Genomic DNA, 246309 nt, shown 5'->3' on the forward strand with positions numbered 1-246309 from the left:
CTCCCTCTCCCCCTGCTTCTCCCACTCCCCCTGCTTCTCCCTCTCCCTCTCCCCCTGCTTCTCCCTCTCCCCCTGCTTCTCCCTCTCTCACTCCCCCTGCTTGTGTCCCCTCTCTCTCTGTCTCTGTCAAATAAATAAAATCTTTAAGAAAAAAATCAGTGATACTTTCGTCAGTTATACTTTCCTGTTTGCTGTGTCTCCTCTCGGTTGATAAAGGACAACGTGTTTTTGTTTTTTTTTTCCACTAGGAGCGCAGAGTGGCGGCTCTCCAAGAACTTGTTCGACTCCTGAGACCTGGGGGGATGGCACTCATTTACGTCTGGGCGATGGAACAGGAATATAAGAAGAAGAAATCCAAGTACCTCAGAGAAAACAGACCTCGCCAAGGAGAGGACGAGGCGACCCACAGCCACGCAGCCGAGCCAGGGCGGCTGGCGGAGCAGGTGCCTGACGCGGGCGACCAGGACGCCTCGCGCCCAGGCTCCGCCGCTCCCGACGGCCGGGCGGCAGGGGGTGGCGCCCGCAAAGTCACTGATGCCAAGCTGCCGGTTCACACTAACAGGACTTCTTTCCGTTCTCAAGACATTCTGGTTCCCTGGCACCGTAAGGGCAACCCTGGCAGAGACGAGCCTGTCCGTGCAACAGGATCCCGCGGCCCAGACCCCGTGTTTCGTCGTTACTACCACGTGTTCTGCGCGGGCGAGCTGGAGGAGGCCTGCCGGACCCTGAGTCACGTCCGCCTGCTGCAGAGCTACTACGATCAGGGCAACTGGTGTGTGGTTCTTCAGAAGGTCTGACTGTCGCGTGAACGTAGCTGCAGGGCAGAGAGCTCAGCGTGGTCCTTTAAAGGAGACTAGGGCGCCTGGGTGGCTCAGTTGGTTAAGCGACTGCCTTTGGCTCAGGTCATGATCCCGGAGTCCCGGGATCGAGTCCCGCATCGGCCTCCCTGCTCGGCAGGGAGTCTGCTTCTCCCTCTGACCCTCCTCCCTCTCCTGCTGTCTGTCTCTCATTCCCTCTCTCAAATAAATAAATACAATCTTAAAAAAAAAAAAAGAAATGGGGCGCCTGGGTGGCTCAGTTGGTTGAGCGACTGCCTTCGGCTCAGGTCATGATCCTGGAGTCCCGGGATCGAGTCCCGCATCGGGCTCCCTGCTCGGCGGGGAGTCTGCTTCTCCCTCTGACCCTCCTCCCTCTCGTGCTCTCTGTCTCTCATTCTCTCTCTCTCAAATAAATAAATAAAATCTTTAAAAAAAAAAAATAAAGGAGACTAAACTTACTGTCTTCCTCGTCCAAGAGAAAACTCGGGGAAAAGCACCAAAGGAGCGTGCCTGAGAGAAATTCGGGAGCAGAGATTGGTTAGGACACATCCAGTCTACTACTATTGCTGACCTCATTTTATCCATAAATGTAGGCTTCTCCTGAATGGGGAGGAACAGGGCCAGTTTGTGGAAGTGAGTGAAGTCGTCTGTGAAGTATTTGGGATCCTGGGGCGAGAATACAGCGCGTTGAAGATAAACTTCTGCTGTGCATGTTACTAATTGAGCTAAGTCAGGTAGAATCTTAGTGATGTAATCGTACAACATTTTAATAAAGAAAATGTTCTTGGTCAGTAGAGAATTGTCTGAAGTTTTATCTCTGATTATTAACGCTGTAAAATCACAGCTGATAACCACTCTGTCCCCTCACCTTACTAACACAGGGCTTGACACATAGTAGGTGCCCAGTAAGATTTTAGTCCATCAGATAATAGCCACACCTTAGTAGGAGCTTCATCCAACAAATCCTCATCGAACCCCCACTATGTGTCAGTTACTATTGTAGGACCTGGGAGTGGAGCAGCGAACAAGAATAAAAGCTCTTGCCCTTCTGGAACTTCGTGGTAGAAGGAGGACAGACAATAAGCAAATAAACAGACACTGTGGGCTAGACGGTGATACATGCCGTGGGGGAAAGTAAGATGAGAGTGGGAGGGTGCACCTGAGAACAAAAGAGTTATTTTTATTTATTTATTTTTAAATATTTTATTTATTTGAGAGAGAGAGAGCGAGCATGGGGGGGGAGGGTCAGAGGGAGAAGCAGACTCCCCGCTGAGCAGGGAGCCCAACGTGGGACTTGATCCTGGGACTCCAGGATCATGTCCTGAGCCAAAGGCAGTCGCTTAACCAACTGAGCCACCCCGGTGCCCAAAAGAGTTATTTTTAAAGGGCTGAGATAACCATTAATCCTGACTGTAGTTTATTACCAAGAATTAATTGGTACCCCTAATACATTGAGTTAGGTGCTAAAGGCAACCCCAATATGCTCTTGTAACTCCTTTGTTTAAATAGCAAAAGTTAGAATTGTCAGTCAGACCTAATTATGCCCGTAGAGCCAAAGCTATGGTGTCACTATTGGGTATTTCTGGTCCATTCATAGTTTGTTCTAGTCTGGGTGCAATCAGCAGTTTTTACCCACAACTATGTCATAGTGACTCAGTTAACTTACCATTTAGGTCAAGTTTCCAGGAGGAACAAAGGTAGAAAGTTGACCATAGGTCAAACGATCACGCAGAAAGGAAAGGACTTTTTTTTTTTTTTTTAATATTTTACTGCCGGCGTACGTTGCTTTATAGTCGTAATGCTTAAGACAACTTCAAGAAAAATTCCTTTCCGTGAATGATGATGCCCAGACAATTGTATCTCTTGTTAGTGTTCATAATGTTTATTTTCAGGCATCAAGCTTCCAGAAACTGGTGGTGATCAATAGGTCTTAGGTGAGACAATGAATATTTTTGTCATGGAATTTAACTACAAGATTATAATTGTTCCCTCCAGATGAGTTTATAAGGTTCATGATATGGAAAGGAAAAATAAACGGCTAAAAAGCAGTTTTAATCTGATAGAAATTCTAGGACTTCATATTGCAATATGAAGTTCAGGTCATGCTAATAAATTTTAAACTCTGGATGGAATCAGTGATTCCAAGGAAGATGCAAATACCAACATTACCTCGAGAAGAGGTAGAAAACAGCACAGGAGTTCAGAACTTGGCTCTTGCATCAGATTTGAAGTTGAACTCTTGATCTGCCGTTTTTTTAGCTATGGGACTCTGGACAAATTCCCTAACTTTTCCATGCTTCAGTGTCTCAGCTGTAAAGTTGGAAGATTTGTTATGAAATTAGCTGAAATAATACTTACAGAGTTCTTAGAGTGGTACAAAAATATAGTAAGCATTTGGGGGAAATGTTTATTACCGTTGCTCCCAAAGAAAGCCCACAGGCGTTTTAAGTATGGAGTGATGTCAAATCTAATTTGTTAATTGTATAATCAAAACCTATGTTTTTACTGATTTTTTTTATCTGCTTTGTTCTTATCAGGTGCAACAGATGAATCAAAATTTCCCGCTATGATTGTGGATTTCTCTATTTGTCCTCCTAGGTCTATTCAATAACAAGGCAAAACTGGAAAAAATCCAAATGTCCATCAGCAGTAGAGTGAGTAAATAATGGTCAATTCATTGTCACTGCATGAGTGACGACAGTGAATAAACTGTCCTTACAAGGTGCATTATGAATGGATCTCAGATACGTAATGCTGCATCGAAGACGTAATAACCATAGGACTCCTGCAGAGTTCAGGTGTATCTCTTAAGACCACCTTCTCGGGCGCCTGGGTGGCTCAGTCGTTAAGCGTCTGGCTTCGGCTCAGGTCATGATCCCAGGGTCCTGGGGTCGAGTCCCACATCAGGCTCCCTGCTCGGCAGGAAGCCTGCTTCTCCCTCTCCCACTCCCCCTGCTTGTGTTCCTGCTCTCGCTATCTCTCTCTCTGTCAAATAAATAAATAAAATCTTAAAAAAAAAAAAAAAAGGCCACCTTCTCTTCTGGCGTCAACTGCCAGTTCGGAGGGGTTCCCACCAGCACCCTCGGGTTTGGTAATTTGCTAGAAGGGCTCACAGAACTCACAGAACTCACAGAGACTGTTATACTCATGACCATAGTTTATTACAGCAAAAGGATACAGATTAAAATCAGTCAAGGGAAGAGGTGCATGGTGCCAAGTGCAGGAGCGTTACTCGCATGGAATTTCCAGTCGTCCACTCCCAGTGGGATTTGGACGGAGCTGATTTCTCCCAGCAAGATATAGGACAATACACCTGGAGTGTTGCTAACCAGGGAGGTGCCTCAGAGGCTCGATGTTCAGTGAGGGCCTAACTACATGCTGCTGACCTTTAATCGCTAGCTCCTCTGCAGGTCAGGCTGATAACCACTGGGCCCAGCGCCCCTAGGTAAACAGATACTTACCAGGCAGGGTATTGCAAGCGCTTAGATAACAGCTTCCAGGAGCCTAAGGCAAAGGCCAGACCTCTTCTTGGATAAGGTTAACTCTACTACACAGTGTTCTTGAGGTGAGAGTTTAAAAACAAGCAATATTCTACTTTTACAAGACTAGATAATAGTGAACTTTCAAAAAGATGGAGTGAATGGGCCTTCTGGGTGTTCACAGCGTTCTTTCTCTGGGGGGCATTTACATGGGTGCTTGCTTGGTGTTAACTCACTCACATACTGAGTGTGTGATAAGACCCTTATGATTTGTATACCTTTATGTGTAATATAAACTTCAAAATTCAAAACAGTTTGGTCTAGGTGGCTCAGTCGGTTAGGTGTCTGACTCTTGATTTTGGCTCAGGTCATGATCTCAGGTCATGGGATCGAGCCCCGTGTTGGGCTCTGTGCTCAGTGCAGAGTCTGCCGGTCCCTCTCCCTCTGCTCCTCCTCCACTCACACTATCCTCTCTCTCTCTCTCTCTCTCTCTCAGATAAATAAATAAATAAATAAAATCTTTTCAAAAAGAATTTAAAACAATTTGTAAAAGAAAGTTCAAAAGACACAGTTAAATATTTCAAGTATATTTTTATGTCAGCTTCTATGAGGTATAATTTGCATATAATATTAACCGATTTTAAGTGTGTAATTTGATGAGTTTTGACTCATTGCAGCAGATAGTCATGTAATCATTCCCACAATCAAGATAGAGACCAGTTCCATCACCCGGAAACGTTCCTTCCTGCCCCTTTGCGATTGGTTCCCTCTTGTGGCCAAGACTGATCTGCTTTTTATCGCTATACTTCTGCCTTTTCTAGAATTTCTGGAATCATACTCTTGTAGACTTTTATGTCTTTTTTTTTTTTACTCAAGACAGTACTTTTGAGATTCATCTTTGTTCTTGCATATATCAATAGTTTGTTCCTTTTATTGCTGAGTAGTATTCTATTGTAAAGATTTATCACAATCTGGTTATCCACTCACCAGATGATAGACATTTGGGCTATTTCCAGTTCAGAACTTCTAATTTTTTTAAGGCTGCTCTGAACATTTAGGAGCACATTTGTGTGTCTATATGTTTTCATTTCTCTTGGGTAGATACCTCAGAGATGAATCCTGGGTCATAGGGTAAGTGTATGTTTAACCTGACGCCAGCAAACTTTTCCAGAGTGGTGGTTCCAGTTTGGTAGCCCACTGGCCATGTTTGAGAGTTCAGTGACGCCACATCCTTGCGAACACTTGTGTTATCAGTCGTTTTAGTATTAGCCCTTCTACTGTGTGTGTAATAGCATCTTTCCATATTTTTAATTTGCATTTCCCTAAACACAAGTGATGTGGAGCATTTTTACATTATTTGCTATTTGTATGTAGTCATCAGTGAAGTGTTGATTCAAATCTTCTGTCAGTTTTTAAAAACTGAGTTGTCTTCTCTTTAATGAGTTATATAAGTTATATATATTCTAGATAAAGGTGCTTTATCATACATATATTTTGCAAGCATTTTCTCCCAGTCTGTGGCTTGCTTTCTTATTTTCTTTAATGTCTTTTGAAGAGCCAGCATTTTAAATTTTGATGAAAACCAATTTATCCATTATTTTTAAAATTTTATAGGTTGTGCTTTTTGTGTTCTATTTAAGAAATTTTTGCCCAGCTCAAATCACTAAGATTTTCTCTTATGTTGTAATTTATTTATTTATTTATTTTAAAAAGATTTTATTTATTTATTTGAAAGAGAGAGAATGAGAGAGAGAGCGCGCGCACATGAGAGGGGGGAGGGTCAGAGGGAGAAGCAGACTCCCCGCCGAGCAGGGAGCCCGATGCGGGACTCGATCCCGGGACTCCAGGATCATGACCTGAGCCGAAGGCAGTCGCTTAACCAACTGAGCCACCCAGGCACCCCTCTTATGTTGTAATTTAGAAGTTTCATAGCTTTAACCCTTATATTTAGGTCTATGATCCATTTCAAATTAATTTTTGTATACATGTTGTGAGGGTTGGCTTACTTTTTTTTTGCATGTTGCTATCCAGTTGTTCCAACATCATTTCGAAAAGATAATTTTTTTTTTCCCAAATGAATTGCTTGACACCTTTGTGGAAAACCACTTGGCCGTACAGATGTGGTTATATTTCTGCATAGGGTTTTTTGGTGTTTTTTTTTTTTTTTTAATGTTTGTATCTGTTTTTATGCCAATACCTTACTGTTCTGGCGAGCACAGCTTCATAATAAGTTTTGGAATCAGGTTCCCAGCTTTGTCCTTTTATGCACTTAATCACAGCTTCAAAACACACAAAGCAGAGACTGATCTAAGTAAGTGCAGGAAACATAGATAAATCTGTAATTTTAGGTGGAAATTTCAGTGACTGACAGAACGAGTACGTAGAAAATCAGAAAGCGTAGAGCAGACATGAGCAACACAACCAACCTAACCTTACTGATATTTATAGAACAGTCCAGCCAACAACAGCAGGGGATACAAGAACATTTACTGAGAAAGACTGGCTTCCAGGTCATAAAACAAGACTTGATGATTTAAAAGGATTATAGTCGTACAAAATATGCTCTCTGGCCACAGTGGAAATAATCCATAGATTCAGCAAGAATTCAAAAGGGAAAATAGAAAGTATTTTAAACTGAATGAAAATAAAAGCACAATATATCAAAATTTGTGCAGAGAAACAACAACAGAAACACAGCAGTCCTGACATTGCTATCCTTAGAAAGACTTACTTAGAAAGTTAGCCCTTGGCTGGTATCTCTGAATTTGGATTTGGGGAGGGGGGTTCCCCACTGCCCTAACTGATAAGATCAGCTCCCAGTGACTGAAGTGTTTGTACAAACATTATGGTTTGTGCTGAGCACCTGCTTTCCTTCTGGAAGTCTAGAATTTGGGTACAGGCCAGGCAGACAGTGCCTACGTGACCAGCTCTCAGTAAAAAATGTGGGCACTGAGTCTCTAGCTTCTGTGGTTGGCAGCATTTAGTGCTGGGGGAATTAGTTACGTCCTGTGTGACTTTACTGGGAGAGGACTCTTGGAAGCTTGTGCCTGGTTTCCTCTGGACTTCACCCCATGTACCTTTCCCGTTGCTGACTGTGATATATTTTGCTATAATAAATCTTAGCCCTGAGTGCAGTGATATGCTCAGTCCTGTGCATCCTCCTAGCAAATCACTGAACCTGGGGATCGACCTGGGGACTCCCAACACGTTGCTGAAGTAGTACTTAGGGGAATATTTATAGCACTAAATGCCTGTGTTAGAAAAGAAGAAAGGTCTCAAATACAAGAACCTCAACTTTCTTCTTACGAAACTAGAAAAAGAAGAGAAATGAAATGCAGAGTATGCAGATGAAAGGAGGTGATAAAGATCAGAGCAGAAATCAATTACACAGGAAACAAAAACAATAAAGAACATCAATGAAACCAAAAGCATGTTCTTGTTGCCAATGAAACTGATAAACTTCTAGCCAGATTGAGTTGACCAGGGAGAGAATTCCATGAACTTTATAATCGGAAAATTCAATTAATAAAACATAATTAAGGTAGATTCTCATGAGCCCACTTTTAAAAGACTAATGGTGCAAAAACGTTTATTATTCCATTAATGAGGCTTTCCCCCCCTCCCAGAACGATTTGCAGTAGGATTATTTCAAATGACAACCCAATTTAATGATGCAGTTTTTCTATAATCCATTGAGGAAAATAAGACACTGTTTATATATGAAAGAAATGTGATCTTAGCCAGTTCCTAAATATGTGTGAAGATTGTGTTTGAGAATTTGAGATTCCAAATAAAGCAAGTAAGCCATGTTGACTGACCATAAGGATAAAAATTCATTTAAAATGTATTATTTATTCTTTTTGCTTCTTTGAATATTTCTTTATTCCTTGACATTTAAAAAAAATTAAGAGCGATTCTCTCTTTGCATTATTCCCTTCATGGCTTTCCCACTTTGGAATAGCAAGCGTGGCTGTCAGTCTGGGGTTTACTAAGTGAGTCCGTCGTTCTTGCCAAGAGCCTTAAGTCAGCTCCTGAATGTTGTCCGCTCACAGTGGTCTGAGCATGTATGACTTCTCTCTACACCTCCCATGACCTGCTTCTTCTCGATTCCTAGCTTCATCTGTGTATTTTGTCTTCCCTTGAAGATGAAGAGGAGTATTCGTGGTACAGTCTTGGTGGCTGTCTCCTCAAAGAACCTTCTTTAGTAGAAGTCTTGATCTTGTCATAAAAGATTCCCATATAGAAAGAGAGAATGTACAATATGACTTCCAATTAATGTTTCCAGCTATGACCCCATCATTTTGAAGAATTATCATTTTAGCAGAGGGTGTTGGGGGGGACCAAGATATAGTGTGACTCACAATTCTTCCCTCTGCTGTTTGTTTGATCAGTTTCGAATGAAAATATCTGGGGGCTGAGGGTAGGGATTATTTGTTTAGAAATATCAGCTCCCCACATGTGGCTTCAAAACCTTATTTATAGTTGGGAAGATACTCTGTCCAAATCAGCACTGGATAAGATAGGACAAATGCATAAGAAATAATAATGGAGCTCTGCTCTGATCCGAATCATATTTTCTATGCTCTAAGAATTATAGCCAGATCTTTGAAAATTAGCGTGAAGAGCAGAGTGGGGTGCAACTCTGTGCCTGCTTTACTTTTTAGGGTCTGCCTGGCTGAACACTCTTCCCTGGTGCCCTTCTGACCCGAGGCAAATGGGTTTAGAGGTTCTAGAAAGAATCAAGTGTTTTTAAGTCAAACATGGATTTGAAACTGAACTCTACTACTTACCAGCTGTAGGTCCTGGGGAAGTCTATATTTGTAAAGAGAGGGTAATAATACCTACCTTGCAGGGTGTTGGGTGGATTATGTGAGGTTGCATGGAAGATATTACAGCATAGATGGTCAGTGAATACCAGCTTGTTCCTTCCCCATCTTCTGCCGAACTGCATCCCTGAGAGCAAATCTGGTCTTTACCTTTTCTAATCTGTGTGTGTGTGTGGTCAGTTTGACACAGGCATTAATTAACTAGTTAATCCAGTGCACATTTACTGATGGCTTACTACATGCCAGGCACTGTGTTTTGTTTTGTTTTGTTTTTTAAAGATTTTATTTATTTATTTGACAGAGAGAGACACAGCGAGAGAGGGAACACAAGCAGGGAGAGTGGGAGAGGGAGAAGCAGGCTTCCCGTGGAGCAGGGAGCCAGACATGAGGCTGGATCCCAGGACCCTGGGATCATGACCTGAGCTGAAGGCAGACGCTTAAGGACTGAGCCACGCAGGCGCCCCGCCAGGCACTGTGTTAAATGGTGGACGCATCAGTGAACATGAAGATCCTCTGCCCGTGGAGCTTACCTCTAGTTGGAGGGAGTCGTATCGTGCATGGTACGTGGTGGAATAGACAATAAGCAATAAACATAAGTAAGTAAACCATATATCATGTTATAAAGGGATGCGTTTTCTCTTCCATAGAGAAAAGGAGTAGAGCAGAAAAAGAGGTGAAGGGTGGGAGGTCACATGGGTTCCGTGGTTTTTTTTTTTTAAGATTTTATTTATTTATTTTTAAGTAATCTGTACACCCAGTGTGGGTCTCGAACTCACAACCCGGAGATCAAGAGCTGCACGCTCCCCGGACTGAGCCAGACGGGCGCCCCGGGTTCCAGTTTTTAAAAGGGTGGTCGGGATGGTTGTCTGTGAGAAGGGGGAGGAGCTAACTGTGTACGGATCTGGGGAAGAACGTTCCAGGCAGAGGGAGAGACCAGCCTAAAGGCCTAAGGTGCAGGGGCGCCTGGAGGCCGGTGTGGCTGGAGCGGATGCGTGAGAGCCGTTGGGGGGAGGTCAGGGTTTTTCGGGAAGTGAGGCAGACCACTCGGGATGTGCCAGAAGGTCTTTGGTTTTTCTTCTCGGTGGTTTTGAGTGGACAAGCGACATGATCTCCATTCCATGTCAGCCAGTCTGGCTGCTGTGTGGAGATGAGACAGGACGAGGAGGGTGGCCGTGGGGGCCCTGGCTGGAAGGCTGTGGCCAGAATCCGGATGGGAGACGGCGACTGGCTTGTCCCAGCGAGGCAGCAGCGCAGGTGGTGGCCAGCGATAATGGCCTTGGGATGTGTAATCTGAAGGTAGGGCCATCAGCATGGGGGACGGGTTCGAGGTGGGGTGTGGGAGAGTAGGGGACGCCAGCGATGCCCCCACACTGGGGAGAGTGGAGCTGCCTCACAGTTCTCCGGATCTGTCCTCCAGATGCAATTTTGCTTTGTCCTTCTCTTCCCCCTCCTTGCTTGCAGGCATAGGTCCATCATGGTGCCACCCTGAGCATGTCTTCCTGGTAATCCATCTGCAAATAAACCCAGCAGGTACTTTCAGCTCAGACAGTGCACGCTCCCGAGCAGCTAGATGTTCAGTCAGTGAAACAGAAATAGAAAGCAGTGCAAGGATTGTTATCATAAATTCCTTTAGGGGCCATTAGACTGAGATAAACACACACATCCAGGGATTCCAAATTAGTGTAAGCCATAGGAAGGCAGGTGATTGATGGCACTTTATTTTTAGTAAATCACTCGAGAGAAAATGCTTCCCCAAGAAAGAGCCAGGCGTGCAGGAGCATAACCTTCAAATGCCCTTTGCAGAAGCAAGGGGGCATAAATAGTGATGAAAAGAGGCAGTGAAGAGCTTTATTTTTGCCTTGCCTTCTGTTGGACCTCTATTTACAGGTCCCAAAAAAGCCCTGAAAAGCAAGTGTGAAAGAAGAAACAACAGGAGATATTCCGTCAGAGTGCAGAGTTTCATTGTCTTCCCCCTTGCAAAAGCAGTTGGAGTTTGTTACTGATGAATGAGAGATGGTGAATAAGCCTCTAATGCAATTTTAAAGAATGTCCATTCTGGCTTTTGTAGTTGCAAGCAAGGAAAATAGGGCAAGTAAGGAAATGAAAGCCTTTAGAAGCTGTTTTAAAGGCTCAGCACAAAAAGCTAGAGAGGCTTGTAGAGTTAAGGAAGGAATGCTTCACCTATGGTCGGTGAATGAGCTTCAGAGTGTTTGTGAGTGACCCACACGGTATGCAAAACTGGGCAGGTGCATGTGGACCTCTTTCTTGGGGAAGGGTCTGTATTTTTTTTTTTTTTTCAAAAAAAAGTTAAAACGCATAAGCTATAGACTCTAGGCAGTGACCTTCCCTTGCTCGTGCTCATGAGATTTAAAGACAGCCCAAAGTCTAAGCACTAGAGGCACTGGTAGATGGGGATGTAAAGGTGCCCCCAGGGTGTGTGTGTGTGTGTGTGTGTGTAGGGGGTGGTATGTCTATATGATTATTACTTGAATCAGTCCTTGGTCCAGCCTTTTGAATACATATTTGGGTCCTATGTGGGAAAAAGACTCTAAGTGAAAATGAAGTGAGGGCATGGTTATGTTCCTTAGTTTGTGATTAACCTGGGGGCAGGAATAGGAAAGGCAGGATAGGTATTAACCAGGATAGTGGTCTTTTCCCTACAGAAAACTTCCTGTTTCCTCTTGGACGATACACAAAACAAACCAGACTAGTCCATCTCCTTGTTAAAAAGAGCAACTGAACCCATAGTAGGAGAGGCCCCACACTTTCAGGCAGAGACCGGTGGAAACATTAGCCGGTTCAAGGAGAAAACAAAACTATCGCCCTACAGATTGTCACTGGTTACTGGACCGTATAGTCACAAGCCTGGTGGCACAGGATGTTCATCACCGTGACCAGGAGAATGGAGGGCTGATCGGCGTGGGCCTGGGTTTGGTGCAATTTTCTACACCTGTCACTGTAGCCAGAGGAATGGGATCCCTTGACTGGCTTACGCCCCCGGGGCCCTCCTGTGTATCTTTGGGTCCATTCGTACTGCACCAACCATGGGACTGAGAGTGGGGAGTCTGGCCTGCACTCACCAGAATGACCACAGAGGCTGGGCTACATGCAACGAGGATTTTATTGTTGCTCTAGGTCCTCTCCAGAAGAGGGTGCAGGACGGCAGAGTCTGACTCCAAGAGGCCTGTGGCTCTGGCGGGGCGAGTGTGGTGTCCCTAGAAGACAACTAGATGAGAATCTGCTAACAATTTTTACTTGGATATGGTGAGCAGAATAGTTACAGGTCACGTCTGACTTGAATCACCCACACAGAGAGCCTCAGCCCCTCAGTCAATTCCCAGACATGAGCCAGTTGGCGGACGCAGAGCCCCTTGAATTAAGAGGAGGCCAGCGCCCCTTGGGGAAGGACGCCGGCCCCCTGCTGAAGCTCATACCGCGAACCTTCCTCAGCCTTCCTCCCACACAGCCCCTAGCCAGGCGACTGCACACTGGGGCAAAGAAAGCAGACCTCTGGGGGATTAGCGGCCCCCAGCTGTGAACGGCCTCCAGTTCTGGGAGACCCGAGATGGCTCTGTGGCCCCACAGGGAGACCGGGGGACACTACACTTCTGCCAAAACGAGTTTTATAAAATCTGAAGATGTTTCTCCTTAATTGAACTCCATCAGTGACTTTTAATTCCCAGGAATGAAACACAAGATCCGGCATGTATCAGATGTGACTCTTTATAACGGTTCTCTGCTGGGTCTGCCCTGTCCGTTCTCTCTGCCCCCACCTCACTCACGCCCAGGGTCCCATTCATACCGAATATCATGCTCCTTCCCATGCATGCCTCACACTCTCCCCGCGTTGTTTACCGATTCTTTCTCTTCCTGCTCCCAAGATGTTCTTTTCTGCTATTTTTGCATGCTCACATCTTACCCATTATTTAAGGCCTACTTTGAATGCTATCTCCTCCATAAAGCTTTTTCCAATTCCTCCCTCCAGATATATCCATCCTCCCCCCCCCCCAAATAATATCTTCTTCTTCTGATTTCCAAAGAGTTTTACCTGGGATGCTCTTGTTTATTCCTTTGTACCTTATTATATTCATTGGTATACATGAATGTAAGCTCGCTTTGTTGAAAGAAATGTCATGATTAAAGATATTCGAGCTAAATTTTGAGAAGGAAATATTAATAAATTTGATATCTGTTATACTTGTATCAAGTTTAATTATCTCTCAAGAGGCTCACAGGTGTGGAAAAATAATCCAGTGTGATAGAGGTATAGTAATAGCATAAGAGGTATATATCATGCCATTGGGTTTTAAAAGAGGATACATTGTTACTTTTTTTACTTCATTCTCAACTTTATTCCATTTTCTTGCGAGTAATCAAATCCATTCTATTCTTGTCTTATGTACATTGTCACTCTTAATGCTTGTACTGCTCATTGGTTTGTTCATTATGCAGTGGATAATTATTGAATGCTGGCTCTGTGCCAGGCCCCATGGCGGTCCTCGGCAATACACTGCTGAATGAAACAGACCTGCCCTTGCCTTCCTAAAAGCTTAGCGTATCGTGAAAAGGACAAACAATAAACAAGTTAATATGCAAGTCATTATCCTGTGCTCTAAAGAAATAACTTGGATCTGCTGATAGAGAATAAAAGCAGGAGAGCTCCTGCAGAATGATGAGAAGTAAAAGTAAAAATAAATGCACTTATTTATTTTTTATTTTTTTAAATAAATGCACTTTTAATTTGATATCGTAAGTTATATATTCACATGGTTCAGAAAAATTTAAATAGTAGAAGGCGTTTCATTGCTTCACCACCGAGTAACTTTTCACTGATAACTTTTTTCTTATTTTAAAATTTCTGAACCCTGCCAACACCCTGTCATCTCTATGCTTAGTTCCCAACATCTTCCTGTTTCCGATTGTGGTGGCAAATAGCGTCGACCATTCCTACCTTCTGGTATTCATGCCCTTCTCTGACCCCTAACTTTTGCATGTGGGCCGGACCTTGTGACTTGCTTCTGACAAACAGGATGGCAAGTGTGATGGGATGTCACTTCCACGATTAGGCTAGAGGAAGTGACTTCTGTCCTGCTAGCAGACTCTCTGTTTCCTTCTGGGCTAGCAGGACTTGGTGATGGAGCCGCCATTCGGGAAAGGCCTTGTGGCAAGGAACTCAGGGCAGACATTGGCCATCGGGCAGTGAGGAACCTAGTCCAGCACCCTTGAGGAATGGATGCTGCCAACAGCCACTAAGTGAGCTTGGAAGCAGATTCCTCCCCAGGTGTAGCTTCAGATGAGCCTGCAGATCCTGGGTCAGCATCTTGATGGCAGCTTTGTGAGAGAGTGAGGCAGAGGACCCAGCGAAGCTGTGCCCAGATTCCTGACACCCAGAAACCGAGATCGGAAATGTGTATTGTTTTAAGCCTCTACGTTTGGGGATACGTTGTTACACAGCAGGAGGTAACTAGTATATCTATTCTTAGCTATTACAAAAACGTGTATCTACCTCTGTACATTCGTGTATTCTTCAATAATATATCTGTAGGAACAACCCCAAAGTGTGGGATTGCTGGCTCAAAGAGAATGTGCATTTGTAAATTTGTTTGCTATTTTCAATGACCCATCACATAATTTATACTGATTTATAATCCCACCAGAAATATATGAGAATAACTCCCCATCTGAATTTGTTATGAAAATGTTGGATTTTGCCAGTCTAATAGATGGACATCATAGCTCAGGGCATTTAATTTGCATTTCTCTTATGAGTGAGGTTGAACATACTTTCGTGTATTAAGTCATTTTTATTTTTTATTTATTTATTTATTTTTTAAAGATTTTATTTATTTATTTGAGAGAGAGAATGAGATAGAGCATGAGAGGGGGAGGGTCAGAGGGAGAAGCAGACTCCCTGCCGAGCAGGGAGCCCGATGCGGGACTCGATCCCGGGACTCCAGGATCATGACCTGAGCCGAAGGCAGTCGCTTAACCAACTGAGCCACCCAGGCGCCCTATTAAGTCATTTTTAATTGTTTCTGTGAATTGTCTCTTCATGTCTTTTGACTATTTTACTATTGACTTAAGTTTTTCTCTGTTGATTTTTAGGGATTAGCCCTTTGTGAGATGAGTTGCAAATATTTTTTCCAGCTTTTTATTTGTCTCTTTAGTTTGCTTATGGAGTAGGTGGCAAATATTTTTTCCAGCTTTTTGTCTCTTTAGTTTGCTTATGGGGCTTTGGTGTCGATCTTTCCTTTCATGGTTCTGGATTTTGAATCAAACTTAGAAAGATCTTTCCTACCTGAAGATACTAAGGAACTGTCCCATTGTTTTCCATTCTTACTCGGCACTTAAGTTTTAGTAATCTTGGCTTGATTTTTTATGTTTAAATATTTGATCCATTTGGAGTTTGCATGGTGTAACATAAAGGTCAAATGTATTCATTTCTCCCACACAGCTACTGGGTTGACCCAATACCATTTATTAAATAGTCTATATTTGTCTCACTGGTTTGGGACCTCATATTTCCCATAATCTTCTGTATGTAGGTGGATGTATTTCTGTGCTTTCTAATTCATTTCATTATTTGCTAAGTCTACTTGTGTACTAGTTCCGTGAAGTTGTCATTGTTGAAGATTTGTTATATCTGGTGAGTCTGGTCACTTCTTCCTCCCCACCAATTGCTCTTATTCAGAGTTTCTTGCCTGTCTTTTATGTGTGTGTGTGTGCTTTTGAATCACCTTAATTTTAAAAACTTGTTGGATTTTAAATTTTAATTGTAGTAAATTTATATATGAACTTAGGAAGAGTTGGTATTTTTATGATGTTGAGTCCTCTGGCCAAGAACATAGCATGTATTTTAACTAGTCAATTTTTGTGTTTGGGTATAATGCTTAAAGTCTGTGGACTAATTTCATACCTTCCAGTTGTAATTTCCAATGAGTTCTTTTTTATTCCCATATACTCAGCACATCATACACAAATAGGATAGTTTTAACCCCTCGCTTACAATTTTTATGACTCTAATTTCTTTTTCTTATCTATCTGTGTTAGTATCTCCAGTATAATGTTAAATAACAACATAGTGATTATCTTTGTCTTATTCCTAACCTGAGTGGAAATGATTCTTGTGATTTCCTTTAAGTATGTTACTTGTTTTGAGGCTGAAATGGCTGAAATTTTATTGCGGCATCAAGTCTATCCCTATTTTATTGACTTTTGTTTAAACAAGGATGCCATTCACTTTTTAAAGTGCTATTTTAGCACCCAAGGACATGAATGTAATTATTTTTCCTTAAGTCTATAATGTGATAAGTTATATTAGTAGATGTTTTAATGTTGAATCATTGAAAATTTTTCAGGTGAACCTCACTTGCTCATGTATGTTTTCTTTTAATAGCCTACTATTTTAATGAGGATTTTGGCATTGTGATTCATGTATGAGAATTGTTTGTAGTTTTCTTTGCGATCTTTGTCGGGTTTTGGTGTCAATGTTAGACTCTTTTCATAAAACTACTACAGAAGCTTTTTTCTCCGCCCGCCCACTCCCCTCCACCTCCCTCCTCAAGCTCTGAGATGGTTGCAGAGCATTGGAGTGATCTCCTTGAGGGCTTGGGCCAACTCTTACGAAGCACTCTGGGCCTTTCTGTTTTGTTTTATTTGCTTTGCTGGGTAGGGATAGCTCTTTAACAAATTCTCTATTTCTTCAATGGAAATGTAATTAGATTTTCTGCTTCCTGAGGTCAGATATTGTATCTAAGAATATTACCGCTTTTACCCAGGTTCTCATAATTGCTTACACAGGGTTGAACAAAGTGATCTTCTAGGATTCTTTTAACTTTCTTTTCCTGTGGTTACTTTTCTTTTTTTTTATTTTAAAGATTTTATTTATTTATTTGACAGAGAGCGCACAAGCAGGGGTAGCGGCAGAGGGAGAAGCAGGCTCCCCCCTGAGCAGGGAGCCCGATGCGGGGCTCCATCCCAGGACCCCGTGATCATGACCTGAGCCGAAGGCAGATGCTTAACGACTGAGCCACCCAGGCGCCCCTGTGGTTACTTTTCTTATCATTTCTTACTTCCTGTTTCTGTGCCTTGCCCCATTAGCACTTGGGTAGTGTGTCCAACTTTCTCTTTAAAGAATTAGCTATTGGATTTATTCCTTAATACTGATTTTCTATTTTCTGATTCGCTGATATCCTTACTTCTGCTTTCCTTTGGGAGACACATGCTTAATTCGTTTATTTTCATTTTCCTTTTGTATTGATAAAAGTTTTCCATTGTCCTTTAAACTCTTCTTTAGGTTCTGATAATGTCATGTTTCCATCATGGTTGATTTTAAGAAATCTAGCAACTTCCATTTGTCAAAGAGTTAATTATATCAAAGACCTTTACATTTTCAAGGCACAATGGAAACTCTTCTGATTTTATAATAAAATTTTAAAGTTCCCTTATTATTCTCCTTTTACTGCATTTATGATCTGAGAATGACATCTGAGCTGTTTCTACTTTTCAGTAATTCGTTGAGGCTTGGTTTGCTGCCTAACATAGTTTTGTCTGAGCATCTGAAAAGAAAGTGTTTATTTTACAGTTATAAAGTTAGGTCTGTATCAGTCAGCTCTGCCTTAGTTGTCATCTTATTTGAGAACTCTTTTTCATTACTTGCCAAATTCGATGAAAGGCAGCCCTCATTTCTTTGCACTAAGACGACTGTGAAGTTCGGTATTGTTAACCACAGTCTGTGTAAGGGTCGCTGTCTGTGTAAGTCCGGCTCCAGCAGACAACCCAGGTGACACAGTCCAATAGGTGCTAGGGGAAAGTTCACTGAAGGGACTGGTGACAGAAGTGTGGGCCAGGCTAGAGGAAACCGTCAGAGAGAAGCAGCACCCGGGGCTGGCAACAGCTGAGAGCCATAACTCTCCCTAGGCCTGAAGTCACAAGAACAGGGGTAGGGATAGTGTTGGGAGCCAGAGAGGGTAGCTGGGAAGAGGGCTGCCTGACAGCAGCAGGGGCCTTAGATAGAGGAACACAGACTCATTAATCTACAGCCAAACAGATAGGGGCTCAGGGGAATCAATACCCCTACTTCCTCTTCCCTCTCCAGTCTTCTGCCTGTGTCTCTTGCTGGCTGAACCCAAGAGGAAACCAAAAAGCAAAGGAGCCCAGGGATGCAGTCCAGGAAGCACAGCTTCCTGGGCACAGAGTAGGGGGAAAAAGGTGTGGAGTGCATTTCCCCACGTCCGATTAACAACTAACTCCCCTTTGGCTTGAAACCCTCCAATTTACTAGTTTCCTACTTCTCTTTCCAAGGAAGTAAAAGGCCTGGATATTGTTTTGAGAGCGGGGAAAGTTCTTTTCAGAGAGAAAGACACAGTACTGGGTAATTTGCCAGTACCCTGTAAGCTTATCCTTGTTGTTACTATTATACTGGCCAGATACTCCTGACCTTCTTAAGAAACCAGAGGATTGGGAAGGGCAAGAGACAGAAGTGTTTTGAGCTCTAAAGCCAAGTGGTGCTCAAAAGAATAGAGAGCCTTATTTTAAAATTCAGTTTAAACTAGACACAAGGGCTCATCCAATACAGTGTTGTGTCCTTTCCCATGTACATAATGCTACCCAGGTGAGGGAAGATTCCCTCGAGGAATGAAAAATCTATTGCTCCCAGTTAGAGAATAACCTTTTTACAAGTCCTCTTTGAGAAATGAGTAGACCCAAGTAATCTTGGACTCCACAAAGTTCTCACACAGAAGTCAGGATATTGTTGACATATTTGACCTCCAGAAGAAGTTTCATGCCAAAGGCCAAATGTCAGTTTTTATTCTTGCTGATCCTGAAAAGATGTTTTCTTCAGAATGTCAAGGTTGTTGTAAAATGGTATCATTTAAAATACTGGAAACTTTCCCCACAGAAGCAGGTGGTCATTTCTAATCTAGGCAGAGGGTCCCCCTCCCCCCCCAGGAAGCCATAGGACATTACCCAAGTCAACCGAACAGAATGTCAGTGAAGAGTCTCTCATGAGGGAAATTTGGTTTAAAAGCTCTGAGCCAGAAGTACCATGAGAGGGCGCCTGGGTGGCTCAGTCGGTTAAGCGACTGCCTTCGGCTCAGGTCATGATCCTGGAGTCCCGGGATCGAGTCCCGCATCGGGCTCCCTGCTCGGCGGGGAGTCTGCTTCTCCGTCTGACCCTCCCCCGTCTCATGCTCTCTCTCTCTCTCTCTATCTCATTCTCTCTGTCTCAAATAAATAAATAAAATCTTTTAAAAAAAAAAAAAAAAAAAATAAAAGCTCTGAGCCAACCAAGTTTCCGCAAAGCCCTCCTGGAATGAGAGATGATACAGGTGACCTCTGTGCTTCCCAGAGAAGGACTGTAACGTAAGCGCACTTGTCATAATTCAGAGGGAGCAGGCGGGCATCTGGTCTACCCACCCTCTGCTGATCTGGAGGACTGACAGATGTGGTTTTAAGAAGCAACTTTCACAATTACAGAGAAAACACTGTTGGGCAAAAGGGCTGTGATCTCTACCGGCCAGAACCTGTTTTTCCCTCAATTAATTCTTAATTATTGTTGAATTATCGTTTTACATGGGTAATACGGCCATTTGGAAGTTTCCCTACAATCTCCATATGGTGTGTATTCACCTAGAGCAGTTTTTCTCAAAAATGTGGTCCCTGAACGCCTGCATAAGAATGATTTGGTGGTGCCCGTTGTAAGTGCAGGTTCCTGGACCTGTGCAAGTAGATGAGCCCGAGTCGCGGGAGGCTGGGACGCCGCAGGTGTGTGCGCATTGATGGGCTCCTGGAGTAACGTTTGCGCATTGTAATGGTGATGAGGATTTGATTATTTTCCTGTTTTAAATATTTCTGACCCAATCATTGGGCTCAGGAGACTCGGGCTCAGCCTGCGGCTTTGTCCTTTACCAACTGTGTGAGCTTGGGGGATAAATTCACACTCTCTGAGCCAGAGTTTCTTCATCCGTACATTGGGGGAGATAAAGCCTCCATTGTACGGTAAATTAAAGAGACCAGAGGAGAGATTTGTGGAAGAACTCTGTGAACTGCTGACCCGACACCAGTTAGAGTTGATAAGTTATAACATAGGAGACTGTGTAAGTGGAAATATTGGCGTAAGAATTTAGAGAAAGTCTGAGCTAGAGGAACCGGGCAAGAGGTTCATGGGAGGGGTGGTGTTTTAGCTGCACTTGAAGACTGGGTAAGGATTCCCATGGGTGTAAATGGGCTAATTACAAAGAGGTGAAAGCAGTAGTGTACTCGCCTCCACGTTCAGAGTCTGGTTTGGCTTCTCTGTACATCAAGATCACTTGGGCAGCCTTTTAGAAACAGAGTTCTGAGCCACCCCAGCCTCCTGGCCAGTTAAAGAAGGACCTCTGAGAACTGGGGCGCAGGCACCCTCAGGACTTCTCACGGGAGCCCGGGTTGAGAAGTACTATCTTCGACAGCGTTGTCTGCATGGGGGTGAGGGGAGTGGGCAGTGAGGTTGGAGAGAGAGGCTAGGATAAGAATACAAAGGGCTTCACATGCTGGTTAAGGAAAGTGGACTTACATAATAGGAACAGAGTCCTAATAGTTTTCTGAGCAGCGGAGTGATTAAGTTAAAGCAGCAATTCGGGAAGCTTATTCTGGAGGAGGTGTTGTGATCAGGCTAGGGTGGGAGGAGGGAAGGCAGAACGGGGTGCAAGAAGGCTAGTGAGGCGGCCAGCAGAGTCGTCCATGAACGACGGGAGAGAAAGACACATAAGCCTCTCTCGACAAAAGGCAAGATCAGAAAAATGAATTTCTTCTTTAAGGAAGATGTGCAGCTTCAAAGCACCGTAGTGCTTGACAACCAGAGTGAAGGTCAAAGAAAACGTGTGGACGCCAAGGTCAAGGTATTTTTGGTACCTTTTCACTATAATAATTGATCTAGAACTTCTCCCTCAGAAAGAAAAGAAAATTCTTCTAGCACCCAGGAACTTGATGGTTTACTAGTTTTGTTTTTCCTCCTTCCCTCCCTCCCTTCCTTCCCTCCAACAGATCAAAGACCTTTCATCTCTTGTGCCCTTTAAATGTTTCAAATGTTTTCTAAACATTGCCCAGATAATTTTACTTCAGAAAACAGTTGTAAAAGTGAAAATTAAAGGTGATTTTAAAATTTATTTATTAAAAAATGTAAAAACTGGGGCACCTGGATGGCTCAGCTGGTTAAGCCTCCGACTCTTGTTTTCGGCTCAGGTCGTGATCTCTGGGTCATGAGATCAAGCCCTGCATCGGGCTCCATGGTGAACAGGGAGTCTGCTCGAGATTGTCTCCCTCTACCCTCGCCTCATTTGTGCATGCGCTCTCTCTCTCTCTCAAATAAATAAGTAAATCTTAATAAATGTAAAAACTTACTAAGTTTTTTTTAAGAGGCAGAGTATTCAGAGCTTATAAGAGTTTCATTTGTCTTTGTGGTATTCAATGAACAACGTAACCACAGTGGAGATAAACACTGATTTGAAAAGTCTTCCTGAATCTTAAACAGTAACGAAAATTTTTGTTTGCCTAATTGACTTTGACAATGAGATGATAAGACAATGCAGTGGTTGGGTAGCAGTGGGAAGAAACAGGAAGGAGTGGTTGTGAAAATCCTATAAAAGAAGATGTAACCACTACTTTGTGGGGGCTCAAAAGAGAATTGCCCTTGTTAGTGTCCCTTACAGAAGCCCAGAGATCTGAAGGAGACATTGGCTCTTGGGAAAGATAAATCCAGTGTCATTTATTTGTGAGTGTGAGGTATCACTCTCTGTTCCTTCTTTCCACCTCTGCCTCTTCTTCCTTCTTAGGATAGGTACAGAAGACAACCCCAACAATTACAGTTTCATTGCCTTTCTGTTGCTGGGAAAACAGAGGAACATAGGGGAAGGGAAGAAAAAATAAAATAAAACAAAAAAACAGAGAGGGAGACAAACCGTAAGAGACCCTTAACTCTAGGGAACAAACTGAGGGTTGCTGGGGGGGAGGCGAGTGGGGGGATGGGGTCACCGGGGGATGGGCATGAAGGAGGGCACGTGATGTGATGAGCACTGGGAGTTATATGCAACCGATGAATCACTAAATTCTACCCCTGAAACTAATAATATACTAAATGTTAACTAAATTGAATTTAAATAGAAAATTAAAAAAGTAAAATAAAATGTTTTCATCCCTCAAGCCAGATTTCCAAAGAAGTACTCCTGGGATTTTGGTGTCCTGCTTTATTGTACATTTTCACTGAAGCTAGACATTTCCTCTACCAGCAGAACTTTTTGTGAAGATATAAATGTTCTCCTTCCGCACTCTCGAATACGGCAGCCCCCACTAGCCACATGTGGCTACTGAGTACTTGAAATGTGACTGGTCCAACTGAGAAACTGAATGTTTACGTTTTATTTCATTTCAGTTAACTTTAATAACCACATGTAGTGAGTGGCTACTATGTTGGACAGTGCAGTTCTAGAAGAAAGAAATGGTTAAGAAAGTGTGCCAGAGAACTATCGGAAAGTCCTCTGCCTGCTTCTGTGGCACTCAGCATTGGAGAATAATGACAGTGTCACTCATGGGGATCGGGACCAGGGTGTGACAGTCATTTGTAATTTCTTTCTGTCATTCAGTAAACTTCAGGAGATCAACAGATGCCAAAGGCCTAGGTCTGTTTATAACCCATGGATGTTGCTTCATAAGGAAAAGTTTGGCTCATATAAAACAGGTCTTCTAAGTGTGATTCTATTTACAGATTGGGGTTACATGCAGTTAGATAGAATACTATATAATACATAACACAATACAAAATACTCAAACAAAATGACTTTTTAGCACATATCAAAGTTTTACTCAACCCATTCATGAAAGAACCAGCAGCAAGACAAGATCACTGGCTCCAGGAGCGTGTGAACAACCAAAATGTATAGTCTGTTATAAAAGAAAAGCTGAAATGACATTGCTAAATCAAATAAAAAAATTAGTTTCCGGGCGCCTGGGTGGCTCAGTTGGTTAAGCGACTGCCTTCGGCTCAGGTCATGATCCTGGAGTCCCAGGATCGAGCCCCGCATCGGGCTCCCTGCTCGGCAGGGAGTCTGCTTCTCCCTCTGACCCTCCCCCCTCTCATGTGCTCGCTCTCATTCTCTCTCAAATAAATAAATAAAATCTTAAAAAAAAATTAGTTTCCTGCAGGGCAATAAAAATTTCTTAAAAGTTTTTATTTAAATTGCTGTTCGTTAACTTATAGCGTGATATTAGTTTCAGGTGTACAATATGGTGATTCAACACTTCCATACAACACCACAGGTGTGCTCCTTCATCCCCATCACCGGTTTCACCCATCCCCCCCGCCCACCTCCCCTCTGGTGACCATCAGTGTGTTCTCTGTAGTTCAGAGTCTGTTTCTTGGTTTGCCTCTCTTTCTCTTTTTGTCCCTTTGCTTGTTTTGTTTCTTAAATTCCTCATATGAATGAAATCATATGGTATCTGTCTTTCTCTGACTGACTTATTTCACTTAGCATCATACTCTCTAGTTCTATCCACGGATGGAAGTATTTTAAAAGGCATCATTACCCTACACTGCGCCATGTTGTACCTCTTACACCCTCCCCGCGCCCCCCCTCCCCCCGCCGCCCTTTGGTGAACGCTACCTTCCACGGTGACACTTTTGCAGGAGAGCACTTGGCTGTCAGCTGCAACAGGAGCTCTCAGTCTACACTATAATTATCTCATGTAGGCAGAGGCATCTTGAAGGGAAAAGGTGCCAAATCCTAGCAAGTGGGATGGGGTTTTCAGAGCAGAATCTGTCATAATGGGTATGGTTATTCTTATTAAATGCACTCCATTTATTTTCTGGAGATACATTGACCCAATGGATTGTGCAGGTTTGGGGGGCCCATGGGAAATCGTTCCATAAGAAATCAGGCCAAAGGAACACAATGCAGACCTTTGGACTTCCCTTCAAGAAGATCAGTCGTGATGAAAAGTAAGCTAGAGCTTGAGGAGAGAGGCAGAAGCTGCGGAGAAGTGATAGCACTTGAGGCTCCTAGCTCAGGTATGACTGTTGCACTGCGGGCTTCCTGTCCCTTGGAGAGTTGCCTCTTTGGATTGCAGACTTACTGGGGAATGGCCATGTTTACTTAGTGCGATAGCTAGCATCTGTTCGCTCATGGCACTCAATACAAACTGGTATCAAGTGGGGAGTCACAAAGTTGTTGCAATGATAGAACAACGAGGCGACTTGCTGCCCCCCAGACAGGGCCTCCTCCTTGAGGTGGAGGGTGGGCTGGTGATCATCACCGTCCAGGTTTTGGACTCAGGCTTGCAGGTCCAGAAACTCAATTTTGACCGGGAGGCCAGAGTTGATCAGGAGCAGTGGACTGAGTCTCCGTACCCGAGGTCCTAAGAGACTGATCAAGTCTCCTTTTGTTCCTGTCTCATGGAAGACTTTTCTTTCTAGAAACTAGATTTCAACATGTTATATGTTCTTACCTGAATTTCCAGACACTCCCTCGTCGAAATTCAGGTTCTTAGGAGGTAGAGATTGTCCTCAGAAGATGCTTGGGGAATCCATAGAATGACATGGAAGTGGTGTCCCCGGATGTGTGCCACGTGATGGCCTGGGACTCACAGCGAGGATAATGTCACAGCCGTGATAAGAATTGACGAGAGACATTGGCAGATCACATCGCTGTGGTGACTGAAATGTCAGAGTCTTCTCTGCTTTCTCCTCTTGGACAATGGCTGATGCTTGTTCTCAGTCTTTTCCTTTTCTAGGCTCCCAAAGACTGTTCCCTTCCTATCACATGGTTTTTCCTCAGATGTAGTTCACTTCCACTGAAGCGGGGGCATTTATATAAAACATAACCTGCTATGACCTGCTGTTGTACGTAACCAAGACTGGGCTAAAATGGAGACGGAAATATAAATGTGTTCTCCACTGTCTACCCCTAGTTGCCATTTAGCCCTCAAATCATCTTTTTTTTTTTTTTTTTAGATTTTATTTATTTATTTGACACAGAGAGACACAGTGAGAGAGGGAACACAAGCAGGGGGAGTGGGAGAGGGAGAAGCAGGCTTCCCGCTGAGCAGGGAGCCCGATGCGGGGCTCGATCCCAGGACCCTGGGATCATGACCCGAGCCGAAGGCAGACGCTTAACGACTGAGCCACCCAGGTGCCCCAGCCCTCAAATAATCTTTTATCCAAGATTCAAAGGGCTCAGTCACTGCAAGAAATGTTTTTTCTTCTTTGATGTTCCGTTAAAGTTATGCTTAACATCGCTGCCTTTTCTACTGTGGAAGGCCGTAGAAAATAAACAGCGGGGAATAGTGTTGATGTTGAAATCAGATTATCCTGGGTTCTTATGGAGCGTCCCCTGTCTGCATTGCTCACCTGTGAAATGCCTTCCTCCCCGGGGTCGTTGCAAGGACTCAAGGGGTTAACGCGCATAAGTTGCTTAGCCCAGGTCTTGGCATGGGCAACACACTCAGCAAATGTGCAGTTTGCCCCTCTCCTCCCCCTCCTCCTCTTCTCTTTCTTTTCTTTCCCTGCCCTCTCTTGAAGCCTTGATTAAGTCTTTTATTATAAAATTATTTTCGCTATGAAGTAAACAACCACAGTGCCTGAACGTGTCAACATTGCAACGGGATGTCACCATAAACGTGTTCTCTCATTTTCTTTTCTGCCTCTGTTATTCTTCTGTGAGTATTTCATTAGCATAACTGTCCACATATTCAATGCCTCACTCCAAAATTACACCCCACTTCCACCCCTAATTCCACCTTATGCTCCTGTTGCATGATGTCTAACACGGTCACGACTGACTCTTCACAGATGTATGGGACTTTTCTATAGTAAGCATCTAATCTAAATATCTAAGCCAAGACTGACTGCCTCTGCCACTGAAAAAGCTTTCGTGATGTCTTCTCCTATGATTATAAGGCCCAGTGCTCAGGGAAAGCAGACTCATTTCAATAAAATTACAAACACAGGATGACTAGCAAAGTACATCTGCTGCTGGGGAGAGTAATTATGCTCCAAAGCATATGTTATTTAGAACAGTGCTCTATAGAAGTATGTCATTATTCCCTTCCATTACTATGGATAATTAAGAGTTGATTGGTACTTAAAGCACAATGAACTTTATGCCTGGGAAACAAATTAATATTTTATTATTCTCTGCCTTTGTTGCTTGCAGGATGAAAAAATCTGCTGACTGTAGGCTCAGCCAACCCAGGTCCTGAACTCATGAAAGCCTCATGTGGCAAAACAGTGGAAGTCTGAAGCCCGCTGAGATGCGTGGGATCAGTACCTTGACCCCTAGTCACACCGTACACCAGTGTTTCTATTGAGTGCAGAGCACAAGGGAATAGTAGCAGGATTTGGGAGAAACTATAACAGGGGCAGAAGATACGGTCACCTCCACGGAGAAAGAGCATTCTTAAATCACCAAGATCAAGGGAATTTAACCAGTTCTGCTCTGAGTAGGGCAAGGTCAATATCTAAGAGGTTGGGCCCAGGGGGAGACAATGGGGAATCTTGGTTATCTGGTAGGGATCAGAATCGTTCAGGTTGGGAGATCCTTTCAAAGTAGTGTGAGGCAACAAGAGGAGGGTCCAGGCCCAGGAAAGAGGCTGGCAGGAAAGGGAGGTCCCCCCTCCAACCGAGCTGCGGTGCAGAACCAGGTTCCCATCCTAGAATCCAGCGCAATTTTACCCCAATAGAGGAAAGCCAGAAACAGAAATATTGGGTGGAACCGAACTTGTCAGGTGGGAGACCGTGAATGTTCACGGTAGTCAGGACACATCAGACAGGGGGAGAGTGAATATTTTCACAGTAATTCTACTAAGGCATCAGACACTAGTGAAAGACTTCATCATGGTGACATCTCTCACCTTAAAGATCAATTCTTAATTAAGATCAGTGAAGTAAAATTAGACACATCAGCGTTTAACTAATGTGGGCCAGGTGAGGTGAAGGCGATTGGGGGCCACGTGGTCTTGGAGAAGCTGGCTGCTCTGTCTGGTGCTCACCTAGAGGAACAGTGATGGCCAATTCTGATTATCATTCATTATTCCCATTTCACAGGTGAGGAATCAAGGCACGAAGCAGATCATGTCCCCTGAAACAGCTAGTTAAGTGCCAGGGTTCGTATTTAGCCCAGGAGACTGGCTTTAGAACCTGAGCATTCAACAGCCAGCTAATTCTGCTAAATTATTACAGTTGTGGTTGGAAGACAGGGAGATTTAAATCCGTGTTATGGACTTCAACATATTGTTAGAAAAGACTCTTCAGCCCTACATTCGTCTGAAGATAGGCAGGCTTACGTTGAAAAAGAATTAAGATCTTCACGGGAGAGTGGCCGTATGATATATCATCTAAACTGGGACACTTCCAAAAGGAAAAAGCTATTAATAACTTCACCAGGAAAACTGGGACATATCACAGGACAAGTTTCAGCCTTCAAGACCTGCAGAGCGCTGCGGAAGTTGTAGATCGCCGTACCGTTACACACGAACACACGTGTACTGCTGTTGTCTTCTCTGGACGAGGTGTCTGTCTTTGATGGGCAACTTGAAGGATTTTCAAGGATAATTTTGGCTGTGCCTGCCTTACCCCTGGGTGATAGAATTTAACCCCTATACAGAACCCATCCCATAGAGACAGGTAAAGCATTTTTCTAACAAGTTCTCTTTATGGAGCAGGTTAGCCAATTTGTAGAAAAACGTTTTTGAGAGTTTCTGTATGAACTGATAACTTTTGATTTCCTTCAAGAATTAGTATGAATTTCAAACAAATGAGGTTTGCAAAGAGTTTTTTTAAAACCGTAAGTAGATTAATACATTTCTTTAGATAAAGTCCTCCATTCACTGAATTCTTCGAGCTGCCATGTGACAGACGCTTTGCCAGGTGCTGGAGACACAGTAGGAAACAAACAGATGGGCAAAAACAAAAACAGCCCAAACCCCAACCAGTCAGGATAGTTGTGCGTAGAGGGAAGCGATAGCATGAATGTAAAATGGAGGGGTGTGTGTCACTAATTGGGGAGCAGTGTCAGGATGGGGAAGGTGGATTGTGTGGTCAGGGAAGGCATCCTCAAGGAGGGGACATTTGATCTGAGACATTAACGACAAGCCAAGTGCAAAGACCTCTGGAGGGAATGGATGCCGAAAGGAGGCTCCTGTGACTAGGGGTTGGGGGTGTGGAGGGACAGAAGGATGGAAGCCATGCAGCTCCGAGCCCTGCACTTGTCCGTCACTCACGCAGACACCAGATTTCAACATCCCATCGTCCCTTGAGCATTGGCTGTGTTCAGCAAGGGATGGGAGCGGGTACCGTCAGGATCTGGCCAGGGGCAGGCCTCACTGGGCTGCATATCTCTCTCCACAGTGGCGGGCCCGGGGCAGAGCCGACCCCGAGAGCAGGTGCGGGCAAGGCGGGCCGCTCTGATCTTCGCCCGTGACAGCATCAGGTGGCCTCTCGCCCGCCTTGTGTAGGTGAACAGGAGTGGCAATAAAGGAGTATCAAAAATTCTAGTCTTTCTCTTTCCTCCTATGCCCATTTCCTGTGAGTCTTTCAGTAGAAGGGCTGTTTCTTTCTCCACAATGAAACGACCTTCGAAAGCCCTTCTGACTGACAGAGATGCGAGGTCACTGTGCAAACCGTACGGGAGAGGAGAGAGGATATTCCGTGGCGGGCTCTCTTGGCTGCCTGTGGGACCGGGTGAGCAGGTGCAGCGGCCCCCCCCATTGGCTCTGCCTCGGCCGGTTACCCTGACCTGAGATGCGCAGCCTCCCTGTTCCAAGCAATCAAATCAGACAGTCTTCGAGACATCATTCTTCTGGGTAGTAACCTACCCTGGAGTTTAAAGGATGGAGTTCACAGCCTAGAAAACTGAAAACCACGTGGCTTCTTGCAGACTCTTAACTTAGACATGTAAGTCCAGCTCCCTATCAGACCTCTCCCCTTCGATGCATATGTTCCCCCTATCCCTGAGTTAGCCAGAGGCACAAAGGAGAGCGAGCAGGCTTACCCCAATCTTCCTTAATCCGCACACGTGGGCCAGCTGCGTGAGCACAATGCCCAACCTCCTGGGCGGAGACCCCTTTATGGGGAAGGTAAAGGAGACAAAGAAGGAGGGCCCCAGGCAGGAGATAGTCTCACAACTGGGCCATCTCTCCTCAAGGCGATGGAAACTCCTTTTGTCCCCAGGCTTGAGCAGCACGAGACCTTCAACCTCTGCAGCGTTTTCAAGGAAGAAACCCAAGGATAGAATCAAGTGTCAGTGTGCCATTCCGAGAGGCAGGATTCTCCCAAAGTTGCTCCATTAGAAAAAGGGATCATTCTAATTCACCCCTAGCTAATGTGTTACATGTGGGGGCAGCCAGTTCACTGTCCTCCCCCCTGAAAGGGTCATGTGCTCTTGTGCTTCTGTTTATTTAGTTATGCTGTGCTCTCTGCCAGAAGTCACCCCCACCTCAGGCCCTTTACTCTGCTCTTACAGGCGTTGCAAGATTCACTTTAGGAATAGTGACTATAGGAAGCCTTTCCAGAAGTCTCAACACTGACCTGGGAGCATGCCACACTCCCACCCACCGCCTGCGGTCCTAATCACCCCAGGGATGTCTCTATAGGAGCCGCCATATGCTTGAAATTCCACAAACATATATATATATATATATATTTAAAGATTTTATTTATTTATTTGACAGAGAGACAGCGAGAGAGGGAACACAAGCAGGGGGAGTGGGAGAGGGAGAAGCAGACTCTCCGCGGAGCAGGGAGCCCGATGTGGGGCTCGATCCCAGGACCCTGGGATCATGACCTGAGCCAAAGGCAGACGCTTAACCACTGAGCCACCCAGGCGCCCCCACAAACATATATTTATGGTCAGCACTGTCTTAGGCACTGAAGCAAAAGTAGACTAAAATCCCTGCTCTAAGAGCACTTATTTTGGGTGGGGGAAAACAGGCCATAAATGAATGAATAAATTCTTGCAATAGGATGCCATGCAGCTGTAAAAAGGAATCAGGAAGAGATGTATATCTTGTTCTATAATCTCCAGGTGTAGTAAAATTCTGGATTTGTTTGATCACTTCCGTGTTATGTCACTTAACTTGTTTCTCTAGCTCCTGTGTTTTCAATAAGCTAGTTAGATCTAGAGGTTGGACCCATGAATTCATGGGTTGGTTTGTTTGTTGGGCAAAAATAACTTGTCAGCAATGTATTTCCTATTGTATCACATCATAAGGCACGTAATATCTGGTATGCTTCATTTGTGCTTATAGTTTCAAATCGGAACTAAAGAAGGTTAACCAAAGGCTAATAAAAATGATTACCTATAGAAGAGTAAGGGAACAGGGATATAAGTAAGACTTCTCTGAGTGTGTCTTGTCGACACTGTATAAATATTGACATAAGTTAGAAAGAGTTATCCAGGTTGAGGGACTAACATGTGCAAATCACCTGAGACAGGCACATGCACGGTTCATTCGAGAGAGCTCAAGGTCAGTGAGTAATTTCTGGTTTACTTGTTTGCCTTCCCTGCTAGACGGTAAGCTTTTGAAGAAAGGACCAACAGCTTTCATCTTCGTAGGCTCAGCTTTTGTATAGTGCCTGTCATACAGTCTATGTTTGATGCATATTTATTGAATAAATGAGCATCAATAAAGCACTCTTGGGATCTCATTGCCATGAAGTCACAAATCTATAATTTTTGTCAGTCTTCTCTGATGAATCAGAGGAAGGTTAGAAAGTTAAAACAGGATAACTGAGGCAAAATATATATATCAAATATTGGCACGCTATTAAAGATCTTCAGTGTACATGGAAACCTACAAACCACACCATTCCTCTGAGCGTAACACTTCAGAGCAATCTTTCTTTTTATTAGGCATGCCCCTGTTTTATTATAACTGTTGAAAGGCAACAATTTAGCAAAAACAAAACATAAATACTTACCTTCTAAATAAGATAAAAGTAAACTAAATTTTTAAATAAGTAAAATTAGAATGATACATACATAATAGATCAATAAAGTAAGCAAGTAATTAAAAACCATAAATAATTTAAGTACATAAACTCATTTATTTCCTAGATGAGAGTTAAACGAAGATCTCAGTCGTCTGCTCTCTCTATCCATGTGTGGATCCATGTACGTCATCCCTACGTGTCCGCCTATTTTAGAGTGGAGTCAGGTGGACCCACAAGTCACTGCTCTTCCTTCAGCTTATGTCTTCCTGTGTTGAGGCACCCAACTGAATGCATAAAATACATGCAGAATAAAGTAAGGGGACATTTTATTGGCCTCTGAGGGGTTGGAGATGCATATTTAGAAGGCCTTGTTACAGTACATAAGGAGGTCATGAGCAAGTTTTATCTAAATCACTTGGGTAGGATGGTTCTTTACAGTAAGCCATTTCCTGGAACACAAGAGGGTGGGCAGATTCATATCCCTGACCACTAAAACAACTGTTTTCAGGACGACAGGGCTTGAGTAAAGCTCGAAATTGTCAAAGCCAAGATCTGGGCACTAGATACGGTCATTAACATTGGGGTGTTGCTGTTCCCAGGTCCTCTTAATGGACAGAACTAGGGAGACAGATTATATAGATACAAAGATACAGATACCCAGAAATGCCTTTATTTCTGTATCAACCTATGTATATTGAAGACATGAGTTCTTACAGATACCTCCAATTCCAATTCAACACCACAGGGTTCATTCGAGTTTGCTTCATTTCCATGTTTGAAACTCCATCCTCCAACAGGGATATCAACCTAGTATATTAACTTCTTTGTGCAATCATCCAGGTCGTAACCAGCATCTGCTGCCCTCCCGGCTCCCTTCCTGGCATGGACGTCCTCCTCACCCCACCGAAGCCCCGACATCCTGGGCTAGGTCATCCCACTCAGGCCCCCTCCCACACGGATGCACTTCCCGCCCTGCTGCCCTTCCGCCACAGGAGCACCTTCTCACCCATCTGTGCTCAGAGCACTCCTCCCCGCGGCCCCTGCACACATGCACACCGTGCTCAGCCCACCCAACAGATGACTTGGGGCTGAACTGTACAGCAAGGGAATGAAAAGGAGAGGAACTGGAAGAGAAAGACGGCCTGTCAAGTCCGCTGCCAATTTGATGTGCTTTCTCTTACAACCGGATCCATCTTCATTCATTCAATTTGTTACATAACACACACACAAAACACACAAATTCCATTATTATTTATTTTAGTTTAGTTTATAAATGGAACTTATATTTAATGGAATAGATGAACAACTAACAGGTGAAAACGATTTAAAAACACTATGTAAACATATTTACTTGATATATTGGATAACATTCATTTTTGTCCTCAGTAACCGATCTTTTAGAGACGAATCTCCATGTAGGATTATTGATGCCACATTTATTTATCATTACGAAAAAATAAATTTAAACAACAAAAATTAAAAAAAGAACTGAATCGATCTTTCTGCCTGTATGCTCCAGGTACTTTTCTCCCTTTAATATCCAATGATTTTACTAGAATAGGTCTGCATGTTGGCCGTCCTGGGCTGATTTTCCCAAGTTCGCGGCGCGTACTTTTAGTATGTAGGTTTAGGGCTGCTTTTTATTTAAAGAAAGTTTTCTTGAATTGTAGCAAAGCACCGGAACTTCAGAGCAATTGGTCTTTCCCTCCCCCCTTCAGGACATCCCTCCATCACACGGAAATTCTTTGCCCAGAAGGGCACTTGGGTGGAAAATTTCGAGATGTAGGGACTGAACTTCGACGAGCTGCTAAGTGGTAGATTTTGAGAGGAAACAGGTGAGAATGCCGTTGGTACCGTGCATGGCGCGTAATAAATGTACAGTGACGTTACTCCTGCGGCGAGAGAGTCCGGTTTACGAAGGGAGCCCAGCTCCCCAGCTTACTGGGCAAAGTCTCCTCTGACCCCTGAAGTTGGCGTCATCACCGAGCCTTAAGTGACGCTCACATTCGCGCATGCTCCGTAGGCGGAGCAGCGCCCGTTCTACCCTCTCCAGGCGGAAGTCCCCTTTTGTTTATTAAATTACGACAGTCGTAAACTGAGTTTTTTTTTTTGTGTGTGTGCCGGCTTCCTAGTTTTACGACAACAACAATGGCGGCTACCAGTGGTAGATTTGAAAGTGCGAGGAGTATCGAAGAACGAAAAGAACAGACCAGGATTGCCAGGGCCGAGGTGTTGCGCCAGGTATCTCCGTTCTGGGGCGTTGGAGTCATTTAGAATCGTGGGAGTGGACGGTTCGTGGGAGCCAGGCCTCTGGCTCTCCTTCCCCCGCCCCCCTTCTCTCGCCACCTCAGTGTCTCACCTTACCTGCGTGAGGGTCTCCCTTTGGGATGCCCGAAAACTCTTGGTTATTTCCCGCCTCCCTAGATGCGTTGGTAGCCTCCAGCTGCTCATTCTCTTTTTAGGAAGGCCTGTTTCTTTCTTGAGTTTCCTTACTTCTTAATTTGTCCATTCTTTGGTATTTCCGTTATTGGATCTGTGCACTTTTGAGGAACTCCACCACTAATGACGATTCTGCCAGCGCATGTGACAGCCTCAGTCCTCGCTCTTTCTGTATCTGAAATAAACATTTCCGTTCTCAGAAACACACGTGAGGCACATTGGAGTAGATTGTTTGACCGTTTCCCTCTCTTGTCTTATTATTGGTATCGATTCCAGGGTTATTGTAAATCCTTACCGATCCATACAAGGGTTGACAGAAGAGACTCAGAAAATGTAGTCCCTCGAAAAAGGTTAAGAAACGTTGTATTTCTCACTAAGATGGAGATGTATAGAGGTAACTTATAAGGAACGGGGGAAGTAAACTGTATTATCCGACAAGATGTAGTAAGTGTGGCATTGAAGGGGAAAATGTGTAGCTGGAAGCAACATAGTGTACAAATGAGGGTTTTTGTTTTTATTGGTTTTAAGACGGAAGAGTTTTAAATAAATGCAGATGAAAAGGGGCTGGTAGAGGAGGCGGGGAGGCATGATGACTATGCCCAGAGTTTAAGGCGAAGAGTGGGCCATTAGTGTTGGATAGGTGAAAAGTTGGTATTGTTCTCTGATTTCAGCATATCTAACCTATATGCATAATAAATATTCTTCATCCTTACCTTTTTGCTATTTTAGGCAGTTTCTGGAGCGAGTTGGGTTAGAAAGCTAAGGTAAATTTTATAGTGGAGGTATGCATAGAGTTTGGGAAGGACCAAAACCAGCTTTGGAGTTTGGAGAAAGAATGAAAAGGCAGAAGCAGCCTCTTAGGAAGAACTTATTTTATTTGACTGTTGTTGAAAGGTGACTATAAATTAGCAATATGATCGTTTGGTTTTAGAAAGATGATTCTCCCTGAAGCATTTTGGGGGCTTGGGTAGAAGGATATGGGCATTGCAGATTGAAGGCATGGTCAGTCTCCTGACAGTTATGGAAGTCTCAGGCAGTAGCAGTGGGATGGTGAAGGAAAAAGGAGATTCACGTCCTATTTAAGGTAGGGAGCTTAGGGAGAGGGGAAGATCTACTATAGGTCCCGGGATTCGTCCTTGATTCACTAGAGATTGGTGATGTGATTGGTAATGTGGAAGGAGAGTTTTGTTCTGTTTTTAATCTTTCCTACACTTTGGTAGAAGCAAATTCCTGGAAAGGGACAGACAATAACTGATGAGACCTTATATGAAAGTGGAAAATGGTTTTGTTTCATTTATTTATTTTTTTTGTGAAAAGCAATTGGATAAGTTAATTTTTCTTTTTTCATTGTTTCAGGCTAAAGCCAATTTTGAAAAGGAAGAAAGGTGTAAAGAACTTAAACGACTTCGGGGTGAGGATACATGGATGCTACCTGATGTGAATGAGCGAATTGAACAGTTCTCACAGGTGACTACTAACAGGTTCACTTGATGTAACAGATCTGTCTTTTTTGTTAATATTGGAAGAAATAACTTTATGTTACTCTTTTGAAAAGTTACAGAATGACTATCACAGGTGGCATTACTAATTTTATCTCTGGCAGAAATAATATATTTTAATATTTTGGACATTATAACATTGGGCAGATTTTGTTACTTGAGTTGACTGGTAGAAAGCTTAGCAGATTTCTGGCCCACTTGTATCAACTTATGGACCTAAAAAATTATGCATTTTAAAGTTTAATGTCATGTTCTTTTGGTCTGAATTCTTGTTTTCCATTTCCATAATTTTAATTTATACTGTCTTGTTATATATTATATGACCCAATAATCTTTTATAAATTCTTTAGGGGCCACAGAGGATATATGTATATGTATGTGTGTGTGTGCATACATTTGAGCATAAATGTATTTATTTGATTATATCTGTCAGATGAATCTGTAAATATATTAAGACTAAAACTTCCCTCATATTTTTCTGAAAAGATATCTCAGCTATATGATTTATTAGTGGTGCCTATATTATAGAAGCCTGTTAAAGTTTCTTAGAAGATTTTATTTTGTCCTGTGTATTGTCTCATTTCATGGAAATGTAGTTTTTGGAATATAGATTTTTTTTTTCCTTCACAATATTTGTTTTAAAGTAAGATGAAACCAAATTCCTTACCTCTTTAAAACAATTATTTATAGGAACACTCTCTGAAGAAAAAGAAGAAAAAAGATAAACACTCAAAAAAAGTAAAGAAAGAGAAGAAAAAAAAAGAGTAGGAAACAGAAGTATGAAAAAAGCAATGAGTCAACAGATAGTTCACCAGTAAGTATGTGTTAAAGCTAACCAAAGCAGCTACTTGAGAAAATTGTATTTAAAGGAGTAATGTATAGAAATGTAAAATATATGAGAACTTAAAAAATATTACTAGTTAGGGTATGAAAATGCCTGGCAAACATCTACTGGGAGGTGTCCAGGAAATACTGGAAAAATGGATCTTAAGTTACAGAGAAAAGTAGGAGGATGGGGATACGATTTAGAAGTCATTGCTCGGGAAAGCTGTTCGAATGGATGGATTGCCCAGGGATGTTGAAAAGAAAGAGGAACACCAGGAACCAGACGGGAGTAAAGGCCATCAAGTAGAAGTAGTTGGAAAATTGGAAGGAGATGCAAGGGAAGGACAGTACTGAAAAATAAAAGAGTTTTAAGACATTTAAAAGTCTAGGGATTGCCTGGCGGCTCAGTCGGTTAAGTGTCTGCCTTCGGCTCAGGTCATGATCCTAGGGTCCCGCATCGAGCCCCATCGGGCTCCCTGCTCAGTGGAGAGGCTGCTTCTCCCTTTGCCTCTCCCCCTGCTTGTGCTCTCTCTCTCTGACAAATAAATAAGTAAAATCTTAAAAAAAAAAGACATTTGAGAGTCTGTTGCTCTTATTTTTTAATAGAAATTAACATTTTAGTCTTTAAAATAGGACATGTTTATATATTTATCTTTGGGGTCAAAAGGAAGAGAATGCTGTCTTGGCTCTGTCTCTAGCCAGTTCTGGGATAAGAGGACTCACAGAGGAAGGGTAAACCATTCACACTGATTTTCAGGAAGAAAGAGGTACACTGTTGGGGCACTTGGGTGGCTCAGTCAGTTAAGCCTCCGACTCTTGATTTCAGCTCAGATCATGATCTCAGGGTCGTGAGATAGAGCCCTACATTGGGCTCCATGCTGGACATAGAGTCTGCTCGAGATTCTCTCCCTCTGCCCCTCTCCCTGCTTGCACCTCTCTCTCTCTCTCTCTTTCTCTCAAATAAATCTTGGGGAAAAAAAAAGAGGTACATTGTGGTTAGAGAGTGATGAGCTAGAGATGTTGAGGGTTAGTTGGTCTCCTTCAGAGGGTTGTATGTGCAGTTGAATCACTAAAGAGGACCAAAGTCTGGTCCTCTTGTACGTCTAGGAACTGAGTTTTGGGCAGTACACCCTGAGATGATAAATGGCTCATGAAAACCTATCTTATATGAGAATGCAGTTTGTTGTGAATTCATAGTGAGAAATACAGCTGGATAGTTTTGTCAAGTAGCCAGCATATTTTTGTAATGGTAGGAAAAAAAATTGTTAAATGTAATTCAGGACAAAGTCAGTTAGAAAATCTTAAAGTGAAAAGAAGGTAGAGGCACTGTTTCCACAATTGTGGATTGAGTTGCTGATCCCATTGAGATCCTGAAAAAATTAAGTTATCCTTTTTCCAAAAAGAAATTTATATACAAAGTTGTTTATTTCAGTGGGATTTATAAAACCGGAATTTAGGCAGAGATCACAGGTTAAGAATCTCTGTCCCGTGGGGACAGATCTGCTAGGCTGAGTAAACATTTATGTAATTTGATTAAGGGTACTTGCTTTCCCTTATTAGAGACACATTGTCCTGTTATATTTCTTTATTCTTTCCTGGAAATATGGTTGACCTTTGAACAACATGGGTTTGAACTTCATGGATCCACTTATAAGCAAATGGTTTTTAGGTAAATACAGTACAGTACTGTAAATGTTAATTTCTCTTCCTAATGATTTTCTTAACATTTTCTTTTCTCTAGCTTACTTTATTATAAGAATACAGTGTATAATACATATAGCATATAACATACATGTTAATCTTGTTAATGTTATCAGTAAGTCTTCTGGTCAACTGTAGGCTATTAGTAAAGTTTTTTGGGGAGTCCAAAGTTATATGTGGATTTTTGACTATGTGGGGAGTCAGCGCCCTTAATCCCCTTGTTGTTCAAGGGTTGTCTATATATATGTCTTTTTGTTGCAACTCATGAATGGAATTTTAAAAAAATGAATAAACAAACAGGAGAACCAGAACTATAAATATGGAGAACAAACTGAAGTTTGCTAAAGGGGAGGGCTCTGGGGGTGTTGGGTAAAATGGGTGAATGGAAGAGGGAGGTACAGGTCTCTGGTTATGGAATGAGTAGGTCACGGGAATAAAAAGCAGAGCATAAGGAATACAGTCAGTGATTATAATAGCAATGTAATGGGGCAGATGGTAACTACATTGTGGTGAGCGTAGCATAATGTATAAACTTGTCAAATCGCTAAGTTGTACACCTGAAACTAATGTAACATTGTGTGTCAACTATACTCAAATAAAAGAGAAAGAGGAAGAACCTCTCAAATGTGTAGGCTAACAGTAAAACCCCTCTGAATCTTGGACTTCAAAAACAAAATTACCGAGATTAATTTTATGGCCTAGCCTGTGATCAGTCTTGGTGACAATTCCATTTGTATTTGAAACGTGTATTCAGCTGTTAGGTGTAGTGTTCTATAAATGTCAGTTTGGGAAAGTTGATTAATAGTGTTAAGTCTTTTGTATTCTTACTGATTTTCTGTTTTCTTCTATCAATTACTGTGAAAGCAGTATTAAAATCTCTAGCTGTAGTTGTAGAAGTTTGTCTATTTCTCCTTTAGTTTTGTGTTTTTGCCTAATGTATTTTGAAGCTTTATTAGGTATATACACATTTAGTACTATTATATCTTCTAGATGAACTAGCCATTGTATTATTGTGAAATGTTTCTCTTTATCTCACTTAACATTTTTGTTTAAGGTCACTTTGTTTCATATTAATAAACTCTCTTCAGTTTTATTATTTGTTTTTTTCATGGTATATCACTTTTTATTCCTTGAGTTTTAATTTTTCTATTTTGGTTTTATTGAATGTATTTCTTGTAGACTGATTATTTGGGTCTTGCTTTTTTTTTTTTTTTTTTTTTACCTAGTTTATCAATTTCTTCCTTTTTAATTAGAGGATTTTCTGTACTAGGTAATATGGTAGCCATATGTCGCTTTTAAAAATTTAATTAAAATTCATTAAAGTTATATTTGGTTGAAAATTCATTTCTTCATTCTCACTAGCCAGATTTTTTAAGGGCTCAGTAATCACATCTGGCTAGGTTAGTGGCCCCTGTACTAGGCAGTGTAGGTATAAAAAAAATTCTGTTAGATAGCAGTGGTTTAGATCATTTATGTTTAATGTAATTATGGATCTTCCTTGATTTTCGATTGGGTTATGTCCAGTAAACCCATTGTAAGTTAAAAATATCATAAGTCAAAAATACATTTACTACACCTAACCAACTGATTATTATGGCTAAGTCTAGCCTACCTTAAACGTGCTCAGAATACTTGTAGTAGCCTGCAGTTGGGCAAGATCCTCTGACACAAATACTGTTTCCTTAGCTCAGTGAGATTGTCATATTTAGCTTGAGTTTCCCTTCCTTGTGCTTTGGTCTGGGAGGTGCTTCAAGGCAAAAAGCTGTCGCATTCACCCCATTTGTTTCCCTTTTCAGGGATCACAGCCCTGTATTACTGAGATACAATGTTCTGAGAATAGTTTCAAATATTTTCTATTATTACTTCTATTTCTATGTATTTTTATTCTGATGCCGTTTATTTTGTCATGGTCAGAAGCAGAAGTCCTCAGGTTCCTTTAATATTTACTGGTAGCACTTGCTCTCTTGGTTCTATCTTCTGGATTTTTTTCTGATACGATTAGGGGTGTGGTTATTACGAAGGCCACACTTGAGAGGAAGAGTTCTGGGAGCTGTGTTAGGTCAGGAGGCACATTAAGCTTGATGGTGTATGAATTCTCCAAGGTAAGGTGGAGGATTGAAACTAAAATCAGCAGAAGAAATGAGGTCATAGCATATTTGGGAGGAGGAACAGCAATTGTGCAAAAGTATTGAGGTGATCGTATAGTGGTGAAAATGAGAAACAAAATTAGTAGAAAGGGAATGAAGGCAGGCAAGTTCTATAGAATTGTCCAGGTTTCACTGTTCTGTGAATGAATAATAATACGAAATGTATCACTGAGGTTTCTTTCATTCAGTGCCTGGTATTTAAAATGCTTGAATGCTAGCTGCTAATTAAAGTTTCTGACTAGGGCTGTTGGAAGAGTAGAAAAAGAGGATTTAATTAATTTTAGTGCACCTTTACTGAATGTCAGCTCTTCATCAGACTCTGGTATAGACACAGGGAATACAAAAATAGAGGTTTTTTTCAGGCCTTTGGGGAACTCATTTTCTAGTTAGATAAATAGATACATAATTTCAGTGTGTAATCTCATGATGCCAAGGCAGAACAGTATAGTCATTGGTTAAACAAGATAGTTAACTTTTCTCTCCTATGAAAGAAATCAGGCAGGTGTCTGGGACTAGTGTGGTCTTCTGGGACTAAGGCTTCTACTGTTTTGCTACTCCCTCGGCATTACAGCCTTAGCTCTTAGTCTAGATAACAAGAAAGAGGATGCCCTCTCTTTCATCATTTGACTTCCAGAAAGTCCCGCATAATGCCTTTATTTCCATGTCGTTGGACACTTGATCATAAGTCTTCAGTTTCCAGCAAGGGAGGCACATTATGTCTCCAAATAAAAGAGGGTTCTTTTGGCAAGAAAGAAGAAGAGCTTTGTGACAGGGAGCCATAGAAGAGGTCAGATGTGTTCTCTTTATATTACTCCCAGGTCTATTTAGGGTGGGGGTTGGAAAAAAGAAGGGGAGCAGGAAAGACTGGAGCCCAGGAAACTAATTTGGTTATTCCAGTTGTCTAGGTGAGAGATAAGAGGATGTGATCTAGGATACTTTAAGGGAAGGGGCATGTATTAGCTGGGGCTCTGGGTTGCAGGTAACAGAGATTAAACTTAAATTGGCTTATTCAGAAAAAAGGGGCAATTTATTATTAGAGTACAAAAGTCCTAGGACATGTAGGTATGGGAATGCGGCTGAGTTTCAGGAATGGCTGGAATTAGAGTTGCGAATGCTTTTATGAATCATCTTGCCATTTTCCATGTTTGTTTTTCTCTGAGTTCAATTTTTTTCTTGGTAACAGATCAGTTTTTTTGCTGAATTCTAATCCTTATGACAAAAATAGCTTCTGCCAGTGCGTTTCCATTTCTCTTTAGTTTTAGAGCAGCCCCATTTAGTCTTGATTTCAAATTCCTGGAGAGCAACTCAGATTGGTATGAATTGGGTCAGATACCTACCTTTGAACGAATCGGCTGTGGCCAGGGATGGAAGTGGGCTCCCATGGTAGGCATGTGGTGTTCACTCTATGATGTATTTGAGAAATACTTTGGAAATGAAAATAGTAGGTTTCGATGGGAGGGGTAAGTTGATCCTGAGATTGTTGACGTGGGTAAGTGGGTGGTTGGTGGTACCATGCATGTAATTGAATTCAGTAATAGAGGAGGAGGAACAGGTTTTACGGAAGAGATGATGGGTTAATTTTTTGTTCTTAGTGAGTTCAGCATGGCATCCAAATATAGTCGGTAGTTGGTTAAATCACTGAAACTTTGGGTAGACAGATTTGCAAGATCTCAGCACAGCTGGTGGTAGCTCGAGGCATGAGAGTGGATTTGCTGGCCAAAGGGGAATGTTTAGAGCTTCAAACATGTAGTGGGCAAAGAATGGAACCCCAAACAGCATTGATATTGCAGGGCTGAGCACAGGAGGAAAAGCGCGTGAGGGAAATGGAGAAGAAACCAGGAATGGGAGGAGAACTAGGAAAGGTCATGGGGGTGGAGATGGTGAGCTGTCCAGAGTTATATTCAGCAGAGGTCTGGGGAGATAAAGACACAAACATTCTGCTGCCCTGGGCAAAGTGGAAACCAGTGGTGACCGTTGAAGTTGTGTAGGTTAATGGGGACATTAGCCGTACGATAGAGTTTGAGGACTGGGTGACAGTGAGAGGGGATAGACTGCTGTTTTAAGAATTTGGCTTAGAGTACAAGTTGGAAGATAAATGGCTGCTAGAGGGAGACACAAGGGTAATCAAGATTTCCCTTCTTCCCTCATTCACAGACACACACACACACACACACACACAGGATGGGGAATACGTGAGCATATTTCTAGGTCAATAGCTTCGGTTGAAGCTGCAAGAGAAGGAGACAATTGATGGTGCATGGTCCTAGAGGAACAGGAGTGGTTGGGGCCAAGATCTGTGGAGGAGGACCTGCCTTGAAGAGGAAGAGTTAACAGGAAATAAGGATAGGCACCGGCATAAATAGTTTTGTTGGAGGTTGGGAGGAAGCTAAAGTGGCTTCAGTTTTATTGATCGAGGAAGAGGAGAGATCCATTTGCTGACTGTGTGGGGAATGGGAGTTGGTAGAAAACTTGAGGGAGTTGTGTAAGAAGATGATGAGCATCACCTCTCTGCCAAGGTATTAAGCAAGGTCTTGGGGATACAAAGTGGGCAAGAGCATATGTGGTTGCTTTCTCATAGAACTTACTACGAGACATTAATCAGATAGTCACACAAGTAAATGTAAAACTGATAAATGTTTCAAAGGGGAGTAAGCCAAGGGAGTGGAAGAGAGAGCTGACCAGGGACCAGTAAGAGGAATACTAGTTGTGACTGAGAGTTTAGCTCAACTGAAGTTGTAAAGGTCATGATGATTGGGGTTTATGCAGGGGTGGAGCTGGTTTGCGGCTGTGATGTTGAAGCAGCTGGTGGACCTGATCAGTGACTTTCAAGTGATGGCTTAACATCTCAGAGGGTACAGAAAACCTGTAGTTTCAGAAGAAGGCCTTCGAGGGGTGCCTGACTGGCTCATTTGGGAGAGCATGCCACTCTTGATCTTGTGGTTTTAAGTTCAAGTCCCACGTTGGGTGTAGAGACTACTTAAAAATAAAATCTTAAAAAAAAAGAAGGCCTTCACCAGAATCCTGTGGAACACTAATGTAAACTCTTTTTTTTTTAAAGCATGATCTTAGGAAATTGGCACTCCCCCGAGGAATGTGTTAACTTTTTCAGATTATAAACTCCCTTTTTAGTGGATAACACCAAGTGGTGGGAACCAAGTCTTCAAATTGATTTTTTTAAAAAAGTTTTTATTTAAAGTCCAGTTAGTTAGCACATAGTGTTATGTTAGTTTGAGGGGTACAATATAGTGATTCAGCACTTCCATACATCACCCTGTGTTCGTCATGACATGTGCAGTCCTTTCAAAATTGATTTGACAGTGTAACTGTGAGTAGGCCAGAAACGTATTTATAGTGATGATCTTAAAAATTACAACTATATATGTAATTGGCTAGTTCTAATGTTTCTATAACTCCAAATCAAAGCCTGAGTGAATGAATGAATGAATGAATGAAGTCTGCTCTGCATTGGGAGACAGTTGGCAGTTGAGGTGCCAACACACAGGTATGTTTACTCCACGTGGATTGTACCTTTTTTTTTTTTTTAAAGATTTTATTTATTCATTTGAGAGAGAGAATGAGATAGAGAGAGAGCATGAGAGGGAGGAGGGTCAGAGGGAGAAGCAGACTCCCTGCCGAGCAGGGAGCCCGATGCGGGACTCGATCCCGGGACTCCAGGATCATGACCTGAGCCGAAGGCAGTCGCTTAACCAACTGAGCCACCCAGGCGCCCGTGGATTGTACCTTTTACCAGACATACTGTTGTTCTCCAGTTAGGTAATTATCCAGAACTTTGTGGAATGAAGGAATATTGTTCTTAGTCAGGAAATCCTCTTTTTCTTCCCTTGGCCTCCAAGTTCCTCTGCTGTGCATTAGCCAGTGTTGTGTGCTAGGTGATTTCTAGGATCTTTCCTGCACTTATATTGCACAGCTCCAAAGAGTAGATGGTAGAGCCAGGAAGATCTAGATTTCTATTCTGGTTCTCCTACTTGGATACCATGTAACTTGGGCAAGTTACCTAATTTTGGGAAGCCTTTCTTTAAGACCAAATAGTATTTTATGTAGGGTAGTTTTAAGGAGTCAGCTTGAGAACATATGCGGAAGTACTTATTACAGTACTTAACATAGAAGGAGTTGATTGATGTATTTGTGGAAAACAGAACCCAGAACTTGGCATAATGCTGAGCACATACTGGATGTTGGCTAAATACTTTGTAGCTGATTTAATAATCTGGTATTTAAACACAGTAACAAAGTGCTTTACCAGCCTGGCTGTTAACTGAGATCTCTGCATTTTTAGACCCAGGGAAATTTAAAAATTTGAAACTTAGAGGCAAAGTCTTTTACTTGAGTGTTGTTTCCCTTGTTCTAGTTAAACAAAGATGTCAGTATTGCTTAATGTTGGTAGGAACTGAAGCTCTGTGTTGAAGTGAGTTCTCTGCTGTCAGTTCTAATCTTTTGTTTTCGCTTTCCCTCGGCATGACAACAGTCATGGTGTTTCATGGGCTTATCCCAAAAGAGTGGGTTTATGTGTTCTTTGTTCAGATTTTCATTGTAGCTTTTTAAAGGGGAAGCCTACTGTAAGGATTTTTTTTTTAGGGAACCGAGTTCACCATTTAACAGCACAGAATTTTTATATGCAAGTCTGCAAGTTTGAGAATTTCACTTATATGCTAAATATTCTTAGAGCTCTGAAGACGAGTGGGTTGAGGCTGTCCCATCGCAGATTCCTGGCAGAGAAAAGGCCTGGAAAGTGAAAGGTGAAAATTCAGAAAGAGAAGACAACCCAGTTATTCAGGTAAGTCATCTGATTTTAAAGAAAGAAGTGTGAACAGCTAAGAATAGATGAATGTTAAAATGACAGATGGTTATAATTGCTTCAGGAGAAAAATTAGACTTTGAAAACAGTATGTACTTCTATGAATAATTCTGGCAGTGATGCTGTTTGCTTAGTCTTTGTACTTCGTTCTTCTTCTGTGAGAAAAGGAGTACTGACCTCTATTCTGGTCCCACAGAGCGTTTCCTCCCGTTGGTTGTGGCTAGAAAAGCGTCACTTTCCTCTCCTGTACTGAAGCTCTGTACTGTTACCTGTATCTGAGTTAGTAGAGTTCGGTCACTTTTTATTTCCCTTCACTGCATCATGTCATAATTTCGGTTAGCAGTACTTAGAGTAGAAGAGTTCACAGATTTGGGACTGTTGTTCATTTGCTGCCATGGGAATACGGTTTATATGCTGTTACCTGCGGCACAGAAAGGTGGAAGGGACTGGTGTTTGAGTGCCTGTTCCATGTCAGGCACCAGACTGTGCGCCTTAAATCTGTTCTCTGGTTGACTCCTGAAAGCAGTCCTAAAAGGTATGAATTTTATTACATTTTACAGGAGAGAGACTAAGGCATCGAGAGACTAAAAAACTTGCTTCAGGGTGGGCAGATGTAGGATTTGAGCTGGGTTTGTGTGCCCAGAGGCCCTGCTGTTGTTACCAAGTGTTTTTTGTTCACTTCTAATCAATTTAGATTGAAATAACTTTTTTTTTTTTTTAAACAGAGAGATGAGTGGATGACGGTTGATTTTATGTCTGTTAAAACTGTGTCCTTATCATCACTCAAAGCTGACAAGGAGGCTCTGAGGAAAATAGAGCAAGAGAAAACCCAAGCCCTGGAACAGGTAAGAGTATTGAAAATGCTTTAACTTCCAATTTGCCTTTAATAAGCAATGACATATTTATATAAATGCAGTTTTACTTGTGAAATATTATATTCTCTTTTGTGGTATTTAATAACATTAGTGGGGATAACTATGAAATGTGGCAGAAGTTCTTAAAGATGAATCTTCCTACAGCAGTAGGAAGCCAGTTTAATGCTATCTAGATTGATAAATCCATGGCGTATATAGTTGGGAATATTGAGTTTGGTTCACAGCTTGGATTCAGAAGAGTTTCGGGCTTGAACTGTGCTGCCTGTGTGATCTGAAACTCTTCAAGGTGAGACTTTATTTGAAAGTCTGCTCGTGTTGATAGTACTTTGAAGTGCTTGGCAGGAGTGGATGCCAGTGCTTTGTGGAGGATCACGCTGTCAGTTTAGGCATCACAGGTTTCCCAGAAGAAAGCTTATAATCTAGAATCACAAGATACATGAAAATACAAGGATAGTCCATAAATGGCAGTCACGTGAAATAATGAACAGTAGAATCAGACCCACAAAACCTTACCTGTTGGAGTATTTAATAGCTTTATACAGTATGGAAAATGTGAGTAAGAAATAAAAGATTTTTATGAAGGGAGATCTGGGAAAGAGCCAACAAGAACTTGTAGAAATAAAAAATACCACAACTGGAATTAGAATTAGAAACTCAATAAATGAGTAAACAACAGATTGAATATACCTGAAGAGAGAATTAGTGAACAAGAAGATCGTCTTTACCTTGAACACACCATAGAGGGACAAATAAATCAAAAAGGTGAGAATGATCGTAAGTCCTGTGAGCGATGTTGTTTTCTGTCTGCCCCCCCCCCCCTTTAATTTTAATTCTGAAAATGCAGGTGTGGTACATGGTATTGGCTTATTAAGTAAGCAGCTATTCATATGGAACATGTGGAGGGCAGGGATTTTGGGAGCATCTTGACTGAGCTCTGGAATGTATCTTTGTCTCTGAGATCTGACGGAGTCGGAGTCCTTGTGTTCAGAGAGGAGAGGGAGAGCACATGTAGCACCAGGGGGATGACCAGTGTGCGTGGAGCTGCATGAGGTCTGGAGGTTGGGATTATCCAGGCCATGACAAGCGTGCTTCTGAAATCCTGCTCTGCTATTGTTGGGCATTGATGTGTTGGTGTGTTAGGGTTACCTGGCTTGTGGTCTTATGTTCTGTTTACATATCCTGGTTAGGCCTGTTCTCCATATCAAACCATAGAACATAGTAAACCCTTGAATATCTTTAGCAGATTGAAGTAGTGATCAGTTATTCTTAGAAATATGATTACATAAAACCATCTTCATTTTCCTAAGAAGCGGTAATAATTTTTTCTTATCTCACCAGCTTTCCAGCTTTGAATTCCAGGCTTTCAAATTAACATAATCTTTTCTTACAAACACTTATATGAACTTGTCTGAGTCATTCGAGCCAGCATCCATGGATCTGCTCAGTTGCCTCTGGAGTTTTTGTCTTTTGCATGTGTATCATCTTTTTCATTCCTGCTGGAGTGTCCCTTATTAGTTGTGTGTCTTCTCCTCTGTGTGCCTCACTTGTCTCATGTGTAGTGGAGTTCGTGTGTGTGATGAACTGGGGACAGCCCCTGGAACGGGTTCAGGCCCTGATTTACTCTTGTGTGGGCAATTTCAATAAGCTCTTCATTTCTCACCCAGCATCCTACGATGGATGTCAGGTTAATCTTTTCAAAGTACAGCTCTGATCATAGTGTTACTCTGTTTAGAAGTCCTCGTGATTCAAGGGAAGGGTAATGTATTAACAATTTCTGATGTTGGGGTGCCTGGGTGGCTCAGTCGTCAAGCGTCTGCCTTCGGCTCAGGTCATGATCCCAGGGTCCTGGGATCGAGCCCTGCATCGGGCTCCCTGCTCGGCGGAGAGCCTGCTTCTCCCTCTCCCACTCCCCCTGCTTGTGTTCCCTCTCTCGCTGTGTCTCTTTCTGGCAAATAAATAAAATCTTAAAAAAAAAAAAAATTTCTAATGTTTCTGGTGGAAGAAGCTCAACTAGTGGTATTTTGTGCCACCCTCTTTCCTCATTCTGTCCTTGAGGATATGGAGTAAATTTTCTTCTGGAAAACTGGGAAAGAATGCACTGGGCAGACTTGGCTTAGCCCTGCGCTTCCTGCTTATGGACCAGGCTGCCTGCAGAGCTCATGTGTGGGGTCAGGGGACGTGGGGTTGGCTAGGTGCTGACTACACCTGGGAAAGTCTGCCTCATTGTGCCGTTCAGTGAATAGGCCCATTTGGTTTTTACTGAAAGAAAAGTTCTCTTCCAATTTAGCCTTCATCAGCAATAAAGGTAGTTTTTGTCTTTTATTTCCTTAAGGTTTTGTTGTATTTATAACTTGTTCAGAGCTTGCATGGAAAAGAAAGATGCCATATGCACTCTTCTCCTTTAAAGGCCCCCACCCCCGACCCCAGAGCTGCCACGAATCGAGTCAAACACATTGGTTTGGATTCTTTCTCTTAGGTAATTTGTACCCCAACCAAACTAGTGTAATCACTCTCCCTCATATGTCTCTGCAAATTCCTGGCTCTGCCTCTTTGTTCATCTGGTTCTTTCTAAGTGAATTCTCTTTCTCTCTGTAAGTCTGCATCTTGTTTATCCTTCAAGGCCTAACTTGGTATGTACTAAGAAATTTTTCCTCTTTAACTGAAATAAATGGACCTTGCCTTAGAATCATATGTTGATTCTTATAATGGGAGTGGGGATAAAATGAAGATAATGGGAAGAAGTCTGATGATGGTCCTTCAATGAAGCTTCAGTGTGAAGTGTGTTGATTTTATGTCTCCTCTGGTTTTTTCAGAATATCATTTCTTTTGTGCTCTAGGCTGGTGTTTTTCAAAATGTAGGTCATGTAATTGAATTATTGCAATCAGCACTTAAAAATATAAAATATTAGCATGTATTATGTGTAATAAAGATACTTTTTTTTCCAAGAAGGAAAGAAAGGAAGGAGAGAGGGAACAATCAGGGGGAGGGGCAGAGGGAGAGGGAGAAGCAGGCTCCCAGCTGAAGAAGGAGCCCCGATGTGGGGCTCGATCCCACGACCCCGGGATCACGAGCCAAGCTGAAGGCAGCCACTTAATCGACTGAGCCACCCAGGCACCCCACATTTTGTTTCCTAAAACCTTTGTTTTGGATACACACACACACACACCCACACACACACATCCAAGCACACATACAGTCTCTCTTTGGGTGAGGGTCACAAAAAGATTTGCAAACACATGCTCAAGGCTGTGTCTTTGTCGTCTGGGCCTCTTCTGCCCGCACTGTGCTATAATCTATGGGTGATAGCATGTGTCTGTAGACCTAGTCTATAGACCATTATAGAGATGCCTACCGGTTTCTCAACCTTCTTTTGCAAGCAGGAGGTGTCTGCACCCCAGTCCTTGGCTTCATGTGCTGAACTGGCTCCGTTCCTCTTTCACTTGGAGCGTTTGTAGTATTTATTATCTTACAGCAGTTGAACTAATTAAGGGCTGTTACTTTCTGCTCGCACATAGAGCCCAGTAAGGCCTGTGGTATTCAGGTCACTTTACCACTTTACATTTCTGTTCTGTTCTGGTCCACAAAGATGTTTATCTTGTTTTGAACTGAAGTATGTTTTGTATTTTGTGTATCTTTTCTGTTTGTCCTGAGCAAAGAGATTGTGATGAATGGAACCTCTATAAGCCATTTTGACTAGAAGGCCTGAGTGTGTTTTAGAGATTGATTTATATTGATATATTTTATTTCTGGTTCATTCCTTTTAATCACTATGTAGTCTTTCATCATCTAACTGTGCCATATGGTAGATGTCCATTTTTGTGGGAATCTGTTTTTCACTATTTACAAACAATGCTAAATGAAGATCCGTGTGTGTATTTTCTCATGCGTGTGTGTGGACTTCTCCCTGGTGCGCATCTAGAAGTGGAATTGCTAAGTTATAAGATATGCACTTCTCTTCTTTTATAAATACTTGCAAAGAGATTGTAACAGCTTATACTGCCCCAACAGTGTATCTATCTATCCTTTCTTTCTCTTTCTCTCTCCTTCCTTTCTTTCCTTCTTTCTTTCTTCTTTCCTTCCTTCCTTCCTTCCTTCCTTCCTTCCGTCCTTCCTTTTTCTTTCTTTCTTCAGATTTGTTTATTTATTAGAGAGAGAGAGAGAGGAGGGAGGAGGGGCAGAGGGAGAGGGAGACAGAGAATCCTGAAGCAGACACCCCGCTGAGCAGGGAGCCCGATGCAGGGCTCGATCCCAGGACCATGAGATCATGACCTGAGCGAAAGGCAGATGTTTAACCTACTGAGCCACCCAGGCACCCCAATCAACAGTGTATGTTTCTTTACCATACTCAGTATCTATATGGTCAAACTTTTAAATTTTCGTCATGCTAATTAATGAGTGAGAAATGACATTTCATTGTTTTTATTTGCATTTGACTGATTACCGTGAGAGATCTTTTCATTTTTTTTTTTTGTCATTCAGATTTCTTATAGTACGAATTGCTTATGTGTTCTGCTTATTTTTCTTTTAGGGTTGTCTTTTTCTTACTGATTGCTGGTAGTTGTTTATACATCCAGTCCTTTTACTGTTGTATATTTTCACATAATATCTCACAGTTTGTCTGGACTGTTGTCAAGTGTTCTCCTCGGTGTGTAACTCCAGGCTTTTGTATCCTGTTGAGAAGCTGATGTGTATCTCTCTGAGTGTCTGCACAAGACCACTGGAAAAAATTCCTTGATTATAGACCCTTGGAGGTTTTGCAGTAGTCTAACAAGGGAGGTGATGGAAACTTTTTTGGTACAAACTAAACATCAAATCCTTATGGTTTTGCTTATCTTCTACTTGAACTTAAATTTTGTCCTTTGAAGATTCTGTACCATTTTGTCAGCTCACAAATATTCTTTAAAAGCTTAAAAAAATTTTTTTATCCACCATTTTTGTTTTCAGTACTGTGGTTGGTTCATAGTACTAGAAAATAACATTTAACTCTCTTCATTCTTCTTCATCTAGTTGCTGTATTAGTTCTAAGAAACATTTTCTGACCTTCTGAGATCAAGTCAGATGCCCCAGTCTGTGGCTCTCTAGCATGCTTTACCTTCACAGCACTCAGCCGTATCGGACTTGCTTCATTGTCTTTCTCCTGTCTCCAGACTGCCATTGTTCTGATGGGAAGGACTGTCGGCCTTATTCATTCGAGCCGCAGTGCCTGGCCCAGTGCTCGGAACACAGGAGGCGCTTGAATGGTGACGAGGCTGCCGTCAGCTCTTTTCTAGTCGTAGCCACCATCATCTGACTGGATTTCTGCCTCTGATCTTGCTCTTCTTCAGTCTTTCCTCCACTCTTTGCTCTTTGTATAGTTCAGAGTCACTCTCATGATTCACCATTGCCCCAGCATAAAACCCCAACAGCACATGACCCTCATCCCTGATGATTCTACAACCTAGCCTCTTTTCACTACTCACTCATACTTCTAGGTTTTAGACGGTCTGGATAATTTTAAGTTCGTTGAAAATTTTCTATTTCCTCTAGGGTTTTATGAACATGCTGTTATTCCTTCTCTGTGGAGCATCTCTGTGGATTCTTCCCTCACAAGAGAATTTGGCTAATTCCTGCCCCTCTTTAGGTCTAAGGCTGCACGTATTACTTCCTTTAGAAAGTCCCTGATCTTTCACTGTGAGAGAGGTTTAAATTGTGTGTGGCTTTACCACTCTGCACTTCTGTCCTCAAAGCCCTTGTCAGTCACTTGTTTATTGTCTCTGTTCCTCACTGTCTCATAAGCTAGCAAAGGCTTAGTTAGGCACATTGATTGTTTATTAGATCCTCTGCATCTAGAGCATATCTGATTCATAGTAGGCATGAATGTTAATTTAGATGTTATTTTTTTGCGAGTTACAGAAGAGTGTCACTTAGGAGTGTTTTAAATATTTGTCCAACATTACAACTGTTAACCGAGTCTCAGATATTTATTAACATAGTTAATGACCTCTGAAAATGTTTCGTTCTAGTCCAGACTGCTGGAGAGAGAATTGAATCCATACTGGAAAGATGGGGGGGACAGGTCTTCCACCAGAAGACTGTAACGTGTCATCACTTACCAAAGGTATCTCTAGATTTTGGTTGTAGCCACACAGGCATGTCTTATAACTTGGTATTCCTAAGGGAATGACCAAGGTTAGTTAGTAGATTGACAAGATTTGGTTATTTAAATATTAAATATTTCTGCTTGGTGCTGTAGTAGTTTTGATTATGTCCGCAATTCTCTGTGTTTGTTTCTGTATTTGCAAAACAACTGTAAGTTTATTGATTATCTGATGTGGAACCCATATGGTTTCATGTTATGAGCACCTATGGATTATTACTGACAGTTCAGATAACATAATGGCAAAGCAAATAAAATGTGTGCAGTCTTTTGAGGCCTTATTTAAATTTAGTACCTGGGAAGATTATTTTGACTATATATGTTTGGGAGCAAATTGACTAACTGTATATATTTTTATACTTGATAATTTTCCATATTTGAGTTTCTGTTTTGGATGGATTAATACAAAGTATGATTCTGTGAGGATATAATAATGCTTTGGTTTGTTACAAATTCTCTAACAAAATGTAAAGTATTAAGTCTGAGATTTCATGAAAATAATCTATAAATATTAAAGATGTGATTTCATATCTTCAGAAACTCCTACTTTGCCAGCACTCATAAAATTTGTTATTTACCTTAGGATAGTGCTGTTATTTTCCAGCAGATGGAGATAAAATATTTAAGTGTCCCATAATCACACTTGAAACCATAATTTAAAAAATATTTAGGGTGCCTGGGTGGCTCAGTTGGTTGGGCGACTGCCTTCGGCTCAGGTCATGATCCTGGAGTCCCGGGATCGAGTCCCGCATCGGGCTCCCTGCTCGGCGGGGAGTCTGCTTCTCCCTCTGACCCTCCTCCCTCTCATGCTCTCTGTCTCTCGTTCTCTCTCTCTCAAATAAATAAATAAAATATTAAAAAAAAATATTTATATGCCAGTTACGTGTTGCAACAACTAGTCCGTGAAAAGTGTGTGTAACTCCAGCTAACCCAGTGCAGAGAGAGTGGCAGTGTCAATTACGGGGTTATCTTTTCCTTTTAGTGGTTTTTCAGAATAGTTTTCTGCTTTTTGTTGTATTGTTTATTTTTATTTTGGCCATTCATAAAAATTCTTTTTATATTTTATGTGGACATGTCCCTGGAGTCGCCCTGTAGGTTTGTTTATAATTTTTCTGTAGTGGTTTTGGGAAGCTGCTAGTAATTGTAGCATTTTCTTTATTGTTTTTCAGCTTGGGTAGAAATGTCTCTGCTGGATTGTAACATAGTAACTGTAGTCACACAAGACTCTCTTTGAGATACTTTTTTTAATAATTTAAAAGCTAAAGTTTAGGGCAGTAGGTTAGCTCCCTGGACCATTCCTATGTCGGGCTAATTTTTCGATCCTCGCTTTTGCCTCCACTGTTGTCAGAGGACAGTTAGTCAGTGAACCTGTGGGGAACGCTTAGAATTGACAAACTGAATCCTTGGGTATTTGCAGCCAGTAGGTTCTCAACTTCTTGAATGTGGAAGAGTCAAAGTTGTAGCGTAGGTAGTATCTTTCAGCTGCCTGAAACAGCATAATCTAAGACATGATGAGAAGAATGACCTAATACAGAGCTTTTAGAGAGCCTTTTTTCTTTTCCCCTTCATATCAGGCTTTCACCACCTACCTCTCCCATATTATTCTTACTTAGGAGGAGAAATGACAGGTTCCGTCTGTCCGAGGTTCAGATCCCAGAGTTGACATTAAGTTTTAAATGATCTGCAGGCTTGACTGCATATGCGGATAGTGTAGTCATTCTGTTTAGACCAGTGGTCGGGCTGAGCTGGTCAGGCACCTAACAGTGCTAGCCCTTTAGTGTGAAGGAGCTGTGTGGAGGTGACATAGGGTGAGAGTTCAGGACTCAGAGTCTGCAGTTAGGCTACTTGGGATTACAATTTAGGCATTTCCACTTAGTAGCTGTGTGATTTTGGGAAAGTTTCTTGACCTCTCTGAATTCAGTTTACTCATTTTTTAAAACGTCTTTATTTAAATTCCAGTTAGTTAATGTAGTGTAATCTCAGTTAAAGGTGTACAATTTAGTGATTCGGCACTTGCATACAACACACCTTGTGCTCATCATCCTTCATCCCCATCACCTGTTTCCCCATCCCCCGCCCCCCCCCTCCGTCACCATCAGTGTGTTTTCTGGAGTTACAGCTCTAGTTTTTAATTCCTACTTTACAAGAAGAGTTTAAGTAAATTCTTCAAGTTCATGGCTAGTAAGTATCCAAACCAGAATTTTGAATCCAAATAGTTTGGCTCCAGAGCCCAATCACTTCCCAGCATGCACTTCTGTACCTCTCAAAGATGAAAAACGAGGCGTACTTTCACCCTTTATTTTGTCATATGTCTATGTTGGATTTTTTTTCTAGAGTGAGCATGTAATTTGTATTTGAAAAAGTCTATTTAAAACCAGCCAGCTTAATTTGATGTCAAGTTCAAGCATTTAATTTTCTGCCAAATTGGCACATCCAGAAGTTAAGGAAAATAGCTGCATGAGGACATACCCACACACAATAAAAAACCCAGGATGATTCAATATAGTATTAACTTATTAAGTCTCATTCTTTAGAGATAGAAGGTAAGAGTTTTTCTGTTACTGTTTGTTGCCAGAGGTTTCACCCTTGCTTATGGAAGCAAATTTTGCAACTCAAAAGCTTAAAGCAAATCAGAATTTTCTTGCCTAAAATATTTTTAATGGGAAATGTCCTTTATGCAGCATTAAATGGAAAGAATGGAAAACATAAAAAACGTCTGCTAACTGCATCTGAACCAAGTCTGCTTTCCCGTGCACCACCCCTGGGCTACGTTATCTCCTGATTCTGGCCCTTGCTGGCCCCTCCGCGGTCTGCTTGCTGCCCCTCTAACCCGTTCTCCGCAAGACAACCATAATGGGTTCTCAGAAAGTGAGACCAATCCTGTCCTAGGCCTCCTCCTCTAAAGTTCTTCAAGGGCGTCCCGTGGTTCTTGGGGTAAAAGCAAACAGCTTTCAGGAGGCCAGGCGGCCCTGATCTCTGGTGGCTGGTGCTCCTCCTGCAGACCTTTGCTGACAGGCTCACAGGGCCTTTGCACAGGTTCCCCTCCATTACCTAGCTAACTCCTCGTCTTTCAGAGTGAGACTGCTGCAGCCTCCTCGGAGGGACCTTTCCTGACCCCCACACTAGGGCTGTGAGCTGCTCCATGTGCTGGAAGCTCAGCGTCCCTGGCTTCAAGACCCTTATTACAGTAGTGATTTCACATGTATTCACATGGTTATTGGAGCACCCATCTCTGATGAGATTATCTGCTCTGTGTGGGTAGAGAGTGGCCCTTGCTGCTTACCTTTATCCCCAGCAGCTCGTATAATACCTTTATTAAGTGAATAATATGATAAGCTACCGAGCCAACGTACTGTGTAAAGCAAAATATGAAAAGACAGCATCTTGGTGAGTGAATGGTGTTTGTTTTATCATTCTTTTCATTATTACCTGGTTAAGCTCGGTTTAGAAATGAAAAAAGAAAGATAAATTGTCACTTATTGAATATTGCCTACAGAATATGTATGCACCTGTATTTTATATAAGAAAAAAATAGTTTCTCAGTCTTCGCATAACACACGCTCCACGTAGGAATGGTAGTAGTCAGCATTAAATACAACTCTATTTTCATAACAACCGTGCATCTTTGTATCAGAGCATTCAGAGGATGTTGCCTCTCAACCTAAATTTACAGTAAAAGATGTTTTCAGAAATAAGTACTTATGAAATTGATAAGCTACAACAGGTTCTTGAGGCAAATAGCTCTAAAACCTGTACAGAAGGCTCCTTAGTTTCACATCGTCTAGAAACAGTTTCACAGATCATTTAGAAAATCAGCCTAGAGGTGATCAGAATAAACCACATTTCCCGTCCATGCTTGAAGCCCATCTTGCTTGAGAGTTGCTGAGATAGCGTCTGTTGTTGCAGGTAGCAGTAGGGCTTGACCCTGATACGTAAGCTTTGATTCTGGATCAGTGTTCTGGCGGGGGCAGGTCAGGGGTTATCCTTCAGAATCCTCATCCGTGAACTTGAGCAAGTAAGCGTCCACGTTATCTTTTCCTTCAGCCTGCAGCCTTTTCTGAGAAATTGTGAATATCATCTCCGATGCGTTTACTGTGGCTTTTGTTTTTAAGAGTTAAATGTGGGTTAGCACATCATTTTGGCACCAGAAAGGCAGAAGGGACCTCTCAAGGCAGCCAGGGAGCCTGGCTAGAACACGAATGGAAACCACTGGGACTCCCACAGGATGTACAGAATAAGCAGGGGTTGTAAGTGCTAGGAAGGGAGCTTCCCAGACCACCTCCTCACGAGTGTGGAGGCGAGCACGGCCCCGAGGGACTGCGGCCGGTCCCGGAGCCCGGGTACCGGGTACCCCTCTCCGTGTGGGGCCAGCGGCCAGCGCTGCTCTCCACCTGCCTGTCCCTCTCCAGAGAAGTCGTGCAAGGACAGTTCATCAGTTGCCTTCTTAGCGCCCTCACAGGTCACCCCGCGGCAGCTTTGCCCAGCGCTGTCGTCCTGCAGCCCGCACCTCCCCAGTTTACTCATGTGTAGCAGGGAGGAGTGACGGCGCCCGTCTCACGGGGCTGTTGTGGGGATTCGGTGAGAAGAGCGTTCAGCTCAATATCTGGGAAACGGTAAATATTTAATTATGATGACAATGTCAAATACTTGTCCTTATGATGAAGTGTTTTGGGAAGGTTTTATCCATAGTTTTTCTGTCATGGTTGAGGTGCCATATTTTTAAAAATTAATTCATTAATCTTGATGTTTTTTTCCTTAAAAAAAAAAAAAGGACAAGTAAGTACACTGTTCTCAGCATTCCTACAGAATTATTTTTAACCATATTTTAGTAATGGGAATATTTGTATAATTTTAAAGTTTACATGGCACATTTACATATGAGCTCGTTTTCCTAGCAACCGTGTGAAGATAGCAACGTAGGTGTTATTGTTCTAAATTTTATAGCTCGGGAAACAGGCTGAGAGCCGCTGGCTAGCTTGCACGTAGTCGTACGAGTGGCCCTAGAACCCAGGTCTTCTCGTGGCTCGTCCGGGTTTACTTACTTTGGATTCTTCGCCATGAGACTATTTGCTACTCTGGAATTAGTAGAAATTATTGCCTACAGACTGTTCTGATGTATTTCTGTTCTTTCTGTGTATATTTTCACTCTCTTTTTTGGCTTTCTCTTTTAAAATCTTTTGAGTTGGAAGAAATTTCACAAGTGGCTTATATCAAGTGCTTTATATTACCAAAGCAAAGGTCCAAGGAAGTCAGTGACTTGATTAAGATCTTACAGCTAGTTTGTAGGAGCAGCGAGACTAATATCTAGGTCTCCTGATACTTTGCTTATTTCTAGTTTTTTTTTTTTTTTTTTTTTTTTTTTATCTTCTGAGAAAAATGGGGAATGCAGCCTGGATTCATTTGGTTATATTTTGTGTCCACCAATATAACCTTTAATTATGATGGGAAACATATACTTTTAGTCTCTTTTTTTTTTTTTTTTTAAAGATTTTCTTTATTTATTTGAGACAGAGAGAATGAGAGACAGAGAGCATGAGAGGGAGGAGGGTCAGAGGGAGAAGCAGACTCCCCGCCGAGCAGGGAGCCCGATGCGGGACTCGATCCCGGGACTCCAGGATCATGATCTGAGCCGAAGGCAGTCGCTTAACCAACTGAGCCACCCAGGCGCCCTACTTTTAGTCTCTTTTAAGTTTTTGCTTCAGATACAGGTATTTATTAAATGTATACTAGTGAGTTTATTACAGTTATTTGATATATCTTTATCAGCATAGTGGATTAGGGACTATGTTTTATTCATGTTTTTACTTCCTACTATGTTTAACACATTTTCATATTCATAGTAAATATTTACTAAATATTTGTTAGATTGAATTTCATGATGGATGGTGCTGCAAATTGGTATTTTTTTATGTGCTTTTAAAATATCTGAAAATTTTTCCCGTTAAAAATATTTTATTGTATCTCTAATTATAAGATTAATAAGACTATTGAAATAGAACATACCAACTAAAGATGATATTATATAAATATTTCTAAGATGTGAATTTTATTCATAACTGAATTCACTGAAAATTTTTATTCTTGTTTGATTTCCTTGATAAATGTTAACACAGAAGAATAAAAGTCTTCCTTTTTCTCTGAGATTTTTTTTTTTTCTCTGAACAATGTTAATATTTTGGTGATTGTTCAGGAAATCTTCACTCTGCCCATCAGCATTTTATCAGTTTCAGAGATAACTCTGAACTTGTGTAGCTGGGACATTAACATAGGTATTAATGATAGTGGATTTCTCTTTGTGTAAATTGAGGACTTAGACTAACTTCCTTCACTAATTGCATTGTTCATTTTGAGCTCACAGACTATATAAAATAAGAAAAAGAGAGCAAGAGCAAAATAAACTTGAAAGAAAAGTGAATCATTGAGTTAACTAGAGATCTAGGTTTTGAAGTACAAAGTTTTTTAGACCTGTAAAGAAAGACCCATTATCTTAGAAGATTCTGATTGCTTAGTAAAGACAAACTTTTGAGATTTGAGTGAGACTGGAATTAGAGGATTGAAAAATCCTTTTTTTTTTCTTTAAACTTTTTATTAAAATTTAACACCTGCAGAAAAGTACACAAGTCATTAACTGTACAGACTGATCATTTTCCTGAAGTGAAAATATCCATGTAATCAGCACACCTTTTGAGAAACAGAACATTATTAGCATCCCGAAAAGCTCCCTTTGTGGCCCTTTTAGTCACTATGCTCTTGTCAGAAGAGTGACCACTCTTCTGGTTTCTAGCACCAAAGTCAGTTTTCCCCGGAATCATATAGTAAGTACTGTGCTTCCTTTTGGTTCCTGCTGCTTGTGGTCCCATTTTCAGATTCATCCATGTTGTTATATATAGCTGTAATCATTGATTTTCATTGCTGTATAATGGTCAATTTTAGGAATATATCATAATTTATGCTATATATCCATTTTACTGATGGTGAACATTTGGATTGTTTTCTAAGCTGGTATTACTGCAGACTTTTCCACTATGAAGATTCTTATACATGTATTTTGCAGTTTCTTTGTGTTTTTTGTTGATTATAGAACTGGGGTGATCTAAAGCAATCTTATTTTTGGACAAGGAAAATCAGGAACAGAGTTTTGACTTAAGTTAATTGCTTAGATTTCTTTATGCATATCGAAAGTGTGAGGTGTGTAGAAGAAATACAAGTGCTTAATAAAGTTTGTTGAGAGCCCTCAGATTTTCATAGTTGGTAATCATGACTGCATAGAATAATTTGCTTTAATATATGTTTCAGTATTATCATCTGTAATTTCCTTATTTGTTCTTCATGCAGTATCTGAGGTAGCTTTTTCCCTGCTATGTGTATACTTTTATTCTTTATTTCTGGGAATGCCCTGCCCATTCTTATCTTTGTTTATAGAAATCCCACTCATTGTTTTAAGCCTGGTCTGTAAAATGTTCCCTGACCTACCATTTAGAAATAATTCATCTCTCTCATTTTTCTATAATTCCTTACATCTTTTTTTAATTTTTGTTACATAATATCCTTATTATTGGTTTTATACTCTTACCTTTATACTCTTAGATCGCAGGTTTTTTTTTGAGGATAGCTTTATTTATTTTGGCCTTCCTCAGTCCCTAAAATCTGTACCTTGCACATATAGGTAGGTATATAAATAATATGTTGAGGGGCTCCTGGGTGGCGCAGTCGATTAAGTGTTCAACTCTTGGTTTTGGCTCAGGTCATGATCTCAGGGTCATGAGACTGAGCCCCACGTCGGGCTCTGTGCTCAGCACGGAGTCTGCTTGATATTCTCTCCTTCTCCCTCTCTTTCTGCCCCTCCTATTTGTGCTTTCTCAAATCTTTTTTAAAAAATAAAAAAAATAATATGTTGAATTTTAAATGCACTTATGATGCTTATGTGTTCTGGGAAAAATAATTCATACTTTAGAAATTATTATAGAAGCAATAAATACTAATTCTGTTATAACCACATGAAGAGTATAACTGACATTTAGTACTGGAATTTAGTTTCAGTAGTAGAAGATGGTGGCTTAAGCTGGTTGAGGAAGTCTTACCAAAGAATGAAGGAACAAGCTGAGAAACAGAATAGAAATTTTGAAGACATTGTGGCTGAAAGATATGGGGTGAGTACTGGTATTAATGAGATAGGTATTATATTTACAGTTATATGAGAAATAAGTGTCTTCAACTTTGTCAGTGTTTTGTGCCATGAAGCTCTTTTGAATTAAATGGATATTAAATCTCTACTCGACTGCTGAAGCCATTGTCTACCTTTTTTTATCATGTAAACTTTTGTAGCATATTTTTATTGACATGATGAATATGAAAGTTAAGTATGTACGATTTAAGTGTGTGTGTTTAATGTAAAAATAACATTTTCTCATTGTGAGAAAATTTAAATAATGCAGGAAATCGTCCATGGCACACCTCTTGAGATAAACACTGTTGAAATTTTGATATATTTCAGAGTTTGTGTTTATTCCAGAGATTTTGTTATACTCCAGAGTTTTGTAATATAACAGGTTTTTAAAAAATATATTTTTAAAATAAATATATATACACACACACACATTCTTAAAACAATGGAACCATAATATTTTACATGGTATTTTAGAACCAGCTCCCCCATTTACCATGTGTGGATAATCTTAGTATTTCATTAGTTAGTGGTCTTTTTTTTTTTTTTTTAATTTCTAGAAAAAAGCAGGTTTAGAAAATAAGATTTCAAGAATATGGGCAGGCAAAAGTGAGAGAGAAAAATCATTCTTTTTTCAAAAGGAATCTGTGTTAAATTTTGATGTATACAGTTTCCCAGATTTTTTTCTGTTTGTTACATGCTTTTAAAATAGTTTTATAAAAGTAGGCTCATAAAATACATTCTCCTTTTTTCACTTACTAGTGTAGGCATAGTTGGATGTCAGTAAATATATACATTTTAATGACCTCTTAATATTTTAATATATATTTGTATGGATTTACTGTGTATTTATTTACTTGTCAGTGGAGGGACATTTATGTCTTTTTTTCCCCTGTTAAATAGTATTGTACTGATAACCTTTGTTCAGTGTGTTTTGCATACTTATCAGGTTTTTTTCTTAAGATGAATTACTATAAACAAAATTGTTACTTTAAAGGATATAGACACTTGAAGTGAGATTATATATTGCTGAATTTCTCTACAGAAAGATTAACAAATTATATTTCCATTACAGTGACTCGTCTTTCACTTGGTTTTCAACAGTAGGATTCTCATTCTTTTAGTCTGCTACTGTGTTTGACAAACAAATTTTTTTTCATTGCTTTTATTTTTATACATTTGTTTTCTAGTGAATTGGTATATTTTTTCATATATTTTTGGCCATTTGCATTTTTAAGTGAATTGATTGTTGGTAACATTTCCCATTTTTCTTTTGGGATATTGATTTCTTTAAGATCTTTTAATAAGTCTGTTCACGTTTTTCTCTTAGTTTCATATTTGCTTTTGCCTTTGTTTATATTTGCTATGGGTAAGTTTTGAATATTGTTACCTAACAGAATTCTTCAGGTTTTTCTTTCATAACTTAATATTCTTGCTGTAATTCATTGAAAAGCCTTCTTCACCCCAAAATCATAGCAATGTATGTCCATATTTACTTTGAGTACTTGCTTAGTTTTATTTTTTATGCATATCTTTAATCTTTCTGGAATTTATATTTGTGTATGTTGTAAATAGGCTTCTAACTTTCCTTAAGTCTTCAAATAGTTATTGATAATATATTGAGTAAATTAATCTTTTCCCACTAATTTGAAATGACACATTTATTATATATTAACTTGTTTCATAAAATAAGTCTGTTCTTTTACTCTCAAATCTGCTCTGTTCATTTTTCTGTTATTTCCTGGAATTAGTATCATACTCTTAGCATTATTGTAGTTTTCAGTAACTCATGCACATTGCAGATAAGTAGTGAACACCTACTATGTGACAGGGTAGGTCTTTTTTTTATTAGTTATTAAAAAATTAGCTCTTCATTCTTACATTTCTTTGTTGTTAAATTTAGAATCATTTTGTCAGGTTAAAGCTCAACAGAAATAAACATTTTCCCAAAATTCATCATAAATTTACAGATCTCTTTTGGAATTTTGATTTAAATTTAGCTAAATGTATTGATAAATCAGGTATGATTAATATTTTTATAATGTTGAGTCATCTCCTCCTAAAATATTGGATATTTCTCTATTCAAGTTTCATTTATGTTCTTCAGTAAATTTTTCTGTGCAGTTGTTACATGGGTCCTTAAGGTTTAAAAATTTTTTTTCCAGTTGTGTATTGAATCTTTTTTCCTTCATGTTTTCAGGCTTTCTGTTAGTGCTAGAATGCCAATTTTCTAAACTCATGTCATTAAATCTAATTTTTTAAATTGGGTCCTCTGGGAAGATAGTTATATGCAAATGATGATTATTTTTGCTTTTTCTCCTCAGTATTATGATATTAGATCTTATTTGTCCTCTCAAAATAGAATTTCAGAACTTTGATAAAAGCACTGGAAGCTAGTTTTCTTGTTTTTCCATTTAAAATGCCATTATGAAAACACGTCTATTAGTATCAGCCTCATAGAATTGTTGCGTGCATTAATAAAAATTTGAGTACTTTTCATGAGCCAGACACTGTTGAAGTGCTTCATGTATAATTAATTCTTTTACTACAGCAGCACTATTATTCTTGTTTTGTAAATGTGGAAACTGAGGCACACAGGGGCTGACTACCTTCACCACAATTAGATGGTCAGTCAGTAGATGCAAACCTAGGTGTAATCTCCTCGGATCCATTTAAATGATGTAAAGTAGGTAATATAATGAGCATTGGATACATTGTGGTCATTGCTGTTTTTGTTGTTTGTATCATTATGATATTTTATTGAATCTAAGAAGCCACTAAGTGTAGACACACCATTATTTCATGTCTCAAAAAGGAGAGGAAAAAAGTTGCCTTTGAGGTAATGCTTTCATTATGAAAATACCCCCACCATCATTTCTGTTCTATTCATGTTGTTACTCAATTTAAGAAACATGTTAAATCTACATTTTTAAATAATTAAATAAAATGAAATGTTATGGATTATCTCTGCCTAGGCTAAGATAATAACTTCAGCACGTTTTAATCCCCCATCTCACCTCTCAGATTTTGTTGAAATAATTTGAAAAAAAAAATTTTTAAGTTTTTATTCAATTTCCAGTTAACATACAGTGTAATATTAGTTTCAGGTTACAATATAGTGATTCACTTCCATATAACACCTGGTGCTCATCACGACAGGCGTGCTCCTTCATCCCCATCACCTGTTCCACCCATCCCCCCGCCCACCTCCCCTCTGGTCACCATCAGTGTGTTCTCTAGAGTTAAGAGTCTGTTTCTTGGTTTGTCTCTCTCTTTTTTTCCTTCCTTTGCTCATTTGTTTCTTAAATTCCACATATGAGTGAAATCATATGGTATTTGTCCTTCTCTGACTGCCTTATTTCTCTTCATAATACTTTCTAGCTCCATTCATGTCATTGCAAATGGCAGGATTTCATTCTTTTTGATGGCCGAGTAATATTCCATTGTATGTATGTGTATACACACACACACACACACACAGTACTGCCTGTGTTTTCTTTTAGGATTTTTATGGTGATATGAGCCACATGTTCTTTATCCATTCATCAGTCGATGGACACTTGGGCTGCTTCCATAATTTGGCTATTGTAAATAAAGCTGCTATAAACATCAGGGTGCATGTATCCCTTTGAATTAGCATTTTTTATCCTTTGGGTAAATATCTAGTAGTGCAATTGCTGGATCATAGGGTAGCTCTCTTTTTAACTTTTTGAGGAACCTCCATACTGTTCTCCAGAGTGGCTACACCAGTTTGCATTCTCACCAACAGTGCAAGAGGGTTCCCCTTTTTCTGCATCCTTGCCAACATCTGTTGTGTCTTGTGTTGTTAATTTTAGCCATTCTGACAGGTGTAAGGTGATACCTCATTGTAGTTTTGATTTGTATTTCCCTGATGATGAGTGATGTTGAGCATCTTTTCATGTGTCTGTTGGCAATCTGTGTGTCTTCTTTGGAAAAATGTCTATTCATGTCTTCTGTCTATTTTTCAATTGGACTATTCATTTTTTTGGGTGTTGAGTTTTATAAGTTATATATTTTAGATACTAACCCTTTATCAGATATGTCATTTGCAAATATCTTCTCCCATTCCATAGGTTGCCTTTTAGTTTTTGTTGAATGTTTTCTTCACTGTACAGAAGCTTTTTATTTTGGTGTAGTCCCAATGGTTTGTTTTTGCTTTTGTTTCCCTTGCCTCAGGAGACATACCTAGAAAGAAGTTACTACAGCCAGTGTCAAAAAAGTTACTGCCTCTGTTCTCTTCTAGGATTTTTATGGTGTCATGTCTCACATTTACGTCTTTAATCCATTTTGAATTTATTTTTGTGTCTGGTGTAAGAAGATGGTCCAGTTTCATTCTTCTGCATGTGGCTGTCCAGTTTTCCCAACACCATTTATTGATGAGAATTCTTTTCCCCTTGGATATTCTTTCCTTCTTTGTTGAAGATTAATTGACCATATAATTGTGGGTTCACTTCTGGATTTTCTATGATGTGTCTGTTTTTGTGCCAGTACCATACTGTCTTGATGATGACAGCTTTGTAATAGAGCTGGAAGTCCGGAATTGTGATGCCGCCAGCTTTGCTTTTTTTCAACATTCCTCTGGCTATTCGGGGTCTTTTCTGGTTCCATACAAATTTGAGGATTATTTGTTCCATTTCTTTGAAAAAAGTGGATGGTATTTTGATAGGGATTGCATTAAATGTGTAGATTGCTTTGGGCAGTGTAGACATTTTAACACTATTCATTCTTCTAATCCATGAGCATGGAATGTCTCCATTTCTTTGTGTCCTTTTCAATTTCTTTCATTAGTATTTTATAGTTTATAGAGTACAGGTCTTTTTACCTCTTTGGTTAGGTTTATTCGTAGGTATCTTACTGTTTTTGGTGCAGTTGTGAAAGGGATTGATTCCTTAATTTCTCTTTCAGCTGCTTCATTATTGGTGTATAGAAATGCAGCAGATTTCTGTACATTGATTTTGTATCCTGCAACTTTACCGAACTCGTTTATCAGTTCTAGCAGTTTTTTGGTGGGGTCTTTCTGGTTTTCTGTGTATAGTATCATGTCCTCTGCAAATAGGGAAAGTTTTACTCCTTCCTTGCTGATTTGGATGCCTTTTATTTCTTTTGTCTGATTGCTGTGGCTAGGACTTCCAGTATTATGTTGAATAAAAGTGGTGAGAGTGAACATCCCTGTCTTGCTCCTGACCTTAGAGGAAAAGCTCTCAGGTTTTCCCCATGTAGGATGATATTACTTGTGGGTTTTTCATATATGGCCTTTATTGTGTTGAGGTGTGTCCCTTCTAATCCTACTCGTTGAGGGTTTTTCTTTTTTCTTTTCTTTTCTTTTTTTGTTAATGTTAGTCACCATACAGTACATCATTAGTTTTTGATGTAGTGTTCCATGATCCATTGTTTTCGTATAACACCCAGTGCTCCATGCAATATGTGCCCTCCTTAATACCCATCACCAGGCTAATCCATCCCCCCACCCCCTCCCCTCTAGAACCCTCAGTTTATTTCTCAGAGTCCATAGTCTCTCCTGGTTCATCTCTCCCTCCGATTCCCCCCCCCTTCATTTTTCCCTTCCTTCTCCTAATGTCCTCCATGCTATTCCTTATGTTCCACAAATAAGTGAAACCATATGATAATTGACTTTCTCTGCTTGACTTATTTCACTTAGCATAATCTCCTCCAGTCCCGTCCATGTTGATGTAAAAGTTGGGTATTCATCCTTTCTGACGGCTGAGTTATATTCCATTGTATATGTGAACCGCATCTTCTCTATCCATTCATCTGTCGAAGGACATCTTACGAATGGTTGTTGTACTTTGTTAAATGCTTTTTCTGCCTCTATTGGAATGATCATATGGCTCTTATCCTTTGTTTTATTAATATGATGTATCCTGTTGATTGAGTTGTGAATATTGAACCACCCTTGCAACCGAGGAATAAATCCCACTTGATTGTGGTGAACTGATTTTTTTTAAATGTATTGTTGGATTTGGTTTTTTGGTTTTTTTTTTTTTTTAGAATTTTTGCGTCTATGTTCATCAGAGATATTGGCCTGTAGTTCTCTTTTTTAGTTGTGTCTTTATCTGGTTTGGGTATCGGGAATGATGGCCTCATAGAATGAATTTGGAAGTTTTCCTTCCTTTTCTGTTTTTTGGAGTAGTTTAAGAAGAATAGGTTATTAAGTCTTCCTTAAATATTTGGTAGAATTTGTTTGTGAAGCCATCTTTTTGATTACTGACTCAGTTTCTCTGCTGGTTATCCATCTGTTCAAGTTTTCTATTTCTTCCTGTTTCAATTTTGTTAGTTTATATGTTTCTAGGAATTTATCCCTTTCTTCCAGGTTGTTCAGTTTATTGGCATATAGTTTTTCATAATATTCTTGTATGATTGTTTGTATTTCTGTGATGTTAGCTGTTATTTCTCCTCTCTCATTTGTGATTTTATTTGTTTGGATCCTTTCTCTTTTCTTTTTGATAAGTCTGGCTGAGATTTACCAATTTTATTAATTTTTTCAAAGAACCAGCTCCTGGTTTTATTGATCTGTTTTTTTTTTTTTTTAATTTCTACATCATTTATTTCTGCTCTAATCTTTATTATTTCCTTCCTTTTGCTGGGTTTGGGTTTTGGTTGTTGTATTTTTTTCTAGCTCCTTTAGTTTGTTTATTTGAGATTTTTCTTGCTTTTTCAGGTAGGCCTGTATTGCTATATACTTCCCTCTTAGGACTGCTTTTGCTGTATCCCAAAGGTTTTGGACCACTGTGTTTACACTTTCACTTGCTTCCTTGTATTTTCTTTTATTAACTAATTTGAAATTTTAATTCCAGTTTATTATAAGTTTTAAAAATATGCATCTTATTCTTGACAATTGTGTTAAACTTCACAGCTACAAGAACAATTATTTAGACTTAACTATTACATTTACCATTTGGTTTATAGTGTTTCTTCCTTTTTCAGCCATCTTTGCCCTAATTCCCTTATGGTTTGGCTTAATGATCCTGAGTGATTTCCCCTGCACCTGATTAGTAAATGGTTTGCTTTCTGATTCCTTGTATTTTTGAAAATGACTTTCTTTTGTCCTTGCCAGGTAAGGATAGTTTGACTGTGAATTGAATTCTGTAAGGAATTATTGCCTTGTCTTTTTGTTTCATAATTTGATCTTTATTCCATTATCCTGTAGCTTGTAGTATTTAGTATTAGAGATGAAGAGTTGATAACAGTTTTATTTTTTTTTTTTTGAAGAGGGAGAGGGAGAGAGAATTGTAGGCACTGAGTGTGGAGCCTGACATGGGGCTCAATCTCATGATCTCAATCTCAGATCATGACCTGAGCTGAAATCAAAAGTCTCATGCTCAATTTACTGAGCCACCCAGGTGCCCCAAGAGTTTTACCTTCTTTACTTTGTAGGTAATGTGTTATTTGCCTACTCCCATATGTTTACAGTTCATGCTTACTACCTCCTTCCCTGATCTAATTTTTGTGAAGAATTTTTTTTTTTTTTGTGCATGTATGTATTTTGAGACTCAAGAATTAGGGTTTTTTTTTTTTTTTGGTAAAGATTTATTTTATTTTATTATTATTTTTTAAAGATTTTATTTATTTATTTGACAGAGATACCGTGAGAGAGGGAACACAAGCAGGGGAGTGGGAGAGGGAGAAGCAGGCTTCCCGCCAAGCAGGGAGCCCAATGTGGGGCTCGATCCCAGGACCCTGGGATCATGACCTGAGCTGAAGGCAGACGCTTAACAACTGAGCCACCCAGGCACCCCAAGATTTATTTATTTTAGAGAGAGAGAGAGTGAGAGAGCGCATGCACATGAGTGGGGGGAGGGGTAGAGGGAGAGAATCTTCAAGCTGACTCCACCGTGAGCGCAGAGACTCACTTGGGGCTTGATGTCACAACCCATGAGATCATGACCTGAGCTGAAACCAAGAGTCAGAAACCAGGAGCTTAAGCCACCCAGGCAACCCCAGAATTAGGATTTTTTTATGTATGAGTCTTTATATGCTTCATTTTCTCCCCTCTCTTAAGGCTATCAGATGAGCCCTTGATACCTGGAAAATTAACTGGAGAAATTTTCTTATATTATTATTATAATTGTTTTGTTAATACTTTCTTCTATCTTTGCTCTTTCTTTCTGGTAGTATTCATGTATGCATAATAGACTCTTAGAATTAATTGTCCTTCTGTCTTTTTTCCTTATTACATCTGCTTACCATCTTTTCCTAAGTAGAGAGAATGCCCAGGCTCCCGTTGAATTAACTAGTATTGGATGCAATACTTTCTGTTCTTCTGTTCACTATATCTGCATGTTTTTGGACACATAGTTTTCATTTACAAGTTTTTCTTTGTTCTTGAACTCTTTGTTTTTCATGAGAGTCTGTTATGTTTTAGTAATGTAGCAGCCTCTTGAATCTCACTGACAGTAGGAATTAATTTTTTAGAAATGATGTCTTCACTGTTCTCTGTATTATATTATTATTATTTTTTAAAGATTTTATTTATTTATTTGAGAGAGAGAGAATGAGAGAGAGCACATGAGAGGGGGGAGGGTCAGAGGGAGAAGCAGACTCCCTGCTGAGCAGGGAGCCCGATGCGGGACTCGATCCAGGGACTCCAGGATCATGACCTGAGCCGAAGGCAGTCGCTTAACCAACTGAGCCACCCAGGCGCCCTGTATTATATTTTGTTTTAGTGCTGGGCATTTGGTATAATGGATCTTCTTTTGAGTTCCCAGATATTTTATTTGGTAACTTTTTGTTGATTAATCACATTTTTTTAAGCATTTATTTTAGGGTAGTATATTTAGTTTGCTAGGACTACCATAACAAAGTTCCATAGGCTAGGTGGCTTAAACAACAGAAATCTATTTTCTCATAGTTCAGGAGAATTGAAGTCCAAGATCAAGGCATTACAATGTTTGGTTTCTCCTGGGGCGGCTGCCTTTCAGCTGTGTCTCTCACGTAGATTTTCTCTTTGTGTGCTCATCCATTCTATGTCTTTGTATTTCCAAAGTTCTTCTTTTAAGGATATCCATCAGATTGAATTAGGACCCAACTGAACTTTTAACTTAAAAACATCTTTCAAGTGCCAGTCTTTAAATGCTGTCATGTTCTGAGTACTAGGGGTTAAGGCTTCAACATAGGAATTGGGAGGGGGCACACTTAAGCCCTTATCAGTTAGGATGATTGTATTGGTCTTTTCGTCTCTTCTTTGTTGGGTGACAGTATATCATGGCACAGTGGCATATGGGGGTACAAGTCACTGAACCTTCTTTAATTTTAGATATTTTGTTTAATTTCTCTCCTTTGTAGTCATTGGAAGTATTTCAGTCAAAATTAGAAGAAGCTGAGAAAACTGCATCCACAAAAGAAGATTATATACGAGAACGGTGGAGGAAACCAGCATACTCAGATAAAGCACAAAGTAGTCAAGAAAGTAGAAAATCAGACTTGGTAAAATATAATAAAAATTTAAGGGATAGATATAGTTCAACAGGTACTACAAACACCATCAATAAAGATAAGTCTAGTGGTGATGAAAAAGATAATAGGTTTGGGTCTTTAGAAACCTGTAGAAGACAATCCAATCCAAGGCAAAACCAAGACTTTTCTTCTCTTGGAAATTTGAAACCTAAATTTTTAAGACCCTCTGATGATGAAAAACTGTCATTTCGTAGCAAGGGCAGAAATTTTGAACCTTCTAGTTCATCTTCAGCATTGGTTGCTCAGGATTCTGTGCATTATGGTTTTCGAAAACCCACAGAAAACAGTGAAGAAAGTTCTCCATCGTGGAGCCGATCCAACGGAAGAGAAGGAGACAGGAAATGTTCATATCGAAGATCATTAGAAACTAGGGGCGATGTGGACTCTGGGCACATTTCAGAAGACGTGAGAGAAAAATCACAAGATGAAAGCCTGAGAGATGACTCTCTGAAGAAAGAGCATCTACAGGACACAAAGTCTCCATTTGCCGGGTATTTTGTCATTTGTTTTTTAAACTGATGAATGAATATTAAATTGCAGAGGATTCAAAGAAGTGAGCTGTATTTGCGGAGTATCATTTATTAAGTAGATATGAGTTATGTTCTTCTGTTTCTTAAGTTTTGCGGAAGAGATAAGATACGCACATTTAACAAATCAGTAGCTTTGTTTTATGGGTTGCATTGCATTTCACAGTTTTATTTAACAAATGGAAGAAGAATTCAGTAGCTATGTTATCTTAAAATTTGTTGCTTTTTTGCAATCTAAAAAATGAATTGAGTTCATAATCCCTTTAAATGAATATGCTACAGGAAGTATTTTGGTAGACTGTGTTACTGCTGCCATATTGCTTTCAAAGGAAATCGCTCCATTGTTAGGTGTAATCATAATTGTAAATTGCCGAGTGGAGGTCTGGGAGATTGAAGGAAAATATGCTGCCATAGCCCACATAAGTGAAAACGATATATGAAAGATCCTGCAGAGGGAAGCATGAATTACTGTTACTCTTTTTCAGAGAAAGAAATAATCCCCTTTTGACAGTTGACAGGTTTTAAAGATGTTAGCATTTTAAAAGGAAAATATGGATAGGGTAGTGGTTGCACCTATAATAATTAGGAAAATAGGTAGCATTGACTGATGTTATCTTGAACCTGTGGTACTTGTATACAGGGCTCGGTCAGTAGAACAGGAAACCCAGGTTGAGTGGGATCAAACTAGGAAAAATTGATTTAGCTGTAGAGCTGGTCTTCATTGGAGATAGCCAGAAATGGAAAATAAGTGTCCAAAGGATAATGATTAGCTTATGCTAGAATGATCATCAAAATATGTTTAAAAATACCTCCAAATGAATGAGACACTTCAGGAAGAGGCTTTAGGAAATAATAGAATTCAGTAGTGGCAGTTGTAGGTATCAGCATTGTGGTTTGGGGTCACGAGCCTGGTCAATTGTTTCTGTTAACAATTCCGTCTGAAGCCATGGATTCTAAAGCGCCTTGTATAGCTTTTAGTGGGAGGAAGCTGGCGAAACCTGGACCGAGTGATGGGAGCTCCACTCACGTGGGCTCTGGTTCAAGTCAGGGCTTTGTTCCCAGGAAACCAAGGGGGGGATCTGGTTGTATTGACTGGATAAACATAACAGGGCTTAGAGAATGTCGAAGGCTGTATATGTATGTAGTTGCCCAGGCTTTACTCCAGATACTCTGGAAGGTAGACTATTTCTCGTCCCTACCTGCTGGTAGGATGAGACTCTTTATTTTCTTTCATTGTCAGGGTTGCTCCAACATTTGGTCAATCTGCAGGTCTTGACTTCTGTGACTACAGCTGTATGTGAAACAGTCTTACACTCAGTATTTCATCTGGTTCCATATTTGTAGGTCGTATTTAAGTTGTAAGTTTCCTGTAGAGCTACTATAATATAGGCATTCGTTAGAAGCCATATATATATGGCTTCTAACTCTTGGGATTCTCTCCCTCTGCCACTCTCAAGCAGGGAGAGTGGCAGAGGGAGAGAATCCCAAGCATACTCCCCGCTGAGCACAGAGCTTGATGCAGGGCTCGATCTTAGGACCCTGAGATCTTGACCTGAGCCGAAATCAAGAGTTGGGTGCTTAACTGGCTGAGACACCCAGACGTCCGTGAAGGCAGTATTTTTGTTAGCTGTGTTATTTTGATGTTACAGTTGGTTTGAAGCTTTCCATGAATTCCATGATTGACTGGAGAAGGAAAGAACAATCTAGAAATTGTCTACATATATGTGAAAGACAGAAAAATTCCTGAGCCTGTGTGAGTGTTGTGAAGTAAGAGACCAAGGAAGGATGTTGAAGAATGCCTATTTTCAAGGACTAGAAAGAGTCAGTGAAAGATTGTGAGAAGCTGTTAGTTTGTGTGAACATTATCCTAGGTATATGCTGAATTCTTTATAAAATGCTAGAATTCTGGGGAGCTTTAGAACTACTGAATTTTAGAAGTAGGGGAAAAAAATCACAGAACTGATTTTAAAACTAGAGAAAAGTAGTGTGACTCCTGCATTTCCCAGATGGGGAAACTGAAGCCCTTGAGGTTGTAACTTGCAGAGTGTTATGTTCCTTAGGGTTACCAGATTTAGCAAATAAGGAGAAGTATGTCCCTTGCAGTATTTGCACAGACTTATACTAAAAAAATTTTTTTGTTTACCTGAAATTCAAATTTGACTGGACATCATGTTTTTTATCTGGCAATTGTATGTAACACTTAGCCATTTTCTGAGTTTGTGACGTTTTTACAAGAGATACTGTATATAATTATATATAAAAAATTATATATTTAAGTTACATAGCTTCACAATGTATATATTATTCTGGACCTTGTTTTTTTTTCTTTCCCAATCATTATCTTAAAGATCTTTTCACATCAGCTTTTATGTATGTACTTTTTACAGACTCTTCAATAGTCCGTTAAAACGTAGTTAGAAGCTGGTATTTCTCCTCGGTCTCCTGTTGATGGGCTTTAGGTTGTTTCTAGTTTGTCACGCTTACAATAATGCTGCAGTGAATAGTTTTGTAATGTGTATCTTTGCACACTGATTAAATATAGCTGTAAAATAAATTCCAAGCAGTGGGATTTTATTTATATATTTTGTTATATTAACCAATTTACTCTCTTACTGGTCAAATATTAGAATGACTTTTCTTTTCCTTGCCAACAGTATTATTGAACTTTTTAATCTTTGTTGTATACATACTTTAGAAACGGAGTCATTCCTTGATTTGCGTTTCTTTAAGTATGGGTGAAGTTTGGCATATTTTTATAGATGTTTGTTTATTTTTATTTTGTTTTTGCTAACTAGTCATGTTACTTGTTGAGTTCTCTGTGAGAGCTTTTTATAGTTTTCATGTAACACATAGTGTTTTCACCACTGTTACAGTTGCGTGTTCTTATTGTTTCACTTTTCTTTTTCATCCTTCCTTTCGTCCATTCTTACTGTGATGAGATTTTTCGTTCTTTTCCTTTGTCCTCTTTACGCCCTGCAGTTATCTTAAGTAGGCAGAAAACATCCTCTAGAAGTGGTCCATGTGCTCAAGGTCTTTAAGCTTATTATTCTTAGAAATAAAATGTGTATAATTTTGTTTTGTTGGAAAATATATCAGCTCTGTATTTTGGATTTTGAAACCTAGAATAGTTTGCAATATGAACAAAAAACTAGTGTGATGTTCTTAATTTAGATTTTATAACGTTGATATCAGAAACTAACCTGTTTTATATACTATTTTAGCCTTTGGATATCATTCTTGGCAGAGTTTGCTGTGGTAGCCTAGCAGGACAGGAGAAGGATGGCAGGTTCTGAAGGTTTTGAGTATAAGTCATGAGATCCTTGGACAGGGAGAAAATTTTTTTTTTTTTAAAGATTTTATTTATTTATTTGAGAGAGAATGAGAGAGAGCACATGAGAGGGGGGAGGGTCAGAGGGAGAAGCAGACTCCCTGCCGAGCAGGGAGCCCGATGCGGGACTCGATCCAGGGACTCCAGGATCATGACCCGAGCCGAAGGCAGTCGCCCAACCAACTGAGCCACCCAGGTGCCCTGGACAGGGAGAAAATTTGAGAACAAGTGGCAAAAAACGAATAATTAAAGGGAGGAGATCTGCGAACACTGCCAGCAGGCAAAGAATAATTGCAGTATTCTGAAATGTTTCTGAAATGTTATTGGGGTGCAGCATTTTAATTACTTTTTTCTCAAAAGTTTTCAGCCAGAGTTGGGTGTGTGCTGTAAAGAGAGTATATTTTAATGGGAAAATAGGATTTGCTTTTTAGAAATTAATTACAAAGAGGACTTCTGAAATTTACCAGCAATCCTGAAAAATGAGAAATACTTGTACTTTTTTCTTTTTATAGGATAATTGCAGATGTCATAGCAATGTTTCTTTCAGAGTATTTGCTCATCATTGTAAATGCTTAGAGAAAGTAAGGAGGAGTCTATTACCTGCTGTTTGCTGCTAGGCAATGTCTTTGCTCTGGTATTAACAAGAAATAATGTGTTCTTTGTGTTCTTCATTCTTTGTGTGCCCAACGACCCATTTTAATGTCTTTATTTGAAACCTATGACTGTTTTACGAAGTGTGTTGAAGATATTAGTATCAGAGATGTTTGGAATTCTTGTATATCATCTAATTTATCCTCATCTACTATTTATCTACTAATAAACAATTGAATTCCTGTTAGAAAATGCCCCCCTCCGAAAAAAAAGATGTAGGAGTACAAATTTCATGACAGTGAAAGTTCCTGCTTTTAAAGGTCTCTTGGGATTCCAGTTACCTTCTTGAAACTTGTGAGCTTTGGTTGGAGTTCAGCATCCCTTCATTGTCCTCTTGATTGAATCTTTAAGCTTGCATACTGAGAGTGATGGGAAGAGTAAAGTTCTCAAAAAAGGGGAAGAGTCAAGTAAAATGACAAAGATATGCCTTTGCATAGAAATAATAGAGGTCTTCGGCAATTTAATCAAGAATATTATCATTGGAAAAGAGGATTTATTAGCCAGATTTCATAGACCAAGTTAGGATTGTGGTTCATGAGATGGTAGAGATGGAAAGTGTATGTGGGAGATGCGGGTCAAGTGAAGGGCCTCCTTTTTTTTTCTTTTAAGGTGCAGACACTTGAATACATTTATATATTAATGGAAAAGAGTATTGATTTTAGAAGAGAGATGATAGGTGGCATAACTGAGCAAGATCCCAAGGTTACTGTGGATGAATGTAGGAGCCCGTGTCCTCCTACAAGTGGAAGGATTAGCCTGGGGTGGAAATGGTAAAGAGGAAGGTGTGGCTGTAGAGTGTGAGTGACAGAAGAAAATTACAGAAATTCCTGACAATTTAGGTCAGTGTTTTTCAACATATCATCCCCATAATATTGGTGTTCTTTTTAGTCTGGATACGGACCCCAGTGATTTTAGTAGCTTCAGAAGGAAGAAAGTGATGAACAATTTAATTCATACACAGCTCATAAAATTGAAATGTCCTCTCATTTTTTTGACTTACTGTTATTAGCTTATTTTATTTTTACCAAAAAATATTGATGAATTTTTGGCCCATGTGCATATCATATTTTCTTTAAGTAATCCTTGGAAACTCAAAGTTTGAGAAATAAACTTTTACTCAGATTTGAAAAAAGTATCTGGTCTGATGTGACAAGGACTACAGGGACAAGGGGAGGTTATTTTTGTACCAAGCATGTCCCTTGGAACTTAAATTAGATGGCTTTGACAAATTCTTTCTGCTGTTTATCTTATATTTACTGAATGCACCTGTTTCCTAGGTCTAGTGGCATAAAAATAGGTACAACATAGTATCTGCCTTCAAGGAGCTCATAGTAGCAAAGAGTCCGTTGTATACAGGTGTGTGAACAGATACAGGTGCATAAACGCCGTGGTACTTAGAGTTACAGGTGTAGGTATAGATCCTTCTACAGGAAGGGATGATGAGCTCTTCTGAGGTATGACTAGGGGGAGTCGAATCCGGGAAAGCTGTGCAGGGAAAGTTGGGGGTTTCAGAGGATGAGCCCTTTAGGTGTAAGTGGGAAGCCGGGAAGTTTAAGAGGTAGACGACAAGCCGACTTCATGGGGGGGGACTAATTGTACTGATAACTTTTTGGAAAGGGCAGGAAGTGTGGTTATTTAAATTTGTTATGTATTATACATGCATACAAAAATTCAATATTTATAATTCATACATAAAGGACAGGAATAGTTTTCAAAGCAGAGAATTTTGGGGAATTAATTGAATGAGAAAGAATACAAGTTGAGAAAAGGAAGTCAAGCTTTTTATTGAAATATGATTGGGTTGCCTGAAATTAAAAAAAATACATTTACAATACAATAAAAATGATGTGTATGTCAGGATTTAATTTGGAAACAGTTACTGAAAAATATTTTCCATACAAAAAAGTACAACTAACAATAGAAGCCGTACCTCGGCATATAGAAGCACATGAGGGGCGCTAACACTTCATGAACACATTGCCTCTGCTCTCCTCCTGGATTGGTTCTCAGAATGTGGACTGAGTCGGAGAAACACAAATACCGCGTGATTTCACTCACATGTGGAACTTAGGAAACAAAACAGATGAACGTGTGGGAAGGGAAAAAAAAAAGAGAGGGAGGCAAACCATAAGAGACTCTTCAGGATAGAGAACAAACAAGGTGTGACCAAGGTAGGTGGTGGGGGGGATGGGCTAGAGGGGTGATGGGCATGAAGGAGGGCACTTGTTATGATGAGCACTGGGTGTCGTATGTAAGTGAGGAATCACTAAGTTCTACTGAAACCAGTATTACACTATATGTTAACTAACTAGAATTTAAATAAAAATTTGGAAGAAAAAAATATGTCACATCTAAAAAAAAAAGTAAGGGAATAAAGTTACTTCACAGTGTCTGGCCTGGGGACGTGCTCAATAAACATCAGTGTATCAAAATAAAATACAATAAAATAAAAAGACTGAAAGAACTTGAGGGGAGCAAAAACATGTTCCTTTCTAATGGTGCTTCACCTGCAATATTTTAAGTTTCTTAGTCTGAGCACCAGGGTGTTGTTTTTTCTTTCCTTGATATGAGAAGAAATGGTTCTTATAGAATTTCTGCAGATATTAATGTCTTTAAAAAATAAATCTTTTTGATTTTTATTTAGTTTTTTAAAAACGCAAGTGCTATCTATTGAAAGATTTATATTTTTTTGCCCAAAAGGAATTTGCTATTTCAGAATAACTGATTGTTAGATAAAGTTTTGATTTGAAGGTCTGTTTATATATTTTGCTATTACTAGCTCAGAATGTATGTTGAAAACTCAAGTTAATTTTGGTAGCGTATGATGGTATCTAGCAATTCAGGAAAATTAGGACTATCATAGCTACATCCTTTATATGTGAGATTATGACAGGTTTTTCAGCTTAAAAATTTTTTATCACTCCTCTTTGAGGGCTTTGAAAAACAACTATTGAGGTATAATTGACATGTAATTAAACTGTATATATATAAAATGTATAATTTGATAAGTTTTGAAGTATGTATATTCTTATGAAACCATCACCCCCCCTCAAAGATTCCTGGTCCCCTTTTATAATTCTTTTCCCCCACCTCTCCCCACACCCTTACAAACCCCCTAGACTTCCACTCATCTGCTTTCTTTAATTATAGACTAGTTTGCATTTTCTAGAGTTTTATGTAAGTGGGATCATATGTTATGCACTCTTTTTTTGTCTGGCTTTCACTCTGCATAATTATTTGAACTTCATCCATGTTGTTGCATATAACAATAATTTATTCTTTTTTTTTTTTGATATAACACAGTTTTTCCATTCACCTGTTGCTGGACATTTAGAATGTTTCCAGTTTTTAGCTATTATACATAAAGCTTCTTTGAACATTCATTTACAAATCTTTGTATGGACGTATGCTTCCTTTTCTCTTGGGTAAATACCTAGGAGAGGAATGGCTAAATCATAAGGTAATTATAACTTTTTAAGAAACTGTGAAATGGTTTTACTGAGTTGTATCATTTTACATTCCCACTAACAGTGTATGAGACTTAAGAGTTCCTCTACGTCCTCGCAAGAAGTTGGAATGGTCAGTCTTTAAATTTTCACTATTCTAGTGAATGCGTAGCAGTATCTCAGGGTTTTAATTTGTATTCCCTAATGACGAGTGATGTTGAGCATTGCTTCATGTGCTTATTTGCTATCCGAATATCTTTTTGTAAAGTCTTTAAAATGTGTAGTGAGGGACACCTGGGTGGCTCAGTTGGTTAAGCGACTGCCTTTGGCTCAGATCATGATCCTGGAGTCCCAGGATCGAGTCCCGCATCGGGCTCCCTGCTCAGCAGGGAGTCTGCTTCTCCCTCTGACCCTCCTCCTTCTCATGCTCTCTCTCTATCATTCTCTCTCTCTCAATAAATAAATAAAAATCTTTAAAAAAAAATAAAATGTGTAGTGATTTTGCTTCTCTCATTTCTTTCTTGGTAATTTGTATCTTTTCCCCCCTAATTAGTTCAACTAGAGGTTTACCAATTTCATTGATTGTCCTAACCAGCTTTGGTTTCAATGAATTTCTTTATTTTTCTGTTTTTTAATTTATTTCCACTCTGATTTTTATTATTATGTTCTGCTTACTTGGGTTTAATTTGCTCTTCTTTTTCTACTTTCTTAAGTTGTAAGCTGAGATCATGGATTTGAGATCTTTTTTTCTTTTCTAATATAAGCATTTAGAGTTATAAATTTCTCCCTAAGTAATACTTGAGTAGAATCCTATAAATTCTGATATATTATGTTTATATTTTTATTCAGTTTGAAATACTTTTTAATTTCTCTTTGATTTTGTTCTTGACCGTGGGTTATTTGCAGATATGCTTTTTAGTTTCCAAATAGTTGAGGATTTTCCAGAGATGTTTGTTAATGATATCATGGGGGTTAGAGAACATAGTTATATGACTTAAATCCCTTTAAGTTTATTGAGACTTGTTATATGGCTCAGAATATAGTCTCTCTTGGTAAATGTTGCTATGCACTAGGAAAGAACGTGTATTCTGTTGCCGGGTAGAGTATTCTCTGATTGTTCATTAGGTCATGTTAGTTGTTAGTGTTATTCAAGTCTTCCATATCCTTGAAGAATATATTTATTCCATTGAATATTGAGAGTAGGGTCTTGAAATCTGTACCTATAGTTGTAAATTAGTCTGTTTTGTTTGCAATTTTATCAGTTTTTGCTTTATGTAATTTGAAGCTCTTTTATTACATGCATAAACATTTAGGGATTCTTCTGTACTCTTGATGGATTGACCTCTTTTGCATCTGAAATGAAAAAGCTTTCTTGGCCCTGGTAATATTTATTGCTCTGTAATATAATTTGATTTTAAAGAAGCCACTTCACTTTTTTTTTGATTGGTGTTAAAACGATATCTTTTTCTACCCTTTTATGTTTAACATATTTATGTCTTTGTAGTATGTTTCTTATTGTTGAGTTTTGCTCTTTTGTCTGACAGTTTTACCTTTTAATTCAGATGGTTAGATCGTTTATATATAATGTGATATAATAAGGTTTAAATCTGTAATTTTGATATTTGTTTTCTACTTGTCCTATCTGTTCTTTGTTCTCTTTTTCCTCTTTATCTGACTTATTTTATTTCATTGCATTTATTTATTTTTTAAAGATTTTATTTGTCAGAGAGAGAGAGAGCACAAGCAGGGGTAGCAGCAGGCAGAGGTGGAATCAGGCTCCCTGCTCGATCCCAGGACCCTGGGGTCATGATCTGAGCCGAAGGCAGATACTTAACCGACTGAGCCACCCAGGCGTCCCATATCTGACTTATTTTAGATTGCGTATTTTTATGATTCTATTTCATTTCTTTTGTTATAATTTTTTTGGTGTTATTTTATTTTAAAGATTTTATTTATTTATTTGACAGAGAGAGATAGCGAGAGAAGGAACACAAGCAGGGGGAGAGGGAGAGGGAGAAGCAGGCTTCCCGCTGAGCAGGGAGCCCGATGTGGGGCGCAATCCCAGGACCCTGGGATCATGCCCTGAGCCGAAGGCAGACGCTTAACGACTGAGCCACTCAGGTGCCCCCTTTTTGGTGTTATTTTAATGGTTTCTTTAGATTTGATAGTATACATCTTTAACTTATCCAGCTTCAGGTGGTATTACGCCACTGCTGTATGGTATAAGAACTTTACAATAGTTTATTTACATTTATCCCCTCCTGTCCTTTCTGTTAGCGTTGTCATATATTTCACTTATCCTTGTTATAAACCTCTCATATGTTGTTACTATGTTTGTTTGAATAGTTAGTTGAAAGAGATTTATGTAATAAGAAAAAGTGTTATATATTTACCCTTGTAGTCATCATTTTTGTTGCTCTTCCTTCTTTCGGGTTGATCCATATTTCAGTCTGGTATAATTTTTCTTCTGCCTGAAGGCTTTTCTTTAACATTGTTTCAGCTTTGTGTGTGAAAGAGTCTTCATTTCACTTCGTTTTTGAAAGATATCTTCACTTGATACAGAATTCTCAGTTGACAGTTCAAAGTACCTTACAGGTATTGCTGCTCTCTTCTTGCTTGGATTGTTTCTGATGAGAAATCTGCTGTTGCACTTATTGTTTCTCTGTGCCTAAGTGTGTCTTTCTTTTTCTCCCCACTATGGCTGCTTTAAAAGTGTTCTCTTTATGACTAGTTTTGAGCAATTTGATTATGATGTGCCCTGATGTAGGTATTTTGTGTGTGTGTGTGTGTGTGTGTGCTTGCGATTCCCTGAGATTCTTGGTTCTCCCGAGTTTTTTAGTTTTTAGTAAATTAGGAACATTTGGCCTTTGTGTCTTCTGTCTCCCATTCTTTCTTCCAGGATCTCCAGTGACATGAACAGAAGGGTATTTAAGGTTGTCTCATAGCCCTGAAGCTCTTTTTATTTTTTAAAATTATTTTTTTCTCTTTTGTTTCATTTTGCATGGTTCCTAAGGTTTCAAGTTCACAAATTTTTTCTTTGCAGTTTAATCTTCCATGAACCCTATCTACTGTATTTTTTATCTCAGACGTCGTAGTTTTCAACTGTAGAAGTTCAGTTCTGATCTGTTTTATATCTTAGTTGTTTGTAACTTTTCAAACATATGGAATACAGTTACAATAATAACTTTTACTGTTCTTATCTGCAATTTCTTACATCTGAATCAGTTCTGGGTTGATTTTGATTGATAATTTTTTCTCCTAATTGTGGGTCTTATTTTTCTATGTCTTTGCATGTCTGGTAGTCTTTGGTTGGATACTAGATATCATGAATTTTACCTTGTTGAGTGCTAAATATTTTTTCATTCTGGTAAATATTCTTGAGCTTTGTCCTGGGGCGACATGGTTAGGTTAGTTGGAAACTGTTTGCTCCTTTAGACTCTTGCTTTTAACATTGGTTCAGTGGGCTTAGATCAACATTTATTCTAGAGTTTATAATTTCCCAGTAATGAAGAAAGACCCTTAATACTTCACCCAGTGCTTTCTGAATTATGAGTTTTGCTAGACTGGCTAGTGGGACCAGGCACTATTCCCAGGAATGCTGAATACTGTTCCTCTAATCTTTGGGATGGTGCTTTCCCTGACTACGGGTAGTTTCTTGATGAAATATTCAGGTGGTATTATATGAATATTTAAGGGGATATTTAAGGGGAACTCTCCACACTTTTCTGCAATTCTCTCACTGTGCAGCTTTCTCCTCTCTTTGGTTGCCTTGGAGTTCTCAAGTCTTAGCTATGTCTCTTTCGCTAAGGAGTCCTTCAGGCTCGGCCTACATTCCCCTTCCTTGTGCTGCAGGAATCTTTCTTTTTTTTTTTTTTTTTTTAAAGATTTTATTTATTTATTTGACAGAGAGAGACACAGCGAGAGAAGGATCACAAGCAGGGGGTAGTGGGAGAGGGAGAAGCAGGCTTCCCGCTGAGCAGGGAGCCTGATGTGGGGCTCGATCCCAGGACCCTGGGATCATGACCTGAGCCAAAGGCAGACGCTTAACGACTGAGCCACCCAGGCGCTCCCTGCAGGAATCTTTCATAAGGACTTCTTATATGCCAGGTTTCTGACCTTGGCTGGAAATTTCTCTTGTCTTCAGAGTATTGGTTTGGCACATGATCTTAGTTATAAATTAGTTTATGTTGTTTGAGTTATTCAGGGTTTATTTTGCAAAAGAACATACGGTCATTGTTTTTACTCTTTGAATGCAGTTAAATATGTCATTTCCTGGTTACAGTTTCTTAAGTAATTATCACACCAAACAAGAATTGCCCCAGCCATGTAGAATTATGGCCTGATTCTAGTGTTTTAATTTTCTTTTGTTTGTTTCCTTTTTATTATTTATTTATTTATTTATTTATTTATTTATTTATTTATTTATTTAAAGATTTTATTTATTTATTTGACAGAGAGAGACACAGCGAGAGAGGGAACACAAGCAGGGGGAATGGGAGAGGGAGAAGCAGGCTCCCCGCTGAGCAGGGAGCCCGATGCGGGGCTCGATCCCAGGACCCTGGGATCATGACCTGAGCCGAAGGCAGACGCTTAACGACTGAGCCACCCAGGCGCCCCTGTTTGTTTCCTTTTTAAAATGAGTATGGAAATGTTAGTGAAGAATAGTTGACATATTATTTATCTCATTGTTGCTAGGACTTTGGTCAGTTATTGTTATAATTGCCATAGGCCATTGCGGCATTCTAAAAATGTTTTTTTTTATTTATTTATTCATGAGAGTCAGAGAGAGAGAGAGAGGCAGAGGGAGAAGCAGGCTCCCCACCTAGCAGGGAGCCCGATGCGGGACTCGATCCAGGACCCTGGGATCATGACCTGAGCCGAAGGCAGACGCTTAACCATCTGAGCCACCCAGGCACCCCTCATTGCGGCATTCTAACAGAGAACCTTAAACTGTTGATTTTTGGTGAATCATTGAAGCTTTGGTTTTTGTTTTTGTTTTTTTTTTAAGGTTTTAGAATCATGATCTATTGATCCTAAGTATTTTGTTGAGGTCAATTAAAATAACATTTGAGTCTTGATGTTGTTACTTGCAGTGTCCCTATATTTCATATGCTCTTAATCTGTCTTGTTCAAGCAGAGGTGGTCCTGAGGATGATTCCATCCACATCTTGAGTGTTGATGAGAAGAATAAATTGGGAGCCAGGATTATCAAGGCAGAGATGATGGGAAATATGGTAAGTCTTCTGTGTCATTCTTAGGAGAATAGAAATTAACTCTTTAACTTCTTACAAGTAATTTTGGAAGTTTCTTCACAGTGTGGATATAGCACAGAATGAAAAATAACTGCTGCTTATTGATTCTTTAAAGAAATTCTTGAACTTTTTTTATCTTTTTTTTTTAAAGATTTTAAAAATTTATTTATTAGAGAGCGAGCGAGCGAGAAACAGCATGAGAGGGGAGAGGGTCAGAGGGAGAAGCAGACTCCCCGCTGAGCAGGGAGCCCGATGCGGGACTCGATCCCGGGACTCCAGGATCATGACCTGAGCCGAAGGCAGTCGCTTAACCAACTGAACCACCCAGGCGCCCAAGAAATTCTTGAACATTTCTAAAAACAGTTCTGTCCATTCTAAATAAAGTGTCTACTTTTCCTGTCAGATTTTTAAAAATTAAGATCCTAGGGAACAAAATGTTTTTAAAATTTCCTTTCTACTTTGCAATTTTAGTGTAGCATATTTGAAGGAGATGAAGATGTCATTGTTTTCTTTCCCTGTTTTAGTCACATGTTATTAAGAGTGTGTATTGCTTTCTTAGATTCCCTTACTTAGGAACCTAACTAATGAGCTTCTAAAAAAGATGATTAATTCATTTGTCCAAATTTTAATGGAATATGTTTATGCCTGATAAGCGTTAGATGCTTTGTATAGGTTAGCTCATTTAATTTCCATAATAGTGTTACGATTTAAGACTGATTTACCCCAGAGTTCAGTAGAAAGTAGGGAGGATTTGGTGAGAGCTACACCTATCTCTATTTATCGATTATTTATGTGTTAGAGCGTCGCATTTCTGATACATGTTACGTCGTGCATAGCAGAATAGTGAAGCCAGGCAGCTTCACATGTCTTGACGGAATCGATTCCCTCATAGGCATGTACTCATCACAAACCCAAACGTCAGTGAGCTTCAAGTGATCTTCCCTTTGGTTGTACTGTCAGTAAGGCACCGTTCGGTAGAGTACAAGGTGGCCAAACAAGATGCTTATATTTTTACTAGGTTTTATGTCTATTAAAAGGCATATCTTGCATATGTTGCTCTTTCTCTTTGAATCTGGACTTTGGTAACACTGAACTTCAGCTCAGCCCAGATGAGAGAGACAAACCAACAAAAACAATAATAATAGCAGAAAATAAAGTTTGAGTTTTGAGAGCACAAAGGAATTAGTTTGAAATAATGAAGGAGAGGTCACCCAGTTAGGTTAATTTATGTTAAAAGAGGTGTTCCTTTGGTCATGGAACCACTGCAGTGGAGAATACTCTTTGCTTGTCATATACTTCTATTTGTTTAATTTATTTTTTCATGTGTCAGTTGTTTTATACAAATTTCTATAGACTTCCTATAATAAAAATGAAATATATTCAGAGTTCTTATTTAAATTACCCAGCAATACAGAAAGTACTATTTTAAATCTTGTTAAGGATTTCTTGTTACAATAACTGAAATTTTGAGTAATGGATGTTTATAATATCAAAAGAATTATAAAAATGTCATTTTTTTTTAAAGATTTTATTTATTTGAGAGAGAGAGAGAGAGAGAGAGAGAGAAACAGCATGAGAGGGGAGAGGGTCAGAGGGAGAAGCAGGCTCCCTGCTGAGCCGGGAGCCCGATGTGGGACTTGATCCCAGGACTCCGGGATCATGACCCGAGCCAAAGGCAGTCGCTCAACTAACTGAGGCACCCAGGCGCCCCAAAAATGTCGTTCTTAAGGTTAGGTATTTTCTCTATGCCTCTTTTTCTCCCCTAGAGTATATGTCCTTGTAATTATTTACCTTCAAAGCATAAACAAGTGGCGCAGGTCTCTGAGAAGTGTGGAACTGAGATACATTCATTAAAAAGCAATTTACCAGGCTGTGAGTTGGTAACTGAATTTAGATTATGGCCACATGGGTGTTCACCATGCTCTTTTCCCTTCTGTCGTATAAATTTGAATTTATGCACTGAGGAATTAAACTATATGTGACACATTTTTCTTATTTTTCCCTTTGAAGGAATTAGCGGAACGACTTAAAGCTCAACTTGAAAAGGCAAATAAATTCAAAGGAACTGTAACACAGATATCCTCAAAAGAATCTGGGGTAGGGGTAAGTAATGAAAGTTTGTTTGTAGGTATGTGATTACCTTGCATAGTACTATTACTCGGCAGTGGTAATACTTTAATGTAAAATGTTTGTGTATCTGTGTCAGTGTGTTTATATGTGTGTTTGCTTGTTTTTGAAATTTATTTTCATATGTATTGTCTTATGTTCCACCTCTGTGTCCTGGTGGGAAAGAGAGGCCTGGTTTTATTTTGGACTCTGCCATTTACTGACTCTGACTTTGCAGAAAACACACTGGTCCTTAAATTCTTCCCCCTAGAGAATGAGAGACTGGAATTTGGTATCTGTTCCATATAAAACAAATTATCGTGTTCGAGGATTCATTCGTCTATTGGTTAGTGAACAGAACAGATAAAAGCACCTGCCCGCACGGAGTCTCGTTTGGGTAAGGAGAGGCAATAAACGACACACGTAAGAAATTGTACAGCATATTAGAACGTTTGACACCCATGGAAGGCCAGTGGGGGTCTTGAGTGCCCGGTGTGTTGGTGGCTTTGAGGACACAGGACACTGATGCGAAGATTTGAAGTGGAACAGCGGATCTGTCTGGGTGAAGAGCACTCTGGGCATGAGGAGCAGAGGGTTCCCGAAGATGGGGACATGTGTGATGTGTAGTAGGAACTGCAAGGAGCCCAGTGTTGCCAGAGTGGAACAGAAGGAAGACGGGGAAGTAGAAGACCCAGGTTAGAGAGGCCGTGGGAGCCTGATCATGTGGAACTGGAAAGTCAGGGTAAGGAAGTGGATTTTATTCTGAGTGAGATGGCATTGAAGGGTTTCCAGTGGAAGATCTATTTTGGCAGGACCGTCCTGCCTTGTTTGTTAAGCATAGACTGAAGGAGCGGAAGAGCAGAACCTGGAATCTAGAAAGGCACTGACAATAATCACACAAAGAATGGTAATGGCTTTGACCAAGAGAGTAGCCCCTGAGGTGGTTAGAAGTGGTTAGGTTCTTATATGCATAAATGTTTCCTGGATGCATTTTGAAAGGAGAGTGGACAGGATTTTTATGATGGTTTAGATGGGAGGGTGTATGAGATACAGAGGGGACGCCAAGTGACTTCAAAGGTTTTAGCCTGAGAAGCTGGAAGACTAGAGTGGCCGTTCTTGGTGGTGTCAAAAGACGGGGAGTCTGTTCTGGGGTAAAGAGTAGGAGTTCTATTTTAGATACATTGACTTTGGATGTCTTTTAGATGTGGAGCAAGTGGAGACATTAGGGAGGCAGGTTGATGTTGGGAGTTGGGGGAAGCCTGAGCTGGAGATAGAAATTGGGGAGCTCTTGACATTAGAGACGGTATTTAAATCCATGATACCACATGAAATAGGCACAGGAGTAAGTGTAGATAGGAAAAGGTGGAAGGCTGAACTGGGTGTATTACAGTGTTGAGAGGATTGTAATGAGGTTTATAACTGATTTTAAAGGACTGCTCTCAAAGATTAATATATATAATTTAATGTCTGCGTGTGAGGCGATGAGAATGTGTGAAGTCAATTCCATAGGGTTTTCTGCAAGCTTATTGAGGGTTTAGATCATAGGGGAGAGTATGTTTATGAAACTGGCTGTTTTGACAATGCTGTGCTAGCTCATGTTTTTAAAAAGTGGTTCATGTAGAATTTCTTACACAGATTAAGGAGTTGAGAGTGAGACGCTGCGTGTAGAATTAAGAAGTAGCTGAGTGTGGGGCGCTGTACGGTCTGTCTTCCACACTTCAGCCACACGGTTGTTTTCATGCCTCCTTGCAGTCATAATACTTCTGTAGTCTAGCACTTGCATGTGGTTTCTTTGTGCTAACTCTGATAAACGCTAGATCTTCCTACGGTATGGCCCTCTGCAGACCAGCCCGCTTTCCAGCCTCACCGCCAAGACGCTCATAGGTAACGTATGTGTCTCTGACATTTACAGATGCTGTTAATTATCTGTGCCAGATACCAAACGCTCTAGGCTTGTCCACTTTTCAGTTTGTCTTTACTTCCTTCTGAAGCCGTTTCTCTCATCCTCCCAAAAAGTTGTAACCTGTTCTTGTTTTGAAACTTTGAAGACCCTTAAAGTATTCTCTGTGGAATTTATCTCTTCACATGGTATGTATTTGTATTCTTGTCATTGCCCTGTAATCTATACCTGTTTCTTTCCTGACACTTGTCACTTTATACAAAAGGGTTCTAAAGCTGTGGCTGGACTTCAGAGAGTTCTTGAAATTGAAGGCAATTCAACTGAAAAAATTGAAGCAGGTCTTTTAAATAACTTTTTTTTCCTGCTGGTTTAATATAGTAACTGACATATAGTAACTGACAGACTATATCTCATCCCTTAAGCACATAACTTTATAATATTACTGATATCTGTGACTTTTAGCTCCTCCTAGCTTTTCAGCGGTGGACCTCATCACCCAGTGGAGTAGGATTCAAAGTTGTATTCCAAGTAGTACACAATATTGACTTTCTGTTTGTCAACTCTTCAGGAAACTGAATAGCCTTGAAGCTTCATCTAGAAAGATTTTCATTCTGAGGATTCTTTGACCACAAAGAAAAATTGTTGTCTTCTTTGAAGAGATGATACACGTGCACATTCTGTTCGAGCTTTACCAGACGCATGCAAAACAAACCTCTACGCACAATTCTGAAGGAATTCTCTGCTGCCAGTAAAATTGTTTATTCTCTCAAGGCCAGGGCCTTGACTTAACTGCCTTTCAGAGTAGTTTTGTTCAGAAATAAGAGTAGAATACAAAGTTATTTACTACCTCACAGAAATTTCCTGACTCATTAGAGGAAAGTCTTGAGATGCTTCTTATAAAAATTTTGCTCTTTGGGAGAAGATCCCGTTCACAGAACAGTTGAGCAGAAAGGAGGGCTTTCATGGCACAGTTTGTGTTAGAAACGTTAGGCTCTGTGAACAAGGTAAATCTCTCGATTCAGCAATCTATGAGTATTGTTCTGGCTTTAGTAAAAACCACCAGCACTTGTAATTATTAGTTTGCTTATTTCTCTTCCCTTTAGAGAGTGAACTGTTTAGTAGTTAGGAGGAGTGTTTCTCTCAGTTCATACCTTGTGCCTTGAGTCGTGCATGGCACGTTCGTGGACAACCAAGAGATACTTGAAGTATTTGTTGTATGAATGCCTTCAATTTATTTGATCACTTAGAGTTTTCTTTTGTAACTCTTAAAAATGACCCATGAACTTCGGAGTCCTCTGGTCCGGCCTTCCCTCGAGTATACTTCCTTATTGAAACAGCCCCACTGCATAGTATTTCTGTCTAACCTGTGCTTGGACACTGACTGATGAGTTCTGGAAGACTACCTGTTCTCTCTCAGGACAGATCGAATCCTAGTTCTTTAACGTAATAGATCCTAATCTGCTTTCCCGTAACTTCTCCCTGTTAATAGTCCTTCAGGGAATCACATCGTGGACACATTTAATCTAAGGGAATTCAGCTCCAAATCCAGTTTACCATTTGTGGTGGATAATGAACTAGTTATTGTGTGATGTGCTCAGGTTTTGTTTGCATAGCTGGCAAAAAAGAGAGATGTTTTTATAGTCCTGAAAGAAATTGAGGAATTAACGGAAGGCCTTAGAGGGCCTTGGAGAAACATTAACTAATGAATAATTAAAGAAACAAGCTCATTTGTGGCATTTTGTACATAAAGTCAGGTCCAGTATTTCCAATAGTAGTTTGACCATACTTGACCTTAACACTGTCTTTTGACTCTGATTCTTGAATACATTGTGAGTTCACTATAATACAATCACTGTGATTCCCAGAGTATGGGTACGCCTAGACTGTTTTACTGTGTTTTGGCATCCCAGTCTCTGCAGCTGATCCTCATAAACATAGTAAAGAGAAAAAAAAATTAATTACAAGATTGAAATAACTGTCGTGTTGAAGCTTTGCCTTTCATTTTTAAGCAGTGAAGTTGGGCCTTTATTCAATAAATACTTCTCAGTTCCTTCTTTGCAGCAGTCACTTAAGTCACTTACGTTCTCAGTTTTCTAAGTCGAGTATTTGCATTTCCGCCACTGCTCACCATGTTACGTTACCATAGGTATACTTTACTTGGTAGCAGCCTTTCCTGCCACGGAAGAGGAGCACAGAGATATTCTCTGCCTTTGGTCATTTAGCTCGTTTCTTCCCTAGCCAAGCAAAACAAGTCCGTGGCTGTACCTATTTTGTATACGGTTCTACTTCTTTTATTACCATCCCCAAATTATCTCATTTCTGTGGTCTACAATTAGAAATGTTACCTAGGGCGCCTGGGTGGCTCAGTTGGTTAAGCGACTGCCTTCGGCTCAGGTCATGATCCTGGAGTCCCGGGATCGAGTCCCACATCGGGACTCACAGAGAGAGAGTCTGACTCTCTCTCTGACCCTCCCCCCTCTCATGCTCTCTATCTCATTCTCTCTCTCTCAAATGAATAAATAAAAAATCTTTAAAAAAAAAAAAAAAAAAAAGAAATGTTACCTATGTTACTAGAGGGCTTATTTCTTTAAATAAACTATTTCTAAGGAGTCAACATTTTAAGCTAAATTAAAGCCAAACAATTTCATAGATGATATGTAAATACAAACACATTTTTTAGTAACATGGAATCTTATATCTGTTCATTCTTCTTGCATCTTGCATCAAATTCTTCATGAAATAGTGTTGGCATTACCTGCTAAATATTTCTAAATCTGCTGTTTGCTTTTCTTATCTGCCCCATCAACTCTTTATGCCTGTCAGCTCTTTGTAATCATCATCTAGACCTCTGAGTGGCTTTCCCTCCAGGCTCATTGCCTTTGCACAAAGCATTTCCTTTGCTTAGAATATTATTCTTCTTTCCCTCTGTTCCCTTAGTTACCTCCTGTTCATCCTTTAGATCTTAACTCAGACATCATATTTTCCTTTGGAAAGCATTCTCTCTGGAAAGAAAACTTATAAATAAGATCAATTATACAAATATATAATTACAGCTTTGATGGTCCTCCAAAGGAAAAGTATAGAAGTTTGGGGATAGCGAAGAGGACCCAGTGCAATCTGGGCATCCAGAGAATGTTTTGAGGCTGTAGCCATTATTTTTGGCTCTTATCACCATGTTTGTAACTTTGCCAAAGGAAAAGCTTTTCTCTTTATGACAACTCTCTGTAAGACTTATTTCTAAGCCACAGAAATAATCTTCAGCATGGCTTCTAAATATTGTCCTGGGTGTGAGTGATGACCCATAGACACCAGTCACTGAGTAGGAAATACCAGCTTTAATGACTCATTGGCCATATTTAATTGTTAATGCCATCTGGGGTAGGATTTTTTTTTTTTATTGTTTTTGTGAAGAATATTCTCTCAAATGTAATAATTTAGAACAACTTGTAATTATTTTGGATAGTTGTGATTGTATATGTATCACATTGAGTTTTGGTATGAAGAATTCTCTTGTGGACTCTCTCAAGTTGTGAACCAGGGTCCTCCAGTAGTTACTGAAGCCATAACTAGTTAGTTGGTTTTCTTGGAGAAGGAAGAATGACCCAGGAGCAACCTCTTTCTTCCATCAGTTCACCTCTGTTCCCTCAAATGCTCGTCAGTCCACTGTCATCATTGTTTCATTGTTTTTGGTTGTTTTTTTCTGTTGTATAATTAAATTTAAGGGCAATAGTGAGTCATGAGACTGCCATGTTCTCTTGAAGGGTTTGCTTCTAATACATTGTTTTCTGGATTTCTGGGGGTGGGGGGAGGGCATGGAAGAATGAGGTCATGGATTGATATTGTATATTTGCAATTTAAGGGTACAATTTTAAGTGAAACAAATCAACCCCAAAGTAAATTTTATTCTTTTATGTATTTAAAAATTACTTTGGCTGTACTGTACTATGCATAATTACAAGTTAGTTATAAGAAATGAAATTTAATGTGTTTTTAGGAAAGCTAAAAATAAAATTCTTTTAAAATGCTGTTTTCTTATTTTGGGGCTGATTGTTTTATTGAGGGGCTTCAGGGAAAGATCAAAGGGCTGGTAGGACAATGAGATCCGACGTCCTCGGCCCAGCTGTGATCTTCTCAGCTTTATAGTTGCCGAAAACAAAATGCAGTTTTCACTTTTGTAGTGCATAGTACATATGCACATACCAAACATGTTCTGAGTACAATAATTGTAGTCGACAGTTGCTAATAAAGATTTATGAGGAAGAGAAAATAAAATCAGTTGAGTCGAACTAAACACAAAAAAAACCAAGAAAACAAAACATTTGAAATTATATCATGATGAGTCATAGAAAAAGTTTATGGTATTTGCTATGTTCCTTTCTATCCAGAAATATCCAGTATGTTATCCATGTGTGATTCTCCGAATTAATTCTAAATATTAAGTGATAAAACATAGTTTGGTTTAGAAATCTGTGCCATCAGAGCGTTATAGGATATGTTTAATAAAGAATTATTACCTTAGGAAAACCACTTTGCTTCTAATTCCTTTAATAATATTTTTTACTTAGGTTCTGTTTCTGAGTTTATTTCATTAAATTTCAAGATACAGTTTTATTTTTCAGGACAGTGGTATTAACTGATGTGTTTAGTATTACAGCTACTAGCATTATTAATAGTAATAGATGATATTTTTCGAGGGCATGCTATATGCCAGGGCTTGTTTTAATCATTTATTTATAGAAATTTATTTAGTTCTCATTAAAATTCTGTGAAGTCATTTATCTTCATTTTTTGAATAAATTGAGTGCAGGATGATGTGGGTCTCGTTAAGTTTTAATTTGGTGGCAAGAAATGAGGTCAGGTTTGTCTGTGTAATTTACAATTATTTAAAGTAAATAAAAATTATTATTATTATTATTATTATTTTTTTTTTTATTCATGAGAGACAGAGCGAGAGAGAAAGGCAGAGGGAGAAGCAGGCTCCCAAGGAGCAGGGAGCCCGATGCGGGACTCGATCCCAGGACCCTGAGATCATGACCTGAGCCGAAGGCAGACGCTTAACCATCTGAGCCACCCAGGCGCCCAATAAAAATTATTTAAAATAATTCCTTTGACATAGATTAATGAGCTGATTTTTGAAATGTAAAAAGAGAATCTTACCTAGATGTTGAAACCGGTTTCATATGTGACAGTTATGTAAGCTCAAATACAAAAATTTAAGTTGCCTAGAAATGCTCACACAATTAGATAGAAAATTTCTATTATATGGGCGCCTGGGTGGCTCAGTTGGTTAAGTGACTGCCTTCGGCTCAGGTCATGATCCTGGAGTCCCGGGATCGAGTCCCGCATCGGGCTCCCTGCTCAGCGGGGAGTCTGCTTCTCCCTCTGACCCTCCCCCCTCTCATGCTCTCTCTATCTCATTCTCTCTCTCAAATAAATAAATAAATAAATAAATAAATAAAATTTCTATTATAATAGTATATGGACTTTAAAAATAAACTAAAGTATATTTTTCTTTATTTTTTTATTCTTAGGTGACTTTTAATTATAATATGTATTCTTTGTAGAAATGTGGAAAATGCAAAAAAACTTAAAGGAGAAAATAAATCACCCCGAATTCTACCACTCAGGGATTATACACTGATAAAAAAAATTTTTTTAAATATTTTATTTATTTATTTGAGAGAGTGAGAATGAAAGAGAGCACATGAGAGGGGGAAGGTCAGAGGGAGAAGCAGACTCTCCGCTGGGCTGGGATCCCGATGTGGAACTCAATCTTGGGACTCCAGGGATCATGACCTGAGCAGTCACTCAATCAGCTGAGCCACCCAGGTGCCCCTAAAATATTTTAAAGTATTTCCCTCCAGATTTATTTCCTTCCTTCCTCCCTTCCTTCTGTCCTTCCTTCCTTCCTAATAACATGTTAAATATTTTTGCACAATTGACAAAGCAATGCAAAAAAGACAAAAAAATCTACATTTAAAAAATATTTTTGATGTTTTCCTCAAGTCTCTGTCCATTGTAACTATGAAAGCACATGCATAATTTTACATAATTATAGTCTTTTTTTATTCTGCTTTTCTCTACTCATCTGTCAACAGCGTTTTTCCATGCTGCACAGTTATTTATTATTAAATGAAATTGTAATCATATTAGCATATTTTGTGTCCCAGTAATACAATTTCTAAAATTTATTTTAGGAAGGGAGACTGAAGAGATTCACAATGACCTATTTCTCCCTGCAAATTTGCCTGCCCACTCCCCCACCAAAAATCACATTTCTCTTAGCAGTTACTCAGAACTTTAGCCATTCTCCCCAGATTCCCTGCTTTATGCTTAGCCGTCACTCTGCTTCCTACCTGATGATTGGGAAAGTAGAAATTATAAGGTTGGATGTTTTCAGTGTCTGTCTGTTGTCCGTGTCCCCAGAACATTAGTCTTTCTGCATCTCTCATCTGGCAGTGGGAAAAGTGTTTTCATTTCCTCGAAGGCCAGGTTCTTTACCAGTGCTCTGATCTTATTCCTTTTCTAGCCTTTAGAACCAGTTCCCACCTTCTCTTGTGTGGAATCTTTAATTTCTCTCTTTGGCCCCTTTCTCATTACTTACAAATATGCTTAAGTTGCTGTGTCTCTAAACAAACAACTTTCTATTTTCTTAGCAACTTCACTGTCCTCCTCTGGCAAACCAGCAGGGCAAGGTGGTCTGGGCAAAGGAGCATGGGTGAGGGTGCAGAGGTGAGAGGGAGATGGTGTCATCTGACGATGGTGGCATCTTCTGAATGGCTACAGAGTGAGGTATGAGTGAGGGAAGAAGAAGAAGGGATTGGATAGGTAAGCAAGGATCTCTGTTCTCATCCTGGCTGTATCTCTTAGTTTCACTGTTCCAGTTAACATCTTTTTGTGGATGATCTGAGCTCTATGCTGAGCTCTGAACTAGTGTTTTCAGTTGTCTGCCTGACTTTTAAGGGTGTCCCTAACTTCAGAATGTATAAAACCATCCCCTTTACATACATAATTTTCTTTCTCTTTTTAAAAAATTTTTTTATTTAAATTCAATTTAATTAACTTATACAGTATTATTAGTTTCAGAGGTAGAATTAGTGATTCATCAGTTGCATATAACACCCAGTGCTCATTCCATCAGGTGCCCTCCTAATGCCCATCACCCGGTTACCCCATCCCCTCACCCTCCTTCCCTCTAGCAACCCTCAGTTTGTTCCCTAGAGTTAAGAGTTTCTTATGGTTTGCCTCCTTCTCTGTTTTCCTCTTATTTTATTTTTCCTTCCCTTCCCCTATGTTCATCTGTTTTGTTTCTTAAATTCCACATATGAATGAAATCATATGGTATTTGTCTTTCTCTGACTGACTTATTTCACTTAGCATAATACCCTCTAGTTCCATTCATGTTGTTGCAAATGGCAAGATTTCATTCCTTTTGACAGCTGCATAATATTCCATTGTATATATATACCACATCTTCTTTATCCATTCATCTGTCGATGGACATCTTGGCTCTTTCCATAGTTTGCACATGCACCCCAGTGTGCCCCTTCGGATCACTACATTTGTATCTTTGGGGTAAATACCCACTAGTGCAATTGGTGGGTCATAGGGCAGCTCTATTTTCAACTTTGTGAGGAACCTCCATACTGTTTTCCAGAGTGGTCGCACCAGCTTGCATTCCCACCAACAGTGTAGGAGGGTTCCCCTTTCTCCACATCCGCCAACATCTGTCATTTCCTGACTTGTTAATTTTAGCCATTCTGACAGGTGTGAGGTGGTATCTCATTAAGGTTTTGATTTGGATTTTCCTGATGCCGAGTGATGTTGAGCACTTTTTCATGTGTCTTTTGGCCATTTGGATGTCTTCTTTGCAGAAATGTCTGTTTATGTCATCATTTTCTTTCTCTTACTTGCACGCTTATCCTGCTGTTTTTCCGAATTAAAAACCACGGAGAAGCTCTTAATTCCTTCTTCTGGCAGCACATTCAAGTATCACCAAGTAATATTGTTTTACTTGCCTTCCCTCCTGTACATACCTCATCCTTTTAATTTCTGCCATCACTGCTCTCGGTCACTGCCCCATCATCTCTTGCTTAGAGTATAGCAGTAACATCCTACATGCTCTTCTTGCCACTCTTCCTTTGCTCATCAGCGCGTCCTTAAATTGCCTCCAGGCTTCATCTGAATGCAGTTGTGGTAGAGTCGGAAGAACGCTGGATTTGGGCAGTTAGAACCTCAGGTCATGTCTGTTCTTACTCCTTTAGCCAAGTTAATTATCTAGAGACAGGAGCCTTTGAAATATTTTTGAGACTTTAAAATGTAATATAAATTTAAAATTTGTCTAAAACATGAATATGCCTTTACTTAGAAATCTTTCAGCAGTACTGGATCTTTGTGCTTTGTTTCCTTTACTTCTTAACCCTTTCCCGTTTTATCTTTGTTTCCAAAGACCCAGTTCACTTGTCCCCAAGAACACATTAATTTCTCCATCCCGTGTGACCTGGTCCTACTTGATTTATATTTTATCTTACTTAATAGTCTAGTGGTGATTTGTATAAACTCCCTTATTTCCTCTTTCTCCCCCTCTCCCTGCCATTTATGAATTCCTTAACAACTGGAACCATGTCTTGTTCATCGCATTAGACACATTCATGCTGTTGGATTATATAATGATAGAAGTGGTTCTGAGTGATAGGAGTTCATTGATCAAATGGAATGAAATGAAACAGAATATTTTTAAAAAATGAAAAGTCTGCAATGTTTTTGATTTAATTTTATGCCAGTTATGGACCTGTCTTTTCAGATTGCCCAGAGTTTCATCCCACAGCTAGACAGTATCATAAAATATATTAAATCAACAGTTAAAATTGGGCTTGGTTGTTGAGTCCTTAATCAGGTACTCAGGCCTTCTCAGGAGGTGTGCAGACTTTCATTTTGGTGAAAGAGATTTTTTTGTAATTGAAAAACATATCACCAGTTAAAGGAGCATTGCCAACTTACCTTTTCTTTCAGAAAGTCAGTGTTTACCAAAATATCATTTTTATTAACTCATTTTACTAGAGAAATGGAGTAATAGAAATAGCATGTGGGATTTTAAAGCCAAAGATTTAGAGTCGAGTCTGGAGCTTCATCATTTATTATACATGATCCTTAGTAGCCTCCCTAGTAAAATGTGGCTTAATAATACCTGTGTTATAGGGCGCCTGGGTGGCTCAGTTGGTTAAGCGACTGCCTTCGGCTCAGGTCATGATCCTGGAGTCCCGGGATCGAGTCCCGCATCGGGCTCCCTGCTCGGCAGGGAGTCTGCTTCTCCCTCTGGCCCTCCCCCCTCTCATGTGCTCTCTCTCATTCTCAAATAAATAAAATCTTTAAAAAATAATAATAATAATACCTGTGTTATAAGGTTCTTAAAATTAAATGAGATATATTTTAGAACTTTATGAAATTATACAAACATTAATTTCTCTTTGGAAAAGTTGTCTTGGTTTGTTTTTATTTTTTTTTAATTTTTAATTTTATTTTATTAACATATAATGTATTATTTGTTTCAGAGGTACAGGTCTGTGATTCATCAGTCTTACACAGTTCACAGTGCTCACCGTAGTACACACCCTTCCCAGTGTCCATCACCCAGTTATGCCCTCCCCCCACCCCCCTCAGTTTGTTCCCTGAGATTGAGTCTCTTATGGTTTGTCTCCCTCTCTGGTTTCATCTTGTTTCATTTTCCCCTCCCTTCCCCTATGATCCTCTGTCTTGTTTCTCAAATTCCTCATATCAGTGAGATCATATGATAATTGTCTTTCTCTGATTGACTTATTTCACTTAGCATAATACCCTCTAGTTCCATCCACGTCATTGCAAATGGCAAGATTGGTTTGTTTTTAAATAGGAAAAATATAAGGCAGTTTTCAGATTTCGTTGCTGTTGTTGATGTATTAAATAACCTATGTTGTCCTTAAATTTATCTATTTCATAAGTATCAAAATAACCTTTTTTTTTAATATCCAAAAGAACTCTATTATTTTAGGGTGGAAAGATTCCAGAATGTCAGTTAACACTTAAAAAATTTCTTAATCTCCTTTCCTCCTCTCATCCCTCCCCACCTTGGCAAATGCTGGAAGGAGTCTGCTTAAAAATATAATGTAAAGGTACATGTTTTTTCATGGGTAGCTTCATATGTAAGGATTACAAGGAAGCAATGATGAAGGAAGGAAAGGAAACTGAAGAATTGGATTGGTTTTCGTATTATGCCAGCGCCAGACATTGTATTGGTTCTAGAAAGTATCTGTTAACAAAATTAAAATTGTTAGTAGTTAGATGTGTCTCCAAATAATCTACTTCTGAAATTGTGAGGTGTAGTCTAGCATTAATTTTTACTTAGTTTTTTAGTAATGATCCTTAACAGTAATATTTAATTTTCTCAGGCTTGTACACATTTAGAATTCATCCAGCTAGCAGCTTTAGGACAAAGAGGTTAGGCAGGTCACTATAATACTAATTAATGGTATATTAATTATTATGCCAATAAATATGTGCCTCTGTTCTGATTCTAGAGCATGCTCTAGAAGAATTCTAGTGTTGACAGGGGGGCTTGAGGAGCTGAGAGGATGTGGTCCTGGCGAAGGTTTTCAGTTTGTGCTGGGCCATCTCTTACCTTCTGAATCTCAGTACTGATGTGGAGTTTCACAGGGGTCCCCACAACCTAACACGTTTGGAAAACCAGGGGGCAGCGCTCTGAGTGCTCTGACTAGAGGTGTGTTAGTGCTCTGAGGCCCTCACTCTGTACGAAAACATAGCGATCACAGACAAAATGTAAAAAGAGAATTGGAAGGGATGTAACATGCTCAAAAGGAAAGATACACTTCTCTGAACTGAACGGAAGGATAAAACAGTAAGGATCTGGAGCTTGCAGGGATCTAAGTCCAAAAATAGGCAGAGCAGCTGAGGACTGAGCTGCTCTGAGAGGGTGGGAATCAGATCCCCTCACACAGCCTCTCCCTGCCTCATGCCGGGTGGAGGGCTCCTGAGAAAGGTCTGGAAATGGCCTGAGGACTTAGCGCTGTAGCTCCTAGGAAATGATGGAAGAAGGTAGACAGAGCCTTGAAGCCGTGACTTGGACTACGTGAAATAGCCCCAGTCTCACAGGGTGAGATGCTGTTGTAAGAACCGGGAGTCCTCATGGACTGAGTGGAGACACTGTCAAAACAGCCTTTTATTGAAGGGTCGGAGGAGGCAGAGAAGGGAAGGAAAAAACCCTCCCATCAAGCTACACACTCGCATGCCAGAGAACATAGTAAAAAATAATTGGGATGTGAACACTCATTGCTAGTGAATTTAAAATGGCAGCACAGTCTCAAGAGGACTTTAAGGATGTTTAGTAGCTTCAGTTCTGAGAACAGAATAATATTCTAAAGAAAAAGTGAAACAGTAGTAGATGTATATGAAGAATAATAATATCCTAGACATTTTAGAGAGGAGAGGGGGTAAATCCAAGAAAGACTCAGTCAGATCAAGAAAGGTTTAGATAAATGAAAGAGAACTAAAAAGTGTAAGCTAATATTTATTGATCACTCACTTTATTCTTACACGTTGTTTTAAATGACGTGTATGTATTAATTTGTTGGATCCTAGAAATACCTTGTTATTTTGTTTATTTCTCTGAATGAAGAAGTCGAGCTAATTAAGTGACATGCAAGGTTCCGTAATGAGGCAGGGTTGGCACGTGGGCATCCCGGCCCCAGGATCCGCACCAGCGTGCTGTGCGCTGTGACATGGCCAGGAACCCAGTGTGGAAGAGAGAAGAGAAAACATACTGAAGAGTAGACAATGAAATTCCTGAAATAAAAGCTAAAAGTGTATAGAAGTGATAAAAAAACAGGAAAGAAATTAAATAGATGAGCCTCTAGGAAGGCTGATCAAGGGGCGGGGAGAAGACACGAGTAAACAGTTCCTATGAATTGAGAAAGGGAGACGTAACTAAGGCTGCTTGCAGTCTGTCTGGTACCATCACCATGCTTCCTTTGAGCTTATAAGGTCCTGTGAATAAGTGTACAAATGAACAAATAGCCTTGAGCCAGGATACACATGTTGATGAGTGGAAAGCACTCACCGCCTCGGCTGGGAACTTGTGTGTAGCGAATAACCTGCTCTGTGGACATAATTAGAGATACAGTGGAGATTGTTTAAAAATCAGGAAAATACTGTGAACTATCATAACTGCTTATTTGTTGACATTTTAAAAGATAGAAACACGTTCTGTGGCCTTCAGTGATGACAGACTTGCAGAATACCAACTGGTGGGAAAATCTGACCTAGTGGAAGAGGGTTTCCTTTATGCACCAGATGCTACAAATAGCTTTCAAACGATCATTTAGAATTTTCAGATACCAGCTTTGAAGCAAAGTGAGTGTGCTTTTTCCTTTCCTTTTCTTTTTAATCAGTGTGTTACACCCAAATAATGCTGGAAGGCCTGTGGGAAAGAAAGGCAATGTCTTGAGCCCTTTTCAGACCTTATCCCCGTCCTGGAGGCAGCCACTTTTAGTTCTGGGGTGTTTCTTCTGGCTTGGTTGTTTCATGTATTTTTCTGTATTGTCTGGCTTTATGTTAACTGTGCCAGGTTATACCTGGTTTTCATGGTGGCCGTTGTGGCCAGAAATGGACGTCAGACCTATGTTAACAAAATGAGAGGGCTCTGGGTCCCCATTCTCTTACCCTCCCTGTTACAACATGGATCTGTTTGTAATGCTGTCCAGCGGTTGCAAGTTTTATCTTGCTTGTTCTCAGGTAGTAAAAGTAATCATTAAATGATTTTGGATTAGGTTTATCACCTGAAGAATAATATAGATCAAAGGTTGGCAGACTTTTTCTCTGCAGACCAAACAGTAACTATATTAGGCTTTATGGGCTTTCCAGTGTGTGTCACGGCAACTCAGTTACATAGGTTTGAAGCTGTCGTGGAATGAAAGCAGCCACAGCCTGTAGATAAACAAGTGAGCATGGCTCTGTTCCAGTACAATGTTCTGGACACTAAAATGAGAATTGCATATAATTTTTATTCATCACGAAATATGTTATTCTTTTGATTTTTCCCTCAACCATTTAATAGTGTAAAACCATTCTTGTGGGCCAAACAAACACAGGCAGCAGCTGGATTTGGCCTGTGGGCCTTCGTGTGTTGATCCTGTTGTAGATTCTTAAATAAGCCCCACGTTCTGTATTAATGGAGTAGCAAACATGGAAATTGCTCAGTATTTCTGTCTTGGGTACCCAAAGTGGGAACACATGGTGTCCCTTGGCATGCCCAAGGAACAGGAAGTAGAAAAGCGTGGAGAAGAGGAGCATAGCTGGGAGTGTGGTGGGTTAGCGATGGGAGTAGAATCAGTCTGTCCGAGGCACCAGTTTGTTAATCCCATCTGTGAACTGTCGTCGTTTTTCGCCACTGTACTCAATGCTGTAGGAACCGGGAAGCGTATCTGTACGCTTTGGCCTGGCAAAGACAGATAGATAGCTGTAAATAGACCAATACTTACTGAAAAGATTATGGTCTAGCAATACAGACACGCCTACAATTATTTGGGAAGTAAAATGGACAGTAGATTTACAAAAACTATGAACTATGAACGGCTAGAGAAAAAGTGAATTTGAAGAAGGCCATAGTATTCGAATTTGAAGGCCTTACGTGGTATGTTAAGGTGCTTGGCCTTTATCCCACTATCTAGTATCGTGTTTCTCAGACTGTGCTGTAGGATCAGAGTGTTTTTTGGGGGTTTTTTTTTGGGGGGGGGATTTTCCAGCCCATCATGAACTAACAGTTTTGTAAAACACAATAAAAATTATAGAAAAATGAAATAAAGATATTCTAAAATACAGGTCCAAATTTTAATTTAGATTGAACCAACATAAAATTACTGTTGAAGATTATTGTAAAAGTTTATAAACACTCAGTTTTTGTACTTAACTCATTGTGGACTGATGACAAATATATCATGGCTGGTAATTCTGACTGGTACTGGTTTGTGGGCCACACTTTGAAAGGTACTGATCTCTCCTGAGTGGTATGGGATCCCTGCAAGTTTTTCAGCAAAGAATGACATAATTACATTTGTGTTTAGCATAATGAATTTTTTGTCAGTACGAGTGACAATTATGTTCAGGCTGGAAGGATGGAAACCAAGGAACCCTGGAGTCATCAATACTTGGAGTATAGCTCGAAATGGAGGAAAAAGTGAAGTTGACTTTCTTTATGCTGATTAATACATGTAAAGAATAATTCAATAGGCTGTACGCTTCTTGTAGGCAGGGACTATATTTCTTTTAGTAACTACATAAGGTAGGTACTTTTTAGAGTATTTAATGGATGAATGGGTCAGAGAGAGGTAAGGCAGAACCAGGAAAGAGTAGAGTATTTAGAAAACTGGAATAAGAGGAGTTTCAGGCTGAGACTATAATAAACAGAATCAAATACTTTCACATCAAGGAAGATGATAATTGATAAGTAGGTATTAGATTTAGTAATTTGAAAGTCCTTAGGGAGATCAGCTTTAGCAATCTGATAAACCATCTCTGTTACCCAGTAAGAGAATGACGAGAGGTACTCTTTAAAATATAACACATCATTAATTAATGTTAACTAATTGAAGAAGAAAAGTAGTGATAACAACTTTACCATCTACTTAGTATTGTATGTGAATGTAAGATCAATAATTGATATGTATTTTTTCTTCCATCTTAACAGGGGAACTAAATCTCTATTAAATGGAACTGAAATTGATTTTTTAATAATTGATTCTGATTTGAGAAAAAAATTGAAGTGTGAATAATTTGCTTGGACTTGTTTCAAACTGCTTTTTAATAAAGTAGATGTCTAATATTTTTTATGTGATTCTTTGTTAGAACCTTTCTAATAATTTTCATTTTTCTCATAGACTATAAGTTTAATCTTATTCTGTACCATACCAGGCATGTATTTGGCCAATAGTTTGTAGGAAAAAGATTATGGATTGAAAGCAAGTGGGATATAACTTCTGAAGAGTCAGAGAAGTGGAAGGCATTTTAGGGCTGTTAATGGAAAGAATAGAAGTTGTGCGGAGTATTGTTATAGCAGCTAATTTAGCAAGTTTGTTGTGTCATCTTGTTGCTTTATTTCTTTTTCTTTTCTTCTTTTTTTTTTTTAGAGCGTTGCATGCACTTGAGCAGGGGTGTGGTGAGGGTTGGGTGGGCAGAGGGAGAGGGAGAATCTTAAGGAGGCTCCAGACCCAGCATGGAACCTGACTCCAGACTCAGTCTCATGACCCTGAGATCATGACCTGAGCTGAAATCAAGAGTCGGGCACTTAACCCACTGAGCTACCCAAGCACCCCCCTCGTTGCTTCATTTCTTATAATCAGGTTTTAGTAGCATCTTTAAATTGAAAAAACATGCGTTAAACATGACATCTACTGAATAAATTATGAACACTCCCATACAATGCCTGTATGAATATTGATACTTAGACATCTTTTAATATTGTCTAGATGGAAACATTATTTGAAGTTTGCTTCTGTGATTGCTTTAAAAAAAATAAAAATAATAAAATGAACTTGGATTTTTTTTCCCCCAACCTTTTCTCTGAAAAGAGCATGATCATTTTACGTTATAGTGGGTAATGAAATTCCAGGAGACTGAAGATAATCTATAATTACATGTGGAAGCTAGAGTCATTTTTATGCTTTTTTTTTGATTACTAAATATAAATATTCAATATTCTTCACAATAATTTCAAAAGTTATCTCTAAATCTGTCCATAGAATGAAGACCGAGAAGTGATCCTCGTCAGAACAGATCAGTCTGGAAGAGTGTGGCCTGTGCATACACCAGGAAAATCTCTGGAATGTAAAGGAGGAAGAAGGAAGAGACAGATGGTGTGTTTAACAGAGGTCTTTGTTTATTAATTCAGAGTTCCTCTCTCCCCCTTGGCTTTCTTTGCATCAGACTACAGAATATTCTGCAGTGTAGGTTTATAATACAAATGTTAGAAGGTAGTAAATTATATTACTTTTATTCTTGGATATATCCCTTCGCATTTTACAAAATACAGTCTGATTCAACTACAGTTTTCCAATAACTGGGGTGAACATTGAATGTTTAAGGCAATTTTAATTTTGAGTGGGGAGGGGCTTAGGGAGAGAGAGAGAATCTTAAGCAGGCTCTACGCTTGGACTGGAGCCTGATGCGGGGATTCAGTCTCACAACCCTGAGATCATAACCTGAACCGAAATCAAGAGGCGTATGCTTAACTGACGGAGCCACCCAGGCGCCCTGGCAATTTTAATTTTGTGTACATTTTTTTGCCATTGTTTCTAATTTTTTTTACATATTTAACATAGCTCTTAGTGAAAATCTTGTTTTATCTAATTTGAGCCATGGTGATGGGATAAGACAATAATGTCTTAATTGTAGTAGTCGCTCTGATCCTTTATAAACCTTATTTTCTTTTCCGTCTTCCAGCTCTACCAATTAGTTTTTAGCACTACGTTGAGGCTTTTGAGATGGTAAAAACAATGTATTCAGTTTTCCCAAGTTAGAATTTTTGTTATAGATTTGGAATATCATACAAGGGGGTAATTGGGTCCACAGAAGATTTGTTCATGAATAATTTTTTGTCACATGTTTATTATTTGCCTGTTGAGTGCCTACGCTGCTGGAGGTAGTAATTCTTTCAGCAAAAAGAGTGGGATGGATCCCTCTTCTCATGAAATGGGAGGAGTTAGGGGTTTGGAGTGGAGATGTAGCAGGAGAACCGTAAAGGTTTGGATTCCATGAAAGGACAGAACTGGCTGGGGAGTCATGGATGCGATGCCAGATGACAGCTGAGCTTTTTGAGCTACCTCTGACCCAGCAGTGTGGGTACCGGGGTAAAGAGGACAGACACGTTCATTTGGGATTGAGCTTTCCCTTTCGAGTATAATGAAAGGATGAGAGGGCCAGAAATTAAGGGTCTGGAGCCAGGGAGTGGTTGCAGTCATGGAATAGGAGATTCAGGCTCGTGATTTCAGGAATAGTAATGTTGGGAAGAAATACCGGGAACGTGGTTCCAAAGATCTCAGAGAGGTTGAAGAGCAGATGAGAATAAGGGAACGTAAGGGAGATTGGACTTGAGAGGAAATAAATAGCACTTTTCTTTTCCACATGTAGGTATGGAACGAGCTGCTGGGAAAACCCAGGACTGATGTAGATGAGAATCAGAATATTAGCTTTGTGTCTGATAGAGCTGTGTAACATGGGTTTGCTAATATTTCACTCTGTTTTTGGCATGCTTACTCGATCTCTGGATGATCATGGAGTTCCCTCCATGGTAGTAGGAATTGTTACTACAAGAAGAGCAGACAGGAGAGAAGAAGGGATAAAACATTTCTGCCTCTTCCCCCAAACCCAGAAATCAGATAGTGTTATACTTCCATCCCTAGGGAAGAGGAGAGTAATGGGGCAGAAATAGGGAGTGGTATTCTAATGGAAATTCTTCCAAAAGGAAGCACACAGACTAGGGATAAGCTAGCTGGAAGGAAAGATTGTGGTATGTAGTGGGATTTTTGCATTTAATATCAGATTTACAGATAGTTAATTAAAAATACTTCAAAGACCCATGTTTTCACTAAATAATGTTCATTTTCTCATAGGCTTCAACCCATGAAGAAAAAGAAAGGGTTAGATACTTTCATGATGATGATAATCTCAGCCTAAATGATTTAGTCAAGAATGAAAAGATGGGAACAGCAGAAAATCAAAACAAACTTTTTATGAGGATGGCATCTAAGGTAAGATCCATTCCTAGGATACCTTTCAATTTAGAGAAACTGGTTACTGCATCTAGCAATGATCTATTTTTCAGAGTGCTGGTTCTTTCTGATCTTGATTTATTTTATTAAACCAAATCCTTTATAAGACCTATCAAGAACATGCATTTTGGAATTGATTGGGAAATACATAATTGGGATTTATTTTAAATCTATTTATATGAACACTTTGTATTTATATTTCATATTTATGTGAAAATGTATGTTAGTACATCATTATGGTTAGTAGGATTAGTTTTTGTTTCAAATAGCATTCTTGGTTGCAGTGCCTTCCAAACACTACCACTGACTTTCTTTTGAAAGAGACCTATTTGAACTCAGCTGTGTAACAGGTTTGACTATGCTGGAGTTTCAGCTCGCTGTCTGGATTTGCAGGCCACGCTTTCCCAGAACACAGCTGTCCACATTTGTTTACCCGTTGTCTAAGGTTGTTTTCACCCTACAACAGCTGAGTTGAATAGTTGTGATGGAGACCGTACACCCCACAAAGCTGAAATAGTTGGAATAATTTGCCCATGCCTGCTTTGGGATATCCGTGGTTACTTTTTGGTGGTGGGAGTTTGAACTCGGTATCTGATGTACAGGGGCAAGATTTTTTACTGTATACATTCCTAGACTTCTTTTTTTTTCAAACTCTGTGAATATACTGCCTGGTGAAAAACTTTACTTCGTGAAAACTAGAATAAAGATAAGCAATGTGTCTGTGTGTATGTGTGTGTTCGGAGGAGTAAAACAAACTTGGGTTTAAATAGAAATGATTATTCTTCCCATCACCAAGAATTGTATGGGATCTTGAATTTAACCCATAGGATCATTTTACTTCTCTTTATTTGGAGGGAAAGACTCTATAGAAGTCTCCTAGGGTCTGGAGATTCAATGCAGAAGGAAGGTCATATTTTTTGAAAGTTTTCTTTTCAGAAACAGGACAACCGTTTTATGTGCAACTCTGAATTATTTAGTTTTAGTAATCTGAGCATAGTCAATTCAGGTTGATACACAAGATAAAACCTTGTTGTAGATTGTAGTAGTCATTTATTGCTTCGCTTGTTCACTGAACACCCCATTTGTGCTAGGTAGATAACCATTCTTGGTGCTGTGAGCAGGGAACCGATCAAGTCAAAGTTCCTCCCCTCAAGGCGCTCCTATTTCTGGTGGATGAGACAGAAAGTGAACAAATGCATGATGTAAAGTATTATATAACATAAATATTATAGAAAATAGAAAATATTGCTGTAGGAAGTAAAGCAAAATGGAAGGAGGTAGGCTGGTGTTTCAGTAGAGTGTTGAAGGATGGCCTCTCTGTGGAGGTGATGTTTCTGCAGCCTGTGGACAGAGTCAGGGAGGGGTCCATGTGAGTGTCCCGGAGAGAATATTCACGCAGAAGAAACAGCAAATGCAGAGGATCTGAAGCAGAGCCGAGCTCGAAGAGCAGGAGAAGACAACAGGCTGACAAGTGAGACTGGGAAAAGGAGAAAGGAACAGGGGAGTAGAAGAAGAGGTGAGAGACAGCAGGACTCAAATCTTGTAAAAGGTCTTACAGGCCACGGTGTGGGAGCTTGTGGCTTTGTGTAAGCGGTGGGCACTGTAAGTGCCTTGGAGGTTTGGACTAGGACTGTCATGATCTGGTTCATGTCCTGCAATTGTCCCACAATTCTCGGATATCCTGTTCTGTTTTCTTCAGTCTTTGTTCTGTCTGCTTTCTGATTGTGGGAGGTTCTCTTGTCACCTTCAGGCTCCGAGCTTCCTTTCTCAGCCATGTCCGGTCTGCTCATAAGCCCATCAGAAGCACTCTTCATTCCTGTTGTCGTGTTTTTGGTCTCTTGCAGTTCTTCCTCGTGCTTAGGATTTCCATCTCTGCTTACGTTGTCCATCTGTTGTTGGTGAGCCGATGCTCCCGGGCCTGTGAACTTCACCAGTGCTTCTGGTTTTCTTCCCTGCCTTGCGGGGAAGGGATGGCTGGAGGGGGCTGCAGTGCTGTGTGTCCCTTGCTTCCGGTGGGCCGGGCTGTGGTAAAACCCCTGCGGGTGAAGCTCTGGTAAGACAGTTCGTCCTGAGGGCTGACCTTGTTAAGAAGAACAGAACGCTCTGCTGTCTGTCAAAATGCTGCTTCTTCTGATCTTTGCTCTGAGGACCTGGTTGAGCACCTAGAGGTCAAACTCACCGAATTATGGGGGCTTTCCCTAGGACCTGGTTCCCCAGAGTATTTAACTTTCAGACTTGTCCCTCTGTCCACACTGAGCCTTCGGCACTATGTCAGTTACAGGTTAGGTTTTCCTGCCCAGCACTGATTCCTACGGGACCACTGCTTCCTGCACAGATAAATTGTGGTTCTCTGTACCCACCTGACTGTCTCCCTGATTTTGGGGTCATCCCTTTCCTGAGAGATCTAAGAGGAGTTGTTGATTTTTCATGCTGTTCTGCTTTGTACTTGTTGGGACAGAGTGGCAACTTCTCAGCTCTTTAAATGCCAGATTGGAACCTGCTGGTTTATTTTAGAAAGGATTTTTCTGGCAGCTCTTTTGAGAAGGTAATGTAGAGAGGCAGGAGTGGAAATCGGGAGATCACTTTAGGAGGTTATTGCATTAATTCATATAGAGCCTTGGATTAGGGTGGGAAACTGCTGAGAAGTGGTAGGATTTGGGGCAGTTCTGATGTTACTGATTGAAATAGAAAACCTTGCACGGAACACATTTCACTGGAGGTTGGAGATCAAGAATACTGTTACGGACGTGTGAAATATGAAATGCCTGTTAAACATTCACATGGTGGCATGGAGTGACTGTCATCAGGCTCTGGTGGATGTTGGCTCTGTCATATAGATTTGGATGCTGTGAACATTTAAATGTATTTAGGGGCGGCTGGGTGGCTCAGTCGGTTAAGCGTCTGCCCTCGGCTCAGGTCATGATCCCAGGGTCCTGGGATGGAGCCCTGCGTCAGGCTCACTGCTCAGCGGGAAGCCTGCTTCTCCCTCTCCCCCTCCCCCTGCTTGTGCTCTCTCTCTCTCTCAAATGAATAAACAAAAAATCTTTAAAAAATAAATGTATTTAAAGCCGTGGGACTTAAAAAATTATTAATGATGTGGGTCTGAAGACTGAGCTCTTGAGCACTGTCTGGAAGGGGACAGAAAGGGTTCAACAGATGAGGCTGAGAAAGTGCAGCCAGTGAGGCAGCAGGAAGACCGAGGGTGTGGAGTTTCAGAAGCGAGAGAAGACAGGAAGTGCCAGTGGCTTTTGAGAGGCTACATATGATCTCTGAAGATGGACAAGTGACCATTAGATTTGGCATTGTGGAGATTTCTGGCGACTCTCTTAGGTGTGGTTTCCTCGGTCTGGTAGGGAGGAAAGCGTGACTATCATGGGTTCAAGAGTGAGTGTGAGGACAGCCCGGGAGGGGCTGGCCTTCCAGAGAAGCTGGGTGCCACCCGTCATCATGGCAGGAGGAGAGAGTCTTTAAGAGGTGAGGAGGTTTGTAAGCGTGGTGGTAGACACATGAACCAGTTCTCTTCTTTTTGCTTCTCTTTGTTTAGTGAAAAGACTAGGGTTATCTGCTAGAGTGATGGTGAAGAAGGGGTGTTAGAGGTTTGAGAAGAAAGTGTGGAATGGTTTTTGAGAGAACCAGTGAGTGAAATAAAGTAGGACTTTCAGGCAGCACTGAAGGTCCATTTGAGGTTTACGGTTATAAATTTAAAATTACACATGTCAGGGTGTTTGTGTATTTTTCTTCTACTGTGTTTGGATAGAGACTGAGTTTTATTGAATCGTGATACAGTGATCATGACATTTTGTATTTTTCATATTTCACCACCATGATTTATTGCTTTAAGGGTGCAGATGGTGGAGCTTGCTTATGTTTTTCTTTTGCTCTGTGTATTTTAAGATCTTTCAGTAATATTTGTGTTGTATAGGGTTGTTTTTAGTATTAACTGATTTGGCAAAGCTTGTGATCCCTAAACATTGAAAATCTGAGTTTTTTAAAATTCAGGTTTACCAAGGTAGAACATTATAATAGATATTATAAAAATTTACCAGTGGGATGTCACCAAAATGGCAGAGTAATAGACCTCAGCCTTCATCCCTTCACAGGAAACAACAATTAGGTAGCTAACCATGACTAAAGAGAGCTCTAGAGTCTACTTAAGAAACTTCAAAGCATAGTGGAACAAAACAAACCTTGAGAATGACTGCTCACAAAGGGAAGGAGGACAGCTTCGTTTTTGGATTCTCCTGTCCCCAAGCTGGCATTGCTCAGCTTCCCAGCTAGAAAGGGTTCCTCTTGCAGGGAAGAGAAGTGCAGGGCACATGGGCAGCTTCCCTCGCATTTCGTGGCCCCACATGAAGGTCCTACTTCAGTTTCATTGCACCCAGAGACCAGCAAAGCTGAGATGTAGAGACAGCTAGTAACCAGGAAGAAAAGTAGGGGCCACCAGTAACAGCCATGCTGTGGAGTGATCATGGTTCCCAGTGGTCTGCTCTGCAGACAGACCAGCACAGCGTTTACCACTGAAGAGAGCAGTGAATGGTCAGCACGGCCGCTGCAGAAAGCTCGCAGGTTTTACCAGCTTTAACTCCACGGATAGTCACATTCAGCTGTCTCAGTCCCTTCCTGCTCCCTGCCCCACCCCACAGTCAACTCCCCTTAGAGCCTGGGAACTGCACCAGCAGCTCGCCCAGGCCTCTGCAGCTGTGTGAGTAAACGCTGGAGCTTAGACCCCTGTGGCTGACCCCACCACCAAGTGCATGTGGGCAGTTAACCCCTTTAGGTGCATACTTGCCCACGGCCAACCTGGCACCCGTCACGAGCCTCCACTGCCGTGCCCATGCCCAGGAGACACTGTGTCTATAGGAGAGTGCGACTACGGCCTGGGTCCCTGCGGTTGCTTCTGGGCCTGGATCGGGCACTGCCTTCTGTCACAGCCCTGTGTCACTCTGCTCCCCTGCAGCTGGCCCCACCAGCTGTGCACTTGCACACATCCTCCTCAGCCCCCATCACTGGCATCTGCTGCCAGCACCCACGGCAGGACCCAGCTGCCAAGAGCCATGCACCTGTAGTTAACCCTAGCCCTTGCTGTCTGCCCTGCCCCCATCGCTACATGTAGGATTGCAGCCATGACACAGACACTTGCAGCTGGCCCCCACAAGTCGCTCTGGCGACTTCTTTCCTAGCCCCTGGCCCTCATCTGCTGCTGAGGACCCCAACAGCCCTTGCAGCCTCTGGGGACCCCCAGCACCTGCCAGGGATCACACAGTTGTTGAGGCCGTGGACCCTAGTGACTAGAGCCAACGAGCCACCGCACTCCCTCAGACTCGTTGCCACCCCATACCCTCACACTTGGCACCCTGCACCTGTAGACTGGAGATCACCGCATGCTCCCGCATGCCCCCATGTGCAGGTGGACATTTTCTCTTACTGGAGTCCATGAAGTCTGGAAGAGGGGACAGCTTCTTCAAATGCACACACATCTACACAAGGTTACAGGGATCATAAATAATGAGGGCAACGTGACTCCAACAAAGGAATAGATAACTATCTAGTAACCAGCCCCAAAGAAAAGAAGATACAGGTATTGCCTGATGAAGAATTCAAAATAATTACCTTAAAGATGCTCAGAGAACTCTGAGAACACTGATAAGTAATTTAATGATATCAGGAAAACAATACAGGAAAAAATGGGAAGTTCCACAAAGAAACAGAACACAAAAATAAATCAAGCCGCAGTTTGTAGCTGAAGACTACAATGAGTGAACTAAAGAATTCAATAAAGAGCTTCACCAGCAGACTAGACCAAACAGAAGGAAGAATCCATGAGCTCAAAGAAAAATCATTTGAAATCATCCAGTCAGAGAAGCAAAAAGAGAAAGATTGAAAAGGAATGAAGAGAGCCTATGGGTCTTATGGGACACCATTAACAAAAATAATCTGTGCATCATTAGAGTCCCAAAGGAGAAGACAGAAATAGTAAGGGAGAGAAAGCTTATTTATTTATTTATTTATTTATTTATTTATTTTTTTTTATTTTTTTTTTTTTTTAAGATTTTATTTATTTGAGAGAGAGAATGAGAGAGAGAGAGAGCACATGAGAGGGGGGAGGGTCAGAGGGAGAAGCAGACTCCCCGCTGAGCAGGGAGCCCGATGCGGGACTCGATCCCGGGACTCCAGGATCATGACCTGAGCCGAAGGCAGTCGCTCAACCAACTGAGCCACCCAGGCGCCCGAGAAAGCTTATTTAAAGAGATAATGATTGGGCGCCTGGGTGGCTCAGTTGGTTAAGCGACTGCCTTCGGCTCAGGTCATGATCCTGGAGTCCCGGGATCGAGTCCCGCATCGGGTTCCCCGCTTAGCGGGGAATCTGCTTCTCCCTCTGACCCTCCCCCCTCTCATGTGCTCTCTCTCTCTCTCTCTCAAATAAAAAAATAAAAAATTTTTAAAAAAAAAAAAAATAAAGAGATAATGATTGAGAACTTCCCAAACCTGGGGAGAGATTTGGACATCTAAGTTTGTGAAGCTAATAGGTCACCCCAGAATTTCAATCGAAAATGATCTTTTCCAAGATGCAATATAATAAAACCTAAAAGCAAAAAAGAGAAAAAGATTCTCAGCAGAGACCTTTCAGGTCAGGAGAGAATGGGATGATAAGTTAAAAGTACTGAAAGGAAGAAACTGCCAACCAAGAATATTTTACCCAGTAAAGTTGTCCTTCAGAAATGATGGCAAGATAAAGTTTCCTAAACAAATAAAACCTGAGGGAGTTTGTCACCACTAGACCTGCTTATAGGAAAGGCTGCTAATTAGTGACATGAAAACATAGGAAAATTTCCAACAGACTAGGAAAGATAAGAATATAGTCAGATTCAGGGCGCCTGGGTGGCTCAGTTGGTTAAGCGACTGCCTTCGGCTCAGGTCACGATCCTGGAGTCCTGGGATCGAGTCCCGCATCGGGCTCCCTGCTCAGCGGGGGGTCTGCTTCTCCCTCTGACCCTCTTCCCTCTCGTGCTCTCTGTCTCTCACTCTCTCTCTCAAATAAATAAATAAAATCTTTAAAAAAAAAATATAGTCAGATTCAGAATACTTTACTACTGTCATCTGGTGGTGTGTTAACCACTTAACTCTAGTGTAAAAGTTGAAGGACAAAAGTGTTAAAAATAGCAATAGCTACAATAATTTGTCAGTAGATACACAATATAAAAAGTAAAGTGTGACATCAAAAACAAATTATGGGGGTTGTGGGAATAAAAGCTTAGAGTTTTTCTTTGAGATAGAAGTTGTTATCAGTTTAAAATGGACTTATACCTATAAGATGTTTCCAGTAAACCTATGAGTAACCATGAACCGAAGCCTGTACTGGAAAAGATGAAGGGAACCAAAGTATTCCACTGTGGAAAATCATCCACTCACAAAGGGAGAGAGCAAGAGCAGAAGAAAGGAAAAAGGAACTGCCAAACATCCAAAACCCATTCACAAGGTGATCATACTAAGCTCTTACCCATCAATTACTATAAATGTAATAGGTTAAATGCTCCCATAAGAAGTCATAGAGTGGCTGAATGGATAAGGAACCAGACCCAACTATATGCTGCCCCACACAGATAGGTTCAAAGTGAAGGTATGGGAAAAAATATTCCATGCAAATGGGAACTGAAAGAAGCAGGGGTAGCTATACTTACATCAGACAAAATGGACTTAAAGTCAAAAACTGTAACTAGAGACAAGAAAGGTCATTATCTAATGGTAGAGTCAACTCATCAAGAGGAAATAATAATTGTAAATATACATGCACCCAATGTCAGACCACCTGAATATGTCAAGCAAATAAAACACATCTGAAGAGAGTGATAGACAGCAGTACACTAATACTACAGGACTCCATTCAGTACCTCACTTTCGTCAGTGAACAGATCATCCAGACAAAAAAAGCAATAAGAAAACTTACTGGACTTGAAGTACACTTTAGACTAAATGGACCACACTGACATATACAGAATGTTTCATCCAACAGCAACAGAATATGTGTTCTTCTCAAGCACACATGGAGCGCTTTCCAGGATGGAGCATATGTTGTTCAATCACAAAAATTTAGTCTTACCAAATTGAAAAATACGGAAATCATGCCAAATACCTTTTGAGACCACAGTACTGTTAAACTAGAAATCAGTAACAAGAGGAAAACTAGAAAATTCACAAATATGTGAAAATGAACCATAGCACTCCTGAACAAGGCATGGGTCAAAGAGATATCAAAAGGGAAATAAAAAAATACATTGAAACAAGTGGTAGTCTAAACAGAACATACCACAACTTACGGGATGCAGCAAAAAGTGCTAAGAAGGGAGTTTATAGTGCTAAACATCTATAGTTAGAAAAAATAAATATCAGAAATAAACAACTTAGCTTTTACACCTCAAGGAACTAAAAGAAGAAAGGAGGGTGATAACAGAGATCAGAGCAGAAATAAATGAAATAGAGAATAGAAACATAAAAATCAAGGAAACTAAGAGTTGGGTTTTTTGAAAAGATAAACAGATTGATAAACTGTTAGCTAGATTTACCAAGAAAAAAGAGAGAAGACTCAAATAAAATTATAAATGAAAGAGGAGACATTTCAGCTGATACCACAGAAATATAGCAGATGATAAATACTTCTATAAACAGTTATATACCAGCAAATTGGATGACCTAGATGATATGGATAAATTCCTAGAAATAAGCAACCTGCCTTGTCTGAATGCTGAAGAAACAGAAAATCTGAACAGGTCAGTAATAAGTAAGGAGATTGATTCAGCAATCAAAAACCTCCCAGCAAAGAAAAGTCCAGGATCAGAAAGAAAAGGAAGAAGTAAAATTGTCTGTATTTGTAGATGACATGATATTATATGGAGAAAACCCCAAAGATTCTACCAAAAATGTGTTACACTAATCAACAAAATCAATAAAGTTTTAGAATATAAAATCAACATACAAAATCAGTTGTGTTTTTATACACTAATAGTGAACTATCACAAAAAGCATTTTACAGATTTCAGCATTCTTTCATGATAAAAACTCTCAAGAAATTGGGTATAGAAGGAACATACTTCCACCTAATAAAGATCATATATGAGAAACCCACAGCCAGCATCGTACTTAACAGTGAAAAGTGGGAAATTTTCCAAGATCAGGAATAAGACAAGGGTGCTCATGCTCAGCACTTCTGTGGTGACATGGTAATGGCAGTCTTAGCCAGAATAGTTAGGCAAGAAAAAGAAGTAAAAGGCATCCGAAGAGAAGAGGAGGAATTAAAGTTTTCTCACACTGATGATGTGATCATGTATTTGAGAAATCCAAAGGACTCCACCAAAAAAACTGTTTTAACTAATAAACAATTCAGTAAAATTTCAGGATACAACATCAGCATACAAAAGTCAGTTGCATTTGTATAAAGTAACAATGAACTATCTGAAAAAGAAATAAAACCGTTTTGTTTACAGTAGCATGAAGAGCAATATACTTGGGAATAAATTTAACCAAGGAGGTAAAAGATCTGTGCAGTGAAAACTATAAGACACTGATGGAAGAAATTGAAGACAGAAATAAATAGAAAGATAACCCATGTGCGTGGATTGGAGTGGTTAATGTTAAATTTTCCATACTGCCCAAAACCATCTATAGATTTAGTGTACCCTCTATCAAAAGTCCATTGCCATTTTCCATAGAACTTGTAAAAACAATCTAAGATTTGTATGCAGCCATAGAAGACCCCAAGTAGCCAAAGCAATTTTGAGAAAGTAGAAAGTTGGAGGCACTCCCTGATTTCAAACTATATTAAAAGCAATAGTAATTAAAACAGTATGGCACTGACGTAAAAAGAGACACAGACCAATGGAACAGAATTGAGAGCCTAGAAATAAACTCTCCCGTGATACGGTCAACTTGTATTTGACAAGGGAGCCAAGAATACTCAGTGGGGAAAGGATATTCTCTTCAACAAATGATGCCAAGAAAACTGATGTCAACATGCAAAAGAATGAAATTGGACGTATCTTTTGCGCTTTTCACAAAAATTAACTTTAAATGGATTAAGGACTTAACTGTTAAGACTCAAACCATTAAAAAAAAGTGGGGGGAAGCTCCTTGACATAAGGTCTTGGCAATGATTTTTTCAGATGTGACAAACCAACAGCACAAGCAACAACAACAAATCAAGTGGAACTACATCAAACTAAAAAGCTGAAAAGCTTCTGCAGAGCAAAAGGAACAACGAAATGAAAAGGCAGCCTATAGAATGGGAGATAGTATTTGCAAACCTTTTCTCTGATAAGGATTGATACCCAAAATATAAGCTCATACAACTCAGTAGGCAAAAACCAAACGATACAATTTAAAATGGACAGAGGACTTGAATAGACAAAATTTTTCTAAAGACAACATTTAAATATCTGAGAGGTACACGAAAGGATGTTCAGCATCACTCATCATCAGGAAAATGCAAATCAAAACCACAATGAGATACCATCTTACACCTGTTGGAATGGCTGTTATTGAAAAGAGAAGAGATACAGGTCGTGATGGGTTCTGGGTGTTGTATGTAAGTAATGAATCACTAAATCCTAACCTGAAACTAATATTATACTGTATGTTAACTAAGTGGAATTTAAATAAAAAATTAAGAAAAAAAGAAAAGAGGAGAAAATGAATGTTGGTGAGGATGCGGAGAGAAAGGAGCCCAGGTGCACTGTGGGTGGGAATGTGAATTGGTGCAGCCACTGTGGAAATCAGTATGGAGGATCCTCAAAAAATTAAAAATAGAACTACCCTTCTTTTCATTAAGAGACACAAAAGCTCATGTGTTTCTTCTTTTATTAGTTGAAAGGCATTAGTAGAGATTGGCCAATTTTTTTGCTGTATAGGACCAGATAGTAAATATTTTCATCTTTCTGTTGTAACTCCCAGCTCTGCTGTCCCAGCCCAGGAAGCAGCTGTAGGCAATACAGAAATGAATGATACAGTTCTGTTCCAGCAAAACTTTATTTATAAAAACAGATGGCTGGCCTGATTTGGCTTACGGGCCATGGTTTGTCAGTCACTGATCTAGGATCCCTAAATGATATATATTTTCATGGCAACACTCTTTGAATTTGGGTACTTTCCATACTTAGTAGTTATCCTGAAAATGGATCTTTAAAGGCCCTGGGAGAAGTAACCCTTCAGGAATGGTTGGTATAGGTCAAGATCCTGTTTATTTGCTTATTCGTCTACAGATATTAATTGATGGCATTCATTGTGTGGAGTGTCCTATTGGGGATACACTGCACATTAGGAAGAAACTATTCTTGCCTTTAGGGAGCTCATAGGCTAGTGAGGAAAAAGAAGCATTCAATAAATCATTATGAGACATGAATTTAGTAATTATAGATGTGTAAATTACTGTGAAACACAAGTGGAAAGTCTTTTGAAAGAAATACCAGGGTGTCATAACCTAAATTGGGAAGACAGAAGGTATTTCAGGTTGGACAGCAATTCTGATACTACTTCTGGTCAGTATTCAGTCCTACCCTATTGCATATTTATTTGTTTTTTTACTGTGCCTCCTTTTTTTATAATTCTGAAATTCAGATTATGTTCACTCTCTTTTGTAATTTACCACTAGATCTTTAGGAGTATCTCTTTCTTATAACCAGATTAAGAAAGGTATCTTGAGCCAATTATAAACTTGATTACGTTTTTGTGTTTAGATAGGGCATTTATGGTTGTTAGGGGTTTTTTTTAATGCTTTCTCTGTTTTTTAGTTTCCTGAGTACTTACTACATAATTAATGAAAAAAAGGAACAATCACAAATTCTGACAAAGGGCATGTGCATCTGTTGTACTGTATATAGAGAGTATGGATGGTAGTGTATTTATTACCGTGTATTAGAAGACAGTAGGTACGTAGTAACTTCCTTTTTGGAAGTTTCTTCCTTCAAAATCATAGAACTAAAGGGTATGTGATTCTGGGGAGGGACTTTCCTAATCTTGCTATCCTTTCACATGTTACTGAAGAGGCACCTAGGACGCTAAGAGAATTAAATCGCCGTCGCAGGCCTTAGCGACTTGTCCGTTGCCGGCCTTAGCGACTTGTCCGACTTTGCAAGCCGATGAGTCGCAGATGGCTAGCACCGCAAGTCTCGGTGTCCAGCTCCCAGTCCGGCTTTTTTTTCACGAAACAGTATGGCCTTTCATTGACTCCAGTTAGTGGATAGTTGTTGGTTGTTGCCTAAATTTAATTGTCTCTGTACAGTTTACATGTGTCATTTATTGGCATTTGTGAATAAGTGGTGTGTGCTTTGCTCTTTCTTAAAATACATCCTATTGAATCCAACATTCTTTAAATATAAACTTTTCCATTTAAAATCTAAGACGTCAGTGTTTCCTTGGCAACATAAACTTAGGCACGTCTTCATGAGATCTCTGTACATCTTTCCTCATTAATTTTGTTAGCACCATGGGCAGTAATTTTATCCTTTTTATTCTGATAGTGTATTAAAAATGGACTGGAGGGGAAGGAAATGGAAGGTACACGAGAAGAGAACAGAGACAGACTCAGTAATTAGGGTTTTACCTTATATTGTAAGAAAACAAAATGATTTTATTGTCTAATAGAAGATGCTTGTGTTTCTATTGATAATTTTATTTTTTTCTGAATTTGTGACATTGCAGGCTTGATACCTTTTTGGATGGAGGTGGTCTTAAAATATAAAGTACATATTTCCATAATACACAGTAGAACTTAAAATTCTTTTTAAAAGATGTTCAGTAAGCTGTAGTAGTAATAATGAATCTTGAGAACTAGGTGACAGCTTTGTTAAAGGCCTGATCAGAAGAAGGTGAGGAATGTCTAGATTGCCGCCTCATTGCAGGACCTGTTGTTTTGTGCTGGGGGTAGCTGCTTCCATCCTCTTAGACTTTAATTGATATGGGGTGAAAGTAGCTTTGCACAAGGCTAATCCAGGAGTGTGAAATGTTGTATATCGTCCTGTGACATCCTCTGCAGAAAATTTGGAATTTGGGCATCATGAAATGATAGAAGTGATATTTTGTTTTGGCATGTAACTGAATAAATGTTGACATACATAGTTTGTGCATTTTTCTGAAAGATATAGGGTTGAATCCAGTCCATGCTGCTTAACAAAATTGGTCTGTTTTGTTTTGTTTTCTGGGTGGGAGCACCAAAGAAGTAATTTATTCGGCTTTCTTTGGTTCAAGTCCCATTTCTTTTTTTAATAGTAAAATATACATAACATAAAATTTAACACTGTAGCCATTTCAGGTGTACAATTCAGTGACATTAAATACATTCACACTGTTGCACACACATCACCACCATCCATTTCCAGAACTTCTCCGTCATTCTAAGCAGAAGCCCTGTACCCGTGAGACTAACTCCCTTTCCCACACCTGTATCTCCATCAGCCCCTGGTAACCTCTGTTCTGTTTCTGTCTCTATCAATGTGCCTGTTCTAGGTACCTCATATAACTGGAATCACACACTCTTCTTCCTTTTGTGTCTGGCTTACTTTGCTTAGCATAAAATGTTTTAAAGGTTTGTCCATGTTGTAGCTTGTATCAGAATTCCATTCCTTGTTAAGGCTGGAATGGAATTCCATTATATGTATAGACCACTTTAAAAAAGAAATCTCTTCCAGGTGCCTGGGTGGCTCAGGCGGTTAAGCGTCAGCCTTCAGCTCAGGTCATGATCCCGGGGTCCTGGATCGATCCCCGCATAGTGGCAAGTCTGCTTCCCCCCCCCGCCCCTCCCCCTGCTTGTGCTGTCTCATTTTCTCAAATAAGTAATAAATAAAACCTTCTAAAAAATGAAAAAAGAAAACTATTCATCTGTTGGTGCATATCTGGGTTGTTTCCACCTTTTGGCTAGTGTGAGTAATGCAGCTATGAACATGTGTACAAGTATCTTTTGAGTCCCTGCTTTCAGTTCTTCCGGGGATATATCTGGATGTGGAGTTGCTGGACCATATGTTAACTCTTCGTCAGACTTTCTGAGGAACCACCAAACTGTTGTCCATAGGGGCTACACCATTTTACATTCCCAGCAGCGGTGCACAAGGGCCCCAGTTTCTCCACATTCTCACCTATTATTTTCTGTCTTTTTGTTGTTGTTGTTCATTTGTTTTTTAGTAGCAGCCATCCCAGTGGGTGTGAGGTGGTATCTCGTTGTGGTCAGGTCCTAGTTTGACCGTGGTGAGATTTTATGACACCTGTAGGCAATTCTCCCAGATTTTGACCTATTAACTTCAAATTGTTGGCCATTGGGTATACTGGGTCAGTACTTTATCCATTAAATAGAGTCTAAAATTATATGAAATTTATATTTCATCAGTTAATTTATCTTTTTCCAATGAATCTGAGGGGCTGGAGTTTGAAGGGTAATTTCGCAGTTTTGATCAAAATTTTGATTACAGATTTGTCATAAAACTTGAAATGCCTTGTAAGAATTAGACTGTATTCTGTTTCTTGTTGATAATCTGTGTCCTAATGCAATCCTAATTAGATAGGTTTGATGCAAACCATTGTTTTTACATAATGTTGCTAAAAAAAAGCTTTTAGTTTTTAGTTTTGATGGAATTTTTCTGAGTATCTGATTTTTTTATAAGATGCTATTTTTTATAGTTTAGGTTTTTTTCCCCCTAAAACATCAAAATAGCAAAGCAAACTAGTTTTCATGGTTAGAAACATTTAACATTTTTATACACTTAGTATTTAGTTGATTAATTCACTAACATCTTCAGTTTCTAGGCTTGACTTTGGAAACTATTTGCTTGATTAAACAGAATCTAAGTAATAATCCCATTTAACTCCCAATTCTTGTGGACAGTGGTTACCGTTAATGAATCCAGAAGAACTTCTCTTGCTGCAGTGATGTAATCGTGATCCCTCTGGACCAGGGTTTCTCAGCCTCGTTGGTACTGTTGACATTTTGGGTTGGCTAACTGTTGTGGGAGGACCGTCTCTGGTAGAATGTTGAGCAGCAGCCCTGACCTCTACCTAGTAGATTCCAGTAGCATCCACACCCACCCCGTGTTTGGACAACCAAAAATGTCTCCAGACATTGCCACATGTCCCCCAGTGAAAAAGTCGTCCCCAGTTGAGAGCCCTGCTCCGGGAGAATCTGGGAGGGAATAACAGTAATCGCTATTTTGTGACGACCTGCTCTGTGTTAGGCCCTCTGCATTCAGTGATGCTTGGAATTATCTGACAGCATTGGCATCATTAACCCCTTCTAGTAAACAAGAACTGATGCTCCAGAGATACTCCATAGCTTGCTTATGAGCACATACCCCTTTCCTAAACCTGGTTCATTTTTTCCCCTTTATCAGTACATAGTACCACCATCTATCGCCTAGGTCAGAAAGCGAGGAGTCCTCAGCAGTACCTCTGCTTCCCTCATTTTCCACATCAGGTCTGTTAGCGGTTTTGTTCTCCCCTCAGTCCTAATGAGTGAGTCTCCTTCTCTGCAGTCCCAGTGACGCTACGATCATTTCTTACTCGGTCTGTGAAAATAGCCTCGTAACTGGATTGCTGGCATTCCTTCTAATCTTCTTCCATTTCTTTTTAAATTTTACCTCATGGAAGCCACAGTGATTTTTTTCCCAAGTGTATGTCTGATCCTCTGGCCTCGATGTGAAAGCATTTCAGGTGGCTTTTGGTTGTTGTGAGATTCTTTAACGGGGTCTAACAAGACCTTGAATGGTCTGGTCTCTGCCTCTCCTGCCTCATCTCAAGTTTTGCTCTCTCTCGCTTTGCTTCCTCTGTTGCAGCTGTTGCTGACTTCTGTCCAGTCCCTCCAGTGTGCTGTGCTTTCTCCTGCCTCCCGCTCGTGGCCCATGTTTCCTTTGCTCTGCTTTGCTACCTTCCCCCCTTCTGCCCATTTGACTCTTCCTGTTCGTACGTATCTCATTATTCTTTCAAGGAAGCCTTTTTCACCTCTGTGATTGTGTCAGCCCCTCTGTTGGGATCTCAGATTGCCGTCACGACTCTAATTTGACTTTTTTATTGAACATTCCTTTAGTTAATGTCTGTCTTTCCCATATTATTCCATGTTATTGGGATCATGTTTGCTTTTGCTTACTTTTGTATCTTAACTATTACAATTTTTAGTACATGATTATAGCATCCAATAAATATTTATTGTCTAGAATCACATACCATACTTGAGGCTTGAAATTAAGTGCCAAAATCTCTTTTTTACTACTATCCTAAGTTGCATAGAAAATTCATATATTTTCTGTTCTCAGAGATTAATGCCTGTTGTTTTGATTTTGCAACAATATTATTTTAAAAACAAGCACAGTCTTTCATCTCTTAACATTGCTGGCCTATTTATCATCAATGTTCTCCACTTTGTTCTGGTAGAGACCACATCTGAAAAAATCTCGTAGTGGGCCCAACACTGAGCCACAGAGAAATTGTCGTTTAGGTTCTGTCAGGGAAGAGCTGTGGTCAAAGGACAGTCAAATGCTGGGACAGGTTTCCTGGAATGTGTCGCTAATTTGTAGTACCCAGGATCAAGAATTAAATATATATGTTTTTAAATTTCAAAAATAGAGACGATATTTTTGGAAGCTCAAATGCTTAAAAGATAATATGATGAGAATATAACTATTAAGTTGACTGAATAAAAATAACGAAGTTTTAATGGCATCTTCTAAAAAAATAAACATGTCTGTAATCCATGCCTTAATTTGAATATCAAATACCTAGAATTACACATAAGCTTATGCCATATTGGAGAATAATCTTGAGTTCTGCCTGTAATTCCTACCATTGTTCCTCTTCCAACAAAGACTTTAAGGGAGAGATCGGGATGTTTATACCTCCTGGCATAATACGCATGACCTAATAGAGCTGTAGGTGGAAACACTGGAGAAGTAAAGTAAAAATTATGCACTGTGGATATCGTAAAAAAGAAAAAAAGAATAAACCTTGTTGAATAGTCTTCTTAAAGGTGTTTTACAGACTAGAGTGAAACAAAGCACATTTCCTGCGCTTCTCAGTAGTTTAATATTAAATTATCGGTATAGCAAAAGAAGGATGACAAGGTTTAATTAAAATGTTCCTTGATATTTTAGACATGGAAATATTTTAATGAAAAATGCTGCCAGTTGTTTGTCAAAGCTAACATTAAAGTTTATTTTTATTAGATAGTAAGAGAATGTGGAATTAAAAACTGTCCTGGATTTTGGTTATTGATAGGTCAAATCTCTAATGCTTCTTATGGCAACAGAAATATCTACTTTAATTTTCAGTGTTTAAGATGAGGTTTTCTTAACAGCATGAGTGATTTCTTCTCTTTCCTTAGGGCATGATAATTTGTGTGTATGTTTATTTCCTTCCTCCAAGAAAAAACAATCACTTAGAGTGACTCATTCTTGTCCCACAAAAACTTCAATCTCTAATAAGTTAGCTTTAATTCTCAGAATTAAGGAATAAAGACAACAAGTCAGAAATCAAGGTAAGGACTTAAATCATCTGGGAGTGAATGATTTATTGTTTTACTTCATCAGATTTTAATGTGGTTTAATGGAATCCCATTGGTTTTTTTAGTTTTGGTTTTTTTTTTTTTTTTCTAAGAGGCTTTGTTAGATAAACTATGATCCATTCTGCTTATCTGTTTAGCTGCTGACTTCTAGTGTTGCAGTGGTACATGATTTAACAGGAGAGCAGTTTTTAGAAATAGAGTTTGTCAGCTGAGTTGCTGTAGTAGGATGTATTTCATTTGAGATTTTTCTCTCAACTGAAACTGGATGATTCCATCATCAGTAGGCAGTGCATCAAAAGAGTGTTGACTTTGTTGTGTATGTACATGACAGTTATATGAATAACTGAAACATGAGGGTACTTCTAGTCATTTCATAAAGTTAAGACTTCAAGATTAGTGTTCTTTTCAATAAGCTAGGTGATAATAATATTGGTTCTTTATGAACTAAGAGGGTTTTAATTGTGAAAGAGGTAGGTAATGTGGTACTTCACATAGGACGAATGAATATATATGGTGAAGACCGAAATCACATTCAGTTATGTTGTTTTTTTTAAAAAAAAAAAAAATTTATTTATTTGTGAGAGAGAGCGAGAGAGAGCATGAGCGGGGGGAGGGGCAGAGGGAGAGGGAGAGAATCTCAAGCCGACTCCCCGCTGATCTGCAATCCCTGGACCCTGAGATCATGACCTGAGCTGAAGTTGGATCCTTAACAGACTGAGCCACCCAGGGGCCCTGGAACCGAGCTGGAGCTCTCAGGATGGACGGGAAACACATGTCCATTCCTCTTGCCTCTGACCTTGGTAGTGTGGCTGTCCTTTAGACCAGGCCAGGAGCTAAATCCCCACATCTGACCCAGAGCTCGGAGAAGCTGAGAGAAGACGGAGTGGTTGGGGGCGGAGGGGGCAGTTGCAGACCCGGCTACTGTGCTATGTAAGAGGAAAGTGGACAGTGTAGGCTCTAAAATGGCGCGACTTCATGTCTCCTGTAAGAATTTCTCCCTTCGCCCACCCTAACCAGAAACACGCAGAAAAGGGAAGTCTGGTAAATGTCTGTCAGAGTAGTCGGATTGACAGTAACCACAACCCGGGTGTTTTTACCTTGGCACGTCTCCTTAAGACGTATTTAATTTCCAAAGAAAATAACAAAGAAGTCATGCTTCTAACATAACACGGCTGTCCCACTTACAACCAAAAACATGCTAACCCTTTCCCCAGAGAGAATACAGCTACTTTTAACGTTGATGGTAGATGGTAAAGAGATGAGAGAGGGAAAGAGAAGAAACAGTTCTGGCTAATATTTAAATGTATATTCACATATGTATTCGTATCAAAGTAGTGAAGAGGTATTGTAACTGTCATGAACCTGGTTCTGTGGCTTTAGCTGGCATTTGTAACTGCTGTCCTTGCTGCCCGCTCCATGTGCCTTTTGCCCACAGCAGCACCGTAGCTGCTGCTCATGGTTCCTTGCCTGGTGGGGTGGACCCGAACCTTCATTTACTAGTGGTCCTGCCTTAATTGGAGTTGTTGTCATTTATCACTGACTTTAGTCCTAGGCCATGAGAATACTAAGAGGTGCCCTAAAAGGTGTCCTACATTCAAGTTGCACGTCCCCTTGCCTGTGTTAGGTGGCACCAGCCCGGTGTGCCCTAGTCAGAATCAGCTGCTCCAGCCAGCATAGGGACCCCCTTCTTTGCCTTTTGCTTTAGTTAAAGGACTGAGGAGCCAGAGCAGTCCGGTGGCCGTCTCCGTGTCAAGTGCAGTGAGTCATTGTTGTGTCCCTTGGAAGAAGGATTCCTCCCTTCAGGACTAAGACCTGTACACCAGTAGGGCCTAAAGTCACAGGGATGGGACGCAGAAGTTTTGCTAGTGTATCAGACGCAGTAATGAGATGGGTCACTGCTATTTTCCCCTAGCTTCCTAGACCTGTGAATCCTGCCAGTGGGAGGGAGAGTGTCCCAGTTTGGATGTTGATTTAGAGCCCACGGTTCATCCTGAAGGACATTGGCCTAGCCCCAGCAGGTGGCACCCAGCATTTCTCATTAAGTCTAGAAAAGGCCAGCTTATTGTTCTGGTCAGCTAGCTGCCTCAGGATGATGGGGAGCATGATAAATCAAATGGGGCTGGACCATTGCCTGGTGATCGTCGTTGCATGATGAGTGCAGTGGGCCTGGACCTGTGAATTCAGTGGGCATGGACCCATGGCCACATTGTGTTTGCCGTGAAATTGCTTCCTTGGTCAGAGGAATGTGTGTGATACCTTGATGACAGAAGTCCAGAGATGGTGGTTTTGGCAAAAGTATTGCATGCAAGGAAGGAAATCCATCCATATCCAGGGCAGGTGTCTATTCCAGTCAGAACAGGGTGCTTCTCCTTCCGTGACGGAAGCAGTCCGTGTACCCAACCTGTCCCCAGAGAGCTGGCGATCCTCGTAAGGAGTGCTGCTCTATCAGGGGCTCAGTGTGGTCTCTCTCGTTGGCAGTTCGGTATTCAGCAATGGCTACGGCCAGAGCAGCTTTGATAAGTGGAAGATCATGTGGCTGAGCCCCCACATAATTTCTGTCCCCGCCTGGCCACCCTGTTCCTAACCTCATTTGGACAAAGGTAGCAGGCTAGTGCCGTAAGTGTTTCACCAGCACCACAGATGTCTTCGTGCCCTGTATCAGTTTGGAGAGATCCGTCCCCATATCTCTTCCCCAGACCTCCTAGCTGCTAATTCTCTGATTGTGTTCTGTCCAAGTCCCTGACCATCCAACCAAACCATTAGCCATTGTTCGCGAATAAGTTTAGACCTGTAGCTCTGGCTGCCTCTCCTTCCAGGCAAAACGAACAACAGGTGCACTGCTCAGAATTCTTACTGGGGGGATTTCCTTCCACCGCTGTCCTTCTGGGCCATCCCAGTGTGGAGCCCGGGTCCTGCAGCCGTGCGCTTGTGGCTGGGGCCTATGGACCACGCAGAACCATATGTTTACTTTAAACATGCGAATGTATGACCTACATGTAAATTTTTATAGTTTGTTTGTTTGTTTGTTTGTTTGAGATCTAGGATCTGACCAGGGTTTATACGTTGTATTTGGTTATTGTGTCCCCAGAGTGTTAGACTCCCCAAGACTACCCGCACTTCTGACACCAGCTGCAAGTTCAGGGATCCCTAAGGCCACCCTTGGGGAATTCACCAAAAGCTGTTACACTCACAGTTAAGGTTTATTACAGTGCAGGAATACAGATAGAAAGTCAGCCAAGGGAAGAGGCGCATGGCACTGAGCCTGGGAGGTTCCAAGCGTGAAGTTTCCATTTGTCCTCTCCCAGCGAGTGGTGGACAGCACTCACTTCTCCCAGCAGTGATGTGTGAAAGATACTCAGAGTATTGCCAACTAGGGAAGCTCACCCGAGCTTTAGCGTGCAGGGTTTTTGTTGGGGTTTGGTCCTATAGAAATGGTTTATTGCCTGTGAGGATGACCTGAGGTGGAGCTGATGCCGTGTGGCCCAAGCCTGCACCATAAATCACATCGTTAGCATAGACTCTGTGGTGTGACCCAGGGCCCCCAGGTCAACAGAGCCACTCTTAACAGGCAGGACATTCCAGGGGTTTCAAGATTTCCTTCTAAGGGCAGAAGGCAAGGGCCAGGCCTTTCTTTGGGCAATGTTAATTTTTTATTTAACAACTTTCTTGAGATATGATTCATGTGGCCTACAATTCACCCATTTAAAGTAAACAATTCAGTGGTTTTTAGCATATTTACAGACATGTGTAACCATCGCCACAGTTGATTTTAGAACATTCTTATCATCTCACGAAGGAACCCCGTAGCCTTTAGCTGTCACCCACTAACCCTTTCAGCCCCCTTCCATCCCCACCCTGAACAGCCACAGATCTATTTTCTGTCTCTGCAGATTTCCCGGATTTGGATATTTCATGTATAGTATCGTGATTTTCTGTGACTGGTGTCTTGCACGTAGCGTGATGTTTTTACAGTCCCTGTTGTAGCAGGTGTGAGCGCTTCCTTTCTGTTTTGTAGCCTCCTGTTACTCTGTTGGACAGATTTTACACATGTTGTCTATCTGTTCATCAGTCGATGGCCATTTGGACTGTGTCTGTCTTTTGGCTGTTATGAATAATAATGCTGCTGTGAAGATTTATGTAAAGTTTTTGTTAGACATATGTTTTCATTTCTCTTAGGTATGTATCTGGAAGTGGGATTATCGGGTCATACGGTTATCCATATGTTTAATTATTTATTAGTTTATATTTGTTTGAGGAACTACTAGACTGTTTTCCAAAGAAACTGTACCATCTCGTATTCCCACCAACAGTGTGTGAAGGTTCTGATTTCTCCGCATCCTTGCCAACACTTGTTAGTACCTGACTCTTGGATTCCAGCCGTCTCGTGAGCCTCAAGCGGTAACTTCACTGTAGTTTTGATTTGCAGTTTCCTGTGCTGATCGGCCATTACTGTACCTTCCTTGGGGAAATGTCTGCTCAGAACCTTTGCCTAATTTTGGATCAGGTTGCTCGGTTTCTGTTTTTCTGTTTTTTTGCTATTGTTGAGTTGTAGACGTTCTTCATATACTTTGGGTATATATTTTGGATATACGATTTGCAGAGATTTCCTCCAATCTCTGGGTTGCCTTTTCACTCTGTTGACAGTGTCCCTTGGTGCAACGGTTTTTTATAAGTTTGATGAAGTCCAGCTTATCTTTTTTTTCTTTGTTGTCTGTGCTTTTGTTGTCATAACCAAGAAATCATTACCAAATTTAATGTCAGGAGGCTTTTCCTCTATGATTTTTTCCCAAGAGTTTGAGAGTTTTAGTTCTTTTTTTTTTTAAAGATTTTATTTATTTATCTGAGACAGAGAGAATGAGAGAGACAGAGAGCATGAGAGGGGGGAGGGTCAGAGGGAGAAGCAGACTCCCCGCTGAGCAGGGAGCCCGATGCGGGACTCGATCCAGGGACTCCAGGATCATGACCTGAGCCGAAGGCAGTCGCTTAACCAACTGAGCCACCCAGGCGCCCTAGAGTTTTAGTTCTTAAGTTTAGGTCTGTGACCTGTTTTGAGTTAATTTTTATATATGGTATAAATTAAGGGTCCAACTTTTTTTTTTTTTTTTGGCATGTGAATATCCAGTTTTCCCAGCACCATTTGTTTAAGAGACTGTCATTTCCCCTTTCAATGGTCTTGGCACCCTTGATGAGAATATTTTGAGCATATATGAGAGGGCTTATTTCTAGGCTCTCTCTTCTATTCCATTAGTCTGTTACACTGTTTTGGTTGCTGTAGCTTTGCGGTAAGTTTTAAAATCAAGAAGTGTGAGACCTCTACCTTTGTTCATTTTCAGGATTATTTTGTCTCTTTGTAGTCCCTTGAGGTCCATCCCATATGAATTTTAAGATGGGTTTTTCTATTTTTGCAGAAAACATTATTGGGATTTTGATAGGCTTTGTGTTGAATCTATCTATAGATCGCTTTTGGTGATGCTCCTTTCTTTGATGTTTTTTAGTGTCATAATTATTTTATCACATTTTTCTGACTTGTTTGAAAAAGAGATTTTCAGAGTTTTAAAATATGATGTATGAACTCCAGCTTATACCATCCCATCAGCTTTCTTTAGGAGTATGTCTAAATGATGAGAGTCTTATTTTCATACCCCTCTTTTCTTTCTTCACCTCCTTTCCGCCAGCAAATGTTTTGCTTTTCCACTTCGTAGACTCAGTTCTCCACTTTCTGTTAACATTCTGTCTGCTGAAAATTTTTTGTTGTCAAGTATAGGAAGGTGGTGGCGTGAAGGTCACAGAAGATGTGTACACGATTTATAAATTAAAAGCATTTTGGATCAAAGCCCAAATAGAAGATAATGGGAAAAATTCAAATAATTAGAGGGCATAGGAGGAGGGAATTGTAGTTATGTTGAAAATTCAATTTTGTATTGTGTTGAAGAATTATGCAGATTTAAGAGACAAGACTGTACTCTATTTAATTCAAAACTATGAATAAATCAGAGAAGTTTGGCAACATCCATGGAGCATAGATTTAAAGAACAGAAGTACTGTCTTCTATATACAAAGGATTTGATTTGAATTGAACATATTCCCTGATCACTTATGATAAGTCAATCAGAGAAAGACGTGTTTTTTTTTTTTTTTTTTTAAGATTTTATTTATTTGAGAGAGAGAGAGAGAGCACGAGCAGGGGGAGGGGCAGAGGGAGAGAGAGAAGCAGACTCTCCGCTGAGCAGGGAGCCCACTGTGGGACTCGGGATCATGACCTGAGCCGAAGGCAGACGCTTAACTGACTGAGCCACCCAGGTGCCCCATGAGCTGGTTTTTAATAATGGTGCTTTATAGCAATATATCATATGTGGTACACGTACATGTGGAAGTATGTATTCTGCTCCTACTAATACACGTCAGCAGAGAGAAGGACCTACTCGAAGTCTGTGTTCTCTCTGATTAGTACCTTCACTCAGTTGGGTGTATTTATTCTAGGTGAAATTTAAGGTCTCCTCTCATATTCTGTGCTGCTTCATAGACTATATTTAAAATACACCCTGCCTGTCTTTTAAAGATGGATTTCTTAAGTGAGAGAGGCTCACTGTATGTCATACACTCTTCATTTTTACAGTCAGATAACCTGCGTTGGATTCCTACTTCTGTCTCTTACTAGCTGTGTGATTTTGATGAAGTTTTTAGTCTCTCTTAAGCCTCGTTTTTTAAATCTTACAAGTGAGGATGACAGTTCCTATGTTGTAGGGATGTTTGGATGAGACAGTACTTAAGGTTTCTGTTAGTACCTAGCACATGATTGGTCACTCTGAAAATAATTAGTGACTAGTTCTGATATTTTTCAAAATGTAATATCTTGTAGTTGAGATCAAGGTCTGAAGTTAAAATAATTGTAAATCAGGGCAGTTCACATAAATGAACCTGCAAGAATAGAGAGATATATTGCAAGAATTAATATGGAGAAAAAGTAGAAGATAAAAAATAAATTCTAGTATAGACAAGGAAGCTAATGTGCTCGGAGAGACTCCTTACTACTAATAGTTCATACCTAGTTTCTGATTTTTACCTGGTTCTATCAATAATGACATTTTAGAAATCTTGTTTACATTCTATTTTATTTTATTTATTTATTTTTTAGCTTTCTTAAGGTGGTGTTGATTTTATTGATTTGAGGCCTTTCTTGTTTTCTGATGGTGCTAAGTTCTCCCTCCCAGTACTGCTTTAGCAACATCCCACAGATTCACCTGTATTTTATTGCACTTCAAAATACTTTCTGATTTTCTTATTTATTTATTTGATAGATACATGGGTTATTTGGAACTGGGCTATTTAATTTCCAAATACTTGGCAATTTTCCATATGTGTTTCTGCTGGGATTTCTAATTTAATTCCGTTGTGCTCAGTGCATACACTTTATGTTACCTGAATCCTTTTAAATTTATTAGGACTTGCGTCATGACCATGAATGTCATCTCTTGGTAAATGTTCTCTCTGCACTTGAGAAGAATGTGTATTCTGTTGATGTTGGAGAGACTTTCTGTCAGTGTCAGGTTTCAAACTGGTTCATAGGTTGTTCAGGTCTTCAATATGCCTATTGATTTTCTCCTTGTTCTATCAATTATTGAAAGAGGGGTATTTATTTATTTATTTTTTTAAAGATTTTATTTATTTATTTGACAGAGAGAGACATAGCGAGAGCAGGAACACAAGCAGGGGGAGTGGGAGAGGGAGAAGCAGGCTTCCCGCAGAGCAGGGAGCCGGATGTGGGACTCGATCCCAGGACCCTGGGATCATGACCTGAGCCGAAGGCAGACGCTTAACGACTGAGCCACCCAGGCGCCCGAAAGAGGGGTATTTAAATCTCTGGCTACATTTGTGGATTTGTGTTTTTCTTCTGCAGTTCTTTTTTAAAGATTTTATTTATTTGTTCATGAGAGACAGAGAGAGAGAGAGAGAGAGGCAGAGGGAGAAGCAGGCTCCCAAGGAGCAGGGAGCCCGATGCGGGACTCGATCCCAGGACCCTGGGATCATGACCTGAGCCGAAGGCAGACGCTTAACCATCTGAGCCACCCAGGCACCCTCTTCTGCAGTTCTATCAGGTTTTTGCTTCATATATTTTGAAACTCAGTAATTAGGTGTATAAATTTCAATATTGTTATGTCCTCTTGATGGTGTAACCCTTTTATCATTGTGAAATGACCTTTTATCTCCTTCAATATTCTTTGCTTTGAATTCTACTTTTTCTGACATAAATTCAGCCATTCTAGCTCTTTTCAAATCTTTCTACATGTCTGATAAAATCCAAGCATCTTGCTATTGCTTTGTATTTGATGATAAAAAAGACAGTTCTCTTTTGGTACTTAGTAGACTTAATAGTACTTAGAACTTAGTCTAATGGAAGAAAAACCCAGTTAATGAGAAGTTATGATAAAGTGTGGTCATCGTGAAACTGATGGGAGTACAGTACCAGTGGATCTTGGAAGATCCAGGAAAGTTCTTTTTTGGAGGTAACAACTAAATCGAAGCCTCAGATTGAAAAAGGAGTGGGAGTAGATTGGCACAGTTGGGGGCAGAATTGGTCGGAGAGCAGTGTGTTGTGAAGCCTGAAGGTAGCAGTGTTTTGGGGGACTGAAAATAGGATGATGACCAGCGCCTAAAGTTAGGGATGTAATCACATGTGACCAGAAAGGTCACCAATGCCAGATTGTGAAGATTGTAATAGTAATGGTGGCTCAACTTTTGTGAGTGCTTCCTGTGTGCCAGGCATGTGTTGTGAGGATTAAGCAAGATAACCTATTAGGTAGATAGTATTGTTACAACCATTGTGAGATGAGGAAATGAAGTGTGCAGGGAGCACAGAGAGTTTAAATAACTTGCCCAAGGCTAAGACAGACAGGAGCTAGCACTTCACCACAGTCACTCTGACTCTATAGAGAGTCCCAGCTTTTAACCATTATGCTTGTCTGTTTCTATGATTTTGAAGGCAAAACAGAGCCTGAACTTGATCCTGTTCACAATGTGGAGTTCTCTGAGGACATAAATAAAAAAGTAAATAAAATTTGTGTTTTAAAAGCATCACCGTGGCTACAGTTGATGTTTGGGGAGGTGCGGAGAAGCCGCCCGGAGATAGAGTTGAAAAATGTTTATGTTCTCTATGAAGCATATGCTGATTTTAAAATGAAAGAAGTTCTTAACTTCTCCGTAGTTCAGTTTCCTCATCTAGTAAATGGAAACGATAACGGTCTCATTCTCGCGGGGAAGTATAAAACAATCACATTGCATAAAATTTTACGTGGTAGATACACGGTAAACTGGAGCTGGGATGATGATGATGTTGATGAGGACTGATTAACCTTGAAAATCAAGCTTAAATTTTTAATCATGTTTTTCTTCTTTTTTTTTTAATTTAAAAGTTTTACTGTAGAACTTACAGATAGGACTTCAGTAGCTACAGTACAATAAAATGTTAACCACTGCCTTCTCCCCACTACTGTTATTTTGGTTTTTCAGTTTATGGGAAAAACAGATGGAGACTATTACACTCTCGATGACCTGTTTGTCTCCAAAGCAGCTGAGAAAGAACGTTCTGGTAAAGAGGAAGAGAACCAGAGGAGGAAAGCAATTGCCGAGCACCAGAGTCTGGCTGCACACATGGAAAGATGTCTGTATTGTTTGGACAGCTCTCAGTTTCCCAAGCACCTCATTGTTGCCATAGGTGTTAAGGTAAGAAATAGAACATTTATTGCCCTGAGGAAGTGATGTAGTGCTTTGTGCAGATTTGCCTCTTTCTTGAGACGCTTAGAGGATTCCAGTCTGTCTTCTTTTCTTATTCTGTGTTTCAAATATTTTTCTTTTCTAACTTCCCATGATTCTTAGAATCTTTTTTAGAGCGAGTGTAAATATTTAGGTGACATGAAGCTCACATTTTGTGCGATTCTGCCTGTTAGAGAAGCAAAATTGGGAAGTGCTTGAGGCTCTGAACTCTGGAGCCGGCCCAGTTGGACTCAGCTTCTGGCTCTGCCCTTTACCAGCTGTGTGACCTTATTTTCATGGTCGGCACTTGATACTTAGTATTAAAATCACTTCAGAAATACTCAGGCTAAAGTGGTTTCTGCTTCTTTCCTTACTTTCTCAAAGAACCTATTTGTTTCTTCATAGAATATCTCATAATTCAAAAAATTTTACTGTATTTTACTCACTTATTGAGTCCCTCTCCTAATAGTCTGTAAGTTCTATGAAGAACAGAAAGTAAGTCTTAGTCATCATTGTACACGAAGCATGTAGCCCGTTGTTTACCAAACATATATCCCATTGTATACCAAGAATATGTGTTTGTAGTCACTTCAGGAAATATTTGGCGACTTACACTTAAATATAAGTAAATAATTATTGTGTACCTGATACATACGAGACCCTTATTAGTAACTGGAGAAAAGTAGACTCAGATGTACTTTTGGAGCTTGTGTTGTAGTAAAATAGGGCAGAGAATAAAGTAATAATTGTCCTAACTGAAGAAAAGTGTTGTCCTAAAGCAAATAAAGCGTGGAAATGGGGTAAAATGATGGGACTTTTTTTTTTTTTTAAAGATTTTATTTATTTATTTGACAGAGAGAGACACAGCGAGAGAGGGAACACAAGCAGGGGGAGTGGGAGAGGGAGAAGCAGGCTTCCTGCTGAGCAGGGAGCCCACTGTGGGGCTCGATCCCAGGACCCTGGGATCATGACCTGAGCTGAAGGCAGACGCTTAACAACTGAGCCACCCAGGGGCCCCTTAAATTATTATTTTATTATTTTTATTATTATTTTTTTTATTAAAATATTTACTTATTTTAGACAGTGTGGGGGAAGGGGCAGAGGGAGAAGAGAATCTCAAGCAGATGCCACACTGAGTGCAGAGCCCGACGTGAGGCTTGATCCCAGGACCCTGGGATCATGACCTGAGCCGAAGGCAGATACTTAATGACTGAGCCACCCAGGTGCCCCAAAATGATGGGACTTTTTGAGACAGTGGTCAGAAGGCCCCTTTGAGGAAGTATTTTAGTAAAGCTATGAAAGGTAGAAGGAGCAAGCAACATGAAGATCGGAATGACTCCTGTTTCAGGTCGGGGCATCAGTGAGTGAGGAGCCCTGAGGAGAGCATGCGCTTGGCATTCACCGAGCGGGGAGGCCAGGGTAGCTGGAGTGGAGTGGGAGAGGAAGTTGAATGAATGAGTGCTAGTTCAGGAACTGATAGTTTGGGCACCGTACATATGCGTGTTTATTTATTAATTTGTTTCTCACATGCATGTGACATACACCTTATGTATCCAATGAACTGGCGTTGGTGTTTCCATTCCAACTCTAGTCTTTAATATTTGTAGGTTGTTAAGACTGTTGACTTATCAGTTTATATTTTGGTTTCTTTATTTCCTTACCCTTCTTCTGCTTCTTTCTTTCCTTCCAAACTTTACCAAAACGGTAAATGTAAAACTCCCATTTAAAATTTATTCAATTAAAAAAAACCCCACCATAACCAGTTACTTGTATTAATTTGTCTGAATTATTTCCCAGACTTTTACATAAACAGTAAAATTTTTGTAGTTATGACATTATACATATTTCATTCCTCTTTAGTCTGATCCCCATCTTTAAAAAGTGGGGGAACAGATCAAACATAAAGTGACACTTAAATGTTTCCTACGTACTTGAGGGGAAGTTTGGAGTTTTTCCAGTGGGTTCTTCATGTCCCCGGTGCTGGGAACGGGCTGCGTCCAGGGAGGCACGCAGGAGCCGAGTGCACGGACCTGCTGTTGGCTTCCTGCTGGGTAGGCTGCTGGGTAGGCTGCATCCCAGCGTAGGCATTTTTCAGTCCACTTGTGAAAGCAGACGGCTGGCCAGTGAACAGACATTTTCTGTTTCTTACAGCCTGCCTTTCCCTGTTTTCCTTGGTGGTCCTCTTCTGCAGTGGGGTAACCCACACTTTCCAAGCAGTCTTGTCTAATGGTATTAAATCCTTCTCTTTGCCTGTAACTTCCCAAGAGTTGGCTGATCTGTTTGTTCCCTTGTGGACTTGTCTTTGCACTTTGGTTTCATTTAAAAAGCCACTTGAGCCTCTCCTTTGCCCACCTATGCTTTATTGTGCTACCTTTGCTCTAGAAACTACCATCGACGTTCAGCCTTTGTCTTGGAATATTTTAATGTAGAAATATTGATTAGAAGGAATTTCTTCTGTGTCCTGCAATATCTGACTAATGGGTCAGTTAATTCATCTGAATAGACAAGAACGAATTATTCCTTTTAGTTACTACCTAAGTTAATCATATATGATTTTGAGTTTCTAAGGAATTACTTTGCCATTTAGTTGAAACAATAAATAGTATTTCAAAGCAATTCAGTAATTCTCCATCACCCTGAATTTCTGATATTTAAAATTGATGTCTTCAAAGCAGATATATTAATGAAGCTGTATTAGTACTCATTAGAGTCACAGAGTTAGAAATAACTTGTGATCATCAGCTGTCCCTCCCTTCTCCCTCCGTTTTTAAAAATAAAAGTCTTCTTCCACCTTGTCTTAACACTGTGCTTTACTTTTTTTTTTAATTTTATTATGTTATGTTAGTCACCATACAGTACATCATTAGTTTTTGATGTAGTGTTCCATGATTCATTGTTTGCGTATAACACCCAGTGCTCCATTCAGTACGTGCCCTCCTTAATACCCATCATCGGGCTAACCTATCCCCCACCCACCTCCCCTCTAGAACCCTCAGTTTGTTTCTCGGAGTCCATAGTCTCTCATGGTTTGTCTCCCCCTCTGATTACCCCCCCCCATTTTTCCCTTCCTTCTCCTAATGCCCTTCATGCTATTCCTTATGTTCCACAAATAAGTGAAACCATATGATAATTGACTTTCTCTGCTTGACTTATTTCACTTAGCAGAATCTCCTCCAGTCCCATCCATGTGGATGTAAAAGTTGGGTATTCATCCTTTCTGATGGCTGAGTAATATTCCATTGTATATATGGACCACATCTTCTTTATCCATTCATCTGTTGAAGGGCATCTCGGCTCTTTCCACAGTTTGGCTATTGTGGACATTGCTGCTATGAACATTGGGGTGCATATGACCCTTCCTTTCACTGCATCTGTGTCTTTGGGGTAAATACCCAGGAGTGCAATTGCTGAGTCATAGAGTAGCTCTATTTTTAATTTTTTGAGGAACTTCACAGTGTTTTCCAAAGTGGCTGCACCAATTGCATTCCCACCAACAGTGTAAGAGGGTTCCCCTTTCTCCACAACCTCTCCAACATTTGTTGTTTCTTGCCTTGTTAATTTTTGCCATTCTATCTGGTATAAGGTGGTATCTCAGTGTGGTTTTGATTTGAATTTCCCTGATGGCTAATGATGATGAACATTTTTTCATGTGTCTGTTAGCCATTTGTGTGTCTTCTTTGGAGAAGTGTCTGTTCCTGTCTTCTGCCCATTTTTTGACTTGATTATTTGTTTTTTGGGTGTAAGCTTTGTTTTTTAGGATAGTTTTAGATTCACAGAAAAATTAAAAAGACAGTACAGAGTTCCATATACACCGTGTCCAGTTTCTTCTATTATTAACATCTGACAGTAGTAAGCAATTTACAAGTTGTAAATTTGGTACAATTAATGAATCAGTACTGATGTTTTTAACTTTGAATGTGGTTATGATTTTACTGTAAATTTAGGTTAATTTCCGTATCCACTCCTACTTTGTCCTCTCTCAGCAAAGCTTTAAAATTTTGCGTTATTTTGTTAAATAATATTGTCTGCCATACAAAATATTTCTAGCCGGGGCGCCTGGGTGGCTCAGTCGTTAAGCATCTGCCTTCTGCTCAGGTCATGATCCCAGAGTCCTGGGATCAAGCCCCGCATCGGGCTCCCTGCTCGGCGGGAAGCCTGCGTCTCCCTCTCCCACTCTCCCTGCTTGTGTTCCCTCTCTCGCTGTGTCTCTCTCTGTCAAATAAATAAAATCTTTGAAAAAAAAAAAAAAATTTCTAGCAAAACCTAACAAAAAAATAATAGAAAATAAGACCAAGCCCCTTTGCAGAATATTATTTATGTTCCTTGTGAACACTGCTCACTACATACATACTAATTGACCTTTTTTAAAAAGACAGTTTGTGTATAGTGAAAAAAATAGCACCAATTTGAAGGTAATACATGTATTTAAATAGAACTTAACCAAAGCAGTAAAGCTCTACAGAGCACATTTCCTTTCTCTCTCAGTTGGGTTAATTCTCTGCTCGGCCAATGAGAGAAGGACTCTCTGATAAATAGGCACCAGTTAGACTTCTCTATCATTACCAACTCATGTATTTTTTCATTCTTGCCAAAAATTGTGTTGTTTCAAGAAGCAAAAAGCTTTCTCAGAATAAGGAAAAAGTGTCATTCATTTTGCCCTTGGGTAAGCTCAATCTCAGATATACATATAACAGTTAAAATTGAGACTTGTGCTGTAAATTTGCAGTTTATTAAAATCTATCTTCATGGCCTTTACAAGTTTTAGAAAAACATCAGGTATCTTTAAGAACGTTGAACTGAAATACATTGCTTGTAAACAAGTAAACCTTATTAGACGTTAGCCATGTTTCCCGTGGGTCATTTGTCACAGTGGAGAGTAAATACAGTAACATTTCACTTTGCAATCTTTTCCCCGTAGGTCTGTTTGTGTTTACCCAACTTCCGATCTCTCACCGAGGGGCACTGCCTGATAGTCCCTTTGCAACACCACCGAGCGGCCACCTTCCTGGATGAGGACGTCTGGGAGGAGATTCAGGTCAGCGTGCTCATGCTCATCCTTGTAATGCTCATGAGCAGTCTTAAGACTATCGTTACACATCCCAGTGGGTTTTTATACCTTTGTCCAGTGATCTTACTTTCTGAACTTACACAGTTGTACACATTTTCCTAGTTGTGTATACCTGTGGATCGTGGTGTTTTCACCACTCACTGCCTTTTCATTTTATTTCCCTGCTGTACTCCATGTTTTGAAAGCTTTTCTAGAAATTTTGTTAATTGAAATTAATTGATGTATAACACACTAGTTTCAGGTGTACAACTGAAAGTTTTTGTGCACTAAATAAACTGTGACAAAGTAATAATTATTTTTACTTAAAAATATCAGTGTAAGATTTCTAGTCCATGCTTTTGTGGAACATGAGATGATGATTCTTAACACAGTAAGCTAATAGATTATAGCCAAAAGGAAAGATATTTTCAGATAATAAAAATAAATTTTGGAAGTTAGAGGTTCATATCCAGCAGTTGCCATATTTTCCTATGATGGAATTGGCCTCTGTTGTTGTGATTTTGCCTTTATTTCTATACTTTTCCCTTTATAACCTGGCCCAGCTTTTGAATTCAAGGATTTCGTGTGTGTGTGTGTGTGTGTGTGTGTGAGTGTGTGTGTGTGTGTGGCTGATTCTGTAAGAAACTGAAAGGCACAACATGGGTGAAATTGCTCCTGAATTATCTCAAGACCTCATAATGACCAAAAAAGAAAAGAAAGAAAGCTCTTGTTTTCCTAATACTTGAAATTGAGTAGGGGTTACAGGGAACCCTAGTTAGAAAATGTGAAAATTGTAAGACTTCAGAAGAGACTGTATACTTAGTCTTTGTATCATGCTGACAAAGATGCTGAAAGAGGAAATATTTTTTTAAAAACTTTTAATGTTATGTTAATCACCATATATTACATCATTAGTTTTTGATGTAGTGTTCCATGATTCATTGTTGTGTATAACACCCAGTGCTCCATTCAATACGTGCCCTCTTTAATACCCATCACCAGGCTAACCCATCTAGAACCCTCCCCTCTAAAACCCTCAGTTTGTTTCTCAGAGTCCATCATCTCTCATGGTTCGTCTCCCCCTCCGAATTGCCCCCTTTCATTCTTCCCCTCCTGCTATCTTCTTCTTCTTCTTTTTTTAACATATAATGTATTATTTGTTTCAGAGGTACAGGTCTGTGATTCATCAGTCTTACACAATTCACAGCGCTCACCATAGCACATACCCTCCCCAGTGTCCATCACCCAGCCACCCCACCCCTCCAACCCCCCACCACTCCAGCAACCCTCAGTTTGTTTCCTAAAATTAAGAATTCCTCATATCAGTGAGGTCATATGATACATGTCTTTCTCTGATTGACTTATTTCGCTCAGCATAACACCCGGAAGAGGAGATATTTTGACTGCATATTACCAAATTCACTCTCTTACTCCTTGTAATCTTTCAGTTTATGCTGTGAAAGGTAAAGGGCACACTGTTTCAATGAATCTGTGGCTGAGTAGGGGCAAGAATGTGGACAAAAATATTTGATGTGAAAAAATTTTTTTCTAGTAGTGGATGCCAGTGCAGTAAATAATTTAAAGTGGAAAGTATGCAAATTTGGTTTTCAGAATTATTTTGAGACTTTTTTGGAATGTCTTTAAAAAATTTATACATGCAAAACTGATTTAACTTAGAGCAAAATACAGTGCCAAAAAGATTTTAAGTAATATAGGAATCTAGTCTGTGTGTTTTATATTTCTGTAAGAAATTAAGCTACTTGATGGAAAACATTGAGGTGGATAAAGAAGAAATTCATTCAGTTCAGGAGACATTGAGTACATGAATATAAGATAATCCAGGTGTTATGAGAAATGCAGAGATAAAATCATTGCTTCTGCCCAAAGGTATGGTATATTCTCATATAGGTTACATTATAATTTAGTGGATTTTGTGAGCCATATGCATTATGGAAAATTGAATGAGGGATAAAAGCCAAGTTATTTAATACAAATAATAGCATTATGGCTCTTTTCTTATGATAAAAGAAGAAATTCTTACAAGTTATAAATTACTATAAGATGGTGAACAAATAAAGTATCTGATTCTAGCTTATTTAAAGAAATAAGGGGATTTTTGTTCTTATTTTCAAATATGTACAAAAATTCAAATTGGGGCACCTGGCTGGCTCAGTCAGTGGAGTGTGTGACTCTTGATCTTGGGGTTTTGAGTTCAAGCCCCACATTGGGTGTAGAGATTACTTCAAAATATCTTTAAAATTTTTTTCAAATTAATTATGCCTGTTAAATATCCTTACGGTTATTTGCCCCTTCTAGAGAATATATAACAAAAATTATTTGACTTAGGAAAAAATACTGTTTACAAATGAAGGAGCCACTTCTTTTAAGTGATTTTTATCTTCATCCTCTAGTAACATTTAAATTTAATTTTAGATCTTATTTAATAGAAAATGCAAAGATAAGTTTCAGCACAGCATGTGGGAATAGTCACAGATTTTGACTGAATAAGATCCAAATTTTTAGTTTCATTAAATATATATAGTGAAACTTAGGTCCCCTTTAAAGTTACTCTTACCAGTTTGACAGGTATGTTTGAGCTTATGTTATAGTCAGACACCCTAGGTCCATTTTTTAAGTATCCCAGGTGAGTGGTGTGGTGGTGGGGTCCTTATGTACACTGGGCTTCACTGCTGAGTGGTGTGATGGGGCTGTTTCCCTGGGAAACCTCCAGAATTGGACTGTTAGGTCTCTTCCGTGGGGCGATCAGACTCTTCAGAGACCACTCTTACTGTCTCTTACCAAGTGCATCTAAGACATCTTGCTAGTGTCCTGGCAGCTGAGTTGGGGAAGAAGGCTGGGGTGGTAGAATTTGAACCCTAAGTAGCTCCTGTCATGCCCCTGTTTTCAAACTGTATACTCTCAGCTGTGTCTGGTTTTCCCAGCCCAGCAGCTTTATTGTGTACCTTCTCCAAAGAATAATCCTGTAGTGTTCTGCCAGTGTCAGGAGGGTATCGGCGTGTTAATTGCTTTTTTTTTCAAAGATTTTCATCCATGCCATTTGCTTTTTGGCTACACCTTCACTCTACTTCTGTAACAACTTGGTGCTGCCAATTCCTGAGCCTTCTGAGGATTCAGAAGCGTGCAGCGTGGCTTCCTTCTTAGACTCTCCCTGCTAACCAACCCCCACACCACACACCACTCAGGTGTGAACCAGCTTTCCAGTGTTTAAGTCTGATATTATGGGGTGATCTGATTTTCGGTGAATCTTCTCTCAGTCTTTCTGTTCTCTTAAATTTGGACTGTTTTAAAAATTACTTTAATTACTCTTTTAAAAATTACTTTAATAATTGTAAAAATTATTTTTGAGTGGTCACTCCATGAAGGGTATAGAGTTAAATATGTATGTTGTATTCTATCTCATAATATTTATTGTGGGATAACTTAATCTTTAGACATGCTCTATTTAGAAAACTTGAATAAATTATAGTATTGATATTATATGATCAATCCTAAATAGCTTTGATAGTTTCAAGTAAAATACTTTAATTTTCATTTCAAAATTTTGTACTTATATTTACCTGAATTGTTGTAATGTGACTTTATACTAATTAAGAATTGCAACACTCGGGGCACCTGGGTGGCTCAGTGGGTTAAGCATCTGCCTTCAGCTCAGGTCATGATCCCAGGGTCCTGGGATTGAGCTCCGCATTGGGCTCCCTGCTCAGCGGGGAGCTTGCTTCTCTCTCCCTCTGACTCTTCCCCCTGCTTTTGCTCTCGCTCTTTCTCTCTCTCTCTCAAATAAATAAAATCTTAAAAAAAGAAGAATTGCAACACTCTGTAGTATAGCTTACTTAGATATATTGTAAGATATTTTAGTCCAGATGTGTTTAACTAAATGAGGAATGGCACTTGGGTGAATAGTCATAGTTTAGAAATGTGGAAAATAGTGATTACCCAATGGATGGAGTTTTTTCTACTAAAAATATGGAAATTTTATGTCATCCCCATAACATGGGGTATCTCTATCTCTCTGAAGCATAGAATAGTTTTCGTATCTTATAATAATGAACTAAAAACCTTTCTTCGATGTTTGGTTGTCATATAACTTAAAGAATGAATATTATTTCAATATGTATAGTGTATGTGTTATAGTGAGCTTCGGGAAAATCCTGCTTTAGTGGAGTGGATAACCTTAAATTATGTCATTAAACTCATATTTTTAAATTAAAGGCCTTTATATGCAGAGAGAAGTACTTCAATGTGTGTGTGTGTGTGTCCTCGAAACTATTTGTATGATGTTTATATATAATATTGAGCAATTCCTGTATCACTGTTAATTTAGGTCTTCCGAGTTTTCATTTTTAATTCATGACCTCTGGAGTCTGTCTTCTTCAGTGTTGTCCAGAGAATATCTAGAACGAGCATCCAAACAGTTAAAGCAGGAAAGGGCTGTGAGCAAACATGAAGTCAGGTCTGTGAGATATGTTCAGATTAGCTAAATTTACATTGTTGTAGCTGGTATTGCTTTTTATCCACTTTCTACCTTCTTCAAAAAAGCTTAGTTTTCAAATATGTAGTTCTATCCTAGTAGTAATTTTCCTTTTTTTTTTTTTTTTTAAAGATTTTGTTTGAGAGAAAGCAAGTGAGCACGCATGAGCGGGGGGAGGGGCAGAGGGAGAAGCAGACTCCCCCCAGAGCAGGGAGCCCGATGCAGGGCTCGAGATCATGACCTGAGCCGAAGGCAGACGCTAAACTGACTGAGCCACGCAGGCCCCCCAAAAGTTAACTTCTTCTGTCCTATTGCAGGGTGGGTTGGGCAGTTCTCCAGGGCAGATTGCCTCTAGACATAAAATCAGGTATCCAGGCCCCTTCCATGACAAGGCTTTCCCGTGGTGGGGGTCTTCTCTTTGAGCCCCTTGGATGAAAGAGAATGAATACAACAGGCACACTACCCTTAACTGTCTCAAGTGACGCAGAAGCCACTCGTCACACAGCGGTGCTGTCATTTCTACACGCGCTCCATTGCCCAGAATAAGTATGGCCCCACCTAAGCCCCTGAAGGGCTGGGAAATTTAGTCTTCTTTTTGCTCAGCAAGAGGAAAGTGAAACAGTTTAAAGAAAACAGCTTTTTTGGGGAGGGGGTTTTTTATTTGCAGAAATTAGATTAGGGCCTTGGCACTGCAAAATTTGATCAGTTTTACCAGGTAGATATCTATGCCTGCCAGTAGTTTATATTTTATTATTATTTTTAAAGATTTTCTTTCTTTATTTGACAGAGAGAGAGACAGTGAGAAAGGGAGTGGGAGAGGGAGAAGCAGGCTTCCCGCCGAGCAGGGAGCCCGACGCGTGGCTCGATCCCAGGAACCTGGGATCATGAGCTGAGCCGAAGGCAGACGCTTAACGACTGAGCCACCCAGGCACCCCTCTATCTTATTATTTTTCATAATAACTTAAGCTCAATTGTGTGTGCACTATCTCCATTAATTTGATTTTATATAGTACCAAAGTGAGAGAATTTTTCAAAGGGGAAACAATCATCTTTAATCATCTGTAATGATTTATCTCACAGTCACCTTGTAATGAGATTATAGGTGGGAAGTCTGCCGCCCCACAGGCTATTAGCCAAGACTTTTGAGTTTAACAACAAATGGAGTGTCTAAAGAGACTGTGTTGAATTTCTCTGTAGCTGTGGTCAGAAATGAAAAGCAAATCCTGTATCCATTGCTTACTAGGTATCTTTCTAGTTGACGTCAAGTTACAGTTACTTGATTTCTTGTTTTTTTCTACTTGCTCTTATTTTATAAAATGAATATAAAACAGAGAAGCGACGAGTGATCAGTAATAAGTGATTGTCAGAGACCTGGTGGAATCCCAGAACTCCTGTCCCCTACGCAGCCGAAAACCGTAGCCTCTCCCAGTTCCTGGTGTCAGTGGAGGCTGGGTGGGGAGCCTGCACACCCATCTCCCCGTGGCCGTCCCTGGGCAGTGTCTGAACGACAACCTGGTTGAATCTCCGGGGGTGTCATGCTGAGTGAAGAGCAGCAACCTCAAAAGATGATGTGATTGCATTTATGTAACGTTCTGGAAATGCCAGGATTACAGAAGGGGAGAGCGCACTGGAGGTTGCTGCCGTGGAGGGAGTGAGCGTGGCTGTGAGCAGGCAGTGGGGGGGATCCCCACGGGGCTCGAGTTGCTGTGTATCTCGACTGTATCCGTGTCAGTATCCTGGTCATGCTATTGGACTGTGGTTTTGTAACACGTTACCATTGGGGGAAACCGGGTTAAAGGTATGTGGGACCTCTGTGTATTTTCTTCATGTGATCTACAATCATAATTTAAAAATTTAATTAAAATATTTAGAAGTTATAAATCAGCTGACAAATCTAAGTAAAAAATGCTTCTTCCTCCTGCTTAGACAAATATCCTAGCACTTTACAAACATGTGACACTCTACAAGACCACGTTTGAATTTAGGATTCTTAGACCACCTTGGTGGTGCTGGAGAGTTGGCTTCTGGCTCCCAGTCTTCAGCCTGGTCCCCTGTCTTGTAACCCCTGGCTTCATCCTGCTCTACATGGGCTGTCCCGAGTATATGTGGACATTGTGGACTGCATGTCTGAGCTCCACAAACAACTGTCCCTCAGGCTTAGGCATGTGAAATAAATCAGGAAATAAACAAGTAGAAGATAGTAAGAAGTAGGGGTTGTATGATAATGTTGAGTTCTTTGGGAAAAGGAAACACTCTTCCTTTTCAACTTTAGCATGTTTGACTTTCACATACTTGCTAGGACACGATTCTCCGTGAAAATAGGGGACCACTTGAATATGCAAAGTGACCAGTGAAGGGTCAGCAGACATACATGGGAACCAGCTGATGAAGATGCTGTGAGTGCAGGCAGGCAGATTGGCAGGAAATTCTGCGCCTACCTTCTAGAAGGACCTTTTTTGGCTTGTGGATGTTTTCCTCTGATTTTACTGTCAGTTCTGCATATTTTACTACTTGAGTTTGATTTTTCTTTTTCTTTTCTTATTTTAGTTTATTGGATCCATTTCCAATATGTACATAAAACTGTGCAGAGTAGTTCCAATTTTAAAAAAAAGTTGCTTAAATATGTGGAATTATGTAGTAGATTTAGAAAGTAAAGCAAGGTAATAGTATAGAATTTAAACATTGTTTACTACTTATTTTTTATTTTAAAGGGATTGAGTTTACCTTTTATTGTTTTCATGTTTTGTATTTTTTTCTAAGTGCTTTATTTACCTAGCCATGTTCCTTTCTTCAGATGTTCCGAAGATCATTGGTAAAGATGTTTGAAGATAAAGGACTGAACTGCATCTTTTTAGAAACACACATGGGCATGAAGAAGCATTGTCATATGGTTTATGAGTGCATCCCTCTCCCAAAGGAAGTGGGTGAGATGGCTCCCATCTATTTTAAGGTATTTGGGGATAGTCTTTGCATGCATACTTTTTTACTACCTTGCTGTTTTACGAATACAGTTACCTTTTTTCTTGTCTTTTTTTTTCTCCCTATATACTTAGATCAAACTTTATCTAAAGAAATGAAGTAAAGCACAAAAAAGATTCTGCTGTATTACAAATTTCTGTAGAGAGACATTTGGGATTTTGACCTTTAAAAAGCATGCTTATTTATAAGTATGAATAAACTGTCAAATGGTCATTTATAATTTCTATTTTAATTTCTCATTTCTCAAATGAAATTCAGGGTTTTACCTTGAAGTACTTTCAAGTCAAAATTATAGTCCTAGTTCTCAAAAACCTACTGAAATTCACAAGACCCAATGATAGTTATACACAGACAGTGCAGGTTACAACTGCTGAGATGAGTAACTACTCTTTTAGTATTTAGTACCTCATCATGCTGTTTGTAAGAAGAAACCAGTGTCTAACCTTGACATACATTTTTGAACATATACTTACTAGAGTTTTTAATCAGTTAAGTGTCATTGTAATATTCAGGCAGCTTTTACTGAATAGCGTCGTTTGATACTGAGCTGAATGCAGTATAACTCATAGACTAACGTAAATGCTTATGTGTCGAACCATGTATGAATTAGTAACATGCAGTGAACGAAGGAGGTCATGTTTGTGAAGGGCTTTAAGACTTTCCAATGCAACATTTATACAATATAGGATGGTCAAGTTCATGAATGTGGACTGTACATCCCAATAAGAAGGATTATTAGACCTGTTAAGGTTAATGAGGTGGTGAAAATCTACTTTCTCTGTAGAGATTTTTTTTTTTAAGACTTATTTATTTATTTGAGGGAGGGAGAGCGCGCCCATGCATGAGAAGGGGAGGGAACACCGGGAGAGGGAGAAAGAATTGTCAAACAGACTCCCTGCTGAGCACGGAGCCTGACGTGGGGCTTGATCCCAGGACCCTGATCGTGACCTGAGCTGCGATCAAGAGTCAGACACTTAACTGACTGAGCCACCCAGGTGCCCCTCTCTAGAGATTTTTCAAAACAACTATTTGATTTTAAGGATTATACTATTAAAGTAGGAGAGTGAACCGGAGAATCCCCAAACCCATGTTAGTTCCATGTTAAACAGAATCAGGTGGGAAAGAGGTTATTGTACTTTTCTTTAATTTTTTTTTTTTGGTACTTCTTCAGTAGAGTCTTAGGTGATTGTGACTGTCGGCATTGAGGCGGTAGGGTAGAACGGGGCACAGCCACTGTCCCCCATGTTGGGTGACAGCTGTCATCATTCGGTAGGCTCCTGTCTCACTTCTGCACTGAACCTCGTACATGATCAGTGAAGATACATCTCTTGGCATTAGTTCCGTATTGAATGTGCTACCTTACAGTGTCAGCACAGGCAACATCCCGTGCCTTTTAAATATGGAACAGCAGTATATCTGATGTTTTTAAACCGTGCTTATTTGAATGTTAACTTTATGTTTAAAATTTGCTTCATTAATAATGATAACTGTACAAAAACGAGAGTATTTATACTCATAATCCTGGATTTTCTATTAAATATTTCTTTACCATAAATACTAGTTCTATTGCTTAGCCTAGAAAGTCTTATAATGCCACTTCTATGTATTTTTTTTTCCCCTGCATTTTTACTTCTTTGTTATAGGGCCAGAGATAGTTCAAGTGCTTGGTTGCCAGAGACCATATAAGTTACTCTTGATTTTGGAAAAGGGCAGTGAAACAAGTTTATTTGAGTAGGTTTTTATGAATGAGATAAGGAAGTTGTGAACTTCTATATTTGCAAACTTATGTTTAATGTTAAATTGCTTAGTCTTTTTTTTTTTTTTTAAAGATTTTATTTATTTATTTGAGAGAGAGAATGAGAGAGAGCACCTGAGAGGGGGGAGGGTCAGAGGGAGAAGCAGACTCCCTGCCGAGCAGGGAGCCCGATGCGGGACTCGATCCCGGGACTCCAGGATCATGACCTGAGCCGAAGGCAGTCGCTTAACCAACTGAGCCACCCAGGCGCCCTAAATTGCTTAGTTTTATTAAGGATTGTGTTTGTCATGTAAAGTTGGTCTTGAAGTTACTACAAGAATTAAGAATGAGTAAAATAATATCTTGGCTAAAGATAGGACTTTAAAAAAAGTCAAGAAGGCCCAATTTTAAATAACAGAAATTGAAGCCTTAACCCATTCAAAATAATGAACTACCATATGTAATATGTCCTGTGATTAATTCATTGTATTACTTTATTTTTAATCTCTTTGTATTTGCTTATAAACTATTTTTTCATTAATAAATGGCTATTTCTTAGAAAGCCATAATGGAATCTGATGAAGAATGGTCCATGAACAAGAAATTGATTGATCTCTCTTCAAAAGATATCAGAAGATCTGTAAGTATTCCCCCCCACCCCCCAATATAAGAAATGATCCTGGTGTTTAGGATCTTCATTACTTTTCACATCTTATTTGAGAAAGAGACCATTTGGCTGAGTGAGTGATCAAAGGTCACTTTGATGGCAGGATCACCCCCAGCTGGAGGGGCTCCTGCCATGGACTTTGCAGCCTCTGTGGGACAAGTGTGAGAGGGGCCTTCTGGTTACTTGAATTATAATGAGGGGGAAATGCTTTCCTACAGACTCCTCTTCAGTTTTTTTGTTTTTTTGTTTTTTTTTTTCCTTATACAAAGACTTCCTGTTAGGTTCCTTTAAAACAGTGGTTCAGTTAGATTATGGCTTCATTATTCTTTGGCAGAGTTTCCTAACCGTGTTTCACAGTTAGTCTTGATTTGCAGATCATCTCTTCGATACGCTACGCATGAGTTGAGTACTCCTGCAATGACCTCTCTCTTTCCTAGAAATAGAAAATCGATAGAATAGAGATAGAACAGAACTGTGGATTCCTTTTTGTTCTTCTATTCATAAAGTTATTTATTGTACGGTTGCTTGGTGAGTGACAGCTAGGAACAGAACAGAGAGGACCGTGGACCTGGGGGGCTTCTGGGCCAGGGCAGGGTGGGGCACTCCAGCCTGTGCTAAATTGTCCTGCTGCCAAGTGTGTAAATTCGTTGTGTTGGAACACAGCTACACCATTTTGTTATGTGTTGTTTTTGGAAGCTTTCAGGCCACAAGGGCGGAGCTGAGAGTTTGCACCAGAGACCATATACTCTACAAAGTCCAGAATATTTTATTTAAATTAAAACTTTTATAAGTTTTTTTTCATATGCTGACCTTTGTTCTAGTAGATGACACTAGCCTATTTTTCTTCTGCTGCTTCTTTTGGAAAGCCAAACTCCTGATACAAATGACTTGTAGGATTTCTCATTACATTTATTGTGTCTTAGTCAAAAGATTGAAATTTCATTGCATTACTAAAGATAATTTTAATGCAAAGGTAAAACATTGTCTACAGTCTTCTCTTTACTTGCTGGTGAATTGGGCCAGATAGTACATTTAAAAACAAAACAAACCATCCCCCCACAAACACCCTCTTTGTTTCTGTTTTCTGTGAGTTGGTAGGAAGATGTATCTAATGTGGCACATCTGTTTTGTTGGGCTTTTCACTTCTCATCATCTCCAGTGCCACTAAATATTCTTTTATAACCTGACATTAATGGCGTTGAAAATACTTCCAAGTAGAAATTATAAAAGAAATGTGTTATTCTCCATTTGCTACCCTGTATATGCAGTTTTCTTGCTGGTAAACTGTCTAGTACCTATTCTACGTCTGTTTTTAAAATATGCACAATACTTGAGTTAAATACCTTGAGGGCTTTAATATTAACTTAACCAATATGGAAAATGAGAAACCGATCTTCGTAGGAATGGTAGTTGTGTATTCTACTTTGAAGCATTGCAAAGATACCAACCATTGCCTTTTCTAAGTCACTGCCTAGTATCTGAGAGTCACAGCAGATAGGGAATGAGCCAGATGAGCTCTTAACTTTAGGATTCAATAATTATGTGGATGGAACTGTGAAGAGAACTCGAGTATTAGGAATAATTCCAGAGGAGGTCACTTTTTAAGTTAACAAGCTTTCCACTGTCTTTTTTTTTTTTTTTAAAGATTTTATTTGACAGAGAGCGAGAGAGGGAACACAAGCAGGGGGAGTGGGAGAGGGAGAAGCAGGCTCCTCACTGAGCAGGGAGCCCGATGCGGGACTCGATCCCAGGACCCTGAGATCATGACCTGAGCCGAAGGCGGACACTTAACAACTGAGCCACCCAGGCACCCCGCCACTGTCTTTTTTTTTTTTTTTAAGATTTTATTTATTTATTTGAGAGAGAGAATGAGAGAGAGAGAGCAGGAGAGGGGGGAGGGTCAGAGGGAGAAGCAGACTCCCCGCCGAGCAGGGAGCCCGATGCGGGACTCGATCCTGGGACTCCAGGATCATGACCTGAGCCGAAGGCAGTCGCTTAACCAGCTGAGCCACCCAGGTGCCCCCCGCCACTGTCTTTTTAAAATGATGAAAGTGTTTCTGAGCACAAAGTGAACAGTCTTGACTTACTTTAATGTTATTTTTATTCTGGAAGAACCTCATTATACTTACTTTTCAAGCTCTGTGTCCTTGGTACTTTCATAAAGTGTTTACCTGCTTCATGGGGTGGGGTGATTTTTTTTGTTTTTCAAGTAGATCCTTGGCTTCTAGCAGAGATTTATGTAGTGGTAATTCGTTCTGATTCTTTGTTGACTTATATTTTTTTGTGGTGAGGATAAACTTCTCTTTTTATGCCCATTTTGTTTCCTTTCTGGATCTGATTTCTTTGCCTGTGTGAAGTCTGGGTGAAGGTCATGGAAATTTACAAGGGAGATCTGTATGTTCCTCGTAGAGCAGCATGTTCCTAACTAACTTGTCAAGAAAAGTGTTCATTTTTCACAGGGCTATTTTATCAACATTTCATATGAATTCTTCCTGAACTTTTAAATAGTATGATTTTAAGTTTAATTTTGTGATAACTATAATTGAAAAGCACATTTAGGGATTTTTAAAACTGAGGAAGGTTCATGTCAAGGAAAATTTGGGTTTACCCAGAGACATTCAAACTCAAGGACAATTACAGGAAGTCAGGAGTAGTATCTCGAGTATTAAAAGGGGAAAATTCAAATATTACTGGTTGGGTTGGTTGGTTGGTTTTTTACCATCAATAAAATGTTTTGTCGTAATTCTGTCAGTGTCTTTCAAGAGTGAGAGCAAAGTAGTGAGTCCTGCGGCTGGTCAAGGCAGGCGAAGCTAAGGGGTAACTGCGTGAGCTTTGATGCGGAGCCTTCACAGGGCCTCCTGACTGACAGCTGTCCCAGCAGGACGGTCGGTTGTGCCCTCTGCAGCCGCGGTGAGAGAACAGAGACGCTCGTGGCAGTCCCTGTTCCTCGTGTGCGAGTACGGAGAGTCAGGCAGTTACATCACAGGCTGTTGAGACCCTTGGTGTGTACGTTCATTTCCTGCTGGTGATGTCACAGATGAACGCAGATTTATTATAATTCTGGAGGTCACAGATACGAAATGGTTTCACTGGACTGAAATCAAGGTGTTTGCAGGCCTGCATTCCTTCTGGAAGCCACAGAGAAGAATCCGTGTCCTTCCCTTCTCCAGCCTCTAGAAGCCACCTGCATTCCGTGGCTTGTGGTTCCTTCCTTCATCTTCAGATCCAGCACTGTGGGATCTTACAGTCTTTCTCTGACACTGACTCTCCTGACTCTTTCTTACAAGTATCCTTGTGATTGCGTTGGGCCCACATGGGCCCATTTCATGATATCCCCTCCTTTCAGTATCCATAAATTAATCGCATCTGTGAGGTCCCTCTTCTCAGTCAGGTAATATATTCATGGCAAATAGGGGATTAGGACATTGACATATTTTAGGGCCGTTCTTCTGCCAAATACAGTATGATACGAGCAGAGGGCAGGGGCAAAGTCATCACAAATTGCTTCCTCAAGTTGTCTCTCCCCAGAAGTACTGTGTGTTAGTTGGTGTGGTTCTGTATCATTGTTTTAGCCATTCCCATTCATGATTCACATGTGATGATCTTCTTCAGATAACAGAAATATCCTCATGGAGCCTTCCATTCTTTTCTCTTTGGCCACCGTGTTTGGACAAAGCACTGTTGTTTGGGGCGCCTGGGTGGCTCAGTCGGTTAAGCGACTGCCTTCGGCTCAGGTCATGATCCTGGAGTCCCGGGATCGAGTCCCGCATCGGGCTCCCTGCTCGGCGGGGAGCCTGCTTCTCCCTCTGACCCTCCCCTGTCTCATGCTCTCTATCTCATTCTCTCTCTCAAATAAATAAATAAAATCTTTAAAAAAGAAAAAAAAGTACTGTTGTTTGGAAGACAGAAAAGACAGTAGTGTTTGAAGACCCTCTCTGTGCCAAGCATTGGGCTAGACACTTTATGTGCATTTTCCTAGTTCATCCTCACAGCGAACCTCGTAGCTCTTCCCAGTTCTCATGAGATTCAGAGATGTTAAATTACTTGCCTGGGGTTACAGAGGTATAAGAAGCAGAGCTGTGGTCGAGGCCTTATCTGTCTCTTGACTTTGTTTTTTCCTGTCTAGGTCATACATGTTTATCATATTTTAAAAATGTAAAAATATGAAAAAACACAAAGGCACAAAACAGTTACCCACTTCCCTGCATTTTATATTATATACTATTTTGTAAACTGATTTTTTTCTTATGCTTTTCCTATAACGTGAACAACTCTAAGTCCTAATCTTAACTGCTTTGTATTATTTCATGACAACCACTGTCTTTCCACCATACCATACTGTCTCCTTCCAAGTCATGCCTTCTTGAGGACAATATAAAATACATATAGTTGAGTAGACGTGTGATTCAGTGTCAAAATGAGTAAGTGCTGACTATATGCAGGAATCAGGACCCACTTGAATAATGTGTAGTGACAGATTAGGGCTTGGAGGGAAAACTTACAAGGACACAGATTGATAAAGCCAGAAATTATGGACTTTTCCAGTCAAGATAGAGTTCAAACTACGTGTGTGTATGTGTGTGTATAGAAAGAAGGAGAAATGAAAAGATAATAGTTAATCCTGGAGAAAATTTGAAATGAGGTTGGTAAACTAAGTATTGCTATACCCATCTCGCTAGTTAATAAAAAATTGTGATTGTCTGGGTTTAGTTTATCTTTGATAAATAAATAATAAAGTCTCAGGTTATAAACAAAGCTCTATGTATATGGGTAGGCCTCTCCCTGTTCTGCTTTGTGAGGGAGATGCAGGGAACCATATCCTTATTCTTTTTGTAGTCTTAAGGAAGAAATTAGTACCTTTTCTTTCCTGTTTTCCCCAAAGACAGGAAAATAGTGGTTTTGATTCTGTTGCTGGATGTTATGAAGAGCTGAAAGGCTACCAAATGAAATGTTTTACTTTGAAAGTTAGGTCATTGCCTAAGGATTTCTAGAACTGGGAATTTATTATATACGTTTGTCTTGAAGGGGTGCTTAATTACTGTTATGTCTCAGAGCAGGAGAAGGAATTCAGCGGAACTTTCTGACTGGGGCTGTGTTCATGTGTGATTTATCTGTTTATTTAGGTACCCAGAGGCTTACCTTACTTCGCTGTGGATTTTGGCCTCCAAGGAGGGTTTGCCCATGTCATTGAAGATCAACACAAATTCCCTCATTACTTTGGAAAGGTAGGCTCACAGATTTAATAAAATTCCAGAGGTTAGCAATTTGGTAACAGTCCTGTTTCAAAGGGAAATCAAAACTTTGGGCACCTTATAGAGTGAAGTTGGTGAGCACTGTTCCACCCAATTTTTAGTGGAAGAAGCTAGAAACTGTTAATAAAAATGTCCCAGAATATTCATAACAGTCCGGATTGTCACTCTGCAACCAGACATTCGCGGACGTGGGAGTTGCTTTCCTGTCGAGCCAGCCAGCCTTGTGCCGGAAAGGGTGACACCGTTGACCCTCGGAGTGAGCGGACAGCCACGTTCTGTTCGGAGCACTCCGTTCTGTAGATGCGGTTACTCTGGTCATCTTACGGATGAAGAAGCTGAGCTTCAGACAGAACCAGGGGTACAGGCGCCTCTCGTTCGTGGGTGCGGTAGACCCCTTTGTGTATAGTGACGCCCCATCCAGCCTGAGAATACGACTCTATCGCTTCACACCGGTCCCGGGTTCCCGGGCAGGCGTCCGAGGGCCTGTCTAGTTTGCCAGTATTTTCACCACTGTGCATTGCCCCGTGGGGTCCAGCCCGTACGTTTGGGGTCTGCTGAAGTTTGTATCAGGGACTGGAATGAAATCAATGGGACTGCTGAAATAGTAATACAGTCTGAGCAATAAGAGTTCTAGAAATGACCTTTTAATCGAGCACAGCTTGGGCCTTGCTGCTCATGTTTTCCATAAATTATTGTTGCTACTGGTCCCTTTATTTGTTTCCCAGTGAAAAAGGTTCCCTTTTCCACGAAGCTTTTTCTGATTTATCCAAAAATAGAATCTTCTTTTTTGAGTCTCCGTACAGTCAGCCTTGGCATTTACCTTATTCTGCTTTCTAAGATGGTTCTTTGTGTAGTTGGGTTATTCTTCCACAGCTGCACATTCTGTCATGAGTTCTCGGAAGGCATGTAGATTTATGTCAGTTCTCTTTGTATCCCCTATGATCTTTGGTACTTGCTTGGACACAGTTCGGTCCTCTTGGTAAAAAATGTTAAGATGCTGTCCAGGATCTCACCACACAGCCCTATAGAAGCAGACGGAATATGCAGAACTTGACCCTGAGTCCAGTGTTTCCTGTGTTGCCCTCTAAGCATTACACATCTTCCCCATATCCTCGTGTACATGGATACTCACAAGCTTAAGTTGCATTAATTTCTGTTGCTAACAGCACAGGAAGAGAATCAGGAGGAAATCATGTAGGATAATAAGCAGACTAACCAAAATCTGTTTCTTACAGGGCTTTGGAATGTGACTTTTAAATGAAGGTGATTTATAATTTTTAATTCTTAGTTTATTCGGATTAGTATTAAAATATGATTTTGTTTCCTGAAGAAAGATCTCCAGCGAATAGTGGAAGAAACTGGCTTATAAATACATGGGGTAGTAGAGAGAACATGAGCCTGAGCTTGCCTGCAGTCCAACAACAAAGTGCATATTTGCTACATGTTGGTTAACCTTTTCTCCATACCATTTACCAGAACAGCTCAGAAGGACCAGAATAAGTAAAGTTCACCCTCTCTTTCTCCCCTTTGCTCCTCTCTGGTGGATGTACTAACAAGCAACAAAATGACAAATGGCTTGACAGGAGACGCAGCCAGCGCTCCTAGAATTAGAGGGTTTGCATCGTTAGAACTAATTGAAAACAAGATTTTTTCCCCCAATTTAAATTCCAGCTAGTTAACATACAGTGCAAAATTAGTTTCAGCTGTAGAATTTAATGACTCAACACTTCCATACAACACCCGGTGCTCATCACGACAGGTGCGCTCCTTCATCCCCATCACCTCTTTCCCCATCCCCCCCACCTCCCCATCAGTTGGTTCTTTCTAGTTAAGAGTCCGTTTCTCGGTTTACTTCTTTTCCCTGCTATGTTCATTTGTTTTATGTCGTAAATTCCACATATGAGTGAAATCATGTAATTGTCTTGCTGTGACTGACTTATTTCCCTTAGCATTATGCTTTCTAGTTCCATCCATGGTGTTGCAAATGGCAAGGGTTCATTCTTTTTATGGCTGAGTAATATTTCATTGTATATATATACACCACTTCTTTATCCATTCATCAGTCGGTGGACACTTGGACTGCTTCCATAGTTTGGCTATTGTTGATAATGCTGCTATAAATATCAGGCTGCCATGTACCCCTTCGAATCTGTATTTTTGTATCCTTTGGGTAAATACCTAGTAGTGCAATTGCTGGATTGTAGGGTAGTTCTATTTTTAACTTTTTGAGGAACCTCTATACTGGAAAATAAGATTTTTTTAACTTGAAACTAATATTTATGTAAAATGTGAACATCCTCACAGAGAACTACTAATTTTATATTTAGTAGTCGAATAAACAGAAATAGTTTCATTCTGTTTTCAGACATGTGTCTATATTTTTCTCATTCTTTAAAAGGAAATCATTGGTGGGATGCTGGATATAGAACCAAGACTCTGGAGGAAAGGGATCCGGGAAAGCTTTGAGGATCAGAGGAAGAAAGCCCTGCAGTTTGCTCAGTGGTGGAAACCATTCGACTTCACCAAAAGTAAAAAATGTTGAGTCATACGTTTCATTTTTTAAATTTCTTCTTCAGATTCCTTTCAGTTTTACTTCCATTGTGTCTGACTAGACCACTGACCCGCAGGCCAGAGGGAGAGAAAGTCCCGCTCTGGGTCTCAGACACCCGGGCATCACTGGATTGCCTTTCCTGTCCTACCTTGTCCTGCGACTGCTTTGTAGTAACTGGGGTGCAAGACCAGAAACAGGGGGGCCCCCACTCACATTCCCGTTCTGTACCCACGTCTTGGTGTTTTCAGCTGTGCAGTTTAAGATGTGGAAAGACATTTCTGAAGGATTATCTGGGAGGTACAGCAGATCGTTGGTTCAGAGGGAAGTGGGTCTGCTTCAAGATTGTGAAGACTATTGTCTGGCTTCTCTTGAATATTTTAGACCGAATTGGCATTTTCAGTAATAATTGCAATTTCTTTTCATAGCATTTTATAGAAAGGCTCTTTATTTTCTACTGGTAGTCACTGCTCTTCTTTTTATCAAAGGAAAAAGAATGTCCCAAGAATAATAAAGAATTAAATGAAGCATAATGTGTTCATGATTTGTTTTTATTTCTGGATTTTTAAATAGTGTCTTGAATTTTGGGGATTTTAAAAGTAATCGTTCCAAATAACACAATTTATAGTTGTTTGGGGTTTTGAAAGTTGAAAATTTAAGCCAAGCCATCATTTTGGGGTTGTATTATTACAAAATCGTAAGTAACAAGAGTATTCTAAATGTCCAGAGCACATTCTGTTGCCCTGTATTCGATCTACACTTCTTCATTTTTCCTTTGTTCTTACGCTTGGCGTCAGGAGGAAGCCATATACTTATAAAATATGACCATGGTGTAAGAGTGCACCTGTTTTTTTAATACGGAAGGTATTTTTGTTGCAACCGTTTTTCAAAGATACTGGGTTTGGAGCTGATCCTTGACATTTTGTCATGAAATGTTGATTACCTAGAATCAGTGTGGTGCATACTCCGGAGTAACTCCTAACTCTCTATAGTTCTTTTTAATATCAACATCTTGTTATTTCTTTGGTATGTTAAAAAATGTTTATGTTCTAGCTGTAGTTTTAAAATTTCATATGTAAATTGAAGTTTAATGGTTCAATTTCTCAATATTTGCAAGTTGAATTTAATTATAATTATCAGATAGATACTTGCTAGTATTGTATTTACTGCTGTTTTCAGATTCTTTGAGCTTTACTGCAGAGCCTTAGATGAATGTATAACGTTTATTTATTTAATCTGTGAGTTAATGGTTTTTTGCAGGGCATTTTGTTTTATGCTGGTAGTGCAGAAGAAGTAAAAAGTACTTCCCCTACTTTAAATTATGTTCTAGTCTAGTGGAGAAGGAGACATGTACATAAATAATTATAGTACAGAGAAGTTCTTTTTTCCCCCCTTTTTAATTTATTAATTAACATAATGTATTATTTGTTTCAGGGGTACGGGTCTGTGATTCTCAGTCTTACACAATTCACAGTGCTCACCACAATACATACCCTCCCCAGTGTCCATCACCCTGTTTTATCCCCCCACCTCCTTCCCCTCCAGCAACCCTCAGTTTGTTTCCTGAGATTAAGAGTCTCTTACGGTTTGTCTCCCTCTCTGGTTTCTTCTTGTTTCATTTTTTCCTCTCTTCACTATGATCCTCTGCCTTGTTTCTCAAGTTCCACATATCAGTGAGATCATATGAAAATTTTCTTTCTCTGACTTATTTCACTTAGCATAATACCTTGTAGTTCATCCACGTCGTTGCAAATGGCAAGATTTCTTTTTTTGATGGCTGCATAATATTCCATTGTGTGTGTGTGTGTGTGTGTGTGTGTATTTATGTATATATACCACATCTTCTTTATCCATTCATCTGTTGATGGACATCTGGGCTCTTTCCATAGTTTGGCTATTGTGGACATTGCTGCTATAAACATTGGAGTGCAGGTGCCCCTTCGGATCACTACATTTGTATGGTCAACTAATCTTCGACAAAGCAGGAAAGAATAGCCAATGGAAAAAAAGTCTCTTCAACAAACGGTGTTGGGAAAACTGGACACGGCCACATGCAGAAGAATGAAACTGGACCATTTCCTTACACCACACACAAAAATAGACTCAAAATGGATGAAAGACCTCAGTGTGAGACAGGAATCCATCAAAATCTTAGATGAGAACATAGGGCAGTAACCTCTTTGACATCGGCCACAGCAACTTCTCCCTAGAAACATCACCAAAGGCAAGGGAAGCAAGGGCAAAAATGAACTATTGGGACTTCGTCAAGATAAAAAGCTTTTGCAAAGCAAAGGAAACAGTCAACAAAACCAAAAGACAACTGACAGAATGGGAGAAGATATTTGCAAATGACATATCAGATAAAGGGCTAGTATCCAAAATCTATAAAGAACTTATCAAACTCAACACCCAAAGAACAAATGATCCAATCAAGAAATGGGCAGAAGACACGAACAGACATTTTTCCAAAGACGTCCAAATGGCCAATAGACCCATGAAAAAGTGCTCTACATCGCTTGGCATCAGGGAAATCCAAATCCAAACCTCAATGAGATACCACCTCACGCCAGTCAGAATGGCCAAAATTAACAAGTCAGGAAACGACAGATGTTGGCAGGGATGCGGAGAAAGGGGAACCCTCCTACACTGTTGGTGGGAATGCAAGCTGGTGCAGCCACTGTGGAAAACTGTATGGAGGTTCCTCAAAAAGTTGAAAATAGAGCTACCCTATGGACCAGCAATTGCGCTACTGGGTATTTGCCCCAAAGCACGAGAAGTTTCTAATGCGAGGTTTGTGCCAAGTGTATTGGAGGTCAGTGCTGAGGGACTGTTTCATACTCCTCTCTGTCTGAGTGGGGGACTTTGCTTCCTGTTTTACTGAGAAAACAGAACCACATCGAGGAGATTTCCTCCCACGTCTCTCAGCTTACCTGCATCTGTACCTGTTTCTCTCCTTTTCCTCTGGAAATAAATTATTTTGTTGTTCTTATCTAGGTCTAATCCACTCATTTATGTTCTGGATTTCATCCATTCTCACCGACTCAGTTGGCCCTACTCTCCCTGTATTATTAGGTTTTTCCCTTTCTGGAAGATTATTCCTTTTAGCACACAGAAACATTTTATAACAATAAACCCTGACATCATATCCTCCCTAGCCATGTTTCTTCTCCACTCGACAGCACAGCTCATTTCGATATCTGTGTCCTCTCCTTCCGTTCTCCTCCTGTTCTCAGTTAGACTTCATCCTCCCATTCTACTAAAACACCCTCTGTGACCCTTCCCCACGGGCACATCACGTGACGACTGCTTAGGGTTCCCCTAGCTCTGTCAGCATCACTGACATCTGTAGACACTTCCCTTGCTTCTAGAGCACTGTCTCTTATTTCTCCTCCCTCCTTACTGGCGGCCTCCTCCCAGTCCCCTTCGCTGGTTTCTCTTCATTTTCTCAGTCGCTGAGTGTTGAAATGCCCATCCTCAGTTCTTTTTTTTTTTTTTTTTAAAGATTTTTATTTATTTATTTGACAGAGAGAGACATAGCGAGAGAGGGAACACAAGCAGGCGGGGTGGGAGAGGGAGAAGCAGGCTTCCCGCCGAGCAGGGAGCCCGATGTGGGGCTCGATCCCAGAACCCGGGGATCATGACCTGAGCCGAAGGCAGACGCTTAACGACTGAGCCACCCAGGCGCCCCACCATCCTCAGTTCTTTTCTCTGTACACACACACTCTCTCTCTCAAAATAATACCATCCTTAAAATGGTCTTAAATACCATTTTTAGGTTGGTTCATTTATTCAAGAAATACTTGTTTTCTGTATGCCAGTTCCTGTTCTGTGTGCAGGGAATACATTCATGAATAAAACAAGAATTACTTCTTTTAGGAGTTTACATAGTATCAGGGAAGATAGACAGTAAACATTAGATGTTTAAATAAATTATCCAGAAAATGTCAGTGGTGGTAAGGGCTATGGATAAAAGAAAAGTAGAACAAGACAGTAAGATGTCTCCCAAATTTATGTCTTCATTTTGGACCCCTTCAGTGAACTCTAGAATCCTATATCTAAATATCAAGTTGACCTCTCTACTGTATCTTATCTGTAAGAAGGATATGCAAACTGAATTTTCCTCCTGTTCCAGTTATTTATAACAACCACTTTATTGTATCTTGTGGTTTTATAGGTGAGGAATTTGATTAGGGCTTAGTGGGATGGTTTGCCTCTACCTCTGAGGTGTCTGAGGCCTCAGCTGGAGTGGCTCAGACATCTGGAGCTGACTGGGGATGGTGTGTATAGGGCCTCTGTTCTTCGTATGGTGTGTGCTGGAATTGGAGTAGTCGAAATGGTCCTTTGCTCACAAGTCTGGTGCCTGGGCTGGAATCACTGAAACCGCTCGGGACAGGCTGCTGACACTCTCTTCTTGTACAGCAATTTCAGTGTAGTTGGGCTTACTCTATGGGTTCTGATTTCTGTCCCAAAGGATGCTTCCCAGACAGAAGAGGTGGAAGGTGCCACTGTCTTAGTTAGGGCCTGGGACCAGAAATTAGCACAGCTTCGTTTTGCTGAATTTTGTTTATCATAGCTGTCACAGAGCCCATCTGCCTTCCAAAAGAGGGGTCCTAACTCTTCTTTTGATGGGAGTAGTGTGACCACCTTTAATCCACACAGTCTACCCTCTGTCCACAAATTTTTACTTCTTTCACATTAAAAATGTATTCAAATCCTCCCAAGAAAGTCTCATCCCAGTAGGACACTAGGCTTAGGCTCGAAATTCAGGATCCCATCTACCGAAGGCTCAGACAGAGATGAGGCTCCTTAGGTGCTTCGATCTGAAGATGCGTGAATTTAAGAGACAAATGATCGGCACGCCCTACACCCCCCACTCCAAACATACAATAGTAAGAGAAGCAGACAGTAACTGTGGTAGGCACATTCATTGAAAAAGATGGAAAATTTCAGGCACATTGCAGTCACTGTTGACTAGTTCTAAAATTAGGTCACACATGTGTTGCCAGGCTTGATGGGGGCTGTGGTCCTGCTTCTTGGGATTCCACGAGGCCTTTTGCTCTGCCCTGTGTACTCTTGGTTCAATGCTGAGTCAGCCTTTCTTTTTCATGAAGAGCCTCAAATGACCAGAAAATAGACAATATACGTGAAACAATGGTTTTTAAGACCTGGTTATCAGGCATGAAATTATAATGATCCTGAAGTGATGGGAAGCAAGTGAGGTGAGCACTTTGATTGCCTTATCCTGTTGCTCCGAGAGAGATCTCATCTTACAGTACAAGGTGTGGGAATCCAGGCAGAGCTTACGGAACCAGCCACGTTGAGGAAATAAAGCTGTGAGTCTGGGGGGACCAAGACAGTAGGGCAGGCTACAAGAGGAGATCACGTGCATGTGTGGAGGCTACCCGAGGCCAGGCAAAGACTGATGTACCCGAGAGGATTAGAAGTCACATCCCCACTAGCAGGAACAGGGTTTCAAGGCTGACCAGGAAGTGCGAGTACCCAGAGTCGTAGTGTGTAATGTAGAATGATTATCTCAAGCCTTAGCACTGACCTGGCCTTGACAAACAAATCTTAAACACAAGAGACAGAAGGATCAAGCTGTTCCCAAGTAACTTAACTTCCTGCATCCAGAACGAAGCTCAAATTAAAGATATTTTATCATGTGAAGAAAAACAGTGTGAGCTTTATAACATATGTAAAGACAAAGTAAATGACAATAATATAGCACAAAGGTGGGATGGGGAGAAATGGAGGTATCCTCTTGTAAGGTTGCCGTACAGACTTGAAGCGGTACAGTAGGACTTGAATGTGGGCTGTGATAAAGATGTATAGTTATGAATTGTAAAGCAGACCCTAAGATAAAAAAACAAGCAAACAGAGATTATAGCAGTAAGCCAACAAAGAAGATAAAATGGAACATAAAATAATATTCAATCTAACTGAAGGCAAGAAAAGGAAGCATACTACAGGTGGGACAAAGAGAGAACGAACAGCAAGATGATAGATTTAAGCCAAAACATTGTATCAATAATACTCATTTTTTATTGCTACATAGCAGATGCCACAAACCTAGCCGCTTAAAGCAACACACATTATCTCACAGCTTCTGTGGGTTAGCCGTTGAGGTACCGCTTGACTCATCTGGAGGCTGAGCTGGGAAAAGATCCATTTCCCCACCAGTGTGGTTCTTCGCATCACTCATTTCCTTGCAACTGGGACTCACAGCGTCAGCCTTTTGCTGGCTGCCCTGTGCTCCTATAGGGCATTGGCTGTCCCTTACCAAGGGGAGGGTTCCCCATCATGGCCCCTTACTTTCCTCACAACCAGCAGGGAAGAGGGATGATGGCATGTTGGCCACTGACGTCTTACACAACACAATGACATCATCACACAAAATTAGATACACCCGTTGCCATGGAGTCCCAGGTCCTGCCCACACTCAAGGGCTGGGGTCACACAAGGATGTGAACACCAGGATCAGAACATAACGGAGGCCACCCTAAGAGTTTGTCCACCAAAAATACGCCACGTCACATTTTAAGACCCTTAAAACTTAATTTTTTAATTTCTCCCTTCTTATTCTTTGTTGTCTTACATTTTACTAATGCATCTGTCATCATCCACAGAATACATTGTTACTACTTTTGCTTTAAACACCTAATTCTATTTTAAAGTATTTTTAGTGAGAAGAAGTTGGTTTTATATTGATTCCAGTATTTGCTGTTCTTAATACTCTGCATTCCTTTGAGTTGGTCCGAATTCACGTTTGGTGTCACCTGAGTAAATGGGCATAAAGTCAGTCTGATTTTTTTTTTTCAGGCTTGCCTCATCTGTTTCCTGCTGTTTCTAATTTATTGATTGATTTTGTATTTTTTTCTGTAATTCTGTAATTGTGTGTTCTTTTTGTCCCCCTGCTTGTTCATGTTTTTATAGCTGTGAGTGATGTCCTTAATTCTGTTTTTTTTTTTTTAAATCATCTTGTTTTTGAGTTTTGGACATTCAGATTTTCATCAAGTTTCTCAAGAAGCAGTTTATAGAAATTTCTTTCTTTTGTGTGAACTTTCTTCTAATTAGGTTCTTTGTAGTTTGCATGCCTTGTTCCAATTCATTTATAGTTTCATTCTTTTACTTAATGTTTTGCCATAGTGTGTATACAGAGTTGCCAGGATGTTTCTTTTCCTCTTCCTCATTCTTGGAGATCTGTGCTTCATAATGATGGTTACAGTGTTATTTGTACATAGATGTTCAGAAGTGTAATTTATTTATTGTGAATTGTGGCTTTCAGCATTAAATGGGGGCAACCCTAGGCCCCTGAAGCACCTCTTGTAGGAATATTGCCAACCTATTAGTAACAACTTGTAGTGCAATGAATAAACGCTGTCTAAAAGGATAGAGTCATAAATTTTTTAAATTTATTTTTAAAATATTTATTAGAGCACTCACATGGTGATGAAGGGGGCAGAGGTGGGGAGAGAATCCTCAAGCAGACTCCCCGCTGAGTGCAGAGCCTGACTTGGGGCTTGATGCCACAACCCTGAGATCATGATCTGAGTGGAAGTCACGAGTCAGACGTTTAACCGACTGAGCCACCCAGGCACCCCCCCAGAGTCATAAATTTCAAATTTTTGTTGAAGCCCCTAATGTTGCCTGAGTTAATAGAGAAATTGGTACCTTGAAAATTGGGAGTTTCTAAAGAAGCCTTTAAGATATGTGGCTTATCTTGGATGGTAAAAGCTACTTAAAATTAGCTCCATGAATAAAGATATATTTAAAATTTTCCAGCTAAGCTTAGATTTTACATGTATGGTATTTCATAACATGAAGAGAGGAGCAACCATTGCTTACAAGTGCAGTCTTGGGGTTTTAAAGATTTTATTTATTTGTCAGAGACAGAGACAGAGAGAGACTGAAACAAGCAGGGGGAACAGCAGAGGGAGAGGGAGAAGCAGACTCCCCGCTGAGCAGGGAGCCCGATGCGGGACTCGATCTGAGGACCCTGGGATCATGACCTGAGCCGAAGGCGGATGCTTAACCGACTGAGCCACCCAGGCGCCCCAGCCTTGTGTCTTTAACCCCCAGGGTCCTTGTTACCCTTGGTCCTTCGGAAGCGCTTATAATGTGAAGGTAGACAGAACTCTGGTTCTGAATTTATATTCTCTGCTTTGACCATGAATTAGTGTTGTTACTTGTAAGATACGTAGAGATCATATATGAAACCGGCTCATTCATTTGTTTTGGTGTCGCTTTAATGATCATTTCCGATTTGGCCACTGGATTGTCAGTTGTGACAGCTACTTAGTGCTCTTCAAAGGATCTCAGCAAAATAAATACCGTTATTAAAATGACAGCTGTGAAAACAATTTTTTACTTGTTAATGTAGTGTTAGGTTTCAAAAGGGAACACTAAGTAGTATGTGAAAAGTCATTTAAGTGGGTGTAAAAAGGGAGAACTTCTCTCAAATGGAACTATTAGGTGTCCTTTTTTTTTTTTTTTTTTCAAAGATTTCATTAGAGAGCGTGCGCGCGAGAGAGCAAGCACAAGCAGGGGGAGGGGCAGGGGGAGAGGGAGAAGCAGACCCCTCTGAGCAGGGAGCCCAATGCAGGGCTCGATCCCAGGACCCTGGTATCATGACCTGAGCTGAAGGCAGACGCTTAACCGACTGAGCCACCCAGGCGTCCCCTTAGGTGTCCTTTTAAAAACCTTTAATCAATAATGTAAAAGGGAGAGATGAAAAATTAGAGTAATGTCACCTCAGTGTTGGCCAGAGGTGCTCTAGATTACGTAGGATGTTGCTGGAACGTGTTTCAGTTTAGAGATAGTAAAAAAGGAATCTTACTCATTTTTCAAATCTACACTAGAATCTGAAGTTTTTGTTGTGTGAAACCCTTTTGAATTCCTGGTGATCCTTTGCTAAGTTTTGTTTCACTTTTTTTTTTTTTAATTGTTATGTTAATCCCCATACATTACATCATTAGTTTTAGATGTAGTGTTCCATGATTCATTGTTTGTGCATAACACCCAGTGCTCCATGCAGAACGTGCCCTCCTCAATACCCACCACCAGGCTAACCCATCCTCCCACCCCCCTCCCCTCTAGAACCCTGTTTGTTTTTCAGAGTCCATCGTCTCTCATGGTTCGTCTACCCCTCCGATTTCCCCCCCTTCATTCTTCCCCTCCCGCTACCTTCTTCTTCTTTTTTTTTTTTCTTAACATATATTGCATTATTTGTTTCAGAGGTACAGATCTGAGATTCAACAGTCTTGCACAATTCACAGCGCTTACCAGAGCACATACCCTCCCCAGTGTCTATCACCCAGTCACCCCATCCCTCCCACCCCACCCCCGACTCCAGCAACCCTCAGTTTGTTTCCTGAGATTAAGAATTCCTCATATGAGGTCGTATGATACATGTCTTTCTCTGTTTGACTTATTTCGCTCAGCATAATACCCTCCAGTTCCATCCACGTCATTGCAAATGGCAAGATCTCATTCCTTTTGATGGCTGCATAATATTCCATTGTATATACATACTAAATCTTCTTTATCCATTCATCTGTCGATGGACATCTTGGCTCTTTCCACCAGTTGGCTATTGTGGACATTGCTGTTATAAACATCGGGTTGCACTTACCCCTTTGGATCCCTACATTTGTATCTTTGGGGTAAATACCCAGTAGTACAATTGCTGGATCGTATGGTAGCTCTATTTTCAACTTTCTGAGGAACCTCCACTGTTTTCCACAGTGGCTGCACCAGCTTGCATTCCCACCAACAGTGTAGGAGGGTTCCCCTTTCTCCGCATCCCCGCCAACATCTGTCATTTCCTGACTTGTTAATTTTAGCCATTCTGACTGGTGTGAGGTGGTATCTCATTGAAGTTTGGATTTGGATTTCCCTGATGCCGAGCGATATTGAGCTCTTTTTCATGTGTCTGTTGGCCATTTGGATGTCTTCTGTGGAAAAATGTCTGTTCATGTCTTCTGCCCATTTCTTAATTGGATTCTTTGTTCTTTGGGTGTTGAGTTTGATAAGTTCTTTATAGATTTTGGATACTAGCCCTTTATCTGATATGTCATTTGCAAATATCCTCTCCCATTCTGTTGGTTGTCTTTTGGTTTTGTTGACTGTTTGCTTTACAAAAGCTTTTTATCTTGATGAAGTCCCAATAGTTCATTTTTGCCCTTGCTTCCCTTGCCCTTGGCGATGTTTCTAGGAAGAAGTTGCTGTGGCTGAGGTCGAAGAGGTTGCTGCCTGTGTTCTCCTTTAGGATTTTGATGGACTCCTGTCTCACATTGAGGTCTTTCATCCATCTGGAGTCTATTTTTGTGTGTGGTGTAAGGAAATGGTCCAGTTTCATTCTTCTGCATGTGGCTATCCAGTTTTCCCAACACCATTTGTTGAAGAGACTGTCTTTTTTCCATTGGACATTCTTTCCTGCTTTGTCAAAGATTAGATGACCATAGAGTTGAGGGTCCATTTCTGGGCTCTCTATTCTGTTCCATTGATCTATGTGTCTGTTTTTGTGCCAGTACCATACTGTCTTGATGATGACAGCTTTGTAATAGAGCTGGAAGTCCGGAATTGTGATGCCGCCAGCTTTGCTTTTCTTTTTCAACATTCCTCTGGCTATTTGGGGTCTTTTCTGGTTCCATACAAATTTTAGGATTATTTGTTCCATTTCTTTGAGAAAAGGGGATGGTATTTTGATGGGGATTGCACTGAATGTGTAGATTGCTCTAGGTAGCATTGACATCTTCACAATATTTGTTCTTCCAATCCATGAGCATGGAACGTTTTTCCATTTCTTTGTGTCTTCCTCAATTTCTTTCATGAGTATTTTATAGTTTTCTGAGTACAGATTCTTTGCCTCTTTGGTTAGATTTATTCCTAGGTATCTTATGGTTTTGGGTGCAATTGTAAATGGGATCAACTCCTTAATTTCTCTTTCTTCTGTCTTGTTGTTGGTGTATAGGAATGCCACTGACTTCTGTGCATTGATTTTATATCCTGCCACTTGACTGAATTCCTGTATGAGTTCTAGCAGTTTTGGGGTGGAGTCTTTTGGGTTTTCCACATAAAGTATCATATCATCTGCGAAGAGTGAGAGTTTGACTTCTTCTTTGCCAATTTGGATGCCTTTGATTTCTTTTTGTTGTCTGATTGCTGTGGCTAGGACTTCCAATACTATGTTGAATAGCAGTGGTGATAGTGGACATCCCTGCCGCATTCCTGACCTTAGGTGGAAAGCTCTCAGTTTTTCCCCATTGAGAATGATATTCGCTGTAGGTTTTTCATAGATGGCTTTTATGATATTGAGGTATGTACCCTCTATGCCTGTACTCTGAAGAGTTTTGATCAAGAAAGGATGCTGTACTTTGTCAAAAGCTTTTTCTGCATCTATTGAGAGGATCATATGATTCTTGTTCTTTCTTTTGTTAATGTATTGTATCACGTTGATTGATTTGCGGATGTTGAACCAACCTTGCAGCCCAGGGATAAATCCCACTTGGTCGTGGTGAATAATCCTTTTAATGTACTGTTGGATCCTATTGGCTAGTATTTTGGTGAGAATTTTTGCATCCATGTTCATCAGGGATATTGGTCTGTAGTTCTCCTTTTTGATGGGGTCTTTGGTTTGGGGATCAAGGTAATGGTGGCCTCATAAAACGAGTTTGGAAGTTTTCCTTCCATTTCTATTTTTTGGAACAGTTTCAGAAGAATAGGTATGAATTCTTCTTGAAATGTTTGGTAGAATTCCCCTGGGAAGCCATCTGGCCCTGGGCTTTTGTTTTTTGGGAGATTTTTGATGACTGCTTCAATTTCCTTAGTGGTTATAGGTCTGTTCAGGTTTTCTATTTCTTCCTGGTTCAGTTTTGGTAGTTGATACATCTCTAGGAATGCATCCATTTCTTCCAGGTTATCGAATTTGCTGGCATAGAGTTGCTCATAATATGTTCTTTTAATTGTTTGTATTTCTTTGGTGTTGGTTGTGATCTCTCCTCTTTCATTCATGATTTTGTTGATTTGGGTCATTTCTCTTTTCTTTTTGATAAGTCTGGCCAGGGGTTTATCAATCTTGTTAATTCTTTCAAAGAACCAGCTCCTAGTTTCGTTGATCTGTTCTACTGTTCTTTTGGTTTCTATTTCATTGATTTCTGCTCTGATCTTTATTATTTCTCTTCTCCTGCTGGGTTTAGGCTTTATCTGCTGTTCTTTCTCCAGCTCCTTTAGGTGTAGGGTTAGGTTGTGTACTTGAGACCTTTCTTGTTTCTTGAGAAAGGCTTGTATTGCTATATACTTTCTTCTTAGGACTGCCTTTGCTGCATCCCAAAGATTTTGAACAGTTGTGTTTTCATTTTCATTGGTTTCCATGAATTTTTAAAATTCTCCTTTAATTTCCTGGTTGACCCATTCATTCTTCAGTAGGATGCTCTTTAGCCTCCATGTATTTGAGTTCTTTCCGACTTTCCTCTTGTGATTGAGTTCTAGGTTCAAAGCACTGTGGTCTGAAAATAGGCAGGGAATGATCCCAATCTTTTGGTACTGGTTGAGACCTGATTTATGACCTAGGATGTGATCGATTCTGGAGAATGTTCCTTGGGGACTAGAGAAGAATGTGTATTCCGTTGCTTTGGGATGGAATGTTCTAAATATGTCTGTGAAGTTCATTTGGTCCAGTGTGTCATTTAAAGTCTTTATTTCCTTGTTGATCTTTTGCTTAGACGATCTGTCCATTTCAGTGAGGGAGGTGTTAAAGTCCCCCACTATTATTGTATTGTTGTTGATGTGTTTCTTTGCTTTTGTTATTACTTGCCTTATATAATTGGCTGCTCCCATGTTAGGGGCATAGATATTTACAATTGTTAGATCTTCTTGTTGGATAGACCCTTTAAGTAGGATATAATGTCCTTCCTCATCTCTTTTTACAGTCTTTGGTTTAAAATCTAATTTGTCTGATATAAGAATTGCCACCCCAGTTTTCTTTTGATGTCCATTAGCATGGTAAATGGTTTTCCACCCCCTCACTTTCAATCTGGGGCTGTCTTTGGTTCTAAAATGAGTCTCTTGCAGACAGCATATCAATGGGTCTTGTTTTTTAATCCAATCTGATAGCCTGTGTCTTTTGATTGGGGCATTTAGCCCATTTACATTCAGGGTAACTATTGAAAGATAGGAATTTAGTGCCATTGTATTGCCTGTAAGGTGACTGTTACCGTATATTGTCTGTGTTCCTTTCTGGTCTATGTTGCTTTTAGGGTCTCTCTTTGCTTAGAGGACCCCTTTCAAGATTTCTTGTAGGGCTGGTTTTGTGTGTGCAAATTCCTTTAGTTTTTGTTTGTCCTGGAAGCTTTTTATCTCTCCTATTTTCAGTGACAGCCTAGCTGGATATAGGATTCTTGGCTCCATATTTTTCTCATTTAGTGCTCTGAATATATCCTGCCAGTCCTTTCTGGCCTGCCAGGTCTCTATGGATAGGTCTTTGCCAATCTAATGTTTCTACCATTGTAGGTTACATATCTCTTCTCCCGAGCTGCTTTCAGGATTTTCTCTTTGTCTCTGAGACTCGTAAGTTTTACTATTAGATGTTGGGGTGTTGACCCATTTTTATTGATTTTGAGAGGGGTTCTCTGTGCTTCCTGGATTTTGATGCCTGTTTCCTTCCCCAAATTAGGGAAGTTCTCTGCTATAATTTGCTCCATTATACCTTCTGCCCCTCTCTCTCTTTCTTCTTCTTCTGGGATCCCAGTTATTCTAATGTTGTTTCGTCTTATGGTATCACTTATCTCTCGAATTCTGCCCTCGTGATCCAGTCGTTGTTTATGTCTCTTTTTCTCAGCTTCTTTATTTTCCATCATTTGGTCTTCTATGTCACTTATTTTCTCTTCTGCCTCATTTATCCTAGCAGTTAGCGCCCCCATATTTGATTGCACCTCATTAATAGCCTTTTTGATTTCGACTTGGTTAGATTTTAGTTCTTTTACTTCTCCAGAAAGGGTTTCTCTAATAACTTCCATGCTTTTTTCAAGCCCAGCTAGTATCTTTAAAGTGATGATTCTGAACCCTAGATCTGACATCGTACTAATGTCCGTATTGAGTAGGTTCCTGGCAGTTGGTACTACCTCTTGTTCTTTTTGTTGAGGTGATTTTTTCCATCTTGTCATTTTGTGCAGAGGAGAATAGATTAATGAGAGAACAAAATGCTAGCAGGGTAACAACGTCCCCAGAACATATACTCTAAACAAATCAGAAAAGACCTGAAGCAGTGGGAAAAGAAAGGGAAAGAGAGAAAAAAGAAAAAGAAAAAAAAAAAGAAAAAGATAAAGATAAAAACAAACAAAAACAGAACAAAACAAAACAAAAAAAACAGACTGTGATCAAATATGATCAGGCTGGTATATAGATCAGTGCCACACACTAGATTTTGGGTGTATTTGGTCTGTTAGAAGAAAGTGCCTCCCAAAATTTTAAAGAAAGAAAAACTTATATATGTACAAAAATAAGGGTTGATATATTGAAGGGATGGAATATGACTGTAAAGATGAAAATTATAAAAAATTTTATAAAAGGAATTGATAAGAAGTTGTTTGAAAAAAGGAAGAAGGGGATTTAAAAAAGGAGAGAATGTGATCAGGCAGGGGAGTAGAAAAAAACCATACAATAGAGATTTAGGGTATATTTTGATCTGTTAGAAGAAACTATCTGAAAATTTTAAAGAGAGAACAACTTATATATATATGCCAAAAATACGGGTAACTACTATGAAGGGATAAAATATGACTCTAAAAATGAAAAATAAAAATGTTTTTTTTTAAAAAAGGGATTGATAAGATGTTGGTTGAAAAAGGGAAAAGAAGAATTCAAAAAAAAAAAAAGACAGTTAAAAAAAAATTAACTTTGAAATACTAAAGAATCATGGGAAAAAGCCATGAATTCTATGCGCATTATTCCCTTAGCACTGGAGTTCTGCCTTCTCATTGATTGGTAAACTTGATCTTGGCTGCCTGTTCTCGCTGATCTTCTGGGGAAGGGGCCTGTTGCCGTGGTTTCCAAATATCTTTGCCGGAGGCGGAATTGCCCCGCCCTTGCCCGGTCTGGGCTGAGTAATCTGCTGGGGTTTGCTCTCTGGAGCTTTTGTTCCCTGCGAGCTTTTCATACAGCTTTGGAGGCGGAGAGTGAAAATGGTGGCCTCCCAATCTCCGCCCCGGAGGAACCGAGAACTCGGGGCCCCGCTCCTCAGTGAGCCCCCAGAGAGAAGCCGTCAGTCACTCCCGTCTCCCCGGTCTCCGGCCACACTCCGTGCTCACCCGGCCTGTGACCGCGTGTTTCTATCTCCGGCACTCGACCCTGTGTGGAGTCTCCAAACCCAGCAGATCCCTGGGGTACGCTTCCACGCTGCTCCTCCCAGGGAAGGAAGGTGAGTCTCCCCAGATCTGCCGCTTGTTGGGTCCCTGCTGGAGGAGCAGTGGCCCGACTGTGCCGCGGATCACGGTTTATGACAACCCTGAACTGAGAGCCCGCGCCTCGGCTCCGTCTCTGCAGCTGGCTTCCCCGCTCCGATACCTGGGAGCTCCGCCACACTCAGGCACCCCCGGTCTTTCTGTGACCCCGAGGGTCCTGAGACCACACTGTCCCAGAGGGTTCCACCCCCCGCTTAGCCACCAGAGTGACGTCCCTCAGTGGAGCAGACTTTTAAAAGTTCCGATTTTGTGCTCCGCGGCTCTATCACTTGCCAGAAGCGGCCGCCGGAGGCCCCTCCCCCGCCGTCTATCCTCCCGAATATCGCCTCGGATTCACTTCTCCGCACGTCCTACCTTCCAGAAAGTGGTCGCTTTTCTGATGAGAGAGTTGTTGCTCTTCTTTTCTTCGATCTCCTGTTGAGTTTGTAGGTGTTCAGAATGGTTTGATCCCTATCCGGCTGAATTCCTGAGAGGAGACGAAATCCAGGTTTCCTACTCCTCTGCCATCTGCTCCGCCCCCCAGTTTTGTTTCACTTTTAAGGCAGAACATATCAGAATCCCTGTTTGTGTTTCTATTGTGGTCTCATGAGTTATGTCATTTTTCCTGGAAATTAAAAAGATAATACAAAAGGAGGACCATGAAATTAGTCATTACCAAGATGACATCCCAGTGACTGAATTTGGTTAAACAGGTAATTCCTAGAGTACTTTCCTATTTATGATAAAAGCATTTGCTCTTCCAAGAGAAGGTTTAGATTCCTTCCTGTATGTTATAACACAGCCAGTAAGTCAAATGTAAGCAGTATACTTTTCTTAAGTTAACTAATTAATTTTATCCATTTTTTACTCACATTTTTCTCAGGACTCTTGTTAGATGAGTGACAGTTCAAAAATAGCTTGGGGATGATGGTAGTGACAATGATACAGTTTTTGAATGCTGTAAATAGTGGCAAAGCAACTAGAATGCAAAACCAAAGACCTACAGAAACCACCTTCAAAACAGAGTATTCCCGTAGCTCCCAATTAAATCAGCTTGTAGGGACAGACCGCCATCATTAGTAGTACCTGCATGATTTCAACATCTGTACAAAAGGAAGTGGGGGGGAACCAGTGGGCTTTTAACATCCCCAGGCATGAAAGAACCCCCAAATTGCCAAAAAGTGCTTCCTGCAGAGCCTGACAGCTTCGTCTCAAAAGAGCAGCAGAAACTGGGAACAGAATCCCAGTTGTGGGTGCGTGTGATGGCATCTGATGGCTGTGAAGTTAAAAAAAAATAAGTAACAATAAGCTCCTCTGGTCTGTTCCCTCCCTTTGAAAGGGGAGGCGAACTTTCTTCATCCCAAACAGTAAGTGACAGAACATTATCTCAGTTAAATCCCATGCGAAGTTTTTATAAGATGAGAGAGATTAGGAACCAAACAATATTATGGCAGCCAATGAGAGTTCACAGACAGACCTGTCCCCAAACTGATGAAAACTGTAACTCAGTAGTTCCAAATGAGCTTAAAAATTTAAGAAAATGGTAGAATATGTGAAGAAAAAGACAGCATATATTAGGACTGTAAAAATATCAGAAATGAAGTGAGTGAAGAAAGGAAGATTTTACTTTTGTTCCACCTTTCTTTTTTTTTAATTTTAAATCAGTTAACATATAATGTATTATTAGTTTCAGAGGTAGAGGTCAGTGATTCATCAGTCTTATGTAACACCCAGTGTTCATTACAACACATACCCTCCTTAATGCCCATCAACCAGTTACCCCCTCCTCCCACCCCCTTCCCCTCCAGCAACCCGCAGTTTGTTTCCTATGATTAAGGGTCTCTTATGGTTTGTCTCCTTCTCTGATTTCGTCTGTTTTATTTTTTCCTCTCTTCCCCTATGATCCTGTTTTGTTTCTTAAATTCCTACATATCAGTGAGATCATATTATAATTATCTTTCTCTGATTGACTTATTTTGCTTAGCTCTCTACTTCCACCCACATCATTGCAAATGGCAAGATAGCAATTTTTTGATGGCTGAATGGTATTCCATTGTATGTGGAATACCCACATTTTCTTTATCAATTCAATTCTGTCAGTGGACATCTGGGCTCTTTCCACAGTTTGGCTATCGTGGACATGGCTGCTATAAACATCGGGGTGCACGTACCCCTTCGGATCCCTACTTTTGTATCTTTGGGGTAAATACCCAGTAGTACAGTTGCTGGGTCGTAGGGCAGCTCTATCTTCAACTCTATGAGGGACCGCCATCCTGTAGAAAGGAAGATTTAAATGAGAGCTGCTAACACCCACAAAGGATTTAGGATTCAGAAATGGAAGACAAACTCAGGAAAAAAACAAACGTAGCAGATTACAACTTAATAGAAAGATAAGATGTAAAGAAGAAAGTTTTTTTAATAAAGATTTAAAATGTTGAAGAGAACATGATGGATAGAACATAGGCTGAACTTCAACACATACAGTAAAAAACTTTGAAGAAGAAAATCAAGAGAATGAACAGAACAAAAAGAACAAGGCCCAGATAATCTCCTGGGGGATTTTACTATCCCTTTAAATATTCAACGTCCTAATGCCTCCTAAGCTATTTCAGGGTGTAGGAGAACTTCTAAACTAGTTTTGTGAAGCAAGGATACTGTGATTCCTAAACTTGAGAAAGATTGCCCCCAAATAGAAAACTCACAGTAGCATTTGTCATTTATTAATGCAGAAATTATACATTAGTAATAGCAAACGTGCAAGGAGTCCAAGATGACAGTGTAGGAGGATCCTGAACTCTCTTCCTCCCACGGACTTACCAAACTCACAGCTCCATATGGATTATTTCTCTGTGGGAAAGATCTTGAAACTAGGCGAACTGCTTCTCCACAACAAGGGATGAAAGGACCTCATTGAAACAGACAGAGGTACAGTCTTGTAAAAAACCCCACCCCAGCTCATTGATACAAAAAAGGGATTTCCACAGACAGGTGCTTCTCCTGAAGGAGTAAAGGGTTGGTGTTCCACATCTGGCACCCTGGCTTCTGGGACCTGCACTGGAAAGAGGAACTCCTTGAAAGTCTGGCTAGGAAAACCAACAGGGCTGTTGTCTGGGACTCCTAAAGATCTCTAAGAAACTGAGATTCCCCTCTTGGAGTGTTTGCATGCAGTCCAGTTTGCCCCCAGATCTACTGAACAGACAGCAGTTGGAAAGTTCCTAGACTATATGTGAGGAAGATCCATTTGCTGGTCTGAGGGCATTGGCTGGAGGGGCAGGGGACAGTTGAGATTCTCCCTAGAGACAGAGATGCATGTGGATGCCATTGTTGGACTGTCCATGTAGCTTGCTAGCGTGGGTGGGCGAGCTTAGACACAGCATCCTGCCACCACTTTGCTTGGATGGATTGGGCTGAGAAGCCATTGCTCAGGCCAGAGAGTGCAGGTGATCGCGGTGTTCTCTGGTTCCCTGGCTGGAGTGGGCAAGCACAAATGGCCATGGAGTTCTCTTACTTCCTAGTGGAAGGCTGGAGGCCTGGGCAGTTAGGACACTCCAGTAAATCTGGCTGCAGTTGGTGAGCATGAATGGCCACACATTCTTCGCTGACAAGGCACTCTCCCACTGTGTTTCTGAAACCCATAGGCATGGGCAGTCAGGACATTTTTACACTACCTTCCTGAGACCAGCGAGTGTGCCCTGCCACCTCCACTCTCCAGCTTCCTCCCAGTTCTTGGCCGGCCACCACCCCCAGGACACTGCACAGAGAGCCGGCTGAAACAACCTCAGTCTTCCTGTGAAAAATGCCAAGTTACTTAGCCTGGAGCTTCAGCCTGAGGGACAGGCTCCAAGTTCCCCACACGTCTAGAGGCCGAGGAGGTGCTCCCAGGGAACATAAGTAGGGAGACAGAATCCTTATGTACCTCTTTGACCTCACTACAAGTCAACAAGACTTCCCAGAAAGGAGCTTATACACTCATCTGGAGCCCAAATTTTTGCCACTGTCACTCAGGGGACACCTTCAGATCTCCGGTCTAGAGGCTAGAGGGATTATGATTATGGCCCCACCAGACTATATATATATATATATATATTCATACTTTAAAAGCTGGTACTTGAGGGTCTGGCTTCCACTCAGCCTGAAACTAGATGGTAAATGAGATTCTTCCCCTTGGATCACTGACAGGCCTTGGCACACCCTCAACAATGGGGGCACATCAAGAGTAAATCAAGCAGTTTAGACAATCACAAAGGCTTGAGACACAACCAAGAACTAGGGGAAGGTTGAATGAGAAAGATTATCACCTTCACAAGATGAGCGTTCAAGGCTGAGAGAGATAGCTGTCTTGATGCACATAAACACAAGAGAGTCAAGCAAAACGGGGAAACAAGTAGGTTTTAAATGAAAGAACAAGACAAAACATCAGAAAAAGATCACAGTGATACAGAGATAAATAATCCACCTGATAAAGAATTCAAAGTGATGGTCATAAAGATGCTCACCAACCTCAGGAGAAAAAAAGATGAACACAGTGAGATCTTCAGTGGAGAGATATAAAACATAATAAAGTACCAAACAGAAGCCACAGAGCGGAAGAATGCGATAATTGAGCTGGAAAGTACATTAGCAGCATTCTGCAGCAGACCAGGTGAAACAGAAGGATGGATCGGCGAACTGGAGATGCAGTGATGGAACTCACACACAGCGACTGAAAGAAAAATTATTTTATTTTAGTAAAGCGATAGAAGTTTATTGAGTGAAGATACAGAAAAAGCTCTCAAGAGTGAGGGGTCCCAACAGGGTTGCCCAGAAAAATAATTAAAAAAAAATAAAGGTAACTTGAGGGACAACATCAAGCAGAATTACATTTTCATGTAGGGGTCACAGAAGGAGACGAGAGAGAAAGAGGCAGAAAACTTACTTGAAGAATTAATGGCTGAAAATTTCCCTAACCTAGGGAAGGAAACAGACATTCAGGTCCAGGAAGCCAAGAGTTCCAAATAAGAACCCAAAGACAGCTACATCAAGACCATTATAATCAAAAGGTCAAATTTAAAGACAAAATCTTAAAAGCAGCAAGAGTAAAGCAGATTGTTAACACACAAGGGAAACCCCATAAGGGTATCAGCAGATTTCTCAGAAATGGCAGTCGAGAAGGGAGTGGCATGACATCTTCAAAGTGCTGAAAGGAAGAAACTTCCAACTAAGAATTCTCGACCTACCAAGGTTATCATTCATATTTGAAGGAGAGATAAAGCTTTCTAGACAAGCAAAAGCTGAAGGAGTTTCTCACTACCAAAGCGGCTTTGTAAGAAATATAAAAGGGACTTTTTTTTTTATTCTTATGTTAATCCCCATACATTACATCATTAGTTTTAGAGGAAGTGTTCCATGATTCATTGTTTGTGCATAACACCCAGTGCTCCATGCAGAACGTGCCCTCCTCAGTACCCACCACCAGGCTAACCCATCCTCCCACCCCCCTCCCCTCTAGAACCCTGTTTGTTTTTCAGAGTCCATCGTCTCTCATGGTTCGTCTACCCCTCCGATTTCCCCCGCTTCATTCTTCCCCTCCCGCTACCTTCTTCTTCTTTTTTTTTTTTCTTAACATATATTGCATTATTTGTTTCAGAGGTACAGATCTGAGATTCAACAGTCCTGCACAATTCACAGCGCTTACCAGAGCACACACCCTCCCCAGTGTCTATCACCCAGTCACCCCATCCCTCCCACCCCACCCCCCACTCCAGCAACCCTCAGTTTCTTTCCTGAGATTAAGAATTCCTCATATCAGTGAGGTCATATGATACATGTCTTTCTCTGTTTGACTTATTTCGCTCAACATAATACCATCCAGTTCCATCCACGTCGTTGCAAATGGCAAGATCTCATTCTAAAAGGGACTTTTTTAAGCTTTGAAAAGAAATGGCACTAATTAACAAAACATGCAAAAAGTAAAAATCTTGGGGCTCCTGGGTGGCTCAGTCGGTTAAGCATCTGCCTTCAGACCCTTAACCTGGGGTCCTGGGATTGAGCCCCGTGTCAAACTCCCTGCTCAGTGGGGAGTCTGCTTGTCCCTCTCCCTCTAACCTCCCCTGCCCCCGCTCATGCTCTCTCTCTCAAATAAATAAATAAAATCTTTAAAAAGAAAAAAAGGAAAAATCTCACTGGAAAAGGTAAATATATAGTAAAGGTAGTGGATTAATCACTTATAATAAAGCTACCATGAAAGTGAAATGATAAAAGTGGTAAAATGAACTAAAACTACAGTAATTAAGGGATACATGAAATAAAAACAATGTAAAAAGTGACATCAAAAATGTAAAATGGTGGAAGTAAAAATGTAGTTTTGGGATGTGTTCAAATTTAGGTTGCTATCAACTTAGACTATTATACATGTAGGATAATATATGTGAATCTTATGGTAACCACAAAATAAAAACTTACAGTAAATACACAAAAGAAAATGAGTAAAGAATCTAAGCATAATGCTAAAGAAAGTCATCAAACCACAAGGGAATAGAGAAAGAGAAGACAAGAACAGAGAGAAACTACAAAACAGCCTGAAAAAAATAAAAAATAAAAAAATAAATTAAAAAAACAGCCTTAAAAAAAAAAAAAGAACAAGATGGCAATAAGTATATACCTATCAATAATTACTTTAAATGTAAATAGACTAAATTCTCCAATCAATAGATACAGAGTGGATGAATTAATAAAAAAAAAAAGGAAAAAGAAAAAAAAAGATCTTTATACTGCCTACAAGAGACTCACTTCAGAAGTAAGGACACACACATATTGAAAGTGAAGGGATGGAAAAATATACTCCATGCAATTGGAAATGGAAAGAAAGCTGGATAGCTCGAATCACATCAGACAAAAAGACTTTAAAACAAAGAATGTAACAAAAAGCAATAATAAAGGGGTCAATCCAGCAAGAAGACACAACATTTATAAATATATATGCACCAAACAGAGGAGCCCCCAAATATATAAAACAAATGTTAAAAACTTGAAGGGGGAACTTGACAGCAATACAATAATAGGGAATTTTGACACCCCATTTACATTAATGGATAGATCATCCAGACAGAAAATTAATAAAGAAACACTGGCCTTAACACAGTAGGCCAGATGGACTTAATGGATACATACAGAACACTACGTCCCAAAGCAGTAGAATACACATTCTTCTCAAGTGCACATAGAACATTCTCCAGGATTGATCCCATGTTAGGCCACAAAACAAGTCTCAATAAATTTAAGAAGACTGAAATTATATCAAGCATCTTTTCTGACCACAATGGTATGAAACTAGAAATCACAAGAAGAAATCTGGAAAAATAGGAGGAGATTAAACTATTTACTGAAAACTACTAAGTCCTGGAAGAAATCAAAGGAGAAATAAAAAAAATACTAGAGACAAATGAAAAAAGAAATATGAAAAATCAATGGGAGATAGCAAAAGTGGTTCTAAGAGGGAAGTTTATAGCAATAAAGGCCTATCTCAAGGAAGAAGAGAAATCTCAGACAATTTAACTTTACACCCAAGGAACTAGAAAAAAGACAACAAACAAATCCCAAAGTTAGTGGAAGGAAGGAAATAATAAAGATCAGAGTGGATATACATGGAATAGAGACCAAAAAGACAATAGAAAGGATTAGTGAAATTAAGAGCTTGTTCTTTGAAAAGATAAACAAAATTGGCAAATCTTTAGCTAGACTCACCAAGAAAAAAAAGAGGGCTCAAATAAATAAAGTCAGAAATGAAAGAGAAGTTATAACCACAGAAATACAAAGGATCATAAGAGACTGTTATAAACAATTATATGCCAACAAAATTGGACAGTCTAGAAGAAATGGATTAATTCCTAGAAATGTATAGTCTTTCAAGACTGAAATATGATGAAATAAGAAAATCTGAGTAGAGAATTACTAGTAAGGAGATTGAATCATTATTTAAAAACCTCTCAACAAACATCCAGGACTAGATCGTTCCACTGGTGAATTCCACCAAACATTGAAAGAAGATTTAATGCCTATTTTTTCCAAACTATTCCCAAAAACTGAATAGGAGGAAATGCATCCAAACTCATTTTATCAGGCCAGTATTACCCTGTTAGCAAAACCAGATAAAGATGGGGGAAAAAAGCAAAGCAAAGCAGAAGGGGAGAGAGAGAGAGAAAGAGAGAGAGAGAGAAAGAGGGAAAGAGAGAAAGAAAAAGAAAAGAATTAATTACAGGTCAGTATCTCTGATGAGGATAGAAGCAAAAATCCTTGACAAAATATTAGCAACTGAATTCAACAATACGTTAAAATACATTAAAAATATTACTACATGATCACATAGGATTTATTGCAGGGATCCAGGATGGTTCAACATCCGGTCAATCAGTGTGATACACCATACCAAGAGAATGAAAGATAAAAATCATATAATCATCTCAATAGATGCAGAGGAAGCATTTGGCAAAATTCAGCATCTATTATGATAAACTCTCAACAAAGTGGGTATATGGGAAACATACTTCAACATAAGAAAGACCATATATGGTAAACCCACAGCTGGAAGCTTTTCCTAAGATCAGGAATAAGACAAGGATGCCCACTATTCCCACTTTTATTCAACATAGTATTGGAAGTCCTAGCCACAGCAGTTAGGCAAGAAAAAGGCATACAAATTTAAAAGAAGTAAAACTGTCCCTACTTGCAGATGACATGATGCCATATATAAAAACCCCTAGAGACTCCACCAAAAAATTGTGAGAACTAATAAATGAATTCAGTAAAGTTGCAGGATACAACATTAATATACAGAAATCTGTTGTTTCTATACAGTAGTAACAAACTATCAGAAAGAAATCAAGAAAACAACCCCATTTACAATTGCATTGAAAACAGTAAAATAGGGTGCCTGGGTGGCTCAGTCGTTAAGCGTCTGCCTTCGGCTCAGGTCATGGTCCCAGGGTCCTGGGATCGAGTCCCACATCGGGCTCCCTGCTCGGCGGGAAGCCTGCTTCTCCCTCTCCCACTCCCCCTGCTTGTGTTCCTGCTCTCACTATCTCTCTCTCTGTCAAATAAATAAATAAAATCTTAAAAAAAAAAAAAAAAGAAAACAGTAAAATACCTAGGAATAACTTTAACCAAGAAGGTAAAAGATCTGTACATGGAAAACTATAAAACATTGATGAAAGAAGTTGAAGAAGACGCAAATAAATAAAAAGATCTTCCATGCTCCTGGACTGGAAGAATGAATACTGTTAAAATGTCCATACAATCCAAAGCAATCTACAGATTCAACGTAATTCCTATCAAAATTCCAGTGACATTTTTTACAGAACTAGAGTAAATAATTTTAAAATTTGTATGGAACCACAAAAGACCCCTAATAGCCAAAACCATCTTGATAAAGAAGAAGCTAGAGGTATCATGCTCCCTGATTCCAAAGCTATCCTACAAAGCTGTAGTAATCAAAACAATTTGGTATTAGTATATAAACAGACATAGAAGCATGGTACAGAATAGAGAGCCCAGGAATAAACCCATGCATATATGGCGAATTAATTTATGAGATAGGAGGCAAGAATTTATAAGGGGGAAAGAACAGTCTCTTTACTAAGTGGTTCTGGGAAAGCTAGACATTTATATGCAAAAGAATGAAACTAGATGATTATCTTAGAACATACACATAAATCAACTCAAAATGTGTTAAAGACTTGAATATAAGACCTGAAACCCTAAAACTCCTGGAAGAAAACATAGGCAGTAAGCTCCTTGACATTGGATTTAGCAATATATATATATATATTTGATCTGACTCTAAGGGCAAGGGAAACAAAAGTGAAAATAAACAAATGGTACAATATCAAACCAAAAAGCTTCTGCACATTGAGGGAACCATCAACAAAATGAAAAGGGAACCTGTTGAATAGGAGGAGGTATTTGCAAATTATATATCTAACAAGGGATTATTATCCAAAAGATATAAAGAACTCATACAACTCAATACAAACAAAAACCAAATAATCTGATTAAAATGGGCAGAGGAGCTGAATAGACATTTTTCTAAAGAAGACGTACAGATGGCCAACAGACACATGAAAAGATGCTCAACATCACTCATCGTCAGGGGAATGCGAGCAAATGACAATGAGATATCACTTTACACCCATCAGACTGGCTGTTATAAAAAAGAGTATTGATGAAGATGTGGAGAAAAGAACCCTCATGCATTGTTGGTGGGAGTATAAATGGGTGCAGCCACTGTGGAAAACAGTATAGAGGTTCCTCAGAAAATTAAAAATAGAGCTACCATGCGATCCAGCAATTCCACTTCTGGGTATCTACTCTAAGAAAATGAAAACACAGACTCAAAAAGCCATATGTACCCCTGTGTTCATTGCAGCATTATTCACCATAGCTAAGATGTGGAAACCACCTAAGTGTCCATTAGTGGATGGATGAATGTGGTCTATATAGAGATACATACAATGGAATACTAATTATCATAAAAACGAATTAATTCTTACCATTTGCTACAACATGAATGGACCTGAGGGGCTTCATTCACTTTGTGCTTTATTCACATTCACATCTGGTTTTAACAGGCTTCTATGCCGTCATCACATGCGGGACATTGTAATGATGTTGACTTCAACCCAATGATTTCCAGAATATTATTTGAAGAATTTTGGCCTGATACTAGTTCTGGGTAGCTGATATCCATCATAGGTACAGGTTGGGAAATTTGACGTTTCTTCTAATCTGCTAACAAAAACAAAACAAAAACCAGTGGCCTGGCTAGTAATACTCTAGAGTATGTTCAAGGAAGTCAGTAATCCGTCAGCAAACATTATAAAATGCATAAGTTTAATGTAGAAAAAACTGAGAAACATGCAAAAGCCCTAAAATGCTATTTGCTATGAGTGCAAATAAAAATAGTATTAATAGGGGTGAGGATGAAAGTTACTATCCAACAATTTTCTCTGTGTGGTTCACATGCACTCTCTAAAGATAGGCTCTAATGTTAATGATTTGACCAAAGCTTTTTTTTTTGAGATTTTTAAAATTAATTAATTAATTAATTTATTTATTTATTTATTTATTTAAGAGAGAGAAAATACCAGGCAGACTCTGCGCTGAGCACGGAGCCTGATGTGGGGCTCGATCTCACGACCCTGAGATCATGACCTGAGCTGAAACCAAGAGTCGGAGGCTTAACCAACTGAGCCACTGAGGCGCCCCTGACCAAAGCTTTCTGCGGATGGTAGTGTCAGACTAGGACATCTGAGCCAGCTTTCATATAGGAAAACTAAAACATCTAGAAAAATGTGAATCTACCTGCTTGAAGGTGCAAAAGAGCTCACAAGGTAGTAGAGTCTAGGAGAGATGAGCATCTGGAGAAGTCCAGCGTTTGGTATCACTTTGCCTCTGGGGTTAATTGCGGAATCCAGAAGCCAAGCCACAGGACATCTGCAGCATTTTATTTGTTGAGATCTCCCAGTTGCAGGTGCAAGAGAAGTAGACTTCAGCTTTTGCTGGGGGAGTGGCAAGCTACCAGAAGAGCATGCAGAATGAAAATACTGTTAATTCATTTCTGGAAAATACAACCTGTTACAGGAGGTAAGTAGAGTTTAAGTGTTCAGAGTCTTCGCATTGAAAAGGGCAGTAGTACCCATGAACACTGGACTTGGAAAAATCAAGGATGCATGGTGTAATTGCTAAGGTAACCACTATAAGAACAGTTTAAGAAGGGTGTATCACTACACAGCTCATAGACGGGGATAAGGAATCGCAAAAGAAGACGAAGAAAGAGAAAGCAGATACAGAACACATGATTCAGTAAAGAACCTATGGTAAAATGGCAGTTTTAAATCTAAAGATACCAACAAGATTGTCGATCTGTATTTAAAAAGACAAACACTAAATATGACCAATTTTCTGTGAAATCTGGTACTAAGAAAGGTCATGGTTTGTGTTTTGCAATCTGGTCTCCTTCCTTTTCTCACAGTTTATTAAATGAAAGTAGAGTCAAATGAGAAAATATTTACTGAGTACTATAAACAACATACCTGGGCAGAGTGGAAATGTGAAAAAGTAAAACGGGCTTTTTATCATCAAGGAGATTAAAGATTTAAGATGTTAAATTATGAAAAGCTTAACTATGTTAAAATTTTAAGTTACATTTTAGGACAACTGAAGAGCTTGCATGTCATCTCAAAAGGATCTCAAAGGAATGAGAGGTAGTTCAGGATGGGACAATTTTAGAAGAGCGTGGATTTTACTGAGTCTGTGGCTAATATTTAGTGAGAGTCACTAGGACTCGATGTTCTGGTTGGGGAGAATAGTGTGAGCAAAGTGCAAATGGAAAATATACAAGCATGTTTGGAGGTTAGCAAGTAAACCAACTGTGTCTACAAAAGTCATTTGGGGAACTCTCAGGAGATAAGAATCTCCTGAAAGATTTGGGACACATTTTGGAAATTGTAAGTCTAAGTAATTAGGCTCTCTCCTATCAGTGTTGTGGCCTTCGTGCAGATTTTAAGAAAGATGGTAACCTACTTGAAGTAGTGTTTGAAGGAATTAATCTGATGTAAAATGCAGGGGGGTCATTTAGAAGGGCTCCCTGTCATACTTGTTACAGTAAAATAAGGGCTGGAATTAGAGTTGCAGCTTTGGTCGAACATTTCACAGGCATGTCTATGTAGCGATGAAGGAGTGAACAATGCTACTGAAGTACCAAAAATGAGAAAGTTCTAGGACTCTTTCAGAGCTACTTATCTATGTGTCTTCTTTGATACATGCAACATTTTCTCTGCCAGGTAGAAATAAATCGGAGCAGGATTCCATGGTCCCATAAGTATTCATAAGGAGTAGTAGTAGTTCAGTGAAACGGAATCACTAATATTCTTCCTTCCTTTTATCATTGGTATTTTTGTATCATTAAAATGGGTGAATTTACAGTACTTGAGAGGAATCCATGAACTAGTGCCCTCACCACGACAATAGAGAGTCGACCTTTGGACAGAAAAGGTCATTCCTTCCCTGAGTTAAACAAACTCTTGGTCCCTTAAACATCTTGATAAAAATTGATGAAACTTTGGAATCTTTCAGCAGTAATTTTCAACTATCACAGTCTGTACTAGTAAAAGGAGCATTTATTTCTTGATGATTTATTGATATCTCTAGGCTCCAGAATGATCATCTAGGATAGATCTCTGTGAAATACACAGTCACGGAATTTATTGCATAGTTAATGCTCTTCATCAATCTTACCTTTCAAATTGGCAGTCTCCATTAAGAAACATTTTAATGATAAACAGTAAGACATGCCAACCTTCCTATTAGTTATCTTCTTTCTATGTACTGAATGTGAAGGTGTTGATCATCATTTATACAATGATCATATTTCATTATAGTTACTACCCTGTAGTTCAGCTCAGTGTCAGACTGGCCCCTGGATGCATTATACAAGTCAATAATTGAATATAGTTATATGTGCTTTTGGTTTTTAAATGAAAGTAATGACAGCAGGGAAAATGCAATGCACTTCACTTTATTTAGGTTTTTCCACTACTACAGGAAGTTCTATCTAGAAGCATTATAAAGAGCATGGACTCTGGAGTAGTGCGGTCTTGTGTTAATAATTGTGTGGCCTTATGCATATTGTTGTACTTGCTATGAGACAGGCACTGGGCAAGGCTGTGGGAGTGGAGCACAAAGAAGATAGAACCTGGCTTTAAGGTGATTAGAGTTTCATGAAAGTGGAGGTGGGGCAAGAAAAATATCAGAAAGTTGTGGAAATTAAACCAGTTTACGTGTATCCAGTGCACAGGCAAGTGCCTGCTAACAAAGACCGGGTTGTAAATATTGGTTCTCCCTTTCCAAATGTCCCTACTGACTTTTCTATGGCAGACCTAATACCGTGCAGTGATAATTTGGTATGATAACAAATTGTATTGGTGACCTGAGTTTGGCTGAATACAAAGTCTTATTTGGGTCAAGGTGGGAGCTTACACTGTTCTATGTATGCATCCTCCTTAATATACAACTTGGCTTTCACTGCAGAAAAGCAGTTTTTCAAATTCTAATAAAATTTCCTGTGCTTACTTGAATTTAACAAATTAATCATCTCTCTTTTTAAATATAACTCAAGGGAATGAGGAATAAGGCATTGTTGAGATGTATTATTAGCTGGCATAATTTTTTGGAATTTCTATACAATGACACAAGGTGTTCATAATACTCAAAGGATCCTACTTTTCTAGTAAGTAGGAAGTAAACTGCTAATTTTTAGACCTTACTTAAATATTTCAAGCTATTATGGTCTGCTAAGATTCATTTTTAAATACTCCAAAATGAGAACCAAATGGGCCAAATCAGCAAATCAGTGATAGAGGAATTTGATGCCCACAGTAGCATATGGTATTCTATTAAAAGACAAAAACTGTTTTTTTGCAAAGGGTTTACTAGAATTTAATCTTCTGAATTATTCTTTGAATTCAAAGACCTGTCTCTAGTAAAGCATATTATTTGAATAGGTTTTTTTTTTTTTTAAAGATTTTATTTATTTATTTGACAGAGACAGAGATAGCGAGAGCAGGAACACAAGCAGCGGGAGTGGGAGAGGGAGAAGCAGGCTTCCCCCCGAGGAGGGAGCCCGATGTGGGACTCGATCCCAGGACCCTGGGATCATGACCTGAGCCGAAGGCAGACGCTTAACGACTGAGCCACCCAGGCGCCCTGAATAGGTTTTTACATGGCGGTGATGACTCTCTGCTCATCCAGCTACTTACTTATCTGGCAGTTGGATTTGAAGTTTGCCTGGGCCCAAAATGAGCTAGACACACAGAAATACAAACTGTTTGGGGCACTTGGGTAGCTTAGTCGATTAAGTGTCTGGCTCTTGATTTCGGCTGAGGTCATGATCTCAGTGTTGTGAGATCGATCCCGTGTGGGGCTCCACACTGAGCACGAAGCCTGCTTAAGGTTTTCTCTCTCCCTCTCCCTCGGCCCCTCCCCACCCTCACTCACATGCTCTCTCTCTAAAACAAAACAAAACAAAACAAAGGGTTCAAAAATGCAGTTTGTGGTGAATAGAGTTCATTCAGCTGGAGCCCAAGAAAGCATGAAATCATTGAAAGTGCTTATTTAACCTTTATCTACCATATCTACTTAAAAACCTTCCTTTTTGAACAAACATTTTACTTTTTAAATGCATGGTAATTGAACACAATTGTATGGAATATCGTTAAACTCACTAGCAACATCTTAAGGGCTGAACTTCTGAACTCTTCATAACGGCAAGGTAAAAGTAGTGAGGAGTGGGATTGCTTGCCTTTCTGCGCTGAGCATTTGGTTTCCCTCTCCAGAAGAGTTTCTCCAGGAGCTACAATTTTTAAAATTCACCTAATATACATACACAAACCAGTACGATTTCACTAGAAAAATCTTGTGGGTATTTCCTTAACCAAATGATCAAACTTAGCATTTCCGCCATGATGGGATAAAATGGCTTCCTTTTCCCCCAGCGGGGTGCACTGAAAAGCTTACAACATCACCCTGTCATATTCCAGGGGGAAAAAAATGTTTGACTTGAATTTCCTCATCAGCAAACAGTCCAAATTTTGAGACATACAAAAATGTGTGCTTCCTGATTGATACCTGGAGAGGAAGAAGAAAATAAAAAAACTCCAAAGGAACAATTGACACACTTTTACTGGAACAATTGGCAAAGTCTGAATAGGGACTGTATCTTAGATGCTAGTTCTTTATTGTTACATTTCCTGAGTGTAATCATTGCTTTGTGTTATGTGGTGAATGCCTTTGTTCTTTGGAGAGGCATGCTGAAGTATTTAGGGATGAAGTGTCAGAGTCTGCAAGCAGCTCTCAAGTGCTTGAGGGGGAAAAATATGTTTATAGAGAGAGAAAGCAAACGAGGCAAAATGTTAAAACTGGTGCATCTAAGGGAATAGCAAACAAGTATTTAACGTATTATTCTTGTAACTCTTAAATGTGTGAAAATTTTCAAAATAAAAATTTGCATGTACATATAAAAAATGGATATACAATCAGAGAGAAAAATTAGATTGGATAAATAATATAAAGTAGAGTGAGGGGGTGCCTGGGTGGCTCAGTCGTTAAGCGTCTGCCTTCGGCTCAGGTCATGATCCCAGGGTCCTGGGATCGAGCCCCGCGTCGGGCTCCCTGCTCAGTGGGAAGCCTGCTTCTCCCTCTCCCACTCCCCCTGCTTGTGTTCCCTCTCTCACTGTGTCTCTCTTTGTCAAATAAATAAATAAAATCTTAAAAAAGTATATTAAAAAAAATAGAGTGAGTCCAGTTGTTACCAGTCATATCAGACCCAATTCTCATTTTCATAATAAGTACTTTTTTAATGCCATCTTTACTATCTGGATGAAATCCATAGATTATATAACCCACCTAATACAAAATTTCAAAAATCTATAGAATGACCTATTGTAACATACAAGAGAACTGTTGTCCCCCTAGATTTCCAGAATTTCCCCTAGGGGGTGGTACTGCCCTGATGTGAACAACTGGGTTCACTGCTAGTGTAGCCGGGAGATTATCCTGAGACATCATTGTGATTAAAACATGACTGTGTGGGGGCGCCTGGGTGGCTCAGTTGGTTAAGCGACTGCCTTCGGCTCAGGTCATGGTCCTGGAGTCCCGGGATCAAGTCCCGTATCGGGCTCCCTGCTCAGCGGGGGGGGTCTGCTTCTCCCTCTGACCCTCCTCCCTCTCATGCTCTCTGTCTCTCATTCTCTCTGTCTCAAATAAAAAAAAAATAATAAAAAAAAAACATGACTGTGTGTGTTTGCAGAGTGGGATGAAAGCCCAGGAGACACCAATCTGTATTACATTTATTTGCCCGGAGGTAAGGAGAAGGAGAATTCATGGGTGCTGAGACACAGGTCAAGTATGGAAAGTCCTGTAAAGGTGTCTGTTTTCTCACTTGGTTCCCATAGATTTTAAGCTCCATGGAGGAATAAGGTTCTAGGTAAAAGTAAAGAAGCTGTTTTTTGGTAGGGTTTCTTAGGAAGGTGTAGACATGAGTATATATTTGTGTATCCCTATGTTGACAACACTGCTGAATGCAATTTATTTTGTTTCCCTTAGTTCCTTAAAATTTATACAGTGGAGGAAGTTTTTCCTGTAGCCCTGGATGAAACTTGGACTGGCTCATAGCTCTCCTGATTAGTATGAGGTAACTAACATTTAACAGCAGGTAACCCTTATTAGTTGTCCTGTTTCCATAGTTTAAAATGTTCAATCCAATATATTAGAAAACTCTTCATTGCAAGGCACAGACTTCCTGTTCTCCAGTTCGGGGCTGTAGTGGGAGGGCCCCTACCCTCTCTGAGAGACGGAATGGTTGACTTCTCCTTGACCTTCCTCCCCTCCTTCACTAGCTGCTCTTCCTACTGATGGAGTTGGAATTTGCAGTGGGAAAGGGGAACGGAAGCTAGGGAGTTCCAGTGAATAGGTCTCAAGGTGACTTGAGGCTCTCTGAGACCTACAGACGTAGAAAGTTGACTGTCCTATCAGTGCATTGATGACATTTTGGAGGTTCCCCTGCTGGGCTGTACCGACTGTAAGTTGTGTAATGAACTCTCTTCCTTCATTGTCACTTGCCTGTGAGCCCGAGTTTTCTGGCAGCCTTCAGGCTGGCTGTCTGTCCCACTGGGGCCCACATTTAGTCCATGGAAAACATTTATGAATTCGTTGACTCATAAAAGTGGGGAGGGCAGGGCAATCCCAACACAGCTGCCTTTACGTTGCTCCCACCATTGGAGTGCCCCACCGTTGGGAGTGCCCAGCTGGTCACACTGAAATGGATGAGACCCCATTAGGTTTGTTCGGGCAGGTGTCAACTTTGGAAAATACCTGTCAAGTTTTCCAAGTGATCCCACTGAAAGTCCTCTCTGCAGGCTAGAGGTGAAGATACAGAGTTGCACTTTTGCCTCTCCCCTTTGGGGAATGGGTGGTTCTCACAATACTCTGTTGCTCTCTCTAAATATTTTCACAAATCTTCTCTGACTTTCTACTAGTGGGTAACTTGTTGTGACACATCACTTTGGAATTTTCTATTTTATGATGGAGCCTCTGCCGAAACTCCCAGTTGAACATTCTATTCCCCTTGGGTCCCCAGGTAACAGTGCAGTGGGGCAAACAGGCTAGGTGTGGGAGAGTCAAGTTTAAATTTGACTTCCGATTCCACCACTTCTTTCATGATCTTGGGCAAGTTACTTAACCTATTTGTAAAATAAAGGTAACGTGTTAATGGGTTTGTTGTAGGAAGGAAATGACATCCTCTGCATAAATCATTTAGGCTCAGACACAGTGAGTGCTCAATAACTCATGTCCTTATGATTAGTATCCTTTCCATTTCTGTGTAGAACAAAGTACTGCTCTGATAACTTCAGAATGGGCAGATTTGAGAACATCAGAAGATATTTCCTTTAAATGTTTATTAGCATTCTTATGGGAGGAATCCAGAACTGTAGCAAGATGAGGCACCTTCCATGGCTTCATGGGTAGCAGACATCAACGGGGTCCGGAGTAGTGGAGATGATAAACGACTGTGAGTATCTGAGAGATACCCCTAGGTGTTAGTAACCTGGTGAGACTTAGGAGGAGCAGAAGTCCTGCATGACCTTTCTGTGGGAAATTCCGGTGAAATCTGTGTTATTACTGATAAAGTGAACCTGTCAGCCGAGTAACCCCAAGTGAAGAGCAGAGGTTATCAGATTTCTTAAGGCATAGAATTGTATTTCCTTTTGTTAAGAGAGAAATACTGAAATGGTGAGAATGTATTCAGCTGCAAGTAGGAGAATACCTAACAGTGACTTGTGAAATAAAAACTTTTAATTGTCTCATATAACAAGAAGTCTGGGGTAAGCAGCCACTTGTGTTGGTTAGCTGACTCCAAATTATTATGGCCAGACTCTCTACAATTCTTTTAGCCTTCCATCCTGGTCCCAAAATGTTTTTTACCTTTCCAGACATCAGGTCTTTGTTGAAAGTAGGAGGAAGTGGGAAGAATTGGTATCAGTCACATCTGTCCTTTCATCAAGAACACTAAAGTTTTCTAGTCACCCCGTACCCTCCCAAGATCTCTGCTTGCATCTCATTCACCAGGATGGTGTCACCAGGCCACACCACTAGCTGTAAGGGAGACTGAGGCAGCCTCTTTCTGGTGGAGTTGGGCAAGAGTGAAGGGCTTGGAGCAGATACTGTGTTAAGTCAACCAACAGAATCTCCCACAAATACCATCATCTTCCTTTGAGTGTGAGCATCGTTCCGGATATTTCTGAAGATCAAGAGCCAGAAAATTTGGACAGGTTTCAGAAATCCTCTCAGAATTTTAGATAAATATAGATATAAACTATGAGAAGAAAAGAGATGTGGAGCCACAATTTAGAAATTCCAGAAGAAGGGACAAGGCAGGTGGAGAAGGATAAGTTAAATAGTGAGACAAGTTCTCTGGAATGAAGACAGATCATTAGATCAAAAGAACTCACCAAGTATGAGGTAAAATTAACCCAAATATTAGCCCATAGTTGATATTTTTGAATTTCAAATTTTAACTAAAAATGTCTAAAATCATCAAGGCTGAAGGAAGCATATTACCAACAAGGAAGAATTATGAAGGCATAATATTCTTCACAATATTAAAGGTTAGAAAACTGAAACAACAGCTACAGATTTTTGAGGAGAAATTATTGATTCAATAATTTCAGAGGCTTCACAAACCATTTTCATACACGAAAGGCTTTTAAGTAGTTTACTCCCATACTTTCATAACAAATATTACCTCAAAAGTTTTTTTTCAGGTTGAGCAGGAAATGCACCCAAAAATAGACAATGAGGGGTGCCTGGCTGGCTCAGTCGGTAGAGTATGTGACCCTTGATCTTGGGGTTGTGGGTTTGAGCCCTGTGTTGGGTGTAGAGATTACTTAAAAAAATAGACAAAGGCTTAATGCAAAATATTATAAAGAAATATAAAACAATGAAATTGTGAAAGTTAGAAGTTATGTTTAAGTAACTGTTTTTGAATTTTGATTTTAAAACTTATGACATTAATTATTTTTCTACTAGAAAATACAGAATGTTATATAATGTAAATTAATATTTATCTGATTAAAATCTGAAATATTTGAAATAAAAATTATGGAGTAGGAGAATGAGAAAAGGGAGGAAATAAATCAACTTAAAATGTTAATCTTTCACCGTAAATAGATAAATAATGGAATAAAATTATTAATGTGGTTGTTCACAGACTTTCTGCTCTCCCCCAGCCCACACAGGAAAATATTATCTTGCTTGCCAGATTTCCACTTGCCCTTTAACTGTCAAATTATCTCCTGTATTTCGATGATATACAGTGAGGAGACAGACAGAGAAGGACGGGTCCAGTGAATCTGAAGTAGGAGGGAGAAGTGTGGAAGGCATCAGAAGTTGCTCAGGATGGGGTGGATGAGTTTAAGTTTTCTCCACCTTGGGGCTGGGTTGGTGAGCGAGGAGCTTTGGAGAGTGTGGGTAATTAGACTGGCCAGAAGCAGAAAGGATTTTAAGATATGTTCATGGGGGTTATGCACCAGAACCTCTTCATATCCTTCAACAGATGAAAGCAGAAGATCCAATCCCCTTTTCAAGAGTGTTGAATCTCAGAACACAGTTACCATTCTGATGAACTGTGCTTTGTCCTGCTGCCCAGAGTGTGAACCACAAAGGTCATAGCTTTTGTAGAGCTACTCTTGGGAGGCTTGTCTAACATTGTGGACTGAGAGTCAGCACTCAGCTGAAGCTTAGAGTAACGTTGTTGCTTTGTCACCTGAGTTGAGAGCACATTTTTATACCCAGCTCAAGAGCACATTATTACCATGGTTAACAGACTTTATGATAATGGTAGAAAGAAGGGGAGTTGTGACAGCAGCTTGGATGGCACCAGACACATCCTCATGGATATGCTGAAATCTGAGTTGTCAATGATATTTTACTTGGGAATGGATGTGCCAGCTGCAGAACTAAACTTATATAGTGCTATGTGAGTTCACTAAATTTAGAAAGTCTAAAGGAATCTCTTAAGAAACTGTGCAATGAAAATTAGGTTTTATCCCAATATCCACAGCTATCCAGTTTCTCAAGCAAGTAGACCTCTGCAGGTCTTCAGAGGAAGCCAAAGCCAGATGCGAATAACTTTAACCTTAGTTGACCGGATCCTCATGCCAAAACTAGGTCCTACAGGGACACAGTGATGGCCATATAGACTGGATTTAGAAACACTGGTAGGTTGTTTGCCAGAAATGGAAAGTGATGTGCCAAAGACTGAAGAGATGGACTTTGCATTATGTTAGAAAACGTTCAAGGATGAACAGGATCAGCATCAGAAGGGTGTCTCCACTGTGAGATTTCTTATGGATGTCAAGAGCTGACCTTATGTGCAGGTCAACTTCAGAGACTATGACCATTGAGTGCTGTTTGTTAAACTCAGTGTGGTCCAGACCCGGGCCACATGGACCTTCACTGCAGTAGGGTTACAGATACTATTTCATTTGGGATATTGATATGGAAGTGTATGTTCAAAGATTTTCTTTTCTTTTTTTTAAAAAAAGATTTTATTTATTCATTTGCCAGAGAGAGAGAGAGAGAGAGTACAAGCAGAAGGAGCTGCAGGCAGAGGGAGGAGCAGGATCCCCACTGAGCAAGGAGCCTGATGCGGGACTCGATCTCAGGACCCTGGAATCATGACCTGAGCCCAAGGCAGATGCTTAACCGACTGAGCCACCCAGGCGTCCCCAAAGATTTTCTAACTATTCAGATAATTATGAGATAAAAATGGTAGTGGGGTCTCTCCTACTAGCTCCATCAGAAAATTCCCAGGGTAAACTTTGGTTTGGGTTCAGTTGATTCTCTATGAAAATTGATACCCACGGGGATCATCATGAGAAGAAACCAGAGAATGAATCCAAGATTCATAATAAATAAATGCCAGGAAGGCAGAAGACTCCATGTGGAGTTAAGCGGTAGGATGTTCTCACTCTCTCATATCTGTGGAATCTGGGGCAGCTTTACATGTTGGCACTAGGTGATGACCACAGCATGAAGGAGTGTGGAAAACAAGAGGAATATTTTTTGAGATGAATCATATTTAAAATGTTATGTGGTCTCAGTTATAATTTGCATTAATGCTTCCTCCTATTTAATATATATCAACAGAAATTGCACTGTGAAATCCTAAAAATAGAATTTCAAAATGAAATCCTAAAACTTCTAAAAAATGAGTACAGCTCCTAGTTCTGTGTAGTGCTTATACACACAAGCTTTGATTAGCTGTAAAAATCAATCAATCTCTCTGAGCCTCAGTTTCTTCCTCTGTGAGCTGGAGATAATAATGCCTATCTCACATGTGGTGAACACACACACAAGTGTATATAGACACATATATATGTATAATGCACCTCACACAATACAGTGCTTAGGGAATGATACTGTAATGTAGACATTGACCATACACTACAGGAGAGCTTACAAATAGCAAATACTACATTTCTTCTGGGCGCCTGGGTGGCTCAGTCGTTAAGCGTCTGCCTTCGGCTCAGGTCATGATCCCAGGGTCCTGGGATCGAGCCCCACATCAGGCTCCCTGCTCTGTGGGGAGGCCTGCTTCTCCCTCTCCCACTCCCCCTGCTTGTGTTCCTGCTCTCGCTGTGTCTCTCTCTGTTGAATAAATAAATAAAATCTTAAAAAAATACTACATTTCTTCTGAAAAAACAAGATTGGGGGGTGGCATACTCTTAGGGAAGATGAAGAGTATGTGAGTATGAGGTGCAGGTGTGGATGAGTGTGGATTCTGACGGAGAGACAACAATGCAAACAGACTGGGCCTGGAACAGGACCTTAGAGGTGGGTGTCCTCTGCTGAGTAATGAATGCTAGCATGTGGGGAGGAGTAGGAAGCCAAAGACGGAGGATCATATTTGGTCAAGAAGCATCCAAGTAGAGAAAAGAGAGAGATGGCAGGCTTTTGAATCGCATTGTGGAACTTCATGGGGCTCCCTGGTGGCGCACCTTGGCCCTCCCCTCCCAGGACCCACCGCCTCTGGCTCTGACTTTAGGCTCCCCCAGATTTTGGCCGACTCCCAGATGGAAACTCACAGGAATCCCACGTGTATTCTGGACATGGTTTTTTGCTATATCTAGTCTCTGTGTTTAGTCTGTGAGGTATTCTTCAGTTTCTATGAGGTACGATTCGACTTCGCCTCTCTTCACGTGGCTGTGTGTGTGTCCTTGTTACGCATGTACAGAAAACGTGTGTGTGCAGACGTAAGACGTGTGAACATGCACGTGTGTATTATTCTGTCATTTCTGGCGTTTGGTGAAAGAAAGAATGTGGGATGTGTCCAGTTCACATCTGTAAACTGGAAGTCCTTTAATGAAGGCCTTTTATGTTTTGCTGTGGTCATGAAGAAGCAAAACAGGGGGGCGGGGGGGGCAAGGATAAAGCAGGGAACAAGGAGTAGAGGCCTCATGGTACGTAACACTCACCAGTATTCTTGCAATAAAGAGGTGGCTCTGTTCTGAACAAAGTGGCATTTTTATAGTTGCAAAGAATCATAAAATGTTAAGTTCTTTAATAGAATCGTCCACTTGCCATAGAACTCTGGGTATAAGTTTGTATTTTCATTTAATGATTCTGCTTTTTGGGGGAGTGAGGGGTTGAACCCAACAAATCTGTTTCCCCGAGTGGCTGAGGTTAAGAGGAAAAGCTTTCAGTTCTGTTGTGAAATCTCTGCGGAGTGAGCTGTGTCACTGTGGACTCCTTTGTCTCATGCTGAGTCCTTTGCTTCCACCTTTCTTCGTTAGACAAAGCAACCAATCTTTTAGTTTTGCAGAGTTTTTAAATGAGTTCCCTCCAGATCCATATCAAACTGTAAAATCATACACATTTTGCAAAAGAAATAGTCAAAAGTAAAAACGCTATGAAAGTATTAATTAAACCAATCTAACCTTAGGCTTTCGAAGTCTAGATCTCTAGAAAGACTTTCATTCTTCTTTTTCTCCTCACCTGTAACATAGTTTCTCACCCCAGATAACAATAAGTCCTATAAACTTCTAACCCTCATTGGTAGTAACACTTATTAACATGACTGTATGACAAAGGAATATCCCAGCACCACTGATTTAAATGTCTGCACTCTACGTACATAAATACTAAGGTGGCTGGTGAAAGTGCAAAAGCTTGCAGTGGTGTTTTGGCTCAGAAATCAAGGTTTGAGACCTACTAACCCTACTCAGATAGAGGCATGATGATGACCATCATCAACATTTAGTGAGCACTTTCTACATGTGATATCCCATGCTAAGAATTTTCATGCGGTATTTTTTAAAAAATATTTTATTTATTTATTTGAGAGAGACAGAGATAGTGAGAGAGAACATGAGCAGGAAAGAGGGGGAGAAGCAGACTCCCCACTGAGCAGGGAGCCCAATGTGGGACTCGATTCCAGGACCCTGGGATCATGACCTGAGCCGAAGGCAGATGCTTAACCGACTGAGCCACCCAGGCGCCCCTAAAGGTTCAAGACTCTTACATCAACAACTCTACTGAAATGAAGTGTGTAAATTAAAAATCCTAGCATTTGTCATTGTTAGGAAAACAGAGATTTTCTAGACTTTGTCCGTTAACAATAGAGAACTGAGCATATGTTGGGTTTGTCCCAAATAAACCCACAGAGAATTTATTACAGGAACTCATTATAGCGTTTACACCCAGAGTACAGTCTTTCTTCTGGATGACAGCTTCAAAGGCTGCTGGAAAATGCTGAAACACTGATCTGCACCCTGCATATTAGGAAAAGGGTGGATGTGATTATTTTCACTTCCAAATCAGAACATCCCAAGATAATACAAATTCCCTTCAGATTCTAGATGGAGACGTGTTAACACAACTCACTTTTCTGTCCTCTAGGATTAAGAATTGTGCTTGTTCTTTTCCGGGAGGGGGTGGGCAGCCCACAATTCCAATAATATGCAGCAACATACAATAATATCCAAAACAAAAAACTAAAAACAAAACAAAACAAAACAAAAGACTCTTGCACCTGGAGTTGGCTGGAAGCACGCAGCGAGTGTGTTCTTATAACTCTTCCCATCACATTTCCCAGGTAGCTATCTGAATCTTTGGGTTTTTTGACTTTCATGGTAAGCAAAGTGTCTACACAGTGCTCTAACAACATTCATTGTCTTTTGAAGCTAAGAATAGGCAATAAAAGTCTGGCATTTTAATTAGATACTTGCCTTCATGTGCCTTTCAGCAACGACCTAGCAAAGCTGAATAATAGATGGCAGTTTGATCGGGCTCCAGACATCCTCATCCCTCCGATTGCATCACAACAGACAACACAGGAATGCAGGATGAGAACGATTTTGTTCATTTTTTCTTAAGCCATCCCTCACTATTCTTCCCCTACAGCTCTTCCAATTCACTCAGTGGTTTTCCGTCCCTTTAGCAGTGCACTGATGCTCGTCGGCAGACTACCTGCGATCTTACTACCTACTCCTTTTCTAAAATGTTGCTGTTAGAAAGGAGATAATGACATTCCAGTTAGCCCAGGCTCTCCCTCTTTCTTGTCTCCCACACCTACAGGTGGGGGCTCAGGGCGCTAAGTTTGGGCTGCCCGACAGATGGCGCTGACCTGTCTTGGAGCATGGCACTGGATAGAGGAATTCACAGGCTGCCACCTTGGGTCAACCTCTGTCAGACCTGGGCAGACAGTCAAATTGGATTATTGATCTAAGAAGTCTAAGCCAAGAGGGAGAATCTAGGTGGGAGACAATAGCGGGAAGACCAGAAAGACCAGGGAAACAAGGTAATTGCTAGAGAATTTGAAGCAAGTGGTGGGGGGCCAGATTCAGGATTACTGAAGCCTTGCTGTGATAGAGTTATATTAATTACAGTGATAGGCAAGATATGATTCCTGTCCGCAGAAAAACTCAGATGACAAGTCAACTGCAATTTGGGGTGGCATATGTTAGAACAGAGGTGTGCACAAGGTATCGTGAAGGAAATTAAACTACTTGAGGTTGATGAGAAAAGGAGGACAGTCAGGGACCATACAACAGGGAAGAAGACGTGGCAACTGAGCTTGAAGCATGAATGAGATTTAAATAAGCAGAAAACGAGAGAACATTCCAGAAAGGGACAACCTAGTGCACATTCACCAAGCTGTCCTACAGCAAATGGAAGTGGCCAAGATTTCAAAATGGCAGTAACCCAAGGTGAGAATGGAGATCTGAGAAATGATACTAGTGAGGTAAGGAGCCAGGACTTAATGGGACCTCTATTCTATATTCACAAGTTATTCTATATTCACAATTCAAAATTCCATACTCACAATTCAGATTTTAAGGCAGGGTAGAGAGATGATCAGATTTGTTTAGAAAAACCACTTTGGCACCATGTGGAGGATGCCTCAGAAGGACCTGACATAAGAGAAAGGGATATTAATTTATAGGCATTCGCAATGTAGTCTATTCAAGAGATGAGAAGGATCTGGACCAAGGAAGGGGCAGTAGTAGGTAAAATATATTTGAGAAATACTTTGGAAATAGAATTTTGAAAGCAGATCATAGATGGGTACCAGATTTTGGAGGGGTGGAGGGAACACAGGAGAAAAGGGGACAGGGGAGATAAACCAAATGACTTTGATTTTAGATTTTCTGAATTCTGAGAGCTCTAGGACATTCAGGAGGATAGTTCCAAAAGCAGAATAGATTCCAAGAGAGTGGTAATCCTGCAGATAGGTTACCTAGATTCACAGGAGATCAGTTTACATGATAGAACATGAGATCAATTTACATGAGATGAGATATGCATGAGATATAAATATATGAGATAAATGAGATAAATCACCTGGATTTACATGACACGTGGAGTGTTACGCACTCATGGATAGTAGTTGAATCCATCGCCTGGATCAGCTTAAGCAGATTGATGTGAAATAAATTCTGGACTTGTAATATAGAGCACGGTGACTATAGTTAATACTGTATTGTATATTTGAGAGTTGCTAAGAGAGTAGATCTTAAAAGTTCTCATCACAAGGGGGAAAAATGCTTGTATCTATGTGAGGTGATAGATATTAACTAGGGGTGATCATTTTACAATACATACCCATATCAAATCATTACGTTGTACACCTTAAGCTTACACAGTGTTATATATCAATTGCATCTCAATGAAACTGGAAAAAAAGAAAAAAGTAAAGCCTAAGGACAAAGCCATGGAGAGCACTAATTCGAGGGGATATTGTCATAAAGGTGGATCACTGTGGACGTTTTAGACCAGTGGCGTTCAATATTGCTGAATGTACTTGAGAGTAAGTGAAGGGGTGCAAAGCATTGTAGATTTGACAGCAGTGATCTTAGAGCCTCACTGTGGAGGGCTGGTTTGGGGTTGGAGGGTGAATGAGAGGTGAAGAAATCGAGACTGTGACTATTCCATTTTTCTAGAAGCTTGACTTTGAAGGGAAAGAGAAAATATATTTATAATAGCTGGATGAGATAGGTAGGCCATGTATTATCTTGATATGACAGATGGTCAACTAAAGCTCTGAGAGGTGGTGATTTGCCCAGGGTCAACCACGGGTCAGTAGCAGAGCCAAAATGAAATCCCCGGTCTTTGGATTCTGAATTCAGATTTCCTTCTTCTTGCCCACCTGAGTGATTGCAGGATCTTCCCGTGCAGTGAACATGACCATCATCAGTCAGTTTAAACGAGACTATGGTATATCTCCTCCAAATGCTAAAGTGTTATGTTGGAGAGGGGGTAGGGGAGGGGAAGAATTATTATTATTTTCCCTGTTTGCCCGAACTTGTGAAATGTGCAAAGAAAAACTTCATTTTAAGCCTCATTTGACCTGTTTTCTTGGCTGGCTGTGAATGTTCCGGCAGCCAACTCCTGTTTTCCTCCTTATCTATGACCTGACAGCCTTGTGCCCCTACTGTGATTCTAACTCATGATCCGACCAAGGATGATAAAAAGTAAATTGCATTACCAGGTATACCCATATTACAGGTCAGTTACTTAGCTGCCTGAAATACTTTGCCATTTGGTCAACGTGCATCGGATGGAATCTTTCTTCCTCCATTGGAGCTATGCATATTATTTAGTGTTTTCTTTGTGGAGATTAAGGCTACTGTCCTTGCGATGATGCGCAGGCTGTTGGAATCAAAACAGCTATCTGCAATGACAAGGATTATGTAACATTCCTTGCTTTCATGTAAAGAGAAGCCTCCCTCCCAAGCAGACTTGAGGAAACCAGGTTCTATTCTGAACTCAGACACTCTGAACTTGAGTCAGCAACGCTTGGCCCTCCTCACCAAGGACCTAGAGTCCTAGAATCAGAATGAGATGCAGTGCTTTGCAATGCTTGGAGTCCAAGGTCACCTGGAAGATGGTGTCCATCTTAGAATAGCTTAAGCCAGTAGAGTGTGTTCACATATCTTGTGAATGAGCCTGGCTTATGAATGGACTTTCTGTCATACTAACTCAAACCCAACTATCTACTCCTAAGTAGATTTGCCTCCTCCTGTGAGACGTAGCAAGTTAAAGAATGGTATTTCATGAAACAGATGCTAAGCTTCTTAAGAGTGGGGAATCCTGTCTTATACTTATTTCATAAGAATTAAAATAAAATAATTATGTGTAATAATTGTTACATCCCATAGATTAATAAATGTTATGGGCTAATACTTACTGTTCAGCATATAATCATGCCTAGTAAATGACTGCCAATTGATTTCATCTCATTCTAAGCTCCTTAGCAAATTAACTACAATTTTTAAGTTGAATTAATGCCCCCTCAGACAGTAGATGACTCCAGAGAAAGCTGCCTTCAGGGTTGGTTGGCTGCAGAGCTATTCTGAATTTGATGCATCTGGGAAGAACCAATAAAAAGATGAGAATTTTGGGCGCCTGGGTGGCTCAGTTGGTTAAGCGACTGCCTTCAGCTCAGGTCATGATCCCAGGGTCCTGGGATCGAGCCCCGCATCGGGCTCCCTGCTCTGCAGGAGCCTGCTTCTCCCTCTCCCACTCCCCTGCTTGTGTTCCCTCTCTCGCTGTGTCTCTCTCTGTCAAATAAATAAATAAAATCTTTAAAAAAAAAAAAAGATGAGAGTTTCCCTTGGACATTTTCCTTTTTTTTTTTTTTTTTCCTGTTAGTTGGATTTACTATCTCGTTACATTGGATCACAGTGGGAGGCATACGTGCAAATGAAGTAGACATTTGTGGGCTTTCTTAATTTTAACTCCATGATTAAATGGCTTTATGAAGTTAAGAACTTAGCAAGGGCAATCTCTCCTCCTGAAGTTCAGGCCTAGCCTGTCTTCCCCCATCCCTTTGCATCACTGCATGTTAGGAGGAAATGCAGCTGAGATTAAAAAGCCCTAGGTGGGGGCCAGGGCGCCTGGGGGGCTCAGTCTGTTAACTGTCAGACTCATGATTTCCATTCAGGTCCTGATCTCAGGGTCGTGGGATCGAGCCCCGTGTCGGACTCCACACTCAGCGCAGAGTCCGCTTGAGAGTCTCTCTCTCTGCCCCTCCCCCCACTCATACACACACACACTCTCTCTCAAATAAATAAAATCGTAAATTAAAAAAAAAAAAGCCCTAAGTGGAGTCCATGAGAGTTTGTGATTTTTTTTATGAGAGCCCAGGTTTTTCTTGAGCTGGAGACCTTCCTGCATTCTCTGTTTTGTGTGAGGTATGCCCATGGATGGTGCCACAGCCCAACCTGCTGGCCCGACCAAGGCTCTGGCGGAGCAAACGGACCTGGGGTTCAAGGGGATGTGGAAGTCCGAGAGGAGCCTATTGGCTGCCCGGGAGTGGAAGCCCCTCAGCGTTCTTCCTGACTTCTAACCGGGTTACAGCTCTACTGAAAAACTCCGTAAGATGCACATCCAGACAAGGAATCCTAATTGGCCAAGCATATTCCTGGATCTCACTGGGTGGCGTGGCTCGAATCCTGATTTCCAGTCATTGCTAAGGAAATGTAGGAAAGCTGCAGCTTTGAAACAGTGGTTGATGTTGCCATCTATGAAAGCGAAGCGTACTGCTATTTTAATGAACAGATCCAAAGACAATATTCAAATCTCAGTTTGGTCGGTAGGGCACAGAGCCTAGCACTGTACCTGACAGGTACGAAGTGCTCAAAAAATACCTATCAGTTGAATGAAGAATGAATATCTTGCTCCCTCTGTTTCCCATCCCTCACCCCCACCCCCACCCCACCCCCACCCCCACCCCTGTACCAGATTTTTAACTTGGGAAGAAATGAATGCACTTGAGTGTCATCTTCATGGCTTTTGTGACTCTTTTTAGAAATTTAGTTTGGGGGAGGCTCTACCTAGCCAACAAATAAATATCAAAACAGGGAAGCATTGGTTCTACTTATTCCACAGTCTCTATAATTAGTTTATAAGTAAGTTCAAGTTGGTTACTCACATAGAGCAAAGGTAGAAAGGAATTTTTATTTATTTTTTATTTTATTTATTTATTTGTTTATTTTAAAGATTATTTATTTATTTGAGAGAGAGAGCACAAGCAGGGGGAGTGACAGGCAGAGGGAGAAGCAGGCTCCCCACTAAGCAGGGAGTCTGATGCGGGTCTCGATCTGGACCCTGAGATCACGACCTGAGCTGAAGGCAGATGCTTAACCGACTGAGCCATCCAAGTGCCCCAGAAAGGAATTTTTAATACTGTTTTAAATAGTGCAAAAGTGTGATCTGTTATATATAGATATATGAAGTGTGGTTAAGTTATGGTATATTTCTCTCATGGAGTGCTAAGCTGCTGTTGAAAATGATGATTTAGAGCTGTGTCTATTGACATGGATTAATGTTCATGATATATTGTTAGAGGGAAAGGGTAGCTTGATTATAATCCTTTATGACTTGGCACAAATGTTATTTTTCAGACTATTCCTTCCTGTGATCACCTCTCACCCACTGTGTCCTCAGTCGAGGTGGATGCCACTTCCTTTTCTTTTTTCTTTTTTTAAAGATTTTATCCATCCATTTGACAGAGAGAGACACAGCGAGAGCAGGAACACAAGCAGGGGGAGTGGGAGAGGGAGAAGCAGGCTTCCCTCCAAACGGGGAGCCTGACGTGGGGCTTGATCCCAGGACCCGGGGATCATGACCTGAGCCGCAGGCAGACGCTTAACAGGCGCCCCTCCACTTTTTTTTAAAGATTTTATTTATTTATTTGACAGAGAGAGGCACAGCGAGAGAGGAAACACAAGCAGGGGGAGTGGGAGAGGGAGAAGCAGGCTCCCCACCGAGCAGGGAGCCCGATGTGGGGCTCGATCCCAGGACCCCGGGACCACGACCTGAGCCGCAGGCAGACGCTTAACAGGCGCCCCTCCACTTTCCTCTTCATTATTCTTTCAAGCAGTGCTTATTGAGCACCAACTGCATGCCTTGTGCAAGTCTCCATTCTTGCACTAGTACATTTGAATGACCTGTTTGTCTGCTTTCCCCACTGGCATGGGAGTTCCTTGAAGGAGGACATGGTTTCATCTTGTTTCCACAGACATTGTGGTATTTGATAAATGTAGACTAAATGAATGAGAGGAAAAAGGAAAGTAAGTTCTCATTTTCTAATGAGAACACCACCAATATAAAACAAGAGCATGCAGTTATAGCAAGAGAGGTTTCCAGTGAAAAATGGATATTATACACCATGAGAACCCTGTAAATCACTTGAATTTTTGTAACCCAGAAGAAATGGTTGTGGCTCCTTATAAGTGGATATATGTTATAATACGTTCATAACTAATATATATAGTTATATATACATGTATTCCTCACTGTTCCCAGTACAAGTATGTGATGTACTTGACATGGAAATTCAAATGTGTTTATGAAAATGTATGTATGTACATAACTTTGATGTTTATGGGGCTTTATTTTTAACACACTATGGTCTTGCCAACCACCTCCTCCTCTGTCACCAGATTGCTTGGCCAAGAAAAAGAGTATTAGAGCATAATATTCTAACATTTGTAGTCTTTCTGGAATTGTTGAAAATAAATATATATATTTCATGGAAACTATTACTTCAGGATGTCATGTCATGTCGGTTCTCTCAAGACTTCAAAGTCAGGAATAAAAAGGCCTACATATAGTAATAATCTAAATCCAGAAAACTGCCAAAGTGGGGCAGCAGTGATTTACCCATAGAGCTTACTGAAAAAATTCAGAGAATTGGTCTAACATTGCCTCTCTGTTTCTTCAACTGTCTTTTCCCCTCTCCAGTCCTCATTCTTGATTTAAGGAGAGACGTGTAAGGGGGAAGGCTGCCTTTGGGAAGTGTGACGCAGTGTATCCAAGGAAATTGTGTTTTCCTCCCCAAGACCTTCTGTGTAGAGACACAATGGGGGGGAGGGGGTTGTTGTCTGTCCCTGTAGTGAAGAGAGTAAGGTCCTGGTAGAAACGCTTGTGAAGATGAGGGAGGGGACTGGAAGAAAGGGAGACTGACTGACGATATCCCCTAGCTGGGGCTTTGCCTACTGTCCTCTGGGGGGCCTGCTAATTTGCCTCTGTGTTACCACAGCATGGGGGAAGGAGAATGGAGGAGGGCATCACCCGGCGAGAGGACGGCCGGACAAAGATGGCGCCAAAGCAGCTCCTGGGCTGGAGGCGTGCGGGATGAATCCCACATGGACTTATGGTGCACAGGTATGGCCACATCACCCAAATGACTGCAGGGGCCTGGAGTCGCTGCTGGGGAGGGGGCCCCTCGCTGAACAGGGCGGGTTGGACAGACCACCCGCCCACAGCCCACATTCTGGGTCCTAGAAAAGTGGCCCTGGTTGCCCAGGGAGAGAGCTGAGAACTCGCTCAGCCAAGGAAGATGTCAGTTCCTCTCTCTTCCCCCTCCCTACCCTGACTAGGAAGCGGGAGTGTAAAGAAGGAAGGGAGAGGCAGGATGCTCTATCCTCCGCAAGCTGCTGGAACCACAAGCTGAGCTGGAAGTGGGACTGGGGAGGGGACCGCTTTGGGGAGGAGCTTGGAATCCTATGGGAAATTGAAGTTCAAACGTGGATAGGACTGATTCCTAGACACTTTTGAAATGTTTCCACCAAGACATTTTTGGAAGTCAAGGTGACTAAAATGTTATGGAATCAGGAAGGAAGGTGGGTTTGACCTAGTATCATTGGGTGGCAACTGTAAGGAAAAATAGTTTCTCTTTTTAATCCCAACAATTGAGACCCCCTCAGTAAACCGGTTGCACCATCTGATGTCCTATGCCCATGGGAAGCCGCCCTGATTTCCCTAGCTGACCTTAACAGTAATTGCTAATGGGTGACAAACTGCTTTTCAGGGGACAGTATTAGGAATGTGCTCATTAGCTGTTGATATTTAATGTGGATGTTTTCTCCTATAACTTTTTTCTAGAGCTGGGGGAGCAGCAGAGGGAGAGGGACAGAGAGAATCCCAGGCGGGCTCCGTGCCCAGCTCAGAGCCCGACGCGGGGCTCGATCTCCCAACCCTGAGATCATGACCTGAGCCGGAATCAAGAGCTGGCCACTCAACTGACTGAGCCACCCAGGCCCTCGTTTGGAGCTCTTTCTCTGGAAGTTGCAATGATGCAACACACGCCTGTTGTTCTCGCACAATCCAGAGGCCTCGTGCAGAGCCATGCACGGCGCTCCCAGCAAGCTCAGCAAAGGCATGGGAGGAACGTGGCTACAGCTGGGTAGGCAGAACTGACAGTTTCAAAACGGTGAATTTTCGAGAGCTTCCGTCAGCAGACGGGAGCTGGGGGCAGGTCTCACAGGCAAAGAGGGATTTGAAGCCTTCTCTTCTCCCTCTGCCGTGTCCTCTCCCAGCCCATTTAGATCCCTGCTCTTTCCTTTTGTGAAGAAAATACATGAAAATGGCTTGAAACCGAGACCCGGCTCCCTCCTCTTACTTAATCTGCCAACCCTGGATTAAAAACTGGATCCGCATCGTAGGTGTAGCCGGGAACCTCTGACGGCAGAATGTCCACGGGGAGCTCGTTGAGAGAGCTCGAGAGGATCCTGGGAAGTCAAGTCTGCCGCGTGGAGGGCCTCCTTCGCTCCTGCGTTTGCAGTGAGTCGGTCACCCTGACTCATGGGTGGTTATAAGAAGGCCACACTGAGTTGTGAGTGGCTTTGTCCTGAGGGGGAGACACAGGCTGTAAGCATGGGAGCCGCCCTCGGGTCACTCCGGCCCTGTCGCCGCGCATACTGTCCCTGGCCCGCGCTCTCTGGGCCTGTGAACCAGGCGTGAGCCCACCGCAGCCGGGCAGGGATCCCCCCTGGCCTCACCGGGGAGGAGAGGCCCACGGAACTGGGAACCGGACCAGCTTTTGTTTGAGCCCGGCTGAGAAAGGCTCAAGGAGAAAGCAGCTTTCTCCTTCCACAAGGTCCCCTGCAGCTTTCTTCTCTACTTCGGGATGAAGTCTTGGGTAAGTCCCCTAGCCCTATCGAGTCATTTTCAGGTGTTCACGAATAATTCCATGCTTCACGTATTAAAAGGGCAGGCGGTCTAACCCCGCAGAACCTTCCGTCTCTGCCCACACTGGGACGCCGGCAGGAGAGAGAGCATGAGGATGCTCTAGCTCTGTCCTCCCCCGCGCCAGGTTGTGCAACATGCCCCTCACCCCACTAAGGTGGCACAGAAGAGAAGAGAGAGGGAAGGAGCAGAGTAAAGCCAAACAACAACAAAAACCCTTCCTCAGGAGCTGGGGTCAGGATGGTCTGCAGGTGGCAGCTCTCCCAACGCTGACCTTTTTCTGCCGAGATTGTTGGGAGGCTTTTCAGAGAACGCCATCCCTAGGCTCTCTTTCATGAAGCTCCCCAGCACAGGGGCTGCTCCTTCTGGATTTCTGCAGTCTGTCCCACACAGACTCCTTTTTGGGGGATACTCAGCCCCTCAAGATGGTCCTCTTGGCTGGGATTTTTTTTTTTTCTTCAAAATGCCCCAAATCCGTCTATATTCCGGAAGGGCAGCTTGGGGGGATACTGTTGAATTCTGGAAGGACGGCCCATTCCCGAAGCAGCCCTGGATCTTTGATTTGTCACCAGAGGCTGCTCCAGCCTGCTTCTCCCCTTTGGACCAACTTGTGTACCTCTCTCCTCCCATCTCCAGGGGAAACAGGTCATCCTGGGTGATTCCCTCCAGCCGGCTGCCGTTCTCCAAGGAAGGCTGTGACACCGAGCACTCAGACAACGTCCCTTCCCAGGAAATCCTCACTCAGTTTCTAGTTCTACTATTAAGGCTCCCTCTTGGGTGATGGGGTGATGTTGGCTGGATTTTAGAGGTCACCGTCACGAGTTTTGCAGACATTGATACTTGCCTTGGGAGTGTGTGGGTACTTACTGTCCTTTGTTCTTAGCTCTGTGATACCAGCCGCAACTGAGAGAACAGGGAGAATTCCGTTTTACTGGCATTCCGCACTGAGCGGTTGGCAGGAACCAACAGCGGTTCCTGCCCACCCTCCTCACACTCCCCCTGCCCCCACCAGAGGAGTCATCTGCTCCTTCTCGCAGCAGCAAACAGGAAGGTGCCTCCCAGCCAGTGGCCAGCTGGTTGCCCTGGATCTTGCGGGCTAACCACTGTCGTGCAAAGGTCTCTGGTGGTCCGAGCTCTGCGTCTGGGGCCGGGAACGTGTGTGAGCGCCCGAGCCCCAGCGCCCGAGGCCCGCGGTGCGTGCTGGCGGGGGGACGGCTGTGTGCTGCTCAGCTCCCCATTCCTGAGCACCTGCTCCTCTCCTGGCTGCTGCTTTTCCCTCGCTCTCGCTGTTTCCGTACCATCTCCTCAGGGGTTCCGGCCTTAAGGAAACAAAGCAGAGCAAAGCCCGGGTTTCTTTTGAGGAAGACAATAGGGGAATTTTTAGACAGACGCAAACGTGAAACTAGCATCTCAATAAGTTGTTCAGGCCCCCAGTAGGTACGAAAAGTTCTACTGAGCACTAGGAAGGAAAAGTAGGTGGGGTCTGGAGTCGGCTAGGGCGGGAAGGGAGTGATGAGCGGACCTAATTTAGCTTTGGGGTGGGCGGGGGTGGGGCATCAGAGAATGCTTCTCTGGGGAAGTTTTATGAAGGCTCAGGTCTGAGTTGGGGGACACCAAAGAGTGTCCCAGCGAAATGGACTGTAGTAGTTCTGTTGCCTGCCAGAACAAATTACCACAACTTTGGCAGTTTAGAGCAGTAGACATTCTTCCATTGTTCTGGAAACCAAGTCTGGAATCAAGGTGTTGGCAGGGCTGTCCTCCTCCCACAACAAGTTCGAGGGAAGAATCCTTCCTTTTTCTTTTCCAGCTTCTGGTGGCTCCAGGCATTCCTTGGCTTGTGGCTCCATCACTCCAGCCCCAGCCTCTGTCTCTCTATCATCCTCTTCTCATCTCACTTCTCTGTCTAAGAAGGGTGTTTATCATTGGATTTAGGGCTCACTCAGATCATCCAGGACGATCTCGTCTCACGATCCTTAATTCCATCTGCAAAGACCCTTTTTTCCAAATAAGGTCACATTCATAGGTTTCAGAAGTTAGGGCATGGACACATTCTTTTGGGGGAAACCACCCAGCCCACTACAGGGCCAAGTCCCCGGGGTTCTCTGCCCTGAAATCTCGGGGTGGCCCATCTCTGTGTCACTCCCTTGACATGCCAAATGCTATTCCTATTGCTATCTTCAGATTTGGAGCAGTTTTGTGCCTCCAGAGTATACACTGATGGAGACGAGGACTTTGTCTCTGCTAGTTTTGCATCCCACCCCCACCTCTAGCATCTAATACATGGACTCGAAACACTTGAACTCAGCTGCAGATTCACCGTCATGTCCACTTGCAACTATTTGAGGACAAAGGAAAGGAAATGACAGTTTGAATCTAAAATTAATAAAGTGTCATAAATGAATGAGATTGCCCATCTGTGGGAATCTTTTTGGAAGGAAATGATCTGGATGAGTGTGTCCGATACGATTCGGGAGCTCTTAGCTCCCAGCCAGGGACCTCAGGTGCTCCCCCTGCCCCTCACCCCCAAAAGACGGCGTCAATTTAGAATGTGATTAATGAAAGATAGGCTGTCATCTTGGAAATAGTGACATGTCTATCTTGAGGGTATGTTGTAATGACACAAATCGTCGGTGGCTGTTAAAGAACATTGAAAAGGCAAGTGTTTGGGAAGAATCTGTGATTGCTAATCTGTCACTGTCAGAAACACAGAGACGCTGTGTGGCAGACGTGAGTTTTCCATTCACGTTAAAGCTGCACTACCTAGAGGACTCGGGAGAGCATCCAGAACATCGGCCAGGTTTCTTTGTTTGGGGTGGCATCCTTCTGGCAGCAAGTCGGTGTCCCAGGTAACGTGGCAGCTGGAGGTGAGGGGGCAGGGGCAGAGGGAGGGCTGTGCCCTGAGCAGTAGGCATGAGTGTGCCCATCACCAGTAAGGTGTGCTTTCCATCTAAACTAAGTTGGCCCTCATGGTGGTGTCTTGTGAATTTGGCAAGGATCAGCTGCCGGCGTGTGACTGACCCTCAGGAGAGCAAAGTGAGCAGAATTGGCCGCACTGGGGACCAGATTCTCATCTCTTGATTGTCCCTCTGGGAGGAGGCCTGGCTCTAGGCGTCCCACCTCCTCCTACCTACCCCTAAGGTTTGCGGTTCAGGAGGGTGAGGGGGTGTGAGGCAGGGCGGGAGGAAGTAGCAGCCCTCAGGAAGGGTCTGGCTGTGGCCACAGACATGGCTGCTATAAGCAGGCATCGAGTGGGGCAGAAGGAAAGAGAGGGCATCAGGAAGATGGACACAGTGTTTTAAATAGAAGGATGTGTGGAGCTAAGGTTTCTGATGTTGCTTAAATGACAGTACATTCCTTCCTTAAAAGCACGGACGTCATCTGCAGAAAAATCCAGACCAGAACAAGATTGCAACACAGATGCCAGACTCACAAATAAGCATAGAAGACAACATGAGCCCAAGGATCTCTGAAATTTTCTTACAGAATCTTAGTTGCCTTAGCTCCATTGGGCCCACAGCAATAAGGAAAATGCTCTTGGATTTATAGTTATATTTCATCTACTTAAAAAGCCTGGGGAGAAATGTAAGGAGAAGGAAGGAAGACGCACTTGGCTCCATCACAAGCCACTCTGCTTTGAAGCAGATGCACATTCGATTGCAGATTTTGTTTTTTCCCCCAATTAGTTTCCAAATGAGTAACTCACAATTTCCATTTGCATGGTTCATTTTGTTTCCCAGTGAAGTAAATGATTATTTCTTGGTTCAAAGAAAGTCTTTTCAAGGACACCAGAGACCAATAGCATTCTCATCCATTAAAAATGAAAAACTTTTGCTTACTGTAGTAAAACCAAACCTTTCAGATTGAGATTCCAAGTCATTTGCCTTTTCTCTCCGGGTGGCAGCCCTGGCGTGTATTGGTGGATCATGTGCATCTCAGGAAAACAGGTGGAGCATCCATGAGCCCTCCCATTTCTGGATACATATGGCCCACGGGCTGTCACCCCACAGTCCTGTGAGGGGGGTCTGGTGTGCCGAGCTCTGCTCAACAAGGAAGGAGCTGGGCTGGTTGGATGCCCACTCTCTGGAACTCGGTTGGGGAAATAGGGAGATAATTGGGCAGTCAGTAGTGGACTCTGAAGCGGATGAGAAATACGATAGAAAGAGGCTGATATGAGGACCATGATGGGCTTTGAGTAAGTAAGCCAAAGTTGCAGATAAAAGTTATATAGAAAAAAAATCTATACAGGTTGGAAGATAAGAAAGCTGGTTGGAAGGTGGAAAAAGCAGCGTGTGAAGAAGAGTTGAATTATGTTAGGGGCAAAGGATTAGCCTGAAGATGCATGAGGAGCTGGAGGAAACCACGACTTTCATCCCAGATCATCTTCCATATGTAGACATCAAGAAGTCCTCTGCCCAAGGTCTCATCACTTTTCTTGGTCGCCTGGCTGGATTCCCACCCTGCTAGTTCCATGCATGTTAAAGAGCTGTGCATGTAATGTTGCCCCTTGGGCTCCGATGTTCTTGGTATTTGTTCATTTGTAACCAAGAGTGGGATTTATTGGCTCAGGTGCCCAGTGCGTCCATGGGTGGGACGGGCTTCCTCGGGAGTTTTCGAGGTGAGTAGGACCTGCTGCTCCATCTCTCCGCTCATCCCTCCCCGGGACCTCCTTTGTTGGCTGCTTTTATCCTCACCCGGGCCCCTCTTGTGATAGCAGAGGGGCTACCCGGAGTTCCTGGGGCGGCGTGAGGGGATTTCCCTTTCCTCCAACTGCTGAAACCAGTCCCTGGAGCTCACTCACATTTGCCAGCTCGGGTCCTGACCCAGTACCTGTGACTGGGGTTGGGCCAGTCTCACCTCTGCTCCGGGGGAAATGGGATAACTGCTGTCTTCACTCCACCCCCATTCGTCTCAGGCTCTTATGGACTTAAAACCATCAGTGGATTCCATGGCAATGACAGTAAGTATAAATAAAGTTCTTCCTCTTGTCCTTGCATGATCTGACCCATGCCTGTTTCCCTGACCACGTCTTGACCCTTCTCCTTCCCTTTGCATTCCACCCACACTGAGTTTTCAATTCCTCAAAAGTCTGAAGTCGGGACGCCTGGGTGGCTCAGTCGGTTAAGCGTCTGCCTTTGGCTCAGGTCACGATCCTGGGGTCCTGGGATCAAGTCCCGCATCGGGCTCCTTGCTTAGTGAGGAGCCTGCTTCTCCCTCTGCCTGCCACTCCCGCTGCTTGTGCTTTCTCTCTCTCTCTCTAATAAATCAATAAAATCTTTAAAAAAAAAAAAAGGTCTGAAGTCTTTCCCACCTTAAGGGCATCACATAAATCACTGGGACATGGTCTGCTTGGAACTTTCTTTACGCACTTTGCATCTAGCTATCAGTGACATAAACTTATAATTTAAAACAAGCGCAGTGTCTCAAAGGAAAAGTAGATAGAGGGAAAATAGGGTGGAGGGGATCTAATTTAGGTTGGGGAGGGGCAGGAAGGAGTGTTTGGGAAAAGGCCTTCTAAGCTGATAAATGAAGGCTGAGTGCCTCTCCTTTGTTTCATACCTGATTCTCCTGCTAGACAGAGCCATGTGACGGCAAGGACCATCCTCAGTTGGTTCACGCATTCTCTGTGGTGCACAGAACAGTGCTGGCCTGGTGGATACGCAGATTGCCTAATATTCCCAACACCTCACGAGGTCAGTGTCGTTCCCATGTATCAGTGAGAAAACCAGCACAGAATGGTGAGGCTGCTGGCCTGAGGTCACCAGGATTTTGGTCTAGGAAGTGACCTGGCCAGGATTAGAAGCAAGTCCAGGGCTCTTCCCTCCTACCTCTGGGGTCTCCTGCAGGGAAGCTACAGGCGGATTTGTGCTCTGGGTCCAAGAGGCTAAGAAGAACACCCTGGCCTCCCGTTGAACTGGGCACTCTCCCTGAATGTTCCTGAACGTTCCCACTCCTGCCTCTCTGCCCCGTTTTGTCCCACCTGGGCACTTTCCCCTCTTTCTGCATCTGTCCAAATCTTACTGTTCAGAGGCCACCGCATATATACCTTTTAAACTCTGTTGGCCCTTTTGCTGTGATGCTACCATCTACTTTATATCAGGATTATTTATACCTATCTCTCTCCTGTCCGTTAATTCCCTTCTTGAGAGATGGGCCATATCCTCTTTGTAGTTGCAATCCTTAGAGCACTTAGCACAGTGCCTTATGGATAGTCAGTGCTCTTTGAAACCTATAAACCTTGATTCTAAGCTTCCATCGTGCTCTCTTCCGTAGACGAGTTTCTAAGACAGAGTGCATCATGGCGCCTCCCCTGCTCATGAATGTGGACTAGAAGACTGCGCGTGACTTCCCGACAAGCCTCTCCGCTGACCAGGCAAGTCATTTAAGCTCTCTTTCTGTTTTTAAAACTCAGAACATGTAAGATAAGATATGTAAATATAAATATGAAGCTATTATAAAGTTTGACACTTGCCTCTGGAGGGTCTTGGAAGTGTTGTTGGCTGGTCAAACATGCTGATAAACCAAGTTCATGTTCCGATTGGCTCCCTCACAGTGTTTTCCTTGTTCCTGCTCTTCAGCATTTAAGTGAATGCATGGCTAATGGTCTGATAAGTATGGGAGGAATAATAATAATAATAATAAAGAATTCCATTCTAACACTGTCTATATTAATCTTATACCAAATTCTCTCATAATCCAATTATTCCATTCTTGGTCATTAGTCTATAAACCAAGAAGTCAGACTAGATGGAGCCAGACCACCCATTTCTCAAGCTTGTCTGTTGGCAGAAAGCCCAGCACACACATGCACACGCACACACACACACACATCATCATCATCATCATCATCATCATCATCATCAGGAATGGTCTGTGTGAATTCTTGGTGACCTGCTGTTCAGGAAGCAGGCTTCGGGCTGCCGTGGTGGCCTGTATTCTCTGTGGCTTCCTTCTTCTGGGGACCTCTGTGCCTCAAGGATGGCAAGGCTCTGGGCCAGAAAGAGGCTTTTCTTTGCCTCTGCAAAAAGCAGTCTCCTTTCACTGGCCCTCCGTGATGCCTGGCTGAAGAATGTCTTGACTGTAGTCACATCATCAATCTGGAGGCAACTATAAACATCATCAGCCCTAGAAAGGCAGTGTGATGACGCATATGCCTTACGCCCCGCGGGGAACTGTCTGACCAGTTCTATCAGTGAGGGAGAAAGAAAACTGCAGATTACTGCTATTGATTTTATGGGCCTTTGTTATACTTGGCCATTCAGAGAAGAAAGAAATCCCGAGTGAAACTTCCCATAATATTGAGTTAGAATGACTCATATTCTTGCCTGTTATTAAGCTTTTCGGTAGAATTCTGTCTGGTCCTAATTGAACTTTATAGAACCTTCACCTTCAAATGCAATAAACCTGTCACCACCAGGGAGGCGTTTTGCACTGGAGGGCACAGCCTGACATTGGAACACTTGTAAGACGTACAGGGCTGATATTCTACAGAAGAGGTGGGGGGGCTGGGCATCATGCCAGTGTCACTTCTGGAGAGTGCAGAGGCCCCTGTACAACCAAGGGGAGGCCTGGCCTGCAGCACAGTGAGGGGGGGCATTGGGCTGGGAGGGAAGGAAGTCAAGGCTGACCTCACAGAGCTTCCCCACCCCACACCTGGAGGTGCCCGCGAGCTGTTATGCTTCACTTATCCAATCTGCCCTTTCGCCTGTGTCTCCCCCAGACTTTATCACCAATGGGGTTGGATACCCCGAGGAACATTTTATTAGGGGAATCTGGACAGCTATACCCTTGAAAGCTAATAAATGGTAATGATAAATCTTATTTCAAAAGTACTACATACTCATTGTATGACATTTATTTGATCGAGATAAACAAAAAGAAAAAAATTAAATTCATCTGGTGATTCTGCCACCCATCGAAAACTGTCTGCATATCCGCTAGGTCTCTTCCCTGTGCACAGTCATATGATTTCTTTTTAAAACATAGGCGGATCCGATCCATATGGTTTTGAAACCTGTTGTTCACATGATACAGCATGAACACATTTTCTATTACTTGGAATCATAAAAAATTGTAATGCATGAGAGAGTATTCCATTTTTAGGAATGCACGACTGTGTATCTTGGAAACCTTCTATTATTAAGCAGTTAGGTCGTTTTAAACTTCCATGTAAGTAATGGAAATCATTATTTAAAACCTTTTTCCAGTTGGATAAGTAGGTAGTAACATTTTTAGAATTTGAATTTATTTTAAACCATGAAGTTGTATGTTGCCATGTTTTTGTAGCCACTTAAAAGTTTCTTTTGTGATTTCCCCATTTACTATATTTATGTTGATGTTTATTTATTTTTTTAAAATTTTTTTATTGTTATGTTAATCCCCATACATTACATCATTAGTTTTAGATGTAGTGTTCCATGATTCATTGTTTGTGCATAACACCCAGTGCTCCATGCAGAACGTGCCCTCCTCAATACCCATCACCAGGCTAACCCATCCTCCCACCCCCCTCCCCTCTAGAACCCTCAGTTTGTTTTTCAGAGTCCATCATCTCTCATGGTTCATCTACCCCTCCGATTTCCCCTGCTTCATTCTTCCCCTCCCGCTACCTTCTTCTTCTTCTTTTTTTTTTTTCTTAACATATATTGCATTATTTGTTTCGGAGGTACAGATCTGAGATTCAACAGTCTTGCACAATTCACAGCACTTACCAGAGCACATACCCTCTCCGGTGTCTATCCCCCAGTCGCCCCATCCCTCCCACCCCACCCCCCACTCCAGCAACTCTCAGTTTGTTTCCTGAGATTAAGAATTCCTCATATCAGTGAGGTCATATGATACATGTCTTTCTCTGTTTGACTTATTTCACTCAGCATAATACCCTCCAGTTCCATCCACGTCATTGCAAATGGCAAGATCTCATTCCTTTTGATGGCTGCATAATATTCCATTGTATATATATACCACATCTTCTTTATCCATTCATCTGTCGATGGACATCTTGGCTCTTTCCATAGTTTGGCTATTGTGGACATTGCTGCTATAAACATTGGGGTGCACGTACCCTTTCGGATCCCTACTTTTGTATCTTTGGGAAACAGTCAACAAAACCAAAAGACAACCAACAGAATGGGAGAAGATATTTGCAAATGACATATCAGATAAAGGGCTAGTATCCAAAATCTATAAAGAACTTATCAAACTCAACACCCAAAGAACAAAGAATCCAATCAAGAAATGGGCAAAAGACATGAACAGACATTTTTCCAAAGAAGACATCCAAATGGCCAACAGACACATGAAAAAGTGCTCAATATCGCTCGGCATCAGGGAAATCCAAATCAAAACCTCAATGAGATACCACCTCACACCAGTAAGGATGGCTAAAATTAACAAGTCAGGAAATGACAGATGTTGGCGGGGATGCGGAGAAAGGGGAACACTCCTACACTGTTGGTGGGAATGCAAGCTGGTGCAGCCACTCTGGAAAACAGTATGGAGGTTCCTCAAAAAGTTGAAAATAGAGCTACCATATGATCCAGCAATTGCACTACGGGGTATTTACCCCAAAGATGTTTATTTTTTTGAACTGATTTCTATTATGCTCTAATAAAGATACATGTATTTTACAGACACATACATACACACACGTATATTATACCTGTATGTCATTTCTATTATAAATATTATAATTTATACTTTGTTTTTTAATTTTACTTTGGGATATTAAAAAAGAACAATTGAAAAATATAAAAATTAGTTAAAACTATCAATCTTATTTTCAGCTTTATTAAGATATAATTGACAAAATTATAACATTTTCCTTATATTGTTTTTTCCTTTTGTGAAATGCTTAGAAAGCCTTCTGTAATCAAGATTAATTAAATATTCACCTATACTTTTTTTTTTTGAAGATTTTATTTATTTATTTGACAGAGAAAGAGACAGCGAGAGAGGGAACACAAGCAGGGGGAGGGGGAGAGGGAGAAGCAGGCCTCCCGCGGAGCAGGGAGCCCGATGCGGGGCTCGATCCCAGGACCCTGGGATCATGACCTGAGCCGAAGGCAGACGCTTAACGACTGAGCCACCCAGGTGCCCCCAATAGGAATTTTAAATTCTATTCTATACTTTTTTTCTTAGTTCTGTTGAAGTTTGCTTTTTTTTTTTTTTTAATTACATCTGGAATTTATTTAGGTATGTGTGTGGTAGGTCTTTCACTGTGTTTTACTGTTAGTAAACATAGATGTTCCAACACTGTTAATTGCATAATTTGGAATTCTCCACATTATTTGAAATTTCTCTGTTTATCACGTATTACATCTTTATATACAAGTTTCTATTTTATTGAACCGCCTGTGAAACTGGTTGGTTGTCACTAAGAGCCATGACACATTGAGGAGAGAAAATGATAAACCCAGGTCAATTAATTGCCAATTTAAGGCCCCGTAGGAAAGCTAGAGACCTCTGGAATAGACTTTAACTATTTCCGTGTAACTGAGGCCAAGACAGCTCAAATCCAGGCCGTTCTAAGACCTAATCATAAAATGGGCAGAACTTCACAGAAGGCTGACTTTGCCTTATAAAATCATTCGCACAGAAGTCAGGACTCTAGTCGGGAGGAGACCCTGGGACTGGGGTTGGGGTCTTCTGAGAACCAGAAATCCCCAGGTTCTTGCGAAACTTCCAGGCCAGCAGAAGTGGTCTCCCACCTTCCGTTGAGGACGGCAGCTTCGCCCCGCTCCCCGTGCCCAGGGCTCAGCCACGGCAGATGCCATGCCAGCAAGTGCTGGTGACCCTTGGGGTCTGCGCCCCCCTCCCGGCTTAACCACCAGACCCGGCCTGGGGGCTGCCTGGGGAAAGCAGGGCCCTGCTTATTTGCAAGAGAGATTATTCTCAGAAGGGGCTGAGGGGCCTGGCACTTCAGACCAGCAAGACGTGGGCGAGCATGTCTAGGGGAGGGCAGTGCTAGAAAGCTGGGTAAGGGAGAGTGTGTGAAAATGGGGATTCTTTGGCTACTGGCAGGGAATGCCCCCGCGTGGAGGAGGGACAGGCCTCTGGCTGCCGAGATAGCTCTCCGCAAGCGGGAGGGGCTCACGGCCTCTACAGCACAAGCAAGTCACTGTAGAAAACTTAGGAGAAAAAGATTTTAAAAATCCCCCAAATCTCCTTGCGCTTTGCTCCAAAGAGAAGTACTGTTAATATTTTGATATATTCCATCCCATACCCTTTTCTCTGTGCACATGAGAACTCTCAGACGTTAAAAACCCACCCTAAATATTGGGATCGCACTGTTTAGAAAGTTTTTTTAATCCTGTTTTTTAAAGAAATTAACATTATATTTTAAGTATGTATTCCCTCAAACACTCATATTCCTGGAGACTATCACCTTTAATTTTAGACAAATATTCCATTTCTGTGGTGTAAGGTTCACTGTGTTTGACCCCCAGCAGCTTGTTCAATGAGTTGCAGTTAGAAGGCTCGCGGACTTGGCTCCAGCACCAATAATTGGTTCCCGGGAGGGAAGCCTGATGCACTTTGGGCCGAGGAGGTGTGAGGAGAGGCAGATAGGTGGATGGGCAGGGAGGGGCACCATTCCTCTCGTGGCTGACTTGTGACAGGAAAGGAATCAGGATAAGGAAACAGTCTGACGTATGGAAAAGGGCCAAACCAAGAGAAAGGGCAGAAATCAAGTCAGAACCCCAAATCAAGTGTCTAAACCCCATCCTGTTTGCAGTCTTCCAGTTATGTGAGTCAGTACAGCTCCTTATTGTTCGAGCTAGTTTGAGTTCTTTGCAGCTGAAAGCATCTGGAGAACACGCTTGGAGCCCATAGGGGCCTTCACGCTTGCTGACTCAGTTCTTATCCTCAAGCCCAGCAAGCCTGTGTCTGGTTGGGCAGCTTCCCCGTACAAACTCAGACTTTGACATCAGAAGCGCATGGGTTCGACTCCATACTCAGCTGCTGATGTCGGACCTCGGGCAAGGTATTTGTCCCCTCTGAGTTTCATCTTCTGTAAAACAATAATAGCTACTTCACAGAATCTTAGTGAAACTAATTATTGCTATCAAAGGGAGGTGGAGATAGGCCAGACGCCATCCCTAGCACAGCCCGCAGAGGTCTGGGTCGTCTTAGCGTCAATATTTTTTTTAAAGATTTTATTTATTTATTTAACACAGAGAGAGATATCGAGAGAGGGAACACAAGCAGGGGGAGTGGCAGAGGGAGAGGGAGAAGCAGACTCCCTGCAGAGCAGGGATCCTGACGTGGGGCTCGATCCCAGGACCCTGGGATCATGACCTGAGCTGAAGGCAGACGTTTCACCGACTGAGCCACCCAGGTGCCCCTTAGCGTCAATATTTTTAAATGTGACAGGTTTTTTTTTTTTTGGTTCAGAAAAGCAATAATTGCTTATTTAAGAATTCTGAAAAGTATTGGAAAAGATAAAAATTACTCACAATCCCACTCTGCTGAGCAAGCAGCACATGGTTGGCCTTCTGGGGAAGTGGTGTTCCTAGCGTGGAGAGCCAGGGCTGTTTGTCCAGCTCTGTCTGTGTAACTTTTCCAACATTGGCCAAGGCTCCCACCTCGCTGAGCTGCGGGGAGTGCCGACCTCCACAGGAGGAAAGAGAGAGCCTCCTCAGTAATCACGGAGGGCAGGCATCTAGCAATTTCACATCCCTGGAGGCCTAGAGAGAGTTGTTTTCCAGAGTGTTTTCTGTACACCAGTTCAGGAGAACAGAATCCCTTTTATGCAATTTGAACCAATTCATAGGTGTTCAAGGCAACATTATGGGCAGGGGCTCACTGCATTAATTTTCAGGCAAGCAGATGAAGTAATCTTTTTTTTTTTTTGGCTTACTGGTATGCTAGCAAAATGCAAGCAATGTCTCCTATTTAATTCTGCTGGAACAATCTGATGCAGGAGGACACACATCCTGACCCTGCATTGTCTGCCTCTGAATGAGAATCCTTCGTGATTTCAAAAGGCAATTCAATTAGAGGTTGTTCCAGATTTTTAAAGCATAGAAACCAACAAGTACAGATACACGGGGAAGAGGCTTTCCGGAGGTGAATTACTGCTTCCATGAACGAGCTGAAGAGACCTGTTATCTGCCAAGGGGATCATAGTTCTAGCGAATGGATGGGGACCTTTTCCAGAGCAAAGACCTGCTTAATCTCACAAACATGTTGAACTGAGTACAGACCCAGCCTGAAGAGGCTGAGTAGTCGTACACCAGAACGTTCTCCAAATCAGATATTACTTCCTTGCCCACCTAGAGGGCCTTCTCGTGCACCAATCTCACTTTTCCTTAACAACCTTACTGTACAGAATTTAACACCCCCACACACTCCCTGTGAACTTCTGTTCTTCCTACATGATATCGTTACTGCTCTGCCCTGGAATGTTCTTCTTTCCCATCTTTGCCTCCCCATATCCTCCCTAACCTTCGATCTTCATCTTCATTGTGATAATCATGGGGTAGGGCAGCTGTCTCAAGCCCTCCAGAAGAGGCTGGATCTTCTTCTTTTTTTTAATTTAAATTCAATTAGCCAACATATAGTACATCATTAGTTTTTGATGTAATGTTCAGTGATTCATTAGTTGTGTATAACACTCAGTGCTCATCACATCATGTGCCCTCCTTAATGTCCATCATCCAGTTACCCCATCCCCCCACCTACCTCCATTTCCACAGCCCTCATTTGTTTCCCAGAGTCCAGAGTCTCTCATGGTTTGTCTCCCTCTCTGATTTCTTCCCAATCAGTTTTCCCTCCTCTGTGTTCTCTGTGCTATTCCATATGTTCCACATGTGAGTGAAACCATATGATAATTGTCATTCTTTGATTGACTTATTTCACTTAGCATAATACCCTCCAGTTCCATCTATGTAGATCTAAATGGTAGGTAATTCATCCTTTCTGATGGCTGAATAATATTCCATTGTATATATGAACCACATCTTCTTTATCCATTCATCTGTTGAAGGGAATCTTGGCTCTTTCCAGTTTGGCTATTGTGGAAATTGCTGCTGTGAACATTGGGGTGCACGTGCCCCATCTTTTCACTACATCTCTGTCTTTGGGATAAATACCCAGTAGTGCAATTGCTGGGTTGTAGGGTAGCTCTATTTTCAACTTTTTGAGGAACCTCCATACTGTTTTCCAGAGTGGCTGCACCAGCTTGCATTCCCATCAACAGTGTAAGAGGGTTCCCCTTTCTCCACATCCTTGCCACCATCTGTCGTTTCCCGAGTTGTTAATTTTAGCCATTCTGACAAGTGTGAGGTGGTATCTCATTGTGGTTTTGATTGGCATTTCCCTGATGCTGAGTGATGTTGAGCATTTTTTCATGTGTCTTTTGGCCATTTGGATGTCTTCTTTGGAGAAGTGTCTGTTCATGTCTTCTGCCCATTTCTTGACTGGATTATTTGTTTTTTGGATGTGGAGTTTGATAAGTTCTTTATAGATCTTGGATACCAGCCCTTTATTTATTATGTCATTTGCAAATATCTTCTCCCATTCTGTCAGTTGCTTTTTAGTTTTGTTGACTGGATCTTCTGTTTTATACTAGCGGAGCTTCCTCCTGAACTTCCTGTTTGGTAGAGTGGTTACACATATCACTACCTCCCTCAGCAGGAGATTCTCTTTTTAAAAATGTATACCCTCGAGGGAAGGGCTATTTAGCCTAGGAGGAGCTATTTTGAAATTTAAAGCAGAAAAGATTGAATTGATGTTTAACTGTAAGGTTTGATTTTCTGCCATCAGCGAAAGTGGGATCTTGGAAACTAAGCAAAGTACGATGATTAAAAAAAAGTAAGTTATATTTTTGCAAATCAGAGCCCATTATTATGTGAAAGTCATACTCTAAAAAAATGCTCCCTTTAAAATCCATGTGTTTACACACGTCTGATGTTGGGTATCCAGCAAATGGGTTCTGGTCTTGGGTTTTGTTTTGTTTTATTTTTCCTACAGGTGTGCAGAGGACTTTGACACTCAATGAGAGAACTAGGTCAGGCTGCTTGTTCAGAGGAAATGCCAAGATTAAGTCAGAATTTGGCTTTTCTTTATCCTGAGGCTTTGGAAAGAGAGAGAGGCAACATTTTTTTATGGGATTTAGAAACATGATGTAAGAATTCTTTCCCCAGATATCTGTTGTATTCATTAGTTTTAAGAAAACCTATTACACCAAAAAAAAAAAAAAAAAAAAGTCAGACTGTAATAGGAACAGAAGAAGGCAGAGGGTTCGCAATTTGGAGTAGAAGATAATTCTTGGCAGTACAAAAGCAGTTCTTTTCTTTCCTTAAGTTCTCATTTATGGATCATTAGCCACTTGGCAAGAAAGATTGGGGGAAGACAAAGTAGCAGTTAAAGCACTAAGGACAGATAGCCATTTGAAGATCGATCACAAATGAAAGAGAGCCTCTTGGTAATTGCCATCCACTGGGATAATATAATTCAATTTACAGTTATCGATTTAAATTCATCTTTTGGAGAGTGGCAAGAGGGTGACCTTCTAGTACAATCACATATGTCTTGCTTTGAAATTTCATCCAGAAATGTAGGAAAATCTCTCTATACGGTAGCCTAGGGATCTGGCACCATCTCCCCAACTTGCCACGTAACCATCCCGTGATTGGTGTCACCCTGGAGAGTATATAGTTATACGATGGTCATATTTGTTATAACCGAGGTTTTTGTTTCTGTTCTGTTTTTTTTCTCTCCATTGCATTTCAGTAATATTTCTGCAGCTTGGAGCTTGTCAATCTTTTGGGTTTCAGCTGTGTCTTCACGAGTGTGGTTCCCGTCCATCCCATGTCTGACACTGTTTTCTCTGTGCCCTTGGGGTCCCAGGTGAGGTGCAGCTTGCATTAAAGTGGAGTTCTGAGACCCAGTGAAACAGCATTTTACCCTAAAAACACAACAGCTGCCTCGCTGCTTACTCTGCCACACTCTCCCTCCCCCCCAAGTGTTGACCACACTAATCCCCAAGCACTTGTCTCTGCCCAAGCTCCCCTTGAGGGGGAGAGCTCAGTCAGAGACCTCAATGTGTTTGGAAGCCAGAGGAAGGAGCCTGAAGAAGGGAGAGACCGAAGGGAGAAGAAAGGAGGATGTTGGTGGGAAAAGATTTGAAGGAGGGGATGGAGTGGGGAGAGGACAGGGAGGGGACAGAAGAAATGTCTAGAGCACAGATAACCTTGTTGCCTTTAAACAGGAGAAGGGGCGGGTTTTCCTGTGAGATGAGGTAGTCGGGTAAGAGGGTAGATGTTGGTCTGGCCATTTTGACGTGGCCAATCAGACATAGTGATTTTCACAAAGTTGGAAGACATTTTGAGAAATCTCCAAGTACCGAAACTCATTCCTGCTGAATGTCACCACCTGCCACTGAGTGAGGCCCCAGGGGTGGGGGGTGGGGCACAGGGCTCTGCACCTGCCGCCATTACTACATGAGGATCACCGCTCCCACTGACAGATGGGGAGAGTGGAACTTGGAGCTTCTGCTTTGACACACCTAGTATACAGGCGAACCTCAAGCCAATGAAATGATTTTGGCTCCTTGTTCTAGAGGTCATCTTTGAGGTTTACATGGCCTTACCTCACATGAGAGGTTAAGAGTTTGAAGAAATTTTAAAGGAAGTTTGAAATCTCATTTGGCAAAATGTAGCCAGTGAAATGTGATTCTTTTCAGTCCTAATTATTCCCACTCAATGAAACGTCTCTGCAGAAGTTTGAGGAGGAAAATACAGATGCTTCATTACATCGCTCATCAGGCACGCTGTGCTTATGGGCACTTGGATCCGCGCCGGAGAGCAGGGGGAGTGGCCCAAGGGTCTCTGGCTGGAACAGGAGGCAAGGAGCGCCAGATTTGCAAATCCAGCCACGTAATGGATGTTGCGATTCCATCTGAGGCATGACAAAATGTGCCTAGATTCCCCCCCCACCCCCCGGAGAAAAAACTGAAGCTACTGAATGAGAAAAGCATGCAAATGCAGATAGATCTGAAAATCTAAGCCACAGTGCTCGTCAAAGGCCAAAGTCTGATGGTGGTGAAGTTTATTTTGGGGGTCTCTCACTTCGCTTTTCTCCGTCCCTTTTCCCTTGCCCCACCGCACTCCACCCCACCCCACCCTTACTCCACATCTCTCATCCTGATACTAACACTTGCTGCGCCCTGACCTAAGTTTTGCCTTTTCAGACACCATGACGGCCATGATGACACATTCTCAATAAAACCTGCATCACATGGTTTAACAAGAGATTTGCAAATGTATTTATGCGAGAGCCTTACAAATTATAATTAATTATAGAGTTGTAAATATATATAAATTCTGATTCAAAACGACCTCCCTTCCTATCCCCTCCCCCCAACCAGTGACATTCCTTCTCTTTCAGTCCACTAGTCTCACCTAAAACTGATTTGATGAGTGGTATTGGCTGAAAATCCCTATTGTGGATATTAGTGATTTTGCGTGTGTGTCCAGGATCTCTTTCATCTTTGGAGAATCTTACTTTCCTCCTTTTAGTGACTTGCTTCTCTATCCCCACAGTCACAGGAAATAAATGAGAGTCTATACTTTCTGATTATTCTACATCCCTGATGACGGGTCCAGGGATCGGTTCAGGGATAAAACCTAATCTAAACTGGCCAGAGTCCTCCCCTAGGAATTTTTTTGTTTTTTAACATTTTTTTAACTATCAGGGAGATAATAGTCTCTTTCTCCTCTGATATTTGAGGGTCAAAGGTAGAAGGCACTAACGACCAGCATCCAGGTCTTTACTTGTAGAGACTGTTGAAGATGAGAAGCTGACACAGCTCAGGAAGACGGTCCTCCAGCCGGCAAGCCTCCGCCTCGTTTTGTCGTGGGCCGAGTTCTGCCTCGCTCCTGCAGTTGGCTGTTATCAGTCAAGAAATACCTGCTCCTCCTTCTCCTCCTCTGTTTTCCTCACTTTGTTCTTGAATATTGGATAGAGCTCTAATACCATTCTGTAATGAATGAACTCCAGCAGAGGGTCCACCCCGAGGCCTCTCAACTTCCACCACCCCACTGCTGGTCTGGGCCTCTCACCAAAAAGGCGACTTTTGCCGAAGATCTTTTTGAGCCCTGGGAGGTACGTGAGCCGGACAGCAATGTCCAGGCACTTACCTCGCGCTCTGAAGGAAGCTGGAAAGAGAGGTGAGCCTGCGTGAGGCCGTGCTCCTCGCATGCTGCCCTGTGGTCTGCTCTCCCCAACAGCTGTGTCCATGCTTTGATGCCAAAACTCCGTGTGACAGGTGCCTGGGAAGGGTCTGCGGCTGTCAGAGAGGATGTGACCGTGGGCCAGCCATGCCACGGATTTCTTCAGAACCAAGCAGCTTTTCAGCTGAGCAGAGTAATTTTTTTTTTCTTTTCCCAAAAGGAACCTCAGCTAGCCAGTTGTCCAGAAAATTCTCAAGTTTGGGGCCAAGGTTCCTGGGAACCACAAAGTCCCTTTTTGCCTTGGCGTCTTTGAAGCTGACCTCTGCAAGTTCTCAGCTTGGGTCCTGGAGTGAACGGGAGACAGTTGACTACTAAACAGATCTGCTTGGAGCCATGTTCAAAAGTGTGAAGAGAGTTGGTGAGTGTGCTCCTTGATCTTCCCTCCTGAGAGCCTGTTGGGTGTGGCTGGCTTTGAAATATCCTTGGGAATCTGTGGCGACAACAAGGGAAAGGATTTCTGCATTTGTTCATGGTGGGAATGAACCTCTGGGAGCATAACGAAGAGTCCCCAGAATGGCCTTGTGAAGCTCTCTGTGAAGAAGGATCCTGGATGTGGTAATGTTCTCTAGAAGCAGTATAGGCGGGATCAAAGCTCTCTGTGGGTGTAAAGTGATCGCGTCCCAGTACCCAGCATGGTGTTCCTAAGGAAATAATAACAGCAGTGTGACCTTCATGAGCACCTGCTATGTGCCAGGTGCTCTTCTAACCACGTCACATGTAATTACGTCATTTAATTGTCATACCAGCTCTATCAAGTAGGCACCCTTATCACCTCCGCTTTATGGATGGTGAAAATGAAGTACAGAGAACTGAACTACATACCCAAGGTTACGACGGTAGCTTGTCCCGTGATGCCTTGACTCTCTCCTGGTCGCTGTGACTCGCTCTTGGCCAACAAATATGGCCCAAGGGAGGTCACATGAACTCCAGGGATAGTTCATAAGTAGCCTTACAGATTCTACTCAGTTTTGGGGGAACACTTGCTCCTTGGATCTCCCTTTTGGAACCATGAAAACTAATGAGAAATTATTATTTTTTAAATTATGAAGTTTTAGGGTGGTTTATTATACAACAATAGATAACCAGAACACTTATAGGGCAGATAAATGGCAGAGCTGGGTTTGAAACCTAGGCAACTTGGGTCTAGACCCCTTGCTCTCAACCAGTATTCTATAGTGACCCTCCAGTGCTTTTTGTTGTTACTGTCCTGGTGATGATGATGATGATCCCAGATGCATTGTCCCCAAACAGGCAGGCATGCAAATCTGTAAGTGAACATACTGGACTTGTAGAGAAAACACACAGACACACACACATATAGTGGAATGCATTATGCATGGGATTTTGAGTCAGGTGGACATGAGTTTGAACCTCAGCTTCACCACCTTCTAGTTTTGTGACCTTGGACACGTTACCACCAGTTGGGGTCTGATGATGGTGAGGGTCAGGTCCTCAAGTCAGAGCATACAGTCAGTTACCCCTGAAAGCTCTTCACATTCTGTTAGCACAAACTCAGGTGTCTTTGCGTGGCCACATACTCCTTAACGTCAAATCTTTTTTATTTTTTTTTATTCTTATGTTAATCCCCATACATTACATCATTAGTTTTAGAAGTAGTGTTCCATGATTCACTGTTTGTGCATAACACCCAGTGTTCCATGCAGAACGTGCCCTCTTTAATACCCATCACCAGGCTAACCCATCCCCCCCAAGCCCCCCATCCCCCTCCCCTCTAGAACCCTCAGTTTGTTTTTCAGAGTCCATCGTCTCTCATGGTTCGTCTACCCCTCCAATTCCCCCCCTTCATTCTTCCCCTCCTGCTATCTTCTTCTTCTTTTTTTTTCTTAACATATATTGCATTATTTGTTTCAGAGGTACAGATCTGAGATTCAACAGTCTTGCACAATTCACAGCGCTTACCAGAGCACATACCCTCCCCAGTGTCTATCACCCAGTCACCCCATCCCTCCCACCCCACCCCCCACTCCAGCAACCCTCAGTTTGTTTCCTGCGATTAAGAATTCCTCATATCAGTGAGGTCATATGATACATGTCTTTCTCTGTTCGTCAAATCTTTTCTTTTTGAGATACCGTTTGACATGTGAAACAAAGGCTCATTGAATGAGATGTCTGGAGCCATAGGCACTACTAAAAGTAAGTGTTTTGTTTTATATTGTGACTGAGGGTATCCATAGTTGAATTCACTTAAGTTAAATGTGTTTAGGAAGAGCCTCCATCCTACCTTTCTGTGCTTCAGTTTCCTTATATAATATGGGAATTAAATGCACTGCACAGGGATCATGCGGTATTCAATGAGACATTGTAAGAAGAGTGTCTGACACTTGCTTAATTCAGGGTAGAAGATTACTTGGATGCTCTCAAGGTCTGGCAGCCTGCCCCACCACTTACTAGTGCGGTCCCTGTGCGGAGAAAAATAGACCAGTGATACCAAAACAGATTTTTAAGGGACTGAAGAAATCAATTTACTTCACTAAACCTTAGGTCAAACTTTGTCTTTTGTACCTCAGAGATTGAAATGTTTACATTTGCCGTGTTTCCCACTGTATGGTGGATGAATCAAGAACATGAGATGCATAAGCCAAGACAGTTCTTGTACACTAATCATGTAGGAGTTAGTGTGTTTCCTGAGTGTCTGATTGTAACAAATGTGGTGGTGTTCTTCAACTTCATACTCGATGCTTCATAATTAACCTGGAGAAAACTCTGTGATGGGAATCCCTGCAAACTCTCATATGTGAAAAAGCAGTGGAAAGAGGAGATGGAAGAAGTATATATATCTAGGGTCCTATTTCAAGATTGCCATACCTCTGTTTTTCAGAGGGCTTGATTGCTAGAATCCACTCGTCCTATCTACTGCTGTATAACAAATCACCCCATACTCTCATAACTTAAAATAACAATCATGCATTACCGCTCACGGTTTCTGTGGGTCAGGAATTCAGAAAAAGTACAATGGGGATGACTTGCCTCTGCTTCACCTGTCTGAAGACTCAGGTGGAATACTTGAAGGCTGGGACTAGGATCATCTGCAGTCTCCAGCACTCAACTGTCTGAGAGCAGATGCTGGCTCTTGACTGGGATCCTAGCTAGAGCTGAAAGCTGCGTCAGCTGGAACACCTGTGTGTGGCTTGTGGTTCCTCACAACATGGCAGTGGGTCCCAAGGGCAAGCATCAGAGAAAGAAAGAGAAACAAAGAGACAGGGACAGATGGAAGGTATAACTGCCTTCTAAGACCTAATTTTAGAAACCAAGCAGCATCACTTCTGCCATATTTGATTTGTTAAGATCAGCCCAAATTCAAGGGAAATGGGGAGGGAAATGGGGATAGACCCTACTTCTCAATGAAGACGTGTCAGTGTCACTGTGTAAGAAGAGTATTTGGAATGGGATGTGTGTGTGTGTGTGTGTGTGTGTGTAGCTTTTGAAACACAATCTCCCCTCCCCAAGTTTGAAGTAAGATTTTTGCTAGGTCCCACAGAATTACCCTCATGCCTTATCTGATTCCAGGATCTGTCCTGGAACACTAGGGCTAGATGGCTGAATGGTTGGGGCCACAGCAGCTAAAGCGATGGAAAGGGCCAAATCTCTCAAACCGTGAGCTTTAGCAACAAGTGGGATGTATGAAAGATAGTGTTCAACCCAAGGAAAAATACACTCAGTGTTCAATACACTGAAAGAAAGAAAGCCTTTAGGGGCGCCCGGGTGGCTCAGTCATTAAGCGTCTGCCTTCGGCTCGGGTCATGATCCCAGGGTCCTGGGATCGAGCCCCGCATCGGGCTCCCTGCTCAGCGGGAAGCCTGCTTCTCCCTCTCCCACTCCCCCTGCTTGTGTTCCCTCTCTCGCTGTGTCTCTCTCTGTCAAATAAATAAATAAAATCTTTAAAAAAAAAAAAAAGAAAGAAAGAAAGCCTTTCAGTGGCCAAGAGAGCTATTTATTTTCGAATCTGATGCAGACTTGGAAGATGTCCCCCCAGATCTCCACGACATTTGATCTCCTGCTATTTAAGGGCCACAAAGGATGCCCAACTGGATCACAACACAGGAGAGGCTCTAAATTTGGCATATTTAAAAGGATAGGAATGAGTCAAAGGACTCACTTACATGCAAAGTCAAACATGAAATAGATCCGACATTTTGATTCATTTTTATTTTGTTAGCAGTGCACATCCAGAGCGTGCTCCACACTTTCTAACCACCTGTGCGTGAAAACATATGCTTTAGTGTTTTTATTAAACTCTCCTTTGAAATTGCCATTTTTAAAAATCAAGTGAAATCTTCTATAAGGTAGGGAAAAGGTAGGGTTGTGGGTCGAACAGAGATGGGTTGGAATCCTGACTCTGCTATGCATTATCTGCATGATCTTGGGTAAGTTGTTCTTTTTTAAAAAAGATCTATTTATTTATTTTAGAGAGAAACAGCGGGGGTGGGGAGGGGCAGAGGGAAAGGGAGAGGGAAGCTCAAGCAGACTCCCCTCTGAGTGCAGAGCACGGGGCCCGACACAGGGCTCAATCCCATGACCTTGAGATCATGACCTGAGCCGAAACCAAGAGTCGGGCGCTCAACTGACTGAGCCACCCAGGTGCCCCTGATCTTGGGTAAGTTCTTAAAACAACGTGCAGTAGTGGACTAGCAAACAAAATAAGAATGGTGCCATAAGTCAAACACATAGTTGGAAGCCAGCAGAAAGTCACAAAAGAGAAGATGCCAAGAATTATGCTGTGCATAAGCTGTTTGCAATTGCCCTCCTCGTGTTAATGAAGTCATCACGAGAAAATCACATGTAAATGAAGTATAGCACAATCGGGCAGGAGCTGAAGGTGGTGCAGGGACCTCCCTCTCCGGGAAGGGGCAGGGAGGAGTTCGGGAAGGGTTTGAAGAGTGAATTCCCTCACCAGAGGGCCACCAGGGATGGCTGAAAGGAGAAAATGGTTGAGACCGAGTGATTGAGAACTTCCTGGGCACACCCAGGGCTGCGCCCGTGTGTAAATACACTTAGTGTCTCACCCACTCACGTTGTCTTGTGTCCTCCGGCTGTCGGCATCACTCAGAAAGGGACGTCCTATCTGAAAGATGAGGGAGCTCTGTATCAGTTGGCTGGAGCTTTTAGCAATTTTTTAGCAGCCTGATCTTCACTGGTCTCTGTCCTTGCTGCCTAAGAGAGTCCTCCTTGAGGTGGTGGGACGTTGGGAAATCAGCTGTTCTTGGTAATGATGATGATGCGATCATGTGAACCGATTTGAATTTTGTAATTCTTGAGTGTGATGCATGTCACTTTATTTTCCTAAGTTAAATTTATTCCTGCTAGTCATTCACTTATTCATGCATTTATGGTGTTGAGAAAAATTATCCAAAAGTTGGAAATGAGAAAAGAAAAAAATGAGCACCTGACATTGGGAAGATAGCCTGGCATTTGCAGTGAGGCCACATTACCCTCCCGTTAGGTATAAACGATCTCACAGAATTTCAACTTCAGACAAGGTTACTCATACGTAAATGAGACCAAGTTTACTCTGCTAAAATGAGACAAAACAAGACCATTTTCTTTTTCTTTTAAAGCACAGCCAAAAACAAGATCACTGTGCCACTCACAAAAGAGCAAATATCTTTTTTTTTTAGTTTATTTTTGGCCAAAATGAGTGTCTCCTACTTCTTTACCAATCACAACTCTATCCTTGTTCTAGTTTCCCTCCCTGTCGGTAAGATATGATGAGACCCCCAATCACAGAATTGCCCCTGCTTTCGGACAGGAACCAGTCCAGGGCCAACCCTGACTGTCTTAGGTCTGCTGCCCCAGATGCTCAACCCTAACCCAAATCCCACAAAGGGTTCTTTCTCATGTCCTCTTACTGGGACATCCCACAATTCCCCATGGGGAGCATTCTCCTTCACTGCAACGAGAAATAAACCCAGCTTGTTTAACTGTAGATGTGTTTTTAGTGGACTTTGACTGAAGGGTACTGGTAGAATTGAGGCACAAAGATGATGATGTGACGTTTTAATATCATATATAGACAGGAGCCCTGTCTGGTGGGTCTTCCGAATATCCTTTGACTCTTTAGGAGAGTCAACTCTGTACAATTCATCAAACAGTTCTGGAAACGTAAGAAGATAGGTTAATTTTAGGTGATATTTTCCCCCTTCTCGGTAGAAAAGATAGCCCCGAAGGTTCCAGTTCTGTTGTGCTGAAGGGTATTGACCAGCTTTGTAGTTAGCACAGCGTTCTGATTTCAGTGTCCCCTTCTTTCCACTTACAGTAAAAATCTTAGTTTTTCAAATTCTCTTTGAATCAACGTTGTTATTGTTTTGGTACAGGCATTCATGCTCACTCTGTATTTGTAGGAAAATGATGTTTTTAACATCTTGAGACTTCTTCTTTGATGGTTTGGACAATAAAATGGAATGCCGAATGTTGAGATCTCTTGGGGGAAAAAATCCAAAATGTTTCTTGTGCCTCACCTATTAACATAGGCTTGTGAGCAGAGGGGTGAAGTGGGGAGAGAAGGGGGCATTGAGGGTGGTGGTGAAGCAGAGGAGTTGATTTTAGACGAATTTAAATGCTCCCTGATCCCAAGTAGCGACCCCATGCCATCGTTCCTGTGTGCCCCATCCATAGGTCCTGCCTCCTGCACGAAGGTTGAATGTCTTACAGGCTGTTACTAAATCACACTTAGACTTTTCTTCTTTGCTCTAAATAATGTAGGAACTCATCAAATATGGATCCACATTTACACATCTGGGACAGTGTGCCGAGGTTTTAAAAAATGATTATATAAATGATGTGACTCTCACAGTGATCCTTGACCAAAAGCAATAAAATCTCAGATGAGTCGAGAATGAGACAACTTGGAGCTTTATTCCCAGAGGACAGGCTTCTTAGTATGAATTGAATTGAATATAAGCATTGAATATAAAAGCACCACGGTTTTCCAGCAGAAAGTAAATGAATACACACGCAGAAAGCAGAGCTATAAAGCATGTAACTGAATCCTGGAAAGGTTCATTTAGGAAATGTTTTATATCCAGTTATTGTAGTGAAGCTAGCAGTTCTATATTCAGATTAACACACAGAAAAATGGCAGGGAGTTTGGATTCATGGTGACTGAGTCTCCCTTTTACTTTCCTGTGAGTGACTCTGTCTAAAGCAGATACTCATTTTTTTTATAAAGATTTTATTTATTTATTTGACAGAGAGAGACACACAGAGAGAGGAAACACAAGCAGGGGGAGTAGAAGAGGGAGAAGCAGGCTTCCCGTCCAGCAGAGAGCCGATGTGGGGCTCGATCCCAGGACGCTGGGATCACGACCTGAGCCGAAGGCAGACGCTTAACGACTGAGCCACCCAGGCGCCCCTAAAGCAGATACTCTTACCCAAAGGTTATCATCATGGAATTTCAGGGCCATATCTCTCATCGAGGAGCCTTATGGTACCTAAGACCAAGAACCCAGAAGATTTAGGCCCTAGGTCTACCAAGAACAAGTTGAAGTTCTTTGTTTTGGGTGTGAGATTTTTCTTCTTTTTTCTCTTGTTGAAGTGGGACTGGGACAGATGACCTCATTATAAATCAGACCGTAGAGCTCTGTATCTTGTGTATTTGCCTGGGACCTGGAGATAATGTAAACCAGCTGCAGATGGCCATGAGCGACATTGTTATTTGCCTTTTCATTGATTTCACACATGTTTTTTGGACCTCACCTAAGTATCAGGCTTTGGGGCTAGGTAATGGGAAAACACTGGTAACTGGGATCAACAGTTTGCTGCCCTCTTGGAGATTAGTGGGGGAAATAATGAAGTGGTCCAGGGCATCAACCCAACTCTAGAGACAGATTACCTGGGTTCATACACCAATTTCACCCCCTCCTGTTTTGTGACCTCGGCAAATCACATAGTCTGTGTGTGTTTTAGACCACTCGGGCCCCTATAACAGAATACCATACACCAGGTGACTTATAAACATCAGAAAATTTTATTTCTCATAGTTCCCGAGGCTGGGAAGTCCCAGATCAAGTCTGTTTCCTGCTCACATACTCAGGTCACCAGCTAGGGCTGCTGTGAACTCGGTGGCAAAGAGTCAGGGCTTTCGGTTCTGTGCTGTGCAGCCTCTGTGCCTCAGTTTACTCCAGGGTCTAAAACGGCTGCTGTAGCTCCAATCATCACAACTGCATCGCACCGAGGAGGAAAGAAACGAGGGTGAGAAGCGCATATCCCTTCCCTTACAATGACTTACACTCATTGTAAGCGCATATCCCTTACACTCATTGTCACCGGCAGCCAACTCAGTTCTAACCAAATTACAGGTAAAAAAAAGAAAGACATTTACAAAACCTGAAGGTGAGCAACAGCATGGTGCCTGCCTTCCCAGAACCGAAACTACTTGAGAAGGGTAAGGTGCAGGCCAGCCTAAACTGAGCACAGGTGTAGGCGCGGGCAGGGCATGCCTCCACAAGGCCTCGTCTGCCTTGATGAGGAGTCAGGACGTTATTCTGAGAATGTAAGAGATTATGGACAAGTTGGAAGCCAGGAAATAACCTGACTGTGGTTATAATTTAGAAGAATGGCTTGAGGGCGCCTGGGTGGCTCAGTTGGTTAAGCGACTGCCTTCGGCTCAGGTCATGATCCTGGAGTCCCGGGATCGAGTCCCGCATCGGGCACCCTGCTCAGTGGGGAGCCTGCTTCTCCCTCTGACCCTCCCCCCCTCATGTTCTCTCTCCCTCTCATTCTCACTCTCTCAAATAAATAAATAAAATCTTAAAAAAAAAATGGCTTGACGGTAGTATGGGGAAGGGATGCAAGCCTGGATGCCAGGAGAGCAGTCGGGTGCAGGGGGTACGGTGCTGGCCTGGGGGCTGGAGTGGTGGGACAGGGGCAGAGAATCACCTTTATTCAGCATCTGTCTCCTCCTGTTCAGGTCTCTCCCCTCAAATAAGACCCTTTCAATGGATCTTTCCACTGCCCCTCGTGATGGACCCTCCTTTCGCTGTCCTTCCGATTAGAGGGTGCTATTTATCGACTTGGGGAGGATTTATGTCCCGTCCCCCATCTTGCGTGTGCTCTTCCACCAGGTGGCAGGTGCTCCACAAGGTAACTTGTCCACAGTCACCTCTTCATTAATTCAACGGTCTGATTAGCTTCAGAGCAGTGTTCCATTGTTCGAGGTGGATTTTTAAGAACCGCAACTGAAATGTGTCATGGTGCCTTTTTGTTTGTTCATTTGTCTATTTAACAAGGAGTTGTGATTATAGCTAGTTGTATTAAAAGCACTTTAAGCCAAGCCAAATCAAGAGCAGGTCAAGGAGACAAATTGGCGGCCATCAGTTTATAAGGGAGACTAAAATATCACTACAAGGGTAGGAGACAGCGCAGTATGTTTATTCAGAACTTTTTTCAGGTGCGAATGGGATGCTGTTGGCAATCATTCTTTGTTAAGCTACTTGTTAAGCTACACCTGCTTGCTCGTGATGGTTAATTTAACATTTAAAACAATAGACCGACGGTTGGCTTGGCTTGCGTGCTGGCCTGAGTACCCGGAGGGCAGGGAAAGAATGAGAGCAGCCTGTTCCAGCCTGGTTGGCTGAGGGTTTAACCAGCCAGGCACTTACTTCCGAGGCTTGTGTTGGGCTGCCACGAGACGAGGAGACCTCTGCACCTGACACCAGAATCTTACACGCTGACGGAGCGGCCTCACCAGGATTCAGTCCCGTATCGTGCAGATGGTCTCAGCACAGCCTCGCTCTCTCAAGGCGATTCCTTGAAGACGGCTCCAGCTGTGGGAATGGTGGGCCGAAGGTATGTTCCAAGGGTGGGAGCCGGTGAGGAGCCTCCGACTGCCCAGTCACCTCCGGGGCCAACCAGCGGTTGTGACCCTCAATGACTTTCTCCCGGGTGGATGAGAGCACGTTGCTCTCCCAGCCAGCTGGAGGCTTGGGCAGAGCAGGAAGACCTTTCTTGAGTCAAAGAGATTTCTTCCCATCCTCACTACCTTCACACTGGGGCACTGGTCTTTTTTCCTGCCTTTGTACTTGAACTGAAATGTTGACCTCCCTGGGTCTCCAGCCTGCTGGCCTCTGGGTGGGAACTAAGCCATTGGCTCGTCTGCTTCTCAGGCCTTTGGACTCGGACTGGAACAAACCATCTGCCGTCCTGGGTCTCCAGCTTGCTGACTCCCCTGTAGATTTGGGACTTGCCTGCCTCCATAATCATGTGAGTCAATCCCGAATTCTGATTCTCTCTCTCTCTGTATGCACATTTAGGTCTGTCTTCCTGGAGAACCTGGGCCGACATAATGCTCACTTGGCCGCAGGTGAGGGACAGAGTGTCTTCCGAGGATGAGAGCTGGGGCCAGGCCTGGGCTGCTTGCTGTAACAGAGGAAAGACTGGGCTTCTTCTCCACTTGTATCAGTTCTGACACTTTAAGTGAAAAGTAGAGAAAGCCTTTCTCCAGCTATCGTGACCAATAATGAAGTGGCCTCATGCAGCCAGAAGTCCAGGCGTGGGTGGGCTTTACAGCTGGTGCATTTAGCAGCAGTTATGGCGTCCAGAGCCTGGATTATTTTCTGCCTCTCCGGCCGACCATGCACAGACCTGGTGCCTCTGTGAGCATAGCTCCTGTGGTCGTAATCCTGGACCCCAGTAGTAACAGCGCAGTAGGGCTACGTGCTTGCTTTTCCAGAGAGCAAGAGGGTGGGTGTGGGGGAGAGCGGGGCAGCACAGACCATGCTTCAGTGATAGACGGAGTCGTTTGCTGGACCCAGTTAGGTCCCGAGCCCACCCCCGGACCTTCAGCTGACCCCGGACAAGGGCCCTGAGCTGATGGTCTCTGGCTACGTTCTTTGGGTTACCGTGGTCGGCACAGACCCGTCGTTCTCATGGAAAGGACACTGTTCACTTCAGGGGAATTTGGAAGTGTGTAGTGAAATCTTTTGGTTGCCATGATTGGGGCGCTTTGGCATTTAGTAGGAAAATGGTACAAGATGACAAATATTCTATAAGTCCGGGACCATTTCTCACAGTAAAAACGGTTTCCTATTCCAAGCGATTTCAAATGTCCTGAAACACGCAGTCCACTCTAAATATAACTATCGGTAGTATTTTTAGTCCACGGGATGAGCAGTTTTTAGTAAAATTACTTGAAATATGAAAAAAAAACCACACAGGTTTTTACGGAGAGAGGATTAAATGACGTAAAACGCAGCTAGGATGGAGTGGCTGGTGGCAGACAAATACTTGAAAAAGGTGAACTGAAGGGAGACGGTGCTGGGGGGCCTCGGAGAGTCGCTGAGGAAGTGATACTCCGAAGAAGACTGGATCCCAGAGGTCTCGGGCGGGCGCTGTGCCTGCTGCTTCCACCCCCAGAGCACTTCCCGACTCTTGGCTTGGGGGCCAGAGGCTGGGAGTCTGCGGGGAGGACCGAGGCCCCGTCGTCCCTGTTAAAGAGGGATTTCCGGCTTCCCAGGCTAACCTTAGCTGGCGTGGCCCTGGGCCGCCCGCCCACTCCATCCTGCCCCAGGTGGCCGTGGATTATGTGGCCGGCGGCAGAGGTCGGCCGGGCGGCGTGCGCCTTCTCACCCGAGCACCGCCCGTCACGGGCTCCGCGGCATCACAGGCGTCCTCGGAAACCCAGCCCGGGTGTCGGCTGTCCTCTGGCCCCGACTGATCCATTCCTGAGGCTCTTCTTCTTAGGGGCACTTACGCCACTGAGTGTTTCAGATTTGGTTCCCGGAAGTGGGTCTGATGAAGCCACCCCATGTGAGCAACGAGAGCTTCATCCCAGGGAGGAACTGCGAAGGAAGGACATTAGGATCATCTCGACAAAGGGGGGGGAAGGAGCTGGGGTATTTCTACATCAGCTCCCACGTGTTATTCATGGGGAGATACTTCTGGGGGTGATAATTTCCCGTCCCTTCTGGACTGGTGTGGACACATAGGAGCCTTCTGCAGTTCCAGAAAAGCCCCTCATGCAGAGAGAAGTGGATGAAACCAGTTAGAAGTAGTCTAGACCACAGTGAAATGGCACAGACAAGGTCTGCAACACCTGCAGGGGCGGTTACAGTGGTCACTTAGGCTCTGACTTTAAGATTTGGGAGGAGGGGAAGGAAAACATGAGAGTAGTCTGTAGAAGTTTTTGGCGGAGAATAATGGTTTTAAAGTGGAATAAAGCAACTTCCACACTTTCTCCTAGGAAAAAACAAAAACCAACACAAAATTTAAGGCAAATCAAGGATAACAAGAAACAGGAGAATTGTAACTCCAAACCAGCATATGAGGATGAGAGGCAGGTGGAGGAAGGGTTAGGTAACTGGGAGGCAGGGAGGAAGTCAAGCCCAGGTGCAGACAGAGGACACCAATGAGAATAAGCCAATCTACTCAGCTGAACCCCAGAAAGCCTCATCATTGGGTACACCAGGGGACAAAAATGTGTGAGGTTAAATGTAGGGAATGGGTTAGGAGGGGTTCTTAGAAAGCCTGTATGGAGAATGAGGCTCCTCACTCTGCACAGAGACTGCAGTCTGTTTCCCTAGGCAGCTCTGGAACATGAAAGACAAAGTCCAAAACAATAGGAAAAAAGCAAAGAATAGAAAAAATGATAGGCTATAGTCATTCATAAGTAAGTTTTAGGAAGCTAAGAGATAACCAGAAAACAGGAAAGAGCTCTTAAAAATTAAAAAAGTAACATGTAAAAACCTGAACAGATCTCCCCAAAATGAGATTTTCAAAGAGTCCAAGAATAAACAGTAAGGCAGAAGAGTTAAGGAAATTTGAGAAGCAATTCAACATTGGACGAGTACGAGTCGCAGGAGGAAAAAACAGTAACGGGGATGAGGCTATGAGGCCTGAGAGGTTTCCCAGAAAGGAGTAAAAGAACAAAGCTGAAGGATAAGCCCAGGAGCTCCAGCATCAACATGAAGGGTTCCAGAAGACGAGCCAGAGGGAAGAAATGGGCCCACGGAGTCAAGTTAAAATTTCCCTAAAACTGAAACATGAGAATTTGTTGGTAGAAAATGCCCAGCATAATGAATGCAGAGGTGTCACACGGGGCCCCAGCATCATGCAGTTTTACAGTATAGGAGTTAAAAGGAGATTTCAGAAACTTCCAGAGAGAAGAAAGGAAAGCACATACACAGAATAGCAATGCTCCAAAGCAATGCTGGATGTTGGAAGACAGTGGAACAGGTTTTCAAAATTGTGAAGGAACATCATTGTTCAACACAGAATTTATAACCAAGCAAAATGATCGGTCTAGTCCGCAGTAGAACAAAAATATTTCAGGCACGTGTGATTTCAAAAATACGTCTGCCAAGAGCTCTATTTCAAGAAGATCCTGGAAGAAGTGCTCTATTCAATGGAAGGCAGGAATAAGGCAGGAGAAAGAGGAAGACAGTGGACCCTGGAAACAGAGAATCCAACACAGGAGAGAGGCAAGGAGGAGTCCAAGTGGACACAGGGCTTGGGGCCGCCGGTCCAGCCTGGATCGGAAAAAGGGAGGACTCCAGGAAGGACGTCTCCAGGGGAGAAATGGACTCGGGTAGATGACCTGACAGGGTGGAGCAAGAGGGAATTTGTATTAAGCAGCATTTTATGGAGCTTTCAGAGGATGTGGAAAGAAAATTAAGAAATGAAGGAAATTAAATAGAGATCATTATTAACTCTGGGTGGGGGGAGAGTTGTACAAGAAAAGAACCATAATCCTAGTTTGCTACTTGGCTCAACATAAACAATTTTAATGTAGCAAATCGGGACTAAAATTGGTGACTCAAAAGTACTGAGGATCTAGTAAGAGGACTGAAGCTCTCTCGTACTGTAAGAGCAAGTCGGTAGACCCTGCCTACGATTCAAGAGATCATAGTATGCATACATTATTTAGGAATGCAGAGGTAATGAGAGGGTAAGACCTCTGAGGGGTGAGGTGGTGAGCGTGCAGGGACAGAGCTCCTGTTGTCTTCAGTCTGGGCCCCTGGACTGTATTACTTACCTGCATTATTGCCTCCGTAGACTGAGGGAGCGGATGATGTGTTCAGCACAGACCGGAGCCACCCCTGCGCGGTTGGAAGATGTATGGAGACCAGCCTGATGAGCCGGAGGGGGACAGTTGGGAGGGAGGGGCGCACAGTCAGGTGGCTGGAGCCAAGCCAAAAGTAACTCTCGGTCCGGGCCTTTGGAAAACAGGCAAGAGCCTAACACATAGATGAGCCGCTGGAAAGTCTTCCCGAGTCGAAGGCATCTCTGGCCCCATGACCCCTGGTGCTAGATGACTCGGAGTCCACACGGTGGCAGGTGAAGGTGTGTGCTACCACGTGACCTGCTCTCCAGCACACACTGCCCTTTGCGGGGGGAGTGTGCTTCCCCGGGACGGGCACTGCAGTGAGGCTTCAGCATCATCCGGGCTGATTTAGCATCTCCTAGAGTATCTCCAGCAGGACAGGGTAGTGGAGACTGGGTCTGGAGTGAACCTTGCTTGACACATTTATCTGAAAGGTTTTGAAGGCATTTTTTCCCTGGGCACACCCTCCTTTGACATCTGGGGGAGAAGATTCTGGAGGGAGGACCAAGTGAGGACAGAAAATGAAAGGGAGTGGCTTTTTGCTTCGCAGCCTGTGTCCTCTACCTGTTCTCCCGGGGCTGTGTGGTCACGCTCCGTGTTGTCCTTCCCCACTTTAGAAACAGCAGAATCCTCTACACCTTTACATTCGCACGTGCTAGACAAGATTGGATTCCCTGTTTGCGAAGGGGCATGCAAATACTTAAGGGAAAGCGGTTTCTAATATATCAGACCTTGAATCCATGACGAGTAGACAAAGAACTGTTACTGAACAGGAAATTGATATTTTCTTGCCATGTATAAGAAAAAAATTTCCCCCTATCAATGGAGGCAAAATCTTTTACCAAATCTATGCTACTTTCTTTATTTCTAAGAATCTTGCGGCAGGAAGCGCTGTCCCGGGGCGGTACTGCTTGGCAGAGGGTAAACGCGCAACCGCGGACAGCTTCATTCTTGCGGTCTTGTTAGAGTCTAGTGAATCGGCTCGCTGAGGGATCACAGGCCTTGTAAGCTCTTTGGACTTGAGACTGTTCGTCTATAAATGAGGATGTTAGATTCAAGTGGTCCCTTAAGATTCCTTCCTTATTAAAATTCTGTGATTTAATCGAAGATGCAGAGACTATGATTTCTGCGGCATAGATTTTCCAAAGATTATGTCTTAATGGCATGAACTTGAACTTCTAGGTGTGATAAATATAACATTGCTTTTTCATCCTTGGTAAGCAGGGAAACAGAGTCCATTATGAATTGGAGTTAACTGGCTTTACTGGCAAAATACTCAGTTCTGTGCTGCTTTGTAATTCCTGCTGACCTGGGAGCTGGGTCCAGCTAACCTCATCCAGACATGGCTAAGAAATACTGCCCCTTAGTCCATGGATTGAAAAAAGAAGCCTAAAAATAAGGAAAAAAGAAAAGAAAAGAAAAAAAAAGAGAGGCCTCTTCTCCCTTGACAGCAATTTACTTTGACACTCATGAACGATACGACTTTTTATTAAAATTTAGGTTTTAAGTTTCAATTTATGTATTTATCCTAGTGAATCTAGATGCCTAGTTTAAGGATACTTTTCCTTTATTCTTGAATATAATAAACATTAGTTAAACATCTGCTATGTTGTGGGTATCGCTATGAATCTCCAGGAGATTGAGTCTTCATCCTCCTCCTCACAGTACCTAGAAAAATAGAGGACGCATGATAGGCAAGACATAGGGAAATCAAACACCCTTTTGAAGAATGTCTAAAAATATTTTATCAACTCATGTGCATGGTAGTCCCCATGGCTCAGAGTGTCCACTTTACAAAAGCAAAGAGCCAATTAAAAAAATCAGATATTCACTTGAGAATTTAAAAAATGGTAGTTCACTCAATAATGCCAACTAGCATCCAGCGAACCCTTTTTCCCTACTACCCCTGGCACTTTCTCATTTTATCTTCAACATGGGTACTATTATTATTAATCCTTTACAGATTAGGGAACCCAAATATGTGACCAACATGTATCAAGGTTAAGTATTTGATCCTAGACCACCCTAATTAGGGTGGAGCCGGAAGTTGAAGCTGGATCTTTTTGGCTGCCTGTTGCACCAGCCTGGGTTTTGTCCCCAAGTCTCTGCTGGTGACCGTCCCGTGCAGCTCAGTAAGATCGCAGTGAACTGTTGCGGCCTTTGGTTCTCTGGTCCCCCCAGCATCTGGATGTTCACTGTCACAGCACGATGATCTGCAAAGAATGACAGCTCTTATGAGTGCCAACTGTCACCAGAAACAGAGGGTGGTCTCTGGTACTCAAACAGCTGTATGCACAAGGATATGTATCCTTGTCAGCCATGTCATCCATTAATCAACACATGTTGGCTCAGGTGCTGCTCGTTGCTTTTCACTTCCTGTCCTGAGCTTTCATCATCAGCAACAACCCCATTCAGCGTCAGTGAACACTACAATAATTTGATCCCCCTTCGCTTTGCAGTGCTAACCAGCTCCGGTTAAAGGATGCTACCAGTTTTATGGAGACTCTAGTCCTCAGATCTGTAGGGGCTTGGTACAGAGATAAGGTAAAAAAAAAAAATATCTGTCAACTACTTTGTCATTAGGGTTAATGTCCAACTTACACTCCTGTTTCTTTGCAACTCGCTCTCTGTGTGATGCTCTCAAGACACTACTATTAAAAGCAAAAAATTAGATGTTCAAGCACTGTTCTTTTGTTGAGTCCAGATGGTATCTAGTTTGCAAGCACACAGCCAATAAGAAATAACATCACAAAAATTTGTATAGTTTTTTTTATGGCTTATAAAGTAAATCATGAAATCATTACAAGTCCTCTCTGAGGCAAGGATCATCCCCAGTTTTTTGGAGATGAAACAAAGGCTCCGAGGAGTTACATCATTATTTATTTATTTATTTAGCCATCTGCAGAATAGCACAGTGTCAGGATCACAGGATTCGGAATTAGACCAAATTTTTAATTAAATTTCTGGCCAGTTTACTAGCTATGTGATGCTGGCCAAGTTTTCTAGCCCCTACTAAACTTCAGTTTTCTTATCTGTGCTTTGGGGTTGATCCAAATATCCACTCATAGGGATGTGGTGAGAAATTAAATATGGTAATTCATGTAAAACATAGAACACAGTATTTGGAACATAGCCGTTGCTCAATAAAATGGTGGCTGATATTACTGTGATATTAATATTGCTGCTTTTTCGTCTATATTCTGGGCATTGTGCTAGGTGCTAGAGATGGAATAGTAAAAGACATAGTCTAGTGCAACTTGCATAAATATTCACAGCTAGTAGGTAGAAGAGACAAGACGATGTTTTCTGTTTCTTAATCCTTAAACCAATTTCGTTTTAAATGAGTTAATCCTTTGCAGTGAAGAAAAGCTAAAAATTCAAAGAAATGCAAATAAAAGCTAGTTAAGAAAATGCTGGTGTCTCATCAGTTGTTCAAAGTAAAAAAAATGTTGTCCCTGGGTTTTGGGCAGAATCCCTTTTCCTTGAAGTGGAGGCCATCCTGATTTCCAGCACGTGAAGCTGAGTGCAGTGGGGCTTGTTTGCACTGTGGCCGCCTGATCCTCTTCCTGTGGAGTCATCACAGATTTTGAATGTCCTCAGCAGATGTTGAAATCCAGATTGAAAAAATTTATCAATGATGTATTGCAAAGACTACCATCCTGAATAAGATACCATGTTGCAGACGGTCTTATTTAACAGGCTTACAGAGTAGTTATGGTTTCCATAGAAACAAGCCTAAATCCTTCCTTTCATACAATCCTGGAGGTCTCCGTAGACTTGCAAAATATGCCATGAACTGTCAGAGCGCTGCTCATGCTGATGCACGGAGAGCAGCATTTGTTGGTCCGTCAAGCTGTCCCCGTGTGGCATGACGCTCTGGAAATTTCAGTTAAGATTCTGATTCTTACAAAGGAAACACATCTTCCTCAAATGTTCTACTGGACTCTTTCACTGCCGTGTTCAACAGGCCAATAAGCCAAAGAGTTAAACCCGGGCCTCTCTTATATACGGGACACGCATCTTCTAGTAGAGGAACCCTCATGTGCAGATCCACCTGCCACCGTTTCTTCATCGTTGACTTGTCATTTCATGGTAATTACACCATGCCCTCAACCTGCAGGCTAGGTCTGTCCCTCAGTTTTCATTTGCTGGAAAGAGACAGCAGACCCTGGGGAATTTTAACCATCATGCTCCCGGCAAGCTCTTGGACTCAACTCATTCCTAATTCTTTCATTGTAAATAAACATCAAGATATTGACTTTTTGTTTTTCCTATTCAGAACTGGGCAATTGCTTTATTGATATGAACATACACAAACCTGAGGAGTCACTTCCACAAAAGGGGATTCATGCAGGAAAGCTTCGTGCGAAGCCTACCAGATCACAGCCCGGCAGGTCTGTGACGGGGATAAGTCATTCTATATTCTCATAAGCAAAACACTCTAGTGATCCCACTTGCTGATTGGTTTACGGCTATCTGGCAGGGCCAGCGGCAAATCAGGAAGGGCACTGCTTTCTGAAATCCAGGATTTGGGCCACTGGTTGGGAGGGCAGCCTGTCTTCTGGGCTGACGCTCCTGGTAGGCGAGAGCCCTTTGTCTCCAACACTGAGAAACTCAGCAGTCAGCGGGCAGTGCAACGGTCTGCTCTCGGGCTGAGTGGAAAGAGGGCCCTTAGCTAACAAAGGACCGGTAGCCACTGAGGAAACAGTGACATTGAACAAGAGTAAACTTTTCCTACCCTCTTCCCCAGCTCCCAGAAGTATTCGGTGTGACATGATTGTAAAGAGATTAGGATCACTGCAGTGCTTTGTGCCCACCATCGTTAGGGTTTCCATTTTTTCCTCATCCCCGCCTACCCTTCCCACTTCAGGTACGATACGTTCACCACCACCAACAAAAATTATTTTTAAAAGGCAACATGAAAGTTCTGTAAACTGGATCCAGCTCCAAACACATTAATACCATGAGTAGTCCCTTCCCCAAATACATACCTGAGTTAGCTGCTCATGAAAGTTGTCAAGCACCACTCCATTCTTAAGTGTGACCCCCTCCCTCAAGTTGAAGATGATTTTCCCAGAACGAGAGTCTCAGGACTTAGACAAGTCATACTGATTTCAGTTCATTTGTTCTTGACTATCAGCCACGCAAGAGATCCTGACCTGACCAAGAGTCCTGACCAAGGACTTTGCAAGCTGGTGTTAGGCTAAGGAGTATGCCTCTAGGGCTCCGGGAATGGCTTTAGCTCTTGGATGGCCTGAAGTCCCGCACTGTGGAGGGGTGTGGTGGGGTTACAGGAATAGAGATGGGCAGGGATCATTCCCCTAAATTCTCCATGTTCCAGTCTTCGTGTGCACATTACTCTTTCCTCTTTGGACTAGCTCTGATCAGGAGGAAGCGTTGGGGGTTTGTGTGGTAGCAGCTGGTGCTGGGGTCTTTGGGATGAGGACTGTGACTACACTGGATGCATTTGCATTCCTGATGGTCTGTACACTTCCAAGGAAGCTCTGAAATAGAGAAGTAAGTTCAAGGGATGAAAAGAAAAATCATGCTTCAGTGTTGTTTTTAAACCAAGGTGGAATGGATGATCCATTGGAAATGGTTAATTACTTATGGACTAGCAATAATAAATTCTTATGGCGTGATTATGGTGGTGAGACCAGCTCTTATGGTAACCAAAGTGGACATATAAAGCAGGTAGAGCGATAATCAACTAAAGAAGGCAGAAATGTTAACAATATATAGTTACAGTATGATTTTCAAAGTTATTTGTGCAATAGCCACTTCTGGATTAGGCCAGTGACCTATTTGTGAATAATTTTCCCCCTTTATTTCTATTATTTTTTTCTCTTTACATTTGACCATCTGGCTGGTCATTAGTGTCCCATCAAATGAATGTTACTCCTTTTTCTTTCCTGTTTATAAAGGAAACACATGGTTATTGCCAAAAGATGTAATGATATTCAGTAAGTTACAAAGAAGAAAGCAAAGGCCGAATGTAATCTGATTACTAAAGGGCTATTACCACTTTGGTGCATTTTCTCAGAACTTATGCATATATATTCATATAAATAGATACACTTTTTAAAGACAAAAATGAGGACCACACTCTTTTGTAACCATTTCTCACTTAATATCTATGTGGGTTTTTATATCAATAAGTAAGGGCATACATATTTTGAGGAATAAATACTATTCCATTCATCCAGTCATTCACTTAATTATTGCGTCCTGAGACATGGTGATGGACAAGAATAAAAAGATCTCTAACTTAATTTAACTATTCTCTTACCAGCGCTAATCAGATTGTTCCACCCTCATTAAATGAACTTATGTTCTCACCTGGGAACACTTGATAACTGGCAAAGGAATTGGGAGGAAGGTAACTTTATTTTGGAAGCTCTTTCAATATTTAAGGTATTGAGCAAAACCTCTAGAAAAGCCTTTTCTACCCTTCAGAACATTAAAATAAAATCCTTTTTCTCTGTATCCATTCCAACAATAATAACAACAGTAGGGCACTTACTAAGTGCAGTCTAAATACATTCCTTTGATAGCGTTTAGTCCTCACAATAATGCTATGAAGTAGATAAAGTTACTGGTTGTATTCTTATTCCCACTCTACAGCTGAAGGAAAAGAGGCGCAGTAGATGCCTAAGATCACAAAGTAAATAAATAGAGGGAAGGAGATTTGAACCTGATGGCCTGACTCCAGAAGCTTTACTCTAAGCTCTTATTAATACTGAGCTTGTATTATTGAAGCATTGTTTGTGTTGTAATTATTTTTCATGTCTGGCTCCTCAGCATGAGTGTGAACTTCTTGAGGGCTGAGGCCATGCCATTAATTTTCACGTGACCCGTTTGTAAGGGGTATTGAGTAAACTCTGAAGAATGCATGAATGCATGCACGAATGCTTTCCTGGAAATGTAACATAACTCAAAAGAGGGTAGGATTGTGTTGGGGACTAGGTGTTCAGAAAATCTAATGAAAGCGTAAACTTCGCATAAAAGCAATCCATTCCATGAGTAGGAGGCATCTCTATTCCAGGATGAGATGTGATCGGCGTTAGAAATACATCTGCACTCTGGTCTGTGAAACTTGGGGGAAAAAAAATCTAGATGCAGCATCATCTGGTCATCTGCATGTTATGTGGATGTCCATTATCTAGATGTTCGATAAAAGGCCTGTATTCGGAAATATTCAATGTTTCATGTCATACCAGCAACCCAGTTTTTACTGGACGAACTTCTACTTCTCATCCTGAGATTTTTCATTCGCTGTTAACACTATTTTAAAGACTTGTTCAGGGCTAACTGATGGGATCGATAAAGAAGTTAGAGCAAAAGCCCCATCTTTTGGGTGGTGGTGAGTGTCTTTCCTTGTGGAATGGGGCCTCTGTCCAAGGATGGCCAAGTGAACCTCTCAGCCTCAGCTGCTGGTCTGGGCAGTGTTTTGCAGGCCAGCGAGATCAGTGGTTCTTCACAGAGCCGGTAGGGGCCTTCAGGAAATTCGTGGGAGGGTTTCATTGTCCCAGGCCTGGGGGTGCTGTTGGCTTTGCAGAGATGGGGCCAGAGACACTAGACGGTCTGCACTTCATGGGAAGTTGGCACAACAGAGATTTGTCCCATGTCCCATTCGATTTGTAAATATTAAAGAGGTATTATTTTATTATACATGACTTTTATTTACCTTTGGATGGTATATGTAGACAGACTCACTTTTGAATCTTTTGCCGAGAGACTTAAACTTTTGTTTTAAAAGGGGGAGCATTGGGCTCCAAGGACCAGACCAGACACCTCCGGAGCAAAAGCGTTCTGGGTCATTGCAGGACTTCATTTTTCTTAGAATTCAGTTTTTTAGAAATGGAATTCCAGGTGAAATTTAGTAGGGTGAGATGTTTCGTGAAGATCCAGAGAGGATTCTTGAGTTAATGCTTGGGACTGGAGTCTGACACATGTCAGGTCTCTGCTTCCTCATGTCCGTCCTTTTCTTTCCTCTCTCCCCAGTGAATGTGCGATGTGACAGCATTTGGGGAGGGAGGATTTTTCTAAATGCAATCAGAAGGACGTGGATTGTGTAGCCCGGAAGCTTCCTTGCCTTATGTCTGACGTGCTCAGATCTTTTCTTGAGGAAGATAAATCTGGCAGCAGGATTTTCAGATAAGAAAAATCACACCTCCCAGACTGGGTCACTCACTCTGGAGGCAAGTAAAAATAAATAACATTTGTCATGTTTCCTTATGCTTACCGATCCTTCTTTTTCCCTCTGATTATGCTTTCTGATTCTCAGGACTCTTCATCTTCTCTCCTGAAATCTCAGAGGAGAGGAACCCACCCATGGGGAGTATGTGGGTAAAACAGTCGAACAGGTGATTACCCAGAACAGCCCCAATCTTGGTTGCACCTCACCTTCTCAGCCTGCCCTGGAAGGCGAGTGCAAGCTTGTTTCTTTGCTTTCTGGGCTAACTCCTCTTTGGAGTCTGCCTCCTTAGTGCTGTGGGAATATAAATTGTATAGCTAGTGATTTCAGGATCTCCACTATTACCCTATTAGTCTATTTTAGAATCCATTCTCATTCTGAAAAAGTCAGTCTGAGCCTCACCTTACAGCACCTCTGCCCCTTCCGTCCCCAGAAGCCACGTCCTATCTTCGGCATGGAGGCAGCTGGGTCGATAAGGAACGGATTCTAATTGGCTCCTCGTTATGTAATGGTTTCAATAAGCTGGTGTGCTGGAGCAGGAGGGCCGGGCACGCGCTGCTGGCCTCTGTGATTCACATCCTAGGCTAGCTTCTCCGCGCTCAGGGATGGAGTCCTCGCTGATCTCTCTCCGATATTTGGTTGCCTCCTTTGTCCCCTCATGTTTACAGGAAGGTACACTTCGCTTATGAACATGTTTCACAAACGTGTTCCTGTGAATTTTTGTGGTGGAGTTTGTTTTGTTTTGGCAAACACAAAAGCAAAGGCAGAACAAAACCAAAATCCCCTCCGTGGAGGTGAGAACGTGATGACAGTGAGCCCAAAGCCAGAGAGGAGAGGAGGCAGAGGGCTCCCGGGACGGGTTGGGAATCCAGTGTTAAGTGAAACTGATGTCCCCAATGATGAGCTTTTCTATCAGGCTAAAACAAATCTCAAGGCCCCCCAGTTCTTCAAGGTTTTAAACCTCGACAGGTGAGCCCGATCTAAGCAACCATGTTCTTCTACCTCCTGATTTATCACTGGGTCCAAAATTCCCTCAGAAAGGTCTGGAAATCAGGTGAGGCAAGGTGTTATTGAGATACGGTCTGGGAAGGGAAACTCAATAATATATTAAAATCCATTGCACCCTTGATCAGATTAGCTGTCACCTAGCGAGACTTTTGGGAGAGGGCATTGGAGGAGGGAGGGAAGAAGAGATGGAGAAAGTCCACAGGTGAGCTCTGCCGGGGAGGCAGGTGGAACTCACCAGGAATCTCCCCGAGGGCATGACTCTGGTGATGGGGGGGGGCGGGGCAGGGAGTCCTTGGAAGGTTGGAAGGCACTGGGAGGGTGAGTGACAAAGGGGTCAGGAAGGGCTCAGGGGTAAGCTTCCCCCGCACATGCTTTGGCAAGCACGGTACATAGAGCCGACTGAGCCAGGCCTGCAGATTTTTTTCTCTCTTTCCCACACAGCTTCCTCTAAAACAGCCCGTTCTGCAGCCTCTGCAGCCTCCCAGGACATGCCCTGGCGAGTGCTCTGTGCTCCCAGCCGTCCCCGTCGGTCTGCTCTAGGACTCAGGGTGGTGTCAGTCCTACAGCTTACCCGACTGGGCACCCCCCCCCCCCCCCCCCCCCCCCCCCCCCCCCCCCCCCC

At 41.3% G+C, this 246309-nt stretch overlaps 2 protein-coding genes across 2 annotated transcripts in view; both read left to right on the top strand.

The window, feature by feature from the left end:
• The window catches only part of ALKBH8 (alkB homolog 8, tRNA methyltransferase), a 58352-nt gene extending 57436 nt beyond the window's left edge, over positions 1 to 916 (top strand). The window contains exon 12 of the mRNA XM_044919462.1: positions 249 to 916. Within this exon, the coding sequence (XP_044775397.1) occupies positions 249 to 797 (549 nt within the window). The 3' untranslated portion in view covers positions 798 to 916. The remainder of the gene's footprint in view (positions 1 to 248) is intronic.
• A 32302-nt stretch (positions 917 to 33218) lies between these two features.
• On the top strand, positions 33219 to 154693 carry CWF19L2 (CWF19 like cell cycle control factor 2). The gene is given in 20 exon segments (XM_044919343.1): positions 33219 to 33322; positions 34877 to 34987; positions 35710 to 35772; positions 35774 to 35833; positions 44377 to 44487; positions 45234 to 45353; positions 51387 to 51428; positions 51430 to 51481; positions 59561 to 59670; positions 69009 to 69670; positions 82269 to 82365; positions 84394 to 84486; positions 102175 to 102288; positions 104044 to 104181; positions 131234 to 131446; positions 136395 to 136511; positions 143807 to 143962; positions 146286 to 146366; positions 151517 to 151618; positions 154044 to 154693. Coding segments are annotated over 20 exon segments (2679 nt in total). The 5' UTR covers positions 33219 to 33229; the 3' UTR covers positions 154188 to 154693.
• Positions 154694 to 246309: the final 91616 nt, after the last annotated feature.

The sequence above is a fragment of the Neomonachus schauinslandi genome, chromosome 11 (assembly GCF_002201575.2).
Source record: "Neomonachus schauinslandi chromosome 11, ASM220157v2, whole genome shotgun sequence".
NCBI lineage: Eukaryota > Metazoa > Chordata > Mammalia > Carnivora > Phocidae > Neomonachus > Neomonachus schauinslandi.